This window comes from Malania oleifera, chromosome 6 (assembly GCF_029873635.1).
Source record: "Malania oleifera isolate guangnan ecotype guangnan chromosome 6, ASM2987363v1, whole genome shotgun sequence".
NCBI classification, from domain to species: Eukaryota; Viridiplantae; Streptophyta; class Magnoliopsida; order Santalales; family Ximeniaceae; genus Malania; species Malania oleifera.
The window spans coordinates 112,390,388-112,642,085 of record NC_080422.1 but is presented as its reverse complement, the minus strand read 5'-3'; the positions used below and the strand labels follow the sequence as shown (position 1 = coordinate 112,642,085).

At 36.6% G+C, this 251,698-nt stretch overlaps 2 protein-coding genes across 4 annotated transcripts; both read left to right on the top strand.

The window, feature by feature from the left end:
* The first annotated feature begins 8,576 nt into the window (after positions 1-8,576).
* LOC131157284 (APO protein 2, chloroplastic) lies at positions 8,577-35,412 on the top strand. The gene is made up of 4 exons (XM_058111309.1): positions 8,577-8,800; positions 27,609-27,769; positions 33,630-33,979; positions 34,439-35,412. Exons 1-4 carry the CDS (start codon positions 8,710-8,712, stop codon positions 35,268-35,270), a joined length of 1,434 nt encoding a protein of 477 aa, XP_057967292.1. The 5' UTR covers positions 8,577-8,709; the 3' UTR covers positions 35,271-35,412.
* A 9,745-nt stretch (positions 35,413-45,157) lies between these two features.
* On the top strand, positions 45,158-171,047 carry LOC131157283 (alpha-aminoadipic semialdehyde synthase). Of its 3 annotated transcripts, none has more exons than XM_058111306.1 (25): positions 45,158-45,616; positions 46,831-47,099; positions 47,176-47,262; positions 47,359-47,488; positions 53,503-53,676; positions 54,030-54,112; positions 59,251-59,367; positions 69,601-69,676; positions 110,743-110,914; positions 111,972-112,068; positions 112,156-112,322; positions 120,109-120,166; positions 120,416-120,556; positions 127,438-127,785; positions 128,283-128,363; positions 128,704-128,769; positions 155,378-155,495; positions 165,594-165,723; positions 166,293-166,372; positions 166,946-167,104; positions 167,273-167,510; positions 167,663-167,771; positions 169,802-169,963; positions 170,418-170,487; positions 170,807-171,047. In XM_058111306.1, exons 2-25 carry the CDS (start codon positions 46,851-46,853, stop codon positions 170,857-170,859), a joined length of 3,165 nt encoding a protein of 1,054 aa, XP_057967289.1. In that variant the 5' UTR covers positions 45,158-45,616; positions 46,831-46,850; the 3' UTR covers positions 170,860-171,047. The 3 variants fall into 3 exon arrangements, with proteins under 3 accessions (XP_057967289.1, XP_057967290.1, XP_057967291.1); XM_058111307.1 differs by having other exon boundaries at positions 45,174-45,616; positions 46,840-47,099; XM_058111308.1 differs by lacking the exons at positions 167,663-167,771; positions 169,802-169,963; positions 170,418-170,487; positions 170,807-171,047 and having other exon boundaries at positions 45,181-45,616; positions 166,946-167,096; positions 167,273-167,468.
* Positions 171,048-251,698: the final 80,651 nt, after the last annotated feature.

The following is a 251,698-nucleotide window of genomic DNA, read 5'->3' as shown; positions in this document are numbered from 1 at the left end:
GCTAAATGAAAGTTTTCTCAAGATTTAAAGGATGACTAACTAGCTCTTGCGAACTTGCTATTACACTGTAATCTGACACGAATATCAGACACAGAAACCTTTGAGCAATCTTTGAGAAATAAATTTAAAACAGCAATTTTTCTGATGCACAAGGTCGTTCAAAGCCGCAAGTGCAGAGCATACTTATTTGAATAAAGACAATTAAAATACAACCACACTTGTATTAAATATTGTTAAATTTTACAGGCAGAAGGAACTTACAGAAATGGAGAGGGATGGGAGAAGAGAGAAGTTAAGTGGAGCTCTAGGACTCAGGCTTTCTCTAGGAGAAATAAACCCTCAACTTGGTGCGAGGAACAACTGAAGCTGAACCTCTTATTCATAGACAGACTCGGTCGGACTTTAAACAATTTGGAATCCGGGGAAATAAGTGCGGGTGCTCATTGGGCCCCATCGACCACTTAAAAGACACGGAGACCTTACAGGACAGGCGAGCCGACGCAACAAGACAAAATACTTTAAATAAAGGTGACAGCACATGGACGGCTGCATTTGTGTGGGGAGCCCACCACCTTTAAATAAAATATTTTACTCAAATAAAGAAATACAACCCTGGCCCCAAGTGGTGGACAGGTGCAAAATAGACAAATATCACAAAGATAAATAATTTACAAAGCTGGGCCAAACGGCTGACAGCTGGAAAATATGACAAGTCTTGATAAGATGACAGGATGGCCTGTCGCTGCTTTTCAAAGATGCCAAAGGAGTCATCGTCTTGATAAATTATTTCGAACAAGTTTCATCTGGATCATTCATAAATTTGTACCAGGACTCAATATCGGGTCCCAAAAGGTTAAAATTTGGAGCAAGTGGAGCAGGTGGCGAATCGGGTTCGGATCCGGATTCGTCAGAAGCAAGCTGAGCAATCATCTTAAGTAATTTTGACTTTGTGGATGATTTTGACTTTTTCGAAGAAAGTGAGACTATTGACATAGCGTCGTCTTCTTCTTCAAGAACAATTTTCTTCTTCTGAGTAAAAGGGATTTCTGGGTCTGAGGATTTTGATAACCAGGCTCGAACTTTTCCTTCAGGCATGATAAATTTATCCCACCAGCGGATTTTGAAAATTCTTCGTAAGGTTCTTGAATGACCGAATGAACTATCTTCTGGAGAAACAATGACATAGTCCCAGCAGAAAATCCATGTGATCATAAAAAATGAGCAAAAGAAGAGAAGACTTGCAGTCTCTTCAAGACGCCCCCTTGAGAAATCTTTAGGAAGTTTAAAATTCTTTCTGAATAACTCAAAATCATTTTGAATAGATTTTGGGAAGATTCCTGCTTCGGCTCCGAAGTAAGAAAACCAAGTAAAAAACCATTTTGGAAAGGTTTTAATAATTTTTTGATCAAAATGAACAAACCAGAAATGAGTAAAATTCCTTATGAAGAAGACAAAGTACCAGGCATTTTGGTAATCTTTATAATCGTAAGTTTGAGGAATGAAAATTCCTTTAAATTCTTTTGATGAACGAGGAGCTTGTCCCCAAAGAGAATGAGGAATTACTTTGATAATTTTTATTTTTGAAAAATTTATTTTTTGTGGATCTTGAAGATCATAGGTATGATCAATAATGACCGAATTTGTTTCAATAAGAATTAATTCGTAAAATCTTCTGTCTTTGATAATATCAGGAGTGTCAAAATGACATCCTCTGAAAAAACATTTTTTGATAACTTCAAATGGCTGAGCTGCTTCCCATTCATCTTCAATGGGGAAAAGATCTTCATAAATATTCTTGGTAAAATAGCCCTTAGGAGAATCTTTTGATGGAGAGGGTCTAGAGGAAACAACTTTTCCCTCTGTGATGTCTTTATAACTGGGGGTTTGAGGCTTTGAGGGTCTCTCGAGTGGTGAATAACGGTTTGATAAAGGAATTCTTTCTGGAGCTTTTGAGGAAGAGGCAACTTTTGAGTAAAGGTCACTCGCGGTTTGTCTTTTGGCCATGGTTTCCTTGTAGGAATTCTCTTGTTAAGAAGTCTGGGATTGAATTTGAAGTTCCTTGAATAAATTCAATTTTAAAGTCAAAAACTGAAAGAATTGCTTGCCATCTTGCAAAAATCTGTTTTGAAACAAGATTTTTAACATCTTTTTCGATAATATTTTTTGCACTAGTACAATCAATCCGGAGTAAAAATTCTTTGTTAATCAAATCGTCTTGAAATTTTTGAATACACAAAACAATTAAAAGCATTTCTTTTTTAATGGTGGAGTAATTAACTTGAGGTCCTGACCATGCTCCTGAATGAAATCTAACTAAGGTTTCTTTGAAATTAATTTCCTGTTTAAGTATACCTCCAAATCCTTCATTGGATGCATCGGTTTCAACTATCATAAACGCATTTGGGTCAGGGAGACTAAGGCATGGTAAAGTTTTTACTAAATTTTTGACTTTGAAAACAATTTGGGTGCATTCTTCATTCCAACTTGGAGGGTTTTTCTTCAGTCTTTTAAATAAGGGTTTTATTAAAATTCTAATGTTTGGAATAAAATCTGCTACGTAATTAAGACATCCTAAAAACCTTTGTAATTGATTTTTATTAGTAATTTCATTTGGAAATTTATCAGCAAATTCCAAAGATCTTTGAATAGGAGTAATCTTATTTTGATAAATTTGGTGTCCTAAAAATCTTATGTTGGTTTGAAACAACTTAACTTTTGGCTTAGAAACAACTAAACCATTTTTCTTAACAACATTATAGAATATGTTAAGATGCTTAAAATGTTGACTTATTGATTCTGAATAAACAAGTACATCATCAATGTATACAATGGTAAAATTAGTATATTTATTAAAGATGTCATTCATAATGTTTTGAAATTCAGAAGGGGCATTCTTGAGACCAAAAGGCATTACATTCCATTCGTAGTGTCCGAATGGTACAGTGAATGCTGTTTTGTATTTATCTTCTTCAGCAATTTGTATTTGCCAAAATCCTGATTTCATGTCAAATTTTGAATAAATTACAGCAGTATTAAGTCTATTGAGTAAATCTCTTTTATTAGATATCGGGTACCTAATCCATTGTAAGGCTTTGTTTAAGGGTTTGTAATTGATAACAAGTCTTGAAGCACCTCTTTCTATTTCAGCTTGATTCTGAACATAGAAGGCCGTATAACTCCAAGGAGATTTACTTTTCCTAATAAGTTTTTTGGTAAGTAATTCTTGTATTTCTTTCTTGCAGTATTCAAGTAATTCTTTATTCATTTGAGTAGGTCTCGCTTTTGTAGGTATTTTTTCTTCATTAAAATCTTTAACATAAGGTAATTTGATTAAATGTTTCTTTCTATCCCAAAAAGCATTTGGGAGATCAGAACAAACTTCTCTTTCAAGCTTTTCTTTGAATAAGTTGATTTGTTGCTTAACTTCTGCGTTTTGAATTTGTTCTTTAATTTTTTTGTGATAAATTTCTCTTGATAAAGATTTAATATGTTTTTGCTTATTTTGAATAAGATTTATTTTACTAATTCCTAAATCTTTTAGAGTATTGATCTCTTTTTCGTGCATTTTGTCAATAAATTCAAACGTAATATCTTGATTACTTATTGAGGTAAATACTCCTTTTTCGTTAACCGTAAAAGGATAAATCATTGTAAAGAAAGGGGTTCCAAGTATAATTTCTTGTTGCATATTTTTGACAAGTACAAATGTAGTTTTGAGACAAATGTTGTCTTTACAAATATGAGCATTAGTGATTTTGTATTGTATTTTGAGCGTAGAATTTGTTGCACTGAAAAGTTGTACTTTAGTTTTTTCATAATAGCAGGTAGGAATAAGCCCTTCTTAAATACAGTTAAGATCTGCTCTTGTGTCTAAAAGAGCACATCCTTTAAGGACAAAGTTTTTGTTAATGACAATCTTGACCTCTGAATACCATTTGTGAATATTGACTTTTGACAAGTAATGAAGAAATCCTTGATTAATCTGAAAATCATCTTCATCATCTGAATTGATTTTCTCTTTTCCTTTATTAATTTTTTCTAATTTTGAATTTAATTGAATCATTTCTTGCTTAAATTCTTCTCCTTGTTCTTTTAACTTCTTAATTTCTTCTTTGGTTTGATTAACTTCTCTTTGTAAGTCTTGGATGGTAATATTATCTTTTGATAATGTTTCTCTTTCTTTAAATCTGTTAAATATTTCTTCAATATTATAACCTTCTTCAATTTTGGGAAGTTTATCTTTTTCTAAATTCTTTTTTAATTTTTGTAAGTACTTATTCTTAATCTCTGGTTCTTGAATATGTTCAATCATTTCAAGAATAATTTCATTTGTTTTCGAAATAACATTAACAGATTTTGAACACTTGTTATAAGAACAAAATCCTAAGTCTTCTTGACAAGATTCTTTTGAAGAAGTACTTTGACTAAGAGATTCAGAACTTGAGATAATTTCGTTTATGAATTCTTTTTCGGAAGATGAGCTGGAATAAGATGTTTCTGATTCCTCTAAATCGCTATTGATAATTAGGTTGAGCATTTGTCTTTTTAATTTTTTCCCAATGTTAAGTTCCTTAATTTCTTGCTTAACCCTACAGTCTCTTGCATAATGTCCTTTCTTTCCACATTTGAAGCAAGTCTTTTGATTTTTAAACTTTTGTGGGTTTTCTTTCTTATAATGCTTAGAAGATTCTTCAGATCTTCTATTCTTTTTCTTCTTATAATATTTTTTATCGTAATTTTTATAATATTTTTTGGATGGTTTATATTTTTTGTGAATTTTCTTTGAGTGTTTTCTTGAGGGTGCTTGCATCTTTTCATACCCATACTGAGCACAAAAATCTCCAAGTTCACCTTTGTTTCTTCTAAATTCAGATTTCATCTGAGATTGCATCTTAAGTTCATTACATAACTTGAGACCTTCATGATTAATTGTACAAACTATTTGTTCGTAGGTGATTGATTCATAATTTGTTCCTAAGGTTTCTTTAACACGGTCTCTTACCCTTTGAGCAAAGAGTTTTGGTAATCTACTAATAAATTTTTCTTTCCAAAATCCAGATCTTCCATCTGGTCTACTCATAACTTTGGCAATAAAAATGTCTTTGTACCATTGAAAATCTGATAATTTTGGACAAGTAAGATTAAGAAGAATAACACTATTCTTCTCATGTTGGCTACTTTGTTCTCCTATGAATTGCCTAAAAATTGACCAAATGAGTGCTGCAACAGCATCACTTTCTTGAGTAACATTTCCATTTTCTTCCTTAATTTTCTTTGATTCGTAAATTTGTCTTTTTTCAAAAGGAGTGAGATAATGATCCCACCATTCTCTAAGTGTTCCAGTAAAACCATGGGAAAGTAGTGAAACAATTTGAGTTTCACTGGCTCTATTTGAATGTAATCTGTAGGCAGTGGCTGCCAAAGCCATTTGATGTAAAAAGGAATGAAGCTGATATTCAGTAAGACCATCAATTCTCCATTCATGAATTTCATTTCCTTGGAAATTTCTTTGAGGAAGGAGGTCATTTGACTCTTCTAATAAAAGACTTGGTGGAGTTGGCTTTTTATAATAAGTTCTTTGACTTTGACTTTTCCGGTCTTTGATTTTGTTAAGGTCAAAACTTTCTTCCTTAAAGTTTGACTCAAGAGCATTAATTGCTGCTTCCTTAGATATTGTATTAATTTTAAGATTTGAGGTTTGACCAACTAATTCATCAATTCTTTTGATAAGTAGTTCATTTTGTTTGTCAAAATTAAAGTTCTTAAGATTATGATCAATAATATCAAAACTAATTGGTTCTTCTAATCTTTCTTTTGATTTACTTGATTCACCTTTTTCATAAGTGCTGTTATGCTTAATTTTAGTAAGGTTTTCAAGTTGTTCTTCAATCCTTGTAGATTGAGTAGCTATTGACCTAAGCATTTGATTTGTGTAATTGTTTTGACTAATTAATTGATCAACTTATGTTTTCCCTTTTGCTTCTTTAAAGGGTGAGGCTAAGATTTATGTTCCTTTATAATTAAACTTGATTGAATTTTCTGGCGGATGAATAGACTTGATAAAGTAATTATCAGTGGTTTTCCAATTTTTTGTTGGATCTTGAATAACATTAATTTCTTGTCTTTCCTTAACAAATCTGAAGAAAGGGATATTTTCTTTTAATTGATTCATCTTTTTAAACCATTCTAACTTAATTTGTTCTCTTTCTTCACGATTGTATTTTTTGATAAATAATCTTCTGTTTTTCTCATTGAGTTCATGATAATAATCTTTTTCGATTAATTTCAAAATTGGTATCAGAGCCAAGTTTATTCATTGCTCTTTCAAAAGTTTTCTATAATTCTTTGTATGTTTTGATTTTCGCTAAGCGTTGGTAAGGCAGTGAAAATCCGTTGGTCAGCCCGCTGTTGCCAGGAGTGCGTTTTAGGGTGGTCCCAGTGCCGTTCCCGATTAGGAAAACTTCAAAACCTACAATTCAAATAGAAAGCCCAAGAAAGAAGATGGATAAGCTAGTTCAAAATATCATAAACAAAGGAAAACTCTTAGCAAAAGATAAGAATGAACAAATTGGAACAAGCAAAAGATCTGATAAAAAAGAATTACAAATATCACTTGGAAAAATTGAAAGAAGATTATCAAATTGGAATGGTAAAAGCTTACCAAGTCAAGATTCACATAAAATTTGGAAAATGACCAGATCAGAAAGCCAAATTATCAAACATAAAGGATCATTAGAAAAGGATGAAGAATACTTTATCAAAATCATTAATAAATCAATTTCATTAACAACTTGTGAAGCAAGACAACAAAAGAGACTTTTTAGTATTGAAGATTTAGAATCACTTAGATCAAAATATGATAGACTTCATATCGGAATGGTCCAAGTAGGACTATTTCCTTTAACAAGGGCAGGACTTAACAAACCAGTTTGCGTTGTTCTTCGTGATGCCAGACATCATGAATTTAATGATTCCCTGTTAGGCATGTTTGAATCTAATATTGCTGAAGGACCAATTTATTTTGAATGTTATCCAAATATTAGAGCCAATCTTAATGATGAATCATTATATAAATTATTAACATTAGATATTCTGACTAAAGGTTACGATATGGATTCAAGGAGTTCAAATCTTGAACTTATTTATCAAATTTATTATAAGGCAACAACTTCAACAATATTACCAAATTCAATTCAAACAAGTGAAAAAGGAGAAACTCTTATGTTACAAGCCAATTATAACAGAAAATCCTTTGCCTCTCATCCCAAGAAACTTCTATGGAATGAGATTCAGGCTGGGGGAGAGTGGGAATTCTCAAACCTTAATGAAACAGATCACTAAATTATTCCAGAAAGATAGAAAACAACTGCTACAAGAATTATTCAAGATCAAGAAGGGAATGTTAAAATTAACTTTCAACCTTTACTCACAAGAAGCCAAAGTCTAGGACAAACCTCTAGACAACCAATAGACTTAGGAAGAAAAAGCATTTCAAGTCTCTACACTTACGTTGAACCAAATCTTAAGTTAAAGGGTGTTGATTTTGGCCCTGAAATACCTCAAGGCTATTACCAAGAAATACCAGAATCAAGTTCTCCGACAGAATCACAAATCCTTGCGGAAGAACAAAGAGAAAATCTTTATAAAGAAAGTCAAAGAAAAAACATTATGGTTATTAAACCCTAAACCCTAAACCCTAAACCCGAAACCCTAAACCCTAAACCCTAAACCCCAAACCCTAAACCCTAAACCCTAAAACCCTAAACCCTAAACCCTAAACTAGTTGGTCATTGTACTTGAATAAGGATCAACCAATGCAAATTATTTAAAAGCAAAAAAATCCATCCATCTGTTATTTTAAAACAAAAGAATCCGTCCATCTGTTGCCTACTAGTGTTATAGACTCACATTTTGGAAATTTCATTAGGACATTATTTGGTAAATAAATAATGCTTGCATGAAATTCATAGTGGTGATGCCAAATAAGTACCACAAATTCTGCATACACAAATTATATGATCTACTACAATCAAAACAAATAAATAAGTGACTTGTAATTCCTTATTTAGAAGTGTTGAATTTATTAAGTGTTGATTATAAGTGTTGGATTGGAGAAACCCTAAAAATTATAGTGACATTTTATTATATTTAAATAAGTGTTATTATTAGTTTTAAATATTATTTAAATTAAAATTATTAAGATTTTTAATTAATAATTTCAATAATGATTATTTTTAATTGAAAATAATCTTATTATTAAATTAATTTATGATAAATATAATATTTTTAATTAAATTAAAAATTTTAAATTATTTTCTATAAAAAATTAAATTAATAAATGATTTTCTGCTCTAAAAATTTAATTAATTATTATTATAATAAATAAGTTAAAAAAGAACACAAAAAATTGAAACAATCCATCTTATAAATTGTTGTTAAAAGGATTTTTAAAAATGATATATTTTAAATTATTAATAAAAAAATAAAATGTATAATAAATTGTTGATTTAGTGACATTTAAATGGTACTCCAATTCAATTTTTACACACTTATTATTTAATATATTATTTTAAATTAATGATAAACTGGAAAAAAAACTCACTATTTTATCCTCTCCCGACAGCTCTCGGAGCCGTGTAGCTTCACCTCCAAAGCCGGAGCCCAAAACACCTGCATCAATATTCTCTCTCTCACTCTACTCGCAGAGCAATGGCGTCGACCACTGCTTTCACGGCTAAGATTTCCAACTTGAACGGAGCGACTGACTGGAAAAGGCCTTCCTCGACGTCGCTTTCCTTCTGTAACTCCCACTCTCTCTATCTCTGACCTTTTCCTTGTATCGTTTGGCACTCCCCTAATTTAGGGTTTTCGTTTGCATTTTGGACAGTTAAGTATGTGTATATGAGTTTGTATGAGAACGAAATTGCACGATCATTTTGCTTTAGTGTTTCATTTTGTTCAGAATTAAGATTTATGCCCGCTAATTTGAGTGTGAGATCATTGAATGCTTTTTCAATACATATATATATATAGAAAGGGGATTCCCCCAGGTAGTCTCCATTTCTTTTTTCTCAAATGTTTGTGTAAATATTATTTAAGTGATAAAGCTAATGACAATATTGAAAATATTAGGTATCCCAAAATTAATGAGTAACTGCTTACAAGGCATAACTATCACATGACAAACTTATAGTTTTCCCACGACTACATATAGATCATAACTCTTGCTTTGGTTTCTTCTTTTAAACATCCTTTCAATATCCCTAGACAAATTTTAAATTTTAATAAATTCTTGTAGTACTCTTATCATATTCTCCAAGCAGCTTATAATAATTTATAGTGGGATAGAGAGTAAATGTTAGTGGCATATAAAATGAACTCAATTAAGATTATAGAAAAAAACAAAAAACAAAAAATAAAGCACAAAGAATTGTTTATTTTTATGAAACAAATGAAGAGATAGCACCTGCATCGCTAGTGTGTTGATTATAGGCATATAAATGCACACATACATATTGTGACATTGAGCCATTTTCAAGCATCTGGAAGAGGGCTTTGTTCAGCTTCAAACCACTTTAAAAAGAGCTTATCCTATGGTTGGGTGCAGGAGTTGAAGCCTTGGATTTGAAGATGTGTTTAATCCAACAAATCACTGAAAGATATCCTTGAAAAACACTATCAACCTTGATAAAAGAAAGGCAAAATGGCTTTGAAGTTTGAGCTGGTCATTACTCCCAGTTTTAGAAGATTATTTACTCTTTTCAAGCATTACCTTTTGGGAAATTATTCTTGAGAAGATTGTGCATTACTTTAAAGAAAAACTTTTTAAAGAGATCATTCTTGGGCCTCAACGACACTTGTCCATTGATCAGTGTATTGTGAATCTATTCTTTCTAGAGGCTGTAATCTGCTGAGTTGATGGTTGCCATGTGTTAATTGTGGTTTAGCAGCTAAATTTTTTTATCTAGTTGGATCCCTTTAGATATTTGGAGGTAGTAGATTGTTAATCAAGATTGGTGCTACCCAAAGTCTCCTTAAATCCCTCTAAGACCCTGATATCATCTTACTGTGTGCAAGTTGGCTGAAAGCAAGCTCTGATCTCCATGTATAAACAATAAAATTTTCCTTGTTGTGAAAAGAGAAAGGGCTTATTGACAGAGGCTTGGTGTTTGGATCCTGTTATGAAGACACTAGTGGCTATGCTTTCTTCATCCATGGCTCTTGCTGAAAATTAGATTGCTTTTGTGAAGAAGATTGTGCTGCAATTTTTGATAAAACTTACGAAAAATGTGGCCATCCTCTTTAATGACCTCTCAAGACTAGGCATTCTAGGCAAGAGCACACTTCAAAATTTTGGAAAGATGGTAGCATTCGTGGCGGTGGCTCAGGACTCCCAAATATTGTGTTGGGAGAAGTCCCCAAAATCAATAACCAGGGGAGAGGAGGCTAAAGAGGCAATAAGATTGATTATACCTTGTTAAAGATTAATGTACATTGTTGGCTGACAACCTAACACCTTAAGCTTTTAGTTGAAGTGGTAATCTAACATGGTATCAAAGTTGGTTACCAGGAGGTTTGGGGTTCTAGTCTCGTTGCATGCGTTTATTTTGTGGTGTTTAAAAATTTTGTGTTCCCTGTAATGGGTTTATGTTTTGCATGTCTATCTCTTCACGTGCTATCAGGCTGCACGTGCAGGGGAGTGTTAAAGCTTGATATACATTGTTGGCCCAAAACCTAACAACTTAAGCTTTTAGGTAAAGTTGTAATCTAACATACCTCAATAGACCAATGTAGTAATAGATGTAGAAGACCGAGTTTGGACTTGTTGAACCATGTGGACAACATTATTATACTTCCCTTGGGATATGGTAGATAATGTACTCAACTCCCTAGTGCAGCAGCTATGTGCACCTTGGTAGGCTTGCCAAGGCTTGGGTTCTCAACTACTAAAAATAAAATTTATTAAACCTAACTAATCCCAAGTTTTGTAGAAAGTGAGAAAGTCGGGTATTGATCCACAGGGACTCAAGTGCAACTATTAACCACTTCCAATTTAGTTTACTACTACTTTGTGTAAAAGAAAGTAAAAAGGAGAGATTTTTAAAAGGTTTTTCTAACAACGTACTGAAAGCATGTAAATTCTACATTAACTCTACTCCTAGAAGCAGTGCTCAGTTTATGAATCCGACTTAGACTATCGTGTGCGTAAACTACGTTTGATCAGCTATCCGTATTAGGCTAGACGGTGAAAGGAGCCATTCGAGGGCATAGAGTAGCAAAGGTGCACCAATCGTCCGGAGCATGATTGGGAACCAGGGTATACTCTATCTCAACGATCACGAGAACCTCTTTGGTATTCGTAGCCTACTACGTATAATTGACTGAATTGATATTAGTGCTATCATATCCCTTAAGACTTCATCAAAATCCAAGCATTAAAGGTGCATGAAAGTAAAAGCATGGTATTGAAATCAAAGCAAGTAAAGTGCAAGGTATTTAAATGAAAGCAGGTAAAAGATGGCTTCAATTGCAAACTTAATAGTCTGTCACTAACAATCAAGCATATAACCGAGAACCAAGATAGGAATTTAAATGAAAAACATGTATATCTAATCTACTGTGGTTCTCAATGACGTTTTGGGTATGTTACTAACCCAAAAGAGGCCAAAGAGGAACCTTAAGCACATATTCGGAACTTAGTTTTATACCCATTAGGGTTTATAAGGTTTGAATTTCAAAATAGGAGGGTTTGCAGGAAATCTCTCGCTGTAGATCGTCGCTGTCACCCTAGTCGCACCCATGCTTTCCCCTGGTTGCGTGCGCCCTGGTCAAGACTCCTGGGAAATCAGGAATTCAAACTTCAGCATCTTCAACTTGGTTGCGCCAATGGGTCTCGTTCGTCGAGCTGTTGATTGAGACTTTCAGGATCTTAACTTCAGTCCAGCTTTAGGAACTCGACTTAGTCGCTCCTCAAGGTCTTCCTGGTTGAGATGTTGGTCGAAACTCTCAGTATCTCTGACTCAGTAGGCTTCAGTATCTCGACCTACTTGCCCCAGAGTGTCACTTGGTCGAACCTTGCAGCAATTCTTCTTCAGTCTGAACCTTGGAATTTGCAGCTTGTGACCTGGTCGCCCCTATGTTCTGTTGGTCGCACCATATGGTCGAATAAAATCTTCTCTCCTTTGATGAGTTGAGGCTCTAGAGGTTTGGCTGAGCAGCTGATTTGAGCTTTATGTATCCCAAATACTCCCTTGGCTTCTCATAATGCTTAACTCCTCGGTTTTAACTTGTTTTCCTGAAACATGAACAAACCTTGCGTAAGTCCGAACTATGTTAACAAAGGGCATATACAAGATAAAAGAAGACAAAACAAAAGTAAATGAGGGCCTAAAATAGTGTATTTTAGGGACTTATCAAAACTCCCAACTTATACTTTGCTAGTCCTCGAGCAAAGCAAAAACTAAGAAAACCTATCTACCTCCTCTTTTGTGGGAAACACAATTGCATTTACCGTATGCAACAAGGCTTTAAACCCCTATGTTGACCCTAGTTGACAAGTTGTAGTTTTGTGAGAGTTTTCAGGGCGATACCCACAAACACTAATCTCAGTGAACATTAAAATAAAATCACATGCAACACAATTATGCCATTTTACATACAAGTATATAACCTAATTACATGCAGACTTTTCCATACGTAACTCCATTATATACACAATTTCGCAACAACTTAGTCATGCAAGTCTCATCAGTGTATAACCATCAAGAAAAGCATAACTCCCAAAGAATCAACTAGCAATTGCAATTTAGAGTTAATATCATCATGTAAATTCAAGTATGGATAGGCCACATCACAAGGCATGTGTAAAATGAATGATTTGTCACACTCAGGTAATCCCTAGACACCTACAGAACAGTTGTATTAACTCAGCCTCACTGGCATAGTCTCAAAATCACTCAAGAAGATAGGTTCACTCTCATATGTGAGGAAAAATGTCATCATCAAACATCCCACATGTTTTAAGGAACTAACACTAAACATGGAGTGAACTAGTCTCATAAGAATGGGATTCAGCTTATTCATGAGGTGTCGGGTCCTTCACCCTAGCATCTTCTCACTTACTTGCGACATCCAACCAAGAGTAGCCTAGATTGACTCATTCATAAACCAGGCATGAGTACATCTTACGCATCGGACAACTGAAGAATCCTCATACGTGCGAGATCATGTGTGTTGTGTCCTTAGCTTGACCTTTTTATATTTGGAGCAGGTCTTCTATGTATTTTTCACTTCTTCTTTTTTTTCCTGCTCATTCTTTTTACATTTTTTTTTCATGGTCAGCTAGGACATTTTTCACAACTTTTATGTCTTCATACCACCAATGGAAAATTACGCTCGAAAAGAGGTCCATGAACTAAGTCTATCTCTAGGGGTGGCTCAATTTTCATGTCTTGAGTAGGCTACAAGACCTAGGTTTATATCTCCCTACTAAACATTACCTCTAGGCTAGCAAATGCAAAAATAGAGACTAGTATGCAAGGAATATCCAGAAAAAGGGAAGGTTGAGTTCCGTGAACTCAGAGTTTGACATCAACAATTCAAGAAAAAAAAAAACGAAAAGCTCAACACTACCACACAAGGTGTCATAGTCACCACAGTTGTTCTCTCTGTGCTCTCAAGGAACCCTAAGTGCTACAAATCATGTGAAAGTGCATTCTAGCCTTGTGAAGTACCATATGAATACAAGAGTTTATACAACCATATTAACACGAATGAACCATTAGTCTGCCCTCATAGAGTAGCAAATCAATACAGTAGCTATAGCATGTGAAACTACACATGAGTAACTCACTACTTCGTCAGTGAGCATAACAAGGTCATGTCAGTGATAGGCCTAAACATGTAACATCTAGGTTATATAAAAGTATGTAAAGGGTATAATAGATATTAACATGGCATAAAATAAATAGTGTTAACTGAAAATTTGAAAAATTGTGTCATTTTTGTGCTTGAAATGTGCCATGCAGTGTTTTCCTACCCTCTACCCCCAACTTAAAACTCCAGTGTCCCTACTGAAGTGTGGAAAGAAAGAACCTAGAGAGAAAGGAAAGGAAGCATTGCATGGTGCAATGAAATCTCTTAGTGTACCTGCAAAAATAACAACCATAAAATTCAGAAATAGCAAGCGCATGCATTAATACACTGTAGCACAAACGACATGTAAACAGCAAAAGCACCATGCATTAAATCCATAGGCAGTACAATGTATATGGAGCATATCATAGCACAAGTACAGCCCTTCCAAAAGCATGGTGAAATGTAAGAAAAAGAAAATACAAAGAAAAGAAAAGGAAAGAAACGAAAGAAAAACAACGAAAGTGTGCCTTAGCAGCATGGTACATATGCAGAGCCGGTAGCAATAAAAACCACCCCAATCAAAGTTGGAATCAGAATATGAGTCAGAATCAGGGCAAGACGAGAATCAGCGGCCCTCCTGACATCCCTGTCCCGAGCCATTTCCTCCAGAATGCGGCTCAGGCTAGGAGTAAGGGGAGAATGTGGCCTGCGCGACTGGAGGATTTGAAGTGGCACCGACTGGTCAGACATGTTCGCCGAGGGCCCTGTGGCCGCATCGAGTGGCATGATGGGCCTATGTGAAAACGGAAGGGGAAGGGTAGCGGCTGGGGGATATGCTCTGTAGTAGGAGGCGGAACAGATTGTGCCGAAGGCAACTGCACATGCTGACAAGTCACCCTTGGCTCCCCTGTCTCTTATGAAATCTGGTCATCCTCAGTCAGGGTTGCCTGATCCCTTGAGGAAGATCCCCTCGGCAGGCCCGAACCCGCCGTCGCGGGGTGGCAGGCAACTGCACATCATCAAAGTGCACTCTTGGAGCTTTTATCTCTTCTGAAATTCCTTCCTGCACCCCTGGAGTCACTCGACCCCTCGAAGAAGATCCCCTCTTTGCCAGGCCTTGAACCCACTGCCGCTTGGTGGCAGGGCTTGGGGAGCAGTCTTGCTCTAAGGTGGCCCTAGGCGCTAGTCAAGGAGGCATAGGCAAGAAGAGACGAAACCCTAGGTTCACAGTGACAAGCCTGGTGGGGTCTATCAGAGCTAGGGCAGGCTAACGGAGGATCGCCGAAGACTTTGAGTAAGTGGAGGAAGCTCGGGCGACTAGGTCAGAGATGGGTGCGACGAAGAGAGACCAAGAGATAAGATGGGGGTGTAGTTCGAGCTTCGCGGGAGAGAATGGTTTTAAACGATTTTATCTAGCTCGGCCAGGTCACGCTAGCTCCCATTCTAGTCGCGCCTCGTCGCACCATCCCACTTGAAAAGGAACGCTGACTCTCGACCAAATCACACCTAGCCCAGTGCTGGTCGCGAACTTGGTCGAACCTCTCGGCAATTCTCTAGTCCAGAAAAGTGCAGAGACTCGACCAGGTGTACCAACAAAGCGACAGTCCTGCACCTGGTCGAACCTCTTGGTACTTTTGAAGCTCAGAGGACTTTCAAGGCTCGACCAAGTCGCATAATTGCGTGCTGGTCGCGCCCTAGTCGCACCCCCAACTACCTAAAACTTGTCCTAATGACCCAAAATTTTATCTACACTACACTATATACAACTTAAGGACTCAAAAAGGAAGGAAAAGAAAGAAAAATACGCAGGTTGCCTCTCGAAAGCGCTAAGTTAGACGCAATGAAAGCCCATGCCGAACTTACCCTGGTTTGGAAGGCAGGGTTTCTTCCACCATCTTTATTAAACCAGGTCTCACTTACCCACAACTGCCCCTCTAAACTGGAGGCCGAAGAATGAATTGCAAGAATTTGCTCGTATGGATCCTTCAGACCAGATATAAAGGGGCTCTCGAGTTGAAGTACCTCCTCTAAAGGATCCCTCAACAGAATTGAAGGGACCGCGTCCTCAACACATTCATCAATCATATCAACATCCATAGCTTGGACGTCATCGAGTAAATGTTGGGAAGCATGAAACACGTTCAGTCGGAGCTGCATGTTGCCAAAGGACACGTCTATGATTCCGGCCTGCATTGAATGCAGGCGTTGGCCGTAGCTAAGAAAGGTCGTCCTAATAGGACAGAGATTGGGTCCTTGGTTGGGTCTGAAGGTTCCATATCCAAAACAATGAAGTCAACAAGATAGTAGAACTCCTTAACCTTGACCAAGACGTCCTCTATCACATCCCGGGGTTTCTTTACTGATCGGTCGGCGAAACTCGAGGTCACTGGGGTGGGCTTTAGCTCTCCTAAGTTGAATTGCTTGAAGACCAAGTATGGAAGATGGTTCACACGTACTCCTAAATCTAAAAGAGCCCTATCAATCGTGTAATCGCCAATTACGCATGAGATGGTTGGAGCGCTGGGGTCTTTTAGTTTAGGAGGAAGGTGCCCTAACAAGATTGAGCTCACATGCTCGGCTAGCCTCACTTGTTTATTCATGTGCACCATTGACTTCCGCTTCTGCGTGCACAGGTTGTTAAGGAACTTGGCATACGCAGACACTTGCTTAATCTAAGAGAGGATTGTTGACCTTAACTTGTCGGAATGTGTCCATGATGGACTCAGTGGTGGTTTCCTTCTTAGATTTAAATGGTGCATGAAGAGCTGCAGGGTAAGGAGCTGTAGGAACATAACAGGGAAGCGCTCCATCCTTTGAGAGGGTAGGTATCTCGGTATCAGCTACTGGACTAAGAGAAGGAGGATCACATAGTTCATTTTCGGGTTCTTCCCTCATCTTCTCCTTACCCTTTCCTTGGTCTAACTTCTCCCTACCCTATTGTTTACCTCCCTACCACTCCAAAGAATGGTTATAGCCTGGGCTTGCTCATTGTAAGATGAAGGTCCAGCAGTCGGCTCACAATCTACCTCGTATTGGCCTTTAGGGTTCACTAGAGGCTAACTTGACAATTTTCCTTCATCTCTCCAACTCAAGGAAGTAGCTAGTTGCCCGATAGTGGCTTTTAGCTTAACAATGGATTGGGAGTGAGAGTGGAGTAATTGCCGATCAACTTGGCGATCAGCCTCAATGCCCTTAACAGCTTTCAACATTGTCTCCTGGAAAGAATCGTATTTGGGTTGAGGAGGAGATGGTTGTTGAAACCCTGATGGTCTAGGGGCAAATGTGGGAGGATTTTGGGCATTTTGGTACAGGCGAGGAGGTGGAGTAGTGGGTAATATCTGAGGTCTTTGTGATTAAAAACTCGGAGCTTGTGGCTTCCAGGAGAAGTTATGATGTTGTTTCCACCCAGAATTGTATGTATTCGAATAGGGGTCGTTTGATGGCCTATCGTACCAATTATGGGTAGACTTAACTTTCTCCTGCACAAACTCAGACTGGGAAGTTGTGTGAGGGCAATTGTAATAAGTGTGTGAAGGATCAAAACATATGACACACACCTCTGTACACGCTGCTGACTGTGGTTGCTGACCTAAGGACAAGAACTGATCTAGCTTTCTCACTATGGTGTGCAGTGTGAGTGCTAGGTCATGGCCCGCGGCTAACTCGTAGACTCTCTTAGGTTTGGAAGAGGATGGTTCGGATGGTCTACGAGCAGCAACTATGTGCTGTTGAGAATTTTCGGCTAAGTTCTCAAAGAGAGCCCAAGCTTCATTCTCGTGTTTGGTGAGGAAAGTACCTCCACAAGATGCATCTACCATGACCCTATCTCATTCAACTAATCCTTCGTAGGAGGTCTAAACCAATTGCCACCTAGGGACCTAATGGTGTGGGCATTTACGTAAGAGGTCCTGAAGCGCTCCCAGATCTCGAAAAACAGTTCCCTATCCAATTGCGAGAAACTAGTGATGACTCTCCTAAGCTGGTTAATCTTCCCAATTGGGAATTACTTTTTCAGGAATTCGTGTTGCATGGTGGTCCAGTTGGTTATCGAATTCGGCTCTAAGGACGTCAGCCAATATTTGGCCTTATCTTTCAGAGAGAACCAAAAAAGCCTTAAGCGGAGGGCATCATTACTGAAATTATGGATGCGGATGGTAGAATAGATTTTGAGGAATTCATCTAGATGCTTATAAGGATTTTCATTTGAATTCCCATAGAAATTGGAAAGCATCGAGATGATGGAAGTCTTGATCATGAATTGCGCCACCTCGACATCCGGAAATCGGATACATGATGGCGATGTGTAGGTGTTGGGTAATAAGTAGTCCCTAAGAGGCCAAAGTGGTTGCTCCGCCACCACAGGTTAGTGGGGAGCTTGGGGTTCCGAAATTTGGACTGTGGGAACCGGATTACTTTCGGTCATAACTTTGGGTTTGGACGACTCAGTAAACTCAGGATTCGAGGTGGGTTTCCTAATGGACCTACATGATCTCTCAATCTCGGGGTCTATAGGCACTAGCTCAAGATCTAAAGAACGCAAACCTAACATACACAAATATAGCACACAATCAAGACTTCAGTATATAAAACAAAAACAAAAATAAAAGAAAACAAAGAAAGACAAAGCAATAATACTCTAGACTAGAAATTGGCTTATAACCGTAACTAAGTCCCCAGCAACGGCGCCAAAATTTGGTAGGCTCGCTAAGGCTTGGGTCCTCAACTACCAAAAATAAAATTTATAAAACCTAACTAATCCCAAGTTCTATAGAAAGTGAGAAAGTCGGGTATCGATCCACAGGGACTCAAGTGCAGTTATTAACCACTTCCAATTTAGTTTACTACTACTTTGTGTAAAAGAAAGTAAAAAAGAGAGATTTTTAAAAGGTTTTTCTAACAATCTACTGAAAGCATGTAAATTCTACATTAACTCTACTCTTACAAAGTAGTTCTCAGTTTATGAATCTGACTTAGACTGTCGTGTGTGTAAACTACGTTCAGTCAGCTATCCGTATTAGGCTAGACTATGAAAGGAGCCATTCGAGGGCATAGAGTAGTAAAGGTGCACCAGTCATCCGGAGCACGATCAGGAACCAGGGTATACTCTATCTCAACGATCCCAAGAACCTCTTTGGTATCCGTAGCCTACTACGTATAATTGATTGAATCGATAGTAGTGTTATCCTATCCCCTAAGCTTCATCATAATCCACGCATTAAAGGTGCATGAAAGTAAAAGCATGGTATTGAAATCAAAGCAAGTAAAGTGCAAGGTATTTAAATGAAAGCAAGTAATAGATGACTTCAATTGCAAACTTAATAGTCTATCACTAACAATCAAGCTTGCAACCGAGAACCAAGACAGGAATTTAAATGAAAAGCATGTAAATCTAATCTACTGTGGTTCTCAATGATGTTTTAGGTCTATCACTAACCTAAAGGAGGCCAAAGAGGAACCCTAAGCACATATTCGGAACTTAGTTTTATACCCATTAGGGTTTACAAGATTTGAATTTCAAAATAGGAAAGTTTGCAGGAAATCTCGCACAGAAGATCGTCACTATCAACTTAGTCGCACCCATGCTTTGGTCAAGACTCCTGGGAAATCAAGGATTCAAACTTCAGCATCTTCGACTTGGTCGCGCTAATGGGTCTTGCTGGTTGAGCTGCTGGTTGATACTTGCAAGATCTCAACTTCAGTCCAGCTTCAGGAACTCGACTTGGTCGATCGTTAAGGTCTTCTTGGTCGAGATGTTGGTCGAAACTCTCAGTATCTCTGACTCAATAGGCTTCAGTATCTCGACTTGGTCCCCTCTGAGTGTCACTTGGTTGAGCTCTTGGTCGAACCTTGCAGCAATTCTTCTTCAATCTGAACCTCGGAGTCTGCAGCTTGTGACTTGGTAGCCCCTATGTTCTGCTGGTCGCACCACATGGTCGAATAGGATCTTCTCTCCTTTGATGAGTTGAGGCTCTAAAGGTTTGGCCGAGCAGCTGATTTGAGCTTTATGTATCCCAAATACTCCCTTGGCTTCTCATAATGCTAATCTGCTCGGTTTTAACCTGTTTTCCCTGAAGCACGAACAAACCTTGCATAACTCTGAACTATGTTAACAAAGGGCATATACAAGACAAAAGAAGACAAAACAAAGGTAAATAAGGGCATAAAATAGTGCATTTTAGGGACTCATCACACTTGAAGCGTCAAAGGTAGAATCACTCTCGGCAAGAGACCTATTGGCCCAAGTTGGTTTCCCAAAGAAATCTCAACAGCAATCAATAGTGTTTTTTCCTAGCCACATAGTGCGCAAATGCAAGAATTCCCATGATGAACTCCTTATCTTGATAGACTACCTTTCCTTGCTCCACACACCTTGATCTCATCTCCTTCACTTCCCTAACCATAGTTAGAGGCAGTTCCAACCATGGTTGAACTATCACATGAAGAAGCTTAAGAAGATAATTGCAAGCCGTCTTTGCTGATCCATCAGATTTTAGCATATGCTGCGTATTGTCCATTCAGAGATGGTGTGGATCCACTGGAATTTGATCGCAAATGCGTTGAGTCTCATGAATCAACCTGGGAAAAACTTGGCAGTCAAGAACTTTACTCATTGCCTCTTAATCTTCTCAATGTCACAACTAACTGGGTGGCAGATAATGAGTTCCTACCACATACCATTGAGAGTGCTATAATACTAACTCCTGGACCTACCTTCTTGGTCAAATTTGAAAATCTTATCATGTCAATTGAAAACATAGGTTTTATTTATTTTATTTTTTTAGCATAAGAAATTCATTGATAGATGAAGAATGTGCAATTAAGTGAATGAGATATCTCCTTGCCAAACACCGGCTTACCCCAGAAAAAGAAAAATGGAAAAATTAAAAAGCCCAAAAAATGAAGTCTGGGTTTGATTTTTATCCTGTGAGAATCTTTCAAGAAGATCACCCAATTATGGCTTTGGCAGTTCTATGAAACAAGCAGTGTGTCATTCTCTTTCATCCTATCTTCATAATCCTTGGAGTCTTGAGGCGGTGGACAATGCAGTAATACTTAGCCTTCCATTTTGTGTTGAATATAAACTTGTACTGCTTGACACAAGTAACTGGAGGATCCAGCCAGTTTGATGGCTGTGATTTGCACATTAACAGTATCACGGAAGTTTTTCTGTAAAGGCCATCACAACAAACCCTAATAAACCACAATGCAGCATGCACCAGTGCCAGCAAGGACTGCACAGTAGAAAGAGACAGAACCGCATGTGCCAGAAGAAATAAAAAAACAACTTAGTTACAGGGAATTATTATTCACACCAACTAGAAGCGAGTGCAGGCAAGAACAGGAGAGAGAGTCATTGGCTAAAACCATTGAGCAACTGATACAAGATAGCAAGCAATCAATCAAAAAATCACAAAGCACCAAAACAGCATCATCACACCATAACTGGACAATGAACATCAGAACAACAACAGCAGTATCCCAGAAGCAGTATGCGACTGCCTTCACATCAGCAAACTGCCAAGAGCACATATAACATCCAACCAAGGATGCTACACAGTCTAACTGAGAGGAATGTAGTCAGATTTGAAACCAGTTAGGGTAAGATAAGAAAAAGGGAAAAAGGAGTGTCCAAGATTAACTCAGATAAATCGTATTTACAGGAGATCTGTGCTCTGAAACATTTGAATATTTAATGAAGAAAATACAGCAGTTGCGTTAGAGAAGGGGAGAGGAAGAGAGACGAAGCAGTGAGAGGGAAAAGCAGCAGTCGGCAGTTCTGGAGAGGTGTATACAGTTTCAGGTCTGCTCTCCTTATAACAATAATAATAAAAAGATATGGAGGACAAAAATACCCACTCACACCATCTAATTACTGATGTTAATCATCCCAGCCGAGAGTATGTAGTCTAGAGGGGGGTGAATAGACTCTTTTTGCGGAATGCGTATTTTTCTACAAAATAGAATGCTTGGCAAGATACAAGTAATTATATCACAATATATGAAATATAAATCATGCACAAGACATAAATAAAAGAGTGAAGGGGGAGAAAGCTTAACACTGGAGACTTAACGTGGTTCGGCACCAAGCCTACGTCCACGCCTTAGCACCAAGCTAAGGATTCCACAATTCACTATGAATACTCCTTCATCGGCGGAGCAAGCCTTACAACTCGGGTACCAAACCCTATCCCTACCGCGCTCACTAAGAGCCTTCACTTCGGTTCACAACGAACCTTCACCAAACGGTTCACAAAGAACCTTACAAGAAGATAGAAATACAACACAATGCTCCTCAAATGAGCAAATATAAATTACAACCCAAACCTCACACTATTCTCTCAAGAATTGAATCAAACACAATAAGTGAGCAAGAGAGAATGAGCACATGTAATGAAGAACTAATATGCAATGTGCTAGGTTTTGTATAAAATGATGTTTTTCACTAAGAATGATCAAAAACCTTCAAAAGCATATTAATACTAGTCTAATAGCTTGTATTTATAGCCCAAGAGCCAAAGGAGCCGTTGGAGGGAAGAAAAGATATTTTATTTGGTAAACTAGCCGTTTTCCGCCCGTTGGAGCAGTTATGCCCGTTGGACTCATTGACTAGTCACCTACTCTCGTTGACTAGTCACACACTGCCACTCGTCGACGAATCCCCTGTGTTCGTTGACGAGTGCCCTGAATCAGAAAAAGTCATCAACATGAAAGTTGTGGCATTTTGTCTTAGCTTTCCAAAGACACTAAGATTGTCCTTTTTGGACTTTTCTAACAAAAGTTATGCCCCAAATACCGAAGGGTATTCAGGACTCAAGGTTGCACTATGTTAGTGAATTGCTTTGTTTTTCCTTGTCAAAAAACCTTTTAGTCACGATTGCTTTGTTTTTCCTTGTCAAAAAACCTTTTAGTGACTTAAAACATTTTTGGACAAAAGTATATGAAATATATTAAGTCTAATGAAGATTTAAACTTGTCCAAGTGAGTTTCCCCATGAATATAAGATATCTTGTTTTATGAAAACATATTTGAAAATTCGTTTCTATATCCTATATGTTTAGTATGCCCTTTATTGAAAATATACTTTACTTTCTTTGCACCCTTAGGACATAAGACTAGTTTTGATAAAGCCGGGACTAAGTATGAAGATGTTCAAAATACCAAGATGTTTAAAAACTTGTCCTTTTAGAAAACATTTTTGAGTTTAGGATTCATTTAACAAACTCTTAAGTTTAAGTTTGAAAACCATGAAAGTTGAGTTTGTGGTTTTAGTGCAATTCCTATAAACTCATGTGTCCTAATATGCATATGCAAATTTATGAACTCTTGCTCAGAAATTATGTATGAAACAAAACTGTAAGAGTTACTAGGTATACTATCTCAAACACACACCCATTACATAAAGTCCAACATTAAGCTCCCTTTGGTTGTGCTTGGGTCCATCCGAGTACGTGACCTTTTGATCTTTCTTACTTCGATCGTCAACTCAGTCCGATCTTTGCCTTTTGACCAATAATTCAAGTATTCGTCCCTTGAACCTGTACTAAACATAATCTGCAAAGATGGAATGCACTGGGAACAACGAGTAGGTTAATATCATCCAACAAGGCTAACAACTGATAAATATGTTTCCTTCTAGCAAAAATAATAACAGGGAAAGCCTTATCAATAACCTCTTTGACTTTAATAGCACCCTCCAAGCCCCTAACATTCTATCTAAACACTCGTCAAGAAACCTTAACTCCAAAAACCCATAATTAGTAGTTGTGGATAACCAGATAACTTTTTTAACTCTTTTCTACCTTTTTTTTTTATTTATTAAAATCCTTTCATAAGCCCTGGGGGCAACAACCACCTTCATCTACTGGCCAAGGACTCACTAATCTGACCCCCAACTTTATCAATAAATCATGTTGGTCTCAGTTCAGTTGTCCTTCTCACCCCCAATGGTTCAACAGGCATAACTCCTCAACCAAAAACCCCTTGGCACTGTGGGCAATCAGGTTCAGAATCAGCCCTGTCCTATATGGGTAGAATACCTTTACTAGAGCGAATGTCATCCAGAGTCTACTGACGAACAGGAGAAATAGGCAGAGGTGACAATGTACCAGGTTTAATAGCCAGATAAGCAGAAACTGGAAGAACTAAATTACTCTCCTCTATATAATTCTGAATTCATTCTGCAGTATCCTTAGGTTTTCAATACTAAGCTGATCAGAAGGAAAATCGCATTAAAGCACATTCAGCCTTTTGGTGATTTGCAGGCAATATGACTCCCTTCCTGACCCTTTCATGAAACTTCCTTCGGTTTTTAATCATACCAGAGAGCAAAAATTTTAGTGGGTGACTCGGGGCAGCAGATATTTTCAATTCCTCATGTTGTCAAAGCTCCTCCAACAGCAAAAGGCCATCTACATAGAATATGTCATCAGCTCCAGTGTCATACATCTTAAATTGTTGAATCTTCCATCTCTCAGTCAGATTGATGAGGAAATAGACCAGGATGTTCATCTTATTAAAATTCATTGCAACAGCACTGAACAAATTCTCTTTTGATTTGTATGGTACTAAAGTTGAGGGTTTGATTGCTGTCTGCTATCCCCAGAACCTATTGACTCAGCTTGAAGCAAATGTTGAAGTATGTTTCCTGCCAACACCTCTTCCTTCATTACACCTCCTTCAAATCCAAATTTCTGTGGGAGAGCCTCTGATTTCCCCTTGTGACAACTCAAATCATCACAGGTTGAATCTCTTGGCTTCCTGGAATCTTCTGAGCTCTCTCTTTCTCTCTCTCACGCACACAAACACACACAATCGCCACCATGCCAGTGTTAGGATTCCCAAATCAATTGGAATTTTCTATTTAATGATAGAACTCCCAAATCAATGGGGATTTCTAATTAATATATTATGATTCCCAATGAATTCTATTTAATGTTAGGATTATTTAATGTTGGGATTTTTATTTAATGTGTTAGGATTCCCAAATCAATTGGGATTGAGTCTATTGAGGACTTGAATTGGGATATTTTACATTCCTAACAGGAGTAAGTTTCCCTACTCTATATATATGTAGCCCTACGTGACTTTTACATCCAAGCAATAGCGTAATTCATAGCCTTTGGCTAATTTGGAGGCAGATCCCCTCAAAGTGATCAACCCCTATTTTCTTTTACTATTTTCTCTTCTTAAAATTTCCCCAATTTCTCCACCATAAAACCCTAGGGTCCTATCATTTGGTATCAAAGCCAACATTCTTGTGGATGCCGTTAACTTGCCAACAAAAGTAAGATCTTGGAATTCTTGATCTTCACTCATACGCAATGGGCGCAGAAAATTCAGCAGAATCCCAGATGGAAGCTAGGCTAAAGGTTGAATTTAGCAATATGTTTAAGTCTCAATTTGAAGAGATCCAGACATCTCTCTCTAAACTACTCATTACATTTTCCCACAAAGAGAGAGAAGATGATGCCTCTGCATCAGCTAATCGTGGGGAGCAGCTGTACATGGGCAAAGGAGGTTACCAAGGAGAGCGTGATTGTGGTCCTTCTCGTATGAAGGTGGAGTTTCCTTGGTGGGACAGTGATGACCCTATCGATTGGGTTTCAAGGGTTGAAGAATACTTTCGCTTTACTGCACTCCAAAAACATCTAAAGTTGAGATTGTTTTTATTAGTTTGGATGGTGATGCTATTCAATGGTATGACTAGTTTGAAGCTTGTTATGAAATGCCTTCATGGGCAGAATTTGTTTCTGGATTACTTGTCCGATTTAGGCCCACTAGATATGAGAATATCGATGGAAAGCTTGCTAAAATATGCCAAACTAGCACTGTCTTGGAATACCAGACACGATTTGAGTGACTATCAAACAGGATTAAAGATTGGAATGAAAGCTGACTTGTCAATACTTTTATTGAAGGTCTCCTACCTGACATTCAGCGTGAGGTTAAAGTACATCGGCCACGAACTATGACTATTGCAATTTCCTTTGCATGGTTAGAAGAAGAGAAGTTGGGAGAAGGACAATGTCACTCCAACAAGACCATTAGCAGGCAAAATGTCAGCAGCACTATCACAGCACCTGCTCCTTGCAATCCTCTTGCCAAACAATTGACTCAGGGGAAGAACTTAAAGAGAGAATGACAAAAAGGTTGTGCTGACATTGTGGTGAGAAGTGGCATAGAGGGCATCGTTGCAAAAAGAGATGACTGTTATTGATTGAACCAGTGGAGGAGTCAGAAGAGGTTGAGGACGACCCCCTTATTCAGATCAGGAAGGTATGGAATCTAATGAGAATGATGAATCTATCACTTCTTCAATCCATCCTTTAGCTGGTTATGCTAATCCTCAAACCATGAAAATTAATAGCTTCCTAAAACGCCAACCTGTTACTATGTTAATTGATACAGGTTGCACTAATAATTTCATAAGTTCAAAATGCCCATTCTATTTTAGGATAAGCTGGCTGAACCACTAGGCCCTCAGGCTCAAATGATGTTATGATTTGTTGAAATGCCCTTAGCCCAGCATCATCTAACCCAACCTCATTTAAAGCCATCCCCTTTGGAATCCACATAATTTTTTAGCTAGGTTTGCCTTCTTTATTCCTTTGTTTTTCTTTGTTGGGTGGGAGAGAATATTAAAAGTTTGGCCAACTTTTTTGTTCTTTTTTTTTTTTTTTCATTTCCTGTTTGCTTCTTTTCTTGGCTGAAGGTTTCAAAGATTGTGTAATGTTAGAATGGAAGAAAAGGGGAGAAAGACAGAATGAAACTCGTATGCTGTCTTTGGGTGCATGGATTTCATGACTGAGATTTGTGTTTGTGTGGATCTAGACAATATTTAATACAATTTTGTACTGTATTTTGTCCAAATCTAAATTCAAAGTTCAAACTACAAGCTGCCAACACAATTGATAGTCTTAATTTGGATTTTGTGAATTATACTGGAAGTCAAAGGAAACGGCTAAAAGTTGCTTAAAACTTAATGATTTTCTTAATATTTTTAACATTTCTTTTCCATTTCTTTGATTCTTTATGATGTTCAAATGTAGGGTAAGTTCTAAAGAGGTGGGCATAGGTATAATGCCCGCTCAAGTCCATGCTATTTTATGTCTAGGGGCTTACAACCGCTATATTGATGATGAATTCTCATACTTACTTTTCGAATAAATTGATATCTCTTATTTACTAATGCTTTTTGCATCGAAGCCTTAATTTTCTTCCAAAATCTTTGTTGAAGATCCATGAATGACCAAGTCATTAAACATGGTCATATTTTGATGTGGATTATAAACTTCCAGGTCTGATGAACTTCTAAGAATTAATGCCACTTTTTTAAGAAACAAAACTATTAAATTTTAGATGAAATCGAAAGCCTTTCTGACTGGTTTGCTAGAAGATCATGGTACATGGGCCTTGGTGCAGCATTGTTCTGTTTATTCAGTTTACTTCTCAGCCTTTTTTGCTACGAGTCCTCTTGGTTAATTACCTGATTATTATGTGGCAGTTTCTTTTGTGAATCTCTCTCTCTCTCTGTGCTATATCGAGTTTCCATTTACTGTTGTAAACATTTGTTTAGTCGATTACAATTTTTACTAGCTTTTTAATTTATTTTTATTTTTTTTCATGGTCCGGGATCATAGAACTTTATGGAATTCTCAATTTTATTGCTGCTTTTAGGGGTATATGGTATCAAATATAATATCTTTTTTAGTTAAATACAGTTCTTTCAACTGAATTTTACATTGTTTCAGGTAGGAATTGTGGTTTTCTTCAGTTCCAGTTGGGTAATAAGGCTTTGTTGCATGGTAAAGCAAGCATTTTTTCTCCTAAATCAGGATCTTTCATGTTCTTTAACCATGCAAAATCGCAATTTCTGAAACTTAATCCAGATCCACCTCTTGGTTCGCTGAAGGTATGCACTATGCACATTCATGATAAACATTAGTTGAACTTTGTGTATCTATAGAGGTTGTTGAACTTGATTCACCAGGAGATGTACATGCAATTCTTGTGTGAAATTCTTTGCCTCATTCTATTGTACTTAGGAGTGCATTTTTTTTGTGAAATGAAGTTCTTAGTGCATTTAAACGGCAAATCTCTATCCTTGCCAGATTCCGTTCGATTATTTTGTTTGCTGACTTGGTCCTTGTGTCCAAGTATATATATTCCTTCAGTATGATTCTGTGATGCAGGGGCAGCATCAAGGTTCTGCAGCCGTGGGAGAATTTATAAGAAATAGAAGAGAGGAAGGAAAGGGAAGAGAGGAGAGAGGAGATACGAGTGGGGAACCCACGTTCAATCAAAAATTCAAATTCATCAACAGCTCCTACCTCATGGCTTTCGCACACTATTTATAAGGAAGCCTCTAAACACATGAAATTACACATAAATCCCTAAAACTAAATTACATTACAAGCATGCCCCAGCATTACAGAAATATTACAAAGAAGCCCCCAAAATAGACTTAATACTGCACTAATTAAACTAAACACCTAATAAACTACTAGTTAAACCCAACAATTGTCAATACAATTATTCTTAAGTAGTCTCCAAGATGAATCTTCTCAAAGCCTTGCTTCTTGTCCTACATCATTCTGCCTATTAGAACAGCGAAGAATTGGCCTTTTATGTCGATTATTAGCTCTGAAACAGGTGCTCTGATTTTTTCTATTCTCTCTTCTTTTTTTATTTTATTTTAAGTAAGAAAAATAATTTATCTCCTATTCTGGAGTTGTGTCTTCTAAATTTCTAATACTCTGTAATTGCAATTTTTAATGTTGTCTTCTTTAATATGATGAATCTGATATTGATAACTCTTAAAGTCCTCTATAGTTACTTTGTTGTCTTATCCTGCCATTGCCTTTCTCGCATTCCCAGTTTAGAAAATGACTCTTCTTGTAATATACTTGTCACTAAGAATATGCCATGTTATTATGTTTATCATGCATAAAACATAGTTTAAGTAGGATTTGGCATGTGCAAACCATGTGTGGAAGCTGATCCTGGTTTGAACCATGGGCTTCCGTGCCTTTTTCTTTTTATTTTTCATTTTTTGGGGAGGGGATTTTATGAAATAATATATTCCATTTGGAAATGTTCTTTTATGGTGGCCTATCTTTTGTTGCTTCAATCATTATCCTGTAGAAGCTGGATGCAATAAATCATGTGTAATTGCCTTTCTTTAAGGTAGCAGAAGAAAATTTATTAAGAGAGGGAAAGGATTACTAACTAAAAGAAGGCAAAGAGTCCTGAAGAAGACTAAAAATAAAGGGAAAGAAAATCAAGATATTAACTGCGTAAAAAAAAAAAAACTTCTTCAATCCCTTCCCACCATGATTGATTAAGCACTTTAAATTATCCGACTCTCTTTGATCCTTCTTCTTCCTCTCAACATAATCCAGGCTTTCCCCTACTGTATTTTGTCACAATCTATCTTATCCAGAAGTTCTTGAGCTTAATTATCCTTACAGACCTTACCAAATAATCCAACTTGGACAGATTGGAGTAGGTATAGAACACCATCCTCAGCATGGTGCTGCTTAGCAGTACAAATCTGTTTGTTGTGGTCTCTAATTGTTGAAGATGTTCTGAACCAACCCATCTCAAGATAGTGGTATTAGGCCACACTAAAATCGTGACCTCCTATATATTCTCCCTACCCAATTAAATCATGACCTTTAGAATATTAAATTTGGGTCTTTGCTCATTTAATTTATCTCTTTGAGCCTATTCTTGCAACAGTTTGGCCCATAGTTACCAGAATATGCTAACACCCTAGCGAACGATGTATTGGTATGAATGTTCCGAAACGTGGAACATTTCATTCTGGAACACTAAATCTAAGGATCCAAAATTTTAATTCAATATTTTTCACATAACTTTTTATTAGCTAAAAGTGGGGAATCATCACACTTTAATTCTATTTCTGTCATTATTAATATACTTCTCCACAAAAAATCTCTTCTACATTTAGAAACACCTCAACTTCTTTTCCAAAATATACAATTGCCATTACCCTTTTTTCACCAATGTATCTATTTTTATGTATACTCCTAAGATTCCAAATTTTGTAGCGGGAAGCGGGAGTAACAGATGCTACATAACAGGAAGCGTGTGTAAAGGCTATGAGTTTTCAAACATGCACAACCTTACGAATATTAGTATATTTACATGTTTTAAGCCCTTAACTCTTCTTAAGGAGGGAAGTGATATGCAATGGGCCTAAGAAGGTGGCTCTGAGTAGCTTAGTGTAGTGAGTTTCCCTATCTACTGAAATTAAGAATCTGTCAATCCTCGAGAAGAAAGGCAGCTCTCTAGAGTTCGACCATGTGAAAGTGCCACCCACGAGCAGAAGATCAATGATGGCATTCACATTGATGAAGTCAAACTTTCTCATGCAATTGTTTTATAAAATATCCCCACTTCTTTCATGAGGATAAACCACCATGTAGAGATCTCCTATAATCCAAGGAGCACCCCACCTGCTTCAAATCTCCAAAAGCTTGGTCCAGAAAAGATGTCTAAAGGATCCTTCACCTGGGTCATAGACCCCGGTGAGAATCTACTGAAAGTTGTCCATGTTTTTAAACAAACACGAGACCAGGTAGGAATTAATGGAGTGACCCAACAACTCCACAACATTAAGATTCCACAAAACCAGAATACCCCCTGTACTATCCTTAGCACCAAGGGAGACCTAACTGCAAGCCTCCTGGCCCCAAGATCTTTTGACTAAAAAATGGTCCATCATCTCCACTTTAGTTTCCTACAAGCAAACAATGTCACCTCTCCAATCCTTGAGGAATGACTTGATTAGACTCCTTTTAGATCTGTCGTTGAGCCCCTTCATGTTCCAATATATGAGTTTTCCTTGGCATGATTTAACGAGTTTTTTCCCGATATATCCTTTTTTTTTTTTAAATATATTAAATATACCTTTTTTGGAAAAATAATTTCCGAAATGACTCTAACATAATCTCGCTACTTGAAGTAACGAGATTTAAACAAATCTTGCTAATTCAATTAGCGAGATTTGCCACGTGTCATTCCAGGAATTATTTTCCCAAAAAAGATATTATTTAATATATTTTTTAAAAAAATGATAAATCGGGAAATAAATTCATCTGCGTAATAAATCGGGAAATAAATTCTTTAAATATATATTTTTTAAAAATGATAAATAAAATTATTATTTATTATTTATTGCCTATTTACTTCATGCCTGTACGATTTTCTGGGCCATTATTTACCCTAGAGAAAATGCTGGAAACACAGCTAAACAAACTGGAGGAAGCTCTTCTACTATGTACGAGTCTATTTTGCACTTTAGATTAGCCTATCCTCGTAGAGTTTTCCAAACACAGTTAACTAGTACCTTTATTAGTCGAAGGGAAGAGAAAAAAATTAAAGATTTCTCCATCCTTCTTTTCTTTTGTTGACATAAGGTGAGAGAAGTGGGGGGGAAAAAAAGAGAGAAAAAAAGTGAAGATGGTCATTATGTTTCTCACCAAAATTGAGAGAAATAAAAAAAAAAAGAAGACCAAAACCCCTCAAATAAGTGGTCATTTAGGAGACATTCTCATAAATGGTTTTAAGCCAAATAAAGTGAAGAGAAACTAATTTATTTATTTATTTCTCTCTTATTTCTCTTCCCACCATTTCGCTTCAACCAAACAAATTTAATCCTATGCTTGGAGAGAGCTTATTTTGGATTTATATTGAATTTGAATAAAATGTAATTTAAAATTATATTGAAATTTGTTCAAATTCACCCTAATCCAAACCAAAGGTTCAAAATCCATACTTCCAAACACAATTTAAATATATTAAAAGAATTTATTTCCCGATTTATTACGCAGAAGAATTTATTTTCCGATTTATCATTTTTTTTAAAATATATTATAAGAATTTATTTCCCGATTTATTACGCAGAAGAATTTATTTCCCGATTTATCATTTTTAAAAAATACATCTTAAAAGAATTTATTTCCCGATTTATTACGCAGAAGAATTTATTTTATACTAAATAATATCTTTTTTGGGAAAATAATTCCCAGAATGACACGTGGCAAATCTCGCTACTTCAAGTAGCGAGATTACATTAGAGTCATTCCGGGAATTATTTTTCCAAAAAAGTATTATTTAATATATTTTTTTTAAAAAAAGGATAAATCGGGAAAAAACTCATGATTTAACAATATGACCCCGGCTGCTGCTTGTCTCCGCCATCCCATTTTATGCAGCTTACTGAACATTCCAAATGTTATAACTCCCCACCGAGGTCCAGCTTTTTGTTGCTGCCTAAAGGTTTTTTGAGATTAATTTGTGCCTCCCCTATTCTATTTTTTTCAATCTCTTCAAACAATTTCAGAGCCCTGTCTCGTGTTTGTATTTATATATACAGTGTAGAGGAGGAAGAACTAACGGGTCAAAAAGCCCAAAAATTTCACTGTATGTTGTTTTTTTGAGGAACTGGTTATTAAGAAGATTAATCCTAAGGATGGGCTGGGTGGCTATTACTACATGGTAAGATCTGTACCAGTTGCATGCAGCTGGTCACATCTTATTGAGAAGCCATAAAAAAAATTGAATAGTGTACCTGAGAACAAAGACGAAAAAAAGGAACTTTTCAAAAGAAGTAGGATCAATTGACAAAGGTGAAAATGCCTATCCTGAATGATCCTCCTGTTGAGCAACCTCAAGCATAAGCCAGCCACAGCTGCTCCAGATCACAGTTTCCTGCGAACAAACCAGTTTGAGAGTCAATAGTGTCCATGATTGATGGGGTTCAGGAGCCGAATCACAAAAATGGCGACCCAAACTAGTTAAAGATTTTCATATAAAAATCATACAAAAATATTCAGAAATTTCATGACTAATTGTAAGAAAAGTTGTAAATTGAGTTGTGCTTGAACCTTGAGGGTAGAACCCTAGAGCAGAGAGATGAAATCGCTGCTACAAAACTGCTGCGAAGCCTGCAACTGATAGTAGAAGGCGCTAGCTTCCTGCTGCTGGCCTGCTGCAATGGCGGATGAATTCCGAGAGAGAGAGAGAGAGAGAGAGAGAGAGAGAGAGAGAGTTGTTTTGACTTTTGAGCCCCCCCTCCCCCCAGTTCCCTCTGTTTTTTTACTTCTACTGAAATGCCAAACATTTAGCCTTGGAATTTTACAGCTGGAAATTATCAATTTTAATTTTTTTTATGTGAACTTGTTTTTTGAAAGAGCTCAACAAATCTGTTTAATATTAGTATAATAATAATATTATTATTAAAAATGATGTACTGTGATCCAACGTAGTGGTTCAATTGAACCATGGCCTGAAATGGTGTATCAGCTAAGCCAATCTGCTGAGAACCACATACTTCTTAACTAGCTTACTGGGTATCTGCACATACCTGTACTGTAACCCAAAAATGCAACATGTTCCAGGTAACTATGCTTCAGATGACTATTGCCAATTGTCAGACCACTCTTAGGGGATCAAAGACAAGTAGCACTGAATTGTTCTGCTTTTGAAACTTTTTTAGTGGTTGATTTCCGAGTCAATGTTTGCATATTTCTTTAGTAGCCTCTATTACACACAGCTTTGGGTTTAATTTCCTTTGTTGACAACTACATCTTGAGGTGTGTAAATTAAGGACTTCCTTACAAGACGAAATCTCTGAAACTGTTTCTGCAAACTTTGCTTTTTTCAAAAAAATTATTTATTTTTTGTTTTTATTTATATTCATTTACTTATTTTTATTTTATTATCATTTTTTTTTTTTTTGGCAGAATGGTGACTGTAAACTCAAACTTCTGTTGAAGTTTAAAACACCCTCACGGATTTTTTGCCAATCCAATTCTTTTGTGGTCAAGAGCAATCATCCCCAAAATGCTGATTTGCCTCGATACAAATCAAAGAATGAGAGAAAGCCCTTTCCAGTACCCATTATAGAGTTGAGACGAGCTGCCAGGGAGAGGCTTAAGAGGAAAAAGGGTCAACATGTGCCAATCTTACCTCCAAAGAGGGGGTTGCTGGTGAAAAGCCTCATACCGCTTGCTTATGATGTGTTCAATGCAAGAGTTACACTGATTAACAATCTCAAGAAGCTCTTGAAAGCTGTGCCCGTGCATGCTTGCAAGTAATTTTTACATCCTCATTTAATTCTTCAATACCTTTGACCAATGGTGAAGCATGACTCATTGAAACCCTCTGGGAACCATGAAACTTGGATCTCTCAAATTGTGCTTGGGCAGTTCATCCTGGCAAATCATATCAGGCAATTCTTTTTGTTATTATTATGGTATTCCCTTTCCAAGACCATTGCTATTATTTAGAACATGATGTTCGTTGAAAAATTTTCAACTGGCACTTCCATGCATGATTTCAGCAACATGGGTTAGATTTATATTTGTCCTTCCAAAGATTCTGTTTTCTTAAATGCCTTTAGATGGTAAAATATGTTGAAGCAATAACACCATAAAACATGATTAATAATTTGATGTCCTGACCAGATGGATCTTTACTGTGCGCAGAAATTGACTAATTATAATGATTGCTGATTTCTCACTGATCAACATTCGCTCACGAACATTTGCAGGTGGTGTGAAGATATTCATGTGGGACCTATTGGGCATACATTCAAGTCATGCAGTGGCCAAAGATCCTCAGATCGCAAAGGCATGCATGAGTGGACAAAGGCAGTAGTTGAAGACATATTTTTGCCACTAGAAGCCTACCACCTCTTTGACCGTCTTGGAAAGCGTATTACGCATAATGAGAGATTCGCCATTCCCCGGATTGCAGCACTAGTTGAGCTGTGCATCCAAGCTGGGGTTGATCTTCCTGAATTCCCCACAAAGAGAAGAAGAAAACCAATCATCCGTATTCGGAAAAATGAGTTCGTTGATGCAGATGAAAGCGAACTGCCTGATCCAGAACCTGCAGTACCTAAGATGCCAATATTAACTGAAATACCAGATTCAGAAATAGTAGCCCCATCTAATACTGAAGAAACAGCTTTGCTTGCTGAGGAAACACTTGAAGCTTGGGAGACAACGAGGAGAGGAACTAAGAGGCTGATGAAGATGTATCCTGTGAGGGTTTGTGGGTATTGCCCAGATGTGCACGTAGGTGCCTCCGGGCACAAGGCACAGAATTGTGGTGCACGCAAGCATCAGCAGAGGAATGGGCAGCATGCTTGGCAGTCGGCGGTGCTCGATGACTTGATACCCCCAAGGTATGTGTGGCACCTTCCTGATGTGGATGGGCCACCATTGCAATGGGAGCTTAGGAGCTTCTATGGTAAGGCCCCTGCAGTGGTGGAAATCTGTATGCAGGCTGGAGCAGCCGTTCCAGAGCAGTACAAACCTACCATGCGGTTGGATGTGGGGATTCCAGTCGACGTCCGAGAAGCAGAAATGGTAGTTTGAGGTTTAATTTGAGGTTTTCTCTTCTTTCATTTCCCAAGAAAAAAGAAAGAAGAAACATTGCAGCTGTAATGTAAAAAGTGTATGTTGAATATTTAAAATCAATACAATTCTTTTCCACAGTGGGATTCTCCCACTGCTTCCCTCTCTTCTAGCCTTCCCCCTTAATTAAGAAGTCAATGAATAATACAAAAAAATATTCAAGTTGTTTATGGGAGATGATTGCTTGTCTCGGACTTAAATTTGTATTAGTTTGAATTAGATTAAATACAATTTTGTATTACATATTTATCAAATTTAATTTCTGAATTTGAATGTCAAACTTAATTTATCAAAAAAATATCGTAAATTAAGAAGTCATAAATTATAGCATCAATTAAATGCATAACCCCAAGAGTCCAATCCACAGCCAAGTAAACCGAAAATAGGAGTTCCCGGATGCTAAACCACACTAACACAAAAGCAGTCTAGCAAGATCTGCAAGGCAAATTCATTCACACCAAATCCTGAAGAGCATGGTGGTGTTGAAATGCTTTTAAAAATACTAGACATTTGTAATTTATTGTAAACAATAGCTTTCCTTTAAATATATAACTGATACTACATGGAATTCCCAACCTAAGAAGCACAAGTTTTAGTCAGTTCAGTCCGACCACACATGCAACATCACATTTTAGATAATTAATTAAATTTTTGGACTTTTGGAGTTTGTTTGGACCAAGAATTTTATGAGAGGAAATAGAAGAAAAAGAAAGGAAAGACGAAACTCATTTTCTTTTATATTTTCCTTCTCTTTGAGATATTATCAAAAATGAAAGTTTGTTTTAATAAAATTAAAAATTAGGAAAAACTAAATATTAATAATATGTAAAATTAAAATTTTACATATAAATTTGGCATATTTTTCATTTTCTTTCTCATTCTCTTTAATAACCCAATATGAAAATGAGGATTCCTTTATATTTTCATTTTCTTTTCCTAATATTTCCAGAGTTACAAAGTGGCCTTAGTGATTTTGGAAAACTTTATCACATTGCCTTCACTTGGATTCTTGCATCTAACTCATAGGTGTCACAACGTTCCGGACGTGAACTTGGGACAACTTAAAAATGATAATGGGGTGTGATTTTAAAAATGTGATTTTCATGAAAAATAATGTGTAATGAAGTCGCCACTAATCTATTGAAGTGTAGTTAGAACACTTGATTACTACCCAATTAAAGGTAGAATCGGTCTGCGCTACCAAAGTCGGGTTCGGGAGTTCGGTTACGCAAGGGGAAGGTATTAGCACCCCCTGCACGCCTGTTTCTTACGAACGGTACCTAATTAATCAAAAATCATCCCAAAATAAATCTAATAAGTCTTCTTATTTTACTCCCTAAATAGAGTGAAGAAAATGTACAAAATAAAATACTATATAGATATTCCCTCAGAACCGGGGCATACCATATTTCGAATAGCTCAATGCCTCCCATTGCAATCATCGAAATCGAAAAATCAAGAAAATAGGGTACAAAATACACTCCCAGGATTTTTGAAATCTTTATAGAATTTTCTAAGTATGGAAAATAATATTCCGGGAGGTTTTTGGGATTCATTCAAAACAAAAAAAGTTAGCAAAATGATTTTCAAGTTTTAAAATATTTTTCCTGAATTTTTCTTTATTTTTCTGATTTTTTTTTCAAATTTTCTTGAATTTCTGAATTAAATAACAAAAAGACAATTAAGCAAAATGTGATGATCCAAAAATATATATACGATTAAAGCATAATAATAATAATAATAATAATAATAATAATAATAATAATAATAATAATAATAATAATGGTCATTAAGTTAATATCAATATAGAAGTGTTTTTCTGTAGGATCCTTAATTCCATGTTTGATACTTAAGAAAGATCTTATTTTAGCGAGTTCTCAGAGACCATTGCGATTCAGTCACTCCCTAGAGGTCGGTCTGGTTAAAATGAAATTTCATAGAATAAACACTATTTGTACACGTAAATAAGTACATATACATAAAATAGTATTTTGACAGACATAATTTATAGAAATATATGGTAAATAATAATAATAATAATAATAATAATAATAATAATAATAATATAAGTATCCTATGTGGGGCCCACAAGACTGTGTCCACATGAGTTTCAAATTCGTATGGGGTCTACATGAGTCCCGAAACTATGTATGACTCATAAAACCATGTGAGGACTATCGGAGTTACGTAGGACCTACCTGGGTCTCGAAGTTGTGTGGGACCCACAAGACCATGTGGGGCCCACATGAGTTTTGAAATTTTGAATTTTTTTTTTTTGAAAAAAAAAATACTAAAATATGACTTAAAAATAATAACAATGATAATAATTATTATAATAATAATGATTTTTAAAAAAATTAAATAAATAGGAGTGGTGGCAAGCACTCTCACATGACCTCCATCCCTATCACATATCTAACTCATGTCTAACTCATCTCATGCCCATTCTTTAATTTTAAAAAATGTATAATTTCACCTCTCTCTCCATACTTTTACAAATTTCATTTTCTTCCTAAAAATTTTCCTATAAATAGGAAGTTCTCAACCTATATTTTTCATAAAAAAAAAAATTCAAAAGAAGAGAATGATTAGTGAGTGAAAGAATTAGTAGTCGAGAGAGAATTTTTTAGTAAATTCTCACTCATCCACTCTTTCCGATCTCATTTTTTAAAGATATTCATTGTGTTCGTAGCACAAGGTAAAGGAAGAAATAAGTAAATTTGATTATGTTAGATTTTTATTTAAAACTTATACCTGAATTTATTTGTAAGTAAATTTTAATTATGTTAATTAGTTTCATAAAATTCTTCTGAATTTATTTTTATGCATATTTAATTATACTAGTTTTATCTTTAATAAACTCGCATTTATTTTCGAGTTAAGAAATGTTCTAAACCCCTTGGGTATTTTACATCACTAATTTCTATTTAAGAAAATATTTTTAAACACAAAAATTGTGTGACATAAGTTTATTTATACATTGCATATTTTACGAAAATATGAGTAAAAATTTTATGAGTTGATTTTTTTTACGTTACTTATTTCACAAAAATATGAGTAAAAATGATATTTTCATGATATTATTTTAATTGTACAAATGATATAATAAAATTATTTTTAAAACTCCTTATGGCTCAGATAATACAGAAAATTACAAATGCTCGGTACCGCAACTTAAAGTTTAAACGGATCAGAGAGCACCCACACTGTTTACAGAGTGATTTTATATGGTAATGGATTTCTCCTGAGTGCACACCTGGGTCGGATCAGGGTTTAATAGGGAAAATCTCACTTAATGATGATGTATGTTGATTTAGTTTGACCGGCCAGCCAACTAAATCTAGTCTTCGGACCGCACAACTCAGTCATGGGGGTAAACATGACTTACGATTAATAGGCCTAAGGGTAATTTTTATGGTATATATATATACATATTTAATTACGTGTACAAAGTTATTGATTTGAAAGTAAAGTATAAGTTTATATGAACATGGTCATTATTGTGCCTAAATAATGATTTAAAGAAAACGTATAAGGAAAAATGTATATATGTATATAATTAAAAATTATAATTACAGTTTTTTAAGTTAAAAGTTTAATTTAACAGTTATAGTATATGATTATAAAAGATTCGAGAAAAGAATTGAGATTTTTTTTGTTCCTAATATGGCTATGAAAAACTCTATCCTCCATCTAGCTCAAAGAAATTAAAGAGAAATAAATACAAAGGGTCAAGCAAGAATGTATCAAAATAATATAATCAATGTAAAATAAATAAAAAATAAGAAGAGACATTTAATTTCTTAAATAAAGAAATCAAAGATAAAAAGATTAAAGAGCAGAACTATTTCCTTTAATAAGAGCAGGACTCAACAAACCAGTTTGTGTTGTTCTTTGTGATGCCAGACATCATGAATTCAATGATTCCCTTTTAGGAATGCTTGAGTCAAATATTGCAGAAGGACCTATTTATTTTGAAAGTTATCCAAACATTAGGGTGAATCTTAATGATGAATCATTATATAAGTTATTAACACTTGACATTCAAACTAAAGGTTACAATATGGACTCAAGAAGTTCAAATCTTTAACTTATTTATCAAATCTATTATAAAGCAACGACTTCAACAATATTACCAAATTCAATTCAAACAAGTGAAAAAAGCGAAACACTTATGTTACAAGCTAATTATAATAGAAAATCTTTTGCCTCTCATCCCAAGAAACTTCTATGGAATGAGATGCAGGCCAGGGGAGATTGGGAATTTGCAAACTTAAATGAGACATATCATCAAATTATTCCTGAAACACAAAAAACAGTCGCTACAAGAATTATTTAAGATCAAGAAGGAAATGTTAAAATTAACTTTCAACCTTTACTCACAAGAAGTCACAGTCTAGGACAGACTTCAAAACAAACAATCGATTTAGGAAGAAAAAGTATTTCAAGTCTCTGCACTTATATCAAACCAAATCAAACAAATCTTAAGTTAAAAGGAGTTGATTTTGGCCTTGAAATACCTCAATGCTATTATCAAGAAATTCCTGAACCAAATTCTCCAACAGAATCACAAATTTTAACAGAAGAACAAAGAGAAAATCTTTATGAAGAAAGTCAAAGAAAGAATATTATGGTTATCAATAAAGAATTTAAACCAAATATGGAAATGATTAAAAGAGATTATTATCATGAACTAAATGAGAAGAACAGAAGGTTATTTTTCAAAAAATATAATCATATAGAGAGAGAACAAATTAAGGAAGAATAGTTTAAAACGATGGAACAGATAAAGGAAAATATTCCTTTCTTCAAATTTGTCAAAGATAGACAAACAATTAATGTTATACAAAATCCTGTTAAAAATTGAAAAACTACTGATAATTATTTTGTCAAAGTAATCCATCCTCTAGAAAATTCAATTAGATTTAATTACAAAGAAACAAAAATTTTAGCCTCTCCTTTTAAAGAAGCCAAGGGTAAAACAGAAGTTGATCAATTGATTAGTCAAAATAATTATACAAATCAAATGTTAAGATCAATTGCCACCTAATCAACAAGGATTGAAGAACAACTTGAAAATCTCCTTGAAATAAAAATTAATAGTACTTATGAGAAAGGTGAATCAAGTAAATCGAAAGAAAGACTTGAAGAACCAATCAAATTCAACATACTTGATTATAACCTTAAGAATTTTAACTTTGACAAATAAAATGAATTACTTATCAAAAGAATTGATGAACTAGTTAATCAAACCTCAAATCTAAAGATTAACACAATAACAAAAGAAGCCATAAACACTCTTGAATCAAACTTTACGGAAGAAAGCTTTAATATAAATAAAATTAAAGATTAGAAAAGTCAAAGTCAAAGAACTTATTATAAGAAACCTACACCACCTAGTCTTTTATCAGAAAAATCAAATGATTTTCTTCCTCAAAGAAACTTTCAAGGAAATGAAATTCATGAATGGAGAATTGATGGTTTAATAGAACATCAACTTCATTCCTTTTTACATCAAATGGCTATGGCAGCAACTGCCTATAGACTTCGTTCAAATAAAGCTAGTGAGGAACAAATTGTTTCTCTCCTTACTCATGGTTTTACTGGAACCCTTAGAGAATGGTGAGATCATTATCTTACTACCTTTGAAAAAAGACAAATTTATGAATCAAAGAAAGTTAAGGAAGAAAACGGAGTCCCTATGTAAGAAAGTGATGTTGTTGCAGCACTTATTTGGTCAATCTTTAGACAATTTAAAGGTGAACAAAGTAGTCAACATGAAAAGAATAGTGTTATTCTTCTTAACCTTACTTGTCCAAAATTATCTGACTTTCAATGGTACAAAGGTATTTTTATCGCCAAAGTTACGGGCAAACCAAATGGAAGATCTGGTTTATGGAAAGAAAAGTTTATTAGTGGATTATCAAAACTCTTTGCTCAAAGAGTAAGAGATCGTGTTAAATAAACTTTAGGTACAAATTATAAATCAATTACTTACGTTCAAATTGTATGTACAATTAATCATGAAGGTCTTAAATTATGCAATGAACTCAAAATTCAATCCCAGATGAAAACCGAGTTCAAAAGAAATAAAGGCGAATTTGGAGATTTTTCTGTGCTCAATATGGGCATGAGAAAATTCAAGCACCTTCAAAAAAGTACCTTAAGAAAGTTCTTAAAAAGTACAAACCGTCCAAAAAATATTATAAGAATTATGATAAAAAATATTACAAGAAAAAGGAGAAAAGATTTGAAGAAACCTCAAAGCCTAAAAGAAAAGAAAAACCTCAAAAATTTAAGAATGAAAAAACTTGTTTCAAATGTGGAAAGAAAGGGCATTATGCAAGAGATTGCAGGGTTAAACAAGAAATAAAAGAACTTAACATTGGAAAGAAATTAAAAAGACAAATGCTTAACTTAATCATAGACAGTGAATCAGAAGAATCTGAAACTTTAGATTCAAATTCATCATCCTCTAATAAAGAATTTATTAATGAAATTAACTCAAGTTCAGAATTTTCAAATCAAATCAGAAGAATCTTGTCAAGAAGATGTAGGATTTTGTTCTTATAATAAATACTCAAAATCTGTTAATGTTATTTCAAAAACAAATGAAATTATTCTTGAAATGATTGAACACATTCAAGAACCAGAGATCAAAAACAAGTATTTACAAAAATTAAAAAGAAACTTAGAAAAGGATAAACTTCTCAAAATTGATGAAGGTTATAATCTTGAAGAGATATTTAATAGATTTAAAAACAAAGAAACCTTGCCAAAAGCAGATTTATCTATTCAAGATTTACAAAGAGAAGTCAATCAAACTAAAGAAGAAATTAAGAAGTTAAAAGAACAAAGCGAAGAATTTAAACAAGAAATGCTTCTTTTAAATTCAAAAGTTGAAAAAATCAATAATAAAGGAAAAGAGAAAATCAATTCAGATGATGAAGATGATTTTCAAATTAATCAAGGATTTCTTCATTATTTATCAAAAGTAAATATTCATAAATGGTATTTAGAAATCAAAATTGTTATTAATAAAGATTTTGTTCTTAAAGGCTGTGCCTTGTTAAACACAGGAGCAGATTTAAACTATCTACAAGAAGGTCTTATACCCTCTTATTATTACGAAAAAACAAAGGTACAATTATTTAGTGCAACAAATTCTACACTTAAAATACAATACAAAATTTCTAATACTCATATTTGTAAAGACGACATTTGCCTTAAAACTACTTTTGTACTTGTCAAAAATATGCAGTAAGAAATTATTCTAGGCACACCATTTTTTACAATGATTTACCCTTTTACAGTTAATGAAAATGGTATCTTTACTTTAATCAGTAATCAAAACATTACATTTGAATTTGTTGACAAAATGCATGAAAAAGAAATTAACACACTTAAGGATTTATGAATAAGCAAAGTAAATCTTATACAAAATAAACAAAAGCATATTAAATCTTTATCAAAAGAAATTTATCATAAAAAAATTGAAAAACAGATTCAAAATCCAGAAATCAAAACACAAATTGAATTATTTAAAGAAAAACTTGAGAAAGAAGTCTGTTCAGATCTTCCAAATGCTTTTTGGGACAGAAGAAACATTCAGTTAAACTACCTTATGTTAAAAATTTTAATGAAGAAAAAATACCTACAAAAGTAAGACCAATACAAATGAACAAAGAACTATTCGAGTATTGTAAAAAAGAAATTCAAGAATTACTCAACAAAAAACTTATTAGAAAAAGTAAATCCCCTTGGAACTGTGCAGCCTTCTATGTTCAGAATCAAACTGAAATAGAAAGAGGTGCCCCAAGACTTGTTATCAATTACAAACCCTTAAACAAAGCTCTACAATGGATTAGGTACCCAATACCTAACAAGAGAGATTTACTCCATAGACTTAATACTGCTTTAATATACTCAAAATTTGATATGAAATCAGGATTTTGACAAATACAAATTGCTGAAGAAGATAAATACAAAACTACATTTACAGTACCATTTGGAAATTACGAATGGAATGTAATGCCCTTTGGACTAAAAAATGCCCCTTCAGAATTCCAAAATATTATGAATGAAATTTTTAACAAATATTCAAATTTTACTATTGTATACATTGACGATGTCCTTGTATACTTTGAATCAATAAGTCAACATTTCAAACACCTCAATATTTTTTACAATATTGTTAAAAGAAATGGTTTAGTTGTTTCTAAACCAAAAATCAAATTATTTCAAACCAACATTAGGTTTCTTGGCCATCAAATTTATCAAAATAAAATCACTCAAATTCAAAAATCTTTAGAATTTGCTGATAAATTTCCAAATGAAATTATTAATAAAAATCAATTACAAAGATTTTTAGGATGCTTAAATTATGTTGCAAACTTTATTCCAAATATTAGGATTTTAATTAAACCATTGTTTAAAAGACTTAAGAAAAATCCTCCAATCTGGGATGAAGAATGTGCTCAGATTGTTATCAAAGTCAAAATCTTAGTCAAAACCTTACCATGCCTTAGTCTTTCTGATCCTAAAACTTTTATGATTGTCGAAACCAATGCCTCTAATGAAGGATTCGGAGGTATTCTTAAACAAAAAATTAATTCAAAAGAAACCTTAGTTAGATTCCACTTAGGAGCTTGGTCAGGCCCTCAAATTAATTACTTAAATTAATTCCACTAGCAAATTGAAAGTAATTACGATTAAACTTGTTCTCAAGATTGATCAAGGGTTGTCTATCAAGCTTGGCTCGGCCAATTATTCAAACATAATAGCAAGTCCCTTCAGCGGACTATTAGTCGTCCCTTAAATCTGATAATAATTACTTTCAATTTGCTCATACCATTTATATTGCTATTGTGTTCTTTTGCTTGCCAATTATTTTATTTGAGAAATATAAAAAGTTAAAATTAATATGACAAAATTAAAGAATTATGCATTAAGATTTTTTTTAAATAAAAGATAGCTTACGGATGATGATGATCATCATCATTGGATAAGGATGACATGAGGTGAGGTGGAGGCAAGTTAGCTGTTCCTTCTATTTTTGTCTTTCCATAAATTCATACAATGTATTATGTTTCAAAAGCAACCTTTGTATTTAGTTACTAAGAAAAATGAGGAAAAAAATATACTGCAAATTCTTAACAAATTTTTTTTTTATTTCACACATTATTTTAATATTTATTTTTTCTTAATTTTTTAATAATATTTTGAACAAATTTACATGTTTATTTTACTTGAGAAATATAAAAAATTAAAATTAATAGGACAAAATTAAAGAATTATGTATTAAGATTTTTTTTATAAAAGATAGCTTACTTATTTTTCATTCTATTATATAAAAGTCAATAAAAATATTCGATATTTAAAAAAAATTAAAATTAAAATCAATAAAATTATTCCATGTTATAAAATAAATAATAATAATAATCAAACAAATACAATATTATAATATAATATAATATAATATATTATATTATATTTTATTAAATAATTAATACTAATAATTATTTCATTATTTAATTTAATTCTTATTTTAATTAATTAATTTAATTTTAAAGATCAACAATAATAAAAAATGTAAAAAAAATTTATTATTTTAGGGACAATAATTATTCTAAATATTAAAAATGGCACTAATAAAAGTTACAATTATAAAATAAAAATAATAGTACAAAATTGAAGAATTATGTATTATAATTTTTTACAATAAATAGCTTACTTATTTTTCATTCTACCATATTAAAGTCATTAAAAATATTAAATATTAAAAAAATTAAAATTGAAATCATGCAATTATTTCATGCTATTAATTAGTAATTACAATTTAAAAGTAATTTTATTTTTTGGCTGGATTCTTTCCTCCATTCTGCCTAGTCGCCGTTCTTCCACGCCGATCAGTCCTCCATTCTGTTCGTGAACTCTAGCCTACATCTCAAACCTAGACCGTCCGTCATCTAGTTATCATCGACTGCAGAGGCTTTTACGACAAGTGAACTCCATTACCTGACGTTCAAAAACTCATCCACGATCCCTCGAGACAATAGAAACTCATTTCCTCACCCCTCGCGACGATCGAAATAATAGTCTCGACCATCAGACTAGTCGCGAGAAAAACCCTAACCTTGCGAACCATTTTCTTGTCAGTCTACAATCGCTGCCTCTGCTCCACGAGCCAGAGTAGTCGCCATTTCAATCTGGCAGCCTGCGAACACCATCAATTTCTCTCGCTACACCCGGAAAACCATCATCCTTGTCATTGAAATCCTTTGACTGCCATTCTTCTACTTTTAAAGGTATCTCCATGTCTTCTTCAGTTCTTCAGTCCTTTAGTGGATGGTATCAATTTCAATATCTCAGCCCCTCCACCGCAAAGTGGCTAGAGAGACCTTTTGAGGAAATAGAAATCCTCTAAGTAGACATGTTAAATGGGTTGGTAGGTATGGGTGAAGTGGGTTGGGTCATTAATTTATTTAGTTTGACCTGTTTATATACATATCTTGACCCATTTATGACCTTGCCCATTTACACATGGTTCAACCCATTTATCCATTTCATTTTAAACTATGTAAGAAATCAAATTTTGATACCATGTCAAACTTATAATTTCAAACATTACTGTTGCACATCTTCTTGCCATCCTTAAGTGTTATTTTATTACCTGGTTGAAAAATATCGGAAATATACTAGCTCTTTCCATAATTTTGATCGATTAATTTTTGCATGGAATTTTTTTGCTGTTGGCATTAAAATTTGCTGCATCAAAGGTTACTTCCTGCTGTATTTCATAGCAGGCTATCATAGGTTCAATGAGCATCACCAGCAAGTACCTATAGCAGCGATTCCTCAATTCTATCATCGAATCTTGAATTCTGATTGAAGATTCTTGCAATCCACATTGCTTTCCATAGTGGGACTTGGGGCTTGTTATTTTTGTTATTACTTTTTTCATAAGTCATTGTAATTACCTCTTTAATTGTTAAAAATAACTTGTATTTTTCAAAACTAGAACGTCCCATGACTTATAATAGAGCTTTCCTTGTGCTCCAAAAAGATAATGTTTTCAAATTCAACATGAAACATACTTGTTTTAATATAAAAATAGTAGAAATAGACAATCCCAAGTAAAAGTTGGTTCTATGGATCATCTTAAATGGTGCCTAAAAAGATTGACAAGAAACTAAAATACTCAAAAGCCTTTACATTTGGTTTTGCACCAATTCGACTTCAAAAGCTTACCTTGTTTGTAACGATTAATGGTTTTTTCTTGCTTCTTGCTCTTAACTATAACAAAGAATTTGGTTTTGTGATGGAGCCATGCCCATCTAGTGTTTCCCATATATTAGCATTGTTCAACTTTGAATTGATTATAAGGATTAATTGGGTTGCTAAGGATCACAATTAACTCAATTTGCACAAAATTAATAAACACTATAATAATCAATAACTAGTGAGGTCTGAATGACGTTCAAAAGAAACTATTACTCAATCTTCATCTCTTGTTTTAAAGACAAAACAGGTACAGATATCATGCTTGGGAATGGCATTGTTGGAATTCTTTCAGAGTCTTCAAACATGTGGGAAAGAAGGGTACCTCTAACTCCTTCACACTGTGCTCGACTCCTTCATGGTGGTAGAGGTAAAACTGGAGTGGCTCGTATAGTTGTGCAGCCATCCACAAAGCGCATCTTTCATGATGCACTTTATGAGGATGTTGGTTGCGAGATATCTGATGACTTGTCAGAGTGTGGTCTCATATTGGGTATTAAACAACCAAAGGTGCTTCCCATGCCTTACATTTTTGCCTATTGTATGGGTTTGAAATATTGGCAATAATCTCTTGGCTTTGTTGCAGTTGGATATGATTCTTCCTGAAAGAGCTTATTCCTTCTTCTCCCACACTCACAAGGCGCAGCAGGAAAACATGCCTTTATTAGATAAGGCACCTCCTTGTTTAATATTCTTAAATGGATATCAAATTGTGATAATAGTTTGCTTTATCTGATTTTTTCCCCCTTATGATGCATATGTTATATAGATCTTAGCTGAAAAGGTGTCTTTGTATGATTATGAACTTATTGTTGGGGACCATGGCAAAAGGTTACTTGCATTTGGAAAATTCGCTGGCAGAGCTGGACTAATTGACTTCTTGCATGGATTAGGAATACGTATGTGCCATTGTCCTTAATTTTTTTTAATTAATGTTGTAATATCAAGAATCTTTAGTTGTCTCATTTTTTGTTGTAGATTATCTTTGTATTTCATGTTTGGAAGTGCCTTTGGAAGAATGTGTTTAGAGCTCCATGTATATTGTTTCTTACTTCCTTCTGTTGTTTACATAAATAATTTATTGGTTAGCTTAGCATATTCCATTGTTTGGGATACTTATTGGAAACTATTCCATTTTTCATTCTTAATAAATTGATTTTATATTCTCTCTCTAGTTATATGCATGCTTTGTTTTAAGTGCTCAGAATCTACTCTGCATCTTTTCTTGCATTGTGATTTTGCATGGAAGATTTGGAACAAGCTATTCAATTATTTTGGAGAAAGTTGGGCTTGTACAAAGATAGTGGAGGGGTTTTTGGCAATATATTTTGTTGGGTTCGTTAGGAAGAATGAAGGAATTGCATTATAAAATTATGAATTATTTGGAGTTTTTTGGGGTTTGTGGAATGAACGTAACTTGCATATATTTTCAGGGAAGAAGTTATCACATTTGTTGGTGTGGGAGAAGGTTCATTGTTTGGCTTCTTTATTGTGGGTGGGTAATGGAAACTTCAAGTGGATGTGTCTTTATTTTGGTTTTTTTTCTTTGTTTTATTTTGGGGTTCTCAAATTTCGTTAAGGAGATGTCTCGTCTCACGATTTTACATTATATTTCTATTTAATGAATTTTTTTGCTACGAAAAAATATCTTTCTATTGAAAAAAGAAGAAGAAACTTTAGAAAGTGTACTGGACTCTTACAGTTGAATCTTCCACCTTGTCTTCTTAAATTAATGAGGCTATGGAACTTCATAGCAATAATAACCTAAAGCTTGAAAATGAGGAATCCTTGTCCTCCAAGACTTCTACTATAGAAATCCCTACAGTTTAGGAGTCATGCGTGATCTCTATAATTAAGGAATGATTCTTGACTGTCTTACTTTAGGCATGTACAGAAGGGGTGCTGGTCAATAGGGATTTCCGTGATTCTTGTATATTCTTTTATTCTAGGATTTTATTTCCTTAACTTAGCTGCTGGTTACATGTTATATAGTAGGGCATATTGTACAGTTTTTTAAATTAATATACGAAACAGTATTCTTACAGTTTTAACATGGTATCAGAGCTGGTTTTTTCCTAAACCAAGCTAACTCTGGGGGACGACTCCATCAACAATCGAGAGTTGACAACCTCAGAGACTCAAACGAGTTGAACGAATGCCATCATTAGTTCGAATGGACTAGATGGCTCTTCTGTCCAACTATCGGCAGAAAAACTCAACGGGAAGAATTTCCGAGAATGGGTCCAGTCCGTGAAACTCGCAGTAGACGGCAGAGGAAAGCTCGGGTATCGTACCGGCGACTCAAAGAAACCTAATTCAACGAATGCTATGGTACTCCAGCAATGGAGGTTGGAGAATTCCTTGATTACCTTATGGTTTATCAACTCCACGAAGCCAACTATCGTGAAAACATATATGTTCTTGCCCACAGCAAAAGAGGTGTGGGATGCAGTATGAGAAACCTACTCTGACAAGGAGAATGATTCCCAAGTTTTTGAACTTAAGACATGCCTATGGCAGATGAAACAAGGCGAGAGGGAGGTGACAGACTATTACATGGAGATGTGGCACTATGGCAAGAACTGGATTTAAGCAGCGAAGAAGAATGGCGCTGTGCTGAGGACAGTGCGCTGTTCAAGAAGAGATTGGAAAAGGAGAGAGTTTTTGAGTTCCTTGCAGGCCTTAATCGAGATTTAGATGATGTGCGAGGAAGGATTCTCAGCTGCAGACCTCTACCATTTACTCGAGAAGTGTCTGCTGAAGTGAGGCGTGAAGAGGCAAGGCGCAAAGTCTTGTTGAAGGAAGCTACAGCCATGGTACCAGAGGGTTCAACATTTGTATCCCATGGGACATACAGTGGGCCAAATACCAAGCAACCAAAGGGCTGCCTCTGGTGTGGACGTTGCCGAAAGCCTGGCCATTTGAAGGATAATTGTTGGAAACCACGGCAGAGCACCAAAACTAGAGGCTATCAAGCTTATTTTGAGACTTAACTTGAGAGGCAACAAGTGTTGAGCAACCATTTTGACAGTGGCAGCAGCAGCACCTGCAGCCATGACAAACTATAGAAAATCATGGAGATGCTATCTGCTCTCCAAGCCTTGGGCCAGTCACCAAAAAAATACTCCATTTGGTAATTTGGCATACAGAGGTAATTTCTCACAAGCCCTATGCACCTTTCGTAACCATACACCCTGGATTATAGATTCTGGAGCCTCTGACCATATGATAGACTCTTATCACCTTTTCTTATCATATACCCCATGTGCTGGTAATCTAAGAGTCAAAATTCCTGATGGATCTCTTGCTTCTGTTGTCGACAAAGGGAGTATTCAGATTTCTGACTCGATTACTTTAGAGTCTGTTCTTCATGTTCCAAAATTATCTTGTAATCTTTTGTCTGTCAGCCAACTCACTAAACACTCCAATTGCTCTGCTAAATTTATTTCATCCCATTGTGTTTTTTTGGACCGGTCATCGAGGACTACGATTGACAGTGCTAAGGAGTATGAGGGAATCTACTACTTCGAGGAAGCCAAGATGAGTGATCAGTGTCAAAGTAATTCCGTCTCTATCCCTAAGAATAGTGACCTAATGTTATGGCATTCTCGGTCGGGTCACCCCAATTTTCAGTACATGTGTCATTTATTCCCTTCGCTATGTTCGAATAAAATGTCTCTTGATGTTCAATGTGAAGTGTGTAAACTCACAAAACACCGAAGAACTTCATCCCCAAAATCCAAATACAAGCCCACAAAACCTTTCACAATCATTCATACTTCATAGTGATGTATGGGGACCTTCCCGGATTTCTAATCGCACTCACCCAAAATGGTTTGTGACATTCATTAATGATCACACTCGTACTTGTTGGGTCTATTTGTTAAAAGATAAGTCTGAAGTACGTACGGTGTTTATTAACTTTTATGCCATCGTCCAAACAAAATTTCACACCAAGACTCAAATCTTGCGTACTGACAATGGCACGGAATATTTCAACCACACCTTGGGTCTCTTCCTTCAAGAAAAAGGGATAATTCATCAAAGCTCATACGTTGACACCCCTCAACAAAATGGGGTTGCCGAACGCAAAAATAGACACATTCTTGAGGTAGCATGGGCTTTAATGCTCACTATCCACATGCCTACAATATTTTGGGGTGATGCTTTTCTAATAGCCACTTACCTTATCAATAGAATGCCTAGTCGTGTTCTGTCCTATGCTACACGCCTTGACACTCTTCTTGAATTTTTCCCTACCTCTTGGCTAGACTCTAATCTCCCTCTTTGTTTATTTGGCTGCATTGCCTTTGTGCATGTCCATCCTCACCAGCGCGCCAAGCTGTATCCTCGGGCCACCAAGTGTGTCTTCCTTGGGTACTCTCCATCCCAAAAAGGTTACAAGTGGTATGACCCTGTTTCTCGTCGTCTCTTTATCAGCCTTGATGTCACCTTTTTCAAGACCACTCCATTCTATCCCAAGTCTTCTATTCAGGGGAGAATGTGATCGAATCTCAGATTCGGAATAATTCCAATGGTGACATGTTTTTCCTAGACTTTCCTCTCACCAATCTACCATCCTCCTCCACTTCCTTGCCAGTCATAGTTGAAAACTTAAAGTCTGGGGGAGAGATAGAGCAACAGAATAACAAGGAGACATTAGTCTACTCACGAAGGCCGAAGCCAAGTGTTAATGAAAAACTCATACCCGAAGCACCAAGTGAATCAGAACTAGTGGGAGCTCCGAGCAACCAAGAGCCCAACCAAGAACCTCCCAACAACTCAGAACACATAATAGAACCTACTCCTAATAAATCTGATGATATTGATCTGTCCATTGCTCTTAGATAACATCCTCGTTCATGTACCCTTCATCCAATTGAAAAATTTGTCTCCTAAATACCTTGTCCATGGGATACCGTGCCTTTACTTCTAACCTTGATAGGGTCAAAATTCCAAAGAACATTTAGGAGGCACTTGAAATCCCAGAATGGAGATAAGGGCATTGGAAAAGAATGGAACATGGGAGGTTACGAATTTGCCATGAGGAAAGAGACCAGTATGCTGCAATTGGGTATTCATTATAAAATACCAAGCAGATGGGACAGTTGAAAGATACAAGGCCCGGTTGGTTGCAAAAGGATTTACTCAGACCTATGGCATCGATTACACAGAAACCTTTGCACCCATGGCGAGGTTGAACACTATCCAAGTGCTCCTATCCCTGGCAGCCAATCTAGATTGGCCACTTCAACAACTCGACATAAAAAATGCATTCCTAAATTGTGACCTGGAAGAAGAAGTGTACATGACATTACCTCCTTGATGCAGTAAAAGGGACGAGGAAAACAAAGTCTGTAAATTGAGAAAGTCCTTATATGGATTCAAACAATCTCCCAGGGCATGGTTTGATAGATTTACAAAGGTGATAAAAGGAGAGGGATACTGTCAAGGACAGTCCGTCCATACTACGTTTTTCAAACAAAAAAATGGGAAGAAGACTATTCTGATTGTGTATGTAGACGACATTATCCCCAACGGAGATGACATCGAGGAAATGGGAAGATAAAAGAAAGTTCTAGCCCAAAATTCGAAGTGAGGGATTTGCGGCAAATGCAATACTTTCTAGGGATGGAGGAAGCTAGATCGAAGAAGGGAATTAGTGTTTCACAATGAAAATACACCCTTGATCTCCTGACCGAAACAGACATGCTAGGTTGCAAACCAAGCGACTCACCTATTAAAGCTGGAAAAAGAATAGAAGATGTTGGGAAGCCAGTAGATAGGGAGAAATATCAAAATAGTCGGAAAACTAATCTACCTGTCACATACCAGACCAGACATAGCTTTTGCAGTAAGTGTAGCAAGTCAGCATATGCAATCTCCAAAAGCAGCACACCAGGAAGCAGCCTTCAGGATCCTAAGATATCTAAAGGGATCTCCAGGGAAAGGCTTATTGTTCTAGCGAAGTGAACAAAAGGAAGTGGCAATATTCACTGATGCTGATTGGGCTGGCTCTATAGAGGATAGAAGATCCACGACTAGATACTGCACCTTTGTATGGGGAAATCTGGTCACTTGGAGAAGCAAGAAACAAAATATTGTAGCAAGGAACAGTGCAGAGGCAGAATTCAGAGCTGTTGCTCAGGGAATATGTGAAGGATTATGGTTGCGGAGGCTATTGGAAGAACTACATGTTGAGTTAGAGTTACCTGTCAAGCTGTACTATGATAATAAGGCGGCTACTAGTATCTCTCTCAACCCTGTCTGGCATGACAGAACCAAACAAGTGGAAGTTGACAGACACTTCATTAAAGAAATGGTGGAGGAAGGAACTATTTGCATGACATATGTCCCTACTAAGGAGCAGATTGCAGACACATTCACTAAGGGACTACCTCGGCAACTCTTTGAGGATTTCATTGGCAAGTTGGATATGATCAACATCTATGATCCAACTTGAGGGGGAGTGTAGAAATCTCTACAGTTTAGGAGTCATGCGTGATCTCTATAATTAAGGAATGATTCTTGACTGTATTATTTTAGGCATGTACAGAAGGGGTGCTGGTCGATAGGGATTTCCGTGATTCTTGTATATTCCTTTATTCTAGTATTTTATTTCCTTAACTTAGCTGCTGGTTACAAGTATATAGTAGGGCATATTGTACAGTTTTTTAAATTAATATACGAAACAGTATTCTTCTAGTTTAAACATGTACTATTTTTTGGATATTGATAAACTATCTTCTCTTATACAAAATAAACAAATAAATAAATAAAGCTTGAAAGAGTGCATGACCTTGTTTACTTTTCTGCAGGGACTTGTTCTCGCTATTTTTGTAGTATTTTGGTGATGTAGATTTGTTTGTGAACATTTTGTCAATTTAATTTTTGTTCATTCATTTGTTTTCAGGGTATTTGAATCTTGGATATTCGACACCTTTCCTTTCACTTGGTGCATCTTATATGTATTCTTCCTTGGCTGCTGCCAAGGCTGCGGTGATTTCTGTTGGTGAAGAAATAGCAACTATGGGACTGCCATTGGGAATCTGCCCTATGGTCTTTGTGTTCACTGGTTCAGGGAATGGTATTGAGATATTGCGAAATTATTTTGGTAGAATAATGTTTAGAATTTTAAGACAATTCTTTAAGAACTTTTTTCTGATCATTCACATTGTGCAATAAAAATTCTATGATATGATGATCAATAAGTAGTAGGGTCGATTACAGGATCTCAGTGTCTTTAACTTCTGGGTCATTGGACATTTGGCAGTACCATATACATCATTTTCTGATGCTTGATTATACCTTGTTATTCAAAGCTAGCTATGCAATATTTTCTGATGTTTTTTTGTTCAGAATTATAAGAATATCTTATTCCTTCTGCTTGTCAACCTTATAAACACTTCTGCTATTTATTGAATCTGTTTTTTGCTGTAGTTTCTCTTGGTGCACAAGAGATATTTAAGCTTCTTCCTCACACTTTTGTCGATGCAAGCAAACTCCCAGAACTATTTGGAATGGTAATTTGGAGTTTATTCCTCTTGAAACTTTGTTCATTTAGGCAATAATGTAGTTTAGTACAGACCTATGATTGCATGTTCTCTTCATTTTTAAGAACTTCGATAACTCATTCACAGTTGTAATTTATTCCACATGTTCAATTCTACTCAGAAGGCAGGGGAAACTCATGTATACCTTTTGTCCTTTTGTCTGAGCCTGTCAAGAACAAGTTCCCTTCATTTTGTACTGAGCAAAGACAGCAGTGAAGGTGTAGCACCCCCTAAAGAATTTTAGCGTGGGAGACTAACTGCAGATAATCTTTATTTGTTAGTGTAGTAACTTTGTCATTACATGATTCTAACAAGCAGTGTTGTTCATCTGACCAGAATTTTTTTAATATTCAAATTTCAAAATTCAAGCTTTAGTATAATCATTCACATGAAGATATACTTAGGAGGAAGTAGGTACTTTTTAGATTTTTAGTATAAAGTTGTGGGGTTTGCAATACTATAAGACATTTAATTGATTCTTCATCTGTTTTAGAAATTCATTTCATCTCTGGAAATTCATGCTCCTTTGATTCCTCTATTTTACTCAAAGTAGTTCCAAGAATCATTTGTAAATTTTGTTGTTCCAAGAATCATTTTTAAATTTTGTTAGTATCAAGTTCTTTAATTTTTTTTTTTGGGAATGCTGGGTTTGCCCTAAGATGGTGGAGGAGTTTTTGGCAATTCAGTTTGTTGGTGTTGGCAGGAAGAAGGAGGGTAAGGAGTTACAGAATTGTGTCTTATTTGCTTCCATTGGGGTTTGCGGATGGAATGAATAGGAAACACGCACATTTATGCTGGGAAGAAGAAGTCTCTTTTACTGGTTTGGGGGAAGTGATGCAGGGGCTGCATCAAGATTCTGCAGCCATGGAAAAATTAGAAGAGAAGAAGGAAGGGGAAGGAAGGAGAGGATATACCAGGGGGGAAACTCACCTTCACTTCGATTCAAATTCATCAAAAACTGGCTATAACATGGCTGTCACACACTATTTATAAGAAAGCCTCTGAATATATGAAATTACCCACATACCCCTAAAACTACATTACATTACAAACATTCCCCTAGAATACACAATTACTACAAACAAGGCCCCAACATAAATAATCCTAATACGAGCAACTACACACAGATACTTAAACAACTAAATAACTAAGCACATTTGGGTTTTGGACCTAATAAACCATTCACCCTATTCCTTGACATAAGCCTCCTAATTGGGTCAAAATGATCCATCCAAATAGCCACTTGTTCTACGTCAATTCCCTCCTTCCAGAAAGAACTCGACTCTGTCGAGTTGGGAAAAGTACCAAGGAGTCCATCACCATGAATAGAGTCATCTCGTTTCATAATAAAGGAACCAATAGTGTGCTTCAACTTTGTGAGTGGAAGAATTCGTGATGGCATCAACTTATAGAATAAGAATTCTCATATCCATCATGCTTCACCTTCCTATCAAATAATCATGGTTGGCTCAAAAGAGTGTGACAAATTCTGAGAGGAACATTGCACTTTATCCATAATGGAACCAATCTTGAAGGTAAGTAAGCGGCGATCATGGACCTTCAAGTTGGCATTATTCACCCAAGCAATTTTGTATGGTTCAGGATGAGGCTCAACTTCCAAATTTACTTCTTCACAGCTTCTTCAGAAACTATATTTGTGCAATTACCAGGATCAATAACCAAAGTACAAAGCTGTTTTTGGCATATCACTTGAGTTTGAAAGGTGTTGTTCCAACTCCAATCCTCTGTCTCTTTAACCTTGTGGGAAGAGAGCATATGTTGAAGCACTAAACAGTCAAATTGCCATCATCATCTAGGTCACTTGGAATTTCTGTTTCAGCTTCAACTACTTGAGTATCGTCATCTTCATCTTCTTCCTTTTTTGCAACAACCGTGAATTAGTTTAGGACATTGTGCAGCTTGATGTCCAAAACCTTGACATTTAAAGCATTGGAGTGATGGTTGGCTCTTAGAAGTTGTTCCAAAATGTTCAGGAGTCTTCCAAGAAGTGTTAGTCTGAACACCTTTACCCAATTGCTTAACTGTCTTCTCTCCTACCACTCCACTAGTACTCTTCTCAAACCGATGGGCCGATGTAGCTTTAGGAGGATTGCATTGCATGTCCTCCTCAATCTGAGTGGCAACGTGAGCTGCATCCCCAAATGTGATGAGACGACATGCAGCAAGTTTGGAGGCAATAGCTGGCTTCAACCCTTTTTTGTACAAAGCTGTCGTAACGTCCTCTTTCCATTCTATATCAACATGAGTAGCCAAATGATTGAATCTACTAGTGTGCTCCATCACTGTCTTTTCTTGCTTCAAATCAAAGAGCTGGAGATGAACACACTGTTGATAATTGGGAGGCATAAATTGCTCCTGCATGGTTTGCTTCATCTCATCCCACGTTGTAATCTCACCAAATCTGCTTCTTCTAAAGATTTCCCTTTGTTTAATCCACCAAATTTGAGCTGTTCCCTTCAATTTTGATTCATCAAAGTTCAACTTTATAGCCTCATTCATGTCATGCCATCGGGAATAGTACTCCAAAGAATACACCCAATTATCAAATTCACCAAGAGAACCATCGCCATTAAAATCTGAGACTTCTAGTTTAATTCCCTTAAATGATTATTTCGGCCTTCACACAACTCAAAAGCATGAGGGACAGAAGCTATTCCACCATCTCGTTTGGTAGGAAATTCCATGGGCCTTTTACCTAAGGCTGCAACTTCGGTTGTTAGCCTATTCAATGCACTGATAATAGTCTCCTAAGCATTTTCCATATTTTGAGCCCTACCGGATGACAACTCCACCTTTGCAGACAATTCAACATTGGTTACCATGATGCACTTATATGAAGCAAATCACAAACTTTACTTTCAATTATTTAAGAATAATATTCAAGTCACCTTTAATCTTGAGTATCACACAAAAATGAAGCAAATTCGCTAGAAAAACTCACAAATAGAAGCAATAAAACTGGACTTCTGATGCTGGCGGCGACAATTTCTAGGGTTTCGTGCCAAGTTTATTGCGCTTGCTTACTCAATTTCAGGTTAGGAACTAAAATATCATGCTGCAAATGAAAATATCATGAGAAAACACCAATTTCTCATGGATGGGAACCAATTTCTTGCGATTCTGGCAGCAGGAGGGAAGTACGGCAGAATCCCACTTGCAGTCGCTGGCACGTGAGTTGCCGCTGCGACTTTCCGGAGATGATTTTGTGGTGAGTGGTTGATCAAAGGGTGGTGACGGTGTGTCAAGAAAAACTCTAGCAATGGTGAATTTTGAAGGGCTGGAGAACTTCTGGTGGCGCATGGGGCTTCTCAGGTGGTCGGCTGGTGGTGAAATTTTGAAGGGAAAGGTTCCCCGGGGGGGGGGGGGGGTGTGTGTGTTTGGTGGTATGGGTGGTGTTGCAGGATGGTGGCTGGGAAGTTGTGTGCGAAGAAATTGGGATGCGGCTTTTGAAAGTTCTGAGACTGTAGAACTGCTTTTGGTTTTTTTTTAGCTGAAATTTCAGAAGGGAAATGATGAGACGTGAGAGTAAAAGGGAAGAAGAGATTAATGGAGAGACTAGAAGATGAAGAAGAAGAAAAGAAGAAGGAGATGGAAGAAACAGAGAAATTAATTGCTGGACAGAGACTGCTGCAAGTAGAGGAGACAGCAACAGAACTTAGAAATCAGAGAATTGAGAGAATTATGGGAGAGAATTAAGAGAAGAAGAAGAGAAACAGACAAGAAGAAGAGGACAGACTGTTGCTGGGCAGCAGGGAATTATGGGCAGAACAGGAGATCAGAAACACAGAAGAAAGAAAAAGAGAAGGAAGAAAAAGAAGAGAAGAGAAGAGAAGAGAAGAGTGAGGGAGAATGGGTGGACTGAAATGGAAGAATGAAGATCGTGGTTATGTTCTGACACCAAATGATGCAGGGCCAGCATCAAGGTTCTGCAGCCATGGAGAAATTAGAAGAGAGAAGGAAGGGAAAGGGAGGAGAAGGGATATACCAGGGGTAAAACTCACGTTCACTTCAATTCAAATTCATCAAAAACTGCCGACAACATGGCTTTCACACACTATTTATAAAAAAAAGCCTCTAAACATATGAAATCACACACACACACAAACACCCCTAAAACTACATTACATTACAAACATACCCCTAGAATACACAATTACTACAAACAAGCTCCCAACATAAATAATCCTAATACAAGCAACTACACACATATACTTAAACAACTAAATAACTAAGCACGTTTGGGGTTTGGACCCAATAAACCATTCACCCTATTCTTTGACACAGGCCTCCTAATTGGGTCGAAATGATCCATCCAAATAGCTGTCACTCGTTCTACATCAGGAAGATTCACCATTTGGCTTCTCTTTGGTGTGTGGGTAATGGGAACTTCAGGGGGATGCGTTTTTGGGATGTCTGTTGAATTGATAGGGCCTTCTGATTTTTTTTGGGTTGTTTCTAATGTTCGTTTGTTTTGTCTTTCTTTATTTTCCTGGGGTTACTCAAGATTTTGAAAAGAGATGCTTTACTCTCTCCTTCTTGTACATTCATATACTATCAATAAAATTCGTTTGTTATATTTTTTTTTTAGATTAGTGTCAGTTACCAATATGCACTGGATAGGAGTTAATTTTTTCTGGACCTAGAACGATGACTACATGTAGAGGGCTGTGATGCAATCAACATTGCAACACAAAAGAACCTTTTTACACAATTAAAATTCTGATTATCTCAATCTTTTAATATTGTGAATAATCTCACAGCAATTTGAGGAATCGAATTGTATGAAATATGAACTTTAACCATTTTAGTATTTTGATTTGGGAGACTTATGTGGGCCTCATCTTTTTTTTTTTTTGGTTTGAGCCCTACTCAAATAAGCATGCGATTCTTGCCATGTATTCTTTATTTCTGTAGTTTCATTATTATAGAATTAATCACTGCAATATAGATGTGTGACAAAAATGTTTTGATTAGATGCATGGTTCGTTTTTCTAGTTGTTCATGTTCTCTATATTTTTACTTCAACAAATTATATTCTATAAAAAATTGTTTGGTAATTATTCCACTGAAGAAGTTTTTTTGGTTAGGCTGGGGACCTTACTCAACATGCTAGAAGGTCAAAGAGAGTCTTCCAAGTGTATGGTTGTGTCGTGACTTCTCAAGACATGGTTAAACACAAAGATGGGACAACAGTATTTGATAAAGTATGTCATGCCATTATATTTTTTATTTAGATTTTGGCTTCTGTTTATAAGATATTTTCCCCACCTAGTAGGACTTAAGGCTTTTTGTTTTTGTTTGTTAAGATATTTTCCTAATTACTTAGATATATTATGGTGGATGGTGGATAGTTTATAGCTGATGTATATAGGACAGATGCTATGCCTTTGTCTTCCTCATATAGACACACAAGATTTAAAATTCCTTGGTGGAAAATAGAGATTTCATATATGTCTGACAATATGTTAAAGTGAGGATCCAATTCTTTTTTGAGTCATTTGGTTTGAATTCTACATGAAAACATAGTAAGGTGACAGAACAATGAGAATTATAATATGATTGATTTGGTATTTTTGGGTTTCTATGTGTCCACTTGTGGCATTTCATAGTTGTATTTGCTAAGCAACCATTCTCCTAAAAGGTTGAGCTGTTAGGTTGTTGATGCAGTAGTAGCTTCAGAGCTTTAAGGCATAACAATCCCTTGCATCTTATATTTGATAGAGTTATTTTCAGGTTTCATCTTGGGCTCCTTCTTTGGGTTTCTTTCAAGGCATTTTGTTGGCAGATCTTCGGTGGGGTTGGAGAAGGACTCATGCAAATGTTTTTGTTTTTCTACTTTTGTTTTGATTTTGGAGGATATCTTATTGTTTACTCTTTGTAATTTCCCTTTCTCTTTTTTTGTTGATTAATTGCTTAAAAAAATGAACTTTAAGGCCTGCGACAAAAATGTTTGGTATTTTTAGGATTTTGGTCAATCATGTTGTTTGTTATTTGTTGGATTTTTCCAAAATTTTCAGCATTCTTTTTATAGGATTTTGTAAGCTAGTGACCTAGTAGATTATCTAGGGTCTTTATGATTTAAAGATTTTACATCTATGTGCTGTTTTTATTTTTTGGGATTTAATATTTATGTTTCAGTAATTAGAATTTTCTATAGGCTCCTAGTGATTGTTTACTTATTTAGTATTAGGGGAAAGCCTATTTAAAGGCTTGATTTGTAACCATGAGCAGCAGATTGGAATATTGAGCATTAAGTCCTAAATTGAGTTTGTCTTTATTTTTTACTCTCTCTCTCTCTCTCTCTCTCTCTCCCTCGCACGCGCACACACTTTTTATTTTCAAATTTGTGTTCCTATTGTTTCTCTTATTTTCCTGCATCCTTCTCTTGTGCTAATTGGTCCTGCATCAGCTGTGAGCCAATAATGTATGTCAAGCCTTAACACTCCCCCTCCCCTCCCCCCTTTGTGCTGTCCTATTGTGCATGGAGCCTCGTAGAGTCTAAAGAAGTATGAACACCTTCACGTGACTTTTTTACAGCCACACAATAAACGCAATGCTGGTAATCATGGCTCTGCCAAGGAACCAGTTTATGTAAATAATAGGTTTGAGCCAACCAGCCAACAATTTATATGAATCCTTAATGCTGCATTTGGGAGCATGGATTTTGGACCTTGGATTTGGATGGATTTGGACAAATTTCGGTACAATTTAATACTACATCTACGGTAATTGTATCATACAATCTAGGCATCTAAGAGCTTTATATGTGCATGTACATGTAAGAGGCTGCATATGTATTATCTATATACGTACACACACACAAATAGTTGTGTAAGAACTTGTGTGTATATATGGGAATACCCCACTATCTCCCAGTGTCATCCTGATACTGCTGACACCCAACTTCTTTTGGACTTACAATAGCGTCACTCATTTTGTGTTTGTGTTTGCATATATATGGAAATACTCCAATGACTTGTGGCTTCATATTGATACTGCTGACACCACACCTTTTGTTCTTTCAATAGCTTGTCACTGAGATTGATGTGCAACACGAGCTTGGTTGTCATTCGACTGCTATAACTTCAAGATCAATGAGATCAATGATGTTGACAGCAATGAGCTCGACAACATCAAGCAGTTCTACCTCCGTTACCAGCTACTGCCTTAGCCTCACCATTAATGCCATCACCTATTACTTAACAACCCCTCATTGACACCTTCGACCATTGCACCAATCTTAAAAGCTCCCCTTGGGATTGTTTCCAGAATATAAAGAGAAGCTTCAATCTTTATGTCAAGAGGAAAAACAAACCAAATTTGTTTTTGACTTGGGGGCTTCAGGCAAAATTTCTAATCAAGGAATTGGGTATTCTGCGTTACTTCTTGGTATTGAGATTGTACGGTGTAGGAAAAGGTTAAATCTATCTCAGCGAAAATATATGTTGGACTTGCTAAGTAAGACTGGCCAATTGATACTCCTATATATCTCAATGTGAAGTTGTTTAGGGATGTTTGATTGGACTTTGGAGACAAACATTGATATAGGTAGTTGGTTGGCAAGTGGTCTACTTGACTGTCACTTATGGGGGTGGTGAGTCTGTTTATGGAAAATCCAAAAAAACCACATTGGGATTCTGTTTATAGGATTTTGTGGTATCTTAAAGGCTTATTTGGCAAAGGTTTGATACATAAATGTAATAGAAATTGTTAGATTATGGCATACTCTAATGTAGATTGGGCTGAATCAGTAGATGTTAAAAGGTCTAGTACTAGATATTGTATATTTGTGGGAGGTAATCTTGTTACATGGCGTAGCAAAGAACAAACTACTGTAGCATGATCTAGTGCTTAAGTGGAAAATCAAGTTATGACTAGGGCTGCTCATGGTTCGGGTATCTGAACCGAACTTGTTTTTATAGAACCGAACCGATCCCATTGGTTCGGAGATTTTCTAAACTGAAACCAAACTGAATATTTTGGTTAACTGACAACACGGTTAATTTACGGTTCAGTTCGGATATCCAATTCGAACCAAAAAACAATTGTGCAATGAATTGAAGATTGAAAAATAGAGAGCTGACCCAGATCTGCAGATCTAGGTGAAAAGGGACTTGAGGGCGGTCATGGAGAGGTCGATCTTGTCGGAGTAGTTGGTGAGGTGGTGAGGCAAAGGAGGAGGAGGTGGCGGAAGGGCTTAGCATTGTTACGGCCTCACAAGCAGTCGCATTGCAGAGGATCTCAAAGGGGAGGCCAGATCTGCAAGTATTTTATGGTGAACTGATGAGGGACTTGAGGACAGTGATGGAGAGGTTGAGTCGTCGGAGTAGTTGGCGAGGTGGAGGAGGAGAAGATAGTGGAAGGGCTTGGCGTCATCGGAGGCGGTAGCATTGTGGTCCCGTGGAGAGCGGCGACGAAGATTTGAGGGGCTGTCATTGAGGGGCGGTGGCTGCTGGGTGATGCCTGCTGTTGGAGGCTGGAGAGTGGAGAGAATGAAAAGAGAACAAGGGAGCTAGGGTTTGATGTTTGATTTTTTTTTTTTCTTCTTTTGAGTTTTGATTTAGTATTGTTAGCCTCACATTATGTTTAATTAAACTACAAATAAAATATACCCATGTGTCTTCATTTTTAATTTAAAACATTATATTATTATATAATTTTTTTATTAATATATTAATATATTAATTTATTTATATGTATTATACATAACATTATAAATAAATATGCATACTGGTTCAGTTGGGATAACCGTCAGTTTAGGTTCAATGCAAAATGAAACTAAACCGATAACTGAAAACCATAAAAAATCTGAACCGAAACCAAACCGAACAGATTAGTTAACCGAATTTTTGGTTCGGTTTGGTTTGGTTTTTTGGATTGGTTCGAGTTTCAAATATTTTTGAACAGCCTAGTTAAGACTCATACTGTGAGTGAGCTTATGTGGCTGAAATCTCGTGTCAGAGATGCAATTCTTGGCAACGAAACCAATAAATGTATTTTGTAATAAACAAGCTGCCATTTATATTGCTAGCAATCCAATGTTTCATGAGAGGACAAAGCACGTTGAAGTTGATTGTCATTTTGTGAGGGATGCTGTGTTGAAGGTGGTCTTGAGGATTCCCTTTGAGAAATATGTCGATCAGTTAGTGTAGAAATCCCTACAGTGTGTACGACGGCCACGATTGGTGAATGACGGCCACCTACCATGGTAGGTGAGCCACCACCACCTACCATGAGATCTTGCCACAAGCCAGAGGCTATAAATTGAGACCCCTCACCGAAGTTAAACTACACATCTCAACTGCAAGTTGTGTCCTTATGTTTTTTCATATTTTATTCTCTGTGCACATGTTAAATAAGGACCCGAGTATGTAAAGAATACACAATTGAATAAACAGTTGATTCATTCTCATACTCTACATGGTATTAGAGCTGGTTTTTTCCTAAACCAAGCTAACTATGGGGGACAACTCCATCAACAGTCGAGAGTCGACAACTCAAAGACTCAAACGAGTCGAACCAATGCCATCATTAGTTCGAATGGACTAGATGGCTCTTCTGTCCAACTATCGGCAGAAAAACTCAACGGGAAGAATTTCCGAGAATGGGTCCAGTCCGTGAAACTCACAGTAGACGGCAGAGGAAAGCTCGGGTATCTTACCGGCGACTCAAAGAAACCTAATTCAACGAATGCTATGGTACTCCAGCAATGGAGGTTGGAGAATTCCTTGATTACCTTATGGTTTATCAACTCCACGAAGCCAACTATCGGGAAAACATATATGTTCCTGCCCACAGCAAAAGAGGTGTGGGATGCAGTATGAGAAACCTACTCTGACAAGGAGAATGATTCCCAAGTTTTGGAACTTAAGACATGCCTATGGCAGATGAAACAAGGCGAGAGGGAGGTGACAGACTATTACATGGAGATGTGGCACTATGGCAAGAACTGGATTTAAGCAGCGAAGAAGAATGGCACTGTGCTAAGGATAGTGCACTGTTCGAGAAGAGATTGGAAAAGGAGAGAGTTTTTGAGTTCGTTGTAGGCCTTAATCGAGATTTAGATGATGTACGAGAAAGGATTCTTAGCCGCAGACCTCTACCATCCATTGGAGAAGTGTTTGTTGAAGTGAGGTGTGAAGAGGCAAGGCACAAAGTCAAGTTGAAGGAAGCTACAGCCACGGTACCAGAGGGCTTAGCATTTGTATCCCATGGGACCTACAGTGGGCCAAATACCAAGCAACCAAAGGGTCGCCTCTGGTGTGAACATTGCCGAAAGCTTGGCCATTCGAAGGATAATTGTTGGGAGATTCATGGCAAGCCAACTGATTGGAAACCACGGCAGAGCGCCAAGGGCAGTCCGACCATGCTATGTTTTTCAAACAGAGAAATGGGAAGAAGACTATTTTGATTGTGCATGTAGATGGCATTATCCTCACCGGAGATGACATTGAGGATATGGGAAGATAGAAGAAAGTTCTAGCCACAGATTTAGAAGTGAAGGATTTGCGGCAAATGCGATACTTTCTAGGGATGGAGGTAGCTAGATCAATGAAGGAAATTAGTGTTTCACGATGAAAATACACCCTTGATCTCCTGATCGAAACAGGCATGCTAGGTTGCAAACCAAGCGACACACCTATTGAAGCTGGAAAAAGAATAGAAGATGTTAGGAAGCCAGTAGATAGGGAGAAATATCAAAGATTAGTCGGCAAACTAATCTACCTGTCACATACTAAACCATAGCTTTCGCAGTAAGTGTAGCAAGTCAGCATATGCAATCTCCAAAAGAAGCACACCAGGAAGCAGCCTTTAGGATCCTAAGATATCTGAAGGAATCTCCAGGGAAAGGCTTATTGTTCAAGCGAAGTGAACAAAAGGAAGTGGCAATATTCACTGATGCTGATTAGGCTGGCTCTATAGAGGATAGAAGAGCCTTGACTGGATACTGCACCTTTGTATGTGGAAATCTGGTCACTTGGAGAAGCAAGAAACATAATGTTGTAGCAAGGAAATGCATAGGCAGAATTCATAGCTGTTGCTCAGGGAATATGTGAAGGATTATGGCTGCGGAGGCTATTGGAAGAACTACATGCTGAGTTAGAGTTACCTATCAAGTTGTATTGTGATAATAAGGCAGCCATTAGTATCTTTCTCAACCTTGTCTAGCATGACTGAACCAAACATGTGGAAGTTGACAGACACTTCATTAAAGAAAAGGTGGAAAAAGGAACTATTTGCATGACATATGTCCCCACTAAGGAGCAGGTTGCAGACACATTTACCAAGGGACTACGTCAGCAACTCTTTGAGGATTTCATTGGCAAGTTGGATATGATCAACATCTATGATCCAACTTGAGGGGGAGTGTAGAAATCCCTATTGTGTGAACGACGGCCGCAGTTGGTGAATGACGGCTAGTAATGTGAACCATGGTCTTAAATTTCCACAAAATTGGCAAAATTTTCGTCGAAATTTCCGATTTCCATCACCCTCGATATCGGAATGGCAGCCGATTTTTATCTTGCATATTTTCCATCGAAATCTCAACGAATCATCCGAAATTTATCGAAATCTCAAAATTTTAGCGAAATTTTTAGAAACTTGAACTATTCGATGAAATTTCATCAAAATTCAAATGAGAAATTTTTTGAGTGAAGTGAAATTTCTATCTTAATTTATTTTATTTTATTGAAACAAAAGATTATTACAAGTGCTTTTGATATTGTATGAAAAAAATAAACTTATAGTAACATTCTATTTAACCATTCATGCCTATATTATCATTATTTGTACAGTAAATAATATTTAAGTGATTTATGAATTTCATTTGTATTAACTGAATATATTTAATGTACATTATCTTACAAATATGTTTGATACACGTATTATTTTACAACTTTTCCACCTTATACAAAACATAGATGTATTTAATTTGCTGTATATTAGTCCTAAAACTTATATTATTATGTTTTTTAACCATTTCTAAAGTTTCACAAAGAATTCCATGCTTTATTACAAATTTCCGTTATTTTTTCAGATCGAAATCGAAATCGAAATCGACATCGAAATCGAAATTTCCGTCGATATTTCCGTTCTTTTGGAGCTTCGAAATTTAAGTCAAAATCGAAATTTAAGACCTTGGTGTGAACGACGGCCACAGTTGGTGAATGATGGCCACCTACCATGGTAGGTGAGCCACCGCCGCCTACCATGGTGGGTGAGCCACCACCACCTACTAGGAGATCTTGCCACAAGCCGGAGTCTGTAAATTGAGACCCCCCACCGATGCTAAACTACACATCTCAACTGCAAGTTGTGTCATCTTTTGTTTTTCATATTTTATTCTCTATGTACACGTTAAATAGGGACCCGAGTATGTAAAAAATACACAATTGAATATACAATTGATTCATTCTCATTCTCTATAGTTAGGCAATGTTTTTATGAAGCCTTTATTTAAGCCCGCTTTGCCTAATGTTTATTACAAGTTGGGGTTATGTGATACTTATACACCTCTAGCTTGAGCAGGAGTGTTAGAAGAGAATATGTTATTTTAATAATTAGGTTGTTTTAATGGGAGTATTTTTGTCCTTATGACTTTATTATTGTTAAAAATATATTAGAGGGCAGTGGAGCTGCATGTAGACTCCAGGAAACTATTGCTTAGTTCTTTCCTCTCTTTTCTATTTTTCTACTCTTTTGTCTTCTCTCCTCTTCTTATCTCCTCCATCCCTAACTTTACAACAATATTGAAATTGATTATCACTTTGTCGAAGAAACTTGTGTGGAAGCTCATCACAACCACTCTTGTGAAGTCTGAATTTCTACGTGCAGATTTATTCGCAAAATATTGGGAGGTTCTCATGTTGAATTTATTTGTAACAAGCTATTAGCGTAGGATATCTATGCTCTAGCTTGAGTGGGAGTGTTACTGGTTATTTGGTGTTTTAGCATGTGTTTGTCAGTATCAATTAGTAAGGGTATTGTGGTCATTTTTGTGTAGTTGATATATATTATAAGTAGAGTGAGAGACCTGCGATTGTGTTTAGGTCTTTAAATTCACTAAATACTTCAATAAAGGCCAATGTGAAAGAGTAGGGTCAATGGATTATTGCTTTCTAAACCCAAATGTTCTTTATCACTTAGTGGTTTGTTATGTTTGTTTAGTTTGCTGGTAGTAGGATTATATGTTTTGGCCTTTTTGGGGGCTTGTTTGTAATATTTGTTTTTTAATTTCATGTATTTGTAATGGTATATGTGAAGTTCTTGTATTATTGGTTTTCTCATAAATAGTGCATGAAAACCATTTATGCTGCTAGCTAGAAGTGTTTGTTTTTCTTGTTATGATATATTGGCTGGAAGTTAGGGTTTGAGGGGGCACAACTACAATTTTTTAAAGTAAGTTGCAGAACAGTGCAATATGCAAACACAATATTTATATCAAGCTTGTTGGCCAACAATGTATATCAAGCTTTAATACCCCCTTGCCTGTGATGCCTAATGGCAAGTGGAGAGATAAACACACAACAACTAACACCCATTATAGGGAATGCAATATTTTTTAAACACCAGACAATAAATGCAGGCAACGAAACTAGAACCCAGGACCTCATGGTAACCAACTTTGATGCAATGTTAGGTTACCACTATACTCGAAAGCTTAGTGTCATGGACGTGGGGATCTCAAAGGCCAAAAGGAGTCGCCCCTTCCTAGATTTGCCTAAAGTGTCAAGGAGTCATGCCCATGCAACACCAAGACTACATCAAGTCTAGCCCAACCATATTCATATTCATCCAAGAAAACAATCAAGTGTCATATCTAATGATCAACTCTCATGGCTTGGAAGCCCTTGATCGTCACTGAGGAACCTAGGCTCGAATAGTATGGGAATTAAACTCACATTCCACCAGCACTAAGGGTGACCCTCATCCCTATAGCACAATCCTTGTGTCAGCATATCATCACTTACCACCCACTAGCTGGAACTAGGGGAAGTGACACTGTACATTACTCAAGCAAAACACATGAAGGATTAACATCCATAGATAGTCCAACCAGATCTAGAATGACACTGCCCAATAGTATAGACAACGACTATGAATGGATGGATATTAAATGTTTAGGCCAAGAGTATTGCATGATCTCATTCTCAAATGGATCGTTCGTGGGGCTTTCAGTCCCATCTAGAAGCCCAAGACACCTCTCAAGATGTTAAGAGTTTGCATTTGACTGCTCCTCAGGGTGCTCACTTAGTACGCTATAGGACATCGAGGGAGGTTGGTTGCTTACTTGGTGTTCACCCAAAGGTGATGTCTTAGAAGTATTCCCGTTCACATATAACTGCCAGAGGTCTAATGAAAATACATTTTAGGTTCGATAAAACCACCACAATACTATTTGTATCCACCACAATGTCTCATAGACATACCATAACCATACCCATGACATCCATAAATTGAATTTGGGTTAACCAACATTCCCTCCAAGTTAGAATCATATACCAAACCCATGTGTCATGGTCACAAAACTTTAAGATCATGACACTTGCGCTATTAGTTTGTGAGCCAACAATGTATATCAAGCTTTAACATTATATATTTAATCTTAATTAATATTGATCAAGATGCATTTATTTATTATTTTGTACTTATATTTTAGCGTTATCAATATGTCATTTCAGATGCAGCATGGGTGCTTTATAGTGTTTCTTTATTTATTTCTTTTTGTGATTTCTATATAGGAAATTAGGGCCAATGCAATGAAACTATTTTCAGTGGCTTGTTTTGCACAAGAGAAGTTTGTGTTTGAATAAGAAAGATTAATTTATGCTAATTTAGATTGGTATGTAGGTGCTGGAAGGGGAAGTTATAAACACTTTGTATTTGAAGCATTTCACGTAATTTCTTCAGTTGTATTGAGGTTCGGTAATATTTATGCACAACTTTTGAAAAATTGCTTCACTTATTTTGTTATGTGAGGAAATTTAAAAATAAAATGATGGAAATTTTGGATATTCACTTAATCATGTTAGGTAGAGGTATGTATCTTAAAGTACTTAAGTTTGTCGCTCAAAAAATGAAATTGACATTCATATATTTCTCTCTTGCATATTTGAGACACATTAAATCTGTGAACTTGTTATTAGAGGAGTTCATAGAGAGACTCTTTTTCTCAAAGCTACCCAGCTCATCCAACCACTATCCTTCTCTTGTACTAAAGAATTAAAAAGTTGATCTATTTCAAAAAAGCATCCTGTTCCTAGTCAAAATATTAACCGTACATAGATATTCAGTAGTATAAATATTATATTCAAATATTATCACTAATATTTGTGTTACTATTACCTATACAAGTTTAATCTTTTAAAATTCGGTTTTTATCATTTTTAGTCTTAATAGTACACACTAACCCTTAATGTGCAATTCTATTTCAGGCAGACTACTATGCACATCCAGAACACTACAAACCCATTTTCCATGAAAAAATAGCACCCTATGCATCTTTCATTGGTATGTAAAATGTGGTTGTTTCAATCTAACTGTATGCAGTTGTTACCTACTTACCTGTATATTGTTGCACTAGTGTAATTAGTTCATGTTAATTGAGGCTTTTTTTTTTTTTTTACTGATTCAGAATTATCAGGTTCAATATCTGCCTGACACACTTTTACGGTTGTACCATGTTTCTCATTTTTTTATGTTACAAGTGAAAAAATATTTGAGCGTTATGCTAGCGTGAAATCAGAATTTATGATTGGAGTTTTATTGAAGTGTATTTTTGACGAAGTTTGTGTTTCTACAAGTGTGAAAAAATGCAAATGTTTTGCCTTCAACGTTTTTTTTTTGGTCTTACAGCTTAATTTAATTTTTACTAGGCTAATTTAGTAAGTTCCATTTTTTTTTTTTGGGCATAACGTTGCCTTTATTTTGCTTTCTCTCTCTCTCTCTCTCTCTGGTCTTATTGGAGATCTATTGTAATTACTATTCTAAATCATCTGTGTTCAGTAGGAGTTTATATTCTAGTTTTCTTGTTCTCTCATTTTATCCTTGACTTGGCACATATATCATAGTTCTTTTGTTTTATTGTCACCTTGTTTTCCATTGAACTGATGAGTAATTATAAGGAAATGGCATTTATTTTGATATTATAAAATATAAATAGATTCAAAGTTCAAACAATATATATTTTTCTCTTTCCTACCTTTCCTATCTTCTTTTGGAAGTTTTGTTGTACTTATGATGATGGTGGAGGATAAATAGTTTTCCTTTAGACAAATCTTCAAAATTTGCACAAAAACTTTATAATGTGCTAATTCTTGATGGTTCTAATTCCCGTGGAAGCCAAGGGGAGGAATGAGCGGTGAAGTGAGGGTGTTAATAATATCTAGCTTGGAGTAAGAAATGATAAAAGTTATTGGTGTTCAATGTTCTTTGAATTTGATGTTTAAAGCATGAATTGCATGTGAATTTGTGTTAATCAAGACTGAACCTCAAGCAATACTTTATGTTGGTTTTATGATTGAAACATGATGTCACTAAATTGCACCTTACCACAATTGTCCTGATGTATTGGCAACAACAACAGGAAAATGAGGAGAAAAAGATAGAAGAATGTGGAGGTAATGATCTACGCATCATAGTCTCCCCAAATTCTCGATATGGCCTAGGAATCTTGTGCACCAGTTAATGTCAAACAAATGGTTTGAACGATGGCCCTATCCATCTCTCTCTATCCCTCTCTCTCTCTCTCCCTCTTGCTATATAGTTTCTATCCCCCTCTTGAGCATTAGCTGCGATGAAGATTGGTTTAGGTTATGACGAGTTGACCAATTCAGATTGAAGGAAAATCCTTCAATCTGAATTTGGACAAGGGTGAGGGGAGTTCGTGTTTGCTCATGGTAAAAAACAATGCTGTTTGTAATAGATGGGTTAGGTTTCCGGGAGAGGCTGTTTGTACCTGGTCTAACTAATTGATAAGAAAGATATATAAACTGGGCCATTTACTTAAGCAAGCCCTAGAACTAGGTTTGTTTGGATTGCTGAATACCTATTCCTAGGAATAAAATAGTTTTAGTAGGCTAGTTACAATTAGTTATACAAAAAATTATGTTGTTATTTTAAAGAAAATAACAATGTGAAACATTTTATGAGTCCCTAATAAGGAATAGACAATGAATAACTATTCCAAAATTTCACCATGGGGATGTTTGCGAAATTTCACCTTTGCCATCAATAGGTTTAGCTAGTGCATTTATAACACGACCCAAATAAGACTCACTCACTGGTATTTGAGCAATTCTTCCTGTTGCTTTTACAATACTTCCCTCTTGTATCATTAAACCGTCACCCATTAATACAACACCAACATTATTTGATTCCAAATTTAGTACATGTTGAATTAAATAATTAAGAATATATAAGGAATAACTATTCCCTTGATTCCCAAAATTTAAACTATGTTCCATCTTATTCCACTGAATAGCTAGACCGCTGAACCAAATGAGCCGTTTAGGTTTATCTGAGTTGGGCTTTAAGGAGTAGTCTAATGGTGGCCCTCATTCCTTAGGATCTATTCTGAAGATAAATGTTGGAAGTCAGGATGCTGGATGGGGAAACGGGGAATCAGATCAATCAGCGCTGGATTTGAAGAATGGAAAGGACCAGATTTCAGTCCGTAGAGCTCAGGAAACGAGCAATGGGAAGGAGGAGGTTAGTTTCCGGCACTACAAATTTAAAGTCATGCTACTCTGAAACATACCCAGAATATTAATAGCTTGGAACTAGAATTAGACTGTGGTATTAAAAAATGTAACAAGCCTGGGAGAGAGTTCAAAAAATAGGGAGGTAAGAGGTGAAAATTCTGGAGCAATTATGGGCGGGATTGATGATATATTGTGTCCTAGTTTTGATAGATTTGAGGGTAGTGAGGTGTACGCTCCTCAGAAACTAGTTCATCTTGGTCTTTGGATCCTTCGGGGTATACTCTTTCAAATCTTTTTGTGATTTTTTGAATAGGTCTAATTTACCTCTATAGTTCCATTTGGAAAGCCAAAGTCCCCTATAAAATCAAGGCTTTTATCTGGTTGGTTGTGCTTGATAGAATTAATACCAATAATCTGCTACAGGTTAGGAGACTTTTGAAGGCTATTTCTCTAGACATTGTGTTCTTTGTTTTAATTGTTCAAAATTTTCATTTGTTCATTCATTGTGATTATTCTTGGAGGGTTTGGAACAAGTTATTTGGCATTTTAGGCAAATGTTGGGTGAGTTATGATATAGTGAGGACTTTTTGGCAGTGTATTTTGCTGGTTTTGACAGTAAAAAGGAAAGGGCAGTCTCTGTAAATGTGTTTTTTTTTTTTGCTGTATTTTGGGGGCTGTGGATGGAGCGTAATGAATATATTTTCTAGGGAAGAAGTTGTGTCTTTTGCTGGTTTGGGAAGAGACCATTAGGCTTCTCTTTGGTGTGTGGGGCAGGGAAATTTTAAGGGGGTGAGCTTTTCTGATATTCAGCGCGATTGGCGTCCTGTGTTGGAGTGTTAATTCGTGTTGGTTTTCTCTCTTTTGTTTTGTAGTTTTCATGTTGTTTCTTTGTGTTTTCTATTTGGATTTTCCAGACAATGTTAAGGAGACGTCTTATTCTACTAGCTGTATATTCTTATTCTATTAATGAAATTCTTCTTTTAGTTTAAAAAAAAGGTTTGAGTTATCTTGGAGGAAGTGAGGTTCTTGGATGGTGGCAAAAATCGTAAAGTGAAGGGTCAAAGAGAATTGGCGAATTTGAAGCGTTCAGTGAATTATGATTAAAGGGGTCTGAAAAGTGGTTTTCTTGGTTAATTTGATGTAGTTTCATGGTGTGATCTTCAGTTTCTTTTTTCTTTCTTTTCTGTATTTTTGGTTGACTCCTTGTCCCCGTACGTTGTACCTTCTTTTTCCCCTATCTAATATACTTTCTATTATTATAAAAAAAAAAAACATGATGTCACTAAAACAAGATGTCTTTGTGCTTATTTCGTGTCTAAAAAGACAAATAAGATTGCTGAATTTTTCTTACTTCAAAGTGCTGGAGAAGTTCTTGTAAAGTTCAATAATCAGGCTAGCAAAGTGGTTAGGATCCCTAATAACCACTCCCCCATCATTATCAAGTTCTTTAATAAAGTTCCTTCCTCTTCTACCAGTTGCCACCCTATGGAAAAGCCTAGAATTACAATTCCCATTCCTGACCCAGTTTGTTCTAGATTTTTGTCTCCAACTCATTTGTCTTTAAAAAAAAGAAACTTGTTCAAACTCATTAGATAATTGGACTTCTCTACCCATAATGTCCTTAAAAAGAGGTCCTTCATCAGCCAATCTATCAATCACACCTATTTCCTTAAAAGAGTATTTTTTTTTTCTGGACCAAACCTCATCAAATGTCTCCTTATTCCATTTCTTGAACTTCTCTTTCACATATCTCAATCTTTTCATAAAAAGAACACCTTCTCAATCTTCTATAGTGCACTCACCCAACCAATTCCTAACCAACTTCTGAAGATCTGGATGAGTCAACCACATGTTTTCAAATCTAAACAAAGTAGAGCCTCACTTAACAGGATTAGATTCAAGAACCAAAGGGCAATGATCAGAAATCATTCTAGGGAGTACTTCTTGAGGAATGGTGGGGAAAGTATCTTTCCATTTAGTGGTAAACAGAAACCTATCAATCCGCCACTATCCTACTGCCACATGCAAACCAAATAAATTGGGCATTCGGGGGTATAATATTTTCTCAAATCACACTCCCTAATTGAAGTATCGAAACCCCTCGTACTTGAGGTGATTTTGGAACCTCCTAACTTCTTAGTGGCGGACCTAATAACATTAAAATTACCCCTCAAACACCAATGGGGGCGAACACGTTCCAAAAGTTGCAGCTAATTCATCCCAAAATGTGCCCCTCAACCGAGGGTTATTCGATCCTTAGACCAAGGTAAACCACCATTGGCCAATGAACAAAAGAGGAAAAAGAACTGATGAGAACATCCAAATTTCTTGCAAATTTGGTGTCCCAAATTATCACAATACTCCCCGAGGAACCCTTGGATGCGAACTAGAACCAATCTTTGAACCTAGAGTCCCAAATGCTCCTAACAAGAAAATTTTAGACCACTTCTAATTTAGACTATTGAAGCATAACTAGGTCTTGGGCTACCTTAACAATGATATCCTTAATTTGACAATGTTTACAAAGGCAGCCCAGCCCATATTATTCCAGCTCAAAATCTTCATTCTACCACCTTACTGCCCCTAACTCTTTTAAGCTTCCCCCCTCCATAGTTAATGGCAAGGTCTTAAATTTCGATTTTAACTCAAATTTCGAAGCTCCAAATGTTCGGAAATTTCAACACGAATTTCGATTTCAATTTAAAAAAATAACGGAAATTAGTAGTAAAGCATGGAATTATTTGTGAAACATTAGAAATGGTTAACAAACATAATAATTATAGTTTTAGGACTAATATATTACAAATTAAATACATCTATGTTTTGTATGAGATGGAAAAGTTTGTAAAATAGTATGTGTATCAAACATATTTGTAAGATAATGTACATTAAACATATTTAGTTAATACAATTGATATCATAAATCATTTAAATTTTATTTATTATACAAATTATCATAATTTAGACATAAATGGTTAAATAAAATATTAGTGTAAGTTTATTTTTTCATATCATTTCAAAAGCACTTGTAATAATCTTTTGATTCGATAAAATAAATAAAATAAATTAAGAGAGAAATTTCACTTCACTCCTAAATCTCTCATTTGAATCTTGAAAAAATTTCATTGTATAGTTAAAATTTCGACGAGTTTTGCCAAAATTTCGAGATTTTGATAAATTTCGGATAATTCATTGAAATTTCATTGGAAATTATGCAAGACAGAAATCGACTGCCATTTCGATTTTGAGGGTGATGGAAATCGGAAATTTCGACGAAAATTTCGACAATTTCGTGGAAATTTAGGACCATGGTTAGTGGTAGAGGTTAATTTTAGCAGTTCTTTTTCCACTCTCTTCTTTTCCCCTTGTAGGTTCTAGGGGAGACAACAACCTTAACACTCTGGCCTAAAGGATTAACCAAGAGAAACCCAATTTGTCTATAAGCTCCTGTGGGTCCCAACTGCCCTTCTAATCTTACAGTGGATCAAGGGTTAGCATCTCTCTTATAGAACCTGATACCCTTTGGCAAGAAAGGTAATTCATTTTGATTAGGTCAGCCACGGGCATAGGCTATATTCCTTTGCCGGGTTAACTCGTTGCAAGTTTCAGAATTTATAGGACCAAATTTAGGATCAGTTACATGATGGAATAAAGACTGAGAACAAAAAGATTATCCATGAAGATATTAGCAGCCAACGTTTCCTTATAAAAAGTAGTCCTTAAACCTATAGAAAAGCTTGAAAAAAGCTTACCAAATTGATAAACAAAGGTAGACCTGTTATAATTCCCTACCTCCTTCAAAAAAGCCTCTTGCTTTGGATTTTCATTTTGATCTTTGTCTGAACTTTTTTTGTCAGCTCATTTGGTTTAATGCAATGGCTATTCATTGGAGTAAGATGAAATATAGTTTAAATTTTGGGAATCAAGGGAATAGTTATTCCTTTTATATTCCTAATTATTTCATTCAACATGTAATAAGAAAGGAATAAACATCCGTATGATGAAATTTGGGAATAGTTATTCCTTATTATGGACTCATAAAATTTACATTGTTATCTGCTTTATAATAACAACATAATTTCTTGTATAATTAATTGTAACTAACCTATTAAAACTAATCTATTCCTAGGAATTGACATTCCACAAACCAAACAGAACCTTAGTTCCTTAGCAGCCTCTGGATTTTCCACATCTTTCTACTGAGAGGAAATCAGACAAACATCCTTGTATTCCCGAATCTGTTCCAGTAGCATGTTTTTATCATCTTCATACCAATCTTCCAATTTAGTATCAAAATTGGGAAGACTGCATCTTTGAGTATTAGACTCTAAATTCTTTACGTCTGATTCCTTGCCCATCTAGGGATTGGATCAAGCATTTGAAACTCATTGTTGGTCACAAAATATAAACTCAACCTCTTTACCACATAGGATGAATTATGTTCTCGCTCTCACTTCCCCCCTCTAAGTTTTTCTGTTCGCTGACGGATTCTGTCAAGATATTAGGTAAACAAAAGACCTAACCACAACGGGTTTGTATTGGTGTGGTGACTGCAGTGTAGGTGGTAGTACAAGGAGATAACAGTTCAAAGTGGTAAAGTCCATCAACTCATGCCCTCTACCAATCGTCTTCCTCGTCTTCAAATCTTGATTGACCACATACTTAAATTTTAATAATGCTAAGAACAAAAGAACATCGTTAAGCCAAAATTCATACCTCGATATAATTCTTCCCAAGAACTGAGAAAATCCCAATAAAACTTAGAAAGCCCAAAAAAAATACTATGATATTCCCCTCTTGAATCTTCTTGTAAGAGTGCGCCCTTCAAGCTTCGACTTGTGGTTCTTCCCTTCTTGATGTTCTCTTGCCCCCTTTGTGAATCCCTTGATTCATCTTTTACATCCTCTCCTTGAGCCTTCAATTCAACATATGCCTTTCCCCTCTCTTGGGAGCCTTGGCTCACCTTTTATAGAGCGAAGGGAGCTAAAGTGTTACCCTAATCACACATTTACTAATATGCCCTTTTAGAATAAAAAGATAACAACCTTTTTCAAATAATAATGTAGGTAAAGGACCTCAAAACCTAAAATTGAGGCTCCATAGTGCTCCAAAACAACAATTTGCATACTAAAACATTGGAATGGGAAGAAGGGATCTATTTAAATGCTCTAAACTGAAATTCACCTGTTATGCACAATTAAAGGTTTTTTTGCAATTCTTGGCCAAATTGACCTGGGCAGAATAAGGTGCCAACATTATCTATGCTCCAGCTTGAGGGTGAGCGTTAAAGGTTATTTTGGTCATTTAGCATTGTTAGTATGTGCTAAAGTTATGTTAGTAGGTGTGAGTGAAGGTATAATGGTCTTTGGTATGTACTTGACATATATTATAAATAGAGGGAAATATCTATCATCGAGATAAGGTCTTCCATTTTATTCAATTATTCAACAATTTCAATAAAAAATAATCTATGTCACAATAGATGTTCATCAAGGTTCTATGTGAGCCCATATTTGTTTTTTTTTTTTCAGTTATTGATGAACTCACTAGGGATACCCAAAATGAGATCGCATGGTGTATGCCGTTTGTAACTAATATTGTTTTGTTTGATGACAATAGGAGATGGTGGAATCTAAGTTAAAACTATGTAGAATAGCTTTAGAGTTTAGAGGTTTTAGGATTAGTAGAAATAAGAAAAAATATACAAAATGTAATTTCAGCCATGTAAGGAGGAATATTGAAGATAAGATTAGACTTGTGAATAAATGAACAACACTAGTAGATTTACATATCTTGGATCTATTATGCAAGCGGAAGGAGAAATTGAAGATGTAGTATACAGGGTTAAAACAGGGTGGGTAAAATGTAGGAGTGCTTTAGGAGTGTTGTGTGATCGTAGAATACCATTAAAACTAAAAGGAAAGTTCTATAGAATGGCCATAAGACCAGCCAAGCTATAGGGATCCAAATGCTGTGCATCTATGAAATAACAAATTCAAAAAGCAAAAGTTGTCGAAATGTGAATGTTAATGTGGATGAGTGGTGTAACATTAAACGATAAATTAAGGAATGAAAATATTCGCAATAAATTAGGCATAACACTAGTATAAGATAAGATGAGGGAGGAGTGATTTAAATGGTTTGCGCATTTGAGATGCAGGCCAAATAGTGCAGTAGTCAAGAGGGTTGAACTAGTTATTGTTTTGGTCCAGACGAGGTAGGGGTAGACCTAAAATAACTTGGAATGAGGTAATGAGGAGAGTTTTAACAACTCTTAAGTTAGTCGAATAAAATGTTCTCGATTGTGTGAACTAGTGGAAAGGATTCATGAAGCCTACCCCACATAGACAGATATAAGCTTCTTCTTCTTGTTGTTGCTGTTGTAATTTAATTGAGAAATTTCAATTTGAGTTTTGAATCTCGAATTTTAATTTGAAGGAATGTTGATGGAAATTTTGTAGAGTGGAAATCGACAGCCATTCGATTTCGAAGGAGGTGGATAGAGGAAATTTCAACAGAAAGTTTGACAATTTAATGGAAATTTAACGCCATGGTTTGAGTCTACTCCATTACTGATTATGTGGCTAATGAAATGAGAGATCCTTAACATGGCACGTTATGTTTGAAAACCAAAGGATGGACAATATAAGTTTTTTTGTTTTTTTGTATATATATATATTTTTTTGTGATTGCAGAAGAAAGTTTCATCAATAACAGAAGAATTTACAAGAGTCAGAATGAGACATCTTCAGAATAAAATTTGGAACCAAAAAAAAAACTGCTAAAAACTAAAAAAAGAGAAAAAATAAAGAAGCCAGCGCATTCCTCCAATCTCTTTTTTGAATCTCCTGGAAACTATTCCCTCTGGAAAAGCCAAAACCAACGCACCACAATGATGTCAAATATTGATTTTTATCCTAGATCAACTCCCAATTTAATTTTTCCCCCAAAGAAAATCACGCGTTATGTTCTATCCATATCCCCCATAAAACGGAAAATATGCCACACCTCCATAAGGCTGCACTATCCGTCTTTCTATCAAAACCACTGAAAGAAATGAAAAATAAATCTTCCACCGATGTAGGGCATACGCTGCATACCCAACTCTCTCCCACAATACCAAAAATAATGGGCAAAATTACAGTGCGAAAGGAGATGAGAAGCTATCTTGGAGTTCTTGAAACAGATCAATTTAGCAGCCTTTATTTAATTTTTTGCTTATATCAAGTATTGCTATTTATGGGTGTTGGGGGTATCATTGTAATTTGGGTTCATTTTGGTCAAGTGAGATTTTTATTTTTATTTTTATTTTTGTAATATTCAGGGTGTAATTTTGTGATGAGATTTATTTTTGGTGGGGCTTTAGAGGTTAAGTGAAATTTAGAGGGGGTTGTATGCAAAATAGTAGTTGGCTTGGAAGCTTCAAGCCTAGTATAAATATAAGTCTTCAGCCACTTTTCCAGGAGGGTTTTGACATTTTTATCTTTGAGAAGATTTTTCTCTAGAGATTAGCTCTAGGCAGCCTAGACCTGGCAAAATGGATAAAAATCTGTTACCAATCTGAAGCAATGAGAAGACAAGTACTAATTTGAGATTGACTAGAAATTATCTTATTTGCTGAACTGAAATTCACAACAGTCATCTCGTTATTATTTTACGGATTTAGTAGTTATTTGACTCAAAAAAGGTTGCTAGAAGACTATACTGAACTCAGTCTTTATTTGTGAATTTCTTGTTCTACTTCTACACCTATTTGCATCAAATTGGTAATAGAGCAAGTTCGATTTTGTGGGTTCTTGGCTGCAAGAGGTGGAAGAAGAAATAAGGGCCATAGAGGTAGATACATGATGATTGAAATTTTTGGAGAGCTGCAAGGACAAGTTTGACTACTTACTTAGCTTGTTACACAATCTATGGTTAATCAAGGCCGTCGAAATGGTGGTGATAATGAATATGATGTTGTTAGAGGTGCTAGAAATGAAGTAAATGAGCAATCTAAGGCTGAAATTGACAGCTCTAGTGATGATAGGAGTTTTGAAAGTGAAAGGCCTGCATGACAAAATGAAAGGCCTCCAAGATGGGAACATCACATTGTATGTGCTCAACAAAATTCCAAAGAGTATGGTGTACAAGTAAATATTTTTGAATGTGAAGGTGATATGGAAACTGAAGAATTCTTGGACTGGGTTGATAACACTGAGAGTTATTTTGAACGGAAAGATGAGCTGGAAGAGAGGAAAGTGAAGCTTGTGGGAGCAAAGCTTAGAGGACCTTCTTCTACTTGGTGGAAACATTAACAAATGATTGTGAGAAGGGGGGGAATAGGAAAATCAGGAAATGGGATAAGATGAAAGAGAAGCTGAATGCTCAAGTCATACCTTGGTATCATGAGTGAACCTTGTACCAAAGGATTCAAAACTTGAGGTAGCATAGGAGTCAGTCAAAGAGTACACTCAGGAGTTTCATAAACTTTCATTGAGGTACAATCTTGCTAAAACTGATGCTTAAAGGGTAGGTTGCTATGTTAATGGTCTAAAAATGACCGTACAAGACTAGGAGAGCTTGCAGCATCCTTATTAGGTTGCTGATGCCTATCATCTTGCACTTTTGAATCGCAACTTATAAGCAACATGTCTAAGAAGCTTGGGACTTAATGCAACAGTGGTGCATTAACTAGTAAGGTGGGTGGCATCTCTAGAAGTGGTTGGACAGCAGTCCCTACATGTGCTAATGAACCAACCTGCAACAATAGTGGGCTTTCCTAGATTTACTCTATTTTTACCCGTCACTAAATTTGTAGTGGGGAGGGGATCTCGAATTCGTTTTTGGAAAGACCTATGGCTCTCGAATGATCCTTTTGCCATATCTTTTCTGTGTCCTTTTAGATTGTGTTTTGAGCCAAATAGAGTTATTTCTTTCTTAGTGGATAATGGGAGGGGCTTACTAGTCTCTTGGAATCTTCCTTTTAGAAGACCTATGAATGATAGGGAGATGGTGGAGTTGTCTTCGTTGTTGTCTGTATTGAACAATTGCAAATTACCTCGAGTAGGGATGTTCATTCTTGGTGTCTGGATCATTAGGGGGTGTTTTTCTGTAAATCATTCTTTGAATTCTTGACCTATTCAATTTATCCCTTTCCTCTTTATTTAGTTATTTGGAAGTTTAAAGTTCCCCCCAAAATTAAAGCTTTTAGTTGGTTGGTTGTGCTTAATTAAATTAATACCAATGACTTGCTGTAGATTAGAAGACATTTGAAGGTTCTCTCCAACTATTTGCATGCTCTATTATAGGAATTCCAAAGCAGCCTCTCACTTCTTTTTTGCATTGTGATTTTGCATGGAGGATTTGGAATAAATTGTTTCCCCTAAAGAGCTTTCTATGCTATTCTCACTTTGGCACTAGGAAACATCAATATGACCAAGGAGTCATACTCCCCATTTTAGCCTAGGGAAAAACTATTTCTGAAAAATAACCCTACACTAGTATTTACATGATGGAAACCCATCCCAAATGCACGAGAAAAGTGGTCATAGGCAAGCATAATGCCCTAAACAAGCTCGGCTCGTGACACTCCCTCACTTATGCGGTCAACGGCCTCCTAGACTTTGACACTAGGTACACTTCAACTTTGTTCACAAACGATTGCATGTCTTCCGTAGACACCTAACTGATTTCTTCATCGCCAAGGCCTTTCCACTTTACTAAGAACTCTTGCCACTTCTTCCTTAAGGATGTGAACTCTTTGTCTTCAAGGATGTCTTCAACTTCTCATCAGTCGGGTTGCACTGTCTTTAATTCTGCTCTAGTTGACTTAATTTTGCTTGGATCTTTAGTGTCGGCGTTGAACGGCTTAAGGCAGCTGATGTGAAACACAAGAAGCACTTTCATCCAAGTTGGATGGCCAATTCTGTAAGAGGCCTTTTCGACTTTGGCTAAGATGAAGAGTGGTCCTTCATATTGATGAAGTAGCCCCCTGTCTCGTCCCCTTAGTGACCTGATCTGTTCAATATTGAGTTAAACAACCAACAAGAGCCCTTTCGAGCTTGCTACAGGTGAGCAGCTGTTGTTACCTTACACAGTGGATGAGTTGTACAGAGGAAAGAGTTCCAGAGCATACATCTTCACCAAAGAATGGAGGCAGAATGCAGAGATTGCTCGAGCTTATATGGAGAAAGCTTTTAAGTGAATGAAGAAGTGGGCAGATCAGGGGAGAAGATCGCAACACTTCTATGTAGGTGACTTGGTGCTTGTTATTCAGTGGAAGATTTGCTAATCACTTCTTTTTCCGGCTTCGGAAGAAGGAACAAAAGGGCAACTTTTTGGAAGTGTAGTAAGTATGCAGTTTTATGGGGTCTTTGGTTGGAACGTAATATGCTGATTTTTTTTCCAGAAGAAATTGAATTTGTATTTGGTGCATGAGCAGATTCAGTTCTTGACTTCTTTATGGTGTATCAGGTTTGGAAGTTTTGGAGAACCTAACTCTTATGATTTAAATAGGGATTGGAGGAATTGGTTGGTTTGATTTTTGTTTTTGATGCTTTAGTTTTTCTAGGTTTGTTCCAAATTGTTTGGGATATACTTTTTCTCCCCCTTGTAAATTCTCTTCCTATTAATCAATTTCTTTTGCTATTAAAAAAAACAAAAAAATAGCAGGAAAGTAGCCCAACTGAACCAGGGGAAAACAATGTTAAAATGTTATAGATGCTTCAAGATTGGGCACAAATCCAATGAGTGTCCAAAGAGGGTTGAAGACAGAGTTTTGCTAAGAATCTAGAGGTTGATGGTGAAGAGAATTTGCAATTCTTGAGAACCAAGAGCAACAGTTGGAAGCTGAAAAGGATGTGGCCAAAGAAGGGATTGAGGGTCATGTCCTTGGTGAGGCATTAGTCATTCGAAGGTCATTACTTTCCCCTCCAGCCAGCGACCATAATCCTCTACATAAGAATATCTTTCAAACTAGATGTGCAGCTGGTGAAAAGCTTTGCAGCTTGATAATTGACAGTGGAAGTTATGAGAATCTGGTTTATTGAAAGATGATAAGCAAGTTGGGGCTGAAAACTAAAAGACATGCACAGCCGTATCAGATTGGTTCCTTCAAAGAATTTGACTATCGTGATGTGGGCTGTTGGCTCCCATGCATGCATGGTGTGGCCTTGGCACTGGGTTGGAGGCACAATCCATGATGGTATCAAGAATAACTCACTCATTTTTTTGTGAAGGATGGTGAGAAAAAGAGGAAGCTTGTTCTGAAACCGATGAAGGACGATTTACTGCAGAAGACTTGTTTGAGGACACATGCACAACAGGAAAAAAACTTTGTAAGTTAGCAGTTGGCAACGTCAGCTGCAAAAAATCTGTTAGCTGAAGCAGTGGTGGAAAAATTAAGGTTTGAAGTGGTGTTCCACCTGCAGCCAAATCGCATTCTTTGTTCTAAAGGGAAGGAAGTATTCGTGACAATGAGACGTGTGATCCATTTTTTGGTCGGAATAAAGAATCAGTTTGGTGTGACATAGCACCGATGGAAACATGTCATATTCTACTTGGTCATTATTGGCAAAGAAACCAAAGCGTTGTCCATGATGAGTATGCCATTACCTAGTCTCTATGTTAGAATTGGTGACAAGAAGAAGAAGTTAGTTTTAAAGCCCATGAATGATGTTAATGTGACAAAGAAGTAGTTGGATGAAATGCAAGCCATTAGTTTTGATAAAATAATCCAACAATTCACTTAAATGAGAAGGGTGTGCTGGAATTTTCAGATGTCCTCTTAATTGAAAATCAAGTTATAGCACATGAAGCTCTTGGTATATTTACTCACCCTAAAGATATGAGTGGTCTTCCAGTAAACAAAAAATGTGTCACTAACATGGGCCCCATTCCCATAAACGATTGCTGCTACAAGAAATTGATAAAGTAGTGGCTTCTACCAATGACAAATCAAGAGTAATACAGCAACAAAACATGTTCGCTGGAAATATGGATGATGCTTGACTAGCTCAAGGGAAATCTTCACATGTGAGCCAAAAAGAATCTATTGATCACCATTGCTAGTTTAGAAAGGATAAATTGAGGACTTAGGAATGTATAAAGCAAAAGGAATGTATACTAGAGGTTAGGAATGTATACAGGGGATTGAAAGGAGATTTAGGAATGTACAAAGCAAAAGAAAAAGAGATGGAAGGAGTAGGATTATTATTTTTATCCCCTTAACAACAATAGTGGGCTCATTAGCAAGGGTAACTTGAAGTAGATATTTAGGATACTGGAGGTTAGAAGAGAAGTTGGTTGCACTTGTTATGTGGTCAGTGGCAGCAGTATTGATAACTCATGGACTATTAGGAAAGATACCAGATGACATATAGACCGTAGGATTACCTTTCTAGGCAAAAGGTGCAATGTGATAAGATGCTTGTTGAAATAAATGATGCTGTGGAAACCTTGAATACTCCTCATTTGATATGGTTATAGTATGGGGCTCACTCAAACAAGTGACTAATGAGGGAACCATGCTTTTGGGATTTCCAAAATCCATCCCAACACACACAAACTCAGACAAACGATCACAAGGTTAATTGCTGGAACAATTGACAACCATGAACAAGGTGAGCCACCTTGAACAAGTCACAAATAAATTAGTACAAGGTTGTCACAACACCAACAAACTCAGAAGCAGCCCAAGAAAGCAACACAGAGCACTAGAACAATTGGAGAGGTGAACCACCAAAACTACCATGGACAAGTCACCAAGAAACTAATATAATACCGCCGCAGCCTCACAAAAAGCAGCTTATGAGCACTACCGCTGCTCCAAGAGAGTCACTAGTGACTGCTACTAACACTGAACAACAACTAACAAATTACCTTGAGTGCATGGTCACAACAAAATTGGATCTTGGAGCAAAAACATGCTCAACAGCTCGATATTTTGGTATATGGAAGAAATTAGAAAATTGAATCAATAAACACAGTAACTCCCAGTATTTCGTAGCCAATAAACTCAATGACCATTGATAAACTGCTTCATGAAGCATCAAACAACCATTCCTTGGGTACCACACATGAGTAATTAAAAAAGTGAGATCTTTGGACAAAACATCATGAAATACTCCATCAACATGTTAATAGAGGGATTGGATCTTTTCAATTTTAAAAAATGCCTAAAAGTAGCTTCATGCACCAGCACGTGGGGTTGGACCTAGCAGCCTTCGACCGATGTGTGAGGGCACGTGGGTCACTTCTTGAAGATGGGATTTCATTGGTAGGGCAGATCAACAGTGTCTGTGGGTGACTATGATGTTGTTTTTGGAAAACCTATAGTAGATTTTGTGTTCTTGAATTGGCAATGTCAACCAAGAAATTCCCAGCGATTGGTTTGATTTTTGGCTGTTGCAGGCTGTTTTGTAGGCAATATTGTTGGTGGAAATTCTTCTATGATGGTACTAGACATGCAACGGATTTTGGGTTTTTGGCTTTGGTTTTGATGGTGGTGGTAACAATTAGGGTTTAGGTTTCAGAATCATGCTCTAATACCATGTTGAATAATTGGGTAAAATGGAAGACCTAGCCTTAATGATAGGCTTGCCCCTCTATTTCTAATATATATCAAGTACAATTGTAATGACCATAATACCCTTACTAATTCACTCGTATTACTAACAAAACTATAACACATAATAATAATGCAAATGACTATTAATAGAAACTTAGTTTGTAGAAAAAGTTTGATTCTCTAAATACCTTTATCATAATCACCTGTAATAATAATATCATCCACATATACAACAAGGTGTATCCTACCTGATGAAGTATGATGATAAAACACAGAGTGATCCACTGCTCACCGTTGAAGACTAAACTCAAGTTCTACAACACTGAAACCAAACCATGCTGCGGGTGACTGTTTTAAACCATATAGTGCCTTTTTTTAGCTGAGACACTAAGCCTAACCCCCCTGAGCAACAAAGTTAGGTGGTTGCTCCATATAGATCTCCTCCTCGAGATCACTATGAGAAAAATCCAAACCATTCACCTGAGTATACCCTTTAGCAACAAGACGTGCCTTCAGACGAGCCACATAACCATCAGGGTTGACTTTCACTGTGTATGCCGAGCAACAACCAACCACAAACTTGTCAGAAGGAAGAGATACCAAGTCCTAAATACCATTGTCTTCAACAATAATAGGAGGGTGATAAGAAGTTATAGCAAATGTAGTTGGAAATGGATGTTTGGAACATGTGTGTTTACCTTTCCGGACAGCCATGGGAGGATCAACATCATGGGAATTATGATCATCAGACAGGGAAACCAAAGGTGTGGTAGTAGAAGCTAGAGGGGGGACTCTCTTCCTTTGAGCGGTTGTTGTGAATACAACTACAAATTAGGACGACCGAGACAATGAGGAGGACTTGAACTACATGGAGACGTAGGTGGTTATTGGGCAAGGATAGCGAACTAGAATTTTGAAGATTAGGCAGAGGAAGAGTCATTGAGATTAGAAGCACTCAAGGATTGGGTGTAGTAAGGTGTAAACTCAAAGAAGACAACGTCTGCAGAAACAAAGAATCGATGCAACATAGGACAATGATGACGATATCCATTTTGAGTATACGAGTAGTGATGCAAATCATAGCACAACTTCAAAAGAATTTGTCCAAGTGCCAATTGGGCCGGTTACGAGGGCACGAGCAAGGAAATTTAAAGCTGCACTCAACGGACTGATTCAAGAGGCATGGACTCAAGCAAATTCTTGGAGGCCCATTGAGCATGATCCACGTGAGCAACAAAGATTCATCAACATGATTAAAGCTCTGGAAGAATCTGGCCAAGGCCAATGATAAGAATCAACAAGCATCGTTAAAGGATCCATTGCATGTTCCAGTTGGGCCTATTACTAGAGCAAGATCCAAGAAGATCAAAGAAGCACTTCATGGGTTGATTCAAGATATTTGGGTCTATTCAAAAACAGGCCACTCCAAACTTGGCCCAAAGCAATATGAAGGTTTACTAAACTTAATCCAAGTTTTTGATGGAACTTAAATGCTGTAATCTCCTTAATAATGGTGTGCTATTCAAATATAGGATTTGACTCTTTGACTTTTGTGTTATATTTAATTTGTAATCATGCAAGACAACTTGTTTGCTTGCATGGTCTTAGTAAGTTGTTGAGTTATTGAGCCTACCTTTGACTTTTGTGTTATTTTTTATTTGTAATCTTGCAAGAAGTCTTAGTAAGTTGTTGAGAGTTGTTGAGCCTAATTTATAATCTTGCAAGAAGTCTTAGTAAGTTGTTGAGAGTTGTTGAGAGTGGTTTGAAGTGTTTAATGCTTTGTCTCCCAAGCTATGCCTATAAAAGCTTTCTTATTGTAAGAAACAAAGATCATTATTCAGTAAATTGTGAGAGTATTTTCTCTGTGGAGAACTATTCGAACTTATCGGGATTTCCTGTGGTGTTCACCAATGACTTATCAAACGGTTTTCCACCATCATTTGTGGCGTCTTCCTTATACTGAGGTTCTTGTTTCGCAATAAACAACGGGTTGAGGTCATATATACCAAGGTTCTTGTTTGTCGTGAACAACAGGTCGAGGTCTATCATTCATTTCTGAACGTAGAACGATCTTGGGTTCCTTTTTTTTTTTGTTGTTGTCGGATCTCGTTATCTTGGCGGGATTCACATCAAGTAGCCCAGAAAGACACAATTTATAGCATGAGGATTCAAATTATCCATGCTAGGAGGTAGTCGATAAACAAAAGACACACACTCAAATACATAGGGAGAAGAGAGTATAAAGGTTAGGAAAGAGAATGGAGTAGGGAATTTTACCACTAAGAACAGAGGATGACATCTTGTTGATCAGATAACGAGCAGTAAGTACAACATCAGTCCAAAAGATATTAGGTACATGCATTTGATAAAGTATGGTGTGAGAGATTTCAAGGATATGTCTATTTTTCCTCTTTGTGACCCCATTCTGTTGAGTGTGGGCCTGGGATGATTGATGAACAATACCAAACTGAGTCATATAAGTAGTGAATTGTGTGCTTAAGTACTCTTTAGAATTATTACTACGAACTATTTGAACGGGCAAACCAAATTGAGTTTTTATTTTAGAACAAAAGGCACAAAATATATGACGTAACTCAAAGTGATCTTTTATTAAATATATAGCCAAGTCATCCTTGAATAATCATCCACAAAGGTTACAAAGTACCGAAAACCCAACTCGGGCACAACTCTACAAGGACCTCAGACATCAGAATTGACTAACATGAAAGGTCTTGCAACCCATTTATTGACTCGTGAAGCAAAAGGGATACGATGATGCTTTCCCAACTAACAAGACTCATAATTAAGACTAGACACATAACTCAAATAGAGAACTAGACATCAACTTTTGCAATGAAGGATGATGAAGCGACAAGGAATTTGGAGAGGTGCGCCACCAGCAATGTAGGCAGTGGAAGGAGATAGCGATTCAAGGTTGTAAAGTACACAAGCTTCACGCCCTCCACCAATCTTCTTCCTCATCATCAAATCCTGAAAAAGTGTAGAATCAGGGAAGAATGTTACTAAACAGTTCATGGATTTAGTAGTCTTGCTAACAAACATAAGATTGAAAGGAAACTTGGAAATATACAAAACCGAAGGAAGATAAATAGAAGAAGTGGGATTTATAGTCCTAATTCCCTTGATGGCAGTGGTGGATCCACTAGCAAGTGTAACAAAAGGTAAGTTTGCAAAATACTGAATAGTAGAGAAGAAATTAGGTATACATGCGATATAATTTGTGGCAGTTGAGTCTATAATCCAAGGATTAGGATGAGAAGTACTAGATGACAGACATGTTGTGGGATTACCTATTTGGGCAAGAGATGCAATGGGAAGAGAAGCTTGTTGTGATGCTTGATATTGCTGGAACTTGGAATACTCTTCCCTTGACATAGATACAATATGTTGCCCCCTGCTTGGTGCCAAAGGTGGTGGGCGCATTGGCTGCCCGCAAAGGTGTGGAGTCGGTGGTGGCTACATTGGCAATATATGGAGGTCTACCATGGAGATTCCAACATTTTTCATAAGTATGATTACCTTGTCCACAATAAGTGTACTTGTGAGGAGTGCCTTTATCTTGTCCATCTTTACCACCATGACCACTTGAACCATCTGGATAACTTTTGCAGTTGTTTAGTAGAGAACTAGAATCATCTCACGTGGCAAAGGTTGCCCTCGCAGTGCCAGATGCAAGAACTGGAAAATGTGTTGCAAAGCAAGCATGAAGGACGCGATAATAAACATCGACAAATGATGGAAACTCATCACTACTATGTATTTGGGACCGGATTGCCTTAAACTCGGGTCTCAAGCTAACTTTAACCTGAAAAACTATCTAGAACCCGAAAAACTATCATCTACTCCCTCTGCTTCTGCATCTCATGAACGCCGGCAAATATAAGTTTCGCGAAGTTTAGCTCTTCATGAATATGTTTCATCTCTCCAAAGTAATTTGCAATACTATTGTTTCTTTGTTGTAACTGAAAGTAGTGTGGGATAAATCATACATACGTGTAATGTTACTAGAGTGTAGAAGCTTGGCATAATCCCAAATCTCCTTGCGCGTATCTAGATGGATGCACATTTGTGCAATTTGGGGCTCCATTGAATTCCAAGAGAGGGAAATATTCAATGCATCTTCTTGAATCCACACTTCTTTTCTTTTCTCATTAGAAGGATTAGATTGGAGCAAGTGGTCAGGTTTTCCTAATCCTGAACCTGAATAGCCTTAGACCAGTGAACATAATTCTTTCCATCCTACTTTTGAGTTGTTATCTATAGCAACAATGGAGGAAATATGTTTTTGGGATTCTTAGACTCCATCCCAACAGAGAGAGAAGTTTAATTTCAGTAATGTAAGGAGTAGCAACAGTGAGAAGATTAAACTTGATAATCAAGAGATTAATAACATTGATAGATTCAGATATCTTGGATCTATTATGCAAGCTGAAGGGGAAATTGAGGAATATGTAGTACATAGAATTAAAAACTGGTTGGGTAAAATGGAGGAGTGCGTTAGGTGTGTTGTGTGATCGTAGAATACTCTTTAAATTAAAAGGAAAGTTTTATAAGATGACTAAAGGCCATATGCTTTGTGGTTTAGAAAGTTGGGCAACTAAGAAAGAACATGTGCAAAAAATAAAAGTTATTGAGATGCGAATGTTAAGGTGGTTGAGTGGTTTAACATTAAAAGATGTAGTAAGGAATGAGCTTATACAAAATAATTTAGACATAACCCCAGTTGAAAATATGACAAGGAAGGGGTGGTTTAGATGGTTTGGGCATTTGGAATGCAGATCTAGTTGAGCATTTGTGAGGAGCATGTGTTGGTATTGTTTCTGGCATGAAAAGAGATAGAGGTAGGCCTAAAATAACTTGGAATGAGGTAGCGAGGAAGGATTTAACAGCCCTGAATCTAATAGAGGAAAATGCTCTTGATTGGGTGAATTGGCGAAAAAGGATTCATGTAGGGTCCCTACGTATTGGGACTTAAGGCTTGTTGTTTTTGTTGATATAGACTCCATCCCAGCACTCACAAACCAACAACCACACCAATATCATACGAGGAGAATAATCAAAATTGATCAGGACAACCACAAACAATGTGAAGCACTAAAACAACCACAGACAAGGTGAACCACTTACCACGTGGTATACATTGCCACAACCTCACAACTCAGCTTATGAACACTGCTCCAAGAACTTATAGAAGAGCCTTTATGAGCAGAGAAGAACAATTGGCGGATTACCACGAGAGCGTGGTAAAAAAAGGTTGGATCTTTGAGCAAAAAACATACTTGATAGCTTGATAATATTATCTAGGGAAGGAATCATATCATGGTGAAGGAAAAGATTTGGAAAAGGTGGCTGAAATCTCTTTCACAAGCCATCGCATGGGGTTAGGACTGCTGGTAGTCTGCTGGTGCATGGGGGCATATGAGGCACTTTCCTTGATGGGGTTTTGCGAGGTTAGTCTTTAGAGGGTTCTGTTTTAGGCTATATGGTTGGTTTTGTGAATTAATGAAGGGTGGAGGTGGATATGAGAAGCACAACTATGGGAAGGTGTTTTCCATTAGGTTGGATTACGCTCATCAAATACATTCTAATGATCGTAATGCCCTTACTCTCATTAATTAATATCAGTGCTAAACTCATCTCTTGCATTCTTGGCCATTTGTAGGTTGGGACTTCCATCTCATTCATCAAGATTGGATGGTCTAATCCACTAGAAAAGTGGATACTCATCCTTGTCACCCAATTCAACTGATATGTCAGGAAGGTCCAAGGGATCTTGTCCAGCCACTTTGTCCATTTCGGCCTACATATCTCTTATTGGAACCTTTATGTTATAATAACAAAAAACATGCTGTTGAAGTCTGGTTTAAGCTAGCCTATTTCTTTGGTTTGTATAAATGAGAGCATATATGCTCCAATTTCATTCACAAGTTGATGAAGATGCAATTTGTGACAAAATGCAAATGCTAGCTTCCTTAGCGTTGGAGCACTTGATTTGTATATCATGCACCAATCAACCGTGCAAGATATTTAATGAACATATGTTAGTACTTAGTAGATTGTACTTGAAGTTTGTAAGTTTCTATTTTGCATTTATATATATATAAATACTTACTAGGTGTCATGGTTTAAAGTAGCTACTTATCCAAAGCGCTTTTTTCCATCTCCAAATCAAATCTAAATAGCAAATTTTGTTATTAAGTAATCAAACATGGATTATGAATTACTTTATTCAATTTTTATTTTGAAAATATATTGCATTTCCAATTTGATTTGACCCAAAGGAATGTGACTCTAGGGTTGTTAAAAAACTATGTGAACTGAGTCAAGCAAATAAGGATATTCCCTAACACCTTCTTTGTATTGACATTTTGGATCTAGAAAATAAGCTGTTAGTCAATTAAAATAAAATGTAATAAGTAATTTGATATATGAATTTATTGAAATTTATAATTATTTTGTAATTTAGTACCTGCTGCAAGAAGAGGATGTTCAAGGGTTGTCTCCCATCATTCATTCATTAATTTAAGAACCTGTCTTGCACTTCTTGCCCCTACTTCAAGGGCCTCTTTCATCACCCTTATTGCTTCAAACACAACTCCTAATGTGGCCACTCTATCCTAAAATTAATGTTTAAGAATTGTGCTTTCAATTTCTCTACCCATTTGTTCGACTAAGAGAATGCTCAGCCATTTCATCATATGTGAATGAAGATTTGAATCCTACTCTTTTTTTTGGTAGGCTATCAAGGGCAATGTAGTTTGTAGCAAATCGTGTAGCCCCTAGACTTACAATGCCCCTTTGACAGTGCTTCCTCATTTTAGCAAGCAACCATCCATAGTTATATATAAAATTAGTGATCTTTCTCCCTTGCAAGATTTGTGCTTATTGCATCTCTTTTCATGGTCTCCTAGAAAATGAGATTAGTACAATGGCCAGCGCATGTAGTCGAGTACAAGTTGAATTTTTTTAAAAGTTAATTTTAAATTTGCTTTCTTGTATGCATTGCCATTACTAGTCACCACCTGGACAATATGTTGCTTTCCTACCTTTTGCACATGTTTTAATAGACCATATATGTGTTAATGGCCTTTTATTTTGTTTGAAGCATTTGCCAATTTTGGAAAAAAATTGTACTCCCTTTGGAGTAAATCATGAAATTTATGATGGATGATTTTGTAGGGTCTGTCCATCCATCACATATTACGGTGCAGCTATACACGGCCTAGTTTTCTTCACTCCTTTTAGGTGTCCTTCCATTTTTTTTTTTTTTCGCCTCTAAATCAAGGTATTTTGTTCTAATCTCATTGTGTATCTATGAATCAACTCCAGTTTTAGCTCCATGGCAACCCCACACCATGTTTTTAAAGTGAAGTGAAATTGCCTTCTTAGGTGGAACATCGTCATATATAAAAAAAAAAATTCAAAATCAACTAATTCATTTGTTCTTTTGCTTTACCATTTCGAATAAATTTTTTAGGTAGGTTTTTTTTTTAGCTACATCTAACTTGTAATAATGAGAGGCTTCGAAATATACGACTCTACTTCTAGCTCTCTCTTGCTTGGAGATCGCCTCATGGGAGGTTGTCCTCCACTACTACCAACCCCATAATTGCCTCCTTGTTGGCTGCTTGCAAATCTATGAGATTGGTCTCTTTCGCATTCCATTTGTTTTGAAGTAAAGATGCTTGATGGTACGCCAACCTCTTATAGGGAGAAACGTCAGGAAGGTATACAATACTATCAGTATCGTCCTCTTCATCAATTTCTTGTGGTTGCATCAAATTCCCATGCAATTCATTTTTTATTTCTTCCTTCCTTTCTACTTTCTTTGCTTTAGCTGCTGTTTTTCTTTCTAAAACAATTTTCATTTCTTGTTTTACTTCTGGAGGTACTTTATTAGAGAATCTTTTATTATGTTGTGGATCATTATTTTCTTCGTGCATCTTTAATCATGTTGCCCTGTCACTTTTCATTTGTATTCGGTAGGGATTACACCCAAAGAATAATGCAGTAGTTATAGCACAACTTTGGGGTGTTGATTCCACTGAGAGACAAATTAAAAGATTAGCAGAAGGAACAAAGAAACTAGAGAAAAATATTAAATGATTAATGGTGAACAAAGATTAATTTTAAATGCAAATTAAAGTGGAGCAAAGTGACTAAAGGAAAAAGTACCCAAATTTGACGAACAATAAAGTGTCGGGAATCCCTTGCACAAATCCGGTATTTTAATTATTCTTATGTCATTGAATAACTCAATTGGGAACTCCATTCCCAAAATTCCCAATGGGAAGGTATAGATTTATAAACCAAAATTGATCCAAATGTAACCCTTTGAAAAATCATTCACCACTTTTAGAATACATAAATTATTATCCCTATTGAGAAAATCCAACGATGACAATATACTCAGGGAGCGATATTGCAGCAAAGAAGTAAATCAATATAGATAAATAATTGATCCAAAAATAATCAAAAAACTAATCCATTCAATAGAAAAAGCATGACTGAATCCATAAACAGAATAAATTCTGCGGCCCACTTTTGACCTAGTAAACGTCCAGATTAGAGAAATACTATCTCTTAATGAATTGTAACTCTTTCTGTAAGCTTTCCAATGCCACTTGAATCACACCAATCCGATATCAGATGAGAGAGTTATGATTAAAGTACGGAAATATGTCCAGGTTGTCTCCTAGCGAATTTCGGGCTTGGACTTCTTGCAATTTCCTTTTGTGATTTTTTTCCCTTTTTTTTTTCTTGATCCAAATTGATCTCAAACCCCATGAGAGTTCTCCTTTGAATTTGACTGGGCTTTGACTTGCTTTTTTATAAACGCAGAAATTAAACATAAAAATCTGCTTAGGCGTATCCCAAAGTAAATAGAAACTCAATTGAAGAATACACATTAATTCCAATGATTTGTATTCACATTTTAGCATTTTAGTTCAATAAATAGGGTATTTAGAGAGCACTTTCGTACACTCATCACACCCCCCAACTTGTTTATTGCTAGTCCCTAGCAATATCTATGCAAAAGAGATGAAAGAGACTAAGAAAATAATAAAATAGCCCATCAATTCACATTTTCCGGATTCACATATCAAAACAATCTTAGGAATTCAATAACCCTATCACAAGCAATCCACCTAAAACAATCCATAGAGGGTGTGTATGTTCCAAACTATATCCATCTAACCAGTAGCCCTGACACATGCAACATCAAGAACGTCTCAATCGAAAGGTTCAACTCCATAACTCATGGGTATAAAAGTGTTTCGTGCAAGGATTCTCTCTATGGAGTTGACAATGGGTGTACACACACTCTCATGGGGAATTGGGCAATTATGTACAAGCAACAAGCAAACATTGATCTTATGATAGGGACACTAACAAATGAGACTTCCACCACTCTTTCCAAAAGCTTACTTAGGGTCAGAACAATCAACACAAAAGGTTGTAATGTGGCTTGGGTTCGGGGCTATATGAAAAAAATGAAAAGGATTCAAAAACTTCCAAGTACATACAAATGGAATTTTGTTAAATATCTCAGTAGACCACACTTCTCACTTGATGTACTCTCCAACTTTTCAGATCATCGAATAATAATGCTTTTCCTTCTTCTTCCTTTTTTTTTTTTTTTTTTTTGTTTTTTTTTTCAACAATTTGATGAACAAACACACTTCACTTTGGTATTCTTGCCATTGCTACCCAAACTTGACCTTTTTTTTTTTTTTAGAAACCCAAAACAAAAGAAAGAAAATGCAAATTCCACACTTAGTATATGCTTGGAAATGAAAAAAAGGTAGAAAAATCAGTGTATAGGCTATACTCCAATGTGGAGAGGCATGGATGATGTCGGCATATGAAAAGAAAAAGCTACTTGTGTTTATTGGCTCAAAGTTAGCTACTAGGGGTCTCTGATGGAAAGGGTTAGCTTGAAAGGCTCAAACGTTGATCCTAAGTTGACCTTCGTCATATCCCAAGTATATCCACCATCTTACCACAAACCATGTAGTGATATTCTCAAAAGAAGTGCCCAATTCAACAGATCAATGGACGCTTATCACAATTTACTGCATTTGTAGGCTCTTAATCCTCTCCAATACTTACATGAATACTTAGGCAAAAGAGTTCTCTAGCTACATGTGTCAAACCACCATCTTACCACAAAGCTTGGATGAGTGCATTAGGGGTTCTGTGAATGCTTTAGCAAAAAATGTTTATGGTGGGTTTGGTAAATTCAAGAAGATGGCTATGAATGAGAATGAATACACATGTGAAAAGGATGCACGTGTGAAAATTTTGACACATGAAAATATGCCACAGAGTTCCAACAAGCAGTTTAAAATACTGAATTTGCACCACCAACACCTCCCAACTTAAGACTCAAAATTGAATGGGGAGTAGCTAAAAAGCGTAGAATACACCTAATGAGTGATGTGGGTAGCTCGCTAAGCACCAAAGATGGTAACCTGAAATGACAAAATGAAACTAACCTGCATACAAGAACAAAGAAAACACAACAAACAAAAAAGAGAAGAAAGAAAATAAGAGAAAACAAAAATAAAACAAAACAAACAAAACAAATAAAAAAAAACATACCTACGTGGTGTGGTCAAGGTTGATAAACTGGATCCTCAAGTGGAATGTCTTCCACTTCCGGAACTTGCCTATCAATTAATACTTTAAGGCGTTGACCATTTACTTTAAAGATCCTACCATCCTTAGGATCCTCTATTTCTACCGTCCCATTTCCAAAAACATTCTTCACTACAAAAGGGCTGGTCCACCTAGACCGAAGTTTTTCTGGGTGCTTATGGAGTCTAGAATCATATATGAACACTCGATCATTAGGCTTAAACATTTTTCTCAAAATATTTTTATAATGAAATGCTTTCATTTTAGCCTTATAGATTCTAGAGTTCTCATAAGCATCATTTTACCTGCTTCTCTCATGTCAAAATTGAAATGCTTGGTGTCCCAATAAGCTTGATGCTCGAGCTCCACAGGTAAGTGGCAAGGCTTTCCAAAAACAAGCCTATAGGGTGATATGCCTAAAGGAGTTTTGAAAGTTGTACGGTAGGCCCAAAGCGCATCAACTAATTTCTAAGACCAATCTTTGCGATTTGGATTGACCGTTTTCTCTAAAATTTGCTTAATTTCCTTGTTTGCAAGTTCTACTTGTCCACTTGTATGGGGGTGGTAGGCAGTAGAGTTCTTATGTACCACCCCATATTTTTTCATCAAAGCCTCAAAAGAACGGTTGCAAAAATGTGTACCTCAGTTACTAATGATAGCACGTCTTGTACCAAATCGAGATAACACATTCTCTTTGACAAATTTAATTACCATCCTACTATCAGTGCTCCTGCAAGCTGCTGCCTCTACCCATTTTGACACATAATCTACTGCCACAATAATATATTGATATCCAAAAGGAGGAAGAAATAGTCCCTTAAAATCAATGCCCCAACAATAAAAAATTTCAATCACTAAAATTGGGTTTAAGGGCATCATATTATGACGGGTCATAACTCCTAACTTTTGACACTTTTCACATGAGCGACAATAAATGTTTGCATCCTTAAACAAGGTGGGCCAATAAAATCCACACTGCAGAATTTTTGCAGCGGTTTTCTTCATTGAAAAGTGGCCCCCACAAGCTTGGGAGTGACAAAATTCTAAGACGCTAGCAATCTCTTTATCAGGGATGCAACGCCTTAAAATTTGGTCAGGGCAGTATTTGAAAAGAAAAGGGTCATCCCATTAGAAATTGCGTACCTCAGTCATGAACTTCCTCTTGTCCTGAGCACTCCAATCCACCGGTAACTCACTTGCAGCCAAATAATTCACAATATGAGCAAACCATGGTAGAGAAGTAATAGAAAATAAATGCTCATCGGGAAAATCATCCTTGATTGGCAGTTGGTCAGAGGTGTTCTCAAATGTGAGCCTCGAGGGATGGTCAGCGACTACGTTCTCTACTCCTTTCTTGTCTTTGATGTTGATGTCAAATTCCTGAAAAAGTAAAATCCACCGTATTAGTCGCGCCTTAGTATCCTTCTTTGTAACAAGGTACCTAAGGGCTGCATGATCTGTGAAAATAATAATAGGAGAACCTATCAAGTAAGCACGAAACTTATCCAAAGCAAACACTACAGCTAGCGACTCTTTTTCAGTAGTGGAGTAATTCATCTGAGCACTATTTAGAGTTCTACTAGCATAGTAAATGACAAAATGCTTCCCCTCCCTTTGCTGTCCAAGAACAGCACCTACAGCAAAATCACTAGCATCACACATGATCTCAAATGGTAAAGTCCAATCAGGTAGCTGCATTATGGGTGCTGAGGTAAGCTTGCCAATTAGCATTTTAAAGGCCTCTTGACAAGTGTGTGTCCACTCAAACGGAGCATCTTTAGCTAGGACGTCACATAGTGGTCTAGATATGGTGGAAAAATTCTGTATGAACCTCCTATAAAAGCCCGCATGACCAAGAAAGGATCTCACATCCTTTACTGTCCTAGGTGTAGGCAACTTAGAGATTAATTCAATCTTAGATTGGTCAACCTCTATCACCCTAGAAGAAATAATATGCCCTGAGACAATACCTGAAGGTACCATAAAGATACATTTTTCCCAATTCAAAACCAATTGCTTCTCCTCACAACGAGTCAACACTCTCTCTAAATTCAATAGGCATGCATCAAAAGAAGATCCAAAAACAGTCAAGTCATCCACAAAAAGTTCCATGCAATTTTCAACCATGTCACTAAAAATGCTCATCATGCAACGTTGAAAAGTAGCAGATGCATTACACAATCCAAATGACATTCTACGAAAAGCATAAGTACCAAAAGGACAAGTGAAAGTGGTTTTATCCTGGTCTTCTAATGCAATTTCAATTTGATAATAGCCATAATAACCATCCAAGAAACAATAGAACGGATGACCAACCACACGCTCAAGAATTTGATTAATAAAAAGAAGAGGAAAATGGTCTTTCTGGGTGGTAGCATTCATTTTTCTGTAATCAATGCACATCCGCCACCCAGTCACAAGTTTTGTAGGGACTAACTCTCCCAGATCATTATTCACCACAGTAACACCTAAATTTTTAGGAACAACCTGTGTAGGACTTACCCATTTACTATCAGCAATAGGATATATGATTCCTGCATCTAATAGTTTCAACACTTCATTCTTCACCACTTCTTTCATAGTGGGATTAAGCCTACGCTGGGGGTCTCTACGAGGGTTAGTTCCTTCCTCCAAATTAATTTTATGAGAATAGACCAGGGGACTAACACCTTTTATATCAGCAATGCTCCAACCTAAGGTTGACTTATGCTCACTTAGGGTTTGAATTAATTTCTCACCTTGAGACTCGGACAATTCAAATGAGATAATAACAGGAAAAGTATTCCCTGGACCAAGGAAAGCATGCTTTAAACCCTTAGGCAGAGGCTTCAATTCAACCTTGGGTGCTTCCACACTTGAAGGAATTTGTTTTTCACCTTTCTCAAGCAACTCCTCAAACTTTGGTTGCCATGCCCGAGTGCCATAATCTTGAGTTCTATAAAAAATAGCACAAATATCAACTACATCAGATGGATTATTGATAAAATCAAACTTATAGTTAATAAGAAAATACTCGAGGGGATCAAAATCATGGGCTATAGAAACTCTCCTATCCATGAATGAGTCAATCGTGTATGTCTGGTGGCCCTCGTCATCATCTTCTGGCTGTTTTGCAATATGGAAGATATTCACCTCGAGAGTCATGGTTCCAAAAGACAGCTTCATGAACCCATTCCTGCAATTAATGAGAGCATTAGCAGTGGCAAGGAAAGACCTACCTAAAATCAAAAGAATTTTAGAAGTAGTATCAACGGCAGAGCTAGTGTCAAGGACTAGGAATTCAACGGGATAGTAAAATTTGTCAATTTGAATTAGGACATCCTCTGTGGTACTTTGACTGAACGGTCAGCCAATTGTAATACCACAGTGGTTGGTTTGGTTTCTCCCGACCCCAACTGCAAATAAATAGAATATGACATTAGATTCATGCTAGCTCCTAAATCTAGCAAAGCTTGCCAAACTCATGATTTCCAATGCTGCATGCAATGGTTGGGCAACTAGGATCTTTGTACATGGGAGGAATCCGCTGCTCAATTAGAGCACTAACTTGTTCTGTCAGGAACTCTGTCTTCTTCACATGGTGCTTCCTTTTAACTGTACACAAATCCTTGAGAACTTTTGCACAATTAAGAACTTGTATAATCACATGCAAAAGAGGAAGGTTGATTTTTACATGCCTTAGATTCTCTAGGATTTCATTGTTAGGATCCAAAATTCGCTTGCTTGATTTTAAAGCTTGAGGGAATGGTACCTTAACAATACTCTTTGTCACCTCTGGTTCCTTGGGCAGCTCGGCATCACTACTATCTTGATTTTTTTCCACATCCTTTGATTTGTTCGTTGTTGGGATGTGTAATGACTTACCACTTCGTGTCGCAATGACATTCACATCCTTCAAATTCTCTTGCGCCATGTGTTGACCATGGGGTGTGGATTGAGCTTGAGAAGGGAACTGACCTTGCTCATTCACGCTCAAGGAGCTCATCAATTTGGACACTTGGCTCTTTATCTCCTTGTTTTCTTCAACAACCTGCGTAATCAAAGATTCAAACTTTTGGTTAGTCTTACCCTGTGCCTCATTAAAAGATTGCAAAGTGTCTTCTAAAGGACTCCTAGAAGATAAAGGTGCATGATATGGTGTAGGATATGATCTACGGGGTTGTGTAGGTGGCTGGTTTTCAGACTTCTAGCTAAAATTGGGGTGTTTGGGCCACCCCAGATTATAGGTATTAGAGAAATGTGTAAAAGGCTTCTTGTACATACCTAAGGCATTACATTGTTCCTCATACATCCCTCTCATCTCAGCAAATGTGGGACACTCTTTGGTGAGGTGATCTACCCCGCCACACACAAAACATGATCCAAAAGACTACATGATTAGCCAGATGTGTTGGCTTTAAGTCCTTAGTCTTTAACACCTCTAGCTCCCTAGTGAGCATCTCAACCTTAGCCTTTAGGTTATCCTCTTCCCCGAGATAGTAAATTCCACCACCATTTGGGTTTTCTGCAGGTCGTGACCTATTTGTGCTCTCTGTAGCACTAGGTCCAGTCCAAGTGTGAGCCTTTTCAGCAAGCTCATTAAGGTATTCTATGGCCTCATCAGGATCATTTTGTAAGAACTCACCATTACACATCATCTCCACAAATTGGCACTCTCTAGGTGTAAGTCCCTTATAAAAATAGCTCACTAAGCGCCAATTCTCATACCCATAGGGAGGACACATACTCAACTAGTCCTTAAACCTCTCCCAAGACTAATACAAAATCTCACTGTCCTTTTGTGCAAAGGTGGAGACTTGCCTTTTTAAATCGTTGGTCTTATGTTGGGGAAAGTATTTATTAAAGAAGACCCGAGTCATCTCATTCCATGACCCCATAGATCGTGTTCTTAGCTAGTATAGCCAACTCTTAGCTCTATCCTTAAAAGAGAAAGGAAAGAACCTAAGTTTCACAATGTCATCAGTAGCATTTTGACAATGAAAAGTCGCAACTACTTCCTCAAACTCCCTAATGTGCAAATATGGATTTTCTTTTTCCAAGCCATGAAAAGTAGGGAGTAACTGTATCATCTCTATTTTAAAATCTAGTTGGCGAGTATTAGCTGGAAACATGATGCATGATGGTGTGGCTGTGCGTGTAGGGTGGAGGTAATCTTGAAGGGTCCTATTGGTTTGATCTTCGTGTTCACTCATTTCCTCAGAATTAGAAGAATTATCAAACAAATGATTAGAAAAATCAGACTCTAACTCTGACACAGGTCTATAAGCAAACCGACCCAAGGCGTCTCTATACCTGTGCATGTAAGGTAGAGAAAAATGCAACATTATAAAAAACTATAAAAAGAAAAGAAAAGAAAATAAAGATGCAGCAAGCTAAAAGAGGGAACGAAGTTACCGCCTTAACAAACTGCTGAAAATAAAAATTGTCTAGCAATTCTTCTACTGTCTCTTGGCAACGGCGCCAAAATTTGATTACGCCCAAAGAATAACGCGGTAGTTGTAGCACAACTTTGGGGTATCAATTCCACAGAGAGACAAATTAAAAGAATTGCAGAAGGAACAAAGAAACTAAAGAAAAATATTAAATGATTAATGATGAACAAAGATTAATTTTAAATGCAAATTAAAGTGAAGCAAAGTGACTAACGGAAAAAGTACCCAAATTTGACGAATAGTAAAGTGTTGGGAATCCCTTGCACAAATCCGGTATTTTAATTATTCTTACAATTAAATAACTCAATTGGGAACTTAATATCCAAAATTCCCAATCGGAAGGTATAGATTTATAAACCAAAATTAATCCAAATGCAATCCTTTGAAAAATCATTCACCACTTTTAGAATACGTAAATTATTATCCCTATTGAGAAAATCCAACGACAACAATATACTCAGGGAGCGATATTGCAGCAAAGAAGTAAATCAATATAGATAAATAATTGATCTAAACATAATCAAAGAACTAATCCTTTCAATAGAAAATCATAAATGAATCCATAAATAGAATAAATTCTATGATTATTCGGAGAAGAAAACATCAACAATGAATTGAGAATGATAAAACAAAGGAGTTTAGTAATTGAAAATCAAATACATAAGTTAAAAATAAATTGAAAATACCATCTAGTATGCAAGTTCATCCCTAGCCCCACTTGAGAATTTAGTTCTCCATACTAAGATGAAAAACAAATAGATTCTAGAGAAAACCTTCAAGTCTCTAGCCCCCTCTTTTTCTTCAAAAAAGTTTTGCTTATATATGTCCCTCCACAAAACCCTAAAAACGGAATAATAAAAAAAACGCTGCGGGCTTGAATTGCGGCCCACTTTCGGCCCAGTAAACGTCCGGATTAGAGAAATATTATCTCAGAATGAATTGTAACTCTTTCAGTAAGCTTTCCAATGCCACTTGAATCACGCCAATCCGATATCAGATGAGAGAGTTATGATTAAAATACGGAAATATGTCTAGGTTGTCTCCTAGCGAATTTCAGACTGGGACGGGCTTTGATTGCGGCCCACTTTGGACCCAGTAAACGTCCGGATTAGAGAAATACTCTCTCACAATGAATTTTAACTCTTTCCGTACGCTTTCCAACGCCTTTTAAATCACGCCAATCCGATATTAGATGAGAGAGTTATGATTAAAATATGGAAATATTTCCAGGCTGTCTCCTAGCGAATTTTGGACTTGGACTTCTTGCAAATTCCTTTTGTGATTTTTTTTTCTTGATCCAAATTGCTCTCAAACCCCATGGGAGTCCTCCTTTGAATTTGTCTGGGCTTTGACTTGCTCTTTTATAAACTTTGAAATTAAACATAAAAATCTGCTTAGGAGTATCCCAAAGTAAATTGAAACTCAATTCAATAATACACATTAATTCTAGTGATTTCTATTCACATTTTAGCATTTTAGTCCAATAATAGGGTATCTAGAGAGCACTTTCGTACACTCATTAGGTAGTATTGCAAATATATCTGTTCTTCACACTGGGCATTAGGTACTCATGTTCTAATGCTAGATCGTGTTTTCTTCCTTTAGATATTTTTGCAGATAATTTTGCTTTCCTACTATGCTACAATGATTAGGTGTTAATTAGGCAACAATTTTTAAAAGAAAATTATTTGTAGATACTAAATCAAGATAAATTTAGTAAATAATAAAAACATTAAAATATGAAATTAAATTTACAGAAGTAGTGTTAATTTATAAAATTTCTAATAAATTATGGATATTAAATTATTCAAATAAATGAAATAATTTATACTATAATAAGCTAATAAGTAGTAAATTACTTAAATTTTATTTAGTTACTAAACTTATTGTTTACTATTTACTATTTACTAGGATTCTAGGATTAAATGGGAGTGGTTAATGGGGATTTGGGATTTGAGGTGGGGCAATCTCGTAAAGAGATGGAGGGGGAAGGGAGATTTTAAGTAAATAAAACTTACTCCCAGTGGAACATAGGAGACGGTTAGGATAACGAACTGCTCTTCTTGAGTAGCTTTGCGAAAGATTGGAATTGCTGAAGATAAATAGTCAGCGAAGGGAGAAAGATTTGAAACCGACCAGGTTCCCTGACTAGAAAAGTGCAAAATGGGCCTCTTTCTAGGTAAAGGCAAAAAAAGGAAGGGAAGGGAGATTTTAAGTAAATAAAACTTACTTGACTAGCTTATCCTTTTTTTGCTCTTTAATATTTACTATTTACTAGGAGTCTAGGATTAAATGGGAGTGGTTAATTGGGATTTGGGATTTAAGGATGGGCAATCCTGTAAATAGTTTTTGGGGATGGGGCGGGGGAGATTTTAAGTAAATAAACATTACTTAACTAGCTTAGCCCCTCTTTTGCTCTTTGCTGCTCGTGTATGTGGTTTTTGGAGTTTTCAACACTGCGAGAATGAGATGGGAGGGAGGTGCTGCCGGCTAGGACTTAGGAGATGGAGGTGGAGGGTGGAACCAAAGCCTGGAAGGAAGGAGTTGAAGGACCGAAGGAATGGAGCCAAAGGCTATCGTTTTTGTTTTCTTTGGAGTTTGAAGGTGGAAGATGGAAGTAGATGAAGCCTTTGTGTCAAAGACCTCAAGGTATGCATGCTTATGCATGCTACACAACTAATTTTCAGAAATATTTTGCCTTTTGCTTGAATTATTGTCTAGATTTTTTCATTGGTAGTCTTTAGCCTGTTGATGAATTTGTGGAATAGCTTGAAAAATGGCTTACATGCGGACGACAGAGCATCTCTGCAAGATTTTTTTTCCTTGCCATGACTCATCTGAAATGTGAGAACTAAACTAAGATTTGACTCATGTCCTAGTTCTATAGTCTAAGACCCTAGTCTCCAAGTGTATCTTCTCTGCTCTCTCAAATCTCTCCATTGTGAACTTATGGGCTGCACAAAAAGAAATAGACAAATCACGTAAGAAAAACAAAACAAAGGGAGAGGGCAACACTGAAATTTCCTCTCCACTTTTCTTTCTTTTTTCCCCAAAATTTCCTAAAACTTTTATGAGAACAATTGAAATTTCCAAAAATTTTGACTTTTCGATCAAAATTTAACAAAGTGTTGAAATTTTGGTCAAATTTATGAAAAAACGAATTTGTATCTCAATCATCTTAACTCTACTCTTCTTAATTTTTTTTTTAATGTGGATCTTCTAAAGCTCTTGCTTCTTGTCTCACATCAACTCTTCTCCAGTTAGAAAAACTTGGCCTTGAATTTTGAAAAATTGGAGGATAAGAAGTGAGAAGCAAACTTGGATTCCTTGAAAGTCAATACTTAAGTGATACGAGGAACCATGTTCAATTGAAGGCAAGATGGACTTGAATTGAAAATTAGCATCAATGAACGTATTTGGGATGAAAAACTCAACAGTAGGAATGTATGAGAGACTTTGGATGTCTTCAAAAACATGCATTTCCTTGCTTGTAGTGTCTTCAAGTTGAGTAATTGTGACTAATTCTTTGTCTTGGTCGATTAATAGAGAGAACTTCAAAATGATTTTCTTATCGTTATACTGGAAAACATAAGTGCTCTCATGTCAAGTCACGCCCATATCATCCAACCAAGGAGAACCCGGGAATACATGGCCAATCTTTATAGGTATGATATTACACCAAACATGATCAAAATAGTCACCCATTTAGATAGGAACCAAACATGTTTCATAAGCATGTAAGGTAGTGTTATCAATCCAAGACATCTCATAAGGCTCTAGGTGAGGTTTGGATGAAGTTGCATACTAGTGACGTCTTTTCTAGAAGCTATATTCATAAGATATCTTCCTTGTATGATGATATTGCAAACAAGATTGATTTTGTACCTAAGGTATGATAAAGGGTATTCCTTTTTCCAATAATTTGTCACTATATTGTTTGTTTTAGACATATAACCACTACAAGTAAATATCCGAAAGTCCTTAATATGATTTGTGCACAATTCTCAATCTTGGTTGTCGTATTGAAATGAAACAAATTTCACTTAGAACAAAAGGATTTGATAAAGAAGTTCACTTATCCTTCTAAATTTAATACTTCCAAGAACAATATTCTTCCCTCCCATTCTTGCGTTTGTTGCCATGGAAGTTCTTGGGGTAGAAGCAATCAATCCGAATCGAAGGTAAATTTTTTGATCTGTGATTAGATAAGGTTGAAAAGATCGCATCCTTGCTTCTTGTTGAGAACAAAGTCTCTCATAATTGGTGGGTTAGGTTTTTCAAAAGGGTTGTGTCTTGGTTTGCTGATGGCTTATCTACTTTCATTCCCATAATCCCATGCAAAGAGGGTTCCAATTTGTTCGAGTGGGTTTTGAGAAGCTTTGGATGTCGATTTAAATGGATGAAGGTATGTAAGTATTTGGAGTTAGGGTTGGGATGGAAGGGAAGAAGTTTTTAGTTTTCAGTTTCACTAGTTTTTTTTTTTTTTTGGCAAGATAAGGGTTTTTGTGAGGAACTTGGGAGTGTAGGTGTAGATAAGTCTTCACAACACAAATTGTGAGGTCATGTGGTGCTGGAAGGAAAAAATCATGAAGGTGATGACTGCGGTAGTGAAGTCCACTCCATAAAAAGCAGGGTTTGAAGGTTGGGAAATAGGAGCTGTGTCATCGGTGTGAAGACATGCTGCATTTGATGTATTTAGGGCTATTGCAGATCAATCTACTTTGATTGACAAGAGGAAGAAGGAAGCTAGGGTTTCTAATGAAGCAAAGATGATTCGAGAGGTGGCTAGGGTTGCGTTTGGGGAGGAGGCAGTGAAAAGAATAGGGCCAAGATGCATGCTTCTCATTTTGGACTTGGCCCAGGTAATTAAAAAAATGAAGTATTTCATTTTTAGCTAAATTGGGCCAATTATTTGAAAAGACCTATGTTTAGGAAAGGTTGGTATGATCTTCATTTAGGATCCAAAAGAGGGGGGGGGGGGGTTCTCTACTAATGGGCTTTCTGCAAAAGACCTATTCATTTCAAGTTTATGGTGATAAAATTATGTCTAGTTTCGAAGATGGATTAGAAGGTGGTATGAAAAAAAGTAAAAAAGAAATGGGGTTTGGGGAGAAATCTGATTATTGTAATCTTTATCTTATGTTCATCCACCCTGTTGGAAGGTTTGGAGGGAGTTTCTTTTTTTTTGATAATGATGGGTTAGTGAATAAGTTTCAGCGTAGGGATTAAATTTTCTCGACACCAAGTGGAGGAGATTTTGACGGAGGAGTTAGTAGCTCAAATTCTTATGGACAAAATGGATTTAAAATTGAGTGAAATTAGAAGAAAGGTAGTGCATTTGGATGAAGGCAAAAGTCGAAATGTGAAGGGTTCAAAGGGAATTAGAAAATTTGAAGTGTTTGGTGAATTATGGTTGAAAGTGTTTGTTTAGTTCTATTTTGAGATGTGTTTTTATGTTCTTTTTTTTCTTCTTTTTTTCTTTTTGAAAAATGATGCAGGGCCGGTGTCTAGGATCTGCTGCCATGGGCGAGACCAGAAATTGAAGAGGAAGGGGAAGCTTGGAAGGGAGGAGAGTGGACATACAAGGGGGAACTTGCGTTCACTTCTCAAATACGGATTTCACACATTATTTATAAGAAAGCCTTTAACTATGAAATTACACATATACCCCCTAAACAACTTGAAATTACGATTCAACCCTAAGATACGCAGCACAAATATTACAAATAAGCCCCCAAGTACACATAATCCTAAACTAAATAGTAAACACACAATTAACTACCCAACAATCTCTTAATAGAATTCTTCTTATTCTCCGATGTAGATCTTCCCAAGCTCTTGTTTCTTGCCCTACATCACCATGGCCCTATACTTTGACGTAGCACTTAACCTGACTAGTATGTACATGTATGTACATAAACAACTATAAGTTCAACTTGTTTAGGAAGTCGTGAGAGTGCATCTGCCATCACATTCTCTGCCCCTTTATTGTAAATAATTTCATAGTCATAGCTCAACAACTTAGTGACCCACTTTTGTCATTCCATATGGGACTACTGAATTTTCTGAGATCATTGTGTATAAGTGAAGATCAAGAATTCCAAGATCTTGTTTTTGTCGATGGGTTAACTTATCCACAAGAATGCCGACTCGGATACCAAATGATAAGACCATTGGGTTTTATCGTGGAGAAATTGGAGAAATTTGAAGAAGGGGCAATAGTAAGAGAAAATAGGGTTTGATCGCTTCGAGGGGATCTATGTCCAAATAAGGCTATGAAATATGTTATTGCTTGAATGGAAAAGCCCTGTTGGGTTACATATAAATAGGTTTGGGAAACTTACTACTATTAGGAATGTAAAATATCCCAATCCCAGTCCTTTAATGGACTCAATCCCAATTGATTTAGGAATCCTAGCACTTTAAATAACATTTAAATAACCAAACATTAAATAATCCTAGCATTAAATAGATACCCAAATGATTTGGCAATTGTAACAGATTAGTTAGAAATCTCAACTGATTTGGGAATCCTTTCATTAAATAGCAAATCTCAATTGATTTGGGAATCCTAACAGACGAAAAGTCTTGTTTCAAACATTTTGGGAGTTTTGGTCGATGATTGTGTTCTAGAGCAAGAGGATGCTGTAGGAAGGGTTTGCAAAGGTGATGGAGTTTTTAGTAGAATATCTGATGCCTCAAACCATAATGGAAGGGTATCTAAGGGTTCCAGGGTTTATACTCGTCAAAAGATTGCGCAGATGGGTGACAAAAATTGTTTGAAGAAAATAGAGGGCACTTTAGTGGGGTAGTGCCAAAGATTTTAGAGAGGAATTTAGAGGGAGGGTTAGTTATTGTGGAAGACATAAATGCTACGAAAAAGATGGATTACTATCGTGATGGGGTTAGCAAAGGAAAGGAAGTAATGAAATAAGGGGGGAATTTATTAGATAATGAAAGCGATGGTGTTAGTGAGTTAGATTTTGGTGGGGCGTTGTTGTTGGATGAATTTAGGGAACAATATGGATATGTTTCTGACTCCAGTGACAGTTTAGAAGACTTATAAGTACATCCATCCCTTTTAGAAGGATTGGTGGGTGTCTCTTTAGTTGAAAATGACGATTTGATTAATGAGCTGTAGCCCAAGGAATGTATTTTACCAAGACCAATGGAGGAGATTTTGAGGAAGGATTTTTAAGTTCATAATTTTATGGATAAATTGGATTTAAAGTTTTGTGATCCTTGGGGAAATGAAGTGCGTCTTGATGGGTGTAAAGATAGAGCTAAAATGGGTCAAAGGGAGTTAGCTTACTTGAAGGGCTCAATGAACTATGTAGGAAAAAGATTGAAGAGGGGGTTCCTTGTTTTATTGTTAATTTTTCTTTTTTCTTTTTATTTTTATTTTTCATTTCCATTTATTTTATTTTATTTCGGGGGTGGACTTCTTGTCTTCTTTCATTGTAATTTCTCTCTCTAACTAATATACCTTCTTGTATTATCAAAAAAACTATTTAGCTAAAAGAGTGGTGTTTTTAGACACCAACTTACCAAGAACCAACCCTTCCCTTTTTAGACGTACTGGCCTCTTCCCATCTAATTAAGTTGTCCCTGTGAGCCCCCACACTAGACCACAAAAAGTCTTAATTCTCTCAAGTTTATTGGCACTTCCCATGGGATCTTGAACACAGCCAAAAAATAAAGTGGAATGCTGGAAAGAGAAAGCCTAGATGTCGGTAATTCTTCCCCCACAAGAGAAAAACACCCCCTTCCGCCTATCTAATCACTTACAACTGAATTCCAAAACTTTGCAGCTTTGAGGTTAACCCCCAAAGGAACCCCTGAGTAAGTCAAAGGTCAATCTAGAATGTTGCACACTTCAGTGGGCCTCTCTCTGACATGCTCCTCGGGCACATTCAAAGCTACTAAACTGCTCGTCTCCATATAATTTTGAAGGTCAGACACTGTCTATGAGATTTGGAGAATGCTGAAAGTACTCTTGAAAGAATGTCTATCACCATCAACAATGAAAATGGTGTCGTCTGCAAAACTAGGGGTGGGATACCGCCACTCCTTCTCCCCTACTTGAGCCTCTAGCCAGCTCCCCTCCCCTCCCCTCCCTAACAACCCTAACCATGATCCTACTCATCACATGAGCTACAAGGGCGAAAGAAAGGGGGGATAAAGGGTTTCCTTGTCCAGTGCCCCTCGAACTACTAAACAGGATTTTAAGTTTATCATTGACGATCACTGAGAACCACATATTAGATAAACAACCCCTCATCCAACCATGCCGTCACTAACCAAAACCCTTTCTTGCAAAGAATTTATTAAGATTGCTCCAACTTACTTTATCGTAGGCTTTATAAAAAAAAAAACAATTCCTACAACTATCCTCTACCATCTCTTTGGCCACTAGAATAGATCAAGATTTTTTAGGCACCAAGGCTATAAAAGAGGAGTTGATGCTTTTGGTCAAAGTCCCATGCACAAAAAATTTAATGCAAACTTTCAATAAATCACCCTTAACAACCTCTCAACAATGTTGGAAAAAAGCAATGTTGAAACCATTTGGGCCCGGGGCCTTCCCTTTTGACTCGAAACCATCCCCCTCACTTCCTCGTCATCAAATGGTCTCTCTAACCAACTTTTCTCATCAACAGTTACAGGATTCCAATCTAGCCCCTCTAGCACCTCTAGCATTGGTCTACAATGGTCGTCCTCCAAATACAAGTTCTGAAAGAAGTTAGTAATAATGAAAGTTATCTGATGTCGAAAATGTAAGTGTTGAAAAGCATTTTTACTTTCCCATGAGCCCCTAAGGACGTAATTATCCATGCTTAGTTTAACGTTGTAAATCTTGTTTGTTTACCAAGCATGCTAGTTAATTAAGTTGGAACTTAGCTGCCTTTGCTATTTAAAAATGTGCATATATATAGTTTAGAGTTTGGTTTGTTTACCAAACCAGTAAGCCATATGATATTTTGACCATGCATTTTTCTACTTTTTTTCACTTGCACATTTAGGAAGAGGGAAATGCAGGTTTTTTTTTTTTTTTTTGGGTATTTTATGTCATTTAATACACCTTATGCTCTGTCATGTAATACACCTTCATGAAGGTACCATGGCTACTTCTTAACTAGCATGTCTAAAGCTGCCAAATATTTTTATTTCTGAACGCATTTTTCTATACCTTTATTGTTATGTTAAGGTTTTTGTTTTTGTCTCTGCCAGTCAATTGCATGTATTGGGAGAGACGATTCCCCCAGTTGCTGACCACCAAGCAGCTTCAGGATCTTATGACAAATGGATGCCGACTTGTAGGAATCTCTGATATAACTTGTGATGTGGGAGGTTCAATAGAGTTTGTTAATCAAACCACATCACTTGATTCACCATTTTTCAGGTAACATAGTGGTGTTTCCATTGGAGTCATCTTTTGTACGTTTTTTTTTTTTTTTTTGGTTTCCTAATATTAATTACCATTTGTTTCATTTTTCATTCTTTGAAATCTTAGGGTTTTGCGGTGGTGCACTTTCTTCTTCTTTTTTATGCTAAAAGATGGATGCATTAAGCAGGAAAAGAGATTACAACCTAGAAGAGGATAAGAAATGCTCGGGAAAAGAAAGAGAAAAGAAAAAAATGAAAGAAAAACAAAAAATATAATTAAAAAAGAATACATGAGAAATTCCCAACAAAAAATCTAGTGAGAAAAAAATACATAGAAATCCCCTCCTTAAACCCTTGCCATCACAATACACTGAACACTGCAGATTCACTAATTCCCACAGACCCTTCATCTTTCTCTAACCCCTATGGAGGGAAACTTCTTACCTCCATGATCAAGGCCCATCTTACCCATCAATTGTTGAGCTTCTAGGTCCTTCACATTGATCTTCTTCTTCTTCGTCATCATCTTTTATATTATATAATCCTTATTCCTTACCCTCTTTAACCCTTTTTCTTTGTGCAATCTAATTTCCTTTCTTTGAAACACTCCCCTTAGCCTTACTGTTTCAAGGGCCGTCTGAGGCTCCAAAACTCCTCCATCATCACTGACAAAAAGGTTGGATTCCCACAAGAGCTACTTGTCAGTTAACGATTTCTAGTCATCTTCAAAATTTTGGGATTTTCTCTTTTAGATTTTAGATGTTTGAAAAATATACAGGGAATGCATTACTCACTTAACACACATTTGAAACTTATGGACGATTTCGGCATTCCTTCAATGAGCTCCTTTATTTTAGAGGATGATTTTCTATTACATCAATGCCGTGTCATGTTTATGATTGATTTTTGATTTCTCTATGCATTATAATTTCTTGCATGCTTTTATAGTGTTTCTGAATGGATTCTTCTTCATTTTGACCTATAACTTTTGTGTCTTCCCAAGCATTTCAACAATATAATTCTCATTCTCATAATTTTTTATCTGTTTTAATTTGCTTGATCGTGGTCTGTAGATATGATCCTTTTTCTGATTCCTGCCATCATGATATGGAGGGAAATGGTGTTATATGTTCAGCTGTGGACATTCTTCCAACAGAGTTTGCGAAAGAGGTGTGTAGTACTTTCATCCATGCACTGTTTTTATATCATAACCTTGGTTTTTCTGTTTCATCTGACATGTTGATCAACTATGGAAAGGCTTCACGGCATTTTGGAGACATTCTAGCTCAATTTATTGTCAGTTTGGCTTCTGTGAAAGATATTATCGAATTACCAGAATACTTAAGGAGAGCTTGTATAGCACATAGAGGAGCACTTACTTCCTTGTATGAATATATTCCTCGTATGAGAAACTCTAAGTCTGAGTAAGTTTCTGACATTATGTATCTTTATTTTCTTTTATATAATTTTTTTTTATGAGCAAAGAATTCTATTAGAAAAGTGAAGAATGTACAATAGAAAAGAAGAGGAGATGAAAGGAAAAAACAAGGAGAAACAAGCACTTTTCCCTCTACATCAATAGAAAGTAGTTGCAATATCATCATGGTCTGAATTTGAGAAGTCCCCCCATTTCTTTCCCCCATTTTCTTTATTTACACCATAACTACACCGAACCTTCTCCTTAGCATGCAAATCTTCCACTATACTAAGCTTTCCTTTAGTATCTCTCTTTAATAACATTTGATTGACTCACCAGATTTTTCTCTCTTATCTTCAAACATCTTCCTCATTTCAGCACCCATACAAGTCGTGCTAAAATGAGCATAAACCTTTCTCTCTCAAATTTGGTATAACTAAGACAAAAGGCATAAGACTTCCTCCCCCTAAAGCAACTTCAAATTTTTTACTCTTTTCCATGTAAGTTTTTAATCCCTCTTCTAAACTTGTTGCATTTTGTCGATGCAATCTTGTTTCAAATATTCTTTGCTGCTAATCTGAGTTTGTTCTGAAACTTGATGAACTCAACTCATATCTTAGGAATCTGAAGATTGGGAATGTAAATTACTATCAAAAGGTACAATGCCCTTCTTCCTAATTCTCAAATTTTTGGTATCTAAGAACAAAATTTTGGACCTGCCCATGTTTGGTTTCCAGCAAAGGAGTACCTGGATCACTATTATTCAAACCATAAGCTCGACTACCACCTTGGTCCATCTCAATGTAGTCCAAAGAATCAAATCCTCCCTTTGAGCCCACTTTAGACTTTTTGAAAAATTGAGCCTAATCAAATAATTGCCCCAATTTATTAAAAAAATATATACCTTCTTTTTTCTATTGTTTGGGCCAGGTTCAAAATAAAAAAAATGCTGGTCAAACCATTCCTTTTTGCCATCTCCTCTCGAAACGGAGCCCTAACTGCGTCAGAGAAAATCACTACTCCTGTTGAAACCCTAGCTTCCTTGCCATTCTGGTCAAACAATTCCAATCGTTCTACGATGGGTCTTGACTTCAAATATCAAGGTTCCTTCAACTGCATCACACCTCTACATCTACAACACCGATATTATCTCCCACCCACATACCCTGATTTCTAGAGCAAGATTGACTATCATGATCCATTCCTTAGCCCTTTTTACCTTCTAGCACCTCTAGACTCTAGGATCCAGGTTGTGAAGGGTCATCTGCCGCTACAACTTTAGATTCCTCCCAAAATTCTTTCACAATCTCGTAAAAATTGTTTACAAAGTTTTATCAACCCTCGCCCTTTGTGCCTACAATGGCTTCAACAGATAGGGTCCAAGAAGCTTGGGCAAGCTGATGAAGAATTCCAAAAGCTAGGAATGAACATTGAAAATTTTCTTCCTTTCAATTCCAATCCTAACTCCATAAACCTTTCCACCTTTGTCCACCTAATCAACATCCAATACTGCATGATGTCCTTACGAAAACTCTGAAACCCCCTTTCCGTTCAGTTAAACACTGACAACCCATCAGCAAATCAAGAAACTTCATCTTTAGAAACCCTAACCTATCTGTTGCACACCACATTGTTCTCAACCACAAGCAGAGAAGAGAACTCCCCGACCTTATCCAAGCACAAATCAAAGGATTTTTCTTTAATCTGAGTCGACTGATTCAACTTCACCTATTGCATAAGACTTCATATTTCCGTACACTCACGAGGGAGAAAGAATCGTTACGTCAGAAGAGCGAAACTTTTCGCAAAACTCTAGCTTTCATATTTCTATGCTCTTTAGTGGGAGAGAGAATCACCGTACGCTTAGAGAATTGCCCTACGTTGAGGAAAGAAGAACGTTCAAGCCTTTGAGAGAGAAGAGGCTTTGAGGCTTCGACCTTTCGGTAGAGAAGAGGCTTCATAAAACAAAAAATTATATTAGTGAGAGAGACAAAACCTTGAAACATAATAGCACAAAAGACCTTTGATGTGAAGGGGCAAACCCAACTTTCACCAAATATACCAAATAATGTATTTCGAACGACCAAAGTGAAAGGGCAGTGAAGAAACGACTTGAGCAAGTCTCTTAACTCAAATAAAGGACACAAACTTCGCATGACAAGGTGTTATTAGGCCTTCTCTTCTAAAGCAAATCTTGGTATTGATTCCTTTAAGTATCGCATGTGGCATCATCACGTGTGTAGCATAAAAAAAGTGTTGAATTTTTTTTAGGAATGGTGCTCTACTTCAGATTTATTAAAAACAGCCTGTTCTTAAGAAAATTGCCCACGTTGCACGGTGTCAAAATTATAATCCTAATCGAACAACTGACAACTGTTTGAGAGCAGTTTCTCATTGACTAGGTGTCCATCTTCTCTGGAAATACGCTAGGGAGTGCTCCTTCATGGTCTCTTTTTCTCTTTGGTCTGATTGGTCTTTGAGAATCACATATTCTTGTTCCGATAGGTCTCCTAGAATCCTTTTTTTTTTTTTTAGCAGTGGTCTCTTGCTCAAGTTCTAGCTCTCTCTTGTGGAAGTATTCCTTCGTCATTGAATTAGTTTGAAAGAAGGTATGAAGGAAAATCTCCTCAAGTTGGTGCAGATTGAATGTACTTTTGATTGGTGTTCGGAAAAGATTAGGGAAGGGGTTTTGTTCATTTGGGAGAGTGACTAGAGTTCGAAATTGGTGGGTCAGAATCACTGTTTTAGTTGCTAGGTGGGTGTGTGATTTATCTCCTTAATTTATAGCTTGGAGCATTTCTCTCGTGACGAAACATTTGGTGGATTGTTTTTTTGAGTGGTGAGCAAGTTGAATCACAAGGGGAAATTCTTGGAAGTGGGAGTGCGGTTGATCAACAAGGGAAACTCTATATTTATTCTAATGGGGTTGAAATGGGAAGTTGGCGCCACTTCATTGAAACCTTGGAGTCAGTGGGATGTAAGCAGAAGATCCCTAATCCCCAGGGAGAGTAGGGAAGGTTCTTGCACAACCAAACAACTATCAGAGTTGGAAGGATGCTTTGGTTGGAGAATCATTTCCAGAGGTCCAGTAGGGTGAGTGGCATTGCAGCAAATGTTGAGGTATAGTGTGATCTTTGATGAGCATGGTGGCTTTAGACGGTCCAGTGGACATTGGTACAACTGTGTTTGTGTTGAAGAGAAGGCTAAGGGTCGAGAGCCCGAGAATAAAGGAGTGGGCTTATGAAAAATTTTTGGCTTCACAAGGGCAACTAACTAGTTTTCTCCAAAGCAAGCTCAAGAAAAATCTCTGGCTTTTGCAAAGTCCTTCTAGTAGATATTAGGCCCAAATTCCATTGGAGATATCCATTGAGTAGTTGGTCTGAAGTAAATAACTTTATAACTAGGCCCAAGGTTTGGAAGGGGTGGCTGCCGCTAATGACACAGATGGGTCCCGCATAATTGGTTTCGAGCAATGCGAGAAAACGGAGGAGAAACATTATCGGGTTACTTATTCTAGGATGGAGGGAGACTGTTCGGATTAGCAATACAAGAAGTTAAGTGGTGGTTAGATAAATGGGGGAAAGGATTTGTTAAAATAGATGAGATTTCTAGTGGTGTGGCTATGGAGGATGGGTGTAAGGAGGCTTTTATGGAGGATTACGGTTTGATTGTTTGAAACAAAAATCAGGATGATGCAAGCTTTAGTAACAAGAAGCCAAGGATGGGTGGGGTAAAGGAGGCTTGGGTCGTTGATAAGGAAGCAACATTAAACATTTATAGTTGTGGGAGGCAGAAGAGTAGGCATATAAGGGATGACTCAATTAGGAATAATTTTGGGGCAAATGGGAGGCCAATTAAGCTCCTAAAAAAACAATAATGGTAATTTTTACAGTGAAGACTCGAATGGAATGAAAGTAGTCTTACAAAAATTGAAGTTAGCGGGCAGCTTCGTTTAAGAGGAAGAATTGGGGAGACGTATCAAATGAGGAGGGTGATATGGATAGTGATTTTTGATTGTGATGAAGGGCTTTTCTTAGATAGGGTTCATGAACAACTTGGCTATGGTTCAGATGATTCTAATTTTACGAGGGCTCATTCTTAATCTCTAGTCGATGGTCTAGAGGGAGTTCTTGGATCAAGGAATAATGAATTAGAAAAGGTAGAGGATAAGATTGAGAAGAATGAGACATATTCTGATTTTGTTTCTCATATTCAACATATGCTAGATAAGAAAGGTATGGGTAGGAACTTAGAAGGAAGGGAAGTTCGCTTTGATGAAGGCGTAATCACGGCTACAAAGGGGCGACGGGAATTGGCTAATTTGTGATGTTCCATCAATTATGATGGGAAAGGTCTAAAACTAGGTTTTCTTAAGTAATGTTTTTTTAAAGCTTAGGTTGGGTCTTGGTTGGAGGGTAATTTGAGTTTGGATTGTGGGTAGTTTTGGTTTTGGGTGGTGTTAGTTTTTGTTTTTATTTTCTTTGAAGATTCCATATCCTATACTGCTTGTACTTTCTTTCTCAATTAATATATATTCTTTCATTATCTTTTTTTTTTTGAAGTATTGTAGTTCAAATAAAATATTTTATTTTTTAGGAGCTTTAGCTTTCCAAATCAAAGAATACAATGTAAAAGGACCACAATAGGGTCATGAGATGAAAAGGAAAGAAGTGATTTACAGGAGAATAGCCTAGACGTATCTAAGTTCCAAGTGTTTTTAATAATCTTTCTCTCATTAGAAGATCTCCAATAATAGAAATTCCATGAATGCCCATCCTCATGCAAAAGTAGAAAAGCAAATATAGGGGTATTCAAAAAACGAGGAAATGCAATATCGAAAGGAATCTTAGGAAACACCTTGATCAAAATCTTATAAATGCTACAGGGGCTTTGGAAATGAGTGCTACGAAAGAACACTTATCTCTTCGTGGACTGCAAGGTGGCAACTCAACTTTGGAATGCTCTCTTTTCTTATGCAGGGGAAGAGAGCAAGTAGTGAGTAGGACATCAGCCCAAAATATTTGAGGGCATTCATTTGATATAATAGGGTACAAGTGACTTCAAGAATGTCTATTTTTTTTCTCTACAACTTTATTTTGTTGTGGAATGTGGGCACATTATGATTGATGGATCATATTAGAGTTAGTCATATAAGTAGTGAATTGGGTATTGAAGTACTCCTTAGCTTTATCACTATGAAGTTCTATGTCAAAATGAGTCTTGATTTGAGAAGAAAAGGCTCAGATCTTTGATGAAACACAACCAAGTCATCCTAAAGTAGTCATCGACAAATGTAAGAAAGTATTGGAACCCCAACTTTGACGTGACACAACTAGGAATCCAAACATTGGAATGGACTAACATAAAGGTCTAACCACTCGTTTGCTGATTCTAGAAGAAAAGGAAAATAGGGAATATGATGGTGGTTTCATAATTAATAAGACATACTCAAGATTAGACACAAAACTCAAAGTTGGAAGAACTAGATGTATTAACTTGTTCACAATGGCAGTAGTATGTTTGAAGTGTTGTAGTAGCATTATTGCACGCGACTAGAGTAGATACTAGGGAGTTATTCAAAGTTGTGCTAAATGTCTTCCTCGTCTTTAGATCCCAAATAACAATGAAATCACGAGGAAGTTTATAGAACAATTTAGCAACTTCGTAAGCTTAGTAACAAATATGAGATTCAATGGGGATTTAAGAATGTACAAAATAGAAGAAAATTTGAGGGAGTAGGGTTAACTGTTTCTACCCCCTTAATTGTAGCAGTGGTTCCATGCCATCCATTTGTAATGTGAAACAAGAACCAGAAATTTTCCGTCTAGCACCAGCGGCAGGGCAATTTCCCATTGAGGTCTACTCAAACTGCAATGGGTTGCTGACTGCAAACAGACTGGGGGATCTCTTCAGTGATTTGTGGAATGAAGATGGGTTGCAACTTCCTGCAGTGCACCATTTGTGGGAGGGTAACTTGTGGTATATTTTTAGAATATTGGAGGGCAAGAAAAGAAGATGGTTACACCTCTTATGTGGTCAATGACAGCATAATCGATAACCCAAGGACTAGTGGAAGAGATACCAGATGACGTGATGAGAAAAAATGTAGGATTACCTTTTTGAGCACAAGATGCAATGTGATGAGATGCTTGTTGGGATGCCTGATATGGAAGAACCTTGAATACTTCGCCTTTGAGATAAATGAGACCAACAATAAACAAGGTTAATGGATGGAACTACTACGAACAAGGTGAACCACTGAAATAACCATGAAAGAGTCATAGACAAACCAGCATGACACTGCCACAGCCCAAGAAACTAGCACACACAATCCTAATGGTACTGAACAACCATTAACAAAGTACCCTGAATGAATGACAAAAAAAAGTTGGATATTTGAACAAAAGTAATGACCAACAACTTGATTTTATGAAGGGTGGAAGCATTCGAGGCATATGGAAAGAAATCACAGCAAAACAGGGCACAACAAGCTTTCACGTGCAGCCACGTGAGGTTGCAGTTGCTGTGTCGGCCAGCGTGGGGGTGTTTAGGGTCTCCTCCAGCATTGAAACATCAGAGCCTTATATTGGCAGGTTCTTTGTCTATATATATGGGGTTAATTTTGCAAAATCTGATGGAAGGGCAGTGAAGTGCAGGAATTTTTCTGGTGAGAACTGTGTTTTCTGGTGACTCCTGGACTTGTTTCTGTTCTTTGGTTTTGCGGATGATACAGGTTTGCATAGAATTATGAGGTTCAGGGCTTTGTTTGGCAGCAGCTATGCAGGGTTTAGGCAGATCTTGCTCTGGTACTATGTGGAAGTATTGGGTAAATTGAAAGACCTAATCGCGATGGTAGGTCTCTCCCTCAATTTACAACAAATGCCATTTACTTGACAATGACCGTATTACCTTACTATTAAACAAGGTCTTAAATTTCAATTTTGACTCAAATTTTGAAGCTTCAAAAGTACAAAAATTTTGACGGAAATTCCAGTTTCGATGTCAATTTCAATTTTGATTTGAAAAAATAACGGAACTCAATAGTAAAGCATGGAATTCTTTGTGAAACTTTAGAAATGGTTAATAGACATAATAATGTAAATTTTAGGACTAGTATATTACAAGTTATATACATTTATTTTGTGTATGAGGTGGAAAATTTTTAATAAAGTATGTGTATCAAATATATTTGTAAGATAGTGTGCATTATTGCATTAAACATATTTAGTTAATACAAATGAAATTCATAAATAATTTAAATATTATTTATTATACAAATAATGATAATTTAGACATGAATGGTTAAATAAAATGTTGCTGTAAGTTTAATTTTTCATATAATTTCAAAATCACTTGTAATAATCTTTTGTTTCAATAAAAATAAATAAATTAAATTAAGAGAGAAATTTCACTTCGCTCCTAAATCTCACTTGAATTTCGAGGAATTTCATTGCGTAGTTAAATTTTCAACAAGTTTCGCTAAAATTTCGAGATGTCAATAAATTTTGGATGATTCGTTGAGATTTCAATGAAAATTATGCAAGATGGAAATTGATTGCCATTTCGATTTTGAGGGTTACAGAAACTGGAAATTTTGACTGGAATTTCGACAATTTCATGGAAACCTAAGACCATGCTACTATGTCACACTCTCACTTACTAACACAGCAATAACTCATAGCAAGGACACTAAATAACTACAGTAACTAATAACAGTGTACAAGAATTTAATAGCACATATATTATGTTCTTTCTCACGTTATATTTTTAAACATATATTTGTTGATTTGCAGAGAATTGTCAGATAGCTGTGCCCATTTTCACTCCAGTACAAAGAAATACAGTGTACTGGTAGGTTTCTTAATTTCAAACACGGCATATAATTTCAATTTGCTTTTTCAAGCCAAGTTAGTTCTATGTAAATCACACAAGTTGTGGTCCTGTGACTTCTGTGACCCTGTCTATGCTAAATTGATTATGCGCTAAGTAATTCTGTTATTAATTCCTATTCATGATGCTCCTATGATCTTTTCATTCTAATACTTGTAATTATTGCAGTGTTTTTCATTCCACACTATTGATCTTATTTTAAAATGGCAGGTTTCTTTGAGTGGTCATTTATTTGACCAATTTCTAATAAATGAGGCTTTGGATATTATTGAAGCAGCAGGCGGTTCTTTTCACTTGGTTAAGTGCCAACTGGGTCAAAGTGCAAGCTCTGTGTCATATTCAGAACTTGAAGTAAACTTCTAACCCAAATTTATTTGAATATAGGAAAGCTTAAGGGAATGTTGTACTATTCATTTTTCAATTTTCCTGTTATTTTGATCTATAAATTATATTGGATTTCATATTGTTAAAGCTTGATATACAATGTTGGTTCACAACCTAACAGCTTCAGCTTTTAGATAAAGTGGTAATCTAACATGGTATCAGAGCTAGTTAGCAGGAGGTCTTGGGTTCTAGTCTTGTTGCCGCATATATTGTGTGATGTTTAAATATTTGTTATATTCCCTGTTATAGGTGTTATCTACCATGTGTTTATTTCTCCATGTGCTGTTGGGCTGCATGTGTGTGGGTGTTAAAGCTTGATATACATTGTTGACCCACAACCTAACAACTTAAGCTTTTAGGTAAAGTGGTAAATATGCATGTTTTTAGCAATTTATAATTTATGATGATTGCTCATCTCTGTTGTACAGTTTTGCATGATATTTTCTAAGTGAGCAAAAAATATGCATAACTGGTAAATTTTGACTTAAAGATCTGGGAAACGGGCCCAAAGTAGCTTGAAAAGGCTTCAAAATTTAGAAGCGCAACATGTCGCTTGTGCTTCATAGCAGGTCTTGGGAGGACATGGTGGAGATCAGCCTTATCTTCATATTTGGAGATGCTATTTCCGTGGCTTGAATCTAGGTTCTGGTGTAACATCTTACATTGAGGCTTTAGAACTTAGACTAAGTATTACATTTTGAACTTGAAATGGTCTTCATTTAAGACATATAGAAATTGAAATTTGGACTTTTTATACTGTCAAGACTGAGAGTATGCAGTCACGAATCACTATGTAGTTACTACTGGCTTCAAGAATTTCTTCTTCTGTTTGTTTATTACCATGGCAGGCCATAACTTATACACTACTAAAAATTCGTGAAGAAGTATACTTGTGATTCAAGTAAAAATTTGTGATACTGGTGAATATGGACCAACAAAGCCCAACCTAGTGAAAAGACTGACCCAAACTAACTCACAAGTTCATTGTGGCTTCTAAATGCACTATTTCATTTGTCATCCTTTTGACACATTTTCTTGTTGCCTGAGTTTGAGTCTTATGTTTCTGCACACTGCCAAAGGCATTACACAGCCCAATTAGAATTAGTAGAAGCGAAAACCTGATTTTACCGAAGTAAAATTGATATCATGAACTTCATATATAATAGAACACTCAAAACCCCATGGGCAACTGCTTGCCAGAATCTTTTCACAGCTGCTGATGGATTTAATTTCAAGAACTTTCTCTCTTTTCTGTCCTCAAATATTTTTAGCAATTGGTAAGTGGCGATTAACTACCTCATTTAAGCCATGTTGAACTTCGGATCACTAGAAATTTTTTAAAATTTATTTTAGGCATGATGTTCAGAAAATTGTTCAATATAACATACTGAAGCTTCAGTATTTTATGGAAGAGATCAATTTGTATCATATCTATTAAAACATATATACTAAAAAGCATCCATTATTATTACTAAAATTTTTAAAAGGAAACTACACATGCAAAGACTGAGTGCAGAAAATAAAATTGATTAAAACTAAAGATCGCTCTAATTCTCTAGAACAAGTTGGTCAGTGAATCACTCCCAATCTTTGTCTCAAATTTTCACTTTCTGGCCAATCATTAGCTTACTGATCTGATATCTTTGAAAAAACTCATTATGTATAACAATAAAAAAGCATAACTTTTAAAACACACATTAGGTATGACAATAACAAAGCATGCTAGTAATTTGTAATGTTAATAAAGAAGTACAATCAAACAGTTTAAAAATAAAAATAATAGTCTTTTGCCTCTTTAGTGTTGCCACTTCATTATGCTCATTTGAAACCTCTTCTCAATTTCCATTTTAATGTGTTGTAAATCTGAAATAAATTGAAGATTCAAAGAATAAAATACAGCACTTAGAGTTAGAAGAGAAGAAGAAAAAATCCGTTGGCGATTCTCATGGAGCCTTACATGCATCCCCAGGTTTGCCCTTTTTATAAGAAAAAAGATTGAAGGACAAAAATACCTCCAACCACACAACCTAATAACTAGAATAACATGCAGCCCCTTATGTTTTAATAAGAAGAAAAAACTAATATGAGCTAACACTCCAACACATAACGCCAGTCACGCAGAATATCAGAAAAGCTCACCCCCTTAGAATTCCCCTGCCCCATACGCTAAGAGAAGCCAAATAATATAACTTTTCAAAAACTACATTCCCCAACCAAGGGTCTTTCCAAAAACGGATATTATTACTTCTTTCCACCAGGATTTTAATATGAGGAATGAAGAGGGGATAACTCTTGAGAGATAGCTTTGCATAGATTTTTTGAAGAATATCTAAGTCTCAAATTAGTATCCCATCCATTCTTGTTTAATCCATACTTATTTTTAACAATTGAATGGCACAAGGAAGAATTCTCTAGTGGAAACAGCCAAAGCCATTTAGCCAAAAGAGTTGTGTTTTTAGACACCAAATTCCAATATCCAAACCACCCTCCTGTTTAGACCTATCCACCTCTCCCCAACTTACCAAATGATCCCCTAAACCCCCTACCACGACCACAAGAAGTCCCTCATTATCTTCTTAATCTTACTAGCAACCCCCACTGGAATCCTGAAAATTGAATGAAAATATAAAGGGATGCTAGAAAGAAAATTCTGGATAAGCGTTATTCTACCAGAAAGAGCACCTTACCACCCATCCAATCCCTTAGAAACCCTTTCTTCAACATGATCCCAAAATCTAATGGATCTAGGGTTCCTCCTCAAAGGAACCTCAATATTGGACATAATCAATCCAAAACAACTACAGCCTACCTCCCTAGATAATTCCCTAACACTCTCGACAAGCATATTGATAGCCGCAATACCACTCTTCCTTATATTAATCTTAAATGTAGAAACCTTCTCAAAAATGTGAAGGTGACCCAAAATATTCATAAAGGAGGGCCTATGATCCTCTAAAAAGAAGATAGTATTAGCGGCAAACTGCCACCACCAAACTTTTGACTAAAACAGTACTGCCCTATCCACCTCTGTACTCAAAATATCAGCCACTAGAACGGGAAAAAAAAAAAACCAGGGAAAGAGGGTCACCTTGCCTAATCCTTCTTGTAGCCTTGAACCAAGGTTTAGAATTTCCATTCACTAAAACCGAGTAGCTCAAATTATGCAAACAACCTCTAATCCAATGCTGCCATCTCTCAGCAAACCTTTTCCTTACAAAAATCTTATCTAGGAACTTCCAAATCACTCTATCATAAGCTTTCTCAAAGTCCAACTTAAAGTTGATTCCTTTCTTCTTCCTTCTCCTAATATACTCAACAACCTCGTTGGCAACCAAAATGGAATCCATAATTTACCTACCCCCATGAACACACTTTGAGCCTTAAAGATAGTCGTCTCAAGCACCGCATTCTACCTATTAGCCAAACTTTAGTGATGATCTCATAAACACTAGGAACAAAGATAATATGTCTATAATCCAATATCTTGATGGATTTATTCTTTGGCACTAGAGTTATGAAAGTGAAATTGATACATTTGCGTAAAATCCCATTCCCATAAAATTCATTAAAAACCTTAACCAAATCGGCCTTTACCACTTCCCAACAATCTTGGAAGAAGGCCATAATAAAACTGTCATGTCCTGGAACTTTATCCTTCTCCATCCCAAAAACCGTGGCCTTCACTTCCTCTTCCTTGAAAGGTCTGAACTAAACCACCTCCTCTTTAGACAAAGGGCCCCAATCTAATCCTTCAACCATTGGTCTACAAATTAGAATAAAACCCAAAGATTTTAGAAGCAATTTGACTCTGATAAGAGATAATGCCCCCCCCGGCGTGGGTTATCCACTTCTAACTCCCTAATCAAATTCTTCCTCTTTTTACCATTAGTTATCCTATGAAAAAAATCTAGAATTACAATCACTATCTTTAATCCATTTAAACTTTGTCGTTTTACTCAAACTTCTAATTTCCTTGAAAAGCACCTCCTCTAGTTCATTCTTCAAAAATAATTTTCTCATCTCCCTCACATGAGAATTGAGAATACTATCTTCTTCCTTCCTATCTAACTAAGCCAACTCTTTTATAATACTCGCCTTTATAAACCTTACTTCTTCGAACACCCCCCTATTCCTTTCTCTGAACTTCTCTTTTAACCTCTTTAGTTTTTTTATGAATCTGAAACTTTTCCACTCCCTCCCCACATCCTTATTCCAAGAGTTCCTAACTAAGGGTTGAAAGGAATCATGGTCCAACATGTTTTCAAAATTGAAAGGAGTAGGAGCCCAAGCAACCTTCCTCGATTCTAACATGATTGGAAAGCAGTCAGTAGTGGGCCTATGTTACATTGTTTGAGAAAGATTGGGGAACTCATCCTCCCACTCTGTGTTGAAAAGGAATCTGTCAAGTCTACTTGCCATTGCTTTAGCACCTCACACCGACCATGTAAAATTAGCATTATCAATGGGAAGATTTCTCAAACCACACTCCCTAATAAAGAAGTCAAAACTCAACATGGTAGCATTAAGCCAGTAACTATTTCACTCCCTCTCTTCTCTCGGGGAAACCTCGACATTAAAATCACCTCCCATAATCCAATTAGGAGGAAAAAAGCCAAATACGTAACAAAGCTCAACCCAAAAAGAACTCCTAAGGGTTGGTTTAAGAGGACCATACACCTAAAATACCAACTATTGGCCCTAGCCTTTTACTTTTACTAAAAATGGAAAGAGAGAAAAAAACCTACTAGACTATCCACTTAAACAATAGAACGAGATTCCCACAACACCAAAATATTGTCGTTGACCCTCAAGCAGGTACAAAGGCCAGATCCTTATTACGTCCTTCCCAAATCCCTTTAACAATCCCCATCGATATTCTCAAGTCTAGTATCCTAAATCAAAACAATATCATGAGAATATCTAAGTAGGACCTCTTTAATTAAGCTCCTCTTTCTAAGATCTCCTAGTCCTCTAGCATTAAATTTGACAATTTTCCTTTTTTCATTTGTTTCATAGGCGACATGAAGTTCCGTATGATTCTAAGGATGTTATAGGCCTATCCAATAGATATAGGGTTCGATACAGTGGATATGTTGGGGCTTCGATCCGGTTTGCGGCCTAGGGCATTAGTGTATTTTGCTTTTAGTCTTGAAGATTGGAAAGAAGAAGCTTGGAGAAGCTCGCTATGCTCGTTGTTGCAAAGGAGGGCAATATCGAGGAGAGAGCATCACATTGCTAAGAAATTATCACATTAGGAATTTTTTACAGCATTATGTATAGCTACTGGTTTGGCCTCTTATATATTAATCATAAAGAGGCATGCAAGACAAAAAAGCCCCACCCATACCGTATATTTACTAAAATAACATATTCTCTTTTAACAAAAACAAATGAAGGAGAGGGGAAAAATATTCGATATGATTGAGGAAAAATTATCCTCATCATCAAGAATTCTGGTTGTGAAATTGACTAGTGCAATTAGAAAGTGTTGGATTGTATCAATGGTTTATATTTTTGCCCAAATCTTTGGGGAATTTTATTATCTATGTTGTTTCAAATGGGCATTTATATATGCACATATATAGATGCACGTGCAAACACGTGCTACCAAAAAAATAATTTCGGTTAAGGAGGTTTGAGAGTGCTCCAAAATAATAGTCCTAGTTTTTCAAGATTTTTGAATTTTTGAATTCAAAAATATGCGAAACATCTTACCTAGTGAATTACCTAGTGAATAATTTATCATAATATGTTTCCTTTATCCTACAATATATAATAAATATGTGTTTTTTTTTGAAGAATAATCTTACTAAATCAAAATATGAATAAATAATATAATAAATGGGGACATTTTACTTGACTAATTATTAGATATGAATGGTTTTCTTCTTCTTTAAAACAGGGTACAAACAACAACAACAATGGCCAGCCTTAAATCCCACCATGTGGGGTTGGCTATATGAATCACTACTTTGAAATAATTTTATTTAACATAAATTGTTTATTTATTTATATATTATTTTTTAAAATAATTTCTAGCCAACTACTTTTGTGCATCAATTCTATTCTTGTTGCTCATCTCCCTTACACAGATGCATAACTGTATTTCCTTAGGATCATTGGAACAAAGCATGTGAATATTTGTGTCATTGACAAAATGAATTAATAGATGCTATGTTGATGACCATATCCGCAACTTCTATGATGGCCATGATCACAAAAAATAAACATGACTATGTTACATCTTTTGATGGTTGCAACTGTTACCGATTCAGGAACCACCACCATTCTAAAATGTGGCACGAAAAAAATAAGAATAACAAGATGAAAAAGGGAAAATAAAGGTCGAAATTTGTGTCTGGTCAATTAAACTTGTTTCTAAAATTTGAGAGTGCAATGCAGTCATTGCCAACAAAGGTATACTTAAAATATAGTTGCTTAAGTAGCTTAGACTTCACCCCTAATATCCAAATGCATGAATATTTTCTGATGACTTTATCTAGAGATGGTGATTAGGAATTAAAAAGCAATTCTTGTTTATCACTGGCTATCTTGTCATCATAGTTCAATTGTTCTATGCTATGCATCCTGCACCAAAATTTTGTTTTAAATGTGAGAATAAAACTTTATATTTCTCACTATCTCCAAATTCAAATACCAATTTTTTTGGTATGCTTGCTTTCATTCCCTAACCATATCTCAATTCCAGCTTTGGTGTTAATTTGACTGAAGTATTAAAATTATTTTATTCGTTCTCTTTTGCATTACTGTCTAAAATACGTTGTAGTTTTACATAGTAAGATCTTATTTGAGTCTTGGACACGTAAGCTGTTACTTTTTCTTGACAGGTTAGTGCATATGATGGTGCAGTCCTAGACCAAATTATCGATTCACTATCATGTATTGCTAATACAAGTGAAAATCATAGATTTCGGAATACGGAAATCACTAGGATTTCACTGAACTTCTGTAATGTCAAGGAGAGTAGCACTGATAAGGGACATGGCACAGAAATGAAGACTAAGGTTTTAATTATTGGTGCTGGCCGGGTCTGTCGACCAGCTGCAGAACTGTTAGCATCGTTTGGAAGAGTTTCGTCTCGCCAGTGGTTTGAAAGATTCTTAGAAAATGATTTTGATGAGAAAAATGATGTTCAAGTTGTTGTTGCGTCTCTCTACCTAAAAGATGCAGAAGAGGTACTCTTAGAAATTGATTATCCTCAAATACTTTTCAGGCTAATTGAAATGAATCCTTTTACTTTGTATAAAACTATTCTCTTCTCTAGTTCTGATAAATATTATAATGATGTCTCATTTATTTGTTTGGCAATGGAAATTTGTCACTTTAGTATACATTCATGTATAAAATTTCACTCAAGCAGGCAATCTGTCAGATTAAAGTAACAATAAAGATTAAAGGATCATATGTTCTTTTAGGAATTGCTATTTGGGTTAGTATAACGTAAATAAATTGTTAGAGATTAGTACTTATCAACAATATAATTTCTTTTTTCTCTCTCTTAATATATATATATACATATATATTTATATATATATTATAATGTAGTAATAATAATATGTATGTGCATGTTGTCTGCATATGGAATACTTTTATATGCATGTGTATGAACTCGACAGCTGTTCATTCAGCTGTATTTGAGAGTTTCAATACGATAATAGAAGATTGGATGCAGGTAATTGAAGGAATTCCTAATGCAATGGCAATTCAGCTTGATGTGACAGATCATGAATGCCTTTGCAAATATGTTTCGCAGGTAGAGTCCTTTCAGTATTGTATATTAAGTAGGAATTGGCAGTTATTTGCATATGCTTTTGGAGAAAAAATTTTCACAATCATTCTTGACACGTGCCAATAGGCCTGCTTACATGGTTATGCACCTAAGTGTGCCAATAGCTCAATGCATGTAAAAAACACATACTTGACTGATAATGATCTTTATACTTAACACGGAGTTATAAACAGTACTGCAGTTGTTACATATAAACCTTAGTTCACTGAAATTCTTTGCTTCTCTTTTGATGGGTGATATTTGTGATAAAGAGGGCTTTGGTCATGGTCTGATTGTACCAGTGTGTTTTCTTGGCTGTCTGCAGGTTAATGTTGTAATAAGTTTACTGCCAGCTAGTTGTCACACAATTGTTGCAAATGCATGTATTGAGGTACTGTACACTTTGCAATGCTGTTCAATATAACCAATCTACTTTAGTTGAAATGTCACATCAACCCCATGGGTAACTTGGTTCCAAATCACTCTTAGCATTTTAATTATTTTTTATTTTTGTCTTAATTTTCTGAATTTTCATTATATTTTATTATTTGATTATTTTTTATTTTGTGGAGGTGATGTTTTAGTTCAACTAGTGTTTCCTCAATTTTTTGCTTGGGCTAGTTGAAAAAGTAAATTATTTTGCTTGGTTGTATGCTTGCATCAATTTGGTAGCGTAGCATTTTTGTTTCGGCTGCTATGAGCACCATTGCATCTGTTGCCATCATATTAACACTACTATGTCAGTTAAGTCCCACACTTAGCCAGCATTTATTTAGCCTTAGGGGTTTGTTTGGTTTGGCGGCTACACTAGGTTAAGAACCTTTAGCCCATGTTTGGCGCAACACATTAGTAGAATAGGACTAGCCAATAAGGTGGGACTTGGCCCTTTTAAGTGGGATTCAGTTAGCTGGTCTTCCCCAATCATCCAGCCCTAGCTAGCCAAGAAATGGATGAGGATGCCTCCCCCACCACCTCGACCTGCCTTCTTAATGTCGTCGAAGAACCACCTCTCTGCTCCCCTTGAATCTATAGGAAAATGTCAGAGCTAGTGGAAGACAATCCGAGCTTTCTCCAAATGACAAAGAGAGTATAATCACTCATGGACCTTGAAGTTGATCTTGGTTCCAACAAATATTCCTGGCCGTGTTCTCCTTCCTTTGCAGCCCCGCCTCATCCTTCCTCCTCTCTCTTTCTCCTACACCTCTAACCCTGCCCCTTTGGATTTTGTTGTATGACGTGAACAAGAAGTCTGCTGAAAATGGATCTTTTAGTGAGAACTTAGATTATTCTTTCAAATTATTTTTTCCCTTGATGGGATGGGGTGTGTTAAAATAAAACAATATCATTTTGCAGCAGTTGGTAAAAATAATTTTTTGGATCTGATTAAAGTTTCAAATATCAAAGACTTGAACTGCTCCTTTTAGATCTATCATGTTGTTTTCTCCATGCTTGTGGTTTAGGGATGCGATTACATTTGATTAAATGGATGTGGATTTTTCCAATTTGGAGGAAGAATGAGTGAGATATGGATCTAATGTTAGATATAGCCGTTAAAGGGTATTGGACTTGTTCAAATATTTGGTGAATTAGAAGACCTAATCACAATCATAGGTCTCACCCTCTATTTATAATATATATCAAGTACATAACAATGATCACAATACCCTCACTTATTCATGCCTATGACATAGCAATACCACATGCTAAATAAATAAAATAACCATCAACACTCCCCCTCAAGATGGAGCATAGAATTTAACATGAGAAACGCCCATAGCTTTTGTGAGTAAATTTATAAGTTGCAATTCAGACTTAAAATTGTAGCATGATTATCGCACAATAACTCCATAGATCGAGAATGTGGAACACTTATTTCTTTCTTTATGTGCTTTAACCAAACAAGTTCATAGTATGAGCCATAACACAATACTCTGGCTTAACACTTGCCCTAGCCACCATAGTCTTTTTCATACTCTTTCAGAATACCAAGATCCCACCAACAAAAATATAATATTCAGTTGTGGATCGTCTTTCAGAAGGTGATGCAGCCCAATCTAAATTTGTATATTCTTGAATATAAATGTGACCCTAATCTTGATATGAGAGCAGAGGTATCTCAAAATGCGAATTATAGAATTCTAGTGATTTGCTCTTGGAGAATAAAGAAACTGGCTCACAACACTTGTTGCTAATGATATATCCTGATTGAGTTATTGTGAAATAGTTCAACTTTCGAAAAGGTGTTCGATACTATCTAGGGTTGGACAACAAATCTTGCATATCTAGCACTCACTAACTATTAGGATCCATGGGTGTGTCAACTAGCTTGGATCCCAATAGTTTAGTCTCATTCATGAGGTCAAGGACATACTTCTTTTATGACAAAATGGTTTTGCGCAAGACCTGGATGCTTCTATACCCAACAAGCAATTCAATAGTCCAAATTCCTTGGTTTGAATTTTTGTCTGTAGATTTCTACATTTAGGCACTGGATACCTTGATCATTATCACTGGTAATCACAATATCATCCATATACACAAAAAGAATCCTACCAGATGTGGTATGACGATAAAATACAAAATGATCTACTGCACACTGTTGGCCAAATTCAAGTACTATAGTACTGAATTATACAAACCATGCTCTATGCTATTGCTTTACACTTTACAATGATTTCTTGTGTTGATACACTAAGCTTGATTCCTCTTGAGCAATAAACTTGAGTATTTGTTACATATAAACCTCTTGTTGAAGATCATGATGTAGGAGCACATTTTTCACTTCGAATTGATGCATATGCCAATGATGTCTAAACAATCCAAACCATACACCTAAGTATATCCATTGGAAATAGGGCAGGTCTTCAAACAAGCCACTGAATCATTAGGATTCACTTTCATTTTTTACATTCATAGACAATCAACCACAAATTTACTAGGAAGAGGATACCAATTCACAAGTACCATTAGCTTGTAATGTATTCATTATTCAATCACTATCATCCTCTAATGGGTAAAGGCTTTAAAAACAGACTTAAGGAGAGCAACATAAGAAATAATTCTAATAAAAAAATAATATGAGGGTGGTAAAAAATCATAGAAAATGAAATTAGAGATAGGACGTTGTGTAAAGGTGTGTTTGCCTTTGTTGATAGCAATATAAAGGTCAACATGTTTAGGGAATAGGATCATGAAATGAGCAAACCAAATGTGTAGTAGTGAAAGCTAGAGAAAGCTCTCCTCCCTTGAGTTATTTTCGTGTATACACCTGTAAATTAGGATGATGGAGGCGAGGAGGACTTTATAAGAAGATGCAGGTGGATGAATAGGTAGTGATTACAAAGTTAGGTAGGTAAAAGGCACATCGAGGTCAGAAGTGATTAAGGACTCAAAATCGTATGGTGTAGACTCAAAAAATAACAAAGAAACAAAGCAAGGTAGGACTATAACATCAATATGTATGTGAGTAGCTCAAGCAGACACATTTTACAGCACGAGGATCCAATTTATCGACCTAAGGGGTTAACTGATAAACAAATGAGACACGCCCGTATACACGAGGAGGTAAAGAGAATAGTGGAGGATTTGGAAGGCGAATAGAGTAGGGAATTTTCCCACCAAGAACAGAGGATGGCATTCTATTGATAAGAGAGCAGGTTGTAAGTGTAGCATCACTCCAAAAAACTAAGGAACATTCATATGGTAAAGTAGGGTATGGCGTTATATTGATAAGCCTATTTTCCCTCTATGCAACTTCATTTTGTTGTGTAGTGCAGGCACAAGATGCTTGGCGGATGATGCCAGATGTAGTCATGTACATAGTGAATTTGGTACTGAACTACTCCTTAGCATTGTCACTACAAAAGTATTTGAATCAATGTTTTAAGACTAGTTCGGAAGGTGCAGTGGATGGCTATTGAGTTTTGAATATATGCAGTCCAATCGGTCTAATTGGTCCGGTTTAATATTCAATGCTTAAATACAATGACTGTATATTATCTATATGTATTGCTTATGCCTTTCATTTAATTTATTAGGTTGTGGTTTCATAGTAAAAATCATCATTTTCCCCCAACCACCCTTGTTCGATTTCCCCCGAGCTAATATTTTTACATTACTAACTACACTTATATTTAAAGCTATGTTTCAACTCCCAAGTCTTTTTCACTTCTACTACTAACTTTTACACTTCCAATAATAATATTTAAATCAAACATTGAAATCGTTCCACTCATGGTGTTCTCTTTATCAATGGCACGCTTGTTTGGTTCATCCATCTCTTCAAAAACTAGAACAATCCCAATGTATTGTGTGTTAGTTGGAAAAGCATGTTAGGACATCTTTTCTGCCTAGAATAAAGTCACGTAATAAATCATTGTTGTCTCTTATTGATTTAGATATTTGGGGTCCATGTAGAGTTAATAGTTTGACCTGTCATTAGTTCCTTTGTGGATTATTTTTCACATATGACCTGGATTTTGTTGTTAAAAGTAGGTTTGGATTTTTGAACGCATTTACTTAATTTTACAAAAACTCAATTTAGCATTGGTATTGACATTTTTGATCTGGTAGTGCACTTGAAATTGTATAAAAAAAGCTTCATTTTTTTTGCATGGCGAAGTGGATTATACATCAAACATCATGTATACATACCCCTTAGTAGAATGGAGTAGTTGAAAGGAAAATTGACATTTACTTGACATAACATGGTCTCTCCTCTATGTGCATGTTCTGAAAACCTTTTCGACTGATGCTCTTCTAATAACATGTTTTCTACTCAATAAGATGCCCTCCAATGTTTTAGGGGTACAAATCCCTTCTCTATCTTGTATCCAGAAACATCCATGTTCTTTGTCATCCCTCATGTCTTTGGTCGCACATGTTTTTGTTCGTATTCCACATATTGGATAGGATAAGTTCCCTCACTGTGCTGCTAAATGTGTCTTTGTCAAGTGCTCGAGAACTCAGAAAGGTTATAAATGTTATGATCCTCACACTCATAAGGAATGTGTTATCCTTATTTCTCTAGGGCAAGGTCCTCTCTAGATGCATCTATTTTGAGTTTGAAGATTTTTTTATTCCCCTTCATGGGTTTATCCTTTGGGTTCTTCTATTATCACTCTCCAAAAATCTTTACTCGTACAAATCCATTAAACCTAGAGAAACATTTGAGGGTTGGGAAAGCAAGCACAAACATCATTACCACCATGCAACCTCCTTTTCTTCCCATAATTGTTGCTGAAATTTGGGGTAAAATAGAAGACCTAACACAACAAGAAGTCTCTTCCTCTTTTTATGATATATGTGAAGTGCATTCTAATGACCAAGGTCTTAAATTTCAATTTCAACTCAAAATTTCAAAGCTCCAAAAGTACGGAAATTTGAACGAAAATTTTGAATTCGATGTCAATTTCGATTTCAATTTGGAAAAATAATAGAAATCAATAGTAAAGCATGAAATTCTTTAATGAAGCTTTGGAAATGATTAATAGACATAATAATATAATTTTTAGGACTAATATATTACAAGTAAATATATCTATGTTGTGTATGAGGTGGAGAAGTTGTAATATAATAAGTGCATCAAACATAGTTGTTACTTGTTAGATAATGTACATTAAACATGTTTAGTGAATAAGTTAATACAAATGAAATTCATAAGTCATTTAAATATTATTTATAATACAAATAATGATAATTTAGACATGAATGGTTAAATAAAATGTTTTTGTAGCTTCATGTCTAAATAAAATGTTTTTGTAGTTTTATTTTTTCATATAAATTCAAAAGCACTTGTAATAATTTTTTATTTCGATAAAAATAAATAAAATAATTTAAGAGAGAAATTTCACTTCACTCCTAAATCTCTCATTTGAATTTTTGAGCAAATTTCATTGCATAGTTCAAATTTCAAAAAGTTTTGCTAAAATTTCTAGATTTTTTTTGATGGAAATTATGCAAGATGGTAATCAACTGCCATTTCGATTTCGAGGGTCACTGAAACCAAAAATTTCGCTAGAAATTTCGACAATTTCGTGGAAATTTAATACCATGCTAATGACCGTAATACCTTTACTAATCGTCACTTATTAGCATGACACTCACACATTTATAATGCCAAATGACTAAAATAACCATTAACACTCCCCCTATAATTAAGCATAGATATCATATGCTCCTGGTTTGTTACAAATAAAGTCAACAAGCTAGATATCAGACTTCACATAAGTAGTGGTAATGAGCTTCTGCAAAAGTTTCTCCCAATCAAAGTAACAATCAACTTCAATGTGTTTTGTTTGTTCATAGAAGACTAGGTTGGTGGCAATATGAAGGACAACTTGATTATCATACATCAACTTCATTGTGAATGCACCTGTAAATTAGGACGATCGAGATGATGAGGACTCAAACTACATGGAGACATAGGTGAATGAATAGATAAGGATAACAAACTATAATTTGGAAGATTAGGCAAAAAAATTGACACCTTGAGATTAGAAGCACTCAAGGACTCAGAGTAATATTATGTAGACTCAAAGAAGGTAAAATTGACATAAACAAAAAAGGTGATGTAGATTGTAGAGTAGGAGGTAAGAACAATATTTTTTTTGGGTGCACGAGTAGTCTAGAAAGACACATTTTATAGCACGAGTATTCAACTTTTCCACCTCAGAGTTAGCTAATGAACGGACACACCCGAATATAGGAGGAGGTAAAGAGAATGGAGATGAATTAGGAAAGAGAAAGGGATAGGGAATTTTACCTTTTAGAGCATAGGAGGGCGTCCCATTGATAAGATAGCAAGTAGTAAGTGCAACATCACTCCAAAATAAGGTGCGAATGACTTCAAGGATATGCCTTTCCTCTTTGCAACCCCATTTTTCTAAGAAATGTGGTGCAGGATGACTGATGAACAATAACAAGCTAAGTCATATGAGTAGTGAATTGAGTACTAAAATACTTTAGCATTATCACTTCGAAGTATCCAAACTAGCAAACAAAATTGAGTCTTTATTTTAGAAAAAAAGACACAAAATATATCAAATAACTTTGAATGATCTTTTGTTAAATATAGTTGAGTCATTGTTGAAAAATCATTTACAATGGTTACAAAGTATCAAAAACAAAACTTGAATAGGACCTCAAACATCAGAGCAAACTAACATGAGAGGGCTTGATGCTTATTCATTGACTCGAGAAGCAAAAAGGACACAATGATGCTTTCCAACTGACAAGACTCACAATCAAGACTAGACATTGGACTCAAATTTGGAACAAGTAGTTTTAACTTTTCTAAAGAAGGATGACCAAGGCGACAGTGGATTTGGAGAGGTGCAACAACAGTAGTGTAGGTGGTAGAAGGAGATGGTGACGCAATATGATAAAGTTCACTAGCTTCATGCCCTCCTCCAATTGTCTTCTTTGTCTTCAAATATTGAATGACCAAAAAATGAAGGAAGTTACTTAACAATTCATGGATTTGGTAATCTTGCTAACTAATATAAGATTGAAAGGAAACTTGGGAATATGCAAAACTAGAGGAAGAGAAATAGAGTAAGTGGGAATTATCGTCCTAACTCCCTTAGCGGCAATGGTGGATCCATCAACAAGAATAACATAAGGTAAGTTTTTCAAGATACTGGAGAATAAAGAAAAAATTACGTATATTTGTGATATGATCAGTGGTAGCGGAATCTATAAGCCAAGGACTAGGACAAGAAGTACCAGATGACAGGGAATTTGTTGGGTTATCTGTCTACGAAAGGGATGCAATGGGAAGAGAAGCTTGTGGGGATGCTTGATGCTACTAGAATTTGGAATACTCTTCCTTTAATATATATATATAGTATGCTGCTCCCCATTTGGCCTCAAAGGTGTGGAGTTTACATTGGCGTGGAGATCCCATCACTGCTCAATAGTATGCCCTCTTCTAATGAGCGCACTTGCATGTACCACTTAGATAACTTTTGTGGATGCTTCATTGAAATCAAAATCACCTTGCATGGCAAAGGTTGTCTTCTCATAGCCAGGTGCAAGGGTAGGCGAAACGTGTGCTAGAGGAAGCATAAAAGATGTGAGAATAAACATTGGTAATAATGGTAACTGTGCACTACCAAGTATCTAGGACCAAACTACCTCAAACTCATGTTTCTAACCTACTAGAATCCGAAGAACTGTCATCTGCTCCCTCTACTTTATCTCACAAACATCAGCGGTTACACAATGTTAAGCTCCTCATGAATATGCTTCATCTCTGCAAAATTCTTAATAACAATCCTATCTCCCTATTGTAACTAAAAGTACTCCAAGAATAAATCATACATATGTGTAACTTGATTGCAACATAGAAGCTTGTCATTTTTGCGAATCTCCTTGCATGCATCCAAGTGCATGCAAATTCATGCAATTGGGATTCCATTGAGTTCCAAAAAAGAAAACAATCAAAGCATCTACTTGAGTCCACACTTCTTTTCCCTTTTCATCAGAGGGTCCAGATTGGAGCAAGTGGGCAAATTTTCCTAATCCTATTAAGTAGACCCTAAAAAACTTAGACCATTGAATATAATTATTTCCATCCAACTTTTCAGTTGTTATCTATGGCAGTGATGAAGGAAGTATGTTTTTTCGATTCAAAGACTCCATCCGAACACTTACAAACTAGGCCAATGTCAAACAAGGGGAACAATCGGACCAACTTGAACAACCATGATAAAGGTCAACCATCGAAACAACCATGGGTGAATCACCAACAAACGAAATTTGGGGTAAAATAGAAGACCTAACTCATTGATAGGTCTCTTCCTTTATAATATATATCAAGTACATTATAATGACCATAACACCCTTACTAACTCTCTCATACTAACATAACAATAACACATTAATAATTCTAAATGAGTAAAATTACGATAAACAATTGTTTCAATTTTTGGTCCTTGAGATCCATCTTAATGTGACTTGTCTTTGCCCATTGCTCGCTGGAGAAGTACTCGAACATGCACTCAACAGTCCTTAGTCACTTATCCTATTACTCATTAAGTTTTGGTTCTACACCTTCCTAGTCCTTTGTATTCTTTTGCCTTGTCTATATCCTTCGTTTTTATCTGTTCTCCGCATGTTGAAGCACTTTCTAACCATGGGCGGGAGCATGCCATGGATGTAGATGGATGCCTTGACATGGGAGGGATATGGGACTTGGTGGATCTTTCTCCTGGTAAGGAGTTGGTTGTGTCGTTGGGTCTGCACCATTAAATATCATTTTGACAGCTCTATTGATGTGATTGCTTGCCAACGGTACACCCAACATATCGTATTGATTATTTTGACAAATTTAGTGTGGTGATCTCTACATTTGGTTTTATCTAGTGTTATTCTAATCATTTGGTCTGTCTGCTGAAAAGAGATAGGCATGGTACTTCTAGTAGCTTTTGTTGATGATAACATCATCACTGGCAATGACAAGGGTGGGATTGCAAATGTTAAGTTGTCGCTTCAAGTTAAATTTCAAATTAAGGACTTGGGTACTCCTCGGACTTGCTAAGTGAGACTGGTGTGTTGGGAGCTAAACCAGTTGATACTCCTATGCTCCTAACGTGAAAGTTGTCTAGGGATGTTAGAGTGGACTTTGAAGACAAATGTCGATATAAGTAGTTGGTTGGCAAGTTGATCTACTTGACTTTCACTAGGCCTGACGTATCTTTTGACAACCATATTGGGATGTTGTTTGTAGGATTTTGCAGTACCTCAAAGGCTTTACAGACAAAGATTGGGCTGGCTCTATTGATGATTAAACATCTACTACTGGATACTATAAATTTGTGGGAGGTAATCTTTGTACCTAGCATAACAAGAAACAAGCTATTGTGGCAAGATTTAGTGTTGAAGCAGAATACCAAGCTATGGCTCATACGCCCAGTGAGCGCATGCGGCTAAAGTCTCATATGTCAAAAATGGGATTTATGGTAACAAAGTCATTGGACGTGTTTTGTGATTATCATGTTGCCATTTATCTCTACAAAGCTAGTGTTTTATGAGAGGATAAATCATATTGAACTTGATTGTCATTTTATAAGGGGCGTTGTGTTGAAAAGGTTCGTGAGAACTCCTTTTGTCAAATCCATAATTAGTTAGCCGTTTCCTTTAAAAAGCCTTCACTTAAGTCTACCTTATCCAATTGTTGTAGCAAGCTGGGTTTTTTGGGGGGCGCGGGGGGGGGGGGGGGGGGGGGGGGGTTGTATTTGTACACTTGCATCGTAAGCCTAGCTAGATGAATACAAATCCATTAATTCGAACCAAATCCGACTCGCTTAGAATGGCACATCTGATCCACATATTAAACGAGTTAGATATGGATTACAATTTGGCCATCCAACTATATTCGTAATCTAATACGAATTATCCAACCCGATATGCTCTACTAGGTTTATAATTGAAACTATGATGTTACAAATTAAAACACTGCAATTGATTATGGAGACATTAAGTTAAAGGTAGATAATTTAATAATTTGTATGATAGATTAGATATAAAAGAAGGGGAAAGAGATAATATAAAGTGTGTAAAAAGTGAGAATGATATTGTCTTGGTTAAGGAAGAAGATATAAAAGAAAATGGCGAAGTTACTTTAGTAACCTATTTAGTGAAGGCCAAATGGAAGGCTTGGAATTAGATTTGACAAATAAGGAAAAGACTAAAAATATGAGATCTGTTCACAAGATTAGAGTTAATGAAGTTTAGTTTAAAAATGGAAAAGTTATAGGATCGGATAACATCACAATTGAAGTTTGGAAATGCTTAGGCGATTACGAAATTATGTGGATAACTAGTTTATTTAACAAAATTATAAAAACTAAAAAAAATTCCAAATGAATGGAGGAAAAACACTCTAATACCTCTATGCAAAAATAAAGGAGATGTTCAAAATTGTAATAATTATTGTGGAATTAAATTTATGAGTTATACGATGAAGCTGTGGGGAAGGTAGTTGAACAAAGATTAAGGCTTGCATATGGTATTTATTGACCTAGAGAAAGCGTATGATAGCCTTGATAGGGTACCTAGGGAAGTTCTATGGTGTGTTTTAGAAATAAAGCGTGTATATAGTAGGTACATTGATGTCATTAAGAATATATATGATGGAGTTATGACTACTGATGGAGTAATGACTGCTGTAATTACAATAGGTGTATGTCAAGGACCTGCTTTAAGCCCTTATCTTTTTGCTTTAGTAATGGATCAACTAACTAGGAGTCTCCAAAATTAGGCTCTATGGTGTATGTTGTTTGTAGATGATATTGTATTGATTGATGAAACTATGGGTGGAGTAGAGTCTAGGTTATAATTACGAAGAGAAGCCTTAGAATTTAAAGGCTTTAGGATAAGTAGAAGATAAGACAGAATATATGAAATGTAATTTCAGTAATAATAGGAGGAATATTGGAGACAAAGTAAAACTTGATGAAGAAATAAATAACACTAGTATATTTTGATACCTTGGATCTATTATGCACGTTGAAGGATAAATTGAAGAGGATGTAATGCATAGAATTAAAGTAGGTTGGGTAAAATGGAGAAGTGCTTCAAGTGTGCTTTGTAGTCGTCTAATACCTTTAAAATTAAAAGGGAAGTTTTATAGGACGAGTACAAGAGGAGCTATAATACATGGATTAGAATGTTAGGAGACTAAGAAATAGCATATCCAAAAAGTAAAAGTTTACGAGATGAGAATGCTTTGATGGATGAGTGGTATAAATTTGAAAGATAAATTAAGAAATGAACATATTCGTGTTAAGTTAGACGTAGCTCTTGTAGAAGATAAAATAAGGGAGGGGGAGGGATGACTCAAATGGTTTGGGCACTTGCAATGTAGGTCATATAGTGCGCTAATGAGGAAGAGTTAGTTACTATGAGGGGTAGTAGAAGGGATAGAGTGCGCTAGTGAGGATGAGTGAGTTAGTTACTGTGAGGGGCAATAGAAGTGGTAGAGGTAAACCTAACATTACTTGGGATGAGATAGTGAGTAGATTTAATAGCCCTGAATTTGTTGAAAGAAATTGTCCGTGGCTGCATAAATTAGCAGAAAAGGATCATGTAGTCCCCCCACATAGTGGGACTTGTGGCTTGGTTTTGTTGTTGTTGTAATTGATTATGGAGATTTTCTTGGTTTAAAAGTATTTAAAAACATATATTGTTTAATATTTTTAGAAATTAGTTTTTAAAATATTTATGCTTTTTTCTAGCCAAAAAATTGAATCTTTGGAGCTTGGTTCTGCCTCTCCAAGTCTTCCGAAGACCTCGCTCTCTCTGAACATTTCTCTGGTCTTGATGTCCATATCCTGGTGTCCATTTCAGGGTCTGGTTGCATTCTTGGAGCTTGAGTGCTTTCTTTGGTTTTTAGTTGCAGAGATTGCTGGTCAAGGGTCTCTGTGTTTGTTCAAGCAAATACTCCTAAAATTGCTCAAGCATCGTCTATAGTTACAATTTATCAATCATTTTGAGCCCCCATCTCAATTTCCTTTTGATCGTAGCCACTTCCTATGTTTTTCTTCTTTACAAATTTGATTTCTTGAGCTTCTGAGGATTCGTAAGGTTGTGTATTTTTGCTTAGGATCATGCTGGAAAAAGAACCTTCAGGTACCAGCAGGTTTGTCATTCTAGATCATGCTCTTTGTAGGCCTCTTTTTAAGTTAGATTTGGGATAAAATAAACATCAAGAATTCCCAAGTCAATCATCAATTAAGCTGTTTTTAATCTTTCGTTTATGGAAACTCTGTGATGACAATGTGAGGTGGCTTGAGTTGCATGAGAGGTTACGTCAGCATTGTTGACTAATCAACTCCATCTTAAATCTTGAATTTGAATTGAAGAATTCTTGCAATCCCTTATTGCTTTCCATATTCTTCATTTGATTTTCATTAATCGGAGATAAATTTTCAACATTGAGGGATACTTACTATGTTATTTTCAATCAAGTGTTATTGCCTTTTCTATTGGGGCACCCAACTTTGCTTAGAATACAATCTTGCCGTTTTAGGCATTGCATCAAATTTTCAGCACCAAGGGGTATTCATTGTAGTATTTTCAGTTAGTTGTCATTGCCTTTTAATTTCAGCCACCACATCAATTTTCCAGCATCAAAGGGCTTTTTTTAGGCAATTATCTTTACCTTTTTAGTTTCAGCCACTAGTGAGATCTTCTCCTCTCTTGTTATTTCTTTTTTTTTTAATTACTATTATTAATAATTTTTTCAAATAGTTGGTTAGCTGTGATGATTTTGTGTTTAGGATTTGTAGGCTTCATATATGCAATTTTATGTTTTGTGTTTTCATTTGCAAGTCTTGGAATATAACAATTTTTTTTTAAAAAAAGTACTACTGCTTGGATTTTTAGTCTAGCTTGGATTCACACCCAGAATTGTATGCTTAAAATGTTTTTAATGCATTGTATTGTTTGTGGTTTCTTCTAGTTGTAGGGTGTGACTTAGAAAATTGTCTATATGGAACAAGTTTGCTAAAAAAAAAAAAAAAACGGAAGCCTGTACTTTACCTTTGTAACATAAATTCTTTGTATACAGAGTCGGTCCCAAGCCCGGATAAAGGAGCAGGGTTATGTCTGGCAGCTGACAGATGACGTAAAACTTTGTTAGATCTTATTATCATGAATTCTTGCCAAATTCACTTAGATCAAGGACTGGGTCGATATAAAAGGGAGAGGGTTAATAAGCTAGCGCAAGAAACTAAGATAAGATTAGCAACTTGGAATATCGGGACTCTTACGGGAAAAAAGTTTGGAAATAGTGGAAATAATGTTTATAAGGAAAATGAACTTAATCTGCCTTCGAGAGACGAAATGGGTATGAGACAAAGCTAGAGAAGTTGAAAAATCAGGATTTAAACTTTGGTTTTTATTGACCAAGAGAAATCTTATGATAGAGTACCTAGGTAATGATGCATGACCAAAAGAAAATGGATTTTGTGTGGTGTTGCAGTAACAATGCAGCCGATAAAGGGAGATCAAAACTCAAAGCTTCATGTTCTCTTCCGATAATCATCCTCATCGTCAAAATCCAAAATGACAAAAGAGGAAGGAATGTCATGGAACAATTCATGGATTTTGTAATCTTGTCAATGGACATAAGATTGAATGCAAATATAAAAAACAAAAGGAGGAGAAACAATGGAAGTGGAAATTCCCTATTATCCTAACAGCAGCAGTGGATCCATCAGTCAGGCTAGCATGAGGTAAGCTTTCAGAATACTAAAGGATGGAAACGAAATTTGTTATAGCTATTATATGGTTAGTAGTGGCTGAATATATAATCAGGGGCTAGTGTAAGAAATGTTCGACAACAACTGCAGGGTTACCTATTTGAGCTAGAGATGCATTAGGGGAAGGAGCTTGCTGGGATGCTTGATATTGCCTGAACATGGACTACTATTCCTTTGACATGCATATAGTACATTCTGTGGTGGCTCTATTAGCAATGTGTGGTGGTTTACCATGAAGATCCTTGCACTGCTCAATCGAGTGACCTCCTCATTCACAGTGAGCGTGCTTTTGATGAATACCTCGACCACGTCCATCCCTTTCACCACAACCACTAATACCACCCATGAACTTCTGCAATTGCTTGGTGAGAAACTAGAGTCACCTTGCATAATGAAAGCACTCTTCTGCAGAAAATTAGTGGCCGAGGAATGTGTACTGGATGAAGCACAAAGAACACGAGAATAAACATCAGCAAAGGATGGTAACTTTGCATTACCAAGAATCTGTGATTGGACTGCCTCAAACTTGGGTTTCAATGCCACCAAGACCTGAAGAACTGTCATGTGCTATCTTTCCTTTTGCATCTCATGAACATCGGCAATTATGGGTTGCAGGATGTTATGTTTCTCGTGGATTTGCTTCATCTCTACAAAGTACACTGTAACACTCTAGTCTCCCTGTTGTAATTGGAAATATTCCAAGATAGATCATATATACGTGTAATATTATTGGAGTGTGAGAGCTTGACATAATCCAAATCTCCTTGCATTTATCTAGTTGCATGCACATCTGTGCAATCTAGAGTTTCATTGAGTTGCATAATAGGGAGACAACTAATGCATCTTTTTTTGAATCCACACTTTTTTCCTTTTGTTGTTGCTTTGCTTAGATTAAAAAAGTGTTAAAATTTATTGGGGCCTGTGAAATGGATCTTGACAGCCTTAGACTAGTGTACATACTTCTTTCTGCTCGGCTTCTTAATTGTAATCTATGACAATGATGAAGGAAACATACTCTTGGGATCCATGGACTTCATCTCAAGACACAAATTTTGATCAATGATAACATGGTTCGCAGCCAGAACAATTGAAACAACCATGAACTAGTCACAAATAAACCAGCATAAGACGCATCCCCAAGAAACAAACAAACAGCCCCCAAGAAACTAACACATAGTCCTAATGGTACCAAAAAACCCATTAACCAAGTGCTACAAGAAAACAATTGGAAAAAAGTTGAGTCTTTGAACAAAATAAATTACCAGAAACTTGCTATAAGATGTGTGGAGTTATTTAGGGCATGCTCGAAGAAGTTGGAGCAAAACTATTGCTCAAAGTGCTCTCATGAACTGGCGCCAGGAGTTGGAGCTTCTGGCTGGCATGTGGCAGCTTCTGGGACACCCTCTGGCTGTAAAATTTTACAAAATGGTATATCAACAGATTTTATGGGTAGATATGTGGTCATTTTTCAAAAAAAAATAAAAATGTAAAGCTTCTTTGAGTTTCTAAAAGGGAAATTGCATCCAAGATTTTTCTGGCAACTGTAGTGTTTTCCGGTGAGTCCCGGACTTGCTTATGATCTTTGGTGGTGCTGATGCACAGTGGCAGGTTTGTGTAGGATTATGAAGTTTATACACTTAGTGTTTGGGTCAGATCTTGCATTGATACCATGTTGAAGTTTTAGGTGACAACCAAAATGACCAAAAAAACCAGAAACAACCAAAATAACAACAGGACTGTTGAATGATTACAGAGTCTAGTCTAGTCCCGTCCAGTGATGTCCTATAAACTGTAGTTTCCAAAGCAAACACGCCCTAAGCCAACTATTGACACCTAGTTGCAACCAATGTCTTAAATTTCGATTTCGACTCAAATTTTGAAGCTCCAAAAATATGGAAATTTTGACAGAAATTTCGATTTGAAAAAATAACAAAAATCAGTAGTAAAGCATGGAATTTTTTGTGAAACTTTAAAAATGGTTAACAGACATAATAATTTAAGTTTTGTGACTAATATATTACAAGTTAAATACATCTATGTTGTGTATGAGGTGGAAAAGTTGTAATATAGTATGTGTATCAAACATATTTGTAAGATAATGTAATTAAACACATTTAGTATGTAGAAATGAAATTCATAAATCATTTAAGTATTATTTATTATACACATAAGGATAATTTAGACATGTGTCGTCATATAATTTCAAAAGCTCGTAATAATTTTGTTTCGATAAAAATAAATAAAATAAATTAAGAGAGAAATTTCACTCCACTCCTAAATCTCTCATTTGAGTTTCGAGGAAATTTCAATGTATAGTTAAAATTTCTATGGGTTTCGCTAAAATTTCGAGATTTCTATAAATTTCAAATGATTCGTTGAGATATTGATGGAAATTATGCAAGACGGAAATTGATTGCCATTTCGATTTCGAGGGTGACAGAAACCTGAAATTTCGATCGAAATTTTGACAATTTTGTGGAAATTTAAGACCATGAGGAAATTTCAAATCCTCTTTGTTTGTGTGCGACAATCCCCCATCACAAATTATTTGGTATAAAAAAGAAGCTTTCTTGAGAAGAAGAAGAAGAAATAAATGCAAAAGAGAAAGGTGAACATGAAGTTCTCACTTGAGGGAATAAAGTAAATAAAACAACATGAACATAATAGAGCTCCCCAATCCTAGATGACATCATGAAAAAAGCAACTCTTATGACAGCCTGCTCTATATGCCCAAAGAGAAGCCAAGTATCAAATCCTATCCAAAGAAATCTCGCAATTAATCTCTTGCCAAAAAAAATTCTGGAATTCTTTTCCAGCCAAATTCCGACAACATTGCACAAGTAGCACACCTACACAACCTTTTAACATCGTTGTCTTTCCCCAAATCAGCAAAAGAAATAGTCAAATGTTCTTTCATCAACTTGGACAAACTTGATATTTCACCAAGAACTCTCACAATAGTGTTCCACAAGTTCCAACGAAAAGAATAATGAAATGAAAAAAAAAAAAAGTGTCACATCCTCAAAATTACTTCCATAAGCAACAAATATTTGGAGACAATGTTTTAGAAGGCATCCCTGCCCTACTATAGATTGTTGGAGTTAACTCTATCAGGGGGGCCACTAGAGAAACTAATGCCTTTATGTCACAAGGAATTTTAGCCCCGCACATATTCAAATAGAGAGGAAAAACCACGTCAACCTTAATAAGATAAGCGAAGAAAGAATTAGGCTAATAATCCAAAGATGAAAAATCCGGTAAAATGAGTAAAGAACACAGCACCCTGAACATAAGGGAAGCTCTTTGCCTATGATTTGGGATGATAAGGGGGTTCATCATCCTTTTGAGCAACATTATGGCGAATTTCATCCTTCCTTGAATGAAGTACAAGGTGTTTCAGCTTTGTGCTCTTCTTAAAATAAAAGCTTAGATGGACATGAGAAGGGATGTCCTAATACAAGTGCTTAATCCGGAAGGAAGAGAAAGGCCTGATAAGTTTGAAGTTTCTCCTTCACTAGAGGAAGTGGCCTTAGGGGGAGCTTAAGGAATGTTAGGGAGCAGTCTGTTTCAATGAATTTTGTTTCTTGGAAGTTGGAATATTAGGATTTCATTTATGGTTCGGTTAAGAAAACAAGCTTGAATGGGAGTCTATTCAAAAAATTCGAGGAGTGGTAAGGTGTATGCTCATCGAAAGAATATGTCGTTGGCTTTTGAAGGGAGGAAGTTAATGAAGAAAAGCAAGAATTATCTGGTGAGAAAACACATGAAATTATAAAGAGGGACTCCAAAGGCATTTGGAGTATACTAGAAGAGCCAATCATTGAGAGGGCCGAGTGGAGTAAGGAAAGCAAGAGACAGTGAGATGTGTCAGATGAGGACAACATAGGGAATAGTGAGTTTGAATGTAAAAAGGTCTACTTTTAGACCATATTTGGGAGTAGTGTGGATATTCCTTCAATTCTTCTATTGATCGTCTTAGGGATTTATCTTACATGTTGCGTCTTCCTTTAGATGGTTTAGAAGGTATTAATCTATTTGAATGTGAGGTTTCGCAGAGATGATAAAAAGGTTAGGGATGGAATTTTGCCTAGCCTTGTTCATTATGAAATTCTTGGGGAGGATATTGATACTTAGAAGGTAATGAGGCTTGATGGTGGCAAATCCAAGGTTAAGAAGGGTTAGAAGGAATTAGCTAACGTGAAGTGTTTGGTGAACTATGGTGAGAAGGGTGTGAAGAGGGTATTTCTTGGCTGATCATTGCAAATTTTTATTTTTTTTCTTATGCTTTTATTAATTTTTTTTAGTTTTTATTTTATATATATATATATATATTTTAGGATTTAGTATCCTCGCTTCAATTGTATTTTCATCCTTAAAACATTTTCTTTTATTATTAAAAAAAATAATAATAAAAAAAAATATTGAATCAAAACTTTGGATTGCTAGATTTTCATTCCTTCCTATGTGATTTTATAAAGCCCATCTAAGTGATGGGTTCATGATGCAAAACTCTTTTTTTTGTATGAATTGATACCATTACATTCCAACTCCTTCTCAATCCCTCCCAGTATTTTGGAACGAAAATGCACCACATTTTGGAATGTTTGTACCAATACATAGTTCGCTAGGGTGTTAGCATTCTCAGGTAACTATGGGCTAGAAAAATACATGATCCAACTTATCTATTCTTGGTGGATAAAGGATTCACAATCCAATATACGAAGAGTAAGTGAGAGCAAAGGAGCCTTAGGGAAGATAACTGAATATGGAATTTTACCACCAACGGTAGAGGATGGTATTTTATTGATGCGAGAGCAAATAGTGAGCATTACACCGCTCCAAAAAAAACTTAGGAGGCTTCATTTGATACGATAGGGTATAAATGGCCTCAAGAATATGTTTGTTTTTCCACTTTACAACTCCATTTTGTTGTGGAGTGAGACTAATGGATTCTACTAAAGTTAGCTATATAGGTGGTGAATTGGGTATTAAAGTATTTGTTAGCATTATCACTACTAAGCATCCTATTTGGCATGCCAAATAAAGTCCTTATTTAAGAATAGAATAAGATATTAAACAACTCAAAATTGTCTTTTATTAAATACAACCAAATCATCCTAGAGTAGTTATCAATGTAACAAAGCATCGAAACTCCAACTTTGATGTGACACGACTAGGAATTCGAACATCCGAATGGACTAATATGAAAGGGCTAACCACTTGTTTATTGACTTGGGTAGCAAAAGGGACATGATTGTGTTTTTCCAATTAACAAGACTTAAAGCAAGAACTAGCTGTTTTAACTTGTCCAACGATGGATGACCAATGCGACAATAAATTTGATGTGGTGTAGTAGTGGCACTCCAAACAATAGGAGGAAAGAGCAACTCAAAGTAGTGAAGTCCCCTAACCTCACGTTGATCTACGGACAAGTGCGAGAGAGACCAGATGGCATAGAGACTGTAAGATTACCTTTTTGAGCAAAAGATGCAATGTAATGAGATGTTTGTTGGGGTATCTAATACTGTAGGAACCTTGAATGCTCCTCCTCTAAGCCAATTGTAGTACATTGTTCACCTAAACAAGAGACGGACAAGGGAACCATGCTTTTGGGCTTTAGGGCTCCATCTCAACAATCAACACACACAAACAAGACCAACAATAAACAAGGTGAAAAGTTGAAACAACTAAAACAACAACAAACAAGGTGAACCGCTGAAAGGACCACAAATGAGTCACCAACAACTTGACTTAACAATGCCACTGCCCTCAAGAATTAACATACACGCACTGCCACTGCCCCAAGCAACCGATCAATGACTTATATTTTCGAGCAACAACTAATGAATTTCCCAAAACAAAAATTGAAAAAGGTTGGATTTTGAACAAATTACATGAGTAGCAACTTGATATTATGGCATATGGAAGGACTTAATCCATTTTGGATCATATCGGTGCAAAAACAGATTGGGAGGATGTCTCAAGCAACAAGGCATAGGGACAAACCTAGCGGCAATTTTTTGGCGCATAGACCTCCTTTGGCGATGAAATTTCACACATATATAGATTGGAGGTTTTATGTCTTGGTATGGTGTTGGTTTTGCGAAATATGGAAGGGTTATTGAGATTTTGAAAAAGGACAATTCTATCCAAGTAGTTTAAGACAACTGCTATGTTTTCTTGCAACGAAGTTGTTTTTGATCTCCAAAGGTATGGATGATCCTCCTATAATGGTAGATTTGCATAGGACAATGAGGTTAGGGTTTTCGTTTGGTAGTAGGGTTTTGTTCAAATTTTGCTTTGACACCATGATGAAGAAAATGGAAAAGCTAATCATAACGATCCCTTCCTCTATTTAAAATATATGTCAAGTACACACCAATAACCATGATACCCTTACTAACTCATGCTTGCCAATGTAACTCGAGCGCATACTATTAATGTTAAATGACCAAAATAACCATTGACATTACTTTTGTAGCAAAGTGTTCTTTTTGGCATCTCTTTGGTGTTTGGAAAAGGGATTCTTCTGGCATGTTTCATTGGAAGACATGTAGTGAGATTAGTTGGCTTTACTTTCTTGATTTGCCTTGTATTCACTTTTTGTATTTGCTTTATATTTAGTTGCTTTCTTATTGTAATGGGAGGATATCTTGTTCTCCCTAGCTTTTTTTCTTTCTTTCCCCTCTTTTGTCTTTTTCATTGTAATCCTTCTTTCTTTCTTTATACAATTCTTTTCTAGAATGAGATAGCTTCTTGTGGAAATAATTCTCAATTATCGTAACATAGGTACAGGTCTGTATAAATAGATGTATAGCAAAAGAATAGAAGGAAAGAACCAAAGATGCTAACTTCTAAGGAAACTAAATAGTCTAGGATATTCACACATTTACAATCGAGATTCTCTTAGAAAAATAGGAAAATTGACTAAACAGATTTGAAACTTTCCAACACTCTTCCTCAAGCTGGCTTGAAGATATCTTCCATGGCCAGCTTGCTAATGAAGTTTTCAAACTATTTCTTCGGCAGTCCCTTTGTCAGTATGTCTGCTACTTGCTCAGTTGTCGAGATATATGGCAGACAGATTACTCCCTCATCTATTTACTCTTTGATAAAATGCTTGTCTACCTCCACATGTTTAGTTCTATCATGAAGAACTAGATTGTTAGTGATAGCTATTGTAGCTTTATTGTCGCAATACAGTTTCATTGGTAGTGAATTAGTAATCTTTAATTCTTCCAGCAACCTTTTGATCCACAATGCTTCACAAATTCCATGAGCAACAGCCCTAAATACTACCTCTGCACTACTCCTTGCCACCACATTTTGTTTCTTGCCGCATCATGTTACTAGGTTTCCTCCAACAAAGGTGCAAAAGCCAAAAGTTGATCTTCTATCAGTGATACTTCTAGCCCAATCTGCATCGGTGTATACTTTAACCTGTAAATTCCCATGTCCTTCAAATTATAAACCTTTACCTGGAGTCCCTTTTAAGTACCTCAGAATCCTGTACACAGCATCAAAATGTTGGGTCCTGGTGAGTGCATAAATTGACTTACCATGCTTGTTGCAAAGGCTATGTCAGGATGTGTATGAGAGAGATAAAGGAGGTTCCCTACCAATCTTTGGTATTGCTCTCTGTTGATCACTTCTTCAGCCTTAGCTAGTTGGAGTTTTATGTTCGGCTCTATAGGTGTTTCTGTTGTTTTGCACCCTAGCAGACCTATTTCTCCAAGTAAATCAAGCACATACTTGCGTTGGGAAACAAAAATTCCTTTCTTTGACCTTGCAAATTCAATACCAAGAAAATACTTCAAGTTTCCTAAGTCTTTGATCTCAAATTCCTGAGCAAGGATCTTCTTTAACCTCTATAGCTCAATGCTATCATCACCTGTCAGAATTATATTATCTACATAGACAATAAGGATAGCCATTTTACCTTCATTCATGTGTCTATAGAACATACTATGATCGGCTTGACCTTGGCTGTAGCCATGACTCTTTACTACCTTCCCAAAGCGTTCAAACCAAGCTCTAGGAAATTGTTTTGAGTCCATACAATGATTTCCTCAATCTGCACACCTTGCCTTTGCGACCTTTCCCTTCAAATCCTGGCGGTAGATCCATAAAGACTTCCTCCTCTAAGTCTCCATTTAAGAAGGCATTCTTCACATCTAGTTGATATAAGGGCTAGTTAGAGTGAGCTACTAGAGAGAGCAAGACACGGATTGAGTTCATCTTGGCTACATGAGCAAATGTTTCCTGGTAGTCAATTCCATATGTTTGAGTGAACCCCTTCATCACAAGTCTTGCTTTGTACCTTTCTATACTCCCATCAGCCTTGAATTTTACTATAAATACCCATTTACAACCGACAATCTTCTTCCCCTCCAGTAGGTCACCAATTTCCCCAGTGCCGTTAGCAATTAGTGCATCCATCTCTTCTCAAATAGCAAATCTCCATTCCAGGTGATCTAGTGCTTCTTGAATGGATCTTGGAATAAACAGATGAGAAACATTTGAAATAAAGGCCTTATGAGAATCGGAGAGTCTGATAAGATAGATGGTTGAAAATAGGATGTGTGGTACAGGTTCTAACTCCTTTGCTAAGGGCAATGGGCAAGTCAAGATTAGAAGAATTATCGAAACAAGGATTTGAAGAAGAAAAAGTACCTAGAGTATGTGAAGGAGGACCAACTTGTGTAGGTGATGATGATTGGCCTTGCTCTGGATTTGAAGAAAGAGCTCTATTATTCTGATGATTTCTTCTTTTGGTGTAAACACGAAGCTCAGATGAGGGAATATTTGATAGTACTTCTCCCCCTGTTTGTGAATCAGGTATGCCTTGTATAGATAGACTAGGATTTCCATTATTTTCACTAGTTAAAGTATTGGTTTCCTGACCCTTTAAAGAGTGGATGTCAATGTCAAGGAAAACATTTGGAAGAGGCTTAGAGGTTTTCCGGAACTCATGTTCAATTTCCTTTTTCTTCCCTTGAAGATAGTTAGGGCAAAAAAGGGGCTGGTTTTCAATAAAAACAACATCCATACTGATATGAATTTTTCTGGTCAAAGGGTTAAAACATTTGTACCCTTTTTATTAGGAGCATATCCAAGGAAAACACATTTTTCTGCCCTAGGATCAAGCTTGGATCGAAGATTGGTAGGTATATGAACAAAAACAGTGCATCCAAACACTTTTAGTGGCCGGTCTGATGTTATCCGACATTTAGGAAACAATTTTTTTAGGCAATCTAAGGGAGTGATGTATTTTAGCACTCGAGTAGGCATCTTATTAATAAGATAACATGCAAATAAAATAACATCACCCCATAGATATTTAGGAACTTGCATTGAAAACATTAGTGCCCATGCAACCTCTAACAAATGGCGATTTTTTCTCTCAGTAATGCCATTTTGTTGTGGGGTGTCACGACAAGTAGATTGATGTTGAATACCCTTCTTTGAAAGAAACGTTCCTAAACATTTGTTAAAATATTCAGTATCGTTATTAGTTCTAAGAATACTGATTTTCGTTTGGAATTAGGTTTCAACCATATTATAAAAATCCTGAAAAAAAAATTTCAACCTCAAATTTGTCACTCAATAAGTACACCCAACACAAACGTGTATGATCATCAATAAACGTAACAAACCATTTCTTATCGGAAGTAGTAGTGATTTTTGAGGGACCCCAAACATCACTATGAATTAAATAAAAAGGTTTGGAAGAATGATAAGCTTTTGATTGATAGGTGCTTCGGTGACTTTTGGATATGTGGCAAACATCACAATGAAGAGAATTGCAATCTAGTTTTTTAAAATAAGCTAGGAAACAAATGTCTTAAATAGAGAAAACTAGGATGTCCTAGTCTAAGATGCCAAAGCATTATTTGTTCACGTACAAAAACAGAACTAGTTCTACTACTCAAACCTTGAGCTTTTTTATTGTTGAATAGTCTCATCGAAGTAGTAGAGTCCATCAATCATCCTAGCACTGCCAATCATCCTCCTCGAGAGTTGGTCCTAAAATTCACAATGGGAATCAAAGAAAATGACACAACTATTAGAATCCTGTGAGAGTTTACTAACAGACAGCAGGTTACAAGCAAGTTTAGGGACGTGAAGGACAAATTTGAGTTCTATTTTTTCAGAGATTTGGACAGAACCTATACCAGCAATGGATGAAAAACATCCATCTGCAATTCTAATCTTTTTATTATCAGATTAAGGAGAATAAGATTGAAACAATTGAGGTACTGATCATGTGATCAGGTGCACCAGAATCAATAATCCATGGTGCAAGATTTAAGCAACTATGGTAGGCACTAGAGTTATCACTTGTTTGGGCCAATTAACCAATAGGAAGACCAGAGGCAGAAGTAGATTTCAGCAGTTGAAGAAGATGATCCACCTGCTCAGCACTTAGGAAATTAGCTTCATGGGCTTTAGGGACTGCATGATTGCTAGCAGAGGGTCTAGATTTGTTGTTCTTCTAGTTTGCTGGCTTTCCATGGAGTTTCCAACAATTTTCTCGAGTTTGGCGTGGCTTATTGCAATAGTCACACCATACTTGAGGCTCATCTTCCAACCTCCTTTGATTAGAGTAAGACTGCTGTGCGGAAATATTGGCAGTAACCAAATCTATGTTACTAGCAGCATGAGGAGCAGGATTATTGGCAGCAAGTAGAGCAAAATTTTCCAAAGTCTCATCCTCCTTTTTCTTCATCATCACACTCCTTCGACAATCTTCTCGCCGTACTTCAGAAAATACTTCCCCGAGTGGGGGTAAAGGCTGTCTCCCTAGGATTCTTCCCCTTACTTTATCAAACTCATCATTAAGTCTAGTGAAGAATTTAAAAATTCTTGCATTCTCCACCATCTTCTTATTGTGATTGCAGTCATCAGGATTTTTTCATTCATAATCATTGAATAAATCCAGATCTTGCCATAGGCCCTTAAGAACATTGAAATACCTTGTTACACTGTTGTCTCCTTGATAAGTATTGCTGATCTTCTGCTGCTGTTCATAAATCTGAGAGTAATTTCCAAGGTCAGAGTACATCTAACCATGGTCTTAAATTTCCATGAAATTGTCAAAATTTTTGTCGAAATTTCCAATTTTCGTCACCCTCAATATCGAAATGGCAGCCGATTTCTGTCTTGCATAATTTCTGTCGAAATCTCAACGAATCATCCGAAATTTATTTAAATCTCAAAATTTTAGCGAAACTTGTCGAAACTTTAACTATTTGATGAAATTTCATCAAAATTCAAATGAAAAATTTATGAGTGAAGTGAAATATCTATCTTAATTTATTTTATTTTATTGAAACAAAAGATTATTACAAGTGCTTTTGATATTGTATGAAAAAAATAAACTTATAGTAACATTCTATTTAACCATTCATGCCTATATTATCATTATTTGTACAATAAATAATATTTAAATGATTTATGAATTTCATTTGTATTAACTGAATATATTTAATGTACATTATCTTACAAATATGTTTGATACACATACTATTTTACAACTTTTTCACCTCATACAAAACATAGATGTATTTAATTTGTAATATATGAGTCCTAAAACTTATATTATTACACTTGTTAACCATTTCTAAAGTTTCACAAAGAATTTCATGCTTTATTACAAATTTCCGTTATTTTTCAAATTGAAATCGAAATTTCTGTCAAAATTTCTGTACTTTTGGGGCTTCACAATTTAAGTCGAAATCGAAATTTAAGACCTTGCATTTGACTCACATTGTCTCAGAGTTTCTTTGCAGTAGGATAGCACATGTAATTAGCACTAATCTCTTCATCCATAACATTCACAAGCCATGCCATCACTATGGAATTTTCAGCATCCCATATAGCATAAGATGGGGTTGTCTTCTTAGGCTCCTTTGATTCACCAGTCAACTACCCTATCTTCCCTCATCCACGAACATACAACCTAATAGATTGTGACCACCGCAGGAAGTCAGCCTCATTCAATCGTATATTGGTAATTTGGACAGATTAAGGTTCAGAATGGGTAGGTCTGGTTTCAGGTTTGGTTTCGAGTTTAGCTTTGTTTGAAGTTTCTGCCATGGCTACAACAACAGAAGAGATTAGGGTAGAGTTGAACAAGGAAGAAAACCCTATAAAGATTAGGATCAGATTGGAGCTGCCAAGGGAAACTAGGGTTTACACAAGGCCAAGAGCCGGACCTAGCTCTAATATCATCTAGAATGAGATAGCTTCTTGTGGAAATAATTCTCATTTATCGTAACATAGGTACAACTGTACATGTCTGTATAAATAGATGTACAACAGAATAATAGAAGGAAAGAACCAAAGATGCTAACTTCGAAGGAAACTAAATATTCTAGGATATTCACACATTTACAGCCGAGATTCTCTTAGAAAAGTAGGAAAGTTGACTAAACAAATTTGAAACTTTCCAACATCTTTGTATTAAAAAAAAAAAATCATTTTAGCTGTCTCTCAATATTAGAAAAAGGGCATGAGCAAAGAAGAAAGTATATCTTAAGAAGGGTAGAAGGGGAAAAATAACTCCTCTAAAATATTTGTTTGTGTTTGGATTTTTCAACTCTCAAATCGGAAAAACAACTCCTAAAATATTTTTTTAAGTGTTTGAATTTTTCAAGTCTCAAATGTTTTTTTTATTTCTTCTCTGTTGGTCGTCATGCTATAAATTTATAATCATGTGCTTTGATGCAGTCCAGGAAGCATCTTGTTACTGCTAGCTACGTTGATGATTCCATGTCAATTCTAGATTCAGAGGCAAAAGTTGCTGGTGTTACAATTCTCGGTGAGATGGGCTTGGATCCTGGAATAGGTAAACTTTTATCTCCATTAATGGGAATTTGTTACTAAGAGTTTTATTTTTCCGTATAAAATAGCATGTCTAAAGTCCTAAATCAGGGTAAATGTGGATAGAAAAAGGATTCATGTAGGCAACCTATAGTAATTGGGATGAAAGTTTTTTTTTGTTTTTTTTTTTTGCATAATCTAGCTTGTACAATTGTGTTGAAAATATTTTAATTATGCACATTTGACAAATTCACTTTGAAGTTCTTTACCTATGCAATAGCAAATGGGAAAAATCTTTAGAAGCATTTGCATTACCATTGAGTTACTTCAAGTCATCATATGGATATTCCTAAATTCTTCCATATCTGAATACTTTATTCTAAATCATACTTATGATAGTTAACATTTATAAAAAATACCTATTGACCTATCATTTAGCAAAAAGATAGATTTACCTTGCTCCTTGTCAAACAATCACTTATTTGCTAACCTTGTATGGTGGCAATGATTTTCACTTTTCTTCTTATCGGAAATCCTTTTCTTGTACCTAGAGCTAAATATGACAATTTAAAAAGTTCAATCCTTTTTCTTGTGCCTAGGGCTAATAGAAACAATTTGAAAATTTTATTTGAATAATATTACTTTTCTATGCTATAGCTGGTCTCACTTTATTTCTTATAATTTTCATTGTGAACTTTTGGTTCGTGGTCAAATTGTACTTTTAAAGGACTTTTGGATATCTTTATCTTATTTATTAAGCCCTATATCTATCAAAAATTTATTTGCTACCTTAATAGTAATATTTGTACTCATATAATATTATGGATCCTTATGGCAATTCTTGGTCATTCATCCAACTTAGCTTCTTTTTGGTTGAAACAGAAAAAGTTTTATACTTGTGTTGAATAACCACTTTATGTAGAAGCTTAACCCATTGTTGTTAGAATCTTACAATTTGTGATTCGAAATCATACAATTCATATCAATTCTATGCCAAATCAATTTGAATCTTACTACTGAATCTAAAACAATTGAATCATTGACAAATCTATTTATTCGCCACGTGAATCTATCAAATGGATCTGAATCCATCGATTCACACCATTCTAGACTTATTATATCCTAATGGACCCAATTGGTTTAAAACCCTGAAACAATTTTTTTTATTGATTTTTTTTTTCGATGCGGTCACCTTAAATTCCTTGCCTATTTGTGCTTTAAAAAAAAAGGGAGAAAATAGAATAATAGGTCTTATGTTGCCTTCACAAAACCATTCTTCACTCTTGGAGGAGTATAGAGTTCTACTATTAAGAAGGGGCCAAACACTCATATGCTAAGGTGGCACTTATGTTTTGTTGTGTTGTTATGATTCAAAAGTTGGTTCTTTTACTAGTTTGATCAATTAATTGCAGGAAAAAAATGCTTGAAATATTACTTTTTTTAAAATTTTAAGTTCAATTTTACTTTTCTTGATTCCTTCCCTTAAACAGCATAAAGTCCATTTTACAAATTAATGTTTCTTGATTCATTCCCTTTTCTTTGTTTAGGGAAAGCATACACATGAAATATGTTTTTTCTATTGTCAAAATTTAAATTTTATTTATTGTTTAGTTTCTTGTTCATATATCCTTATATGCCTTCATGTAGACTTGATTTTGGAATTTTGTATTGAATGTTATGATTCGATTCAATTCTCAATTCCCAACATTGGAACTTTGATTCACGATTCAGATCTTGGTTTGACAATTTTGTAAAGTTAGATATGGTGGAGAGAAGAAGAGAAGGTGAGAAGAGATGAGGAGAAGAAGAGGAAAGAAAGAGGAAATAACTGAGCTGCAGTTTCATGTAGTCTACATACAGCTCCAAGTCTGCCCTCTTATATATTAGGGCAAAAGACACTTACCTCCCCTGAGGTTTAAGAAAAAGACAAGGACCTCTCCTGAGGTTTCAAAAATTCCATTGACCTCCCTTGAGGTTTAAAAAATGACACAAACCTCCCCTAAAGTTTGCCAAAAAGATACTAACCTCCCCTCAGAAGACTTGTTTTTTCCCTATATATTAATAATAATGTTTTAAGGACAAAAATACTCCCATTAACACAACCTAATTATTAAAATAACATATTCTCTTCTAACACTCCCCCCTCAAGCTGGAGGAGTATAAATATCACCTAACCCCAGCTAACAAACATTTGTGCTTGTGTCAGATGTCTCTAAGAAGGAATTGTGATGAACATATATTCAATTATGGAGATATCATGGGATGTACTTTGAGTGTCGCCATGACATGGTGGATCTAGGGCTGCAAATGAACCAAGCGGCTCATGAGCAACTCGACCACCCTTGAAAGAGTGCTTAATAGCTCACTAATCAAGCACTCTTGCGCTGAAGATGAACGGGGTAATTTTTCAGTAATTTTAGACCAAGCTTCTGATAAACTTTGATTTTCGGTTAGCCCAACACCAACTACAGTGAGGGAGCAAGTCAAAATAGAAAAACTCACATTAGGTTTAGGGATAATCAAACTCGAACTAATGACTTCCACCGGTCGGCCAGTGAGACGATGGGGGATAAGCTTCATCGTCAAGAGGGAAACAACCCAGATCACCAGTTAGGCCCCTAAATGAATGGTCTTATCAATACACAAATGGATAACTCCCAAGGAATTTCAATTGCGCTTAGGACTCAGGTAGTTGGCAAAAGTACCTTAACCTCTTATCAGATAAAGAGGGAAATGCCGAGTGGTAGAAATAGAGAATGCCATGTTTAGATAGATAGGTAAGCGAGTGGGGGAGTTTGATAAGAGCTTATTCAAGTTCATTATATAAACAAGCAATTCCTAAGCCTAATTTTGTGGCTCATTTCTTAAATGAGCCAAGCTTTAACGTGAATGGGTTTGGCTTATTTCAGCTTGTGAGCGGCTCAATTATGGGTTCGGTTTGGGCTTGTTTAATATGTTTGAATTAGAATCATTCATGGGCTAGTTTAGTGAGGTCAAATTAGGTTTGATAAACTGCAATAGGCTTAAAAGTAGGGGTTGCTTGTGCATGAGATTATTTAGCTCAAACTTCATGCGAATTTAGTAATAAGGTTAATGCTCAAGGACAATAGGCTAGCCTGATGGGGCAAAAGAAAACTTGAAGGGAGTATTAGTGAAAGCCACTTCTCACCGTTGTCCTAACAAAGCCTCTCATCTCTCAAAATGAGGGGTGTCAAAAGAACCAAATCATTAGTGAGCATCTTGATAGTTTGGCTCGATAAGGACTCATGAGCTCATTCATTTACATAATAAACAAACTTGAGCAAGTATATTAAAAGCTCAGTTTGAGCTCGACTTGAGTTTGGGCTCAGTTGAAAATGCAATGAACAAGCTTAGCATGACAAATATTGTCTCAACTCAGTTCGTTTGCAGCCTTAGGGGGATCCAAATAGTTCACCAGGTGAAATTTTTTATTTATTATTATTATTATTATTTTTACGAAAACCCCAATTTTATTGATAGTTCTCACTTATGGCGGAGGAATACCGTGATTACACACATGACACATGAGATTTACAAATAAACTATCAAAACCATCCCAGACATCAAAACCAATACAAGCCTAGCAAAACCCGTACCATTATCCAACTAAAACAATCTAAACATGCCAATATGTAATCAAAACAAACAAATACAAACATAAACAAATTACTTGCAAAATAATGTCAAACACTCTCATCTACCCAAAGACATTGGAACATGGCTTTCCACATACACATCGATACTTTCTTAGGGAGTAGTTTATGCCAGACTCACTCCAACCCTTGGTACTGCTCCCCTTTAATTCTTATCACCTCCCAAGCCAAAGCGGGTGAAAATTTTCCATTTATGGAAGGCTTCCAAATAAACACATTAGGCCCCGATTTGTGCTTTATAGATGACAACAAAATCTCATCTGTTTTGGGGACCCCTATCAATTCTTTTAGCATATCAGTATCCCAATTCTTAGACTCTCAGCAGTCTTGAATCTTAAACTCAGGATGTTGGACCGTGTAAAAACATTCAGCAAGAGGACCACTGCTCAACCACTTATCAAACCAAAAAGAAGTTTTTCCTTCTCTAACCTTCACATAAACATTCTTATATAACTCTGGAAAGACCTTTAAGATCGTTTTCCAAAACCGAGAGCCCGTAGGAGTATAATTGGTTGAAGCCTTTTGACCTGATTTAACATGTTTAGCCTTCAATAAACGGGTCCAAAGATTATCTAACGTCATCAGTCTCCAAGAAAACCTCATGTGAAAAGATCTTTGAACATCATTAAGGTCCCTTATGCCAATGCCCCCTTCATCTAAGGGTTTACAAACCTTTGACCAAGCATACCATTTCATTTTCGCCCCACCATTACTCTCCCCCTAGAGAAAAGAAGAGAAAATGGAATTAATATTTTTGATCACCACCAAAGGAACTGAGAGAACCGCTAGCGTATGTATCGCCATGCATGATAAAACATGCCGAATAAGGATGAGACGACCTCATTGAGACAGCAACCTCATCTTCCAACTTGCCACCTTATTTCGAATTTTTGAGACCAATGGTTCAAGCATTCTAGTAGTAAGGCGATCAGAAATCAAAGCTGCCCCAAGGTACATCGTTAGAAAATTTCCTTCTGCAAAACCCGTCAATCGTAATAGCCCCCTTCTTTTGGAAATGTTGATCTTGTTGGATAAAAAGATAGCTGATTTCTCCTTATTGATTAATTGGCCAAACCAACTTTCATACAAATCCAATGTCTTCAAAAGCATCTTCAAAGACCTCCTTTCTCTGTTAGCGAAAACATGCAAGTCATCTGCATATAATAAATGAGAGATTAAAGGAGTTCCCCTCGGAAGATAAAAAATTCCAATCTTGCCTTCCTCAAATTTTTTTTTTTAATAATCTAGAAAGAATTTCTTTCATAAAAATAAATAAATATGGAGATAGTAGATTACCTTGCTGAAGGCCCCATTGAGACTTGAAAAAACCCCTATGCGTACCATTCATCATGATCGAAAACCATGGGATCTGAACAAATTCAGCTATTAAGTTACAAACCTGACTAGAAAAGCCAAAAACCCTCCAAGACCCAAATCAAAAATCTTCAGTCAACTCGATCATAAGCCTTTGCCATATACACCTTTAATATTACATTTCTCCCTTTACTCTTTCTGTTGATTGAGTGAACCATTTCTTGCGCTAGAGTAATATTTTCAAAAATACTTCTAGCAGAGAGAAAAACCCCTTACTTCGGAGAGATAATTTTATTCAGGCAACGCGTCAATCAACCTACAATAATCTTTGAAAAAATTTTGCATACGACAAAACACAGGCTAATTGGTCTAAACTTTTCAAAGCTTCTTGGATCCTTCATCTTAGGGATAAAAACAAAATACGAAGAAGTGAAAAATCTGGGTAAAGGCGCTCCACTGAAAAATTCCTTGGCAGCTTCCAACAAATCCTCTTTAACAAAGTCCCAACAAGATTTGTAGAAACCTGAACCAAAACCATTATGTCCTGGACTACTATCTTTTGGGATAGAATTTAGAGCTGTTTTCAGCTCCATTTCCGAAGGATCTTTGACCAAATACTCATTTTCTTCATCCGATATCTCCTTAGAAATAAGTTGGCTCAAATCAAGTAATGCTCTAGTAGACTGTTCCGAGAGAAAATTTTGAAAATGCTTAACCGCACCTTCATGAATCTCCTCGGGGGACGCCAGAACCATACCATCATCTAAGAACATAGAATTAATCATCAAAGAATTCCGTTTTTGATTAATAACCACATGAAAAAACTTGGAATTTTGATCACCCTCCACCAACCATCGCTTCTTCGCAAGTTAAGCAACATGGGTTTCCTCCCTTTTTTCCCAATAATCCAGTTCACATTTTATAACCACGAACTCTTATCTCCACCTCCTAACTATATCCCCTTTGTAACTGCTCCTCCAAATCTATCATTCCACCTCTCTAAATACTTGATATTTTGTCCACCCAGCCAAAGACCCCTACATTCCACCTCTTTAAAGCAACTTTAGCCTTTTTGAGCTTAGCAATTGACTTACACATGCCCGAAACCTGAACTGCTTCCATCCAAATCTGACGCATGAAAGAGAAAAAATTTTCATGTGAACTTCACATATTTTGATACCTCAAAGGAGGAGGCTCATATCTTGTCAAATGATTTGAGAAGTGTATCAGCATAGGTTTGTGATCCAACGTCTTCCTCGCCAAGTATTCTAGCCTAGCAGTTTGAAAACGATTAATGAACGGCACATTCACAAGAGCCCGGTCAAGCTTCACTCATCTCCTAGTCGGACCAACTTGCCCATTAAACCAAGACATATACCCACCATGGAATTTTAAATCAACAACGCCACAATTGTTTAAACAATTATTAACCTCATGCATAGCAGCCAAAGGTCTAGGCTGCCCCCCAATTTGTTCCCCATCCTTCCGAATAATGTTGAAGTCCTCCACAATAAGTCAAGGATTCAACCCTACTTGTAGAGCTTCCAAATCTTTCCAAAGACCCCTACGCTCATAAAATGAGCATTTCGCATATACAAAGGTGACAAGCACTTTTATCCCATTTAAGACCACCCATCCTGCGATCATTTGATTCGACATACTATTTCAAAATCATGCTCATTCCACATTACCCACACTTTACCTCCCATTGCTTCATTCAAACAATAGTTAGGAAAATCTAAAAAAACTGTGCGAAACGAAACATAGAGTCCTCCTGCATGAACGGATCCGAAATGGTCAACACAGATATCGAATATTTCCTAACCAAATTCCTCAATTGTTTCTTTGATGTGCCTATACCCCGCACGTTCCACACCATCATTTTTGTCCTCATAAATTAAGTCTTACATGACAGGTAATAACCCGTTCGGACTACCTCGCTCTACTACTGGAAGCTTTTAACAATGGAATTCTAGGTTGAGAAAAATTACCTTCCGAATCATAGCCTTTGTCAGAGGCCAAACCATGTAATTTACTCTCATTCTCATGAGCAAGCTGAAATTGTTCTAGGTCCAACCCCGTATCCCTTATGTTGGAAGCAGGTTCAACAATCTCCTCTTCCTCTATCACCATATTCTTTCCAAGTGTCTCTTCACCCTGCACTCTTCCACTCGGCTGATGCACAACACAATCTTCAACAACCTCTAGAATTTCTTTTCCTCCCTTACTACCTTCATCCACCACCAATGTGTTACACTATCTTTGCCCTTCAAGCTGTACCATCTCGCCCTTCCCAATTGCCTGTGAATTATTGCCAGACCCACTCACATGCAATCCCTCATCAATGAGGACCGGGTGAAGACTACCCTCCTCTAAAACCTATTTTCCTTTATCCGCGACTAACTTTACCTCCTTTCCAATCTCCTCATTATCGGACACAATAATAGGATCCACCTCCACATTTTTACTTGCACCTTCATTTAAACTCTTTTCCTTCCTTCCCACCTCCTTCCAAGCTTTGACCTCCCCTTTCTTCCCTTCAATCATCATCTTGTTCTTATTAACTGGCTTTGCCTTGATACGATCACCCAACCCGCAAGCAACCTTTGTATGGCCCTGATAGAAACACTTTTTGCAATATAAACCTCGCTTCTCATACACCACTTCCTGCAAAACGCGATGTTTTTGACCTACCACCAATGGGTAACCACGAACTGGCTCCTCCTACAAATCCACTTCCACACAAATTCTCGCCCTTGTAGCACGAGTTCTATATAGTGTGGCATTATCCGTTCCAACAAACATTCCAAACCTTGTTGCAAGCATTTGAAGACAATCCAACCGATACAAGAGCAACAACAAACCCGATAGGAAGATCCATTGAGGAGTCATGGATGATTCTTTCTTGACATTAAAGTCAATCGTCCAGTTGAACAAGTAGAACTAACGACCAGCCACAACCCGTCCCTCTCTCGCCTATGCATGTAAATAATCTTTCTCATTCACCAGGTGCAACAACATGTGATATTCATCCATAAAACTAATCATCGGAACCTCACAGAAACCCCACGTCTTAATAATCTAAAGTCGCAGCACATCTACTGACGGTATTTTCAATAAGAATTTTAGAACAAGTGCAAACTTCAGATCCTCAGCCGCTTTATCCATCTCAACATTGGAATAGACGAAGCCTAATTCCCCGTTGATGATCTTAGGTTTCCTCAATGGTAATCGAAATTTGGATTGAGGTACAGGTCTTTGAAGTGCCTACGCAAAAGGACGTCTCCCACCCAAAGCGCTGTTTTCCTTTTCAACCATCTTTCCATCCTGTACAGTATCCAACCCATCCACCTGAGACCCAGACTTGATAGCCCTATCGTTCCCGCTGGCGACAAGGGTCATCGGAGGGCCACCCATGAAGTACAAGGATGAAAAACCAAGTGAGCACTCTAAAAATGTGATTTGAAAAAATCGGGATTGTAGTTTGAATCGAAAATCTGGTTTGTGGTTTTAGATTTATTTTATTTTTGGTTGAAATATGTTTTGGTCTTGAAAACACTTTTGAGTTTAAATTGTGAACTCACTTGTTGCAATAACAAAAGAGAAAGAAGACGAAATAAACGAGGAAGAAAAACCCGTAACTTTGCTCGAGGTTGTCAGTTTTGGCTGAGCAAGACGGTGTCTGAGCGCAAACTCCTATGTCAGCTAAGCGTGATTCGAGTTCTGATACATTGGACAGAAGGTCGGAAGAAGCCAAATCTGATGGTTTTTCGTCTCCGGAGGACACCCCAAGTCGGCGACGATGTAGGGCCTACCACTACTGACTCCAAACGTATGCAGTCAAAGCCTCCTGGATGACCACCACATCTCTTCGTCACTCTTCCTATCAAGCTCTGTGCCGTAGAGGATGGGAGGAAACTTTTACAGGATCAGCTCTGGCCGTCGAGCTGAGCTCCGTTCGGTGACGACGAACACCCACCGCCAATGCAGTTGTACATTGTTAGGGTTTATTCGCTAGACGATGAGCACAAAGTTTCTTTTAGAGCCCACAATTAACCATGTGACATTCTCAAGTTGTGATGTATTATTCTTCTAACTAGATGGTTTCTTATGCTAAGGTGAGAATGTGATGGAAAGATTTATACCCTTACAAGAACACCAAGTGAGTATCCTTCTCAGTAAGCACCTTGAGGAGCGCTTGGGGGCAAGCTCTTGACATCCTTGAGGGGCTTTCGTATGGGATTCAAAGCCCCCATGGACGACCCATTGGAGAAGGAGATCTTGACTAAGGTTGGGACATGCACCCATGTTGGCCCTTGGTTATGCTCTTAGGCAATGTTGTCTTATAATTTCAAAGCCTGATTGACGACCCAATGGAAAATGTGGTCTTGACTCAAGGTTAGGGGGTGCACCGTGTTGGCCCTTGGGGGTGCAATTTTGTCTTATAGCCGATTGGACTACAGAGGAATGTCAATCCTTTGTATGTCTATCTCAAATAGTGTATTGTATCACTTCCTTTAGCTTTGGGCATTCAACTTATGGGTGGTTAGTAGCAGGTTCACTTACACGAGGATTGTGTCGCAGGGATGAGAATGTGCTTGCAAAACATGTATTTAACACCCCTACTCTTAAATCATTGTTTCTTAGTTATCTCTTTAGTTGGGACAAGTGTTGTCATGCCATTGAGTTGGATACATGAGCAGTTCCATGTATTTCAATGATTAAGGCTGGACAAGTCCGATGATTAAGGCTGGATGGGACTTGGTGTAGTCCTATTGCCGCATGGCTGTGACTTGGTCACATGTTGTGCAGATTAAGGTCGAGATAATCCTCATGGACTTGGAAATCTGTCGCCCCTTGACGCATGGCCTCTGGACAAGTAAATCACAGCAATGAAGTTGGTTGCAATGGATAATATTATGCTTTCTTTAAGTAATCTCTCCGCCCCCCCCCCCCCCCCCCAACCAAATTGTTGCATAATAAATAATTTCTATATCTATCAAGTAACTGAAAAAAAAAATCTTGCTTTTATTTATTATCCTATTTTTCCCGCCCCCCCCCCCCCCAAAAAAAAGGTTCCTTGTGTATTCAGTACAAGATCTGTATTGTGATTGGGAATTTGCATTTTGCTGCAGATCATATGATGGCAATGAAGATGATCAATCAAGCACATGTCCGAGGGGGAAGAATAAGGTCTTTTACTTCTTATTGTGGAGGACTCCCATCCCCTGCAGCTGCAAATAACCCATTGGCATATAAATTCAGGTATTGCGACTATCTGGTGTGAATAAAAATATGAACTTTGACTTTCTTGATATGTACCAGATTATTTTTTCTTGGGACATCAAGCCAAGCATTCATTCATGTGGAAATATGTTTCTTGGGACACCAATCATCCTTGCCCTTCTATGAGGCAACAAAAAGTCATACCCTTTTCAGCTAATAATTTATATTGGTGCAACCCAGAAGAAATACTTATTACTTTTTTCATAAGAAACCTGAACTTTAAGAATAGTGGGCATGAACAAAAAATGTACCTCAATATTTGTTCTTTAACATTCTGAAGCATGCACAAGAGTCGACCTGTTGCTCTCTGTTGGACTACGTTGGTTACAATTGCAATAATGTTGACCTTCTCATGTTTTTTAGATGCCTATTGACTCTGTATATGGAATTTTAATGTAGTTCCAACTGTTTTTCATCTTCTTCATATGCATCTCTCTCTCATGAAGACATTATATTCAGTTGATTGTTTTCTTCCCTGCTAAATAATTGTTATAAATTTTAGCTGTCTCATGGAAGAGTTAAATTACTTGCTTTCAAAATTATTTCAGTTGGAGCCCTGCAGGAGCTATTCGAGCTGGGCGCAATCCTGCTATTTATAAATTGCATGGAGAAACTATACATGTCAATGGTGGGTTGCCAACAGTATTCTAGTGACAAGTGAAAGTCTCTCTCTCTCTCTCTCTCTCTCTCTATACATATATGTATATATGTGTGTGTGTGTGTGTGTGTGTGCGCGCGCGCCCACGTGTATGCGTTAATTTGATTTTTTAAGCATACAAATTATGTGCCATATAACATACACAAGATCATGTGTTGTGACATTATCAGCATGTATCAGTCACTTTCTGGGCATTGTTTAATCATGTAACTTGTTTTATTTTGATTGTTAGATGTAAGATATATTAGTTGGATGCCAACAGTCAGATAAATCTCTAATCCAAGTCTGTGTGTGTATATGTGAATTTTATTCTCTGATATTAATTATGTGCCATCTAATGCACTTCTTGCAAGCATCCATATGTTTTTATGCCATTGACCAATAAAATGTAAATAATTTTGTCAATTGGAAAAATGTTGTGTAGGTCATGTATTGTATTCTCTATTGACTACTCCAATGTTATGAAAAATACATTATTTAGTTTGAAAAAGGATTATATGTTCAAATTCCACTGTTTTTCCGATTTATGGTACAAACTTGCAGGGAACAAGCTTTATGATTCAGCTTTTAGACTACGCATACCTGACTTTCCAGCTTTCGCATTGGAGTGTCTTCCCAATCGTAATTCTTTAGTATATGGAAATCTATATGGAATAGAGCATGAAGCATCCACCATCTTCCGTGGAACCCTCCGGTATGAAGGTAGACAGGTTTTTGGGCTCTTGATTTGTAACTTTTATTGCTAAAAACTATAGATTGTATGATTAGACTGAATGCTCAAAAATGAAGTGCTGCTAAGAGGACTTTAGTCAAATTGAACTCGAAAGGTTTATAGGTTTACAGAATTTATAAACTAATATTTTGTAATAGGGTTTGGCAAAATTATGGCGACACTTGCCAGCATTGGTTTCTTTGATATTGACGATCATCCAATTCTTAAACATGGTAAGAAACCCACATTCAAAACGTTCCTCCTTGAACTTCTCAAAATCAAAAGGGAGGACTCTAGGGGAACTGTGGTTGGAGAGGAGGATATCACACAAAGGATCATTACACTAAGAGCTTGCCAAGAGCAAGAAACTGCAATTAAAGCAGCCAAAGTTATCATGTAAGAATTGATAATATGGCGTATGAATATTGTTTAATTATCATTGCATTGGTTTTTCTTAGCCCTTATATATTTCTTTTCTATTTTATCTGTGACCATTTTTTCTATGATGTAACAATAACATCTAGAACCGGTTTTTCATGTTGGATTAGGTTTTTGGGACTTTACGAGCAGATAGAAATCCCAGCACCCTGCCGTAGTGCGTTTGATGTAACCTGTTTCTGCATGGAAGAAAAATTAGCATACAACAGCACAGAACAGGTATTTTCTATCATTGCATATAACTAGATCTGTGAATCTTTCATTCTTATCCTGAAGCATATTGACTCCTATGGTTGTGGATGTGTTCTTTTCCATTTATCATAATTCAAAATTTATTTTCTTTACCAATGATGTTTGGGGGCACATATATTGGTGGCAAGCTTATTGGCTGCTGTCGTCAACCCCTAGGCTTAAGTTCTACCACCTTTGCACAAATCATCTTCCTAAGTAATGCAAGGGCACAGGGCAGCATCTGAGAGCAAACCACGGTTTTGCAGTGCCGGCCATTGCTCTTCTAGTACAACTAATGGGATTGGTTCACAGTATTAAAAATATTTATAAAAAAGAATGATATTCTTGAGAATTTCATTTCTAGTGTTTGCTTCATGAAAATATTTTTATTTGATTTATTAGATAAGATTCTTAGAAATACATACAAGATTCATGTTAATGTTTGGTTGAATATAAAGATCTTAGCAAGCAAGTTAAGAAGAAGACCATCATACACGTGAGATGTGTATAATCAATGTAGAAGAATAATTATATTTTTAACATAAAAATCTATTAAGAGTGTACTTAAGTAAGTCCCATGTCCTCAAATTTCAATAATCATAAATTTAAAAAAATCAACACTTAAATAATCCAATTAACCAAAATTTTGAAGGCAACATTGTCTAAATATAAACCTTTATATTATATTATTATTAAAAAGTTATAATATTATTCTCATTTTATTAATAATTTTAAATATAATAATAGAGTATAATAATACTATATCAAAGTAATAAGATAATTTGGTCCAAAAAATAATATGGGTAGAATCGCTAAGTACTCCTTTGAGTTTTTTGAATATGATATTTCACCCCCTATGTTTTTAAAAACTACCAAAAAAATCTTTTTGAGGTTTAGATCTATTGACAATATGAGCCTTTTGCTAGTTTATCGTTCGTTAACCATTAAATCTATGTTCAAAAATAAGTTTTTATTAAATTGAGAAAATTGGTTAGTGTAATGTTTTGAAAATTGAATAAATGAATGGAAAATATAATTGCTTCTCGATCTTTCTAATTTTATCCAAGCTACTATATTATTAAATATGGGATTTAATCAAATTCAGAAAGTGATTCGCAATACAACCAATTGGTCTGATTTTTAACTTATAGTTTATTTTTTAAAGATATAGTTAGTCATTTAATTTGCATTGAAATTGTGTATAACAAATTTTGGAACAATAAAAATATTTAAGCATTTTTTTTTGAATTATTAGATTATTTATTTTTCATTTGTTTTTTTAATTTTTTAAAATAATAATTTAATTATGTTGTCGTGCTTATGTTAATTAGCTGGTCTGAACTAGTCGGACTAGTTAACTCAAGAATTAGGTGTCCAATTTACTTATAAGTTTAATTTTCAAACATATTTTGCTTAGCTAAATAATTTTTTTCAATTTAATTAATTAAATTAATATTACTTTCTTAATTTATTACAATTGAATAAAAACAGGAAAAATTTTCATTTTATTAAGAGTACAATTTATTTTTTTTCACATTTTGGAAGATTCATTTTTTCAATAAATTTAAATTTCGAGGATCAAATGAATTTTAAAAAGTTGAGGTGATTATGGATTTTACCCAAATAAGAAGAAAACTTACAAATGTGGATATGGGATGCTAGTTTTGTTAGAATGTCTGCCATATTGAATTTCAATACACCATAAAGAAAATGTCTAATATGCTGCGCCAATTCCTTGGCAGCTACAGACAGCTGAAAAATAATCATGGAATACATAAATAACCCAGTTCCAGTTTCTGTTAATCATGGTAATAGTATTTAATTTTCAAAACATATTTTGCTTTACTAAATAATTTTTTTAATTTAATTTATTAAATTAATATTATTTTTTAAAGTTATCATAATTGAATAAAAAAAAGTATCATTTTATTAAGGGAAATTTTTTTTTACATATAGATCAACCAATAAAAATTCATTTTGTTAATGGCTTAATGCAACTTGTGTTGTCTATGGGTCAGGACATGGTGCTTTTGCATCACGAAGTGGAAGTAGATTTCCCAGATGGACGACCTTCAGAGAGCCATAGGGCTACTTTATTGGAATTTGGGAGGACCAATAATGGGAAATCAACAACGGCCATGGCTCTCACTGTCGGGATTCCAGCGGCAATAGGGGCACTGGTACTTGATTCTTGTTACGCATCTGCGCAATGTTATGTTACAAATATTGCTTTCATCTGATTGGATAAAAAGTGGTTGATTTTATCTTGGTTGTCGTGACAATCCTTCATGTCTTTACTTTAATAAAGGATTCCCGTTCTACAGACTTTTCATACGTATTAAGATTGTCCATCCATGAAAATGGAGATCTTATAGGAAAGGGTTGAAATTTTTCTTATTTATGTCGAAGTTAATTATTTAATTTAATCATTTCATCAAAATGCAAAGCAACCTATAATTACTAGTGTTGTGATTCTTTTTTTAAAATAAATTACTAATTTAAGTCCTTAATTCTATTTGTGTATGTTTATGTTTTAACTCCATTCAACCCTTATCACCCTATTTATTGTCTAATTCTTTCAAATTTTCATGTACACTAGTACATCATACAATTATATATCATGTCGTATTGCAGCTTTTACTTGGAGACAAGATCAAGACAAGGGGTGTTGTACGACCCATTGAACCCGAGGTGTATGTGCCAGGTAATTGCTTTCGGTCAGTTTTGTTTTGAACACTTATTCCCCCTTGTTGACTGCATTGTACGCTATGTTTCAATCATATGGCATGTTTTAAAAACATTTGTTAAGTACACAAATGAAATAATTAATGCATGTTAGTTGCCATGTGAAGTTGATTACTAATATAACAATGGCGCTTCCGAGACGCTGAATTTGTGCACCATTGTTTACACATTTGTCAATCCCGTCATTATGTTACACTGCCACTCTGGTGGAAGGCCCGTTTAACTGTCATTATTAGTGCTGGGGACTCGAGAAAATGACTTTTTTTTTTTTTTTGCAGCACTGGATATTTTACAAGCTTATGGTTTCAATGTCATGGAGAAGAGCGGGTGATATACCAATTAATTCATGTTTAATTGCAGATTTTTTACTTTGCCGTTCTAGAAGTTGTCATTTTTTTCCCCCTTTTTCCATTCCCATCGCGTGGCAAATTGATGAAAACAAGAAAAACGTTTGTTGATTATGTAATGGTTTGATTCAATCTAGATCATTAATGGCAGAAAAAACCAGATTATTGTTCACTTGAAAATTTTCCCTTGATATTATTCTTACTGTAAAATTTAGCAGAATGATTCGAATGAATGGAAATTTTCTCATGAAGATCAGTTTGGCTCAAAGATTTTGTTTGAAAAAAAAAAAGAGAAGGTAAAAAAAAGAAATTTATTTTTCATCATATCATATATTAAATACTATTAAAAACAAATAATTTTTTAATATAATTAAAAAATAAAATATTAATGATATGTAAAATTAAATTTTAATTTATTAATTTCTTGTACATTTCTTTTAAAACTAAACATAAAAAAAAGTAAACTCGTGTTTTTTTATGAAAAATGCTAAGAAATAGGAAGGAGGATATGAAGGAATTTATTTCTTCGGGTTTGAATATAGTGAGAATAAAAATGTATCAAATTACTATATATATATATATATATATATATATATATATATATATGTATATGTATATATTTGTTTTGCAAATATTAATATTTATTTTTTTCTTAATTTTTAATAAGTTAGAATATATTTTCTTTTTTCAGTTGTATCTAGAAAATATAGTGAAAAATAAAATTTTTCTTTATTTTTCTCAATCAAAATATTAATATAATTAAAAAATAAAATATTAATGATATGTAAAATTAAATTTTAATTTATTAACTTGTTGTACATTTCTTTTAGAACAAAACATAAAAAAAAGTGAACTCGTGTTTTTTTATGAAAAATGCTAAGAAATAGGAAGGAGGATATGAAGGAATTCCTTCTTCGGGTTTGAATATAGTGAGAATAAAAATGTATCAAATTAATATATATATATATATATATATTAATATTTATTATTTTCTTAATTTTTAATAAGTTAGAATATATTTTCTTTTTTCAGTTGTATCTAGAAAATATAGTGAAAAATAAAATTTTTCTTTATTTTTCTCAATCAAAATCCTTGATCCAAACAAATTAATAACATTTTCTAAGTTCTAAATGAGTCCTCAAAATTTCAAGGAAAAAGGTTTAATATTCATTTGAGGTACTTAGTTTATTTTAATTTTTTTATTTTCCTTCCTTTTCATTAGTGTTTTGAAGAACCGAAAAAAATGGAGGCATAATATAAAATCGCGGCCTCATTAAAATGGTTTGAAAGGCAATTGCCAATATTTTAATTTAAAAACGACAATAGCTTTGAGTATTTTTGGAGTTAATAGGACTGTACCTATACTAAATTGAAAGTAATTCATCTTGCATCCCACATCTATTGGGAGACATAGTATTGACAGATATGAGATGTTCTCCAACGTACAGATGACAACAATTTGGTTTGGGTGGTGGCGGCAACATTGGTGGATCCCTCAAAATGTGTAGCCAAGTTAAAAATCAAATTAATAATGATGTTTTTTTTTTATTATAAATTTTTAGGTTTTTGCTTTAAAAAATCATAATATATTGGCCATGCGGTTTATAGTTTTGGAAGTTGCAGAACTGAAAATCTTCTGCTACGCACATGGTGCCGACCCGTAAGGTGCATGAGTCATCAATGACGACTTCTCAACAATGAAATTTTGAAACAAAGCCAAATTAAGGGGTGGTGAGCCCAATCGTGATGGCAGTGTGGAGAAATATATCATAAAATAAGAGATTCAGAGAAAAAGGATGACTTGGTAAATATTTGTGTCAATTGTCACTGGCCAAATTCCAAACATAAGGTGCATGAGTCATCAACAACGACATTTCGGCAATGAAATTTTGGAATGAAGGAAGATCAAGGGGAACCGAGTCCAGTCATGATGGCAGTATGAAGAGAAAAGTATCATAAAGTAAGGGATTTTGAGAAAAAAGTTGACTTGGCAAATATTTGGACCAATTGTTATAAGCCAAAATTCACTATGTAAAGGACTATATAACAGTAGTTGCGTACACTGGTTTCTTTAACTAGTCAATTGAAAGTAACCATAAATTCACCACAAGATCAAGTTCACAAGCATTGAATACAAAGTAAGCGGAAGCAAAAAAGTAAATATAAATATAGACACAATTTAAATAAATAAGGCAATCTTCTTTACAACACCTTCATCGGTAGCGTGTGTCTTGCAAAAGGGGCTACTAAAATAAGTATAATTATGAAAACTGGTGAGTATTTACAATAGTTGATGAACACTCACTCTCCTCTTCTCAATTCTTTCCTAACTTGCATCGCAAAGAGGAACTTGTTGATGTTTTCTTTCTTTGCAGTAGCTTGCACCATGCAAGGATGATCTCTTATTAGGAAAAAAGTGTCAACAAGTGTAATTAAAACCGCCCTGGTTCACTGTAATAATTACATTCCAAATATCACTTAGAACTCACTTATTGAAATGACAGTGAAATTATAGATAACTCTAATATCCACCATAGCACGCGTTCTTTTCTTATTGATCGATAGATCCACAAAATATTAATCCTTTAGCTTGGGCAACTTTGAGTTCTTTCTTCTACCTCTCCAACGCATTAGTAATCTTGTCGTTCCCATTCTTGGGTTTTCCTTATCTCTGTTGCAGGGTAAAATTAGCAGGGTTGCTCCTTCGACTTCCGCTGACTTGAAAGGGGAAGAGAAAAAAGGCTTGGAGGACCCGAGGTGAACTCCGGGGGATCACTCCGATGCCTAAGTAAGAGAAATGTTTTTAGAGAGGTTGAATGCAACAGTAGAATGAGTTGAATGACTTACCTTAGCCTCTTCCTTGCCCCCCTTCTTATAGGAGTTAGAGTTGACCCTTTGGGTGATTTTCCTTTATTGCGCAGGGCTTGAATTGCTCCCGGGTCATAAAGTATTCGCGCATATCACTCGACCATTTAAGCTGCTGGGGTAGATCTCTCCTCCTCTTTATTGAGTTGGAGTTGATTGCTCTCGTTAGATTGTTTGACTTCCCGGGAGGGGGGGGGCGTGGGCCAGGTGTTGTCTTGCTCTTACTGGCTAGTTTATTTTGGGCATATCAGTTGTCCCCCCTTAGTTTCAAATTTCTGGATGAAATTTTGAATCTGCACTCTCCCCCCGGAATATGTAATGCTCCCTCCTCCTCTTCTTCTTCTTCTTATTTCTTTCTCTCTTCCAACTCTTTTTTTTTTTTGGTGTTCCGAGCTGCTTTGTGGAGGAATTTTACAGAGTTGTTCTGAGTTGGGGAGAATTTTCTGAGCTGATGTTCCGAGCTGATGTTTCGAGCTGGGGAGAATTTTTTGAGCTGATGTTCCGAGATGAGGAGAATTTTTCGAGCTGATGTTCCTAGCTGGGGAGAATTTTCCGAGCTAATGTTCCAAGTTGGGGAGAATTTTTCGAGCTGGGTAGAATTTTTCAAGCTGATGTTTGAGCTAGGGAGAATTTTCCGAGTTGATGTTCCGAGTTAGGGAGAATTTTCTGAGCTGAGGAGAATTTTTCGAGCTGATGTTCCGAGCTGATATTCCGAGCTACTTCATGGAGGGCTTTTACCGAACTGTTCCAAGTTAGGGAGAATTTTCCGAGCTGAGTGTGGAGGAGATTTTTGCCAAACTGATCTTATCGAGCAACTTCATAGAGCAATTTCTCGGAGCAGGGCTTGCCGAATAAGTTTTCCGAGTAGTTCGTGCCGAGCTGCTTCATGGAGCGAGTTTTGTTGTACTGATTTTACCAAGCAGCTTCATGGAGCAATTTCTCAAAGCGGGGTTTGCCGAGCAGTTCGTGCCGAGCCACTTCATGGAGCGAGTTTTACCGAACTGATTTTACCGAGCAGCTTCATGGAGCAATTTATCGGAGCGGAGCTTGCCGAGCAAGTTTGCCAAGCAGTTCGTGCCGAGCTGCTTCATGGAGCAAGTTTTTGCCAAACTAATTCTGCCGAGCAGCTTCATGGAGCAATTTCTCGGAGCGGGGCTTGCCAAGCAAGTTTGCCAAGCAGTTCGTGCCGAGTTGCTTCATTGTGCAGATTTTGCCAAACTGATTTTACCGAGCAGCTTCATAGCCTTTTATGCCTATTGAGTCATACTCGTCTGCCGGTCTGTTTTTGGCCTTCCGAGTCGTGCTCGTCAATTTGGCCTTTGAGCCTAATGAGTCGTGCTCATCTGTTGGGCTGTTTTTGGCCTTACGAGTCGTGCTCGTCATTTGGGCCTTTGATTCTTAATGAGTCATGCTCATATGATGGGCTGTTTTTGGCCTTCCGAGTCGTGCTTGTCAGTTTGGCCTCTGTGCCTAATGAGTTGTACTCATCTGCTGGGCTGTTTTTGGCCTTCTGAGTCATGCTTGTCTGTTTGGCCTCTATGCCTAATGAGTCGTGCTCATCTCCTGGGCTGTTTTGGGCCTTACGAGTCGTGTTGGTCATCTGGGCCTTTGATGCTTAATGAGTCATGCTCATTTGCTGGGTCGTTTTTGGCCTTTCTAGTCGTTCTCGTCATTTGGCCTCTATGCCTAATGAGTCGTGCTCATCTGTTGGGCTATTTTTGGACTTACGAGTCATGCTCGTCATTTGGGCCTTTGATGCTTAATGAGTCATGCTCATATGCTAGGCTGTTTTTGGCCTTCTGAGTCGTGCTTGTCATTTGGCCTCTATACCTAATGAGTCGTGCTCATTTGTTGGGCTGTTTTTGGCTTTACGAGTCATGCTCGTCATTTGGCCTCTGTTCCTAATGAGCCATGCTCATTTTTGGGCGATTATTGGCTTCACGAGGCGTACTCGTTGGAGAATTTGTCAGCCTATGCGGCTGAAATAGCCTTCCCCTTTGATGAGACATTCTCATTTATGGAGTGTGTCAAATGTCTTTTTCGAGTTGATATCGTTGTCTCTTTCGAGGCGTCTTTCTTACCTGCAAAATTATATTGATTGCATTTATATTAGTCGTACCTTGGGAAGCTGTGAATTGTTGGTATTAGTGCCATGTCGGCGCACCTCTGAGGATTTTCGTTCGTACGGGGATCCTTTGTGTCCTTCCTCTCAAGATGCAAACCCCTTTTCTACAGTGGAGCTCTCTCAAGATTCTCACATTCTCGGGGATTCGTGCAGGCCTTTCTCTATAAAGGCAGGCCTTTCTCTCCTTTTTGTAGCTCGAGTGCGCCACATTCTTCCGAGTCTCTCCCCTGTCGAGCAGGCCATATTGAAAGATCTATGGGCCTTAGTTCAGCAGGGGATTGTCCCTCACGAGGAGCTGCTCCAGGAGCGAGTTCTCGTGCAGTGGGGGATCAGCCCTGTTTCCTTAAGTCTTGTCTTACCTTTGATTTCTATGATATGTACTCGGATACTTCTGCTTTTGTTGGTGTTTTTATCCCCTCTCTTATTTTTACAGATATGGACTTTAACAATACGAGTCTCTCATGGGGGAAGCCAAGAAGCAGAGAGCGAGTAGGAGTAGGAAGAAAAGAAGAGAGCTTAAAGGAGAATCATCTCAAAAGGACGTGCCCACTGCGGGTGATAGTGAAGCTCCTGTTGGGGAGAACATTACGGCACCTCCTCCGAGGCCTACGGCTAATACTGAAGAGATTTTTCAAGAGCCGATGCATTCTGCTTCTGCTTTACGCAGTGCTATTCACGTCAAAGATTTCGTGCAGGCTCAGTGTTCCCTACCCGACGTTCTCTCGGCGCAGATTCGGCATACCACATACCAGGTCTTATTTTACTTAATATTTTTCGGCCATAATGCTTTTCTCCTTAGGCATTACTTTATTATCTGTTCTGCCCTTTGCACTTCTTCTCAACTAGCGACAATGGCCTTAGCCCAAGAAGAGAAGGTTGCCGAGATGTACCAGCAGACCTTGGATGCCAGTGAAAAGTACGTCGTTACTCAGAATGAACTTCATGATGTTGAGATCCGTGAGCACACCCTATAGGTTGAGATTGAGTGTATTTATAGAGAGGAGGTACCTGCCAAAGAGGCTGCCGCTGCTGCTAAAGCCTCCCGAGCCGCAGTAAAGGAGTATAAGGACTCCACACAGTTCGTTATGGACACCTCCAAAGCTACAGGGTGGGGTTCAGGAGGTGCCGAAAATAGGTCAAAAACAAGCACCCTGACCTTCCCCTGGACGGTGTAAGCTCACACGGATATGGCAACGAGAGTTCCGAATCCAGGGAAGATCTGGGCAAGGAAGAAGATGGGGAGGAAGAGGAAGCTGGAGAGGGGAGCAAGGCAAGCTAGTCGGCTGGAACTTCACTTGTAGTATATATATTCTTAAACTTTATTGATGTAATAAAATTGCTGTAATCGGAACTTTTATTACTGAGTTGCAAGAAACGCTCAAAAACTTTTATTTCGTTTGCTACTTGTTTTCCCCTTCTCCATCAAGAGCACCTGTTTAGCATATCTTTTTGTGAGCTCCACTACTATCTTCTCCGCTAGTGGATCCTCCAAAGATCACCGCAATTTCCCCTACGACCTACTCTTCCTTCTCTTGTACGCTGGGCCTCCTCTGCTCAAGAGGTTCCCTTTGTGGATCTTCTTTCTTTATAAACTTTGATAGGTATCCCTTTCTTATTAGGGCTTTGATTTCTTTCTTCAACTAGATGCATTCCTCTGTGTCATGGCCTTGATCCCTATGGAATGCACAGAACTTCGACATGTTTCGCTTGTGAAGAGGTGTTCGCATTGGTTTGGGCCACGAGACATAGTCCTTCTTTCTAATTTGCATCAGTAATTCAGAGCGCGGTACATTCAGGGGTGTGTAGGTGGAGAACTTACTGGGTTGCCCTCTTATCTTTGGGCTTGCGTGTAGTGCACTAGTCTCGTTTCTTTTCGCGGATCTATAGGATTCTCCTGTCTCCCTGCTACTACTTTTCATTTTCCGTTCTATACAACTTCCTCTTTTGTCCATCATCTCCTCCAGGTTGATGTATTTTTGTGCTCGAGCCATTAGCTCCCCCATATCCACCGTCGGCTTTTTCTATAGAGAGTATAAGAAACTTCCGGGCTGAAGAGCCGTTGTCAAGGCTGCTAAAGCCACCCCCATGTCTAGGTTGCGGATTTCTAGGGTTGTCATGTTGAAGCGGTGCATGAATTTCTTTAGAGTCTCTTGCTCTCCTTGCACCATACTCATGAGATGGCCCGTTGTTTTAGCGATTCTCCAACTACTAAGGAAGTGGACGGTGAACAGTTGTTCCATCTCTGAGAAGGAACCGATCGATCTGGGTCGCAGAGTTTGGTACCAGTCTCTGGCAGTACCCTTAAGGGTTGTTGCAAAAGCTTGACACATGATAGTGTCGGGAGCACTTTGCAACTGCATCACCATCCTAAAGGTGTCTAGATGATCAATTGGGTCAGACAGACCTTCGTACCTTTCAAAGGTGGGCATCTTGAATCTACTTGGCAGTGGAGCTTCCATGATCTCTTTGTTGAATGGTGGCTCTGAGGACCTTTGGGACGCTTCCCCGTAGAAGGGTTTGGTTCTACCCTCTTTCATCATCTTTTCTATGTGATCTATTTTCTTGATCCTTTCTTCGAGCTCCGTGGATCTTTGTTGGTTGATGTCTACGCTATTTGTGTCCTCTACCTTCTTGTTGAGATAGATTTTTTCCTCGTTCTCTTTTGGTTTGTCAGTTTTTTTGTCTGTACTGGGGCTCTCTTGCCGTTGGTGGAGCATGTTCCATTCTTGAATCTTTTGTTGTAAGAGTTGGTTGAGCATATCTTTCATTTCCTTTTGGAAAGCGAGGAAATCCTCCCTACTGACATTTGATGGTTGTGCGGGTGTGGAGTGGATGGACTGGGACGATTCTTTTCTCGCGGCAAGGATGGAAGTAGAACTGTGTGAGGTCGGCATTGCCTGAATTTTGAAAGTCGAGAGCAAGATATGATCGCCTCTCAAAAGCAGGTTCTCATAGACGGCGCCAACTGTTGCAAGGTAAACTTAGCAGGGTTGCCCCTTTGACTTTCGCTGACTTGAAAAGGGAAGAGAAGAAAGGCTTGGAGGACCCAGGGTGAACTTCAGGGGATCACTCTGATGCCTAAGTAAGAGAAATGCTTTTAGAGAGGCTGAATGCAACAGTAGAATGAGTTGAATGACTTACCTTAGCCTCTTCCTTGCCCCCCTTATTATAGGAGTTAGAGTTGACCCTTTGGGTGATTTTCCTTTATTGCGCGGGGCTTGAATTGCTCCCGGGTCATAAAGTGTTCGTGCACATCACTCAACCATTTAAGCTGCTGGCGTAGATCTCTCCTCCTCTTTATTGAGTTGGAGTTGATTGCTCTCGTTAGATTGTTTGACTTCGTGCGGGGGGGGGGGGAGACCACGGGCCAGGTGTTGTCTTGTTCTTACTGGCTAGTTTGTTTTGGGCATATCAATCTCCATCATATACTTGTGACCTATCCATAATGAAAGTTTACAAAGAATCGAGAGATGACACGTAAAAGTAATAAAAAAGTATATAAAAGCCTTAACATAAGAAGCATACAATCTTCCCCTCATCATCGGATGTGTTGAAAGATTGAGACAAATAAGTTTCCTTTAAAGTTAATTTCTTAGTGTTGGCTCTTCCACTCTTGAGTTTGCGCTTCTTAAAAATCGTTTTCACCCAATAAGTCACTCTCTAGTGTGGAAAAACTATTTGAAGTGTAGTCAATCTAGTGTTTCTGCAACAACTTGTGCTAGAGGTATATCTTGAACTCTTTCTCGATGCAATAGAGTTCAACCATTGTCCACATTTTCTGTCACGGCCTGATTTTTCCACCATATTTAAAATAATAATAATAATAATAATAATTATCATCATTTGTCATATCAAAACCCTGATATCATATATCATCAAGACCCAACCTGTAACGACCTGCTTAATTTACCACATAATCTATCATATTAAATACTATTAGCTAATGATATACAAGGTCAACCTGAACTCGTGGGTAACGGGGACACATCTGTCATACATAATGGAAACCTAAGCAACAGTAAATAGAAATTTCATCCATCCATAAAATACAAAATACCAAAGTTTTCTACTTTCCAACAGTAAATGCATATATATACAATCCTCAAAATCACAAAAATAAAACTAGGATCTTACATCAACCTATTGTCCCTAGTTCAAAAGACTCACCCTCCTAGTGGGGTAGTATAGTTGCCTCAACGGCGCGGGGCTTAATCCACCTGTCTTTCTGGGTTTCCTGAAATGGTTTAAGTTGGGGTGAGACACCTCTCAGTAAGGGAAAATAAACTAAATACAGTTGTATGGCAACATGAATATTTACATGTTATAATAAGTATACAGTACATGTCAGATGTTTAAAAACATTGATAATATCATAGCTAAATAATAATATAATTTCATAAGTATACTAAATCATACTGTACATCATTGTTCATAAAATCATCTGATATATCTAGATATTCTGAAATTTACCCAGGATGGATAGTTAGCTAATGTCATGTATTACCCCCCCCCAATGAAGGGTTGTGTAGCCCGAAGGACCTAGAAATGGCTGGCCGACCATTGCTGAGTCAAAAATGTCTATAAGTACGATAGGCCCGCCACACCCTAGTCCGGACTGCCAGGTGGACGTCTATAACTCTACACTGAAAGTTTTATCGACTATCCATCTCCCACCCCCTCTACTAGCAGGGGCAGTTAGCATAAGTTTGAACTGAACTGAACTGAACTATACTAGTTACGGTACCGTGCTCCTGAAACTGATATGAACTATCATCCGGGTTCTAATAACATATAATACATGATAATATGTTGTTTAACATAAATAGATTGATAGCATTTTTCTGAATTCTGTATTAACATAAATAATTACGGCCTTACGCCGGATACATTCATAACTATGGCCTTGCGCCGAAAACATACATAACTGCGGCCTTGTCTATTAGGGTACCAGCTCCCCTTTATCTCGGGGCTCTATCTCCTGGTCTATTACGGTTCCTTGAAATATTAAAATATTTGGGTGAGACACCTCTTAGTAAAATGGAATAAATTATTCACAGTGTGTGGCAGTATGAGTTCAATTACATCACATCACATTCCATTTTAATACATATAATAGATGGGAGAAAATATATAGATATGTACTCAAAATCATATATGTATGTAAAAAGTATTTCTCAAAAACTCTCTTATGATTTTCATATACTCATATACGTACTTTCTTGTTTCTAAAAATCATTTTCACATTTTCTTTCATAAGCTTTTCTTTCTCATATTCATATCTTAATAGCTTTCGTAAGCTTTTCTTTCTCATTTTCATTTCCACATTCCCGCCCATTGGTATCCTCATATATGTATCTCAATGTGTCTATAATCCATGGCTGTTCATTATCGTGTCCGTAATGAGTAATCATAATCCAGCACATGAGTTTCCGCTAATACAAAATCCACAATGTGTCTCTAACTCATGGCTGCCCTAAGGATATTCTCATGTCATCGTCATACTTCCCCCCATGACTGGGTTGTGTAGGCCAAAGGCTGGACCTAACCGCGGTTGGCCTACCCGGTTAGATCAAGGGGAACGTGTCTATAATACGAATAGCCTACCCAATCCTGGTCCGGACCCTAGGAAGGCATCACAACCCTTCACAGGCCCATTCAACTGTCTCCCCACACTCTCCATGAGATCATGTGGTTGCACTATCACCTCACTAGCAACAGTATCGTGCTCTCTATCAACAATAGTCCATCAGGGTACTCATTTCCATATTCATATTTCAATATTCTCAATTCAGTATTCACATTTCAGTATTCACAATTTAGCCTTCACATTCATCTCATCACATTAGTAGTATTCCCATCATTTTTCTATTTCATTCTCCTCATAATATATATCTCATTTCTCGTATTTCAACATTTTTCAGTAAAACATATCAATACCACATTTCATTATTTCCTAATAAATATATATCATAGTTCTTCGTTTTTCTATAAAATTATTCTGCATGCCATTTTTCATCATTTCCATATAAAAATCTCATTTCATCACAATTATGTATATAAAACATAATAAAATTTCCATAACTTCATTTCTATGTAAAATAGTTCAGTATATATATATATATATATATATATATATATATATATATATATATATTTCATAATCTCATTTTCCTTAGCGCAAATTGTTGACTTTGATGTATTCCCAAGAGGGGGTGAATTGGAAAACTTCTTCCTAGGTTAAACCAGATATCAGTAATACACAACCTAGGGTCTGTCTATGCAATCCCAAATGCGCAAATAAATATAATTTTCGAAAATTAAATCATGTGCAGCATTCAATGTCTATTGAAAATAACATACATGTGCAGTAAATAGATTACGAAAATATAAAGTACACACACGATATGTTATCAGGGTTCAGCCAATAGTGCCTACATCCCCGCCTCAGCTCGCAAGCTTAAGGATTCCACAAATGCTCACTTAATAGGTGAAGCAGCACCGATTACAACCTAGTCAAATTGCCAAGGCTGACCTCAACCTTTACACACTCTCCTTACAGGACGGAGAAGGCCCTAACAACCGATCCTTGTGGGTTAGATCAACACCTCCTCAGGCCACACCTAAAATACAACAATAAATATAAAATTTTGCGTACAAATAAAGATGCTTCTAGTACAAGCATATTTGTACAGGTACACACAAGCAATAACCAATGCACTTCAATATGATAGGAATATAAGCTTAGTGAAGATATATGAAACAACTCTCAATATAATGTCAATATGCAATCAAAGTGTGAGAGTGAGTTTAGCAAAGTTTCTTTGAAACAATATATATAAATATATCAACCACAAATAAGGTTTCAAAAATTTTCAAGAGTATAATCAAATATCTCAAAAGGGATTTCCAAAAGTTTAAGCACAAGACATATTTAATAAACAAGCTTGTCAAAAATATTTTCTACAAAACACAAAACAAGCTCAAGAGTCTTGCAATAAAGATGCAAAAACTCACAAGCTTAAGAAGGTTCCCCTAAAAATGAATTTATAAATTAAATCACCAGTGAAGGCCTCTTGGCTTAGTCTCATAAAAATCAACAATCAATTTATGTATTTGAGAGTATATGTAGTGACCCGAAGAATTATGGTATTTAAATAATAGAAGAGGGAGGAAAATGGAAACTTAAAAAGGAGGAATAGCAAGCCTCATCGATGACGATGGTGCGTTTCTTCAACAAGAAAGTCCCGAGAGGCTATTTTCTCATCTCTGAATTTCGACGATGAGAAACATGCATTCATCGACGAAGTTCCTTCATGACATCGTTGACGAGGTGACGTGGCTCGTTGACGAAGGTCAGTGTATAAATAGCCCTAAACGTGATTTTTCAGTAGATTCTCAAGCAGAAACTTCCTCTCTCTCTCTCTCTCTCTCTCTCCATCCATTTGGTTATTCCTCCTTCTACCTAAGTTTATGGGTCCGTTCTTCGTCGGATTGATGATCCGAAGCCACCACGACACTCCTGGGGAAGTTTTCTACAAATCTACTAGAGTGGATCGTTGGTGGGGTTAGTTCAAATTCCATCCTAAATTCAGGGTAACTTTTATTTAGTATTTGGTCTTTCCTATAGTTGTAGAAAACATAGCATGCGTAGAAATACTGAACTTCTGTTCTAGGAAATGTTGTTTGCAGGGTGTTGAATGGGGGGAACCTTGTAGGTGCAAGGCTAGTTACTGTAGGGGCTTTTTATGAATCAGGTAAGGGGATAAACTAAACTAACTGTTTTATAAAAATATATGTAAAGTTTTATAGCATTTAATTTCAGGAAAATAAATATATATTAGCATTATGTTTGGAAAAATATTGATGTAAATGATGATATGTTTTAAATATGTGTAATGGCCATTTTGTGTGGCATGAGTAGAATTTATTATGAAATACTGTTTCTGGGAAAATATTAAATGATACAAAGTTTTTCTATGATAGACTGGCGTACGGGCTGAGAGTTTTATATGATATACCGGTGTACAGGTCGAGGATGTACTCACATAATATGTTGGCGTACGGGCCGAGCCTTTTACATGATATGTCGGCGTACATGCCGAGCTTTTTATATGATGTGTCGGCATACGGGCCAAGAATGTTATTTGGTATGTAATACAGCGTACAGGCCGTGATTAATAAAATTACGAAATGCTGACATAACAGCCGAAGATTTTCATATTATGCTATGAAATGTGATATGATGATATTGATTTGATATTTAGTATTATGGAGTAGCAATGTATCACAATTTGAAATATGTTATATGTTATCGGAACCTGGTTGGCTTGGTTTAGGCTTACTCGAGCACGGTACCATAGCTATGTGATCATGGTCATTGTGATATTTGTGTTATCGTTGTCGTACGAGGCAGCGTGAGGATGGATAGTTGATGTGGTTTATTGAAGTGTTGGCACCCTTGGTGTACGAACTAGGTCTGGTAGACCCATCATACTTATAGACTGTATTTTTGACTTGGAAGTGGTCAGCCAGCCATTGTCAGGTCCCGCCTTCGGGCCACACAACCTAATCATGTGGGGGTAAGACATGACACCAGCATACAGGCAGAGAAGTCATGCCGAGCCTTTTACATGATATGTCGGCGTACATGCCGAGCTTTTTATATGATGTGTCAACATACGGGCCAAGAATGTTATTTGGTATGTAATACGGTGTACGGGCCGTGATTAATAAAATTACGAAATGCTGACATAACAGCCGAAGATTTTCATATTATGCTATGAAATGTGATATGATGATATTGATTTGATATTTAGTATTATGGAGTAGCAATGTATCACAATTTGAAATATGTTATATGTTATCGGAACCTGGTTGGCTTGGTTTAGGCTTACACGAGCACGGTACCATAGCTATGTGATCATGGTCATTGTGATATTTGTGTTATCGTTGTCGTACGGGGCAGCGTGAGGATGGATAGTCGATGTGGTTTATTGAAGTGTTGGCATCCTTGGTGTACGAACTAGGGCTGGTCGACCCATCATACTTATAGACTATATTTTTGACTTGGAAGTGGTCGGCCAGCCATTGTCAGGTCCCGCCTTCGGGCCACACAACTTAGTCATGTGGGGGTAAGACATGACACCAGCATACGAGCAGAGAAGTCATGCTGAGCCTTTTACATGATATGCCGGTGTACGGGCCGAGCTTTTATATGATATGTCAGCATACGAGCAGAGAATTTTATTTGGTATGTCAACATACGGGCAGAGAATTTTATCTGGTATGTAATACGACATATGGGTCGTGATTAATAAAAATACGAAATGCCGGCGTATGGGCCGAAGATTTTCATATTATGCTATGAAATGTGATATGATGATGTTGATTTGATATTTAGTATTATGGAGTAGCAATATATCACAATTTGAAATATGTTATATGTTATCAGAACCTAGTTGGTTTGGTTTAGGCTTACAGGAACACGGTACTGTAGCTATGTGATCACAATCATTGTGATATTTGTGTTATCGCTGTCGTATGGGGCAGCGTGAGGATGGATAGTCGATGTGATTTATTGAAGTGTTGGCATCCCTGGTGTACGGACCAGGTCTAGCAGACCCATCGTACTTACAAATTATATTTTTGACTTGGCAGTGGTCGGCTAGCCATTTTCGGGTCCCGCCTTCGGCCACACAACCCAGTCATGTAGGGGTAAGACATGACACCAGCCAGCTAACCTTCCAGGATTATTTTTGTATTATTATTATATGAGATGAATTATGTTTATGGAAATTCAGTATGTTTTATAATGTTATGATTATATATGTTTACCCAGATATGATACAGATAGTTTTACTAAATATGTTTATACACTGCTATATGTATAACACGGAAATACTCATGTTGCCACACATTAGTATTAGTTTATTTTCCCTTACCGAGAGGTGTCTCATCCCAAATTATATGAATATTTTAGGAGTTCCAGATAGAAGAACGGATAAAGCTCCGCAGCACTAGTGTTTTCCATTTACCCTATATGAAGGATAAGTTTTTTGCTAGGGTCAGAAGGATTTTTGGGTGGCGACCCTATAAATGGATTTTGGATATTTTGGGTTGTATGTAATTATGTGATGGTTATAGTAGACTCTGGTATTGTATTAAATAGTAGTATGAGATGTATATGATTTCATGTTCCCTACTGCTTAGGCTTCCGTGTTGTCTTTCAGATGTATCCCTGGTACCCATGGGTCCAGGTGGATTGTGGTTTGCTAGGTTTATTATATTGGTTTACTTTATCATGGAAAAAAAATATATAGGGTGTAAAATAAGTAGGTCGTTATTGTATAAGCATGTATAAGCAATATGGGGTATCTAACAATACTTTCACGAAAGTTGTTTTAGCAAAGGAATGAGAATGGGTGGAGTATATGGGCTTGTATGGAAATGAAAGACACAAGAAATTTCAGAAAAATTTTTGGCTAATGATTTTCCTAATCCATACTTAATCTTTCCAAATGAAGGAGTATATATAGACATACTCAAAATTATAACCATTGGGATATAAAGGGTATTATTAAAAATGGTTAATAAATTTTTAATCCAATTTACCCTTAATTAACCTCGGTTAATGCGATTAAAAATATGGCAACCCGAGAGCTTCGGTCACCCGTAACTTAGGGTCGATCACCCGAACACTCACAATTGGAAAGGTTGAATTTTTAACTTCGGGTGCCTGAGGACAAGTCCAGGTGGCTGAACCAAGGCAATTTTCCAAACGCTCGAGGTTCGGTCACTCGGTTCGTAGTTCGATCTGCTGAACTTTATGATTCGGTTGCTTGAGGTAAAATTGAACTTAGTATTCAGGCGCCCGGTGAAGGTAGAAATGTCAGCTTTTAAGTTCAATCGACTGAGAACAGTATATTCAATTTAGGTTCGGTCGTACGAGCCTTAGTCAACATGTTGACTTTCTACCAGTTCAGTCGACCGAGGCATTTTCAATGCACTAGGTTCGGTCGCTCAGAGCCCTTTAAAACTTAAACTTAGGTCCTGTTTTTGAGCATAAGTTACCCCTATTTGCATATGAGTATAACTTTTAAGATATAAGGGATTTTTCATGTGGTGTGTAGAGAACTATGGTCAATCTATGACCTAAAATTTTTAATTTAGCCTAAAAACCTTGCGTCGGTCGACCGTCTTTTCTATGGTCATTGATTTCCCTATAGTCATTTGAGCTTATAGTCCTACCATGCATGTCATACATTAATTATTACAGACAAAGGATTATTACAGACTTAAAGAAAAAATAGAATGAAATATGATACAACTTGAAACAAACAAGAAACTCCAAGCTCTGCTCCTTTGCAATTTCGTGGATTGCACCGAATGGTGTGCCCATTCAAATTATTTTCGGCTTCCATTTCTCATCTATCATCCATGCTTAGAAAAATGAAATTGTTCATACCCTTAGCACACAGATGAGATACTGTGGTTTGTCATAATCAAAATAGGGATCAGACTCAAAAGGTCAACACAAATCATATATCCCAATTTTTAATTACATTCCCAATATAAACCTGTTATCTCATACTTCTCAAGCCACACAATTTTTACCTAATATTTATAACATAATAACCAAAGGCAAAATATCATATTTCATTCAACATTTCATTTCCCAAAAATAGTTGTTATAATTTATTCCCCTTACCTGAGTTACTGAGAGGCCCGCTAAAACCCAAATCCTACGCCCGTGGCATTCGAAATTCGAAACCTTGAAATTCACATTTTTCCCCAAATCAATCAACTCATCTCCTAGAATATCTTCATTTAGTATTTCCTAAGCTCCACACACTCCAAATTAATGATTAAACCCTAAAATATCTTACTTACCCTGATTTTGGAGTGGTGTCCAAGGACTCCAAATCAACAATCTGTTCCGGTCAACTTGTAGAGAATCGCTCCTAGATCATCATGGTAACTTCTGATCATCGATTCGAGCCAGAATCAGGTCGGAAATGAAGAGAGAAGGAAGAGAAACCGAACTTAGAGAGAGAGAGAGAGAGAGAGAGAGAGAGAGAGAGAGTGGAGTGAGAATGAAATTCAAGCTAAAATTCTAATTTCAACATATTTATAGACCGCTAGCCATGTGGTTTCATTGACAAGACATGTGCACTCATCGACGAGTCACAGAGGGGAGTTCGTCAACGATTCACAAAAAGATGTTCATCGACAAAGATAATGAGTTCGTCGACAAACCTTTAATGGCCTGAAAAATCTCTGCTCTCGGTATCTTCTTATCGATAAGACACGTGTATTCGTCGATGAACCAAGAAGGACTTTCGTCGATGAAGACGATGAGTTCGTCAACGAGTCCCTGCTAAAAATTCCTTTTTCCTTCATCTCTTTCTTTTCTTTCCTTTATTATTCTCATAAAATAAATTTTTCTGGGTCTCTACATCCTCCTCTCCTTGTAAAAATTTCATCCTCGAAATTTTCTATTTATCCCTTACACCAATTCTTAAGGCAAAACGCTAAAATTTTATTAATTGCCCTCACTTATAGTGGAGGAGTACCGTGGTTACAGAAAAAGGGTTCTACAAGATTCCTAAAAAACATTCGTAATCAAAACTAAAACCAAAACACTACCTATCCTATACCATACAAATCAAAATACATACCTTATTATTCACTTTCTTTTTCCCAATTCAACCCTAAGTCCCACTAAACAAGTGTGAGTATCTCTGGTGCATTTGTCCCTCTAATTCCCATGAAACTTCCTCTACTGCATGATTGCGCCATAATACTTTTACTAGTGGGATTCTCTTTGTACATAGTTATTGTTCCTTCCAGTTTAAAATCTGCACTGGCACCTCTTCATAAGATAAAACATCATCAAGCTCCAGTGCCTTATAACTGATCACATAGGAGGGATCTGGGACGTATTTCCTTAACATGGAGACATGAAATACGTCGTAGATTCTAGAAAAAACTGGTGGTAATGCCAACTTGTAGGCAATTGGGACCACTTTTTCAAAAATCTCGAATGGTCCATTATACCTAGGGCTCAGTTTACCCTTCCTCCCAAATCTTATAACTCCTTTCATTGGTGCCACTTTCAAAAATACATGATCTCCTACGTCAAACTCCAACTCTCGCTGGTGAGTATATGCATAACACTTTTTCCGACTTTGTGTTGTTCTAATCTTGTCTTTGATGAATTTGTCTTTATCATGAGTTTGCTAAATCAGCTCTGGCCCTAAAATCCGTCTTTCTGCAATCTTATTCCAGTACAATGGGAATCGACACCTCCTGCCATATAACGTCTCATATGGTGTCATCCTAATGCCGGCCTGATAGTTATTATTATAAGTAAACTCAACCGGTGGCATGAACTGTATCCAACTGCCCCCGAAGTCTAGCACATAAGCTCGTAGCATATTCTCCAGTATCTGTATCGTCCTCTCCGTCTGCTCATCTGTCTGAGGATGAAATGTTATGCTGAACATCAACTGAGAACCCATGGCCTTCTGCAAGCTCGTCCAAATCTGAGATGTAAACCATGGGTCTCGGTCTAATACCATGGACACTGGTACGCAATGAAATCTAACTATCTTCTGAATATACAAATCCGCTAATCTGCTCATGGATTAGTTAGTTCTGATAGGCCGGAAATGGGCAGTCTTCGTTAGTCGATCTACGACTACCCAAATGGTGTTTTGTCCATGTAGTGCCGATGGTAATCCTATAATAAAATCCATCGCTATATGTTCCCACTTCCATTCACATTACCCTACAAACTCAGCGATCTCTCTTCTCATATTGCTCCACCAAAAAGACTCCCGAAGATCCTTATACATTTTAGTGCTAGCAGGGTGTACAGTATACAGGGATCGGCATGCTTCCTCCAAAATAACGTTCTTAATCTCAGGGTTGGTGAGTACACACAGCCTCATATGAAACCTCAAGGCTCCATCATCTGAGATACTGAAATCTACCCTTGACTATCTTGTACTTTTTCCATAATCTTCATTAATTATGTGTCTTTCAGCTGAGCAACTTTAATTCTTTCCTGTAGGGTCGGCTGCAGTACTATATTGGCAATAAATGCCCGGTGATCGCCCTCTACGAGTTCCATGACTCACTTTAAAAATGAGCAGCTCGGAAGCTATCCCAAGTACAAGAGTTCTGTCATGTAATATTCAGCCCAAAGGCCAGATCGTCTCCTCAGGGAATGCAGTTTAATCTCAAATTTTACGTATTTCCAATTGAAAATAAAAAGTTACTGAACTCAGTTCAGATTCTAGGTTTTCAGGATTGTTTGAGATTTCTTTTGACAAATTAAACGAACTTGTAAATTAAATTTTAAATCCTAACACACACTGAATTTAACAACTAAAAATGGAAATCCTAAGTTTAAAATTCCAAACTAAACAAGAAATTAAACACGCATCAAACTTCAGAATAAAACCAAAGATAATATCTTTCCTACATAATTTAAGACATGCAATTCTAAGAAAAACTCAATTAACACAAAAGAGCTAAATTTTAATGCAAACAAGAACTTGAACCAAAATTAAACTTTACTACGTAATTCATGAACACAAACTCAATCGAACACGAAATCTATTAAAACCTAAATTTCAGTGCCATAAAAAACACAACCCAAGATTTACTCTTCAACAACTGTTGGCGTTATGGGAAGTCAACAGTCAACCCTGTTGTGAGGGATCGTAGCAGTGGGTCCCAGCTTGACAGTGCTTGGCGTGCCAGCCCATCGGCACCCCTATTGGTGTAGTCCCTCATGTCCACCCGACGCTTAGTGCAGGGCTCTGCGCTGCCGTTTAAAGGAAAATGCTGCGCCCCTTCTACCACCAATTGGTTTTAGAAGAACCGGTAGCGCTTGATCCTAACAAGTGGTATCAAAGCGAGGTCACGGGTTCGAGCACTCCCAGGGTAGCTGCTGGGGGGGTGATTGTTGGCTTTATGGGAAGTCAGCAGTCAACCCTATGGTGAGGGATCGTAGCAGTGGGCCCCAGCTCGACAGTGCTTGGCGTGCCAGCCCATCGGTACCCCTACTTAGAATTGGTGCAGCCCCTTATGTCCACCCGACGCTTAGTGCGGGGCTCTGCGCTACCATTTAAAGGAAAATGTTGCACCCCTTCTACCACCAATTGGTTTTAGAAGAACCGGTAGCGCTTGATCCTGACAACAACCTTAACAAATAATTAGAACACAATTAAAATTTAAACTCTAATTAAACTAGAATTGAACTAAATAAGACCAACAATTCTTAAATCCTAAAGTAGTTTTTTCTTTTCTTTTTTAGAGACCAAATAAAAAAAAAAAAAACTCAGACAAAAAATTAACTTCTAATAATATTATTAAATAAAAATAAAAAAATATAAAAAAATAAATAAGCTTGATTAATAATACTCAACAAAGATTCAAAATCCGAACTTTAAATGAAACTCAATTAAACAAAAAATATTCAATTAAATAATTTGAAAGCAAGAATAAAAATGAAAATAAAAATAGAGAAGGAGGAGAGAAGGTTGCTGGTCGTAGGGTGGTGGCCGGTAATAGATACACGGCTGCGGAAGAACAGATCTTTTAGAGCAGCAATGGTGGAGCAATCGTGAAGGCTGGGATGGCTGGCAGTGGCTGGGAAAGACCCTCGGGGTAACAGGCCTCGAGTTGATAGCAGTAGAGGGGGGCTCTAGGTTCAGTCACAGAAATAGTAGCGGCTCACGGTTGTGGGAAGCCAGGAGGACGAGGAGCAACTACAGAGGTTTCGAAGTGGTCTCTAGCAATGACTGCAACACCGAGAGAAAGAGTAGCAGCTGCAAACCCGCAACAGCTTTAGGTTATAGGGAGAAGGAAGATAGGGGAAGAAGGAAAAGAAGAAGAAGAAGATGGTAGGAAGAAGGAAAAGAGAGTTAGAGAGGGAGGAGGCTTGTGCGCGAGAAAGGGAAAGGGAGAGAAAGGCCAAGAGAGAAGAGGGAGAGAAAGGAGAATGAGAAGGGAAGGAGGGGGCTCTTTAGGTTGAGGAAGAAAAGGTAAAATAAATAGGGAAGAGACCACTTCCCTACCCAGCGAGACCCATAGACAAAAGGACCCGACCCGGCTACATGGCCGGGTCACATCAAGGTAGGATTTTCATTTTTTTTTCTTTTTCTTCTTTTTGTTTCCTAGAGAACAAGGGTGATTTTGACCCTCCTGGAGCTCGTTTCTCTCAAAGCTTAAAACATGGAAGTTTTAGATAATCTTCTCATATTTCTCTAGAATTTTGAATCATCTCTATTAGAGCTCGGACGGAAAAATTATGCACGAATTACGAACTAGTGCTGGTTTTAGCTTTTGATAATTTTCCCGCAATAAAAAAATGCCAAAAATTCATAAATTGCTCAATAAAACTCAAATATTATAAATAGGATACCATGTTAAAATATTGAGAGTAATTAGGTATTTAATTTATAAGCCCCAATGCATGAATTAAAACTCTTGATTACGTAGTTTAAGCGCATAATCATTCCACCCCAAGTCTTTCCAAATCCATCTGAATTAGATGCTGAATCATCCCTACTGACACTACTGCTCCCACTGATTTCTGACTCAGAGCATCAGTTGCCATATTAGCTTTTCTTGGGTGATAACTGATGGTGTAGTTGTAATCTTTTATCATCTCCAATCATCTCCTCTGTCTCATGTTTAATTCTTTCTATGTGAAGAAATATTTCAAACTCTTATGATTAGTGAAAATTTCACACATACCCTCATATAAATAGTGTCTCCAAATTTTCAGCTCATAAACCACCACTGCTAACTCCAGATCATCGGTAGGGTAATTCTTCTTATATTCTTTCAACTGTCGGGAGGCATATGCTATGACTCTCCCTTACTACATCAGCACACATCCAAGCCCTTTATATGACACATCACTATAAATTATGAAACCCTATTCTTCTGAAGGAATCATTAATACCGGTGCAGTGATGAGCCACTAATTTAACTCTTGAAAGCTCCTTTCACATTCATCAGTCCACTCAAATTTCACTCATTTCATGGTTAATCTCATCAAAGGACACGACAATTTAGAGAAGCCCTCAAAAAATCTACGGTAGTACCCAGCCAAACCCAAGAAGCTTCTAATTTCCTGCACATTCTTTGGTCATACCCAGTCCACCATCGCCTCGATCTTGCTCAGATCCACCAAAATACTACCCCTAGATACTGCATGTCTAAGGAAGGTAACTTGCCTCAACCAGAACTTGCACTTCTTGAATTTTGCATACAACTTTCTTTTTCTCAACACCTGAAGCACTATCCTCAGATGTTCCTCGTGCTCCTCTAGGCTCTTTGAATACACCAGTATGTTGTTAATGGATACCACTACAAACTGGTCCAGATACTGGTGGAAGACCCTATTCATCAGATCCATAAACATTGTAGGAGCATTTGTCAACCCAAACGACATAACCAGAAATTCATAATGGTCATATTGAGTCCTAAATGCTATCTTCGGAACATCTTCTACCCTGACCTTCACTTGGTGGTACCCAGACCGCAGATCTATCTTTGAGAAAATATGTGTCCCCTGTAACTGATCAAACAAATCGTCAATATGAGGAATCGGGTACTTATTCTTGATGGTGACTTTATTAATTTCTCTATAATCGATGCACATTCTCATCAACTCATATTTCTTCTTCGCAAACAATATCGGCGCTCCCTAGGGTGACACACTGGGCCGAATAAACCCCTTGTCTAAAAGTTCTTGCAATTGTTCCTTCAATTCTTTCATTTTCGTCAGTGTCATTCTATATGGTACTTTCAAAATTGGCACTATCCCTGGAATTAGATCAATCGTAAATTCTACCTTACGATCAAGAGGTAGTTTTGGCAAATCCTCAGGAAATACATTTGGAAAATCCCTCACGATCAAGATATCCTCTAACCTCAACTCCCCTTCCAACACTTCCTTCACATAGGCCAAATATCCCTAACAACCTTCCTGTAACAATCTCCTCGCCTGAATGGCGGATATCAACTGTGGTGGGGCGCGCGCACATGACCCCATAAATCTGAACTCCTACCCTTTGAAGGTCTGAACACTACCTCTCTCTTATGGCAGTCAATACTAACATAGTGGGCAACTAGCCAGTCCATCCCTAGAATTACTTGGAACCCAAACATATCTTAGACTACCAAGTTAGCTGATAAAGACCTCCCCTGAATACAGACTGGACAATTCCTGAGTACCTTTTTACCTAACATTACAACCCCATTCGGCATAGAAATGGACAAACTAATATCCAGCGACTGAGTTTTTATCTCAAAAAATTTAACAAACTCTTGGGCAATAAAGGAATGAGTCGCCTCTAAATCAAAAAAAGCAGTAGATGTATATGATAGAATTGAAATAGTACTTGTCACAACATCTCCTGCTGCCTTAACATCTCCTAGTGTCAGTGCATAAACTCGTGCTAGGGCGGTATTCCTCTATTGACCACCTCGGGGTGCCTGGTGACCTCCTCGATATGGTCTAGGAGCATGCGCAATAACTGGCGGTGCTCGGCATTCTCTCACCATATGGCTAGGCTGATAGAATCGGTAATAAACCATCTCTCTGACTCGGCACTCTCCTGGGTGTCTCCTAAAGCATCTAGGATAGAGAGGAGGCATCGGTCTGCCCTATACCGCTAGATCTCCCATCCCCTGTCTCCGACCTCCCCTAATTTCCTGTCTTCTCCAAGGCCCCCAACTGGACCCTACGTGAAAATTTGGAGGCGCAGATCTCTTTACCTAACTCTGCGCCACAGCACCCCTCTGTAAGCCACTCTCAATCACTATGACTTTATCAACTATCTCTGAAAATTCTGGGCCTGGAAACTTACAACCTGCTCATATAATCCCTGGTTCAAGCCCTCCTCAAACTTCCTCGCCTTCTTCTCCTCGTCTGGAACTAAGTACGGGGCAAACCAGGACAACTCAATAAATCTGACTGCATATTGTTGTACCGTCATATACCCCTGAGTCAAATACAAAAACTCTACCGCCTTTGCCTTTCTAATGGTAGCAGGGAAGTATCGCTCAAAAAATAACTCCCTAAAGTGGCTCCAGGTCACCGCTACAAGCTTAGGTATTTGCTCCTCTAACAGTCTCGCTAATCTCCACTAGTGTTTTTCCTCTCCAGTTAACTTGAACGTAGCAAAGGACACTTTCAGCTCCTCAATACATGGGAGCACTGCCAACATGTCTTCAATATCATTGACCCAATTCTCAGCCACTACTGGGTCGACCCCTCTAGAAAATGACGGGGACTTCATACGCATAAACTGCTTAATCGTGCAACTTCACTCCCCTAAACCCCTAGCCATCTTTGCTATCACCTACTAGGTGACACTACGTAACACTGCATCAAGCTCTCCGCCACCTATACTAGAAGGTCCTGCATCATCACCTCCGGCATGTGCACTGCTACTTTTAGGCTCCATCCTGAAAATGATACAAAACAGTCTTAGAATTCTATCCTCATAATACCGCTAATACACTTAACAAACTGGGATTCATAAAATATTCTGCTATAACCATTTAACATCCTCAATCCCAATTTAATATTCAATCTTACCACTTAGAAACAAGAACCTGCGATAGTTTACTATGGTTTTCCTGAAGTCGTCACCCCAGGAAAATCACAGAAACAACCATAGAACTCCTACCTCTAGGTTGCAAGATAGAACCCTAAATTTCAATCTTATCCTCCACAATGACTAACTCATATCCCAGTCTCCCATCAAAATCCATTCCTATACTCTGGTATTGTATTTCGTTGTTTTGCTAGAGTCTGCAGAACCTAGCAATCTAGGCTCTGATACTAAACTGTCACGACCCGATTGTTCCACCATATTTTTAAAAAAAAATATTTAAATAAAAAATAATAATTATCATCATTTGTCATATCAAAACCCTGATATCATATATCATCAAGACTCAACCCGAAGTGGGATACCGGGTGATTAGTCCATCATATAAGAACATACCTAATAGTGAAAGTCCATATTTATATACCATCTTGAATACAAATAATCAGAGTTCTACACATCCATACACATCCCAAAAATCCATAACATACATCAGTGGATTTCATAAACACCTGTCTATCAGGATACCAGCTCCCTTTTATCTCGGGGCTCTATCTCTTGGTCTGTTACAGTTCCCTGAAATATTAAAATATTTGGGTGAGACATCTCTTAGTAGGACAGAATAAATTATTCACAGTGTGTGGCAGTATGAGTTTAATTACATCATATCACATTCCATTTTAATACATATAACAGCTGGGAGAAAATATTTCGATATGTACTCATAATCATATATGTATGTAAAACATATTTCTTAAAAACTCTCTTTTCATTTTCATAATCATATACGTACATTCTTGTTTCTAAAAATCATATTCACATTTTCTTTCATAAGCTTTTCTCTCATATTCATATCTCAAAAGCTTTTGTAAGCTTTTCCTTCTCATTTTCATTTCAACATTCCAGCCCATGGTTATCCTCATATATGTATCTCAACGTGTATGTAACCCATGGCTGTTCATTATTGTGTCTGTAATGGGTAATCATAATCCAGCACATGAGTTTTCGCCAGTATAAAATCCACAACGTTCCTGTAACTCATGGCTTCCTTGAGGATATTCCCATGTCATCGTCATGCTTGTCTCCATGATTCGGTTGTGTGGCTCGAAGGCTGAACCTAACTGCAGTTGACCTACCCGATTAAATCAAGGGGAATGTGTCTGTACTACGAATGGCCTACCTAATCTTGGTTCGGACCCCAGGAGGGCATCACAAGCCTTCACATGCCCATTTGACTGTCTCGCCACACTCTCCACGAGACCGTGTGATTGCACTATCACCTCATTAGCAACGGTACCATGCTCTCTATCAACAACAGTCCATTAGGGTACTCATTTCCACATTTCCATATTTATATTTTAGTTTTCACAATTCAGTATTCACATTCATCTCATCACATCAGTAGTATTCCCAATTTTTCTGTTTCATTCTCCTCATAATATATATCTCATTTCTCGTATTTCAACATTTCTCAGTAAAACATATCAATACCACATTTCATTATTTCCCAGTAAATTGCACAACTATATATATATATATATATATATATATATATATTTCATAATCTCATTTTCCTCAGCTCAAATCATATATCCTGATTTTCAACTACATTCCTAATATAAACCTGTTATCTCATACTTCTCAAGCCAAACATTTTTTATCTAATATTTATAGCATAATAATCAAAGGCAAAATATCATATTTCATTTTCACATACTTTAAATCAACAATTCATTTCCCAAAAATAGCAGTTATAATTTATTCCCCTCACATAAGTTATTGAGAGGGCACTAAAACCCAAATCCTACGTCTGTGGTGTTCGAAATTTAAAACCCTAAAATTCACATTTTTCCCCAAATCAATCAACTCATCTCCCAGATTATCTTTATTTAGTATTTCCTAAGCTCCACACACTCCAAATTAATGATTAAACTCTAAAATATCTTACTTACCCTGATTTTGGAGTGGTGCCCAAGGACTCCAAATCAACAATCCGCTCTAGTCAACTTGTAGAAAATCGCTCCAAGATCATCATGGTAACTTCTGATCATCGATTCGGGCAAGAATTGGGCCGAAAATGAAGAGAGAAGGGAGAAAAACTGAACTTAGCAAGAGAGAGAGTGGAGTGAGAAATGAAATTCACGCTGAAATTCTGATTTCAACATATTTATAAACCGCTGGCCACGTGGCTTCATCAATGAGACACGTGCATTTGTCAATGAGTCATGGAGGGGAGTTTGTTGACAAAGAATAGGTTCGTCGATGATCCACAGAAAGAAGTTTGTCGACAAAGATAATGGGTTCATCGACAAACCCTTAATGGCCTGAAAAATCTCTACTCTCGGTATCTTCTCGTTGACGAGACACGTGTATTCGTCGATGAAACCAAGAAGGACGTTCGTCGATGAAGACGATGAGTTCGTCAACGAGTCCCTACTAAAAATTCCTTTTTCCTTCATCTATTTCTTTTCTTTCTTTTATTATTCTCATAAATTAAATTTTTTTGGGTCTCTACATTTTCAAACCTTGAAAAAAAATTGAAAGCTTGTTTCTCATTAGCATGCCCCTAACATCTACATAAAAATAAAAAATTATTTCAAATATTCCATTAGTAGTTTGTGTTAAGTATTATACATTCTTAATAAATAATTGGATCTTGAACTGTACCAAGTATCAATTGTAACAACCCAAAAATTCATGCCATTATATATATATATATATATATATATATATATATGTTGTATAATTAAATTACTCTTGATACTCCTGATAAAATCTATCATGACATCTCGGTCCCAAAGTAGGCACTGAGAATTCTTGTTCACAAACAACACACCTATGCAGCTAGAAAATGTAAGCTTACATAACCATAATTACAATACAAGAGTTTCAGTAATTTACAAACATACATGCACATCTTTCCAAGATCATCCACCAGACCCTCTAGGAACTACTCAAAAATACATCTCCCAAAATCACTTAGCCTACAGACAGGGCAGTACAAGGGTCTCCTCTATCTCTGAGCTTGATTAGCTCGTCTAACTGGATCACCTAAATTGTTTATAATGCTAGGGGTGAGGAACCTCTCAATAAGGAGAAGCATGTTATTACTAGCGTGTGGCATATGAGTTTATATGCAAAACATATACTTTAATTAAAACTATAGCTGAAATATCATATAAAAGTATATGTACAATAATCCACACCTATGTCATTTAAAATACAGAAACTTCGAGTCATCTATTCAAATATACTTATATCTATAATATATAATCTTTATTTTCTGTGTATACTATATATGCACTTAATTCTGAAAACTTCCCTGGATGACTGTATGTCATGATTTAACCCTTCATGACAAGGTTGTGTAGCCCATATACTGGACTAAACACCGGCTAGCCTACCAGTGCTAGTCAAACTATGTATGTCTATAGCACAAAAGGCCCACTCCACCTGGTCTGGATGCCAGGGAGCCCTCTACTCTACCTATGGCACAATCGGCATCTGACATCATACTCTATCTGAGACGTATGGTTGCACTACTATACTGTGATAGTTACGGCACCGTGCTCTGTGAACTGCTCTATCCCATCAGGGTCTAATACTATGTAATACTATTCCTATATATATTATCTATCAATTTAACCACGATTCTGTAATTCTCTATAATAACCATGATGCTCTAATAACTGTATATCTGTATAAACTGTATTTATGTATGTCATGGTTCTATAATCTGTATATCATGGTTCTATTAAACACTGTATAATCATGGTTCTATAAAACACTATATATTCATTATTCTGTAAATAAAACTGTATAATATGTATCTCATGATTCTGTAACAACTATATAATTGTAGTTCTGCAAAAGCTATGTAGAAATCTATACTATATCAATATTTTTCATGCCACGCCATTAAATACACTCTGTAAAACTGTATAATTTCTTACTTTGAAAACCCATAAGCATATACTATATTTTTATGGTAAAAATCTATAATTTAACTGGCATAACATATTTCCCTTACCTGGCTATGATAGGACCTATTAAAAATTCTATATTCACACCCGCGATATTTAGAATTCTAAAACCCTGAAACCATGCATATTCCAGAATAATGTCACATTCTCATTTCTTGAACCCGTATATTTCATCTATCAATAAAAATATTAACGATCGCCTGTCTATTATTCTTACCTCAGTTTATGAGGAAACAACCGTAGGGATCCTTAATCCATGCCTGCAGTGCTCAGAACTCCAAACCCTGAGATTACATCAACCCTAGTTTAATCAACTCAAACTTCAGTATAATAACATCTAACATATTTCCTGGGTCCAAAAATACCTAATATCCATGCAAACTCTAAAATAACCCACTTACCATGATTTTGGGATGATGCACAAGAACTCCAAATCAACAATCTGCTCTAGAAATCTTGTAGAGAATCATTCCCTGATCATCGTGGTAACTTATGGTCGTCGAAACGGGATAAATTGCGGCCGGAATCATAGAGAGAATGAGAGAGAACCAAAACCTAGTCAGAGAGAGAGAGAGAGAGAGAGAGAGAGTGTGAAAAGGAGCTAAATTTCTTGCTTAAAATATAATTTAGGCTATATATAGGCAATTGTCCACGTGGCCTCGTCAACAAGGCACATGGACTCGTCGATGAACCGAAGAAGGGAGTTCGTCAATGAACCCATGAACCTCATCACCGAACCTGAATTTTCTGAAATTCTGCTCTCTGTATCTATTTGTCAGTGAGACACATGTCCTCGTTGACAGGTCGAAGAAGGTAGTTCATCGACGAGCTCTGGGCACTCGTTGACGAAGCCCTGTAGAACCCCCCTTTTTAAAATTCCTTTTTCCTCCTTTTCTCCTTTCTTTTCTTTCCTTTACTCTTTTTCTTAATTAATTTCATAATTTAAATTTTCGGGTCTCTACATTCTCCCCTTCTTATAAAAATTTCGTCCTCAAAATTTGCTATCTATGTTATAAACCATCCTATAAGAAAAAATCCGCTACTTATTTTATTAATTACCCTCACTTATGGTGGAGGAATACTATGGTTACATTTACAGTTCTGGAAGATTACAAAAACAAACCAAAATTCTCCCAAAACAAACCATATCCTATAAACCAAAACACAATTTATACATTACTTACCCTGCACTGTACAAAACAAAAATCGAAACAATACTTACCTTACCTGAACTATTACTTTTCTTTTTTGACTAACTTCTGTCGTATCTCCTCCTCGAGCTCCCATGAAACTTCCTCCACTGTGTGATTCCTCCACAAGACTTTTACTAATGGTATTTTCCTTGTGCGCAACTCCTGTTCTTTACTATCTAGAATCTGCACTAGTATTTCTTCATATACTAAAGTATCTCTAAACTCCAACTCCTTATAGCTGATCATGTGGGAGGCATCTGGAATGTATTTCCTCAACATAGAAACATGGAATACGTCATGAATCTTGGATAATGCTAGTGGTAAAGCTAATCTATAAGCAACTGGACCTACTCTCTCAAATATTTCAAATGGGCCAATGTACCGAGGGCTCAGTTTACCCTTCCTCCCAAATCTTATAACTCTTTTCAGCGGTGTTGTAATAACCCCGAAAATGGTTATACAAAATTAGTGGATTGATTTCAAATAATAATAATAATAATAATAAATAAATAAATAAATAAAATTTATTTATTTATTAAATTATTATTATTAATTAAATAATATATGTCACGCCCTGAAACCCGCAGATGGGCCCCAGGTGTGATTTTAGTAACCTAACCTGTCTCTGTATCAATTAAACATACATGATATAATACTGAATGAGGGTCCGACCCTGTAGGGTACATGTAAACCCTATACACATTCACATACATATCCATACTCATCAAATACACAGCAAAAAATGTTCTTTCTATACATACATCATACCATACCAGAGTCTATACAGAACTAGACTATACGTTTCCAAAATTACAGTACATACTCCGGGTGTCTACAAAACCCAATAATGACAACTCGGTTACAAAAACTCGTACTTACACAGGTACTAAACGCAGCTAACCGACACCCCTGCTTTCGGACGCTAGGATGCGAGTTTCAGCTACCCGAAGGACTAGAAAAATATTTGTATATTCGGGGTGAGACACCTCTCAGTAAGGAAGAAAATAGGTTATATCAGTGTGTGTCATACGAGTGTTATTTTAGCGTAAAACATAACACAATACAATACAGTACAATACAATTCAATACATTTCCAGTATTTTTCCCAATCCAGTTCCAATACATACGATACCCAAACATACGATCAGTGTCGTCACACTAAGCACCCAATTACTCTACAATAACCGAAGCCTCACAGCGATAACGTTGCCAATATGAGTACCTAATAACCTACGATAACCGAAGCCTCACAGCAATATCCTTGCCACTACAGTGTAGCACACACCCATCGATGACTAGCCAGAAAGAACAGGCGATACTTCACAACCTCGGATATAGATCCGGACACTCTCGCCCATGGTAATTAACCGAGACATGGTGTCAGCGTACAGTAATTAGCCGACCCTAGCTAATTTACAAAACCTGGAACAGTTTTGGAACTCATGTCCCTATACTCATCAGCGTATGCCTAGCTGTTTTTACAAAATCTAGAACATTTTACATACAAAATTTCATTCCACACTTATTTGAGTATACAACAAATCATATCATTTTCAATTCAAGAATATAGTTTAATACAAATATGGGTATAGTCACCTCAATACTACAATTTTAATGCAACATACAATTTCTACAACAAAAATAAAGATGATACCTGAAACCCTCAAATTTTTTCGAAAACTATAACCCGAAAATCTCGCATTTTCACCCAATAGATTTTCCCAAATAAGTAACCAAAATATACATATGATCGTAAACTACAGGTTTACCGATCCCAAATTTTAAAATAAATTGATATAAACAGAATCTCCTTACCTTTTCCTGAATACCAAAACACGAACTTTACAGCTCCAAAACTATGAACTGAGTCACCAAAACCTAAACAACGAAGAACTATACTTCACTATAACTCTTACAACTACACATATCCCGAAATAAAATTGAAATCAGACCCTTACCTCGATTTTGGGTCAAAACTCGAAAATCCCCGAAACGAAGATCTGATCCACTATTCTCTTAGAGATTCCTCCCCTGATCCATGTAGTAACGTCGGATTGTCGAATCAAGCGACGAACAGTGAAGAATCGAAGAGAGAGAGAGAGAGAGAGAGAGAGAGAGAGAGAGAGTTTAAGGTTTCTTAGCAACTAAGCAAGAGAAAAGAATATTTATAGACCCTTTGACCCGGCCAACCTCATTGACAAGATGGCGCCTTCATCGAAGAATCATCCATACATTTCGTTGATGAACCGGCTCCTTCAACGACAAACCTTATTTCTATATTTTACAACACGTTTGGTATCTCTTCGTCGACGAAGCCTGCAAAATTTACCTTTTTACCTTTTTTCATTTATTCAATCTACATATCTTGGGTCGGGTTCTTACAACCTCCCCTCCTTACAAAAATTTTGTCTTTGAAATTTGCAATCTCTCATTTACCTAGTCATCTACATACCCATACGTATACATGACTCTTAGGAAGAGCCGGCGGCCACCCATATTGCAACCCCGTCCCAAATACATACATACCCTCATTTATGGCGGAAGAATATCATGATTACATACGTACGCTATCTCGGGAGCTCACAATATTACAAAACTCTCCTAGAGACTAACCACACAACACTACTATGATAATAGAATACTACATACATACATACCCATACCAATCCTACTATCAATACTACTACTCAGAACAACTGCGAATATTTTTAGCGTATTTCCATCTCTAACTCCCAAGAAGTTTCCCCAACCGCGTGAGTCCACCATAATACCTTCACTAACGGTATCTCCTTGGTATGCAATTTCTAAACTTTACGATCCAGAATCTGAATGGGTATCTCTTTATACGCCAAAGCATCCCCAATCTCTAAGGACTCATAACTAATCACATGCGACGGATCCAGCAAGTACCTCCTCAATATGGATACGTGAAATACATCATGGATCCTTGAGAGTACAGGGGGTAGTGCAATCCTGCAAGCTACTGGACCCACTTGATCTAGTACCTCAAATGGTCCTATATACCTCCGGTTCAACTTGCCCTTCTCCCGAATCTCATCACTCCTTTCATCAGAGCGACTCGCAGAAATATCTTACCCCCAACCTCGAATTCCAACTCATGACAGCGAACATCCACGTAACTCTTCTGCCTACTCTGAACTGATTTAATCATATCCCTAATCAAACCTACCTTCTCAGAGGCCTCCTGTAGTCTAATACACAAGCCCGTAATATATCCTCTAAGATCTGTATCATCCTCTCTAACTGTCCGTCGGTCTAAGGGTGGAATGTGGTACTGAAAGTAAGTTTCGTCCCCAATGCTTCCTATAAGCTCTTCTAGAATCGAGAAGTGAATCTCGAGTCTTGATATGAAACAATGGACACCGGTACCCCGTGCATTTTGACTATCTCCTGCATGTACAAACATGCTAGCCTACTCAAAGAGTAGCTTGCCTTCATCGGTACAAAGTAAGCAGATTTAGTCAACTTGTCCACGATTACCCAGATGGCATTCTACCCGTGTAGTGCTGGTGGTAACCCGATGACAAAGTCCATGGAGATATGCTCCCATTTCCACTTTGGAATGCTCAATGGCTACAATGGCCCTACTGGCCTCTGATGTTCAGCCTTTACCTGCTGACACGTCAAACATTGCTCCAAAAATCGAGCAATCTCCCATTTCATTTCACTCCACCAGAAGGACTCGCACAAATCCCGATACATCTTCGTACTACCTGGATGTACTGTATACAAAGAATGGTGCGCCTCCTCTAGGATTGTCCTCTTTATACCTTCATCATTTGAAACACACAGCCTAGTCCCAAGCCTTAGCACACCTCCCTTAGAGATGTTAAAGTCTGTAGCCAACCCTTGCTGCACTTTCTCTACAACCTCTACTAACTCCGCAACATTTACTTGCGCAGCTTTAATCCTCTCAAATAATGTCGTCTGAATTACCAAACTAGCAACAAAATACTAATGATTACCATCCACCAACTCCACGCCAAGATTTTCTAGATCCCGTTTGATATGATGCTGACCTACTACTGCAGATACTGATGCATGTTTTGACTTTCAACTCAATGCATCAGTTAACATGTTAGCTTTTCCTGGGTGATAGCTAATCGTGCAATCGTAGTCCTTGATCAGTTCCAACCACCTTCTCTGCCTCATGTTCAACTCCTTCTGTGTGAAGAAGTGATTACGCGCCGAAACTGCGTATTGGGCATTTTAATTCGGTCTTTACGGCTTATATTTTTAATTAAATGTCCAATTATGTTTAATATTTTAACAAAGTGCCGAATTTATTATTCTTGAATTTTATTGCATAATTTATGAATTTTTGGTAATTTTTTGTCATAGGAAAATTCCTAGGAACCAAAACCGATACCTGTTTGTATTTCATGCATAACTTTTCCGTCCGAACTCCAATCGAAACTGTTCAAATTTATGGAAAAAGAGGAAATTATTAGCTACAACTTTTGTGTTTCAAGTTTTGCAAGAAACGGGCTCTAGAAGGTTCAAATTTGGAAATGAACAGAGAACGAAAACAAAGAAGAAAAAAAAAGAAAAAAAATAATAATAAATGCTTTGATGTGACCTGGCCATGCATGGCCGGGTTGGGTCCTCTAAATGGGTCAAGTGAGTGGATCCGGGTCCTAGGGAAGCTTCTTTCCCCCATCCCTATTTATTCCCTTATTTTTTTCTCTCTTCTCCGTGCTCTCGCGCACCACCCTGCTCTCTTTCCTCAACTCTCTCAGTCTCCCCATGTTTTTCTCTCCTTATTTACTTCCCCTCCTTCGTCAGCCTCCAGACCCTCCTCTACAACCTTCCATCCATCCTCTGCAGCCGACCACCACAGCCTCGGCAGCAGCTCAGTCCAGATACCACAAGCTGGTGGCCGTCTTCTGTAACCACCCGAGAGACCTGCTCCAGCCAGCACCAGCAGCCTCTCGTGAAGTCCACAACTGTCGAACTTCTGCAGTAGCACAGCCAGACCACGAGCCTATAGCCATTGTGAACAGCCACCATCTCCAGCCACCCGAGCTCCTCGGCCAGCCCTTGTTCCAGCCGAGAATTCAGGCCATCCCTCAGCTACTGCCTCTCCTCCGACCAGCCGTGACAGCCAGCACCCGAACCACCATCTCTCCTGCAGCAACAGAACTCGAGACTCTAGCTAGGATTGAAATTTCAAGATTCTTTCTCTCTCTATCTCTCTCTTTATTTTTATTTTTTCTCTTTTTATTGTTAATTAGCTAGTTGAATATTACTTTAAGTTTTATTGAAGGTTGTTTTGAAAGTTTAAATTTTGAAAATTATTTTCTTATTATTGCATTTTGATTATTTATTTATTTTCTCAAGTAATTTTAGCGTGGGTTTAATTCGAGTTATTTGATTTAGTTAAGTAAGGTCCGGTTTGGGTCCAAAATAAAATAAAAAGAAAAAAAAAGTGTTTTCGTTTTTAAGAAGTTAGAATAGTTGTTATCTTAATTTAATTATTTCTATTCATAATTTTGTTAAAGGTCTGGTTTTTATTATTTGTGTATGTGTTATTGAGTGTTCATTCGTGCATGTTTTAGTTATGTGTTTAAAGTTACCGTCTTTTGTTAACGCGTGTTTTGATACTTGCCTGATTAGAAATAGGGTTTCCGTTTTCTTTACTATTGCAAGCATAAGTGGCTAAGTTTGGTAACTCGGGTTGTGGGTCGATGTCGATTGCGCTCCATGGTTTATTAGTTATCCTATGATATTATTGATAAACCTTTATTTAGTTGAAACCGAAAAAATTGAAGGCATCGTTGATAAATCGCTGGCTCTTATTTCTTGTTTTATTGTTGACGTTAGGCACATCAAAACCTTGATTTAATCAATGATTTTTATCAACTAATGTACATGACATTCGGTTGATGCTTAATGTGAGTTTATATTTTCTTCCGTTTGGATGTGGCAAATTTACTCGACTTTAGTAATAAAATTTCATCTTATTAATGTCTTGATTGGATTAACAAGAACAAGAGCAAGGCCTAGGGAATTAGTAAACGGTGGAAGCAAGCAGATATTAAACCCGTAACTCGAGTGTTTGGTAAAATAGTTTCAGTTAATCTATTTTGTTTTGGTTACATTATTAGATTTACATTTTTGAAAAATTGATAAAATCTCAGTCTCATTTTGATAGTTTACTCAAGATCCTCTAATTTTGTTTCCTATTTTCAAAATCATAAAAGACCAAAAAAACTTTCAAACCACATTTTGTAGCAACAGGATTTCACTAACCTTTCATAAATACTTTGATACTCAATGGTCCCTGTGGAATACTATCCTGGACTCATCCTTGATACAACTTGACACTTCTGCACTTGGAAGCATAAGTCAGAACGAGTCAAGAAGTATCTGAGGTTCTTGTGGTCTATGAAGATCTCACACTGTACAACGTACAAGTAGTGTCTCCATATCTTCAATGCATATACTACTGCCACCAACTCTAAATCATGTGTGGGGTAATTCTTCTCGTACTCCTTGAGTTGTCGAGAAGCATAAGCAACCACTTTCCCTTGTTGCATCAGCACACATCCCAACCCCTTCAACGATGCGTTGCTATAAATCACAAAACCACCGTCCACAGATGGGATGGTTAAAACTGAAGCAGTGACAAGTCGGTGTTTCAATTTCTGGAAACTTTGCTCGCACTCATAGGTCCAATCAAATCTCACACCCTTCCTCGTCAACAGTGTCATAGGGCCAGATAACTTAGAAAACCCTTCCACAAACCACTGATAATGCCTAGCCATTCCTAGGAAACTCCGAACATCCTGTACACTCTTCAGTGTCACCCAATGAACCACTACTTCAATCTTACCAAGATCAACTGAGATACCACCCTTCAACATAACATGGCCTAGAAACGCGACCTGATATAGCCAAAACTCACATTTCTTCAGTTTAGCATACAACTTCTTCTCCCGCAGTACCTGAAGTACCAACCTCAAATGGTTTTCATGCTCTTCTGAACTCTTATAGTATACCAGAATGTCATCGATAAACACCACCATGAACTGATCTAGGTATTCATGGAAAACCCTATTCATTAGGTCCAAAAATACCGCTGGAGCATTAGCAAACCCAAATGGCATGACCAGAAACTCGTAATGACCGTATCTGGTTTGGAAAGCAATTTTCGCAACATCCTCCATCCTAACTTTCACCTGATGATACCCTGACCATAGATTGATCTTCAAAAAGACTTGTGTTCCCTACAGTTGGTCAAATAGATCATCTATACGAGGCAACGGGTATCGATTCTTCACTATTACCTTGTTGATCTCACAGTAATCAATGCATATTCGCATCAACCCGTTCTTCTTCCTCACAAACAATACTAAAGCTCCCCAAGGCAAAGCACTAGGTTTGACAAAGCCTTTATCTAGTAGTTCATGCAACTGCTTCTTCAACTCTCTAAGTTCCGCTGGAACCATCTGGTATGGAGCTTTAGATATCAGTGCCTTACCTGGCAACAACTCGATAGCAAACTCCACCTCACGATCGGGAGGTAAACCAAGTAAGTCTTCTAATAATACATGCATAAATTCGTTAACCACTCGGATATCTTCCAGTTTCAGATCATCCCGAGGTGGTTCCTTCACACAAGCCAGGTACCCCTGACAACCCTCTAAAAGTAACCTTCTCACCTATATAGCCAACAGAATCTGTGGCGTCAAATGCACATTCGATCCCACAAACTCATACTCCTGCACCCCAGGAGGTTTGAACACTACTACCTTCCTACGACAATCAATCACAGCATAACTCAAGAATAACCAATCCATCCCCAATATGACGTCAAATCCACACATGTTGTATACTACTAGGTTCCCCGATAGCAACCTTCCCTAAATAACCACTAGGCAGTTTCCCAACATCTTACTATAGATCGTTACACTCCCGGTCGATGTAGCCAAGGACAACCACTCATCTATCACTTGGGTATCAAGCCCACACAATTTCACAAAACTAGAAAATATAAACGAATAGGTTGCTCCCGAATCAAATAAAACAACAGCTCTATTCGAAAGCAATAACATGGTACCTGTCACCACGTTCCCAGCATGTTCCGCATCTACTAGAGTAAGAGAGTACCCTCTTACCAGAACCATGTTTGCCTGATAGTTTCCCTGAGGCATCCGATTACTTCCACGGTTCTAGCTCCGTGCCGACATCTCACTCCTCTGTGCTTGACAGTTTCGGAACATGTGGCTTTATTTGCTACAGTTGTAGCAGTTACCCCCAGAATGGCTGGCATTCACAATCGTGCCATTTACGACACTTGGCGCATGGTGTAGAGGATAGATCCCCCTGAGAACTTTGTCGCTTGGTATTCTGGTGATAACCCGAACTAAAGTTCTTCTTCTTCTTCCACTGTCTCTGTCGAGGACCAGTCCGAGAACCAGAAGATATTGGCCTTTTCCTCTATTCCTGTACCACCTCATCTCCCTGGTGGTCAGCTTCGACTATGGCGGCTTTATCCACTAGAATAGAAAACTCTCAAATATGCAGCATCCCCACAAGCCTGCAGATGTCCTTCCTTAGACCCTTCTCAAACCTCCGAGCCTTCTTATACTCGTTCAAGACCAAGTATAGCACGAAACGAGATAACTCATTATATTTGGAGGCATAGCTCAGCACCATGAGGGTTCCCTGCGTTAGGACCGACTACTCGTCAACCTTCGCATCACGAGTGGAAACCAGGAAGTATCTCTCAAAAAATACCTCCTTGAAACGGCTTCAAATTATACCAGACGGACCAACCCTCTACTTCTTAAGCAAACTCACCGTCGTCCACCATCTTTCCGCTTCTCCTGCCAGCTGAAAGGTAGAATAAAGAACCTTTTGTTGGTTAGTACAGTGCAGAACTTCCAATATATTCTCAATTTTCTGCACTCAATTCTCTGCTACTATTGGATTGGGTCCTCTTGTAAACGTTGGAGGGTGCATACGGTGAACCTCTCTATAGTACTACCTGTAGCCATAGGAGAGTGCTCACGTCTCCTAAAACTCCACCCAATCTCCCGCATAACCTGCCTCGTCAAACCTTGAGGCACGGAAGGAGACTCATCACTCGTAGTCCCCTCGGAACCACTATCCAAGTTGTTATCCTTGGGCTCCATTCTGAAAATAGGATAATAGTATTTTCAATACCAGTTTAGTTTAGAAAAATTATACTTATACATATAGGATTTTTACCCAAAATTAGTCATCTTAATATTACTAAAAAGCTATTATAAAATATTTCCCCTTACCTAACTCCTAAAAAGCCCCCTAAAATGATCAGTCCTGCACTCGCAGGGTTCCCTGCTCAATGCCCTGAAATCCACATCTCTCATAACTAAACTTCAGTATTTCTTCGTATATAATATTTCCTTCAACTAGGGTAAATCCAAATTCTATATAAAAAGTCTTACCTTAAGTAATGAATTCCTAACTAGTCCTACTGACGAACCACTCCAGCAGATTTGTTGAGAACTCTTCTAGGAGTATCGTGTTGGCCTCAGATCGTTGAATCAATGAAAATCCGGCCCGAAATTGAAGAGAGAAGGTGGAATGGCAGAAGTTTTAGAGAAAGAAGGTGAACATACAAGAAATTCGCGTTGAAATGAAAGAAATCCCTTATTTATATGCAAGGATTCATCGACGAGTCCTAGTACACAGTTCGTCCACGAGTTGACTATCTCGTCGATGAATTTTAATCATGCGAAGGTAATTCCCCGTCGACGAGACACATACCCTCGTCGATGAGCTAAGAAGAATATTCGTCGACAAGATCAGTCTATTCGTCGACAAATGCTTACTTCCACCCTTTTCTAATTTATTCTTTCTTCCCTTCCATCTTCCTTATTATTTTAAATTGTTTAAAATTTCCTATGTTGTTACAGTATGGCGTGGAAAGAAAGATCCTCAAGGTAGCCATGAGTTACAAAAGCGATGTTGGTAATAGATACCAAGGATACTCATGAGCCGGATAGTGAAATGGAAACGAAAAGTGAAAGAATGATAAAATGAGCTAAAATGAGAAATGAAAGAAATAATGGAAAATGAGAAATAAAGAATGATAAAATTGAGAAATGGATCCGTATGAGTTAATAATATAATTAATTGAGGCAAAGTGAAACTCTCCACCTGAGGGCTTACTGAGTAAGGTGAGTGCCCTGATAGGTATCAAATGTGGTCATACCTTACTGCATAACGTGTTAGGGCAGAGGGAAGCTACCTATATGGGCGGGTAATCTTCCCTATTCTTAGGAACTTTGCGAGTAAATATGTGTTGAAAATGATTGAACTTGGGAAATGGTTTAAAGCTTATGAAAGCTTGTGTTGTATATCTATATGATTATGAGAATATGTATATTAGCGTATTTTCTCAAATGAAATGATGATTTGAAAAGTAAAGTGTGATATAACTAAACTCATTTAGCCGCACACTGTAAATAATTTATTCCTTCTTATTGAGACTTGTCTCACCCAAATTATCCAAATTTTTCATGGAACGGAGATAGGCCAGGTGATAGAGCTCCGAGACCATAGGGAGTTGAGACCTTGACACACAAGGTGAGTTCTTGGACTAGGGGGGGTGTAATTCCCTTAGGGTTGTGTTGTTTTTTGGGTACGTGATGGTAATGTATATATATGTATGTTGATACTCTTGGTATTGTATTATGGTTGTTAAGTATATACTATCTTCTGCTGTTAGGTTGTATAAATGAAATGAATTTTTACCCTGTACCCAATGCTAGTCGGGTCATATGAGTGGTAACCAGGTTGTTGACGTGGCCGATTTGTAAATATTGTTGATGACGAGTGAATATTTATTATTGTTTATAAAAAAAATTTGTACAAAAATCGAGGCATCACATGACCACTGTTCTATCACTCACCCAAGCTTCCCTCTCTTGATCTCCTCTGATCTTTAGCCTCAAAATCCTTCGATCAAAGCCTCAAAATCATTTTCCTACACCAATCTTCATGATTTCTATGGTTTCCCTTCATTTATCAAGATACCTCGCACCAAGACTATAGTGAACTGTGGTGCCTCTTCAAGGAAAGACGACAGAAATATCGAGAGATGGCTCGTAACTCCTCAATCCAAGCAACAATATAGAACCAATCTTTGTTCTACGAATCCAATTTTTGGTAAAATCCTTAATACCACATTCTTTAGGTCAGAATTTCCAAACATCCTATCAATGTTTCAGGAAATTGGTTGGAAAAATTTAGTGGTTTATCAATCAAAAGGTCTTTATCTGAACTTAGTAAAAATATTTTATGCAAATATGGTACATGGAGAGTCTGTATTAACCACCGAGGTTAGAGGAAAAGCTATCGCCCTAACACCACAGACTTTGGCTCCTATCTTACACATTAGCCTAGGAGAATTTGAGTGTCCAGCACTTGCTCAATCATGGATTATGGAGTAAGGTTTCACCCCCGAGAAATTCCTGCCATTGATCATGATAAAAGAACCGGTATAATTTGGACATACACCTCTATATAAGCAGCTGAACCTCCAAGCACAAATCCTTCAGAAAATAATCACGAACAATATCCTAACCCAAGCTGGTTCACATGATTACATATCCTACATTGATTGCTTTGGATTGTGGTGTTTGTTAAAAGGGAAGAAACTCGACTTATCAAGTTTAATTCTGAAATGGATGTGGTCTAAATTGGAAGCTCGTCGAGTCACTTTTTCGTATGGTGGTATCTTGAATCTACTATTTGCTCACCCTAGTGTCCCCACTCCTACTGAGCTATTCATAAAGAGAACTCAATACGATCTTTTCATCTCTACGACCCTAAAGCAAATGGGATATGAAAAACATCAGCAGGGTTGGTTTCTAAAAGGGAACTGAGACAAGCAGCCACATCTCCACCTCCAGAAACAAAAACCTGAGCTTGACACACCATCTTGGTTTGTACCCTTCCATCATCAGTTCACTACATTTAATAGTGACATGTGTTTAGGACTAAAGTCATTTCAAGAGAACGTGGCCTCACTATATACTACTTGCTCCTCACTTGACCAGTGCCTTAGCTGCATAAAGCAGCATAGGGCAAGTTCCTCTAGGAGTGTTAATCCCATGGACACCAGCTCTGCACTTCCTAGTGATGATGCATCTGATGAGGAGAATGAAGAAGGAAGTGATGAAAGTACTGAAAAATATGATGCAGCTGTTGGCCTAACTAGGCTTTTCAATCAGTTTTGGTGATAACAAACAAAGGACATTTTAACTTGGAATGTCTAAGTTTTGATGTTTCAGGAAAACGAGGATCAGTGTGGACCATCAAGATAGATAAATTAACAAGTGATCCAAAGAGAAGCTTAAAATAGCTCATTTCTGATCAAAGCATTGGAAGATAAAGCTAGCTCAAGCAAACATCCAAGGGACTTCAAAAGCAAAAAAGAATGTGGATGATCTCAAGCTTAGCATATAAGGTTTTAGGAAAATCAATGTAAGTACTTCAAAGCTTAAGTATCTGTTGAAATATTTTTTGAAGCTCTTTAGGGGATCATATGGACTTAGAGACCTATTTTAAAAAAAAAAAAAAACCCCCTTAATAAGTTTTATAAAATAAAAGAAAAAGAGCAAACCATTTTTTATTATTGAAAAAGAAAACTCAGAAAGGAATCTGTTCAGACGACTGAAGTACCGATTAGATGCCTAAAGTAACAACTTCAGATGACTCAACTTCATGTTCAAATAACTAAAAATTTACTTCAGATGTCTGAAGAATAAGCTCAGACGTCTGACGATTTTCTGGTGAGAAACAGAAACTTGCAGAAGCAGATCAGATAACTGAACTTGGACCTCGATCGTCTGAACTCGACTCTTCGGTCATCTGCACCCCATCTTCGGTCGTCTAACCCTGTGTCTAGTTCATATTTTTAATTGGCTCATGAACTTCAGATGACTAAACTTGAGTGTTCAGCCATCTAAACACTGTTATTGGGAAAAAATTTTCAAAATTTAATATTTTAAATATTAATTGCTTGGGGTCAAATCTTTCCAAAAACTTGGGAAACCTCCAAGGAAACTCGTCTAAATGCCTATAAATACATGGTTTTCTAAATCAAAATGACACCAAGTTTTGAAAAATCTCCCACAAGCTCTCTTGCTCTCAAAGTTTCAACTTGCTCATCTTTTGCAAATTGAAAATGTTGTTGTTCTAAGATCGTTGATCATCAATCCCTGAAGTTATACTACTGATCTCTCATCTGGAGAAAAGGGAGTTTTGTGAAATCCATTCCTAAGCTTCAAAAGTGTATTTCATTCTTGATATTTATCGTTTGAAGTGTTCTTTGTACACAATCTTCTTATTGTTTCTCTTGTAGATTTTGGACGATTCCAGGTTGTTGGATCATTGACCAAACAAGGGTATATTGTTTGGAGAAAGCGGGCTCTAGCCTTAGCAAAGGAGTGCTTGTAATCGGTATTATTCCGCTTGGTAAAGGAACTACGTTAGTGGAACCCTTCAGTATTTTGCCAAGGGCGAGGACATAAGCTGTGTTAAAGCCGAACCTCATAAAATCTTTATGTCTTTCTTTCTTATTTACTTATTGTATTCTGCACAATATATTTGTGTGTACACTAAAGTACACGAGGCAGGGCTTGAAATTAAAATCAAAGGAAGACTCTTGATATTTAGAAAGTACGTTTTGATTAACCGTTTGCGGAAACCCACAAGGGAGTACGTTGGTTAATTTTTGGAAATCTTAATCAAGAGAAGTGCATACAAATATTTCATCCAAAGAAGGTTGCAAACATCTGTAGGGCAGCTGATAAAAAGTTCTAAAACTCTTGCATGTTTGTTTGAATTGTTTACTTTGGTTGATTGGCTTGGGAATTTAAATATCAGTATCTTGTAGTGTGGAAATTAGTTGATTGCTTTATTTTCTTGTTGTCATACTCACACAAGTAAGTAGTAAAAAGGGAATAAATTTTTTAAAACCCAATTCACCCCCCTCTTGGGAAGCTATTCCTAATTTCAGCAGCTGATGATGATAATGCGGTTGATGATGCTTGATATATATTTTTTGCTTTTTGTGTTGTATCTCAGTTATCTATGTGTCTTGGCTTTGAATCTCGGTTTTTATTTTATTTAGCATGTATCTCTCGATATTTGTGACACTTTGTACACCTTGCTGCACTGAATGAATATACATATCGTTGTGTACTATTCTGTGTATCCTTGTGACTATGCTATTTTTTTTTCTTTTTGATTTATGTCAAAAGGGGGAGAGAAATTTGAGAGCAAAAATGAGAACATATTTGAAATAATAAATAGCAAGGGGTAGAAATCCAAAATGAGGAAATATAAGCAAATTGAGAAGTTTGAGCTAAAATGCAAAATATATGAGATGATGCTACTAATGATGATATGATCTGAGATAGGATGACTTGAGACATGATCTATTGTTACTAATGCAGATATCCTGATATGAACTATGATACACTGATACTTGATCTTTAAAATTCTTAAAAGTGAAAATTGAACATATAAATGATTATATTTCTCCAAACATTATTAAAAGTATGATTATTGTAAGGGGGGCCTTATTAAGGTTCTCTAATCTTTGCTCCTTATTTGTCATCATCAAAAAGGGGGAGATTGTTGGCCTAACATGGTTTTCAAATCTTATTTTGATGATAAAAAATCAAGGTAATTTAACATGTTGTGGTTTAAGTAATGATGTTTCAGGAAACCAAACATAAGAAATTCAAAAAGTTCAAGCATAAGAGTCCAAGATCACAAGTGTTATAAAAAAATTGCATTCCAAAGCTAAGGGATCAAAAGAAAGCTCAAGAAGGCCAAAAACAAGCAAACATTATGAAAGCTTAAAGAATATTGAAGCTCAAGATAAGATGGACTCAAAGCAAGATATACATGAAGACTTCAAGTTTAGAAAAGTTTAAAGTCTTAAGGAAGTCTTGTGTAAGTATTTCAATTAAATGTCAAAATGAATGCTTTGAAGCTCATTAGGGTTAATCATGGACTTAGAAACCATATTTTGAAAACCCTGAAAAATACTTTGAAAAGTATCAAAACAAGATGGCTAGAGTTTTTGGAAATAAGTTTTAAAACACAGTTTTTTAACTGCCTAGGCGACTGACCCTTGACTGATCAAGCGACTAACATTTATGCTAAATTAAAATTAGGAAGATAGTATAGGCCCAAGAGACTGACCCCTGTGAGTCCAGGCGCCTGACCTTGTTCTGACATTGATATTATGCTGAATTTCAAAGTTCAGGTGACTGACCATAACGGCTATTTTGAAACAACGTTTAAAAGTTTCCAAATTATGTTGCTTGTACCCCAAACTTTGTCAAAACTTGGGAAACACTCCAAGTAACTTGAGCAACATGAAAATATGACTTTTTAACTCTATAAATACATGATTTCACAAATCAAATAATATAAAGAATTCAAAACATAAATCAAGCTTATTATTCTCATACTCTTCCAAAAGTCTTCTTACTCATATACTTGCTAGAGTTTTTCTGAGACTTGCTGAGTTATTTTGCACCTATCTTTGAGCATTAACTCTAAGTTTGATCAATCAAAATAAACACTCAGGTGATATATTCTCTGAGCTTCAATTCTATTCTTCATTGATATTAAAATTGAAGTATGCTTAGTTGTGCTATAACTTGTACTAATTTGCTCTTTTTGAGAGTAATTCTTGTATGCAAGAAGTTTTTTCTTGTTTTCTTGGAGACTTAGGGTTGTTGAACCATTGTACCGAGCATGGGGTATTGTTTGGAGAGGAGGGCTCTATCCTATTGAAGGAGTGTTGTAAAGGTTTGCTCCGCTCGTAAAGGAGTGGTATAGTGGAATCCTTAGGCGTGTTGCCTAAGGCGAGGACATAGGTGGGTATAGTCAAATCTCGTAAAAAACTCGGTCTCACTCTTTTCCCTACTCCTTTTAATTTTCTACACATATATCAACTGCGTGGATTGAATATTGAATTGCTGAAAATTAATTTGCTTTTGGGAATTGTGGACCAAAAGGGAGTACGTTGGTTGATCAATACATATTGTGGAAACCATAAAGGAGTACGTTGATTGATTAACACCCAAGACTCATTAATATTGAAAGCGGCTTATTTAATTTCTGAGTTTTGGATACTTGGTTGGAATCTTCATTTCTTTTCATATTGAAATCAAGCTTATCTTGTTGAGTGAGTTGACATATTCAAAAGCTGAAATCTTGGAAGCACTACTCAAATTCATACATTGTTTAATTGATTAACTTGTGGATTGTGTTGGGTTATTAATTGGGTGTTAATTTAAATTGTTGCAAGATCAAATTGATATACTCTTTCATAAAGATTTAAAAGTGAATTTGATTCTCAGCTGATATTGTAATCGAAATTCAAACCATCCTTGTGTGATTGCTAAATATACAATAAGTTAGGAAAAGAATTTATAAAAAGATTTCAAAGAAACTTTTAAAACCCAATTCACCCCACCTCTTGGGACTATAACTTACTTTTCAGATATCACAAAAATTGAAAATTCAAATATCGATATCAAATAAGTATATCTTGATTTTAAGTATGTAACCAACCAAAATATTAATGGGCTTTGGTATTAATCAATCAACGTACTCTCTTGTGGTTTTCGCAATAATATTGATTAATCAACATACTCCCTTATGATTTTCACAATTTCCAAAAACAAATTAATATCTAACAATTCAAATAAGCATCCACACAGTTTATTTGTGCTGAAATTTAAAGAGAATAGGGAAGAGAGTGACACCAATATTTTTACGAGGTTCTGCTATACCCGCCTACGTCCTCACCTTAGGTACACCACCTAAGGATTCACTATACCACTCCCTTAATTGGGTGGAGCAAACCTTTCACACACTCCTACAAATAGGATAAAGCCCTCCTCTCCAAGCGATACTCCGCACTTGGTAAACCAATGATTCAACAACATGAACCACCAAAAACAACAAGAAAAAAGAACAAATTCTTATGTACAAAGACACTCTCATAATAGAGTTGATTAGTACAAGTTAGAGCTATAGAGATCCAGAAAATATAATAAATAAAAAAATGGGAAAAGTGGATTTTTGGTTCTAAAAGGAGAAAATCGGCGACGGTGTTCTGGAGAGGAAAGAAAATTGGCGACGATTTTGGGGTTTTACCGTGGGACGGTAACTAGTAAATAGTAAAATCGGAGCCGGTTAAATAGAAAATCGGCGACAATTTTCTGAGAGTCCGAGAAAACCAACAACGGTTTTCTTGGTAGTTCTGAAATATAAGAAAACCCGCAAGCTCATTCTTTTTATTTTAACAAGTTTACTCTTTTTCTCTCTCTCACCAAACCCTACGAACCCCTCTCCAATTTTCTTCGATTCTGGCTCCATTAAAGCCCGGATTGATGATCAGGAACTACCATGGGGTTTCTGGGAAGATTCTCTACAACCTTGGTGGAGCAAAATTTCAGTTTAGGGTTCCGGAGCACCATCCCAAAACTGAGGTAAGGGTGTTAAATATTAGTTTTATGGTTTATTTGGGGTATATAGAGCCTAGGAAATACTGAATGATAAATATTTTGGTGATTTGAGTTGATTAATTTGGAAAAAATATAATTTAAGGTATTTAAGTTTCAAACGCCTCAAGGGCATAGATTTAGCGCTTTAGTAGGCTTCTCAGGAATCAGGTAAGGGAATAAATTAAGTTAGGTATTTTTAGAAATGTGTTTATGATTTAATGTATTTTTGGAATACTGGTGTTGAATAAAGAAAAGATTTTATAGCATGTTATAGTATAATACAGAGTAGAACTCACTCGTGTGGCGTGAGTATAAATTTAATAACGGTATGTTAGAAATGTTTTTATATCATAGAATAAAAATGAATTTACAGTAATTTTCAGAAGATCATAAGCAGAACAGATGTCAATGATGTTTTCAATATATTATGATATGATAGCCGACGCAGATGGCGAGATATGTAAACTAGCGCAAATGCCGAGATATGTTAGTTGGCGCAGATGCTGAGATATAATAGTCGGCGCAGATGTCATGAACAGTTTATTATGATGAAATCATTCAGAAATTATGAAATAACAATTTTAATCAGAAATATGTAAAAGCCAGCTTTTATCTTAGAGATATGAAAATATTATATACGAACATAAATATATATATATATATATATATATTATGTGAAATGTATTATATAGTAGCAGAACCAGGATGGTCACGAATGTTAAAGAGTACGGCACTGTAGCTAGCTAATCAAATCGGTGTAGTAGGATACCCACTGAGTGTCGACCCCCAAAGGTTGTCGATGAGTAGGCTGAGCGAACCAGATTGGGTATAACTGATAGTGCAACCACACTGTTCAGGAAGTGTGGGTCGGTGGTCGATTAGTCCGGAAGTGTAGGCGGTGTAGTAGGATACCCACTGTGTTAGGTTGTCGATGTAGTAGGCTGGGCAGGCCAAGTTGGGTGGGCGATCGTGCATAGTTATGTTATGTTTGACTTAACCTAGTAGGCCAGCCAACGTTAAGTCTAGCCTACGATGTGACGCCCCGATTTTTGTACAAATTTTTTTTTATAATAAATAAATATTTACTCATCATCAACAACATCCATAAATCGGTCACGTTAACAATCCTACTTCTATTCACACGACCTGACTCGTATTGGGTACCGGGTAAAAAGTCATTTTATTTAGATAACCTAACAGCGGAAGTTACTATATACTTAACAACCAAAATACAATGCCTAGAGTATCAACATACATACAAATATATACACTACCATCACAACCTCAAAAACAACTCAACTCTAGGGGCATTAAATTTCCCCTAGTCCAAAAACTCACCCTGTGTGTCAGGGTCCCAGCTCACTATGATCACGAAGCTTTATCACCCGGTCTATCCCTATTCCCTAAAAAATTTAGATAATTTGGGTGAGACATATCTCAGTAAGAAGGAATAAATGATTTACAGTGTGTGACCATATGAGCTCAGTTATAACATGTTATACTTTTCAAAACAACATTTTATCTGAGAAAAATACACTGATAAATATATTCTCATAATCATATAGGTATACAACACAAGTTTTTATAAGCTTTAAAATCATTTCTCAAGTTCAATTATTTCCAACACATACTTACTTGCGAAGTTCATGAGAATAGGGAAGATTACCCGCCCATACAGGTAGCTTCCCTCTGCCCTAACACGTTATGCAGCCAGATATGGCCACATCTAATACCTATCAGGGCACTCACCTTGCTCAGTAAGCCCTCAGGCGGAGAGTTTCACTTCTCTTCAATTATTCATATTATAAAACACATACTCTTTCATTTCTCATAATCATTTCCCATTCTAACTCATTACATATCTGTGTATACATAAATTCACATTTATGTACTTTACATAATACAATAGAACACATGATTCCAATTCTCAACACATTCACGATTTCCATACTGAGCATACCTCCCCAACGACATCAGTAGGAACTTCACCCACACACAATCTCCATACTGAGTCTACCTCCCCAACGACATCAGTAGGAAAGAAATACCACACACCTGCAATTATTGTGCGGTATTGGCATATCATCAATCATATTTCAGTATATCTCAATTCAGTTCAATATAAATATTCTCATCATTTTCTGTGCACTTTCCATCATCTCATAATAATACATATCATATTTTACGTATTTCCACATTTCCAAAAATACTTATATCAGTAATTTGTACAATCTCATTTTTCATGCAAATAATTTCTACTCGCGTATAAATATCACATTTCATTATTTTCCACTAACCACATCAATCATTCCCATTTCAATATTTTGTTAGAAAATACACATCGTTATATTTCACATTTTTCAATACATGTCTTGCGCCACACAATTTTCATCCAATATTCATAATATGTTAATTTCACACTCCAAAGCATCACAATTTAATATTACTCAAATGCCACATAATTTATCTAATATTTATATCATAATAACTTTTAGGCAAAATACCATATGCTCATTTTCACATATTAATTCACACAGTAATTCTAAAAATAATGTTATAATTCATTCCCCTTACCTGACTTACTGAGAGTCTCGTTAGAAGCCCAAATCGCACGCTCGTGGCGCCCGAAACTCAAATCGTGAAATTTACATTTTCCCCAGATTAATTAACTTATTTCCCCAAAATAATACCCATCTAGCCTTCCCTAGGACCCATGTACTCCAAATTAACATTTAAACCAATATTTGAAACCCCCACTTAATTTTATGAATTTTGCCTACGGGTCCCAAAATTACACCCGCAGCGCTCACTCGGGCCCTAATTTCTGAAAATTCTACTACAACTCCAGATGCTCAACATTTTAGCATTTATAAATTAATCTTAATTAATTGAAAATAATCCCCTTAATAACCCCCATACCCCAAATTTGGGGTTTTGCCCACGACGATCCCTTGAGAATTCTGTCCCGCTAGACTTGTAGAGAATCATCCCTAGATTCTCATGGTGGTGTCCATTCGTCAATCAGGCTTATAATTTGTAAGAAATTAAAGAAAAATTAGAAATTGGCTTACCCTAGGAGATACGCCTACACCGCTCCTACCACCAATCCGCTCTAGTAGAAATGACGGCAGTGGAGAATGGAGTCCAGCGGTGTCTTCTGATTTTTGATCGGGCAAAAATTCGTCACGAAACTGAGGAGAGAGAGAGAGAGAGAGAGAGAGAGAGAGAGAGAGAGAGAGAGAGAATGAGAGGAGAGAGAGAGAATTCAGAGAACCAGGGAGGGCTCTATTGCGCTAATTCTGAAAACATCTTGAAGCTTCAAGCTTTAGGATGGTGTTATATATATATATATAATAAAAATAAAATATTTAATTAATATTAATAATAATATATTTTATTAATAAAAATAAAAATAAATTTTAATTATTTTTTTCTTTTTTTAAAAATCCAATTAATTAATTATTTTTTTATTTTTTATTTTTTTATTTTTTTGAGAATCACTCCACTAATCTTACCTTTCTAGGGTTATTACATACGGGGCCGCACAACTCAAATCATAAGGGGTGGAGTCATGATACACAGATTTACACCCAGGGTTTAATTTCAGTAAAATACAGATTTAATAGATGATTTTAAAGATATGAATTTCATTATGTTATAGTAAGAATCTGCTTAAAAGTAGAGATTTTCATATGATATCAATTACAGTTTAAGATATGTATATACTACAGTTACATTATCTGCAGTATATGTCTATAGTATAATAATACTCACATTGCCACACACTAATATTAGTTTATTTGCCTTACTGTGAGGTGCCTCACCCTGGTATTACAAATATTTCAGGAAACCCTAACAGACAAGTGAAGTGAGCTCCGTGATAGAGGAGTTCGTAGGTACTACCTAGTTGCAGGGTAAGTAGTCGAGTCAAACTCATGATAGATTTTTGGGGTATAAAGGTGTATATATAGAAACAGTGAAACACTGGTATTGTATATATGTAAAGTGTTTTTTGGTTCGGCTGCTTAGGTGATATGTATGTATAAACAGGTGAATACCTGGTACCTATGGGCCCGAGTTGACTACGACTTAGACTTTGACTATATGTTATGGTATCAGAGCATTATCAGAGTAATAATATTTTATGTAAAAAAAAAATGGTTCTAAATTCAGGGCATTACATTTTGGTATCAAAGCCTAGGTTGTTAGGTTCTGTAGACTTTAGTGTGCAGTCGAAATAATACCAGAGTATAAGAATAGATCAGGAATTTAGCAAGTCATTGTTGGGGAAATTAATATGAGTATTTAGGGTTTTTTTCCGTAATCAAGAAGCATGATTTCTGTAATGGTTTCTGTGTTTTTCCTGAGGTGACAATTTCAGGAAAGTCATAGTAAACTATTATCGGGATGTGTTTCTCAATTTCTGAATTGAATCTTAAATTTAGAATAAGGACATTAGGTTAATTGAGGATATAAGATTTCAGTTAGATAAATATGTTAGTTATGTTATGCAGACAGGGTCCTCAGACTATGTTTATCTTCTTTTCAGGATGGACCCTGGGGATAGCAGTGCCCATGCCAGTGGTGATGATGGTGCAGGCCCCTCTAGTGCATATGGCGGTGATTCAAACACAGTTTTGCGTAGTGTGGCTCAGTAGGTTATGGCTGAGATTGCACGGAGCTCGAGGGAGCAGGGAGGATCAGCAGTAGACCAAGGCTGCAATATAGAGAAGTTTGCTAAAACAAATCCTCCAACATTTTTAGGAGGGGTTGATCCTACAGTTGATGAAAACTGGATGTAGGAGATTGAGAAAATACTGGTGGTGCTTCATTGCACCGATGAACAGAGGGTCCTATATGCCACGTATAAGCTGACATGTGCAATTGAGAGATGGTAGACATCCGTGAAGTTGCTTGAGGAACAGAGAGTCGTACCAATGGTCATGTCATGGAACCGATTCAAGGAGATGTTCTTTGATCATTATTTTCCTCCTACTGTTAGAGAAGCTAAGATAGCAAAGTTTCTAAATCTGAGATAGGGGCAACTGACAATGTAGCAGTATGCAGCAAAGTTTATCAAGCTATCACGCTTTGCTCCCTATATCATTCCAGATGAGGTTAAGAAGGCAAGGATGTGTTGACTTTGGTGTATTCCCAAGAGGGGGGTGAATTGGGTATTTAAAATTTTGTCTTAGGTTTAGCTAATCCAACAATAGTATTTCACAACTTAGGGTCTTTCTATATGCACATAAACCCAAATGCACAGATTATATGCAGAAATTAAATCATGCGCAACATTCATAAAATAACATACACATGCAAAAAATATATTATGAAAAAGTAAAGTGCACGCACGATATGTTATCGGGGTTCGACCAACTGTGCCTACATCCCCGCCTTGGCTCACCAACACAAGGATTCCACTAATGTTCACTAAACGGGGTGGAGTGACACCGTTTACAACCAGGTCAATTCACGGGGCTAGCCTCAACCTATAACTGCACCTTACCAGGATGGTGCACCTAGCTTTCCTAATCGAGTCTAAGCCAATCTGGGACTATTCCACAGGGCTAGCCTCCCTCTTCAGGCCTACGCCTGAAATACAAAATATATGAAAATTTGCGTACATGGAAATGCTTTTTACATAAGCATATATGTACCACTACGCACAATATAATCAATGCACACTAATAATGTAGGAATTGTAAGCTCAATGGTGTTTATGTGCAATCAACACTTAGTATAGTGATTTTCTCAAGTCAAGCACAAGAGTGTTTCTACAAGCTAGTCTTTGAAACTAAGTAGTCATAAAATCTTAATCTCAATTTAGGGTTTCAAAATTTCAAACATATAGCAATTTAGAATATCTCAAAATAGTTTTATTAATATCAAAGCATAAAGAGATATTCAAATCAGAGCTTGTAAAAATATTTTTGCACAATCAAAAATACAAGCCCAAATGAGTCTTGTAATAACAATGCAAAGACTCACTTAACTATAATATTTTTCCCACACAAAGATTTATCAAATAAAACTGGGAAAAAATCTTTTGCTTAACCCTCAAATAAAAATCATAATCACAGTAACAAGAGAGGGTTTCTAGCAATCAAGAATGATAAATAAAACACTCACAATGATGGATTTCTCAAAGGAAGTAGTATAGTATGAGTGTATGAGGTTTGTATAGAAAAATAGGGCTTAGGACTTTTTAGAGAATTTTTGCCTAATCTTTTTGCTAATCCTTGCTAATCTAAGTAAATGAGCCCCTATATATAGAGAATGGCAAAATTATGACCTTTGGGGACATATAGGGTATTATGTAATTTGTTTTAAAAAGGTTTACAAAAATTAATCCTATTTAACCACATTTACCTCGGTTAAAAATTAGACCAACCCGAGAGTTTCGAGTGCCCGACCTATGGTTCGGTCGCCCAAACAGACAACCAAAAAAGCTATTTTTAAGGTTTGGGTGTCAGAATATAGGCTCGGTTTGCTGACCAAAGGCGATTCCCATTATGTCTGCAATTCGGGTGCTCAATCCAAAGTTCGATTTGCTGAACTCATAAGTTCAATCACCCAAGGCTATTTTGAACGTGAGGTTTGGTTGACTAAGTTGGTGGGAAAAATTAGAATGGACGTTCAGTTAACCGAGGAAAATAGGTTCATTATTGTTCGATTTGCTAGACTCAGGTCAACTATTTGACCGATCCACAGTTCGGTCAACCAAGGCAAAATTTACTACCAAGTTCAGTCACCCGAAACCAAGTCAACACTTGACTGGTTAAAGGTTCGGTCGCCCTAAGTGTTTTGAACACTAGGGGTTCAGTCGCCCGAAACCTCACAATTTTGGCCCTTTATGTCCTATTACAATTCAATTATTTCCCCTATTATTATAAGTGATTTTGGGGACATCTTATGTGCTTGTGTTGGAACCTAAGGTCTTTTTAGGGTCATTTTAAAATGGTCCCAAAAATTCGGTGTCGGTTGGCCGAAGGTCGACCAAAGGGTGATCCCTAAAGTCTTTTAAAGGTCTTGAGCTTACAATTACCTACATGCATGACATGTAGAGATTATTACAAGAATTTTCCTATATTTACTATTACAGACCCAAATTGAGCAATAGTATAAATTACAACAAAAGAAAACTATAGGGTCTTTATACTTTGAGTCTTTATGTGCCATCAATTGATCTGCTAATATATACTTGTACGTAAACTCGATAACCATCAAATACTTGAGTATTTGTCATTATCAAAATGGGTATGACCTATGAGGTCAATAGAATATTTGAGAGGGGTTTGAGGCATGACATCCATAGACAAGTAGCAGCCCTAAAGGTGCAGTATTTCACCGAGTTGGTGGACAAGGCCACCGTGGCAGAGGAGAGCAGCCAGAGGGACGTGGGTACGTCGAGTCAGAGGAAGAGGCCCACGTCTCCAAGATTCCAATTAGGGTCCAGTCGAGGCCCTTGAAGAGGAGATAGATACGACAAAGCTCCAAGGCAGGAGACTGAGAGACGGGAGGTTCAGAGCGATCAGGCATTTCTAGTTTGTCTTACATGTGGAAAGAGACATCGGGGAGAATGTCGAGCAGGGAGGAATGTCTGCTACCAATATGGTGGATACTGATTTGTCAGTAGCCACGCCAACTGGATCAGTAATGAGATGTGGAAGAGTACTTAAAAACTATCCAGTTGGCATTCAAGAAATAATATTACCAACCAATCTTGTAGTGTTAGACATGCAAGTATTCGATATAATATTAGGTATGGACTGGCTAACAGCTAACTACACCAATATTTATTGCCATAAAAAGAGGTGATTTTCAAACCCTCGGGAGAACAGGAATTCAAATTTATGGGTTCACGTGTGCGCACCTCGCCACAGGTGTTGTCTGTTATTCAGGTGAGGACGCTACTTCAAGGTGGTTGCCAAGGGTATGTTGCTTATATAAAGGAAATGCTAAAAGAAGAATTGAAACAAGTTGATATTCCAATGATCAGAGAATTTTCAAATGTTTTTCTAAAGGAATTACCTAGTTTACCACCAAATCGAGAGATTGAATTTGCCATAAATTTACTACCAGGGTCGGCACCGATATCTAAAGCACTGTACAGAATGGCTCAGCTAAATTGAAAGAATTGAAAGATCAGCTGCAGGAGTTGTTGGATAAAGGGTTTATCAAGCCTAGCGTGTCACCTTGGGGAACACCAGTCTTGTTCGTGAAAAAGAAAGACGGGCCTATGAGGATGTGCATCGATTATAGAAAGATAAATAAAGTGACAATCAAGAATAAATATCATCTTCCCAGAATTGATGATTTATTTGATCAGCTTCAGGGGACCCAGGTTTACTCCAAGATTAACCTTCGGTCGGGATATCACCAAGTGAAGGTGAAAGCAGAGGTTGTTTTGAAGACAACCTTCCGAACCAAGTATGGGCACTACGAGTTCTTGGTAATGTCGTTTAGATTGACTAATCGAGTGTTCCATCAGTATTTTTACCAATTTGTTATGGTATTTATTGATGATATACTGGTCTACTCGAAGAGTTTTGAAGAGCATGAGGATCATCCGAGGCTAGTATTGCAGGTATTAAAGGAAAATAAGTTATACGCTAAATTCAAAAAATGCAAGTTTTGGCTGAGGCAAGTCACTTTCCTTGGGCATGTGATTTCTGAGGATGGCATATCAGTAGATCCAAATAAGATAGAAGTAGTGGTGAATTGGGTGAGACCGGGAAATGTTCAGGAGGTTAGGAGTTTTCTAGGTCTGGCAGGGTACTACCAACGTTTTGTGGATAGTTTTTCACGATTATTGGGTCCATTGACACGGCTCACCAAGGAAAATGTGAAGTTTGAATGGACTGACGAGTGTGAGCAGAGTTTCCAAGATTTGAAACAGGGGCTTGTCTCTGCACCACAATTACCTATTCCATCAAGAGAGGATGGATTTTTTATATACAGTGACGCATCCTTAAGGGGACTCGGATGTGTGTTGATGTAGTCTGGAGGGTTATTGCTTACGCGTCCTAGCAGCTTAAGGAATATGAAAAGAACTACCTGGTACATGATTTAGAGTTAGATGCAGTGGTGTATGTTCTAAAGATCTAAAGACACTATCTTTATGGTGGGAGATATGAGATCTTCACTGATCATAAAAGTTTGAAATATTTCTTCACCCAGAAAGAATTGAATATGAGGCAGAGAAGATAGTTGGAGCTTATTAAAAATTATGATTGCACTATCAGCTACCACCCAGGGAAAGCAAACGTGGTGGCTGATGATCTGAGCCGAAAATCAGTAGAAGCAACATTATCAGCAGAGGAAATTCAGCATCCGATTCAGATGGATCTGGAGAGGCTCGGTGTGGAGTCAGTAGAGGGTGAGCACCAGCCATTTATTGCCAACCTGGTATTACAGCCTACACTACATGAGAGGATTAAAGTTGCTCAGAGGAATGATGTTGAATTAGAAGAACTGATTGATAAAGTGCAAAACGGATAAGTAGAGGAATTTAATATTTTTGATGATGGAGCTCTAAGGTTCCGTACCAAACTGCGTGTACCTGTAAATTCTGGAATTAAAAGGACTATCCTAGAAGAAGTGCACATATCTCCATATCTCTTTACACAGTACATCCTGGAAGCACTAAGATGTATAGGGACCTCCGAGAGTCATTTTGGCGGAGCGGTATGAAGAGAAAGATAGTTGAGTTTGTGGAGCAGTGTTTGACGTACCAGTAGGTAAAGGCTAAGCACCAGATACCGATGGGACATTTGCAGCCACTCCACATCCCTAAGTGGAAGTGGGACTATATATCCATGGATTTCATTATAGGGTTATCACCACCGTTGCATGGACAGAATGCTATTTGGGTGGTCGTTAATCGATTGACGAAGACCGCTTATTTTCTCCCAATTAAAGTCAACTACTCTATGAAAAAACTGGCAAAGTTATACATTCACGAGATAGTTCAATCCCATGGTGTGCCAGTATTAATAGTTTGTAGGAAGCTTTGGGGTCTCATTTATCATTCAGCACAACTTTTCATCCTCAGACTGATGGGCAGACAGAGAGGATGATCCAAATACTCAAGGATATGCTACGAGCTTGTGTGCTAGATTTCGAGGGTAGTTGGACCCAGTATATGTTGTTGGCTAAGTTCGCGTATAAGAACAACTACCAAGCCAGCATTGGGATGGCACCTTACAAGGCATTATATGGTAGGAGGTGTCGTTCTCCACTATACTGGGATGAAATGGGTGAAAGGCGAGTTCTAGTACCAGAATTGGTGCAATAGGCGTATGATAAAGTCCAACTTATTAGAGACAAAATCAGTGCAGCCTAGAGTCGGTAGAAAAGCTACACAGATACTCGCCGCAGAAAGCTATAATTTGATGTAGGAGACCACATATTTTTTAAAGTAGCACCGCTGAGGGGAGCTATGAGGTTTGGGAGGAAGGGTAAGCTAAGCCCTAGGTACATTGGCCCATTCGAAATACTTGAGATAGTGGGTCCAGTTGCCTATAAATTAGCTTTACCACCGGCATTATCCAGGATTCATAACGTATTTCAGGTTTCTATGTTGATAAAATACATACCAAATCCCTCCCACATAATCAGCTATAAGGAGTTGGAACTTCAAGATACGTTAGTATATGAAGAAATACCAGTGCAGATTCTTGATAAAAAGGAACAGGAGTTGGGTACTAAGAAAATTCAAAGTATTGTGCAGGAATCATTCAGTGAAGGAGGCCTCTTGGGAGCTAGAGGAGGAAATACGATAGAAGTACCCACATATGTTCGGTGGGGATCAGCATTAGTCAAAGAAAGGAAGAGAAATGGCTCAAGTAAGGTAAGTAATGTGTTGATTTTATTTAATGTAGTGCAGAGTAATAAATGTATAAATTGTGTTTTGGTTTATAGGATATAGTGGGTTTTGGGAAATTTTTGGTCGGTCATTGTAATCTCTCAAAACCGTATATGTGACCATGGTATTCCTCTGCCATAAGTGAGGGTAATTAATAAAATAAGTAGCGACTTTTTCCCTCAAAGGGTGGTGTACATGTATAGTCAGCAATTTCGAGGACGAAATTTTTAAAAGCAGGGGAGAATGTAGAAACTCAGAAAATATAATAAATAAAAGAAATGGGAAAAAGTGAACTTTTGACTGGAAAAGGAGAAAATCGGCGACGGTTTTCTGAAGGGGAAAGAAAATCAACGATGGTTTTGGGGTTTTATCGTGGGACGGTAATTGGTAAACGGTAAAATCTAATCTGATCAAACAAAAATTTGCAACAATTTTCTAAGAGTTCGAGAAAATCGGCGACAGTTTTCTTGGCAGTGCTGAAATTTAAGAAAACCCATGAGCTCATTCTTTCTATTTTAACAAGTTTACTCTCTTTCTCTCTCACACCAAACCCTATAAGCCCCTCTCCAATTTTCTTTGATTCTAGCTCCGTTAAAGCCCAAATTGACAATCAGGAACCACCATGGGGTTCTTGAGAAGATTCTCTACAACCTAGGCAGAGCAGAATTTTAGTTTGGGGTTCCGGGGCACCATCCCAAAACTGAGGTAAGGGTGTTAAATATTAGTTTTATGGTTTATTTGGAGTATATAGAGCCTAGGAAATATTGAATGATAAATATTTTGGTGATTGAGTTGATTAATTTGGAAAAATATAATTTAAGGTATTTGAGTTTCGAACGCCGTAGGGGCATAGATTTAGCTTTTTAGCAGGCTTCTCAAGAATCAGGTAAGGGAATAGATTAAGTTGGGTATTTTTAGAAATATGTTTATGATTTAATGTATTTTGGGAATACTGGTGTTGAACAGAGAAAATATTTTATAGCATGTCATAGCATAATACAGAGTAGAACTCACTCGTGTGGCATGAGTATAAATTTAATAATGGTATGTTAGAAATGTTTTAATTTCATGGAATAAATATGGCTTTACAGTAATTTTTAGAAGATCATAAGTAGGACAGATGACGAGATATGTAAACCGGCGCAAATGCCGAGATATGTTAGTCGACACAGATACCGAGATATGACAGCCGGCATAGATGCCGAGATATGATAGCCGGCGTAGATGTCGTGAACAGTTTATTATAATGAAATGATTTAGAAATTATGAAATAACGGTTTTAAGCAGAAAAATGTAAAAGCCAACTTTTATCTCAAAGATATGAAAATATTATTTACGAACAGAAATATATATATATATATATATATATATATATATATATAATGTGAAATGTAATATATAGTAGCAGAACCCGGATGGTCACGAATGTTAAAGAGCACAATACTGTAGCTAGCTAATCAGATCGGTGTAGTAGGATACCCACTGAGTGTTGATCCTCAGAGGTTGTCGGTGAGTGGGCTAGGTGGACCAGATTAGGTATAGCTAATAGTGCAACCACACTGTTCAGGAAGTGTGGGTCAGTGGCCGATTAGACCGGAAGTGTAGGCGGTGTAGTAGGATACCCACTATGTTACTGACCCCTAGAGGTTGTCGGTGTAGTAGGTTGGGTAGGCCAAGTTGGGTGGGCAATCGGGCATAGTTATGTTATGTTTGACTTAACCTGGTAGGCCAGCCAACGCTAAGTCCAGCCTACGAGCTGCACAACCCGAATCATGAAGGGTGGAGTCATGATACAAAAATTTACATCCAGAGTATAATTTGAGTAAAATATAGATTTAATAGTTGATTTTAAAGATATGAAATTCATTATGTTATAGTAAGAATCTGCTTAAAAGTAGAGATTTTCATATTATATCAATTACAGTTTAAGATACGTATATACTATAGTTACATTATTTGCAATATATGTTTATAGTATGATAATACTCACATTGTCACACACTAATATTAGTCTATTTCCCTTACTGAGAGGTGTCTCACCTTAATATTACAAATATTTCAGGAAACCCTGACAGATGAGTGGAGCGAGTTCCGTGATAGAGGAGTTCGTAGGTACTACCCAGTTGCAGGGTAAGTAGTTGGGTCAGACTCATGATGGATTTTTGGGGTGTAATGTGTATATGTAGAAACAGTAGAACCCTGGTATTATATATATGTAAATTGTATTTTGGTTCCACTGCTTAGGTGATATGTACGTATAAACAAGTGAATCCCCGGTAGTTATGGGCCGAGGTTGACTATGACTTATACTTTGACTATATGTTATGGTATAAGAGTATTATCAGAGTAATAATATTTTATGTAAAAAAAATGGTTCTAAATTCAGGGCATTACAAGAGCACTAATATACTTCAAATTAAATATCAATCAAGAATGAATTTGAAGCTCAAGAAATTATTCACCGGGTTCCTCTTTAGATTGAACGAAACTTAATAAGAGCACAAGAACCAAGTGGTTGTATCAGCAGGAATTCAGTAGAACTTCAGCAAGTATGTGTGAGCAAGAGAGTGTTGAGAATTAGAGACTTTGATTGCTAGATTGTAAATAGTTATATGTAAAAATCCTTTGGTTTTCTATGTATTTATAGAGTTCTAAAAGTAATTTCTTGTTATCCAAGTTTACTTGGAGTATTTCTCAAGTTTACTTGGAGTATTTTCCAAGTTTATACAAAGTTGGAGCCCAAACAAACAATTTTGAAAATTTCTCATGCTACTTTATCTTAAATTTGGAAAGTCACTCGCCTTTCAAAAAGAGGTGTTGTCAGCTTCACCCACTCTTCAGTATTTTGGGTATAACTTTCACTATACAACTCTTATTTGAACATTCTTTATATCAACAGAAAGCTAAGAGAAAATCCCACGACTTTTATGTTGGAAATTTTTTATGATAAGGAGTTTTTAATAGAGAAAATTTCTCATCAATGTAGATGTAAGGTACTTTTCATTTCCAAAATAATTTTAACCTTTTTGAAATAACTTCTTACCTTAAAAAAATATTTTTCAAGTATTTTAAAAATGGTTCTCTAAGTCAATAATCATTCCTAAGAGCTTCAAAGCATCCATATTGATTTTAAATTGAAGTACTTACATATGACTTTCGTAAGACTTAAATATTCGAAGTGTGAAGTCTTCATATATGTCTTCCTTTGAGTCCATCTTGACTTTAAGCTTCAACATTCTTTAAGCTTTCTTAAGATTTGTCAAACTTTGATCTATTGAGCTTTCTTTTGATCACTTGTTTGGAATGTAGGCTATCAATGCACTCTTCAACTTGAACTCTAATGCTTAATTCCTGAAACATCATCACTTTAACCAAAACATGTTAAATTTTCTTGATTTGTTATTATCAAAATAAGATCCGTAAGCCTTGTTAGGCCAACACCCACTTCTAAGCAATGATGATGAAGATGAAGATGAGGGGCAAATATAGTAGGTGGTGATACACATTTGGAATGATTAATTGAAATGTTAGGCAATTTGCAAAAGGGGATTGCAGTGTGGGGTTAGTCTCGACACATCCGTCACATTGTGTTGGACGTGCCAGAGCTTACAGTGCCCAAAAACTCCTCCTCTATTGAAAATTATGAGCTTAGAGACGAACTTAGTAAACTTAGTTGATTTTAAGCACTTGGGTGTCTAATTCAGGCATACGAGATCCAAACTAACTGGGGTCAGTCCCGACACGTCTGTCACATTGAGTGGGACATGTCAGAGCTAACGGTGCCCAATAACTCCTCCTCAGGAGCTTTTTGCACGCTTAGAAGTAAAGTAAGAATACAAATAAACTTGGAAACCTTAGTGGATTTTAACACTCAGGTGCCTAACTCAGGCATACAAGGTACAAACCAAGTGGGGTCAATCCCGACGCGCCCATCACATTTAGCTAAACGTGTTGGAGCTTACGGTGCCCAAGAACTCCTCCCCAAGAGATTTTTGACCACTTAGAAGCAAAAATAGAATACAAAGAAATTTAGCAAACTTAGTGAATATTAGTACTCAGATGTCCAACTCGGGCATACGAGATCCAAACCACGTGGGGTCGATTCCAACTAATCAAACTTAGCTATTTAAAATTGTATTACTTTTTTTTAGCTATGTCTGAATGTTCAATCATTTTGCTATCAAATCATTTTTACTTATAGTACGTACATAAATGTTCAAAAAGCATATACTAATTTTTTGAATAATTATTACTTTGTACGGTTTGCGGCTGTCACAACATCAAGACGATGCCAAGCACTACAGTCGAATACAGCTTTTGATTTTTTATGTATCTTTTGTTAACTAAATAGAGTGAATTTTGTATTTTAATTTGTATTTTTATTTGAATTTTGAACAATTTGTATTTTTATTTTGAATAATTTATGAATTTTTTAGTAATTCTGGTTTAATATTATGTATGCTAAAATGTAATTACAGATTTTTATAGGAATTAATCAAATGAATTTAAAAAAAATTTATTTATTTTAAAGTATTAGTGATGGTTTTCAAACTGTCGCTAATAACAGGACTAAAAAGTATTAGTGACGATTTCAAAATCGTCACTAATAGTAGCACCAGCAAGCATTAGTGACGGTTTTCAAACCTTCACTAATAGTACAACTTTTAGTGATGGTTTTAGAACCGTCACTAATAATTGGCCTTTAGTGACAATTTTCAACCGAGAAAATGTAGAATTTATAGTGACGTTCTTAGGCTTTTAGTGACGCAACAAAACCGTCACTAACACAACAAAAAAATTGATTTTTAGTGACGAAATTCAAGCCATCATTGATACATTCGTCACTAAAAACTAGTTTTTCCGCTCAAACTATGGCGGGAAACCACTTTTCACACTGAAACTATCCTGAAAAATATTAGTGACATTTCTTGGGGTATTAGTGACGATTTCAAAGTGTCACTAATAGGCACTTATTAGTGATGGTTAATTAACTTTCACTAATAATGCATTATTAGTGATGGTTTATAGAACTGTCACTAATATTGCATCGTTGACTAGGAAAAAAGTCAACAATATTAGTCACGGTTCTTAGAAACCATTACTAATAGTCTATTATTAGTAACAGTTGTCGCAATGTCTCGGAAGCGACGGTGCCCTGAGGTGGGTGAAATAAAAATGATTTTAATATTTTTGGAAAAAAATGGCGTTGGAGTCGCCACTAACCTTTTGAAGTGTGGTTTAAACACATGATTAGCACACTAATTACGGGTAGAATTGATCTACGTATACCAAAACAGGATTTGGGAGTTCGGTTATGTGAGGGGAAGGTACCAGCACCCCCTAATCGCCCGTTCTACGAACAATACCTAATTAATTAAACATTATCCCTAATTAAATTTAATAGCCTTCTTTTTTACTCCCTTTTAAAAGTTACAAAACACCAATAAATCACACATGTATTCACAACTTTTTATATAGTATACTTATAATAATACATCCCTCAGAACTAGGGCACGTGAAGCTTAAAATGCTCATACTTTTTTCTTGAAATCATAGGGAATAAAAAATCAAGAAAATATTTTATGAAAATAACTCCTAGATTCATTTCCAAAAGGTCGTAGAATTTTTCTAAATATCAAGTATATTTTAAAAATTTTCCTAGGAGGTTTTTAGAATCATTCGGGATGAAAAGTGTGCAAAAACAATTTTCTGACCTCAAAAATATTTTTCTGATTTTTCTATGATTTTTATGCTATTTTTATCAATTTACAAAATTAAATAACTAATATAATAACAAAAATAAATAGGAAAATAAATAAATCAGTTTGAATCGGTCTAACCGGCTCAACCGGTTCAGGAGAATCAGGGTCGAGCCTAGGAACCGGGCCACGTGTCGTCACCGAGGGAAACACGTGGCTCAAAGAATAGTTATCAGTATTTAAAACGAGAGCTGGGGTGGTGACGTCATCATGTCATCACATGGCTACGTGTCTCAACCGAATGAAGGGGAATATACCGGCATAGATAAGTGACATGGCATAATCTATGCCATTCCAAGGAAACACATATCCAACAGCTGGGAATGGGCCACGTCTCGTAAAGATACGTGGAGAGCATTATGTCATGTGTCACCCAAAGGTGGTGACATGTGGCCCTTAAGACAGATTATATAAAAACCTTTTTTTTTTCATTTTTGTTCATTTTCACCCTCTCTCGCATCTCTCCCTTCTCTGTTCTCTCTCCCGAAACCCTAATTCCCCATCGAACCCTAGCTCTCTCTAACCCCTGATGGTCATGGAAACCCTAGCTCCCTCTCTTGATCTCTTTGTTCCCTCAAAGCTCCTAAAACCCCAGCTCTAAAACCGACTAATCTAGTAGAGACCCCCTCTATTCTCTCTCTCTTCTCTCGAGTTGAAACCCTAGGGTTTCAGTTTTCCTCTCCCTCTGTTGGAATTGGTGTGATCCTAAAAGGGGGGTGAATTGGGTTTTAAAAGCATTTTGACTAAATTAAACATTTACGCTAATTCACTACAAGTCATATCTCATTCAATGTACACACGTGTATGTAAAATAATTTTAACAATGAAAGCAAACATACACGTGTGAAGTATATCTTATTTAAATCAAATGTTTGTATAAAAATAATTATGACATTAAATAAACATTTATACACATACTGAAATTAAAGTGCGGGAATTTAAAGAAGATAGAGAGAAAGTGACACACAAATTTATTATCGAGGTTCGGTCAATACTGCCTATGTCCCTGCCTTGGGCATACCCCCCAAGGATTCCACTATCCCTGCTCATTTAAATGGGCGGAGCAAAAACCATTTACAATCTTTCCTTATGGTGCAAGGTAAACCCCGGGTCAGATTACAGGGCTGACCCTAACCTACACACCTCTCCTTACAGGGCAAGAAATACCCCAGCTCAATTACCAGGCTAAGCCGAACTGGTTTCCCTTACGGGACGGAGACTCCCTAGTTCAATTACGGGCTGAACCCAACCGGTCTCCCTTACGATGCGGAGACTCCCCAGTTCAATTAGCTGGCTGAACCCAACCGTTACATTAAAAATATTTTTGTACAAAATAATGTTTTTGAATACAAGCAAAGATGTACACAGTAAAGCTCAAATGTATGCACTCTATTATGATATGCATTATGCTCAGTAGAGTAAGGGTGCTTATCAAATGATTAATGTACAAATAAAATATATGGATATAAAATGATTATAATGTTCTCCAACAAAGATTTTTGCAAATAAGAGTATTTGGAGAATCTGGAGTTTAAGTTCAAAAAAATATTTGTGCTATAAATAATTTCTCCCAATAATATTTATCACGAAAATAATCGGGAGACACCCAAGCAATACTCTTAAAAATGATTTTTCAAAAGATAAATAATAAGTGAGAGTATATGCATGTGGATACAAATAAAATGCCCAAAATAAAATACTCTCTTCAAAAATGATTTTGAAATAAACAAGTAAAAAAGAGTTGAGAGAGATTTTTTAAAAAGATTTTTCCCCAAAAGAATAATTTTAGCAATAAAAATTGATTTGGAGGAACTTTGATTAACAAAAGTTTAGAGAGAATTTTAGAGCTAATCAAAGTTGCTAATTTAAGCTTATGAAGGGGTATATAGAGTTGGGCAAAAATATGACCATTAGGGACATATAGGGAATTTTAAAATTTATTTAATTGTGTTTTACCCCTAATTATCGCAGTTAATTCTTGGCAACCCGAGAGGTCCGGTCAACCCAAGCTTTTGGTCGATCGGCTAAGCACTCACAAACGCTTTTGAAATTTTAAGCATTCGGTTGATTGTAGATAGTGTCGGTCGACTGAGTTAAGGCGATTTTCCAAACCTTCGTAGGTTCAGTCGCCTGGCCAACTATTCGGTCTACCAGTCTTTGAAGGTCGGTCTCCCAAGAGGAATTTGAACAACATTTTCGATCGCCCGGGGACAATAAAGAAGCCCAATTTCATGGTTCAGTCAACCGTGCACAATACGTTCATTTTAGGTCGCTCGCCCGAGGCATGGTCAACAATTTGACTTCTAGCCAATAGACTGATTGGTCAACTGAGGTGATTATAATTGAAATGGGTCGGTCGACCTTGTCAAATTCATTTTAGCCCTAATTTTTTACCTTAATTTATTTTGAAAACCTTTGTGTGATTTAGGAAATTTTGAAAAAGGTTTTATGTGAACAGTTAGGTCGCTAAGATCAATCTAACGTCATCTGAGCAATCAATCCATATCATGCAGATGCATGCATTATTACAGACCAACGATAAAAATTAAATGCAATACAATTAGAATAAATGTCTTCTTCTTCTTTAGCTTTTAAGTCTTCATGGAACAGCTAAGATGATGTGAGCTTTAAGTCCTTTCTGGATTCCATCTTCCTCTTTTTTGTGTGCATTCCAAATTATGAACCTATTCAAAATACTAGGCACACACATGAGACACTTGTGTTTGTCAACATCAAAACAGAGATCGAACTCAAAAGGCCAACAGTCTCCCCCTTTCTAATGATGACAAACACATAAGAGCAAAATGGGTATATCCTGAAAAGGCTCCTCCTAACAATATGCATAGAAAATATAAACAGTAAAGTTCAAGCATATTCACGAAAGAAGACATTACAAATGATCATACATTTCATTTTAGTATTAACGCACAGACTCAGCCATTTGGAAATTTTGCACATAAAAAACATGTTAGCTTTACTGTAATCTGAAGAGGGGGATGAATTGGTATTTTAAAAAATTTTATCTCCTAGGTCAATCCACTAGCAGCAATATTACACAAGCCTAAGGTCAACCTAGTGCGTATAAAATAAATCAGTATATATATTCAACGAAAATTAAACTACACAAGTGATTTAATTAAGCATGCACGATAAAACAGTAAATAGAGACAACACCAGAAATGTTATCGAGGTCTGACAAACTGCCTATGTCTCCACCTTGGCTCACAAGCACAAGGATTACACTATAGGCTCACTAAACGGGTGGAGTGGCACCTAAATACAACTAGGTCAATTAGCATAGGGCTGACCTTAACCTACACAACCAATCCTTCTGGGCTGGATTATCGCCCCCTCAGGCCATGCCTGGAATAGAACAGTATTTCAATACAAGATGCGTACAAATAAAATGCTTCTCAATTAAGCAGATTGTACCAGTAATAATCAGAACACACTAATCATGTAACAACAATAAGCTCAATGGTGTAAATGTGCAATCAACACTTAGAATAGTAATTATCTCAAATCAGGCACAAAAGTGTATCTACAAGCAAATCTTTGAAAGTAAGTAATGATAAAATCTCAATCTCAGTTTAGGGTTTCAAAGATTCAAGCCAATGAAAATTTAGAATATCTCAAAAATATTTTTTCTCAATATCAAGCACAAGGAGATATTCAAATCTGATCTTGTAGAAAATAATTTTTGCACACAAAAATACAAGCCCTAATGAATCTTACAATAATAATGCAAAGACCCACAAAGCTATGAGATTTTTCCCAACCAAAGATTTACTATATGAAATCAAGGGGAACAAATCTTTGCTTAACCCTCAAATTAAAATCAAATACACAAGAACATGTGAGGGTTTCTAGCAATAGTACTCAATGAATAAAACACTCACAATGCTAGATATATCAAAGAAATGAAAGTATTTGAGTGTATGGGCTTAGTATAGCAAAATAGGAATTGATATTTTTCAGAGAGTTTTTTGGCTAATAAGTTTGCTAATTGATTCTTCATCCAAACAAATGAGCCCCTATATATAGAGAAGTGCTAATTTTGACCATTGGGGACATAAGGGTAATTATTAAAAATATTTTAAAAATGCTTAAGAAAATTAACCCCATTTAACCTTTCTTAACCATGGTAAAAATTAAAAAAACCCAAGAGTTTCGGGTGCCTGATCCACAGTTCAATCGCCCGAACACACACAATCAAAAAAGTTGATTTTTGAAGTTCAGTCGCTTGAAAGTGGGTTCATTTTGCTAAATGAAGGCGATTTCCATTCTGTCTGAGGTTTAGTCGCCCGATTCTGAATTTGGTTTACCAAACTCATGTGTTTGGTAGCCTGAGGCATTTTTGAACGTGAAGTTTGAGCTGTCGAGTTGGTGGGAAAAGTCAAAATTATGATTCGGTTGACTGAGGACGGTATGTCCCTTTTGGTTCGGTCGCCCAAGACCAAGTCAACCTTCTGACTAGTCAATGGTTCGGTCACCTAAAGTGTTTTGACCACAACGGTTCGGTCGCTCGAAGCCTCACTGATTTTACCCTATAAGTCAGTTTTACTTCAAATAATTCCCTTAAAAATATGTGTTTTTGGGGACATCTTATGTGTATGTGTAAGGACCTAAGGTCTTTCTAAGGTCTTTTGAGCTTATTGCATCTATATGCATGATACGAAGTGATTATTACAAACATTTTCCTAAATTACTATTACATACCCGAATGAGTATAAAATAAATTACAACTTTAGACTTTAAGTCTTCTTAGCCATCAAGTGATCTTGCAAATATGAACTTGCACACAAACTTGATAGACATTAAATACTTGAGTATATGTCATAATCAAAATCGAGTATGACCTATAAAATCAAAAAAACAACTGGTCATTTAAAAAACATGGTCAGACCAAAAGTATACACAAACCATTTCAATTTAAGCCTTATATAAGACGCACAAAAAATTGGAGTTTAAAACCATGCGGCATATGATAGCAAGAGTCGGTTTGAGCATAAGAGTGGTCTAACTAGTTTGCACAAACATTGCTCTTTGCAGGCCTCATGGATCGGATTCTTCTTTTTGGAGGAAAATTCTGCAGTGTATGCCTGAGCTGTTAAGTAAATCTAAGTGGAAGGTTAGAGAAGGAGATGTAAAATTGTGGTATGATAAGTTTCTGGATTCAGAACCTTTGTTTTCAGAATTTCCAAATGGTGCACATTCACATATCAGTTTAAAAGATTTGATTATTAATAATTTGTGGGATGTGGAAAATTTGCAAAGGATTCTGGGTTTTAATAAAGCAGAAGAAATGATGGAAAGAGTTGGGAAACTTAGAAACTCTTCAGATATCCTGCTATGGCTCCAGGAAAAGAATGATTGCTTTAATACAAAGTCGGCATGGGATGCTATCAAAGTTAAAGCTCCAAGTTTTTATTAAGCAAAGTGGGTTTGGAATAAATGGTTAACAAAGAAAATTATTATTTGTACGTGGAAGGCTGCTTTTGAGTGCTTAAGTGTTGATGAAAAGGTGAGAAAGGTGGGGGTATCACTTGCTTCGGCATGTAATTGTTGTGAGATGAGGCAAAAAGAGGATGTGGAGCATGTTTTGAATAAGGGAGATCTTGCTGCTGATGTATAGAGGAAGGTTTCGATGGAGGTAGGTATACTGTTCCTTAGGCACCAAAGTTGGAAAGAAATAGTCCAAATGTGGTTTAATAGGGCTTCCAGATACTCTCAATTGGGAACATTGATGGGTTTGATTCCTTATTTAGTAGTTTGGAGGTTGTGGGGAAGGAGATGTATGGCTAGAATGGAGAGGAAATGTACAGATGTGTGGCTATCGATTAAGAATTAGGTAGGGGTTTTAAGTGAGAACATGACAGTTATGGCTCATTTAAATGATGCTGATGTTCGGATATTGCAGAATCTGGAGTTGCAGATTGTGAATAAAAAGAATAAAGTTGTGCAAGTTGTGAGATGGCTAAAACTGAGGCAAGGGAGGTTGAAACTAAATTTGGATGGGAGCAGCTTGGGGAACCTAGGGCCGGCGAGAGGTGGTGGCATCCTTAGAGACTGTACAAGTTCTTTTATTTTTGGTTTTTTAAAATATTTTGGTTTGTGTTCTAATAATGAAGTTGAATTAAGAGTAGTGATGGAAGGAATAAAGATTTGCAAACAATTGGGTCATACCAGTATTGAAATTGAATGTGATTCGAATATTGTAGTAAATTGGATAAGATCTAGTAAATGCTCTTTATGGTATTTGTGGGATTTTTGGGAGTAGCTTATTGGTGTATTGGAGGGTGTAAATTTTTTGATAAATCATCTCTATAGAGAAGGAAATAAAGTAGCAGATGCGTTGGCTCAACAAGGTGCCATGGAGAGAAATAGTTTGTTTACAAATAGTAGTCAACTTCCTAGAGTTATCAAAGGTTTGTATAGATTAGATAAGATGGGTACGGCTTATATGAGGTATGTTTAGTTGGTTTCCTTTTAATATTGGTATAAGATTGTTTTCTTCTTTTGTTTGGTTTGATGCATGGTGTGTTTTATTGGTTATTTATAAGCCCCAAGTGTCCTTTTGTCTCCACGGTATTTCTCCACCATAAGTGAGGGTTATTAATAAATTAAGAAAGGAGGTGCTGCCCTCTTCTACCAAAAAAAAAGTCTTGAAGCATTTCAGCACACAGGCAAGAAATAAGATATATTCTATATACATTCATTTCTTGCAATTAAATGTATATATATATATATATATATATATATAAGTATAAAAATACATATCCCCTTATGATTTTTGATAAATACTGGGGATTGTGCTTGCTGAAAAAGAAATTTTAACATAAAAGTTCATGCAAGCTTCATTTTTTCTGGTTTAGCATTTAAGATCATTCCTAAGTATAACCAGAAAAACAACCATATGTGTAATAACCCGAACCTAGAAAATAAAATAAAAATAAATAAAAGGAAAATTGAAAATAAATAAAGTGAAAATAAATTTAAAAAGGGCATCAGCAGGGTCTCGTTGACGAGTACACGTGTCTCATTGACGAGTAATTACCGAGAGCAGAGAAAATTCAGGTTTTTAAATGATTCGTCGATGAACCCGATGTTCTTGTTGATGAATTTCCTTCTTTGGTTCGTCGATGAACCTTTTAGACTCATTGACAAATTCCAGTTTATAGAAAGGCCCTGGATCCATTTCAGCGTGAAAATTCTCTCTCCTTTCACTCACTCACTCACTCTCTCTCTCTCTCTCTCTCTCTCTCTCTCTCTCTCTCACTCTCTCAAGTTCGAACCTACCACCTTCTCTCTTCGATTTTGCCCCAGATTTAGCCCAATTCGACGATTGAAAACTACCACAAGGTTCTTGGGGCAATTCTCTTCAAGATAGTCGAAGCAGAAACTTCATTTTGAGTTCTTGGGCACCACTCCAAAATTAGGGTAAGTAGGATATTTTTAATATTAAATTAATTATTAGGAGTGCATAAGCCTAGGAGATGTTAAATGATAACTATTCTGGGGTTGAACTAATTAAGTTAGGATTTTTTGGAATACAAGGTTCCGTTTTTCGTTCGATTTAGGTAGAATTTCGAGGATCAGGTAAAGGGAATAAATTATACCAGGATTTTTATTAAATTGAATCAGTTATTTTTTAGTATAGGAACTGTATATGTATATAGTATGATTTTTCTGAATGGATTAGGCATTTAAATATGATTTTTTTTTTAATATAAATCATATTTGGGAAAAATTGTGTGGCATGAGAATAACCTTTCATAATTAACTAGTTGTAATACTGTTCGGTTGTGAATACAGTTTGCTTGTGAATATTGTCTATTTGGGAATACAGTTTCTTTGAGAATACTACTTGGCTGTGAACATTATTTGGTTGTGAATATTGGTTGGTTGTGAATACTGCCTATTCAGGTGAATATCGTCTATTATGAGTGTAAACATGCAGTGAAATACATAGCTACCTTATGTGGGCCACGTATTGGGTAGTACGTAGTAGTCCTATGTGGGCCACATACTAAGATCGTACGCAGTAGTCCTATATGGGCCACGTATAAAAACGTACAGTGAAATACGTAGCTGCCCATACGTGGGCCACGTACAGTGTAGTACGCAGTTGTCCTATGTAGGCCATGTACTAGGATGTACGCAATAGCCCTATGTGGGCCACGTACTGCAAGGTATGCAACTACCCTAGGTGGGCCACATACTGAGTTCAATGGATTGTATTGTATCCTGTGCAGATGAACTGTGGTAAATATGTTTGTTGACTATGTGAGATAATTGATGTGAATGTGTGTGTATACTGGTATGTGAACTTAAATGTATAAATATTTATGGCAAAGTAAAACTCTCCGCCCGAGGGCTTTCCCTAGGTGAGTACTCTGATAAGTATCAGTTGTAGCTGCACCCAGATTAATGGGTAAGGTTGCAAATGGTATCAGAGTAAAGGGGAGTTACATGTATGGGCATGTAATCTTCCCAATCCTCTGGAACTTTCACTATAAATATTGGTTTTGTTTGTGTGACTATAGTTTGTATGCACCTTGCCAATTGTTGATTAATTGATGAGTTTATTTTGTATATATATATATATATATATAGAAACTCTTTTGCCACGCACACTGCTATAGTTTATTTCTTCCTTACTGAGAGATGTCTCACCCCGACGAATTATTATCTTTTCAGGGCCTTCACGTGATCGAGCTTAGAAAGCACCAAGGGCGGGGTTTAGTTTTTGTGAATGTGAGTGGATGTAGATATTGGAACTTTTAAGTTAATGTCTTTATATTTTCCTGGTTAGGTAATATAAAGTGAAGGGATACACCCCGGGCCCCACCTAGCGGGTTTGGGGTGTGACAAAGTGGTATCAGAGCTTTAGGTTATAGATTCTGTAGACTTTAGGAGAAATAATACCAGAGTATAGGTTCGAGTTAGTATGAGGGTAAAAACGGGTTGATTAAGGTATTGATAGGAATTTGAGTATTGTTTCATAGCTTATAGGCAGAAATCCCTTAATAAACTTTTGTGATTTTCTGAATCAGTCGACGATTTCAGAAAACCTTGGTAAATCCATCGATAGTGATGTTTCCAAGTAGGGAGACTGAAACTTGGAATTAGAACTTGAAGGTTAAGATGATTAAGGTTAATTGGGTGTAGGATGTTTAATTGAGGATTTGAATATCAATCTGGTCTCTTGTTTTGTAACTGTGGTAGTTATGTTAAGATGTGGAGATTTTAAACTTGCCTCTGTCATATCTTCAGGATGGATCCCAAAGGTAAAGGTGTGGATGCTGGAGGGGAGAACGAGTTGGGGGTTTCCAGCGGAGATGAAATTGAGACCCCTAAACTACTGTGAGGTATAGCTCAGCAGGTCAGGGAAGAGATGAGGCAGGACACCGAGGGATCAAGCTGCCCCCCTATGAACCAGGGCTATTTGATCGATCAATTCACTCGCCTGAAACCCTCTTATTTTGTGGGAGGTGCTGACCCAATCATAGCTAAGAATTGGGTGCAAAAGATGGAGAAGATACTGACGGTGCTAGATTACACTAAGAAACAGAAGGTTCTCTTCGCCACTTTCAAACTGACAGGAGAGGCCGAACGGTGGTGGCTGGTAGTGAAGCTATTGGAAGAGTAGTGGGTGGTACCTACTGTTATGACATGGAAACGTTTCAATGAGGTCTTTTATGACCAGTATTTCCCCACCACCACCAAGAATGCAAAGGCGAAGGAATTCTTCAACTTGACTCAGGGGCAACTCACTGTATAGTAGTACATTGCTAGGTTCGTGGAGCTTTCTCACTTTGCTCCTTTCATGGTCCCAAATACATATCAAAAGGTAAGGTGGTTTGAGAGGGGCATGAAATAGAGAATCCTAGAGCATATGGCATGCTTACAGATACAAAACTTTTCAGAACTGGTGGATAAAGCCACCATTGCAAAGTTAAGCCTACAGGGAGGTGTAGGGATGTTAGAGCAAAGGAAGAGACCCATGTCTCCTAGCTCCCATGCCAATGTCAGATAGGGCTCATGGAGGGGAGATAGAGACATTAGGGGTCAAAGGCCAGTTAGGAGTGATCAAGGCCATCAGGGTATAACTCAACACCCTCTTACTACGCGACGTGTAATCGGAGGCATTTGGGAGAATACGGGAGTAGGGGTCCTATATGCTATCGGTGTGATAAGTACAACCATATAGCTTGAGATTTTCATGAGTCTCTAGGTCAAAACTAGGGACTGCAAAGCAACGCACCCACTCCAGATCAGAATCGGGAAAATAATCTGATGCCACACGGCGGGCCAGCACATGTCTAGACACTTGCCCTAGCTGAGACAAAAACTGCTAGAGGCATAGGTAACGTGTTTATGTTTGGGATAAATAATAAGTTTCATTTGATTCTGGGTGATGCGATTGTTCACATGCTAAAATAGATTGAAATGTGTGAAATGTGTGATAGAATATATGTTGATTAACAAATTTGGACGACGAAATTTTGTAAGGGGGGAAGAATGTAATAGCCCGAAACTAGAAAATAAAATAAAAATAAATAAAAGGAAAAGGGGAAATAAATAAAGAGAAACGAAATTTAAAAAGGGCATTAGTAGGGACTCGTCGACCAACTCATTTTCTTCATCGACGAACATCCTTTTGCGTCTCGTCGATGAGTACATGTGTCTCATCGATGAGTAATTACCGAGAGTAGGGAAAATTCAGGTTTTTAAACGATTCATTGACAAACCTGATGTTCTCATCAATGAATGTCCTTCTTTGGTTCGTCAACAAACCTTTTAGACTCATCGACGAACGCAAGATTATAAAGAGGCCCTCGATTCATTTCAGCGTGAAAATTATCTCTCCTCTCGCTCTTTCTCTCTCTCTCTCTCTCTAGGGTTCAGCCCTACCACCTTCTCTCTTCGATTTTGGCCCAGATTTAGCCCAATTCGATGATTGGAAACCACCACGAGGTTCCTGGGGCGATTCTCTTCAAGTTAGCCGGAGCAAAAACTTGATTTGGAGTTCTTTGGCACCACTCCAAAATTAGGGTAAGTAGGATATTTTTAATATTAAATTAATTATTGGGAGTGCGTGGGCCAAGGAGATGTTAAATGATAACTATTCTGGGGTTGAACTAATTAAGTTAGGATTTTTTGGAATATAAGGTTCCATTTTCTATTCAATTTAGGCAGAATTTCGAGGATCAGGTAAGGGGAATAAATTATACCAAGATTTTTATTAAATTGAATCGGTTATTTTTGAGTATAGGAACCGTATATATATATAGTACTATTTTTCTAAATGGATTGGACATTTAAATATTATTGGTTTTGAATATAAATCATATTAACTGGTTGTAATACAGTTTTCTTGTGAATACTGTCTGTTTGGAAATACAGTTTGTTTGAGAATACTGCTTGGCTGTGAACATTGTTTGGTGGTGAATATTGGTTGGTTGTGAAAACTTCCTGTTCGGGTGAATGTTGTTTGTTGTGAGTGTAAACGTGCAGTGAAATACATAGTTGCCTTATGTGGGCCACGTACTGGGTAGTACATAGTAGTCCTATGTGGGCCATGTACTGAGATGGTACGCAATAGTCCTATGTGGGCCACGTATGGTGAAATACATAGTTGCCCTACGTGGGCAACGTATAGTGTAGTACGCAGCTATCCTATGTGGGCCACATATTGGGATGTACGTGGTAGCCCTATGTGGGCCACGTACTGCAAGGAATGCAACTGCCCTAGGTGGGCCACGTACTAAATTCAATGGATTGTATTGTATCCTGTGTGGATAAACAGTGGTTGTATATGTTTATTGACTATGTGAGATAATTGATGTGAATGTGTGTGTATACTGGTATGTGAACTTAAATGCATAAATATTTATAGAAAAGCAAAACTCTCCACCTGAGGGCTTACCCTAGGTGAGTGCCTGATAAGTATCAGTTGTAGCCACACCCAGATTAACGGGTAAGGCTGCAAACGGTATCAAAGCAAAGGAGCGTTATATGTATGGGCGTGTAACCTCCCCAATCCTCGAGAACTTTCACTATAAATATTGATTTTTTTTTTTTTTTGTGACTACAATTTGTATACGCCTTGCCAATTGTTGATTGATTAATGAGTTTATTTTGTATATATTTATTAAAACTCTTTTGCCACGCACACTGCTATAGTTTATTTCTTCTTTATTGAGAGGTGTCTTACCCCAGCAAATTATTATCTTTTCATGCCTTCAGGTGATCGAGCTTAGAAAGCTCCAAGGGCAGGGTTTAGTTTTTGTAAATGTGAGTGGATGTAGATACTAAAACTTTTAAGCTGATGTCGTTATATTTTCCTGGTTATGCATATAAAGTGAAGGGATACACTTTTGGGAAGTATAGTATGGAATTCTGGTATTAGAATGGAGAATGTTTAATTATTTCCGCTACGTTTATGTTAGATATGGTATCAGAGACAGTGAATGGTCTCATTACATATCCCTCGGGGTCCCGCCTCATCTCTTCCTTGGAGGCCAAAGTAATTTTGAAAGACTTCTTAGGGCACAAATAAATTCCCTAAATAAAGAAGGACTTGGTTTTAATGGAAAAGAAAATTTGAAACAAAAACATCTTTACATGGGTTATTTTGTAAGAGAATCAAAAGCTTTTACTCCATCAAAAGACTCCTATAAATATACCACATGCTTTAAATGTAAAAGGATGGGTCACATAAAATTTGATTGTCCTTTTAAGAACAAAGATGTTAAAGTTAAAAAGGTATGAAGAGTTAAAGGAGATTCAAACACTAACCCCCATGGGGCCAAGAAAAAATGAGTACCAAAAATAGTTACTTAAATGTCTATTGCAGGTATGCTTGAGATCATCCTCCTCAAAGGATATATGGTATATGGACAGCGGATGTTCACAACAGATGACTGGGGATAAAGCTAAATTCGCATCCATCACACCAAAGGATAGAGGATTTGTCACTTTTGGGGACAACGCAAAAGACAAGATAATAGGAGACTAGGACACACAAACATGGAACTTAATATCTAAACTAGTTAAGGGAGACTTAGTTAAGGGATTGCCAAAGACAAAATTCGTGAAAGACAAAATCTGTGATGCATGTCAACTAGGAAAACAAGTAAGATCTAGTTTTAAGAAGAAGAAAGTAATCTCTACTACTAGGTCACTTCAAATGCTACACTTATATTTATTTGGTCCAAACCCAATTCAGAGTTTAGGAGGAAAATCATACGCATTTGTTATCATTGATGATTATTCTAGATTTACATGGATACTATTTTTAGGTCACAAAAATGAAGCATGTGAACAATTCATTAAACTGTGCAAGAAAATTCAAAGTGAAAAAGGATATACAATTACAAAAATCCAAAATGATAGGGGTAAAGAATTTAAAAATCAAGGTATGGAAGAATAATGTGATTCATTAAGAATATCTCATAACTTTTCAACTCCTAGAACACCACAACAGAATGGTGTCGTTAAAAGAAAGAATAGGTATGTACAAGAAATGGCAAGAACTATGCTTAACGAACATAGGTTACCTAAGTACTTCTGGTCTGAGGCAATGAACACCGCCTGCTATGTACTAAATAAAGTTCTAATTCGACCATCTCTAAATAAGACTCCTTATGAATTATGGAATGACCATAGACCAATCATCTCATATTTCCATGTCTTTGGCTGCAAATGTTTTGTGCTTAGAGACAATGAATATTTAGGAAAGTTTAATGTGAAATCTGATGAAAGTATTTTTCTAGGATATGCCTTAGATAGTAAAGCCTACAGGGTATATAATAAACGAACATTAACCATTGTTGAATCCATTCACGTAGTATTTGATGAGTCCAATCCATTTGCTCAAAAGTCTGATGAAGAGGATAAAATTGAGATAAATAATGAATTTGAAAAATTGTCTATTGAAAATAATTCAGGTAAGAACACTGAAATTAAGGAAACACTTTTTGAAGATAATCAAGTAGAAAAAGTGGTTAGTGAACTACCTAAAGGATGGAAGTACATAAAGAATCATCCTATAGATCAAATTATAGGTGAACCATCACGTGGAGTAGCTATACAATCCTCACTTAGAAATATGATTAGTCATTTAGCATTCTTATCTCAATAAGAACCTAAGAATGTGAGTGAAGCAATTAAGGATGAATCATAGGTAATATTTATGCAAGAAGAATTAAATCAATTTGTGAAAAATAAAGTCTGGACATTAGTTCCTAGACCTGAGGATCATACAGTTAGTGGAACAAAATAGACATAGAAAAACAAGAAAGATGAACATGGAATAGTTGTTAGAAATAAGGTAAGACTAGTAGCTCAAGGATATAACCAAGAGGAAGGCATAGACTTTGAGGAAACCTTTGCACCTGTACCTAGAATGGAAGCCATTTGAATGCTGTTAGCTTATGCTGCTTTAAGGATTTCAAACTGTATCAAATGGATGTCAAAAGCACATTTTTAAATGGCTACATAAGTGAAGAAATATATGTAGAACAACCCCCAAGTTTTGAAAACCATAAGTATCCAAATCACGTTTATAAACTAACTAAAGCTTTGTATGGTTTAAAGCAAGCTCCTAAAGTTTGGTATGAAAGGCTAAGCAATTTTCTACTAGATAATGGATTTATCATAGGGAAGATAGACACAACACTCTTCATAAAATCTAAGAATGAGAACATGCTCCTAGTACAAGTATACGTAGATGATATCATCTTTATAGCAACAAATGAAGAGTTATGCAATAAGTTTGCAAGGTGTACGCAAAACAAATTTGAGATGAGCATGATGGAAGAACTTAACTTCTTCCTAGGACTCAGATCAAACAAGTAAAACATGAAATTTTCATAAATCAATCAAAGTATATTAGAGACTTGCTCAAAAGGTTTAATATAAAAGATGATAAAATTCTAGGAATGCCTATGAGCTCTTCAATAAAATTAGACAAAGACAAGTAAGGGATACCAGTAGATAAAGCTCTATCGTAGGATGATTGGTAGCTTACTATATCTAACTGTCAGCAGACCTGACATAATGTTTAGTGTATATTTGTGCACAAGATTTCAGGCTGCACCTAAAGAGTCCCACTTAGATACCTGATTGGAACCATTGAACTTGGATTATGGTATCCTAAGTATACCTCCTTTGAGATTGTTAGCTATTCAGATGCTAACTTTGCCGATAGAAAAGTAGATAGAAAAAGCACGAGAGGCACATGTCATTTCTTAAGACATTCTTTAGTATCTTGGTTTTCAAATAAGTAAAATTCAGTTGCTATTTTCACAGTCAAAGCAAAATATATAGCGGCTGGAAGTTGTTGTGCTCAAACATTATATATGAAGCAACAACTTATGGATTTTGGACTGTATTATGACAATGTTTCTATAAAATTTGATAATACGAGTACAATAAATATCTCAAAGAACCTTATATCACATTCACGAATTAAACACATAGAAATTAGACATTATTTTCTTCTTGACCATGTGCAAAAAAGAGATGCGACACTTGAATTTGTATGCACAGATGAACAATGGGCATACATATTCACGAAACCACTTTCGGAGGATAGGTTTATCCAAATTAGACGTGAATTAGGCCAAAGAAGAATATATAGTGGCTGGAAGTTTTTATGCTCAAACACTATATATGAAGCAACAACTTATGGATTTTGGACTGTACTATGACAAGTTTCTATAAAATGTGATAATACGAGTGCAATAAACATCTCAAAGAACCTTATATCACATTCACGAACTAAACTCATAGAAATTAGACATCATTTTCTTCGTGACCATGTGCAAAAAGGAGATGTGACACTTGAATTTGTATACACAGATGAACAATGGGCATACATATTCACAAAAGCACTTTTGGAGGATAGGTTTATCCAAATTAGACGTAAATTAGGCCTAATGCATAGTCGAGAAGTTGCCTAGAGTTACTTTAGACTACATAATTAATGGGGAGCAACTTCAATTAAAATTCACATTTGGTTAAAATTTTCATATTTGGCTAAAAACTTTTTTCACATTTGGTATTAAAATTAATGAATGGTTGTTGCATGTTAAATTTTTTTTATGGATACATGAAACATGTTGATTTTTTAACTTTAATGGGCTGATTTGCTCTTCCATGTCTATGTAAATTGAAATGTTGTGTATGTTCACATTGAAATTTGATTCAACAACACATATATACCTTAGAAAGGGGGAGAAGTAAGTTGAGTAACACAGGGGGAGATATATCTCGTAATACAATTTTGGCACATAAGGACAAATTTTTTAAAGATGAGACATATTTATGTTAGAACAATTTTTATATACCTTTTTGTTGATGTCAAAAGGGGGAGAAGTATATAAGTATATACTAGAAAAAATAGTTTTGAATGAAAAGGGGAAAACTTGTACTGACAAAAATATTGCATACTCTACAATGTGTATGAACTTCGTTGTGTGTGAAAGAACTTCATTGTGTATGAATTATATTGCTAAATTATAAATTATGCATTATCTTAGGGGAGCCTTATTAGGCGTAATCCATTTTTGCTTATGTATTTGTCATCATCAAAAATGGGGAGATTGTTGACTCTATGAGTCCAATCCTATTTTGATAATGATAAATCACTTGGTATTTGACATATGAAATTGAGTTTGTGAATAAGATCATGATTTAGAATGCAAAAATTGTAAGCATGATATGGAAGCCACAAGGAAACTAAAGTACATATCACTTGGCTCAATCCATGGAACTAGAAGAGTAAAAGGATGAAGAAGCAAACTTCAAGTTTTAAGATCTTCA

What these genes read in the sequence shown, in the direction of transcription:
- LOC131157284 (XM_058111309.1), top strand. Translation starts at nt 8,710, where the DNA reads ATGGCGTCGACCACTGCTTTCACGGCTAAGATTTCCAACTTGAACGGA. An exon ending in CACCTCTTGGTTCGCTGAAG is followed by an intron (nt 27,770 to 33,629) that starts GTATGCACTATG and finishes TTTTTTTGGCAG; the next exon opens with AATGGTGACTGTAAACTCAA. An exon ending in GTGCCCGTGCATGCTTGCAA is followed by an intron (nt 33,980 to 34,438) that starts GTAATTTTTACA and finishes GAACATTTGCAG; the next exon opens with GTGGTGTGAAGATATTCATG.
- LOC131157283 (XM_058111306.1), top strand. Translation starts at nt 46,851, where the DNA reads ATGCTTGGGAATGGCATTGTTGGAATTCTTTCAGAGTCTTCAAACATG. An exon ending in GTTCACTGGTTCAGGGAATG is followed by an intron (nt 53,677 to 54,029) that starts GTATTGAGATAT and finishes TTTTTGCTGTAG; the next exon opens with TTTCTCTTGGTGCACAAGAG. An exon ending in CAGCGGCAATAGGGGCACTG is followed by an intron (nt 169,964 to 170,417) that starts GTACTTGATTCT and finishes GTCGTATTGCAG; the next exon opens with CTTTTACTTGGAGACAAGAT.